This window comes from Neurospora tetraspora, assembly GCF_033439725.1.
Source record: "Neurospora tetraspora strain CBS 560.94 chromosome Unknown B0H65scaffold_1, whole genome shotgun sequence".
In the NCBI taxonomy this organism is placed as follows: domain Eukaryota; kingdom Fungi; phylum Ascomycota; class Sordariomycetes; order Sordariales; family Sordariaceae; genus Neurospora; species Neurospora tetraspora.
The window spans coordinates 5,384,918-5,644,935 of record NW_026944383.1 but is presented as its reverse complement, the minus strand read 5'-3'; the positions used below and the strand labels follow the sequence as shown (position 1 = coordinate 5,644,935).

At 51.2% G+C, this 260,018-nt stretch overlaps 72 protein-coding genes and 4 non-coding genes across 76 annotated transcripts in view; 40 read left to right on the top strand and 36 right to left on the bottom strand.

Moving 5' to 3' along the window:
* Positions 1-1,141, top strand: part of B0H65DRAFT_51159 (ferric reductase NAD binding domain-containing protein) — a 2,314-nt gene extending 1,173 nt beyond the window's left edge. Inside the window, exon 1 of the mRNA XM_062828494.1 lies at positions 1-1,141. This exon is cut by the window's left edge and continues 1,173 nt beyond it. Coding sequence (XP_062686923.1) covers positions 1-958 — 958 coding nt within the window. The 3' untranslated portion in view covers positions 959-1,141.
* A 1,023-nt stretch (positions 1,142-2,164) lies between these two features.
* On the top strand, positions 2,165-3,161 carry B0H65DRAFT_413622 (peroxisomal membrane protein 4; the record flags this gene model as incomplete). The annotated part of the gene is made up of 5 exons (XM_062823853.1): positions 2,165-2,194; positions 2,272-2,387; positions 2,451-2,477; positions 2,555-2,751; positions 2,788-3,161. 5 exons carry the CDS (start codon positions 2,165-2,167, stop codon positions 3,159-3,161), a joined length of 744 nt encoding a protein of 247 aa, XP_062686922.1.
* Positions 3,162-3,878: 717 nt separating this feature from the next.
* B0H65DRAFT_452332 (uncharacterized protein) lies at positions 3,879-5,904 on the bottom strand. The gene has a single exon (XM_062826096.1). The coding sequence runs from the start codon at positions 5,481-5,483 to the stop codon at positions 4,206-4,208; it is 1,278 nt and encodes a 425-aa protein (XP_062686921.1). The 5' UTR covers positions 5,484-5,904; the 3' UTR covers positions 3,879-4,205.
* A 1,030-nt stretch (positions 5,905-6,934) lies between these two features.
* Positions 6,935-9,014, top strand: B0H65DRAFT_51081 (uncharacterized protein). The gene is made up of 2 exons (XM_062828435.1): positions 6,935-8,052; positions 8,122-9,014. Exons 1-2 carry the CDS (start codon positions 7,020-7,022, stop codon positions 8,727-8,729), a joined length of 1,641 nt encoding a protein of 546 aa, XP_062686920.1. The 5' UTR covers positions 6,935-7,019; the 3' UTR covers positions 8,730-9,014.
* Positions 8,971-9,390, bottom strand: B0H65DRAFT_544786 (uncharacterized protein; the record flags this gene model as incomplete). The annotated part of the gene is made up of 2 exons (XM_062829326.1): positions 8,971-9,258; positions 9,370-9,390. The coding sequence occupies 2 exons, from the start codon at positions 9,388-9,390 to the stop codon at positions 8,971-8,973; spliced, it is 309 nt and encodes a 102-aa protein (XP_062686919.1).
* A 691-nt stretch (positions 9,391-10,081) lies between these two features.
* On the bottom strand, positions 10,082-12,144 carry B0H65DRAFT_416505 (TAP-like protein-domain-containing protein; the record flags this gene model as incomplete). The annotated part of the gene is made up of 2 exons (XM_062824041.1): positions 10,082-11,142; positions 11,214-12,144. 2 exons carry the CDS (start codon positions 12,142-12,144, stop codon positions 10,082-10,084), a joined length of 1,992 nt encoding a protein of 663 aa, XP_062686918.1.
* Positions 12,145-13,079: 935 nt separating this feature from the next.
* Positions 13,080-15,587, bottom strand: B0H65DRAFT_51030 (histone deacetylase RPD3). The gene is made up of 4 exons (XM_062828385.1): positions 15,230-15,587; positions 14,858-15,158; positions 14,247-14,788; positions 13,080-14,197 (listed from the first exon to the last, which is right to left on the bottom strand). The coding sequence occupies exons 1-4, from the start codon at positions 15,440-15,442 to the stop codon at positions 13,286-13,288; spliced, it is 1,968 nt and encodes a 655-aa protein (XP_062686917.1). The 5' UTR covers positions 15,443-15,587; the 3' UTR covers positions 13,080-13,285.
* A 3,236-nt stretch (positions 15,588-18,823) lies between these two features.
* On the top strand, positions 18,824-20,222 carry B0H65DRAFT_50972 (26S proteasome regulatory subunit). Its single transcript, XM_062828340.1, has 3 exons — positions 18,824-19,009; positions 19,108-19,361; positions 19,425-20,222. The coding sequence occupies exons 1-3, from the start codon at positions 18,944-18,946 to the stop codon at positions 20,119-20,121; spliced, it is 1,017 nt and encodes a 338-aa protein (XP_062686916.1). The 5' UTR covers positions 18,824-18,943; the 3' UTR covers positions 20,122-20,222.
* B0H65DRAFT_50978 (uncharacterized protein) lies at positions 20,144-22,727 on the top strand. The gene is made up of 2 exons (XM_062828345.1): positions 20,144-20,332; positions 21,234-22,727. The coding sequence occupies exons 1-2, from the start codon at positions 20,324-20,326 to the stop codon at positions 22,686-22,688; spliced, it is 1,464 nt and encodes a 487-aa protein (XP_062686915.1). The 5' UTR covers positions 20,144-20,323; the 3' UTR covers positions 22,689-22,727.
* Positions 22,728-22,985: 258 nt separating this feature from the next.
* Positions 22,986-25,225, bottom strand: B0H65DRAFT_452317 (uncharacterized protein). The gene is made up of 3 exons (XM_062826095.1): positions 24,742-25,225; positions 24,586-24,654; positions 22,986-24,421 (listed from the first exon to the last, which is right to left on the bottom strand). The coding sequence occupies exons 1-3, from the start codon at positions 25,179-25,181 to the stop codon at positions 23,197-23,199; spliced, it is 1,734 nt and encodes a 577-aa protein (XP_062686914.1). The 5' UTR covers positions 25,182-25,225; the 3' UTR covers positions 22,986-23,196.
* A 1,197-nt stretch (positions 25,226-26,422) lies between these two features.
* Positions 26,423-28,474, bottom strand: B0H65DRAFT_50953 (sugar transporter). Its single transcript, XM_062828322.1, has 3 exons — positions 28,133-28,474; positions 27,752-28,068; positions 26,423-27,695 (listed from the first exon to the last, which is right to left on the bottom strand). Exons 1-3 carry the CDS (start codon positions 28,231-28,233, stop codon positions 26,434-26,436), a joined length of 1,680 nt encoding a protein of 559 aa, XP_062686913.1. The 5' UTR covers positions 28,234-28,474; the 3' UTR covers positions 26,423-26,433.
* Positions 28,475-33,193: 4,719 nt separating this feature from the next.
* Positions 33,194-34,852, bottom strand: B0H65DRAFT_414632 (PLC-like phosphodiesterase; the record flags this gene model as incomplete). Its single annotated transcript, XM_062823928.1, has 1 exon — positions 33,194-34,852. One exon carries the CDS (start codon positions 34,850-34,852, stop codon positions 33,194-33,196), a length of 1,659 nt encoding a protein of 552 aa, XP_062686912.1.
* A 2,323-nt stretch (positions 34,853-37,175) lies between these two features.
* Positions 37,176-39,276, top strand: B0H65DRAFT_516490 (uncharacterized protein; the record flags this gene model as incomplete). The annotated part of the gene is made up of 1 exon (XM_062828669.1): positions 37,176-39,276. The coding sequence occupies one exon, from the start codon at positions 37,176-37,178 to the stop codon at positions 39,084-39,086; it is 1,911 nt and encodes a 636-aa protein (XP_062686911.1). The 3' UTR covers positions 39,087-39,276.
* Positions 39,277-40,064: 788 nt separating this feature from the next.
* B0H65DRAFT_544777 (uncharacterized protein) lies at positions 40,065-44,210 on the bottom strand (the record flags this gene model as incomplete). Its single annotated transcript, XM_062829325.1, has 3 exons — positions 40,065-40,183; positions 41,965-42,166; positions 43,989-44,210. The coding sequence occupies 3 exons, from the start codon at positions 44,208-44,210 to the stop codon at positions 40,065-40,067; spliced, it is 543 nt and encodes a 180-aa protein (XP_062686910.1).
* Positions 44,211-45,397: 1,187 nt separating this feature from the next.
* B0H65DRAFT_505422 (Vta1 like-domain-containing protein) lies at positions 45,398-46,816 on the bottom strand (the record flags this gene model as incomplete). The annotated part of the gene is made up of 2 exons (XM_062827990.1): positions 45,398-46,474; positions 46,679-46,816. The coding sequence occupies 2 exons, from the start codon at positions 46,814-46,816 to the stop codon at positions 45,398-45,400; spliced, it is 1,215 nt and encodes a 404-aa protein (XP_062686909.1).
* Positions 46,817-47,548: 732 nt separating this feature from the next.
* B0H65DRAFT_417444 (uncharacterized protein) lies at positions 47,549-49,232 on the top strand (the record flags this gene model as incomplete). The annotated part of the gene is made up of 2 exons (XM_062824087.1): positions 47,549-47,701; positions 47,769-49,232. 2 exons carry the CDS (start codon positions 47,549-47,551, stop codon positions 49,230-49,232), a joined length of 1,617 nt encoding a protein of 538 aa, XP_062686908.1.
* A 154-nt stretch (positions 49,233-49,386) lies between these two features.
* On the bottom strand, positions 49,387-50,676 carry B0H65DRAFT_50837 (3' exoribonuclease family, domain 1-domain-containing protein). The gene is made up of 2 exons (XM_062828216.1): positions 50,160-50,676; positions 49,387-50,055 (listed from the first exon to the last, which is right to left on the bottom strand). The coding sequence occupies exons 1-2, from the start codon at positions 50,465-50,467 to the stop codon at positions 49,542-49,544; spliced, it is 822 nt and encodes a 273-aa protein (XP_062686907.1). The 5' UTR covers positions 50,468-50,676; the 3' UTR covers positions 49,387-49,541.
* Positions 50,677-53,080: 2,404 nt separating this feature from the next.
* On the top strand, positions 53,081-54,267 carry B0H65DRAFT_50763 (uncharacterized protein). The gene has a single exon (XM_062828154.1). The coding sequence runs from the start codon at positions 53,248-53,250 to the stop codon at positions 54,130-54,132; it is 885 nt and encodes a 294-aa protein (XP_062686906.1). The 5' UTR covers positions 53,081-53,247; the 3' UTR covers positions 54,133-54,267.
* Positions 54,268-55,649: 1,382 nt separating this feature from the next.
* B0H65DRAFT_50721 (uncharacterized protein) lies at positions 55,650-56,047 on the top strand. The gene has a single exon (XM_062828121.1). It carries the CDS (start codon positions 55,737-55,739, stop codon positions 55,938-55,940), a length of 204 nt encoding a protein of 67 aa, XP_062686905.1. The 5' UTR covers positions 55,650-55,736; the 3' UTR covers positions 55,941-56,047.
* Positions 56,048-56,836: 789 nt separating this feature from the next.
* On the bottom strand, positions 56,837-60,146 carry B0H65DRAFT_415414 (uncharacterized protein; the record flags this gene model as incomplete). The annotated part of the gene is made up of 2 exons (XM_062823983.1): positions 56,837-58,016; positions 58,105-60,146. The coding sequence occupies 2 exons, from the start codon at positions 60,144-60,146 to the stop codon at positions 56,837-56,839; spliced, it is 3,222 nt and encodes a 1,073-aa protein (XP_062686904.1).
* Positions 60,147-61,488: 1,342 nt separating this feature from the next.
* On the top strand, positions 61,489-62,745 carry B0H65DRAFT_415141 (general substrate transporter; the record flags this gene model as incomplete). The annotated part of the gene is made up of 1 exon (XM_062823968.1): positions 61,489-62,745. A coding segment is annotated over one exon (1,257 nt), but the record flags the coding sequence as incomplete, so codon positions are not given.
* A 160-nt stretch (positions 62,746-62,905) lies between these two features.
* On the top strand, positions 62,906-64,415 carry B0H65DRAFT_50592 (uncharacterized protein). The gene is made up of 6 exons (XM_062828029.1): positions 62,906-63,127; positions 63,211-63,239; positions 63,361-63,435; positions 63,485-63,578; positions 63,629-64,318; positions 64,406-64,415. The coding sequence occupies exons 1-5, from the start codon at positions 63,065-63,067 to the stop codon at positions 64,187-64,189; spliced, it is 822 nt and encodes a 273-aa protein (XP_062686902.1). The 5' UTR covers positions 62,906-63,064; the 3' UTR covers positions 64,190-64,318; positions 64,406-64,415.
* Positions 64,416-69,918: 5,503 nt separating this feature from the next.
* Positions 69,919-70,382, top strand: B0H65DRAFT_544769 (uncharacterized protein; the record flags this gene model as incomplete). The annotated part of the gene is made up of 3 exons (XM_062829324.1): positions 69,919-69,925; positions 70,021-70,240; positions 70,307-70,382. The coding sequence occupies 3 exons, from the start codon at positions 69,919-69,921 to the stop codon at positions 70,380-70,382; spliced, it is 303 nt and encodes a 100-aa protein (XP_062686901.1).
* Positions 70,383-70,975: 593 nt separating this feature from the next.
* B0H65DRAFT_544768 (uncharacterized protein) lies at positions 70,976-71,230 on the top strand (the record flags this gene model as incomplete). Its single annotated transcript, XM_062829323.1, has 2 exons — positions 70,976-71,083; positions 71,153-71,230. The coding sequence occupies 2 exons, from the start codon at positions 70,976-70,978 to the stop codon at positions 71,228-71,230; spliced, it is 186 nt and encodes a 61-aa protein (XP_062686900.1).
* Positions 71,231-71,303: 73 nt separating this feature from the next.
* On the top strand, positions 71,304-71,410 carry B0H65DRAFT_t55. The gene has a single exon. It is a non-coding gene; the product is annotated as a tRNA-Leu (tRNA).
* A 479-nt stretch (positions 71,411-71,889) lies between these two features.
* On the bottom strand, positions 71,890-72,390 carry B0H65DRAFT_438758 (uncharacterized protein; the record flags this gene model as incomplete). Its single annotated transcript, XM_062825385.1, has 2 exons — positions 71,890-72,149; positions 72,249-72,390. The coding sequence occupies 2 exons, from the start codon at positions 72,388-72,390 to the stop codon at positions 71,890-71,892; spliced, it is 402 nt and encodes a 133-aa protein (XP_062686899.1).
* A 1,738-nt stretch (positions 72,391-74,128) lies between these two features.
* On the bottom strand, positions 74,129-74,217 carry B0H65DRAFT_t19. Its single transcript has one exon. It is a non-coding gene; the product is annotated as a tRNA-Phe (tRNA).
* Positions 74,218-75,253: 1,036 nt separating this feature from the next.
* Positions 75,254-76,974, bottom strand: B0H65DRAFT_544766 (uncharacterized protein; the record flags this gene model as incomplete). The annotated part of the gene is made up of 4 exons (XM_062829322.1): positions 75,254-75,493; positions 76,385-76,608; positions 76,665-76,806; positions 76,909-76,974. The coding sequence occupies 4 exons, from the start codon at positions 76,972-76,974 to the stop codon at positions 75,254-75,256; spliced, it is 672 nt and encodes a 223-aa protein (XP_062686898.1).
* Positions 76,975-79,468: 2,494 nt separating this feature from the next.
* On the bottom strand, positions 79,469-79,557 carry B0H65DRAFT_t18. Its single transcript has one exon. It is a non-coding gene; the product is annotated as a tRNA-Lys (tRNA).
* A 1,914-nt stretch (positions 79,558-81,471) lies between these two features.
* On the bottom strand, positions 81,472-82,396 carry B0H65DRAFT_50485 (uncharacterized protein). Its single transcript, XM_062827950.1, has 2 exons — positions 81,937-82,396; positions 81,472-81,853 (listed from the first exon to the last, which is right to left on the bottom strand). Exons 1-2 carry the CDS (start codon positions 82,236-82,238, stop codon positions 81,694-81,696), a joined length of 462 nt encoding a protein of 153 aa, XP_062686897.1. The 5' UTR covers positions 82,239-82,396; the 3' UTR covers positions 81,472-81,693.
* Positions 82,397-85,085: 2,689 nt separating this feature from the next.
* On the top strand, positions 85,086-85,604 carry B0H65DRAFT_452274 (uncharacterized protein; the record flags this gene model as incomplete). The annotated part of the gene is made up of 1 exon (XM_062826094.1): positions 85,086-85,604. A coding segment is annotated over exon 1 (415 nt), but the record flags the coding sequence as incomplete, so codon positions are not given.
* Positions 85,444-86,395, top strand: B0H65DRAFT_50381 (uncharacterized protein). The gene has a single exon (XM_062827882.1). The coding sequence runs from the start codon at positions 85,716-85,718 to the stop codon at positions 86,205-86,207; it is 492 nt and encodes a 163-aa protein (XP_062686895.1). The 5' UTR covers positions 85,444-85,715; the 3' UTR covers positions 86,208-86,395.
* A 5,046-nt stretch (positions 86,396-91,441) lies between these two features.
* Positions 91,442-93,766, top strand: B0H65DRAFT_50361 (major facilitator superfamily domain-containing protein). The gene is made up of 4 exons (XM_062827879.1): positions 91,442-93,078; positions 93,134-93,262; positions 93,321-93,420; positions 93,477-93,766. Exons 1-4 carry the CDS (start codon positions 91,739-91,741, stop codon positions 93,498-93,500), a joined length of 1,593 nt encoding a protein of 530 aa, XP_062686894.1. The 5' UTR covers positions 91,442-91,738; the 3' UTR covers positions 93,501-93,766.
* On the bottom strand, positions 93,767-95,310 carry B0H65DRAFT_50362 (chaperonin 10-like protein). The gene has a single exon (XM_062827880.1). The coding sequence runs from the start codon at positions 95,082-95,084 to the stop codon at positions 94,032-94,034; it is 1,053 nt and encodes a 350-aa protein (XP_062686893.1). The 5' UTR covers positions 95,085-95,310; the 3' UTR covers positions 93,767-94,031.
* An 811-nt stretch (positions 95,311-96,121) lies between these two features.
* B0H65DRAFT_50338 (uncharacterized protein) lies at positions 96,122-98,354 on the top strand. The gene has a single exon (XM_062827873.1). It carries the CDS (start codon positions 96,351-96,353, stop codon positions 98,046-98,048), a length of 1,698 nt encoding a protein of 565 aa, XP_062686892.1. The 5' UTR covers positions 96,122-96,350; the 3' UTR covers positions 98,049-98,354.
* A 1,219-nt stretch (positions 98,355-99,573) lies between these two features.
* On the bottom strand, positions 99,574-100,832 carry B0H65DRAFT_452267 (uncharacterized protein). The gene has a single exon (XM_062826093.1). It carries the CDS (start codon positions 100,717-100,719, stop codon positions 99,742-99,744), a length of 978 nt encoding a protein of 325 aa, XP_062686891.1. The 5' UTR covers positions 100,720-100,832; the 3' UTR covers positions 99,574-99,741.
* A 178-nt stretch (positions 100,833-101,010) lies between these two features.
* On the top strand, positions 101,011-102,261 carry B0H65DRAFT_452265 (uncharacterized protein). The gene has a single exon (XM_062826092.1). The coding sequence runs from the start codon at positions 101,227-101,229 to the stop codon at positions 101,836-101,838; it is 612 nt and encodes a 203-aa protein (XP_062686890.1). The 5' UTR covers positions 101,011-101,226; the 3' UTR covers positions 101,839-102,261.
* Positions 102,262-107,689: 5,428 nt separating this feature from the next.
* Positions 107,690-109,912, bottom strand: B0H65DRAFT_50285 (general substrate transporter). The gene is made up of 3 exons (XM_062827864.1): positions 109,346-109,912; positions 108,049-109,278; positions 107,690-107,977 (listed from the first exon to the last, which is right to left on the bottom strand). Exons 1-3 carry the CDS (start codon positions 109,711-109,713, stop codon positions 107,842-107,844), a joined length of 1,734 nt encoding a protein of 577 aa, XP_062686889.1. The 5' UTR covers positions 109,714-109,912; the 3' UTR covers positions 107,690-107,841.
* Positions 109,913-115,863: 5,951 nt separating this feature from the next.
* On the bottom strand, positions 115,864-117,447 carry B0H65DRAFT_50254 (uncharacterized protein). Its single transcript, XM_062827856.1, has one exon. It carries the CDS (start codon positions 117,017-117,019, stop codon positions 115,979-115,981), a length of 1,041 nt encoding a protein of 346 aa, XP_062686888.1. The 5' UTR covers positions 117,020-117,447; the 3' UTR covers positions 115,864-115,978.
* An 868-nt stretch (positions 117,448-118,315) lies between these two features.
* On the bottom strand, positions 118,316-120,869 carry B0H65DRAFT_50204 (uncharacterized protein). The gene is made up of 3 exons (XM_062827853.1): positions 120,711-120,869; positions 120,383-120,622; positions 118,316-120,301 (listed from the first exon to the last, which is right to left on the bottom strand). The coding sequence occupies exons 2-3, from the start codon at positions 120,536-120,538 to the stop codon at positions 118,436-118,438; spliced, it is 2,022 nt and encodes a 673-aa protein (XP_062686887.1). The 5' UTR covers positions 120,539-120,622; positions 120,711-120,869; the 3' UTR covers positions 118,316-118,435.
* Positions 120,870-121,678: 809 nt separating this feature from the next.
* On the top strand, positions 121,679-123,046 carry B0H65DRAFT_50171 (Homocysteine S-methyltransferase). Its single transcript, XM_062827845.1, has 2 exons — positions 121,679-122,699; positions 122,772-123,046. Exons 1-2 carry the CDS (start codon positions 121,797-121,799, stop codon positions 122,937-122,939), a joined length of 1,071 nt encoding a protein of 356 aa, XP_062686886.1. The 5' UTR covers positions 121,679-121,796; the 3' UTR covers positions 122,940-123,046.
* On the bottom strand, positions 123,005-124,228 carry B0H65DRAFT_50180 (uncharacterized protein). Its single transcript, XM_062827848.1, has one exon. It carries the CDS (start codon positions 123,993-123,995, stop codon positions 123,069-123,071), a length of 927 nt encoding a protein of 308 aa, XP_062686885.1. The 5' UTR covers positions 123,996-124,228; the 3' UTR covers positions 123,005-123,068.
* A 6,133-nt stretch (positions 124,229-130,361) lies between these two features.
* Positions 130,362-131,427, bottom strand: B0H65DRAFT_505406 (uncharacterized protein; the record flags this gene model as incomplete). Its single annotated transcript, XM_062827989.1, has 2 exons — positions 130,362-130,744; positions 130,782-131,427. The coding sequence occupies 2 exons, from the start codon at positions 131,425-131,427 to the stop codon at positions 130,362-130,364; spliced, it is 1,029 nt and encodes a 342-aa protein (XP_062686884.1).
* Positions 131,428-132,077: 650 nt separating this feature from the next.
* On the top strand, positions 132,078-135,985 carry B0H65DRAFT_516451 (uncharacterized protein). The gene is made up of 3 exons (XM_062828668.1): positions 132,078-133,563; positions 133,660-134,247; positions 134,309-135,985. Exons 1-3 carry the CDS (start codon positions 132,520-132,522, stop codon positions 135,839-135,841), a joined length of 3,165 nt encoding a protein of 1,054 aa, XP_062686883.1. The 5' UTR covers positions 132,078-132,519; the 3' UTR covers positions 135,842-135,985.
* A 766-nt stretch (positions 135,986-136,751) lies between these two features.
* On the top strand, positions 136,752-139,114 carry B0H65DRAFT_417091 (calcium/proton exchanger; the record flags this gene model as incomplete). The annotated part of the gene is made up of 4 exons (XM_062824066.1): positions 136,752-136,907; positions 136,944-137,058; positions 137,294-137,465; positions 137,563-139,114. Coding segments are annotated over 4 exons (1,995 nt in total), but the record flags the coding sequence as incomplete, so codon positions are not given.
* Positions 139,115-140,118: 1,004 nt separating this feature from the next.
* B0H65DRAFT_50107 (WD40-repeat-containing domain protein) lies at positions 140,119-142,366 on the top strand. The gene is made up of 4 exons (XM_062827838.1): positions 140,119-140,737; positions 140,800-141,793; positions 141,858-141,983; positions 142,045-142,366. Exons 1-4 carry the CDS (start codon positions 140,388-140,390, stop codon positions 142,126-142,128), a joined length of 1,554 nt encoding a protein of 517 aa, XP_062686881.1. The 5' UTR covers positions 140,119-140,387; the 3' UTR covers positions 142,129-142,366.
* A 6,241-nt stretch (positions 142,367-148,607) lies between these two features.
* Positions 148,608-151,983, top strand: B0H65DRAFT_452228 (glycosyltransferase family 20-domain-containing protein). The gene is made up of 3 exons (XM_062826091.1): positions 148,608-151,471; positions 151,537-151,573; positions 151,627-151,983. The coding sequence occupies exons 1-3, from the start codon at positions 149,032-149,034 to the stop codon at positions 151,688-151,690; spliced, it is 2,541 nt and encodes an 846-aa protein (XP_062686880.1). The 5' UTR covers positions 148,608-149,031; the 3' UTR covers positions 151,691-151,983.
* Positions 151,984-152,864: 881 nt separating this feature from the next.
* On the top strand, positions 152,865-154,999 carry B0H65DRAFT_49753 (branched-chain amino acid aminotransferase II). The gene is made up of 4 exons (XM_062827802.1): positions 152,865-152,888; positions 153,085-153,227; positions 153,411-154,183; positions 154,523-154,999. The coding sequence occupies exons 2-4, from the start codon at positions 153,158-153,160 to the stop codon at positions 154,904-154,906; spliced, it is 1,227 nt and encodes a 408-aa protein (XP_062686879.1). The 5' UTR covers positions 152,865-152,888; positions 153,085-153,157; the 3' UTR covers positions 154,907-154,999.
* A 609-nt stretch (positions 155,000-155,608) lies between these two features.
* Positions 155,609-156,503, bottom strand: B0H65DRAFT_452207 (uncharacterized protein). The gene has a single exon (XM_062826090.1). It carries the CDS (start codon positions 156,492-156,494, stop codon positions 156,204-156,206), a length of 291 nt encoding a protein of 96 aa, XP_062686878.1. The 5' UTR covers positions 156,495-156,503; the 3' UTR covers positions 155,609-156,203.
* Positions 156,504-156,797: 294 nt separating this feature from the next.
* On the top strand, positions 156,798-157,745 carry B0H65DRAFT_49714 (uncharacterized protein). Its single transcript, XM_062827801.1, has one exon. It carries the CDS (start codon positions 157,100-157,102, stop codon positions 157,601-157,603), a length of 504 nt encoding a protein of 167 aa, XP_062686877.1. The 5' UTR covers positions 156,798-157,099; the 3' UTR covers positions 157,604-157,745.
* B0H65DRAFT_49611 (potassium transporter hak-1) lies at positions 157,746-160,693 on the top strand. The gene is made up of 3 exons (XM_062827793.1): positions 157,746-158,335; positions 158,424-158,610; positions 158,681-160,693. The coding sequence occupies exons 1-3, from the start codon at positions 157,887-157,889 to the stop codon at positions 160,646-160,648; spliced, it is 2,604 nt and encodes an 867-aa protein (XP_062686876.1). The 5' UTR covers positions 157,746-157,886; the 3' UTR covers positions 160,649-160,693.
* A 428-nt stretch (positions 160,694-161,121) lies between these two features.
* Positions 161,122-165,345, top strand: B0H65DRAFT_544748 (muts domain V-domain-containing protein; the record flags this gene model as incomplete). The annotated part of the gene is made up of 8 exons (XM_062829321.1): positions 161,122-161,482; positions 161,558-162,831; positions 162,883-163,251; positions 163,305-163,646; positions 163,696-163,795; positions 163,844-164,588; positions 164,641-164,789; positions 164,846-165,345. 8 exons carry the CDS (start codon positions 161,122-161,124, stop codon positions 165,343-165,345), a joined length of 3,840 nt encoding a protein of 1,279 aa, XP_062686875.1.
* A 239-nt stretch (positions 165,346-165,584) lies between these two features.
* On the bottom strand, positions 165,585-168,900 carry B0H65DRAFT_49641 (uncharacterized protein). Its single transcript, XM_062827799.1, has 3 exons — positions 168,628-168,900; positions 166,269-168,553; positions 165,585-166,184 (listed from the first exon to the last, which is right to left on the bottom strand). Exons 1-3 carry the CDS (start codon positions 168,766-168,768, stop codon positions 165,824-165,826), a joined length of 2,787 nt encoding a protein of 928 aa, XP_062686874.1. The 5' UTR covers positions 168,769-168,900; the 3' UTR covers positions 165,585-165,823.
* A 503-nt stretch (positions 168,901-169,403) lies between these two features.
* B0H65DRAFT_452200 (P-loop containing nucleoside triphosphate hydrolase protein) lies at positions 169,404-172,580 on the top strand. Its single transcript, XM_062826089.1, has 2 exons — positions 169,404-171,858; positions 171,915-172,580. The coding sequence occupies exons 1-2, from the start codon at positions 169,849-169,851 to the stop codon at positions 172,341-172,343; spliced, it is 2,439 nt and encodes an 812-aa protein (XP_062686873.1). The 5' UTR covers positions 169,404-169,848; the 3' UTR covers positions 172,344-172,580.
* Positions 172,581-173,194: 614 nt separating this feature from the next.
* B0H65DRAFT_516429 (zinc finger protein-domain-containing protein) lies at positions 173,195-174,493 on the top strand (the record flags this gene model as incomplete). The annotated part of the gene is made up of 1 exon (XM_062828667.1): positions 173,195-174,493. The coding sequence occupies one exon, from the start codon at positions 173,195-173,197 to the stop codon at positions 174,491-174,493; it is 1,299 nt and encodes a 432-aa protein (XP_062686872.1).
* A 1,188-nt stretch (positions 174,494-175,681) lies between these two features.
* Positions 175,682-177,993, bottom strand: B0H65DRAFT_544744 (uncharacterized protein; the record flags this gene model as incomplete). Its single annotated transcript, XM_062829320.1, has 4 exons — positions 175,682-176,911; positions 177,071-177,343; positions 177,407-177,605; positions 177,668-177,993. The coding sequence occupies 4 exons, from the start codon at positions 177,991-177,993 to the stop codon at positions 175,682-175,684; spliced, it is 2,028 nt and encodes a 675-aa protein (XP_062686871.1).
* Positions 177,994-181,732: 3,739 nt separating this feature from the next.
* Positions 181,733-184,777, bottom strand: B0H65DRAFT_49442 (FAD/NAD(P)-binding domain-containing protein). The gene is made up of 4 exons (XM_062827776.1): positions 184,609-184,777; positions 183,610-184,325; positions 181,961-183,545; positions 181,733-181,878 (listed from the first exon to the last, which is right to left on the bottom strand). The coding sequence occupies exons 1-3, from the start codon at positions 184,637-184,639 to the stop codon at positions 182,058-182,060; spliced, it is 2,235 nt and encodes a 744-aa protein (XP_062686870.1). The 5' UTR covers positions 184,640-184,777; the 3' UTR covers positions 181,733-181,878; positions 181,961-182,057.
* Positions 184,778-189,925: 5,148 nt separating this feature from the next.
* On the top strand, positions 189,926-191,636 carry B0H65DRAFT_416044 (major facilitator superfamily domain-containing protein; the record flags this gene model as incomplete). The annotated part of the gene is made up of 4 exons (XM_062824022.1): positions 189,926-190,045; positions 190,123-190,167; positions 190,235-190,440; positions 190,520-191,636. 4 exons carry the CDS (start codon positions 189,926-189,928, stop codon positions 191,634-191,636), a joined length of 1,488 nt encoding a protein of 495 aa, XP_062686869.1.
* A 4,336-nt stretch (positions 191,637-195,972) lies between these two features.
* On the top strand, positions 195,973-196,420 carry B0H65DRAFT_544741 (uncharacterized protein; the record flags this gene model as incomplete). Its single annotated transcript, XM_062829319.1, has 2 exons — positions 195,973-196,165; positions 196,227-196,420. The coding sequence occupies 2 exons, from the start codon at positions 195,973-195,975 to the stop codon at positions 196,418-196,420; spliced, it is 387 nt and encodes a 128-aa protein (XP_062686868.1).
* Positions 196,421-197,228: 808 nt separating this feature from the next.
* On the top strand, positions 197,229-198,742 carry B0H65DRAFT_452171 (uncharacterized protein). The gene has a single exon (XM_062826088.1). The coding sequence runs from the start codon at positions 197,524-197,526 to the stop codon at positions 198,586-198,588; it is 1,065 nt and encodes a 354-aa protein (XP_062686867.1). The 5' UTR covers positions 197,229-197,523; the 3' UTR covers positions 198,589-198,742.
* A 538-nt stretch (positions 198,743-199,280) lies between these two features.
* Positions 199,281-199,684, top strand: B0H65DRAFT_452170 (uncharacterized protein). Its single transcript, XM_062826087.1, has one exon. The coding sequence runs from the start codon at positions 199,431-199,433 to the stop codon at positions 199,668-199,670; it is 240 nt and encodes a 79-aa protein (XP_062686866.1). The 5' UTR covers positions 199,281-199,430; the 3' UTR covers positions 199,671-199,684.
* A 134-nt stretch (positions 199,685-199,818) lies between these two features.
* Positions 199,819-199,918, bottom strand: B0H65DRAFT_t17. Its single transcript has one exon. It is a non-coding gene; the product is annotated as a tRNA-Ser (tRNA).
* Positions 199,919-201,094: 1,176 nt separating this feature from the next.
* B0H65DRAFT_505388 (uncharacterized protein) lies at positions 201,095-203,012 on the top strand (the record flags this gene model as incomplete). Its single annotated transcript, XM_062827988.1, has 4 exons — positions 201,095-201,108; positions 201,913-201,937; positions 202,021-202,075; positions 202,102-203,012. 4 exons carry the CDS (start codon positions 201,095-201,097, stop codon positions 203,010-203,012), a joined length of 1,005 nt encoding a protein of 334 aa, XP_062686865.1.
* Positions 203,013-203,162: 150 nt separating this feature from the next.
* On the bottom strand, positions 203,163-204,436 carry B0H65DRAFT_49292 (DUF396-domain-containing protein). The gene is made up of 4 exons (XM_062827760.1): positions 204,131-204,436; positions 203,824-204,057; positions 203,321-203,745; positions 203,163-203,262 (listed from the first exon to the last, which is right to left on the bottom strand). The coding sequence occupies exons 1-3, from the start codon at positions 204,198-204,200 to the stop codon at positions 203,372-203,374; spliced, it is 678 nt and encodes a 225-aa protein (XP_062686864.1). The 5' UTR covers positions 204,201-204,436; the 3' UTR covers positions 203,163-203,262; positions 203,321-203,371.
* Positions 204,437-204,470: 34 nt separating this feature from the next.
* B0H65DRAFT_564219 (S-adenosyl-L-methionine-dependent methyltransferase) lies at positions 204,471-205,831 on the top strand (the record flags this gene model as incomplete). Its single annotated transcript, XM_062830249.1, has 2 exons — positions 204,471-204,496; positions 204,846-205,831. The coding sequence occupies 2 exons, from the start codon at positions 204,471-204,473 to the stop codon at positions 205,723-205,725; spliced, it is 906 nt and encodes a 301-aa protein (XP_062686863.1). The 3' UTR covers positions 205,726-205,831.
* On the bottom strand, positions 205,832-208,293 carry B0H65DRAFT_49276 (tyrosinase precursor). The gene is made up of 3 exons (XM_062827756.1): positions 208,107-208,293; positions 207,170-208,034; positions 205,832-207,073 (listed from the first exon to the last, which is right to left on the bottom strand). Exons 1-3 carry the CDS (start codon positions 208,162-208,164, stop codon positions 205,939-205,941), a joined length of 2,058 nt encoding a protein of 685 aa, XP_062686862.1. The 5' UTR covers positions 208,165-208,293; the 3' UTR covers positions 205,832-205,938.
* Positions 208,294-210,222: 1,929 nt separating this feature from the next.
* B0H65DRAFT_49246 (putative isocitrate dehydrogenase [NAD] subunit 1 mitochondrial precursor) lies at positions 210,223-212,195 on the bottom strand. Its single transcript, XM_062827754.1, has 3 exons — positions 211,919-212,195; positions 210,640-211,688; positions 210,223-210,587 (listed from the first exon to the last, which is right to left on the bottom strand). Exons 1-3 carry the CDS (start codon positions 211,937-211,939, stop codon positions 210,500-210,502), a joined length of 1,158 nt encoding a protein of 385 aa, XP_062686861.1. The 5' UTR covers positions 211,940-212,195; the 3' UTR covers positions 210,223-210,499.
* Positions 212,196-213,114: 919 nt separating this feature from the next.
* Positions 213,115-215,966, bottom strand: B0H65DRAFT_505383 (uncharacterized protein; the record flags this gene model as incomplete). The annotated part of the gene is made up of 4 exons (XM_062827987.1): positions 213,115-214,219; positions 215,126-215,296; positions 215,407-215,504; positions 215,526-215,966. The coding sequence occupies 4 exons, from the start codon at positions 215,964-215,966 to the stop codon at positions 213,115-213,117; spliced, it is 1,815 nt and encodes a 604-aa protein (XP_062686860.1).
* A 2,348-nt stretch (positions 215,967-218,314) lies between these two features.
* Positions 218,315-220,916, bottom strand: B0H65DRAFT_417117 (kinase-like protein; the record flags this gene model as incomplete). Its single annotated transcript, XM_062824069.1, has 4 exons — positions 218,315-220,317; positions 220,370-220,686; positions 220,749-220,779; positions 220,841-220,916. The coding sequence occupies 4 exons, from the start codon at positions 220,914-220,916 to the stop codon at positions 218,315-218,317; spliced, it is 2,427 nt and encodes an 808-aa protein (XP_062686859.1).
* Positions 220,917-222,169: 1,253 nt separating this feature from the next.
* On the bottom strand, positions 222,170-224,384 carry B0H65DRAFT_49119 (uncharacterized protein). The gene is made up of 2 exons (XM_062827742.1): positions 223,503-224,384; positions 222,170-223,443 (listed from the first exon to the last, which is right to left on the bottom strand). Exons 1-2 carry the CDS (start codon positions 224,092-224,094, stop codon positions 222,344-222,346), a joined length of 1,692 nt encoding a protein of 563 aa, XP_062686858.1. The 5' UTR covers positions 224,095-224,384; the 3' UTR covers positions 222,170-222,343.
* Positions 224,385-224,628: 244 nt separating this feature from the next.
* On the bottom strand, positions 224,629-231,038 carry B0H65DRAFT_585134 (proteasome stabiliser-domain-containing protein). Its single transcript, XM_062830915.1, has 2 exons — positions 230,538-231,038; positions 224,629-230,465 (listed from the first exon to the last, which is right to left on the bottom strand). Exons 1-2 carry the CDS (start codon positions 230,703-230,705, stop codon positions 225,096-225,098), a joined length of 5,538 nt encoding a protein of 1,845 aa, XP_062686857.1. The 5' UTR covers positions 230,706-231,038; the 3' UTR covers positions 224,629-225,095.
* A 9,814-nt stretch (positions 231,039-240,852) lies between these two features.
* Positions 240,853-242,694, top strand: B0H65DRAFT_438720 (uncharacterized protein; the record flags this gene model as incomplete). The annotated part of the gene is made up of 5 exons (XM_062825384.1): positions 240,853-240,989; positions 241,070-241,177; positions 241,257-241,397; positions 241,452-241,718; positions 241,740-242,694. 5 exons carry the CDS (start codon positions 240,853-240,855, stop codon positions 242,692-242,694), a joined length of 1,608 nt encoding a protein of 535 aa, XP_062686856.1.
* Positions 242,695-247,583: 4,889 nt separating this feature from the next.
* On the top strand, positions 247,584-249,227 carry B0H65DRAFT_516386 (uncharacterized protein). The gene is made up of 3 exons (XM_062828666.1): positions 247,584-248,237; positions 248,307-248,551; positions 248,683-249,227. The coding sequence occupies exons 1-3, from the start codon at positions 248,037-248,039 to the stop codon at positions 248,996-248,998; spliced, it is 762 nt and encodes a 253-aa protein (XP_062686855.1). The 5' UTR covers positions 247,584-248,036; the 3' UTR covers positions 248,999-249,227.
* Positions 249,228-249,367: 140 nt separating this feature from the next.
* Positions 249,368-251,943, top strand: B0H65DRAFT_544727 (uncharacterized protein; the record flags this gene model as incomplete). The annotated part of the gene is made up of 6 exons (XM_062829318.1): positions 249,368-249,747; positions 250,316-250,490; positions 250,567-250,767; positions 250,837-251,105; positions 251,327-251,622; positions 251,735-251,943. The coding sequence occupies 6 exons, from the start codon at positions 249,368-249,370 to the stop codon at positions 251,941-251,943; spliced, it is 1,530 nt and encodes a 509-aa protein (XP_062686854.1).
* A 389-nt stretch (positions 251,944-252,332) lies between these two features.
* B0H65DRAFT_485436 (uncharacterized protein) lies at positions 252,333-253,543 on the bottom strand. Its single transcript, XM_062827679.1, has one exon. It carries the CDS (start codon positions 253,101-253,103, stop codon positions 252,594-252,596), a length of 510 nt encoding a protein of 169 aa, XP_062686853.1. The 5' UTR covers positions 253,104-253,543; the 3' UTR covers positions 252,333-252,593.
* Positions 253,544-256,724: 3,181 nt separating this feature from the next.
* Positions 256,725-258,919, top strand: B0H65DRAFT_48926 (amino acid permease 2). Its single transcript, XM_062827719.1, has 6 exons — positions 256,725-257,051; positions 257,118-257,394; positions 257,448-257,853; positions 257,915-258,071; positions 258,137-258,613; positions 258,685-258,919. Exons 1-6 carry the CDS (start codon positions 256,890-256,892, stop codon positions 258,829-258,831), a joined length of 1,626 nt encoding a protein of 541 aa, XP_062686852.1. The 5' UTR covers positions 256,725-256,889; the 3' UTR covers positions 258,832-258,919.
* Positions 258,920-260,018: the final 1,099 nt, after the last annotated feature.

Here is a 260,018-nt window from a genome sequence, read left to right as displayed (position 1 = left end):
GACGGCGTTGCTGCATTACGGGTATATCCCCAGCCAGGGCAAGGTGGGGTTCGCGGCGGCGCAGGCGGAGATGAAGTTGCGGAGGGACGAGAAGCATGGGGATGTCGTGCGGTTGGACTTTGAGCACCCGCAGAGGGCGTGGAAGGTTGGGCAGCATTTTTTCTTGTGCTTCACCGAGGGAAGCATTTGGCAGAGTCACCCGTTTACGCCGCTGTCGTGGCCGGTGGAAAATGGGAAGGGTACGGTCAGGCACTCGTATATCTTGAGGGCCAAGGGCGGAGAGACGAAGAAGTTGGCCAAGATTGTGCGGGATAAACTTGGTGCGCTGTCGGAGAAGGCAATCGTCCCCACGACCCCGGTCATCCTCCAGGGCCCCTATGGCGAGAGCATTGCGGAGGGCGTGACGCCCGACGTCAACGTTCTCTGCGTTGCCGGCGGAACTGGTATCACTTATGTACTTCCCCTCCTGATCGATCTGCTCCGGGACAGACACATGAACCACGGAAGGAAGGTCGAGCTGGTCTGGGCCATCAAGAGAAGCGAAGACGTCGAGTGGGTTGAGCCCGAGATGGAGGAGTTGCGCAGACTCGGCGCTGCTCATGGTCTGACCATTCGTATTTTCGTCACAGATGATGATGCCGCAAAGGCGGCCCCATCGGCCACTTGCTGCGGTGGAGAGTCGTCACAGGAGGATGATGACGACATCAAGAGAGCGCCGAGGATGTCTGCCCGAAGAGACAGCTCCACGGCGAGAGGAAGGCCGGATGTCACGGCTGTGGTCAAGCATTTCGTCGAAGGTGTTGCTCAAGGCTCAACACGGGTGTTTGGTAGTGGGCCGCCTGGCATGATTGGCGAGCTGAGGAGTGTTGTCGCTGACTGCAACTCTGGCTCGAAGGTCTGGATGGGCGAGGACCGCTTCGATGTGCGGCTCGTGTGTGACGATCGGTTAGAGTGGTAGTTTCCCTGCTGTTAATGATGAGATACCGCCTTTTATGTTTAGTTACCTATAATGTCAAATCATGAACAAACGACGAACTCAGAACCAGATGCGCCTGAATCCCATGCTCATGAAAACTGTACCATGTCTTGTGTCTCGCTGAGAAGACCTAGACAAGGCTTCACTTATCATGTTTTAGTGATTCTGATGTCTTTAGCAAGACATGTAACGCACGTTGAAGACAATATAATACTTGGAGAAAGTAAACCGGATGGGTTTGTGCCCAGAGTATTCGTCGTCACACTTGCCGGACGCTTACTACCAAGATAAGGTAGGGATCCAAACCCTTTCGCCGTTCGACCTGGGGACCAGATGGCCACAATCATATGGAAAATGTACAAGAGAATAGGAGTAATAATTTACGCATTACTCAAAGTGCCTCTTTACACTTCTTGTTCAAGAACAGGGGAGATATTGGTGAGTGTCTCCTACCATTGTTAACAAAGGAAACGAGAAATGTGGGTCCGCTGCAGTGTTGGGTCGGGGAACATCAGATCATGGACTCAGATGCCCCTGATCTCAGGCACACAACATCGCTGGAGCAGATGTGAACCGAAAAACCTGTCGAGATGGTAGCTCGGAAACAAGCTTGGAACTTGCAGCAAGAGTTATAATAGTCAAAGCCAAGATAATGCTGCCAATCTGCGAGGAACCTGGGCGCAATATGAGGAAGTGAAGTTGGCCTTTTGTAATGGGCAGGACGAGGGATGACGGGAGGGATGGGAATTTCACATGCCATTTTGTAGGCGCGTGTTTTTACTGGATTTCCAACTGATCTCCAGTGGTCCCACAGCGACCCATGGAACAATCTGCGGGGAAGCCCCCAAAAAGTTCCACCGAAACCGACATGTGCCGTCGTCATTCCCGTCCCACCTGCCCGTGGATCTGCCCCCGTGTGCCGCGGCGCCGTCGCATGTCAACCCAAATCTCGTCTACACTCCGAGTCCCGTCTACCCTACACCGTGACCTCGAATTGCTCCCGTTTTCATTCTCCAAATCCCACCCGTTCCTGAAATCCGACCTTTTTGTTCTCTTTTTTCGATATCCACTCACGCCCCATTCCCATTTTGTCGCCCAATGAGCTAGAATACAACCGACACTTGCCAGCGCGCAGCCCATTTCGTCATCCTTCCAGTTTCCCAGCAACCCCATTTGAGCCGAGGCATAATGTCCAGCACCGCTCTCGAGAGCCTCAAGGTGCGGCCACAACAACGCCCTTTGCGAAAAGGCACCCCGAACCCGAACGCGCGAATATTGACACAATTGCGCGACAGGCTTCCGTCGAACAAATAATCCTCGACCCCAAGTATCGCGACGTTCTTGCCATTGTCAAGGGCGCTCGCAATGGCGCCGTCTACGGAGCCAAGGTGCGGTTTCCGCACGCGCTGGTGTACGCCCTCATTCTGAACCCATCACTTTAACGCCCAACAAGACTGACCCGATAATGCGACAGCATGATGCTCCTATTTCGATCTGGGACGTGAGTTTATAGCCCCCCTTTACCCCTTTCCCGCCTCCACATGGACACCCAGCTAACTATGTCTACCATTGCGCCAGTCTCCAAGAAAAAGCGAAACTCGTCTTCCGGGCGACGAAAACCCACGCTACGAATCTGGCAAAGTTCGCGACCATATACAAGACCGTCTGCTATCTTCTAAAACATTACGGGACAACACCAGGCAAGGAAGGCAAGCGGATACCCATACCCCCCTTTGCGACGGCGCAAAAAGTCAAGCGCATACCCGAGAGAGGACGTAAGCTTACCGATTCCCCTTTGGGATAAACTATAGGTCCATACGATAGCTTCTTCGCCGGCCTCCTCGGAGGCTACGTCGTATTCGGCCAGCGATCGCGAAAGGGCAAAATCTCGAGCGTCAACCAGCAAATCGTCGTCTACGTCTTTGCGCGGGTGGTGCTGGCACTAGCGCGCCTGGCCGTCAAGCCCGGCTATGGATTGCCCGGCGTGTCCGAGCCCAACAATAGCACCGCCATCAGTCACTATGCTTGGCCGGTCTTCGCTGCTGTGTCATGGGCCAGTGTCATGCACCTGTTTAGGTGGCATGATGCTGAGCTGCAACCTAGCTTGCGCAGCAGTATGGTGTACATTTATAGAGATGCCGATACATGGGATGGGTTGCGCAACTTCCTCTGGCATAACAAATAAGCGCGGCTCCGAAGCAGGGGACATCATTTGGGATATCACAGCGGGTTAGTTATTGCATTTCTTCTTATATATACCAAACGGCCCACATATTGCTGGCTGTTTTCCATTTCCTACATGTTATCAGGATCTGACTGTCAACGAAGAGGCCAAAATGGTCATTGTACCTTATCTAGGGAGTCATTTGGATTACTACATGGACCTAGCGCTTGGAAAAGGGACCGAGAAGGCTTTCATATTTGGCCATGCAAGTGACCATGCCAATGCATCTTTAATCGACTTGGCGATCATGCGGATCTCCTGTCTCTCGTCTACGATTGCAGTATGCACACATCCCCACAGCCCCTACGCATCATTACCGTAGAGGTAGGTATATACGGGTTGCATGATCTCATGATCAAGAAAAAGGAGAAAAAAAACAACACCAGTTCATGAATGGTGCCCAAGATAACGATAGGAAGTAGAAAGAAAATGAAAAGATGTCATGAAAAGAAAAAACAGCATGTTCAAAAAATATAAAGAAAGAAATCTAGAGGAGGAATCGAATTCCCAACGTCCATGCGGGACGGCCCTATATACAATCTACTGCTGGTTTGTTTGTTACCTTGGTACTCCTAGTATTTTGGACGAGATGTATTCCGAGTTGTCCCAAACCTTATAAGGACGCATTGAAATGATTAGGTACGGATAGGTACGGATGGGATATGTTTAAAGATTGATCGAAAATATATTGATATAATTTAACGTCACATACCTATTCAGCATCGCATTTGACATATTCAAGATGGATCAGGCGTTGATCATGGAACGAAACGCATCAATAGATATGAAAACGCCTAGGGAAGTAGACATGAGGTCTCGAGCTAACAAACAAACTAGTACCTCTATTGGACTGTACGTCTAGGAGCTCTAGGTAAATGCATCGGATGTTACTGCCGGCGTGGCCAGCACACCGTCATACTCCTCCTCCTGCAAGTATCGGATCACAGGCCAACACCTATGCGCCAGTCATCCCGTCACTCCTCCATCCCATTCCCCCAACCAGCATCATCGGATGCTACTCGTCATTCCACTTGTCACGTCTCCAACTGCCGTGCCTCGGTCGCGAAGCGAACCTCGGTGGGAGAGACTAGCAGTCGATGGTCCCGGACTAAGCTTCTCGTTCTTCCGCTTCCTCCTCCTCTTGTTGATGCTATCGATAGCCATGAACACCGGAATAGTAGGCGAAAAGATCACGACCACGCTCCACCCGAACGCCCGAGACCGCACAATCTTTCGTCCGACATCCTTCGCAAACTGCCGCTTCCGCTCAGCCGTAGGCTTCACATGGTGCTCAGCGCCGTCGCCGTCGTCGTCGTCGCCCTGCGTGCCACTGCCGCCAGCAAACGCAGCACTGTAGTCGGTCATCCATCCGTCCCATCGAAAGCCGTGCGACGGCGACGGCCGATGCCAATACGGGATCCTCAGCCACTGATCCTTCTCGCCGCTGCAATCGCGCACCTCGACCTTCCATCCGTAGCCGCGCATCTCCTCCATCAACACCTCGCACGACTTGCTGATCTCCCGGATCGGCCCGTCGTAGTGGATGTTCACGACAATACCCCTGAGGCGCTTGAACTCCTCCCGAAACGCTGCATCCATGCTGCCGAGCAAGATCTCCCTATCATATGGCCGGACCCCCTTCCAAAAGGAATGCCCCGGGCCGGACCAACTGAGATCGAACTCGATGACCTCGATATTCGGACACCTTCGCCACAGACTCGGCAGTGCACCGGGCACCACGTTGGCGCGAAGGACCAAAGTGTCGAGCTTGGCCGGAGAGAGTCCCAGGGGGCCGTCGAAGGACCGACGCGGCCAGTCCAGATATCGCTGGCCCCCCGAGTCGAGCGGGAACGGGATGCACAGGTGGCGGAGACAGGCTAAGTTGCGCGGCCCGATCCTGTCGATGAAGCCGCGCATGACATAGTTGGACTGGAGCTGGGCGTCCGGGAACCGACACAGGGAAGGCGGGGCGCGGAACTGGTTGTGCGAGTAGAAGACGGCGGTGGCCTCTAGGTGGATTTGCTTGCAGATGAGAAAGACGGTGAGCAAGCGGGAGGAGAGCGGCCAGCGCTTTCGCTCCGAGGCGTTGTCGAGGTGCACCCTAACCACGCCATCACCCTTAGTAGACTTGTTGTTGCCGTCGTGCTCTTCGTGCCACTCTTCGGCGTGGACGACGATGGGCTCAGAAAAGACCAGGAGGGACTCGTAGATCTGGTTGCGTATCTCGCCGGGAAGGCGGAGAAAATGGGTTTTATTGTTGGACATGGTGGACGTGAAACTCATGGTTGCTTTAGGTTGCCGAAGTCGGCCGAAACGTGCAACGAACGAACGACTGACCGTATCCAGCGGCAGCCAAGTCCCCTTTTATTATGTCCGTGTCCTTTCCTTTTCTATGGCGGTGCCATTTGATAGGTATGAATGGGAATCTGAATGACCGAAGCAGGTTTGCTGAAAAAAGAGAGAGAGAGAGTCCAGAGACCAGGGACAGGAATGTGCGTGACCAACAAGGTGCTGCCGGTCGAGGAATCGGATGTTGAAAGAGGAGTCGTAAGATGGAGGTGGGAGGCAAGGAAGTTCGGACTTCGGGGGTGAGGAGACTCGAAGAGGGGGGATCCATTAGGGTCGTAAGGGTCCAGTCAAGAGGGGATTGGCTGGATCAGCCCTACCTCGTGGCGACCCAAGGGGGGTCCCTGCATGCCAAGCGGACGGTTGGTCACTGTGACCAGGGGCCACGGGGCCCCGTCTGGCCCTTCTGGCCCTCCATTATCACCATGTCAACAAAGGCATCGGGGGAAGGCTGTCAAAACGGCATGTGCGAGTCCCAACTGCCTTGAACTCAGTACCGTGGGAATGGCTTCACTGCCAAAGCCAACACCAGGCTTCTTCTGGACGTTACAATGTGATGAGTGGGCGCTTGTGCGCTAACGGCCAAGTGAGAGCGGTCCGAGTGGAGGTGCCTCGACTCGACCCGAGAAAGGTATGCCCGCCCTAAATCCCTGAACACCACGAGTCTGTGGAGCTTCGAGTTCATAATACGGCGAGCTTTGCAAAGATATCGAGATCGCCAAGCCATCGCGATGAGCTCTTTAACATGGAAACCAAAGCGGTTTGATAATCCTTTGCGATAGAGTTGCCTGGGTGATCAATCCAGCCTATCGGCAAGTCAACAAATCGAAGTCAGCAAGTCTTGGGTCGTGATCCTTGGCAACGAGTTTTTGAAGTTTAGCCAAGGGCAACACAACAGTCAGGCATGAGGCTCCTAGGGTTCTATCGAGGTAATGTACCGTACTCTACGCTCGCAGTCGTGATCATCAACGGGAGCGACCGCATCTCTCGTAGCACAGTATGACAGCATGTAGGTCCCCAGAGACCCAATATCCGGCAAAACCAAGACATGAAGTATACCTTCGGCCGGCCGCATCGCACGGGAGTACCATAGGAAAAGTGGTCGACTGGGGCAATACAAAGGCGACTGACAGTGCACCCGTGCTATGGACCACAAACACGGAAACACCAAATGCGCAAAATGACTGGCATAAAAGGACTGCGTTTGCTTCTTTTACGGGTTTGTGTTTCGTGGGGCAAGCCGGCCAAAGGAGTTTCATCTCTTCTTGGTGCTTGTTTCGGAATCGAAGAGAGGGAATATGAAAGCAAACGGTTTACGCTCACTTTCAAATCTCCCTCAGTTGGAGAGGCGGGTTTCTCTCTCCTCGAACTACCTTCTTTTTCGGAGTTCTGGAGCGATTCCTTCTATTGCTGACTCCACAAAATCTACCGTTATTCGAGTCTTCCTTTATCCTTTGACTCCTTTGAGCAGAGATGGCTTCGCCAACGACATCAACAGCATGGCTGACTCTCATGACGACAACATGGTTCACACCTGCCTCTACAATTGTCCCTGCCGTCAATTTCACGTGCCCCGAATTCCTCTTCGGCGACAAGCAGCATGATGTGAACATCGGCGGAGGCTCAAAAAAGTTCCATATTGACGCTCCAACACATGCAGTTGTCGATTTCGTGTCCGCCACCCTTAGCACTCAGACTAACACCAGTTTCGAATGTAGCTATCGGATCGCTGCTGAAACTGGAGCTGTCTCCTTGGGAAGCATCTCACGGACCTCGACGGCGTCTACTACGCACGCTACTAGTACAGCTGCTCACTCTACCGCCACTCACTCAGTCACCCACACGAAGACGAATGGAGGCGCCATTGCGGGCGCAGCTATCGGTGCGGCGCTTCTGGGTCTTTTGGTCGGAGTTCTTATCGGTTACTTCTGCCTAGGTGTCAAGCGTCGAAAGCGTCGGGGCACTATTGATTCTCACAATGAAGGCACAGCAATGGCCACCTTCCTCCCTCCAGCTCCGCCGCCAAAGGAGAGACTGTCTTCCAGAAGCAGTGTCCGAAACGAAGCGTTACTTGCGTCTGCTGGCGCAGGTGGTCTCAACAACGTCCTGTCTAGCATCGGCATCCTCGAAGGCGCGAGCGATGAGGAGATCAAATCAGAACTGTCTGCCCTCGGCTATCTCCTCCAGGAACACGTCCAGAACAACTACCATCTGGACCAACTAGATGGGAGCAGAAACGAGGTCTTCAGAGTCAACCAGGCGTTGGCAGATCCAGCCTTTGGCTTGGACGACCGCACCCACGCCTTGATCCTGAAGCTCTCCAAGGATCCGCAAATCCGGTTCGCAGCCATCCGCCACTTCCTCGCGCTTACCATCTTCTCCGCTTTGGACTTGCACCATGTTCGGTCTCACCCGGGTAGTATCTCGCTCTTGCCGCGACAGGTTACTTCCTTCCTTGAGTCGATTCCCTCGGCGGGCATGACGAAGAACTCCATAGCTCCCCAGAGTAAGCACATTCCTTTTTTCTCTCTTGGTACAACCCGCCGGCCGGGCACAAAGCTAACCCTCCCAACAGCAGCAACAGCCCTAAACCTCTGGCGCCGTCTCTCCGCTTACCTCCTCCTCGACAAACCCACCACCCACCCCCTCTCCCCCTCATCCCCCACCACCACTGCCAATAACCACAACACCAACAACACATCCTCACCCCTCCCCGAAGATCGCCGCTGCTCCTCAACCACCATCACTCCCCCCAACCAAACTCCAATCCCAACCCTAATCTTAACCCCTCCCTCCACCATCACCGCCCAAGTAACCAGCCTCCGCGCCTCCCTGAACAAGTTCCTAGGCATCTTCGTTCACTCGGACCGCCGGGCCATCTTTGATCAGGAAAGAAACCTGGAGGGCGTGATTCAGGAGTGTGTAAGTTTCGGGTACGTGTTGTTTGCGCATGGATGTGAGTGGCGGTTTGTGTTTGATGCGGCTGGGGATGGGAAGGGATCGGAGGGGGGTGGAGATGGGTATAGAGCTGGGGACATGGAGGAAGGGGAGGGTGGGAAGGAGGCCGCAAAGAAGGGAACGAGGCTTTTGGTGTTGCCGGGCTTGGAGAAGCTGGGGGATGGGAAGGGGGAGATGTATGAGGTGCCCAAGGTTGTGGTCGAGGGGGAGAGTGTGGTTGTCTAGAGGTAGGGAGGGTCGATAGGTAGGAGGTATAGAAGGATTCGTTTGGCTGATTACGTGCTCTCCTATGTGGGCGAGAAGGTCATGGCATAATGGCAACATGCACTTGCTTGGAGTTTGGGATAACAGGATGGACATGCCTATCAAGGGAAATGGAGTTATTAACGTATTTTTCCGTTCAGTTCTTGCAACAATTGAACCTCAGGACCCCCCGCAGTTACCTCCTACTTATTCTCTAGACCACCTAAAGGGTGTACACCTTATCATAGTCATAGCAAAGGATACCCGTCTCTTTACAGCCCAGAATATCCATCACATCACCGATGGTGCCCTGCTCATAACTGACACCGAGTGTCATCGGGAAGTCCAGGGTAACCGGGGGACTGGTAGGATCGATCATCACACTCGGGCCTGAAATATCCTTCAAGCGGGTAGTCAAGTTCCGCTTCTGCCACGACCACCACAGACGGTCGAGGTTGGCATGGTGGAGGTAGAAGATGGGATCAGCCGGCCACTGGAAGAGATCACCCATCTGGCCTATTTATCACGGCACACAGCAAGTTAGCAACCATATCCCAACAGACATCAAAGACAGAAATCATCACACAAAGACACGTCAAAGAAAGAAAGGAAAGAAACATACCAAAAGTCCCCCCAACCCCATGATGCCCACCCCCATGCACCCCACTCTCCTCAAAGCTCGTCGGAGAGTGACTGTGAGAAAACACCGAGTTGGACTGGAGAGTCTGGAACCGACGGATCTACACTGAAGTAGCATGTGCAGTCAAGACGCCGAGATCAGATCGAAGGCGGTCGGTTCATGGTGCTTATATACACAAAAGAACTTTCTCCATCTTCCCCGATGGTTTCCATGATGCTTCGACCATACGACCCCGTAGCGAAAGTTTTCACTTCGCAACGGATGCCGCATCCACTTTCGAAAATCGAAGGGATCACCTAAAATCTCACTACCCAGACATCTAGGACATGGGGTAAACAAACATCAACGGTACCGAGTGAAGGCTGTAATGAAAATTATCAGCCTAGCTGGGCGTAGCATTGCTGAAGTGTCTATCAAAGCGTCGAAGAACTTTCCCGTAATGACTAGAGGTAGCCATGATTGGAACCTGAGCTCCGGTGTCACGCAATTCTATCTGTTTGCCAAGTGCTTCTAGCATCTTAGGTGGACAAGCCCAAGAGAAATGCGTTATCCTGTAAAATGCCGTCGGGATGTTGATGTACTAGGTAGGTACTGCGGAAATCCCATTCATGTAGGATCTCAGAGGTCGATGTAACCTCAGCAACATCGGGTCCTGGACACGTGCAGCCTCAGGACGACAAGTCCTCCCATCCCATCAGAGAACCCCATACATCCTCCTCCTCCCCGCCAACCTCCAAACCGCCCTCCTCAACTCCAGATCCTCCTGACCATCCATATCGCTCTCCTCAGTCACCTCCTCCACATCCGGGCCAAAAGGCACCACGTCCCCCCAACACTCCCTCCCCTCCTCCGGCATCCCCTCCCCTTGAAAATACCCCCTAACCACCCTCGCCATACAAACCGACGGCGCCGCCAAACTCGTATGCCCCCAACTCCTTCTCTGCACCACCACCCTCGCCCCCCTGAATCCCTTGGCATTATTCCGTGCACTAATCAAAGGCGTCACATTATCGAATTCGTTGTTGATGAACAACACCGGGTGAGCCGTTTGCACCTCCTTGAAGGCCTCCAACGAAGAAGAGTTAAACGGCTCCCAGCGAGGCCGGACAGTCCTGCCAGCGCAAGATAACCGAATAGAAGCCTGCACCGCGCCTGCAGCCTGAGAGATGTTGAGTAGCTGTTGGGCGTAGAGGGCGAAGTCGTGGGGGGTGGAGATGAAGGGAGCAGCGTCGGAGCACGCGACTGCTGTGAAGACGTCGGGGTTGCCTATTTCTTCGAAGAAGATGAAAGGGGGAGGTTGAAGAGGGTCGTCGCCGTCGGCTTGGCAGGTAGTTGGGGAGGGGGGAGCCGCTGGTGGAGAGTCGGAGAGGGTGTAGTGGTGGTAAGGGAGGGCGTCGCCTGCTTCGAGACTGGATAGCACGGGGGCGATTTGGGGGAAGCGGAGGATGGGTTGGTAGAAGGCTGCGGAGAGCAGGCGGCGGATGCGGGAGTAGGTTACTAGTGAGGGGACGTGGTAGGGTTCAGCTGGGTCTGAAGATGGAGACTGGCCCTGAGGAACGAGGATGGGATGCGCCCGTAGCTTGGTGAGGAGGGCGTCGAGACGAGACTTGATCGCGAGGGGAGAGGAGGCATGGAAGGCACATCGATCCGGGCCGGCGGAGTGACAGAAGGTGTAGAAGGCTTCCATAACTTTGTCGGTGTCGTGGGCGAATTTGATATAAGTGCCGTTGTACCAATCCTCGTAGTCAACGTTACCTGTGATAGTCGAGGTTAGCGAGCTTCATCGAAGCAGCGAGGCCGTCCGGCCTTTTGCAAACAAGACTCACCATCATTGACCATCCTCTCGACCCTGTCCGGATACATAGCAGCAAACGTGCCACCCAGCACTGTCCCATAGCTGAACCCCCAGTACTTCAGCTTTTTTTCCCCCGTTGCCTCCAGAATCGCCAGTAGATCCCTAGCATGATACGCTGTACTGCTATGCTCCAAGATCCCCGACTCCTCCATATTCCGCTCACAAACTTGCGAGTACGCAGCCGCCCTAGCATAGGCATCGTACACTGCCCCTTCATGGGCATCCACCACACCTGGGTCCTGCAAATCCCAGTATACACGATCCTGTGCCGACGCCCAACAGTCAATCCGCGGCGTTGAAGCACCGATACCTCGTGGATCCCAGCTGATGATATCGTGGTTGGTGCCCACGATCGTCTGCAGGTCTTTGCCGTGGTCGCGGAGTGACCATATCCCCGACCCTCCCGGCCCGCCAGGGTTGAAGATGACTGGTCCTCGGTAGTCGGGGCTGTTTGAAGGCACGGCAGCTCGGAGACGGACGATGGCTAAGATGACACGCCGTACTGAAGCAGAGCCATTAGTTGCGTCTGCTTGCTGCCAGTCCATGGGGAGATCCAGCCGCGCGCAGTCGAGTTCGTCATCGTAGCATGGTTGCCACTGTATTGGTGGTGGACTGGGTGTGATGTTCGCCCAGTTGAACTCATCCTCTTCCTTCTTTTTCGTGTCCTCGGAGCTACCCAACGGATGGGCTGCGTTGGTAGGAGGCCATCTTGGGCTTGTTGTCCAGGAAAGTGCGGACAAATCTGACAGTGATAGCACCACCAGTATCGCTAGTGCCAAGGCTGCACTCAACCGAGCAATCTTCGTGATCCCCGAATGCGTGGTCTGGTACGAATGATGTGGCTCAGAGGTACTGATGGCGGGCAGCCGGTGACTCGCTCCGTCTCGAAGTTTCCGGTCCATCGTATACTTGCTCGCCATGGATGCCTCTGGAGGAATCATGATGTGTTCCAGAGTGTCAAGTCCATCGGGCTTGAACCAAGAGGCGAGGGCTTTATCTAAAGTATGAATGTGGATATGCTGAACACCAGCTGAACTCTTTGCTGTACGACTCGGGGATTTGCCATCATTGGACCCGTTGGGGTTAATCATGTCTCGGAGATCTTTGGCGCCATTTGAAGTTTTTTTTTCAGCTGAAGATTGAAAAAGGAATCCAGATTGGCTGACACCTTAGTCTGGCAATATCAAGGTGTGGTTGATCACCATTATGTATTTAGCTCCTGCATACCCTACGTACGTGTGAAGGGATGGAGGTCGTCGAGGTCGTGTATGTAGAGCCCAAGGGTCCAGTCCCTCGAAATGCTCCAATAGAGAAGCCGCTAAAGGTAAACATATCAGCCCCAAGTCCGAGCGATGATGGATCGCCGTCCGGGAATAGGGAACTGGCGGGGATGAACTGCACGCCCAATTGGGGTTCGTCCTTTCAATAATTAGTAACAGTAAAGCTGCATAGGGTCTTCTCGTCTAACTAGAGGTAAACTGTATCTGCACTGCAGAGGGGGGGGAAGCTAAAAAAAATGAACTCCCCCCTCCTCTTCCTCCTCCCCCTCCCCTTCTCCACCCTGCAGTACTCTGTTCCGCAGGACAACCCCGCATGATACAACGCGATGTCTGAAGTGGAGGCCGGGGCATCTTTGGCGATCTAGGATCAAGCTCTTCAGGAGACGAGGGTGAAGGAGAATGGCATAAGTCCGATCAACTAGGGGCAAGCGTTCACCACTTGGTGAACATCAATGGCTTCCGAACCACAATCACATATCAACAACGAGCCATGTGTAGTTAAAATCACCTTTATTAGACGCTTGACTCGTAGAAAAGTTTTCCAATTGAGTAAAAGAAATGAAGTTAAAGAAAGCATAAACAACCATGTAATGCGGGGGAATCATTGAACATAACATTTTCCTCGTCACAACACCCCTAAACCTCTCCAAACGCCAATGCCAATCATGCTCACGGGATAACACAACTGAAATTTGCCGACGTACTCAGGGCCCGATCAGTCCGAGCTATCAGACGTACTGAGTGTTTGTGCGGGGGTTGCGTCCTATTCTTGAGGCTTGTCGGCCTCCTTTTCCTTGTCATCTGTTGTTGCTGCCGGGACTTTGTCGGATGCCTCCTCGGCGGCCTTGCTTGGCTCTTCTGCCACTGCCTTCTCAGTATTGGCTTCTGGTACGGGCGAGGCGGCCTTGGGGGAGGCTGGTGCTGCCTCGGTAGCGGGCTCCGAAGTGGCGGCGGCGGGACTTGGTCTGCGCTCCGCCTCTGGCTCCGGAGCAGGGTCAGTCTCAATTTCCTCGGTCTTGATCTCCGCCTCAGGTTCTGTAGGCTTCTCATCGGCCTCGGCCATATCCACATCGCCGTCCTCGTCAACCTTGGCCGCTGAGCTTGCTTCAGGCTGCGCGGCTGTCGTTGCGGGGGCCTCAGCTTCAGGTTCAGCCGCGGCCGGTTGCACTTCGTCATCGTCGATCATGGTCTCATCATTGTCGATAGCAACAGGCTCCACTGGCTTAGCAGCGGCCGCGGCAGCGGTAGCGGCAATTGAAGCCGGAGCCGGTTCTCCAATATCGAGATCCATATCTTCCACTGCCTTGGGGTTCTTGTAGTCGAGAATGGACCGGCGCGGCGGTCCATTCGGCTTGAACACACCATTGGCTTGAGCCATGTCCTCGTCGTCACTCTCTTCGAACTCGTCCTGCCTGGCCCTCTCCTTCTCCCATTGCCGCTGTGTCCGCCGGACATCCTTGTTCTCGTCCTCATCCATGTCGTCGAGCTCGTCTTCCTGCTCGTCCGACATACCGAAGCCCTGGCGCGGAACGTCCTGCATCTGGACAGAGGGGACTGGGGCGGTCTTCTTCAGGTTTTCTATCACTGATATCTTGATCTTCTCCAGGTACTCTGGGCTGTTGGCGTTCTCCATATTAGAAGAACGCACATCGAGCTCGTAGTCGGGACCGTAATACTAGAGTTTGTTAGCAAAATGATGAAAAGAAAAAGGTATATACACTTACGTCGTAGTACTCGTTGTATGGAAGGACTGGGTTCATCTCAACACCGACCAAACGGCCAGTTTCGTAGGCCCATGTCCTTGCGACGTTGCGCATGGTATAGCCACCTCCGCCGAGAACCAAAGTTGGCAGTCCAAAGCTCCGCACGTAGTTAACGCAGTTGGCATGGCCGCGCATGCTCAGGTTGAAGCAGCCAAGACGATCACCAGACAAACTGTCACCACCGCACTGGAGGACAACAGCCTCAGGCTGGAAGTATTGCATGACGGCGCTGATGACGGGCTGGAAAATGGAGCTATAGGTGTTGTCGTCGATACCATCGCGGAGAGGGAAGTTGACGGCATAGTTCTTGCCCGATCCGATACCAATGTCGCGCAACTCGCCGGTACCGGGGAAGTATTCGCCGTACTTGTGGAAGGATACGGTCATGACGCGATCCGTCGTGTAAAAGGCTTCTTCGACACCATCGCCGTGGTGCACATCGATATCGATGTAGAGAACGCGCTTCTTGAAACGCAAGAGTTCAAGGATAGCTAAGACGATATCTGTCCAAGGAGATAGGTAAGCATGGGGGTCCCCTTAAGGAAACCAGGAAATTGTGGATGGCCACATACCATTGACATAACAGAAACCACTAGCCTCGCTCTTCTTTGCGTGATGCAAGCCGCCGGCCCAGTTGATGGCGATGTCGCACTTATCACGGTTCAAGCGGGCGGCACCCTCCATACTGCCGCCGGCACTGATGCCGCAGAACTCGAATAGGCCGTCGAAAACGGGGCAATCGTCGCCGACGTTGTACTTGCCCTGCTCGCGCATGAAACCGTCCATGTTGTCGGGCGTAACCTTTTGTAAAAACTCAATGTACTCGTCGGTGTGAAACTGTGTCATTTCGGCAGTAACGGCTGGTTTTGCACGCTAACACAGAGAGGGTCAGCTATTTGTTGACGTAGAGCCATCACCACCGCCACCGAGAGAGCCAAACTTACGTAAACCTCGAGAAACTTGTACACATTGTAGTTCATAACCAGGCTGTGGGCAAGGCGGATACGATGGGGCTTCATAGGGTGGCCGGTCACGTAGGCATAGTTGCCAATGTCTGAGTCGTAGAAGTAGGCGACCCGCTTCTTGTCATTGTGGACGACGTTATACAGCGGCTCGTCACGCGCGACTCCGGCGGGATCGGTGAATGTGGAAGGCATGGTGGGCAGATGTTGCCGGGTTGCCCGTCGTGTTGCGTTGGCGGATACAGAGGACTATCGCGGTACAATTCGGATTGTGGGTTGTGTGATGTGTGTGGTGTTGTGGTGGTGGATATTGAGATCGAAGTGGAAGTTATCGCTGATCGGGAGACACTCCAGCTGGGATGGTCAGAACCCGTCGTGAAGGAAATGGAAGGTCCAAGGCGCCGGGCGGAGTGGGCGAGAGACACTCTTGATGATATCGATAGAGTGACGAAGAATGATATCGAATATACCCGTGATGTGGCAAATCACCCGGGCGGTATCGTCATGGGTTGCCAGAGAGAAAGATGGTGTTTAGTTGGAGATTCCAGACGCCGGCGTGTCACTGGCAGAATTGCTTGTACGAGCCAGCGCTGAGGTCGGTGCGTGTCCATGCGTGGGCCCTGAAGCCGCGGGCGGACAGGCGGGGAAGCGCAAGCACCCGACCAGCAACCTGAACGGGCAGGCATCGTGGTGGTCATGAGTGGGGTGCAATTGAGCTGTTCTCCACTGGTAAATCAATGTTATCCAATCAGAGGACGAATTGAACAGCTGTCTGTCCCCTCGGCAGGCAATGTTGAACCTCCAAGACCCGCCAATATGAGGTCAACCGCTTTTGCCTGCCGAGCGGTAGCAGACCAGATAAGATTATGTAATCCACTCAACCTTCCGTCACTGCTAGGGGTCGATTCGAAATTTTTGAAATTAGAAATTTCAGAAATTTCATGAAATTTCATGAAAAAATGGCTTTCTTTTCCATTTTTTCATGCACGTGACTGAAATATCGTTTTTGTGCTGCTTTTTTAGCCACAATCGTGAAAATCGTATGTAAAATTAATTTATCCAGTGATAAATACCAGCTCTACTATTTATGTTAATTACTACATTTCTGGCATTTCTAGTATTTCTAGCATACAAAGTACAAATCTGTATATTAAGTAACTATCTCTCCTATTTAAATAGCCTCCTCTCTTACTCTCTAGCCTCCTTCTCCTCCCTCCTATTGGCTTAATCGCCCTCTTACATATAATTATATAGTTACTCCTCGATTTGCAATAGTAGCTCGTCCCTTTCTAGTATAATAAGGCCAGCAAAAGACTAGTAAAGGTTTCTAAGCTTCTTTTCATTTATATAAATAAACGTAGCTATATCTATCTTATTGGTGGTAAGGCAGTTATACTTTAGGTTGTCTAAAAAGTTTATGGTAGAAAAAGCCCGCTTATATAGTATACTATTAATTGGCGTACTGAATACCCTCACAGCAAAGGAAGCAATAACAGAGCCGCTATTTAATAGTATACTCTACTATTCCTTAAAGTTAAAATTATAATAGGTTTAAATATCCTAATCTAGCGCGTATTTACCCTTACGAATTTTAAAGGATAGGAAGTTACTTAGGAATTACTCCTTTATAACGTTAAGTAAAATATAAGTATACTATTTAAAGAATTCGAATACTGTATTAATAATTCTAAGAATTAGAAGTTAAACGGTGGCGTACTTCTCTACCGTAGTTTTTAAATATAAAAAGAAATCTAGCTAATTAAATGGAATCAATTACTTACTTCTACGGAATATATATAACTTTACTAATTCATTTTAATACTAATTGCTATAGTAATAGAGTGATGCCCTATTTTACTCCTAAATAGAACAAATAATAACCTAATAATAGATAATGTAACTAACGTAAGATTTATCCGCTTTTAATATTAATTAGACTTTATAAAGCGGCGTTATAAATCTTGCGAAGGTATTAAAACTGTATTAATATTATACGTTCTCGATAACTTCGAAGATAGATTACAATTTAATAGGTTTGTTACTACTTCTTCTTTTTATAATAATAGCGTGGAATGGCTTATTCTATTAATTATTATTATAATATACAAATTGAACGAAAGCTTATAGTATTAATTTATATATTAAATCGATTATATAAATCTATACTACAATCTCCGTCGGTTAATTATATTAATTTAATTAATTTATAGTATAAAGAAATAATAGAAAGATAGTCTTTAATTTAATTTACTAGGATAGTAATGAGTTTATTATAATATATTATCATTAAATTGCGAAGGCGCGCTATTTGTAATTTAAAGGCGCGGAAGAAATTTATAATAATTACGATCTATTATATAAAAATTTTAATGGGTTCAATATTGATTAAGTTTTTTATTAATAATTATAACGAGTATAAATCGTATAAAATTATAAAGGATATTCTAAACCGGTTTTAAATAAATTTAAATATCATACGCCGAACTAAAGTATATATATTAGTAATAAAACTATTAATTTTAGTTAGAGTATTAGTTATTTTATTATAAACGTTCGAAATAATACTGGCGAAGTTTATGATAGTATATTCGATTACTTTAGTATGCCGGTTTAATTAGAAAAAAAATATTCCGCTAACGGTAGTAAAAAGAATATTAACAATATAACAATTAACGTAATTATTAAATTTATTAAAAAAAATATTAATATAAGAAGCAGTACGTATATATTGGGCAATAATCTATATTTTTATTTACTTATAAATAAAAGGAAGCTATTTGTTAACTATAGCGGTAGCGTTAGGAAGGGTATAAATAAGTATAATAGAATATAGAAAAATACGTATAGGGGAACTTTTAAAAAGGTTAAAAGGCCGCCTATCTAGTAGTATTATTTTAATTATATACTAGTTAATCTTCTTTTTTTAAGTACTATTTAATTAAATCGCGTATTAGCGGATATTATTATAATTTTCGACTTGCTAGCGGAGTTTATAAAAGCGGTATACCTTATATTCTTAGAGGTGAACGCGTAAGCGAGTAATGTTATTAGTCTAGCGGTTATTATAGTAAGTGCATTGCGCGATAGGAGTTATACAACCAGGGTCTTAAATAAGCTCGAATTAGGTAGCGATAGCCTCGTTTCTAGCATTATATATGGGCGGTATAATAAGGAGGTTATTAGTATTAAAGGGATTCGAGGAAGCAAATCAGAATACTAAAAAGTAGGTTGGGAGAGGAGGGGGGAGAGGAGGGGGCACGGGCCATTGAAAAAAATGAAATTTCTGAAATTTGAAAATTTCCGAAAAAATGTCATTTTTTCAGAAACTATCGATCCCTAGTCACTGCAGTGGACTTTGGCAGTTGGCGTTGCAGGCTGCCACAGCTTGTCGTCAACGCCGCCGCCAGCCAGCTGCGGCAAGCTCCCCATGCTGCATGCTCCATGCTCCAACCTGACGCGGAGACTCGTCCAGCTACAGAACCTCAAACCCACCAAACAACAAACCGCCCCGTCTGTCATCTACGACATCCCACTTCAACCTTACAACCAAACCGCCATCCTCTGCATCGCAACCCTCCACCGACTTTTGCGCGACGTCATCTAGTCCCAAGGAACGACGCCAGTAATAATACTCCATCTCCCGAAATATAGCTACCTCCATAATACGACACTTTTCAACCAACACACACATCCAAGATGGATCGCATGCGCAGCTTGTTGGGCGGCGGCCTGGGAATGGGCGGTGCCACTGCGCCAGGAGCCGTATGTTTGTTCCCATTCGCAACTTCAACAACTGGATTGCAAGCTTGCCTGGCAAGTAGGTAGCGAAGACATGATGCTAATGTGCAGCTCCTGTCTAGGACAACACCAACCTCATCGATAACTCCGAAACCGTCTACATTTCCTCCCTAGCCCTCCTCAAGATGTTACGCCACGGTCGCGCCGGTGTGCCCATGGAAGTCATGGGCCTGATGCTGGGCGAGTTCGTCGATGACTTTACCGTTCGCGTCGTCGATGTGTTTGCCATGCCCCAAAGTGGTACTGGTGTCAGTGTAGAGGCTGTCGACCCCGTCTTCCAGATGAACATGATGGACATGCTCAGGCAAACGGGAAGGTGAGAGGATACCCAGTTCTTTCCCTAAAATTCCACTAGCCACTAACGTATTCCCCTTCGCAGACCCGAGGCCGTCGTTGGCTGGTACCACTCGCATCCCGGTTTTGGCTGCTGGCTTTCGTCGGTTGATATCAACACTCAGCAAAGTTTCGAACAGCTCAACTCCCGTGCGGTCGCTGTGGTTATTGACCCTATCCAGTCCGTCAAGGGAAAGGTTGTGATCGACGCTTTCCGCCTCATCAACCCCCAGTCGCTCATGCTGGGCCAGGAGCCCCGCCAGACGACATCCAACTTGGGCCATCTCAACAAGCCTTCCATTCAAGCGCTCATTCACGGCCTGAACAGGCACTACTACTCGATCGGCATCAACTACCGCAAGACGGCCTTGGAGGAGAACATGTTGATGAACCTGCACAAGCACGTTTGGACCGAGGCCCTCGAAATGGAGGACTTCCGCTGCGAGGGCCAGAGGACGAAGGAGAGACTCGACCGCCTGGTCAGCCTTGCCGATGGCTACGAGAAGAGAGTCAAGGAGGAGACAGAGTTGACCAAGGACCAACTCAAGACACGCTATGTCGGCAAGCTGGATCCCAAGAAGCATTTGGAGGATGTCGGCCAGCAACTTATCGAAGACAACATTGTCGCCGTTTCCAGGCAGATGATCGACAAGGAGGCGACCATTGCGAAGAAGGATACCCCCGCCGGGGCCAACGGCACCACACAAGGCGACCAGATGGAGGTTGAGGAGGAGCAGCTATAGGTACCTACCTAACCAAAAGGACAAGCATGCATGACGATTTCTTTCGCAGGCGCATACCTCCTACATGTGATTTTGTATGACTAGGCGTTAGGCATAAGGGTGGGCAGCTAGACCGGTAGCCATGTTCAAGATTTGGTTTTCTTTTTCAGTGAATGAGGTTGTCTGTTCAGGTACAGGCTTGCAGTGACTGGTTTACGGGTTCATGGCTGATGTAAGTGGCCCCAACTTCCCTTTGTTCCCAATGTTATACGTGAGTTGATATCACAGGGATGAGCACATTGCCTTTGTGCACAGAGATTTGTTCTTGGTTACACACCATTGTCCTTTGACAGACGCTCTGCACAACGCCACCATACCCATAATCGCATTGTTTACTTCTGGTGTTCATGGCATACGTTCACCTCTTGGGAGCTTCTCATCCGAGTATAAATGATGAAACGCCCACTCCTTCCCAAAGTGTTCGGTTTGTCATCAACAAAAACACTACATCCACACAGACAACACTTAACCATTACCAACAGAAAGTCAAGATGGGTTTCACAGCTTACTTGAAGACGATCCTCAGCGATTTGTTCTGCGGTCCGCAACCCAACAAGAACCCACATGCTCAAAGACACGGCAACAAAGCCAGCGGCCGCAACGGCAGCCGGAAAGGAAGTCATCAACATAAAACGATGCTGCCCCAAAAAGGCCAGCACCAAGGGACCACCACCATCAGAACCACCCAGGAAAAGAAGAACCACCGGTACCTCCCCCCTAATCCTCCTGCTCCCCCTCCTAACTCCCCTCGTCCCCGTCCAATTCGACTTCCTCAGAATCCCCATCCTGCCCCTCCTCCCTCTCCTCGTCCCCGTCCCATTCGCCTCTTTTTCCCGTCAGGAGAACCCCAAACTAACAACACAGCGCAAGTTGAAGCCCAAAAGAGTGTTCCTATTCAGCCCCATTTATCATCCGCTTCTGCACCGGCGACCTCGCGGCCTCCTCCCAACATCAACAAACCTCTTCCCCGCCTTCCCCGCTTCCAAGACCCTATGTTCCCCTTCCCGGTGACAGCATTCACCCCTCCGTCCCAAGGTCACGACGCCCAGACTAAAGCTAAGGCTAAGGCTCAGGTTCCGCAAACTCCCACAGTAGTCGAAAACCATCAGCAACGCGAGCAGGAGGAAACCGAATTCCTAGCCCTCCTCACCCTCCTCGAAAAAGCTCTCCGGCACACTCACTACGCCGTATGCGGCCGCGCCGCTCTCTACGTGTGGGGGTATCGCCCATCGCAACAGCAACACTCCTCGTCGTCTCCCCCACCAGAAAAGGTCAGCATCGTCTGTCCAGATGGTAACGAAGGTATTATCCTCTCGTGGGCGAAAGCGCAGGGGTGGACGTCTGTCGTTTCTAGTGCCAATGGGTGTTCTTTTGAGGTTCCTATTCCTTCTGCGCCTGTTCCTGGGAGTGGAAGGAATGGGAATGGAAAAGATGGAAAGGGGGGAGATGGTGGTGGGAAAATAAAAGAGGTAACAGTCAAAACCGCTATCCGCATGGGTCTGACACTCCCAAACTTTGGCGATGGGGATGGGATGGGCGGGATGGGAATGCCAATGGCAGTCAAAGGCACCTGGGCCGAAGCAGAAAAAAAGGTTCTCAAGACGCAAGCGGCTGTGGTTACGTTGCCTGCGCTTTTGGGCATGTTGATGGAGGGGTTTGTTACCGAAGTCACCCAACACCACCACGACCAGCAGCAGGAAACCGAAGCCAAAGCGTCGAGGGCAAGAAGAGTGGAGGAAGCAGCAAAAGTCATCCTCTGGGTTCTGGGCCGGCTCGTGGAAAGAGGCGAGAGACTCTCACAGGACCAAGTCCCAGAAGAGTTCCTGACCCCCTTCCTGGCTGGATGGCCCGAAGCTCATGCCCTCTTAGAGGAGTTGGGCGTTTCAACGTTCGTGTCAGCGTTCGAACTAGATCGAGATGATGAACCCCAACCCCAACCCAAATCCGAGCCAAGTCCAAGTCTGCCACTGTTGGACGCCGTGACTTTAGCTGCCTTGGAAGGTCTGCCCTCGGTGCCTCCAGTGCCACCGGTGCCACCGAAGGCTCCAGGGAGGACCGTCATGCGATCGATGTCGCCGGTACGCACTACAAGCCCAGCTTCCTCGTGCGGATCGGAGGATACCATTGCGCTGATCGAGAATGAGATTGAGAGCTGGAATTGCCTGTCGTTGGAGGAGCAGTCCGAGACTTCTTCTTGGGTTTCTAGGGCAGAGACTTTTAAATCAAGTGGGGTTTGGACTTCGGCTTGTTCTTTGTCGACTGCGGTTTCTTCTGTTCCCTCTTTGTCTATGGCTTCTGTTTCTGCTTCTTCTTCTTCTTCTTCTTCTTCTTCTTCTTCTTCTTCTTCTTCTTCTTCTTCTTCTTCTTCTTCTTCTTCTTATTCGGAGCAGAGTGGAACTGGATGCCGGTCATTGTCGAGTCAGAGTGGACGAAGTGGACGGAGTGATAAGCGCGTTCTGCCACCTTGGAAGAGCGACTGGGATGAGAGGATGAAGAGGGTTGGGGAGCATCATCCTGAGTGGATTTGAGACGGTGATGTGATAGGAGATCTATTTCGGTTTTGGGTTCGGCTGGGTTTCCTGGGTTGTTGGGTTGGTTACTTGTGTTAGGGCGGCTTTCTGCATTTTGGAGAGATTAACGGATATACGTACCATACCTGTGTGACTAATAATGATAGACAGTTTTGTTTAACTTCACTAACTATAAGGATTTTCCACACATCATTGCCGCCAGTGACACGCGTGAATGTTGTACGTATCATGTCTCGCATGTTTGGTTTTGGACTTATAAACGGGATCCTATCTTGCACTTCACCATTATATCGTTCATGAATCAAGCAAAATGCCTTCGACGATGTAAGATGTCTAATATCTCATGAGAGGTGCCTGACCTCCCAGTATCGAAAGAAGAAAAGACAAAAAAGATGCAATGCAAAATACAACTGACCCAACATGCTACCTTTAAGATGCCCATCTGTCACAATTCCATGATAAATTTCTCTTCATCCCCCTTCGGTCCTTAAGCTTAAGAAGTCTCTCAAATCGAACTCCCCGCCCTCCTCTTCAAATGCCTCCTAGCATGCCTCTCTCCCGCCGCACGCGCATAACCCTCTGCCCTCTTTCCACCCTCTCTTTGCACCGCCGAATGCACCAACGACCCATTCTCGCACCTCGTCCCCTGAGAGACCCTCTGGGGAACCGCCCACCCGTGGTCGCACAAGCCAAAGTAATCGTCGCCAAAGCACACGGAAACTTGGTCCTTCTCGCACTTCTTTGGGCCACCATCATTAGCGCCACCAGAACCGGAGCCAGAGTTACCGGCTGCGTTGTTGGCTGAGTCTCCGAGTCCTGAGGGAACTGCAGAAGCCGTAGATGCAGATGCAGAAGCAAAAGCAGATGCAGAAGCAGCTGGAGGAGCGCCACTACCAGCGCCGGCACCTGGAGCTTGGCTGGTAGTGACAGCCCCAGAAGCAGAGGCAGACGCGGCCGGTGGACCGGCGGTAGTAATTGTTACCATAAGGGTCATGGATGTTGTTACCTTTATTGTGGTCTCTGCATCACCCTCTCCAGCACCGGCTCCAGTTTCCGTAGCAGCAGTATCATGACATTCTCCTCCCTCCGACTTCTCTGCTCCTCCAGAGCCGGACTCAGCAGCACCGCCACCGGTACCACCAGTAACGCTAGCCGTGGCAGTTGGTGCTGACCCATCGCTGGGAGCAGTGATGAAGGTACCGCTGGCGCCGTCGACTTGAACGCCGACGCTGGCACTGGCACTGGCACTGGAGATGGGAGCGATGGAGAAGGAGCTCTTGGTCTTGGTCTTGGTACCAGTGGCACCAGCAGCGGGAGCGGATGTGGTGGTAACAGCTGGTGGCTTTGCAGTGCCTGTAGCAGTAGCGGTAGCAGAAGCCCCAGCGTTGACCTCACCTCCCGAAGGAGGAACCGTCGGACCACCATCATGGCCACCTCCCTCCATTAAGGTTCTCTTGTCCTCTTTGAACTTGGGCGGCTTGTCGAAAGGCGGAAGGTTCGCGCAGAGCTTGCCGGCGGCCGGTTGGTCGGGGGCCGTGAGTTTGTCGCCGACTCTGCCGAATTCGCCAGGGTTGGGGATGTTGACTACGTTCATGGCGCCGCCGCCGGTGACGCAGCCGTCGTAGTTGGGAACGTCTTTTTGGGGGAGGTTGGCGATGAAGATGTTGGGGAGGGCACTGAACTTTTCTTGGGAGGGTTTGCTGCTGGTGATTTCGATGGGGGCGCAGTTCCTGTTTTTGGGGAAGGGGGGATGGTGTTAGTGGCTTCCAGTTCTTGCTTTTCTTGTCATGGAAGGGTGTGTTGTGGGGACTTGGCTGTGGTTTGATGAAGCAGGAGCGGCTTTGGGAGATTGCTTGTTGCGAGGTGAACACAAAAGAAGGAAGGAACGACTTACATGTACATCTCCCTGTTTCCAATCTTGTTGAACCAAGTCCAGGCAAAGGTCGCCTTCCCGGGGGGCAAACTGTAGTGGTTGAGTTCCATTAGCTTGGTGCTCAGAGAATGGTGGGATAGGACTCAGCACCCAGCCAGGTCAAGGTAAGGAACTCACAAGTCAGGAATGGGAATCAAGAACTGCCGAGTGCAGTCCTCCTCGGTATCGCCATTGCAGTGTAGAGTCTCATCTCGTCTACTCGGGTCCTTCATGCCCAATAAAGGCAGATTTGACTTGCTGTTTTCCTGGGCGTCCGAGAATTTCGCTGGACACCCGCCAATAATGGTGTAGATGGTCTTGAAGGTGGCCGAAGTGTTCCATCCGTTCGACTGTTCTGGGTCGTCGTATGAAATGCTGAACTGACAGGACCCGCCGCCGTGCTGAGCCCCTCCAGTGAAATTGACGCGCTGAAGATAACCGGCCTTCACTGTACCGCGCTCTTCAACGGTGTAGAGATTCTGGCATGGGTATTTGTACTGCGCCCCATCCAGAGGGTTGACTTGCAATAGGGGGGTTGAGTTGTAAAGATTGTAGGAATGGGGTGTATTCATCACCATGTGCCCTTGGACACTGGTAAGGAGAAGGATTGCGGCAGTTGCCGTGCTCGTGTACTTGTTGACCATCTTGTGAGAGAGTCTAGTTGCCGTGATGATTGACCGACAGAGGTGAAGAAAAATGCAAGATGCAACAGGTCCAGAGTTTTTATATACGACTCGAGGATACCAATTTGCCGGTCACCCAGATATGGATTTATAGCAAAGGACGCATTTCTCACATTGCAGTGTGAACCACGGGGGGCAAACATCTCGAAGTTAATTAGACGCTCATCGTTTCAAGTTCTTGTTCACTGACATGTGTCAGGCGCCGCATCGTAAACTTGTAAAACGACATTGAAGAATCTGGGGGAAAGGGGGGACGGGAAAGTCTAGAACTTGCAAGCGCATCAGTGGGCGGATAGGGATCCGCTGAAATGAAAGGAAATGGTCGAGTTCTTGTCCTGAGGAGAGTTCATGTGAGAGGTGTGACATCAAACACTGAAAGGGGGGCTCGAGGGTTATGTTTGCACACTGCGAAACAGCACTGAGATCAGTCAGGCCACACGAGTTGGCAATGGTATGCAAAGCCCGCCCCGATGGAATAGGCGTTTAAGATGAGAACGTTGAGAACTGTTGGCGTATGGACGTATCATAGGCGTTGGTTGGCTGTTGAAGCGGCGCGTACATGAACAATGGCTGTGTTGTTGGGTGTAGTCGTTGTAAGTTGAAGAATCACAAAGAAACGCCAAGCGCCTCACTTGGGCGTTTGCCATTCGAGGACGGCTTGCAGTCATCCGTTTGTGTCAGACATCTCGAGAGCATCACATGCAATTAACCAGGCAGATATTTTATAATGATTTTTTTTGTTTATTCAAGATGGGAGCCAAAAGATCTAGCATCCAACTAGTCCATCTATCGACCAAAGTACTCGACTTCTAATGGGTATACGCGGGGGTATTTATACACCAAACCATCAAGCAGAGGTATAATGCAATGCAAAAGGAAGAAAACAAGGCCGCGCAATGGCGCCAGTAAACCACAAAACATGATGGTGGGAGGGGGATCGTCAAAAAAACTGAACAAGATCCCAACAGCAACAAAAAACCGAAAAACCCGGCGGGTATCATCATCACACAAGGGTTATGGCCGTAAAAACCCTCTTTCTTCGTTCTTCATCATCCTTTGTCGTTCGTATGCATATCCCAATCAACCTCCTCGTTTTTCCTTTTTCGTTTTCCCACTCACGTCATGATAAAAGACTTTCTTCAACTCATTAATGTTCGTTCTTGGTGTTAATACCGTCACCGAAGCCGGACTCGACACCGCGCTCGTCGACAACATCGACGTGGGCGGGGGAGTCGCTGTCGCTCCCGGTGCGGTCGCGCGACTTCTCCTCGTCGCGGCGGTTACCACCCTCGCCGTTAGAGTCGCGGTCGACGAGACCATACCTGTTGGCATAGGCCTCGATCTCCTCGGGAGCGAGGTGAGGCAGCTCCTTGGCGGCCTTGACGTACGAGATATTCTCGGCGAAACCCTTGGCGAAGATGATGTCGATCTCCTCGAGCGAGCGGTGGGCAGTTTCGGGGTAGAAGAAGTAGATGATGGGAAGGAAGCAGCCGTTCATGACGGCGAAGAAGAGGTAAGTTCCCCAGCCAATCTTGTCGATCATGATGGGAGTGACCATGACGATAAGGAAGTTGAACATCCAGTTGGAGCAGGTAGAGACGGCGTTAGCCTTTCCACGGGTGCGGATGGGGTTGACCTCGGCGGGATAGAGCCAGGGGAGGGGAAGCCAGGTGGCACCGAAGAAGGCAATGTAGGTGAAGAGACCGACGGCGGCACCGCGGGCCTTCATGGGGTCGTTGGGGATCAAGCAGGCGAAGACGATGACCATGGAGAGCATCTGGCCAACGGTACCGATCAAGAACAGACGACGGCGACCGACACGCTCAATGACGAACCAGGAGACGGTAGCGAAGATGGAGTAGACGATCATGTTGATACCACCCAGCAACATGGACATGTTGTGGGTCTCGCCAATAGAATCCTGGAACAGAATAGGAAAGTAGTAGATGACGGCGTTGCAACCACCAACTTGCTGCATGAACTGGGAGCTGGAACCGAGCAAGAGACGACGGAAATGCTGGGTCTTGCCGCCAGTGAAGAGGGCCTTGAAGGGAGTGCTCTTCTGGCCGAAACCTCCAGAGGCACGCAGGGAGTCAACAATGAGATTGCGCTCCTGGATGGTCTCGGGACCGTCGATCTCGTAGCCACGGAGAGCAGCAATGACCCTGTCAGCATCTTGGGTCCGGCCGTGGCTGAGAAGCCATCTGGGCGACTCGGGAAGGTAAAACATGGGGACACAGATGAAGATGGCGAAGACAAGCTGGAAAGCGATGGGGAAGCGCCAGGTGAGGTCATCGGGGCCGTAAGATGCGCCGTAGTCGATCCAGTAGGCGATCAAGGTGCCAAAGGCAATGACACCACCTTCAATGCAGATGAGAAGACCACGGTTCGATGTCTTGGAGCATTCGGCTGCAAAATCTGTTAGCATTTTTCGTCGGTCGATGGTTGGCAAGGCCGGGACTCACCTTGGTAAGTAGGAATGGTCGAAGTGTTCATGCCGTTGCCGATACCCATAACGACTCTGCCGACGAACAGTTGAGCAAAAGGGTTGGAGCCAGCTTGGCAGGTAACCTGAATAATGACACCGAGAGCCATAATGAAGGCGCCCACCATGATATTCTTGCGTCTACCCAACAAATCGCCGGTCCAAAGGACGAACATGGCACCAATCAAGCATCCGATTTCGTAGATGGCAGTGATGAGACCCTGCATGGTTGAGTTGTTTCTGGTTGGTGTGAAGAAATTGTTGAAAGCGGGGGCAGTAATGATACCGCTCATGACACTGTTTGGAGTCTGTTAGCATTCGGCCTCGTTTTGACACAAGACTCATGGTGTTGACTACTCACCCTTGGTCATAGCCGAAGAGAAGGAAGCCAGTGGTGGCTACAGTCGAGACAGCTAGAGAAAGTGGTCGGCCTGAGAGGCCCAGGAACTTTGGAGGCGCCATCTTGGGTTGGCTCAGTGGGATGAATGTGACGGATGACGGAATTCGAGATCAGGACATTCGCTCTGAGTGGGAGCGAGGCCGTGGATATTTAAACCTCATGGAGGTCGAACCCAAGCAGGGGAGGCGGACACTATGACCGCAGGCCAAGACGACGGGAATCAAAAACAAGGAGAGGTCCCATGTCGCCCATGTTTAGTGTGAGATGTGAACATCTTTTCGTCAGGGCCTTGCGAGGACCCCAACGGCGTCCCATTGCGTTGTGAAACTAGTGACAAGCGGTGGAACTCGGGGATGTTGGGTGCGTGGAGAATGGGGACGATCACCGACTCGGAGGCTTGCGCGGGGAAACAGACAAAGTGAAAGTGTTCATCTTGTCCCCATTGGGCCGCATCCGGCGCATCGTGCTCGGTCAAAGCTGATTTGCTGGATGGGGGTCCATCGAGGTACACTACACACGGTGAAGATACGTTACGACCCCGGTTACTATGTAGAGCGGTATTTGGGCCGTATCCAGTCGTATTGATCCCCTTCTTTCCAACTGTGGTTTTGGAGTCCCTCGCTCTTTCTGTTACTTATAGTGGTATTCTGTCGCCTGAAGAGGCTATCCGCGGCAAGTGCTGATATCAGACACTGTCGTTAGCCAAGACACCAGAGGCAACAGGCAAATGCAGGGTCGTGGAATCCAGGAATTGATAATGTCATTATCAGCCGTCATTTGTCAAGTTCACGGAGGACATGTCCCTTTCTGGAATCCCGTTTGGAACCTTGGATCTGATGGACAAAGACAGCCTTGTTGCCCGTGAACATCACTGCCATCGTCTTGTACCTTCGCCTTGATCTACTGCAGCCGACCTGGTAAGCGCGCCTGAGCAGATGGCGATCAGGACTGTGATCGTCTCTGTGCCATCCTACTAAGCCAGCTACTGCATTCCTCTGTTCAGGGCTCCATTCCTACTCGTGCGATAGCCTACAGACCACACAGTTTAGCTGGCTCATACCACGTTGTTTTCTGGGCGCAAGGCGATGGAAAGCAAACCGGTGTGATCCTTAACACGGTCGACATGGAAGCCACGCATCACTGAAAACATGAAATTGGGAAGGTGAAGAAAATGGTGGAGTAAGTGGAAGTCTTGTTCCCCAGTCAGGGGACTTCACCCGCAGTTTGGAGGAGCCCTTCCAGATGGACCCCTGGGAGTGGGGCACATGAGGTCATGGCGGGGCTCTCTGCATCCAACCTTTTCCCCTTCAGCTTTTTTGAACAGCCCACCAAGACAACCAAGACCACTCTGCGAAAACAATGAGCCGCCGGCTGTTTGCTTGTTGCCTTTGACATGTCCCTGTCTGTGTGGAGTGGACGAATGATGTGACAAATGAAGGGAAGCGGTGCTGTTCATGCCAAGTTGTCCTAACAATTTCTGAAGTGCCGTTTGGCGGGTGTGCGCACTTGTCTCTTCACCTTTTACTAAGAAAACCAAGACCTCTTGTTGCCGCTGGCTATAACATCATCGCCAACGTCCAAAAACAAAGACATTAACAAAAACAGGACCCTTTGAGGCAGGCGTTCTCCACAGTCCACCCGAGCTCATGAACATCCGCCGGACTCCAACCGTTCCAACCACCCTTCGGGAGACTAGACCCCCGCAACCCCATTCCCCGCCTCTCTCCACTTCCTACCCGCACTGCTGCGACGCTGATGCTCACTGTGGACCGAAAACGGTAGTCAGTGACCCACTTTTGGTAGTCAGCACAACCAACTACAAAAAATGCCCAACTAACGTGCACCATCACTTGCACGCAAATTCGCGCGCACGCGAATCGAACTAAGAAGAATATCCGACTTGAGCGACAAGGAAAACTCCGATCCCAAAGTTGCCGAAGAGTAAAGATCGTTGGCGAAAAAAGAGGATATCGATGCTTTAATAGCGACAGATGGGCATTTTTTGTCCAACTCCAAATTGCCCCACTTTTCGCTGCCCAGGCACGCCAAGACAAGGGGTCAAAACCACTTTTTCAATACTAACATTTGCGCGAACACTTTGCACCTGCTTCGTTCAATCGCGCTCTTGAAAAAAAGGGTAAAAGACCTTAGAGAAAGCTTTAAAGGTAAATATCAAAAAGAAAGCGAAACTCTGACGGTTGTTTTGGTTGAAATATCTCAGTTCTGAGTTGGAGACTTGGCCTTAATGTTTGGGTGCGCTGACTACCAAAAGTGCATGCGCTGACTACCGTTTTCGACTGTGGACCACGGCAATGGAGTCTCAGAACCACTTGACTCGAATCAGCTTCGCTTACCGTCTTCCACCCTGCTGCTTTTTGTGGACTCTCGGCCCTTGTTCGGTCGTTGGCCGTTCCTCCAACCACTCAGCTTGACGACCATCCGTGATGATCGCTCCTCTTTACCCCGATTTTTTTCTGATTTTCATGTGACGCATGTCGCGCACGGTGAGGCTGCAGAGTGCCAGAAGAGGCAGTCGACATAAAATCCCTTTGGGCTGGCGCCGGCCGAAGTGTTTGTCAATAGCTTCACCTTCGATCAAAGCCAGCCCGGTCTCGAACATGCAAAATTTCCGTGATGGCTTCCATCGATGCACATGCACCCCGAAAAGTATAACTGTCACGGGACCCTGTTACGGCTGTTGGGAAACGACTCTTCCAGGCTTCCCCAGAATCTATCCATTCGTCTGGGGCCAGAAGGGTCTGGGGGAAATGAGGGGAAATGGCCAACACACGTGCGCGACCGCCAGTCCGGAAATTAATTTCACAACAAAAACATGGAGGCCGGGGAAATGATTTCCACTTTGGACGTCTTGTGTTCTGATGTTGGGCAGACACTATCACTCAAAACATCTTTCGATACTCGCAGCCGGAGCGTCGATTTCCCACTTTTGGGTATTAATCAGTGGCTTATCATTACTCCAACCATCTTTGTTGGCCCTGACGATCCGATCACCCGAGCGAGCAACAATTCGAACAAGAGAACAGAAGCAGTTCTATTCAAAAGGTACGTACTGCGATTATCTCCGCCACTGCTACTCCACCGGCACAGATTCCCCCCCTATAAATCCCATTCCTGGAAGCCAAGCATTTCATAATCTTCAGGGGAATGGCGACTGTGATGGACAGCGGGTGGATGTGCCACCTCGGTGTATACACCGACACAGACCTTCACAAATCATAATAGCTGACAAAACCCTCCATTCTCCAGACCTCACTCCAGTTTTTGGCAAACTCTCGAGCCTCAGATAGCCGCCCCCGTGCAACTGATTTCTGGGTACCTGAACCCGAACCTGACAGCCGTGGACCCATCAAAGTTCCGGTCCGCCACACATGCCGTTCGTCGCCTTACCGCCTCTCCCACCTTCCCGTTCAGCCACCGAACCCCCACCGGCTGCGAAAGGGGGGCCCGGCGCCGACCAAGAAGCTTCAAACCGCTGACTCGCCATGAACACCCTCGGATTCGGCAGCACTACGGTATGCGGTACTGTAATGTCAGCAAGGCTTGTCGTATCTGACATGGAAATGGTAAGCTCCGGATCCCAGCGCAAAAATCAGCAAAATGCTTCATCTTACGGGAACGACCTTGGCCTTCGGATAGCAGTTTTCGGCACCCTTGACCCCTTGGTCATCAATGCGTGATAGCGATAGGACGACGCCGTGCCGAATCATGTCGTCGGAACGGGTATGGCAGCCGTCGCCGGGTCCTCCTTGCCAATCATTCGGTGCCTGAGCTTTGGCCGTCTTGGCGGCGCCTTCCTTCGAAGACCTTGACCGCAACCACCGGGTTCTCGGCAAACTTGCTGGGGCCGCATACGGGATCGACAAGCCAAGCCCGATTACCGCCGGCGTGGGGCCGAATCTCCCTCGCCGAGACACGGTTTCGCGGAATATCTCTGCCGGATCCCTCCGAGCTGACTATGATGACATCGTAGTGAGATGTTCATTTCTTTTTGTCAGTTTATCGCCAGGCATCTGAATCCGAGGTTGGCGGCGATGGAGGGACGAATTTGTTTCAAAGTTCAATCTTGAAGCAGTTTCCATCTCGAACCCGTTCATGCACTTTTCTGAGTCGATATGGATCAAGTTACCAAACTGTATCCAGTGATGCTCATGCATGACTCGCCTTTTTCCGCTTCTACAGTATGCGAAAACACTTCATCTGTTCTGCAAGAAGACCCTTCACGCTCTCCACGTTGCTGCTGCAGCCTTGCCAGGTATTCCCTGGATCCCTCGTGTGACGGATATCAAGATCACCACCTCGAAGTTTCAGGTTATTCCTTTCCCGACTAGGTTCATCTCAATCAAAGCTCGGAGATTGGGACTTTTAACTCTTGAGTCGGTCGTTTTTCCTTGCTGGTTAGTCTCAAAGAAGCATCTCGTTGGAATATCTCAACGACTTCTTACCTCATGATGTGCAACGGGAAGCGGGATAGTGTCCCTGCAGCATGCGTTGCTCATTGTACACTACTATATACACTCGTCTTCTATCGTTTGTGAACTTGTCGATTTCCATTGAAGTCTTCTACTATGGGTTGGGGTGTGATTAAAGTATGGTAAGGCAAGAGATTAACGACCTACCCTTCTCTTGCATTCGTTCTGTATAAGAAGTGGCAGTTAAGATCATCAAGACCAGCAGGGGAGCACTATCAACAGTATGTGATAGCAGTTAGCACTCGGCGGGTGATATACGTCGCAGGTAAATCTTCAACTCAACCAGTCCAAGCCGTCACCCAAGGTTGCGGACTCGCTGCGGCACGAGTACATTGTCAACGGGATATTTAAACAACTGTTGATGCTCGAGTTTTAGGCTTATTCTTGTTGCCCGAAGTCTCACATCCTCCCGTGATTCATCCGTTCACCACGAAACGTCACCAAAAAAGGCATAACTTTTCGATTCCCCTTCGCTTCTGAAAAAGGCATAACTGTTCGACTCCCCTTCGCTTCTGAAGTACGCCGCTACAGCCTATGCCATCAGCCTCTGCTTGCTGAGTTGGAATGCCACATCCGCCGTCGCTCCGTCAATAAAATCGTTCATCATAACGACAAGCGTGTCGTACCCACACGTCTGCAAAACGTTATCCCTACACCACGGCAACGTCTTGGAATCACAGATTGCCTTCGTCGCCAGGATACAGCTCGACGTCGTCCCCGCCTCCAATACCGAATACGCCACGGCCTTGGGTATGTTCGTCGCCGTCGCCTGACACTGGATGTTGATGAAAGCCTTACCCTTCCAGTTATTCTCAGTAAGCACCCTCGGGAAGGCATCGACAATGCTCTGACCATCCATCGTGGCATTTCCTTCATCCGTATACGTCGACAGGCTATCCACGCTCTCCATCATAATCAGCCTCTTCTTATCCCTCCTCAGCTCCGCAATGGTCGCATTCCGGAGGTCATTCTCGTTCCCAACTACCATCCGATCACCCCCCTTCTCCAACGCTTTCTCAAGGTACTCCCTCTTATCCTGATCCGACGGCCTCGCACACTCATTCGGCACGCCATCCCACCTCAGCTGCACCACCACAATCTCCTCCTGGTGCGCCAACAGAAAAGCAACCACATCCGCCAAAAACACATCATACCCCATGCCCGGAATCGCGCCATGCTGGAAGTACAACCTGTCGGGTAACCCATCCTTCCCCTTCTGCATCGCGCTCCTCACCGCCGCATGACAGTACGCTGGCCGAAACTCAAAGTACCTGGCTCCAATCCGTAGCATGGCATCCAAGCTATCCTTCTGCGTCATGGCCAGACTAAAGATGATATTCGGCGCAATCAGCGCTATCGCCGGCCCCGAAACCGCGTCTGCAATCTCCGCCATGATCCGGTTATCGTGCACCAGCGTGCCCACCACCGCGCCGCCCATCTTGCTTAACAACCTGGAGCTGCTCGCCATGCTGTTCATCCCCGCGTCGTGCGCCGAAGGCAGCACCAGTCTTCTAAACCTGCGATTCTCCTGCCACGAACCCGGTGGAACAAGGTCCTCCATCCATCTACTACCTACCGGAGAAACGGTGATGTAGCACTGATGTCTCTTCGGCAAGATATCCTGTCCCGCGGGACCGGATTCGTAGAAGCCGTACGTCACTACCACTTCTCTTCGTTTGGGGGTAGTCCCCTCCGGGTCGATCCACGAGAAGATAGACGGCGTCGAAGCGATGCTATCCATCGTTCCCCCCGTTGCTAAACCGGTGACGGCGTTGACGTCGATCCATTGCTCTGTTATCACCTTATTATTCTCGGTCCCAGGTCCAAGGTCAAGGTTGACGCGGAAGGAGAAACGACCCTTTTTGTCAAAGAGGGAGGGGATGTTGCGGGCTTCTACTTCGATGGCGCGGGAGAAGAATTGTTGGTTATTAGAGGATGATGATGATTGGAAGACGACGGTTTCGCCGGGGACGGTCAAAGTGATGCTGCATGTTCCCCAGGAGGCGACGGTCGGGGAGATGTAGGCGCTGATTTGGATTCCTTTGGAGGGAAGCTTTTCTTGGATTTTGATGGACATTTTGCGGAAGAGAGTTGAGGCTGCGGTTGAGGCACTTGAGGGGGTGGCGGAGGTGGATTTGGAGGTGGAGGAGGAGAAAGGGCGACGGTCTTTGAAGAGGGTCTTGAGTCTCATTTTGGTTTTGTTAAGTTTGGGGCTCCTCTTCTAGGTAGTTTGTGGTGTGGTGTTTGGTTTGATGAGGTTCTGAGATGATTGTCACTGACCGGTTGGTTCAATTAGCTGTTTGGTTGCATGGAGTGGGTGAGGTGAGGTGAGGTGAGGTTGATAAGTGAGTGAACGCTGTTCTGTTGCTGTCGTTGATGGAGTGATGAATGGTGGTGGCTGTCTGGAAGGAAGGCAAAATGATGCAAATCTACCTACACTCGACCAAGAAATAAATGAGAATTGACGTTCAAAGTGGGGTTGGAGGCCGCATTATATAGCGAAACCAACTAAACCTGAGGCAGGTATCGGATATCACATCGAGTTAAGTCTCCCGCTCAATAGCTTCGCCGGGAAGGCTGAAACAGGGGTGTGTGCTCCGGGGTAATCCTTGGAAACTGCAGACGTCACTTTAGATTGGGCCTGGCGCGACAAATGATCTTGAATTAATCTCGATATTCCCGACCAAGATGGTGGCCGGCGACTGGTGACTAGTTCTCAAATCTCATGACGCTTTACAAGGCAAGTGATTGATAGGTGTGATGGGGATGGTGAGACATGTTGAAAACGCCCGAGATGTCAGGGCGGGAGCACAAGAGATTTGGAGCTGAGCCGTTCCTTCGGGAGGAAATATGCAGGTATGCAAGCTGTATGCATGCCGCGTGAAGGAGGGGCTTGGTTTCGCTTGTGACGCTTCCAGGTTTTTGATTTGCAGGAATCATGTGAATGGTTGACGTATATTGGGGTAGGGTGTCCTTTGTCTTAAAAACTCAAAAGTTCAAATATGGAAGACTCGTGATGAACATCATGAACCTGATACTTCATGAGTTGCGATTTTGACTGATGTGTTCATGTGGCTACCACCGTTGATATCACCACCGACGAGATAACCTAATGGTTGTTGGAAGGAGTGCTGCATCGTAGAGGTAGGTACGGACACTGCAAATCGGTGTAACATAAAATGAGGGTAAAGAGAAACGCCTGTCACTCTTTCCAGAATCGTTATAGATGGCTTATGACAGGTAGAGGGTAGTCAAAATAAGCTCGAGAAGCCACAATGCAGTGGTCAAAGGTTGTGTATGTCACAGTCAGGTTCCACGACCTTGATGGATGAATCCAAAGTGGACTACCCGGGCCTGAAAAGAGGCCATCACTAACTATTGAACGTTGAAAAACCTTCAAGAAAATGTATAGCCTACATAATAGCAGACATCACTTTTATCTCAAGTCGGACTCAAAAGAGAGTTGTGCTCTGGAGACATTCCTTGACCTGCTATAGCCCTCTATGCCCATACCTAAGTCGCCCTTTTGCAGCTTTGTATATTCCTCTTCCTCACAAACGGCTCTTTGCCTTACCAGACGAACAATCACCTCCTTGCGGCCCTCTTTACAGCCAAAGTAGCAACATCTTTGAGTTCATTTCCCGGCTGTGTCTTGCTCATCGAGGATTAAGACCAGAGGTACCTGCGGCTCTGGTGGACACCTCCCATCTGTGATGCGTTGTCTGCAGTGCGAAGCCTCTCCATGACTGCACCTGCTCGTACTTCTTGCTTCCTGCATAGTCACTCCTCGGAAGTGTATCTGCAAGTACTAGGAATATTGGGAATGCCCGTTGCCGCCAGGGCAGGAATCTTCGTCACATTATCCACTAGGTCAAAGCCTTGCAGGTTCTTTATTCTGCTGCCCTACTTCATTGCCCGCACAATACTCAACCATAGATCTCTATCTCCTCCAATATTTGTTGTTCCGCTATTCCAGTACAGACTATAGTAGCGCGTACCTACCTTCAAGGTGCTTGGGCGATCGAGAGCCACAACCTGTTTACCATTATTGAAACGATCATTGCATCCTTCGCCTTCTGACAACATTCAACAATACCCCTCTACATCTTCCAGTCTTGTGTTTCCCGCTGTCCCAGGGCAGATTCTAGTAGCGCGTATCTTCAGGCTGTTAGGGCGACCCCAAGCCACAACCTGTCTACGTTTCTTGACCCGATCGCTGCATCTTTCACCTGCTCACAACACTCACCCACAATCCCCTACCTCCTCCAGTCTTTTCCTTTCCACTTCCAGGACAGATTATAGTATCGCGTACCTTCAGGTTACCACTGTGACTGCGAGTCAGATCCTCTTCACCTTTATTGACACAATCGTGCCATCTTTCACCTTGCATTCAGTACGTCCAGTCGCGTCCCCTACCTACCTCTAGCCTTCGCTGACAGTTATTGACAGTCGCGGAACCTTTAAACAGGCATCAGCAATCACCGGTTCGCACAAAGGACCTTGCTTTATTCACGATGTGCGGCGTGTACCAAGGACCCCCAAGCAACCATCCCCCGCCGAATTCACTTTTGGCTCATCCGGTAGCGCTCCAAGCAGAAATAAACAACAGCAGAGCACCAGTAGCTCCAATGGACCTTGTCCCCGACAGTGACTCGTCGGCAGAAAAGCCGCACAGGACGAGGGCTTGGCATCCGCGTGGTGCAATGTCTCTTCAAGAGGCACCCGAACTAGCCTTCCATCGCTTGATTCGTATGGGTAACTCGGTTCCAGCTCCTCCACATCAGCAACCGGCAGCACAAGAGGCGCCGAGCAGAAAGAAGAGAAGTGCTCTCTATGATCCCGTTAGGGACATAGTCTTGCCGGCGCCTGAATCTTCGCCTGTCGCCGCCGAGCCCGTCCAGGGCCACACTTTGTCTGACGATGGCAACATCGAGACGACAATGGGGACGACACCTAGTCCCACTCTCAGCGAGCCGGGCTTCCGCAACATCGCCGGCAACAACACTCAATTTGCGGACCCGAATGCCCAGGTCGAAATCGACCTGAACACTGCTTTAACAATAAGGCTTTCGGATTTCCGCAGACCTTTAGCCTCTGCCTTTCCTCGAACCTCGGTAACTGCTGTCAAACCAAACCAGTACCAGAACCGTGGCCAGGAGAAAGTTCCCCTCCCACAAACACCACCATCCCAACCCGCAACCCAAGCCTCACCGCCAGATGCACCAAAGACGTCGCCCATCCCCCAAAGGGCCACCAGGCTGAACGTGCCAGCCACGTACAACGATATGATTGCGCAGGAGACACTGCTGCACCAATCCAACCCCGAACTGCACGAACAGGTGCGTGAAGCGGCTTCGTACGGCTTCACCACCACGTTACAGCCAGGAAATAAACGCTCCAGCGATGCGGCGTTGTCTCCGCCATCAGAAGGGCAAGAGCCGCCAATAAAGAAACTCCACAACAGAGGCGGCGCCCGTCCTGGTGCGGGGAGACCAGCGACTAAGATGTTGAGGCAGCTGGCTAGTGGGACTGCTCCGCAACCGCTCAGGGCTGGTAGTCTTTGGGATAGGCCGACGTCCGCTTTTGGTGCAAGTGGTAGTGGTTCTAGGTCTGGGCGTGCTTCTGTTGCTGGTGCTGGATCTCTCTCAGGCTCCTACTCTGCTTTTACCTTTGCCCCTTCCGCGGACCCTCACAATCAACCTCCCAATTTCCCTCCAGCATCTGCCGGCCCCAGTGGCCTAATTGGCACGTCCCCCAGCAAAGGTAAGAAGCGCAAGGCGGATGAGGCGGGCGTTCTGTCTTTGGATGAGAACCTTCCTGCTCCTGTGTCTTCTTCTTCTGTGGCTGCTTCTGTGCTTGAAGTTTTGAAAGGGGAGCCACCGCGGTTGCCGCTTGCTGCCCTGGATATAGAAAAGGGTGGGGATGCAGGGGGTGGAAAGGGGCATGATACCTCTAGCGATGACAAGAAGGAGGAGGAGAGAAAGGAGGAAGTAGTGGAGCATAAGGTTGCCGGGGAGGAGACAAAGAGTTGTGAAAAACCTGAGGAGGAAAACACTCCATGGCTGCAGTGGGAGAACCTGCGCGGAGGAAAAGGGGAAGGTTTGCGCTCGGAATCCGCATCACCAAAGAGCAAGGCAGAGGAAACCAGAGGAGCCCAGGAACCAGAGTGTAGAACGCAAGCAGAGGGAGACGAGAAGAGACAGGCGACAGCGAAAGGGACAGAAAAGGGAAATGGAAAGAGGAAGGCCGAAGCCATTACCCCAGTGGCAGAGCCCGCGGCAGAGGAACCGGCGAAAGATGAACCACCAGCAAAGCGGGCTAAGACAGCGGCCATGTCCAGCTCCGCGGTCTCCGAGGCGTCGGTAAGGCGCAGCGCAAGGCCCCGAAAGCCGACTGCTAAGGTCAGGGACAATATGATCCAATAGATTGCCAGAGGACAATGGGTGTTGGACAACTGGGCCAAGACGGTCAGCAAGAACAAGAACGTCAAGATTCTCTTGGGAGTGTCGGGCAGCCCGGCAGCTGCAGGTACCGGGTATGTGGCTGGAAGCCAACTGGCCAACGTCATCAAGTACTCCCAGACATTCTTGAGCTTTGGCGGCGTTATGATGTGGGATATGAACCAAGTGTGGGCGCAGTGGTGATGGTTCTTTTGAGAATTATTAGATGGCAGCGTACGTAGACACTCAGCGATGTCGACTTGAACGCGACTAGAAATGACACAATGAAAAATAATTGTGCAAAGAACTCGTCCGAAATCCCTGTTGCTTAAATTTTTTTTATTGTGCTGTGACATTCTGTTGAAGGAAGGAACGAGTGTCTTCTCCGAGTTCTTGCCTCCGTCACCTTCCAAGCCAGGGTTGAAGTGGGGCACAGATGATTCAGTAACAAGGCCTTGTTTCCTTTCATCCCGTCGCCCTCCCGTCTTGCTTTCCTCCTGAAATCCTTCTCTTTCCAACCCAAAATAATAACTGCCGCCTCTTGATCCCCATGCGCAGCTCTCCTATTGACCACTCTTCCTCCCAACCCGAACCCCAAGTAGAATACTACGCCTGCTGGGACCCCCTACATCCCTGGCCCGCGTTTCTGTCTTTCTTCAAGTGGAAATAGAACTGGTCGAGCTCGTTGTCGTCGTCGTTATTTTCTGCGGTCCACCTTATTCTGCAGACATGTGCACCCGTCCTGGCCGCAATCGTAGCACCGCTTCCAGGCTTGCTGCGAGATTAAGGCATTCAATGTCTCTGCGAAACAACCTTATTATTGACTTTGCCGGATGCGACACAAGGACCAAACCGACCGTGGTAGGGCTTTCTGCATTTGCCGCAAGTTTGTTTGTAGCATGGCCGGGTAGGTACCTCTATGTAATATAATGCGTGTGTTTACACGTCTAACTGCCTCGCCTGCTACAACCACCCTTCGGGCTTGTCTTCGAGTTCAGTGCTATGTCCCGCTCTTTCGGAAGCATTCGGTTGGCCTTCGGGCTTGTCTTTGGATTGGGCCGACTTGTCGAATGCATTCGGGGCTTCAACTTTTTTCGTCTGGGGGTTCGGGAGTTGAGCTGGCTTGTCGAAGGCGTTCGGAGCTTGGCTCGCTGTCTTAGTTTTCCCGCCCAAATGCTGCAACCAACCTGTTGAAATAAGACCGCTCCTTCCTCCCGCTGACCAGGAAAATGTTTACTGAATCCGCAAATGCGGAGCTTTGGCACACCAGTCCGGCAAGCCCCAGGCCGCGAAGCTTTACTATTTCTCATGCCCTTTGTTCATCCCTTCTTGCGCCACCGTAGAGCCGTGGTCTGGAGTGACGTCCGGGTGTTCACCCGGCTACAACTCATCGGTTTAAGGCTTGGTTTGCAAGGGTTCTTCACCTGGAGCGCCATTCTGGGTCAGGGGTTTCGTCGTGGATTGCCATCTCCACTTCCAAAAGTTGTAAGTAGAAGAAAACCGTCTGCCACGATCGGTATGAAGATCCAATGATCCATTGCCAACGCCGCAGGAGAGCAGCAGCCAAAAACGAAGGAAATCGTGGTTGTAGCAGCAAGAAAACTGGTCGAGCACAGAGACTGATCGCGCACAGAGGGGGCTGAGGTTCCTGCCGCTCGGCGATGGTGGTGATGGTGGTGTTGAAGCTGGCGCCTCTTGGCTATCCCTTGCGGGCATCTTCACTACGTTCGGCGATAGCTCCCCAGTCCCAAGTGCGTAGACCTCGCTGAATTTCTAGCCCTTCTCCTCAATATTGTAAGCGTTGGAAGGCTTGTAGTCCTCCGATGAATGAAGGACCGGGGGAGGTCGGGCTGGGGACCAATATTTCCCGAAGACATTTTCACCGCCAAAGAGAATATAGAGAAAGAATGAAGTAAAACATGGTGAATGAAAGAATGTTGCCGACCAAAACTCAGAATACTCAAGAAACTTGAGTATGAATGTGAAATTGTAACGATTGTAGTAAAATGTGCTGTCGTAACAATATCTTCGCCCAGGAGGGCAAATCAGTCATCCTCAAGCTTGCAAAGGACCCTAACAGCAAGGAGCTGTGGAATGACTTCCAATAGCATCGAAATATTTCCCGCCTCTTCAACAGGGTGTACCAAGTTGAAGAGGTCTGGGTCCCCAGCTTGCTTGGCTTCGTGCCGCCCCAGAAGACGGACTTTTGGGATGCGGAACCCGGCCTCACCAAAGCAGAGACTATTCGCTACAAGACACTTTTGAGCCACGAAAATGATTACAAGAACACTTTAAAAACAAGGGCTGCCCATGTACACCTCTTCTAAATACATCAGATCAGACGGAAGGCCATTCCTATACCCAGGGTTAGGGTGCCCACTCCGACACTCAAACTTTCCAGGCAGACACTTACTCGTATGTTCTTCCCATGAGGGGTAAACATCAGATAGCTGCTGGCTTCTGGGAGCAAGATCCCCAACCTCACTTCCTTCAAGACGCCGTTCTCTCCCAACATCAGCTGCTCAAGCACTCGAAAAGTAATAACCGTCCATCTCTAGTCTAGCTTCCGCCTCCTCATCTCCCCATCTTCAGTCTGGAAGGCCACAGCAGCCCCCAGTCACGGCAGCAAGCAGCGAAAAAGAAAAAAGATAGAAATAGGAAAAAAAGATGTGCGGTCCGGGGTTCGAACCCGGGTTCTCTCGCTGGCAGATGTGCTCCCCTGGCCACTGTAGGGGTACTGACTATGCAGACCCAAGTTGGACGACTATTGGGACAGCAGTTTACTGAGCGAACGCGTTAACCACTACGCCAACCGCACTTTGCTTTGTTGTTGAATTGAGGTCTGCGGAACTAATATATATACCTCGAGTCAGGTACTCCTGGTACTGGTGTTGGTGTTGGGTCGTGGTGGCGGTCTGGGGGTTTTTCATGTTCGAGCTGGTGTTGATGCCGGTGCTGCTGGTGGTGGTGCTGGCGGTGTGGTTGCTGATGCCTGTGATTTGGTGCTCTTCATGTTGAAGCTGCTGCTGGTGGTGGTGGTGCTGATGTTGATGTGGCCTCTGAAGCTGGAGGTTTGGTGTGAAGTCTGGCGATCTGGGCCTTGGTGACGTTGGAGGCGTGCCTTCCTTCCTTGACAGAAGGCTGGTGGCGACGGGTCGCGATGGTCTTGGTGGTGGTTTGAATCCATCCCGTTCCTTCTGTTTGCTGGCAGAAATGGGCAACGCACACTTTCCCTTGGTGGGTTAATTTTTCTTGATCCAGCGCCCGTGACCCAACACTCCAGCTCATTGTTGGTGTTTCCATTCTCTTGAACAACCACATTCGTGATCATGTGCACCCACGACGTTCAAAGACCACAACAACCAGTTCGTAATTCGCAGCAGCCTTTAGTTCTATCACCATTCAAGTATGAATGCAAGTACTCGTAGAGATGAACGCAAATTTATTTACTAGTTGCAACATTGGCAGTACACGTTCTCGTGATACTCATTGGCGTGGTGTTGAAGGCGTTCGTCCTCCTAGCAACGCAGCTCCTGCCTTTGCAACCCTTGCCCTTGCAAGCCCTCGGCTGTAATGAGGTTCTCACGTACCGTCACTTGTTTTCTTTTGAGAGAAGCATCCAGCGGAGGTCGATTACCCACGAAAACTCGCTGGCTACAGCAGTTCACCATCTTCCAAATCCCCCAGCCCACGTCGGCACGTCGCGTGTCAAAATGCGCAGACTACATCTGCCACAGCATTCCTTGCTTGGCGGTGAGCAACATACCTAGCTCTGTTCATACGACCCAAGATAGATCACTACCCCTACAAAGAAACAAAAACATTGAATTTGCTTCGCCTTTTGTATCCCGAATATAAAGTCCACATGTCTTTCGTGTCCCTGATACCTGCGTCGTAGACCTGTAGCAGTGCAGTGCAGCAGCGCAGCTCACCGCGCATACCTCACCGCGCGGCGTGCGCGCCACAGTCAGTTTACCTTACCTTAAGACTCCCGTCGCGACTCACCTACGCGTCAGGCCCCCCCGCGATACCAATCACCCACTGAACCACCCAATATCAGCCAGTTCCCCCTTTCCTAGGTACCCGTTTCAGGGTGCTACAAACCACGTGGGTTGAACACAGGACACAGGTTGATCAAATTGCTACATGGACAGAAATTCGCTATCGACGAAAGCCCATGTACGACGTGAAACCGGGTATGGCTGAATGGCTGAAAACGGGCTTGGTGTCAGCGGTGTCAGAATGTTGGGATTTTGTTGAGGAACTGCGGACTTGGAGGAGGAGGAACTGGTTACAAGGGTATGTCTTGGAACGGTCAGTCAGTTGTCGGTTCAGTCAGTAAGAAGGACCAGTCAGATTGAGGGGATTCTCAATATTGCGAGAGACATGTTTTCAGAATGTTTGATGGGAACTTGATAGGATAGTTTTCAAACCACGAGAATATGCGGAGTTACTTTTCCATTACTAGAATAGAGCTGTTCTTTTGTAGATTCGTTAAGGAGCTGCTGAACGAAGAAAACTGTTGCGCAGTCCTTGGGATCGCTCTGTCCGTCAAAAGTAACCCATCGCTGATACGCAACTGAAGCCTCTTGGGCAATCCCTGAACCTGAGTCCCTCGATTTTGATCTCTATGTCATCGCGAAGAAGTGTTGATACAGAGCTGAGTTGAGAAGAAAAGGGTCTTGAAGAAGGGTAGACAAAGGAGAGGTAATCATTGAAGTTAACAAGCCGCCGGGTATGTATCGCAGAAGAAGAAGAAAAGTCATGCCTCAACGCCGTAAGTCAGGTCATCATCATCCTACTCCCCGCTCTGTACCATCAAAATCACCATGCCACCCGTCACTTTTTTCTGCCCATCCCTCCATTTGCTTAACGTCTTTTTCTGACCTCGTCGGTGCATCTGCCACCGCCACCACCGCCGCCGCCAGTAGCGCTGCCATCGGAGATGGGGAGAGGCGTGTAGGTGCGGGGTCTCCAGCCATCACTACCGCCTGAGCCAGAGCCGGACGAGCCGGAGGACGACGAGCCGGTGTAGCTGGATGAACCAGAAGTGGCGCTGCCAGTCCATGTGTAGCTGCCTGAGCCGCTGGTGATGATTTCCTGGGGCATCTTGAAATTTGAGTACGCGTTCGCTTTGCTTGCTCGTTACGTGGACGATGGTGAAGTGAGAAGTCGGTTGCCTGGGTGACAGGAAGATTGTATATCGAGACTTGAAGACCTTTGCAGAGGTTAGCGATGAGTTTAGTAGACGTTTGAAGGAAAGATAACGTACTTTATACGGGAAACGCCCAAAGGAAGAAATGTGAGACCTCGGTGATGATTTGATGTTGTGGCGTAAGTTGAGAAATAAGGGTCCGAAACGGTAGTTTATGACTGACGGGGTGTCTGATGTAATCTGCAAGATGCCGACTGAGACTTGCGGGTAGCAAGGTTCGACTGGTATTGTGTATGAAGAGGGGACTGATGACTTGGGACGAAAGAAAACCCCTAATAATCACGGGACGAAGCGCGTTTATATACGCCACAAAACAACGACGAGTGTTCAACCAGAACCGATCACCGAAAAGCAAAACACACAATACCAATCTCAAAGTTGTTTAGTGACCGAGATGGCCAAGACGACTTGGAGATGGTCATCACCAGAGGCTTGCATAGCCATCAGCCTCACTCATCGAAACGTGCACATGTCGGTGTGTCGATGACCAGTAGAATTCCACGCTCAATTTGCCCCTGAATTTGACACATAAACAACAGCGGTCCATCCTCGCGACATTACGTCTATAACCAAGTCTCCCTGGGGTGCCTGGACCCTTTCTCTGTAGCCTCTCTCGACCCAGCTTCGTCAAAATCGATGCGAAGGACTGTGTACCAGCCCTCAGACCTGCCTTGAAATCGGCAGATTGTGTTTTCGCTGTCTCGTTTCAAAGTGCGCAATGTATTATCCCAGCCCTCGAGAGGCTGTCAGAACGAGACTCGCCTAGGGCTCCCTGTGCGGCCGAACGGTCACTGAGCGGTTACACGTACCCATTGTCCGGCCCTGGTAAACATGGCTTCTGGAAAGTTTCCATGTTCCACTGGTAAACGCCAAGTGTCCGATAGTGTGAAAGGCATTTTTGCCCGAACATGCATAACGGCCGCTTATAACCCGATTCCGATGCCTTGGTTCCAATAGTGTATACGGCTCGATAGCAGGTATGGAGATCTGACGGCCCGGGGATCGTGTATCAGTAGGAGCACCAGTGGTTGACCTAAACCTCCATCCAGGGTCATTGCGTAGCTCGTGTAACACCCATCAACTACGCTGCACCCAAGATCTCCAACGCTTTCCTTAGCTCCTTCACCGCCGTAGGGACGTCTTCAAAGTTCAATGCTGAAATCGCCCATTTGGCGTGCTTCTGAGCCGAAGCCATGGCAGCTTCGTCTGTTGTGAAGCCTCCAGTAACTTGCGAAGAGGCATAAGTGGATGCAGGGACAGCTAGTGCAGGAGGCACTGGCTGTAGACTGGGAACTGCAGGAGTTTGGGGAGCTGGAGGAGCTGGGTTCTGGAAGTAAAAGTCAGTCGGCTGGTTGACAGGCGGTGATGCCACAGCAGCTGTTGACGGTGCACTGGGAGCAAACGTGGGAGGAACCACGGGCGGAGCAGGAGGCTGGCGATCAGCATCCGGCGTCCAAGCTGCAGCGCCCGCATCAGGCATCGAGATATCAGGATCAGGGTAGGATGACAGTGCGCTCGGAGCGGATGGCAGATCGGGCTCAGGCCTGTAGTTGACAGGGTTATGTGTGGGAGCTGAGACCGGAGTGTCCGAGTCCAAGGAGACTGTTGACGGTGCTGGGTCAGTAAGCCCACTGGGTACACCGGGCAACTTGAGTTCGGCTTCGGATATCGGGGATGGGCCAGCCGAGGCTGGGCTGACTGGCAAAGACACGCCGGCAGCGTCCGTCCTCTGCAAGTCTCTGTCTAGAACTTCCTCCACTGTGACGGAAAGGGGTGGTGGTGATTTCTTTTCGACCGACCCGGTCAATGCCTGAACTTCTGGATCACTGGGGTCCAAGGCGGGCTGTTGGGGTTCTTCGCGTTTCGGGTTGGACTCGTTCGGGTCCTTGCCCTCCTTGATAGCCTTTGCGATGCGTGCGGCATTCCACTTTGCATATTTAATCTTTTGTTGCGTCTCTTCGTCGGCAGGGCCCCAGATGTTGACCAGATGGAAGAAGGTAGCGGCGGCGTCGAATGTCATGGCCGTTTGCTGTGTCACTTTGTTTGCCTTGACCACTCGCTCGGCGCGATCAAGGGTTTCCTGTGCGAATCTGTCGACGACGGCCTGGCCGACCTCATCGTCTGTGTAGGCATCTTCGTTCGGGTGCTCAGCTTTGGCCTGTAGGGAACAACAGTCAGCAAGAGAAGGTGGTAAAGGGAGACGGAATAAAGCGTGCCTGTTCCAGCTTCCCCATCAAGTCCATCGTATAAGTCATCATTTCGTCATTCTCTTTGTGGAGTCCCCTGTTAAGGATCTGGTTGACGACCCAATAATTGCCTGCAAAAGTCAGACACTGCCGGCCCCCAGTTGTCTTGGGGGTACTTTGCTTTGCTTCTTGTACATACACCAATATGCAATCTCCGGTTTTACTGATTGGAGCTGGAGGGCCTTTGTCGCGCATTTCCAGAGGTTGATATCGGCGGCCTTGAGGGCAGCGGGGATCGTGATGTTGTCTGCCATGGCGATGGCGTTCGGGCGTCTAACAGGACGGGCTATACGTTCGGATAAAGATAGATGATTGATAAAGATAGAGGATCAGTAAAGACAGAGGATAAGAACATGAACGGGTGCAAACCAGGAAAGAATTACGGCTCGTCGTTATCTCTCAGCTTCCTCGTCAAGTCCCAACAGAGGAGGTTGACAGTTGAACACTGGACTGGCGTCGTCATCTTCCGCGGCTGTCTCCAGGCGGCACCATTGTTAGCGTCTCTTCCCCACATTCCCGCCGAGCCATCTGCTCCCAAGCGCTGCGGAAAGCACCATGCCATGTGCTTTGGAGCTTGGGCCACAATTCGGCCATAGCACGTTTCATAGCACTGAAAGGACCCCCGGACCGCAGTTCCCCTGGTGATTCTGGATGCTTCTGACTTCATTTGTTTGTGGCGCCTGCTTCACAGCTTCTGTTGAAATGTGTTCTTTTGCCGAACATGGGAAGATGACAACTTTTCCTTTCATCTCGATCTGTCTGTTTGTTGCTTCCCTTGGGGTTCAAAAACACGACACCATCCCTCAAGGGGTTCTCTAGTACTAGTACACATACGGGAGAGCTTCCTTTGTTCTTATACCCATTGATCTGCCATTGTACATTCATGACACTGTAGCTTCAACCCCACAAACCTCACCTATCATCCACCATCCCTACACACACCACAGTCACCAAGTAAACAAAGGCAAGACCTTCCTGATTTCATCATGCATCACCCCACCCTCTGCGCTCTGGCAGTCGGTATCCTGTCTGCGCTCCCCGGAGCCCAGGCCAACGGCCTTTATACCAAAAAGTCCCCAGTCTTGCAGGTCGACGGAAAGGATTACGATAGGTTGATTGCCAAGAGCAACCAGACATCTGTAAGTCCCGACTACATCTTAGATCATCAATAGTAATAGTAAACAATCTGACCTTCCCCCCGAAAAGATCGTTGAATTCTACGCCCCTTGGTGCGGCCACTGCCAAAACCTCAAGCCAGCCTACGAAAAGGCGGCCAAGAACCTCGAAGGCCTGGCCAAGGTCGCCGCCGTCAACTGCGACGATGACGCCAACAAGCCCTTCTGCGGCAGCATGGGCGTCCAGGGCTTCCCGACCCTCAAGATCGTGCGTCCCGGTAAGAATGCCGGCAGCAAGCCCATGGTGGAGGACTACCAAGGCCAGCGCACGGCCAGCGCCATCGTCGACGCCGTGGTCTCGCGCATCAACAACCACGTCGTCAAAGTCGAGGACAAGAACCTCGACAAGTACCTGAGCGACAAGAACGAGACGGCCAAGGCGCTCCTGTTTACCGACAAGGGTACCACGTCTCCCTTGCTGAAGAGCGTCGCCATTGACTTCCTCGATGTCATCCCCGTCGGCCAGGTGCGGAACACTCAGTCCAAGGCGGTATCTACTTTCGGTGTCGACAAATTTCCTACTCTGATCCTGCTGCCTGGCGGTGATGCCCCCGGCATCGTCTACGACGGTGAGATCAAGAAGGCCGACATGGTGAAGTTCCTTTCCCAGGCGGGCCAACCTAACCCGGACCCGGCACCGGCCAAGGCCAAGAACGGAAAGAATGGAAAGAACGGAAATGAAGGAAAGAACGGAAATGAAGGAAAGAACGGAAAGAACGGAAAGAAGGACTCCAAGAAGGCTGCATCTTCCTCCTCTTCCTCTTCTTCCTCCAAGTCCAAGTCATCTGAGACCTCAACCTCAACCTCCACCTCAACCTCAACCTCCTCCTCAACCTCCTCCGAAACCCCCGCCCCAACCCAAGAAGCCCCCGTAATAATCGACACCGCCCTCCCCATCCCCTCCCTCAACACCCCCGAAAAACTAACCAAGGAATGCCTAACGTCCAAATCCAACACCTGCGTCCTGGCCTTCGTCTCTCCTAGCAGCGGCGAAAAAGCCCAAAAGGCCCTCACCACCCTCTCCGAAATAGCCTTCAAATACGCCCACTCCGGCCACAAGCTCTTCCCCTTTTACGAAGTTCCCCTGGCCACCAACCCTGGCGGCGCCTCCCTTCTCAAGTCCCTTGGTCTCAAGGAGGATGCTGACATCGAAGTCATCGCCATCAACGCCAAGCGCGGCTGGTGGAGACACTACGACGCCGTTGGTGCGGCCGATGATTTCTCGGGACATGATAAGTTGGAGGCGTGGATTGATGCGATTCGGTTGAGCGAGGGAACCAAGAAAAAGTTGCCCGAGGGTGTTGTTGTTGAGGCTTCTTCGGCTCCAGTAAAGGAAGAGGAAAGCAAGGCGGAAAAGGCAAAGCCTGAGGAGGCTGTTTCGGAGGAGGAGACGACGCCGGAGGCTACCAAGGCTGTTACTAGTGACGAGAAGGAGTCGACTGCGCCGGTTGATCCTACGCCTGAGCCGGAGACGGCTACGCATGATGAGCTTTGAGTTTGGAGGGAAAAGTCTGATGCTTGGTTTACTGTGAGTGACTGTTGTTAGTTCATGCTGATCAGAAGCTGGAGGAGTCTTCATTTATCAATTTTTTGGGAATACTTTCAAAAGTTGGCGCACGTTTGACAAAAACGACTTGTTGCTCACCTGGTCATGAGCTGTATGTACTTGGTTGCATTTGATAGTCGTGAACTTCGTCATTTTGTTCATTCCTTTTGCCCCCCAAACCATTACAATGCTACCTACCGTGCCATACCCAACCCAATTCTATGAAACTTGGCCAGCCGTCCACCTAGTAGTATGCAATCAGTCCAGTTCCATATCATTCAACCCAACCCCCCTCTCCACTGTGCCCTCCTGTATCATCTTTATCCCCTTCTCCCTCACCACCCGATCCAGAATCTCCCTCACCTGCTTACACCCGTCCACGCCCACAGCCAACATGCCCTCCAGCCGGCTGACCTGCACTCTGCTCTCGCAGACCAGCACCGCCACCCGGTCGCTGTCGCCCAGCGTGGCCACCGTCAGACCGGGAAGCTCCTGCTCCTCCTGGTGGTTCATGTCCAGCAGCGGGTCGGCGCCCTCGTCGTTGGCCGCGTATGTGGACGTCGAGCCGGCCGTGCAGGCCGCGACGTAGTCTGTCATGGGAATGCCGGCGTCGACGCAGGCGAGCGTGGCGGCGTTGATGAGGGCGGCCAGCAGAGAGCCGTCCTGCGAGAGCACGTGCAGGGAGATGTTGATGGTGGAGTGCGGGAAGAGGTGGGTGTGCAGGCTGGCGGCGAGGGCTTGGGATATCGTCGATTGGAGCTCGAGGATGTGCCTGTGACGGAAGAAAGAAGGAAGGATGATGGTTAGTTATGCGAACAGTGACAGACTAGTAGCAGTAGCTAAGACTGGGGGAACAATCCCTGGGTGTCGACTTACTTATCACCTCTGCCCCTTCGCTTGCGATCAACGGAGCTAAACCCAGCAATCACAATGTTTACAGCAACCTCAGCGTTCTTGGATTGACCACCGCCACCACCACCGCCCGACGTGGCTCCCCTCCGAGGACCGGGCTCACTGGGTCCGTTGACGACACACATGACCTTGGTGTGGCCCATCTCGAGGTAACTGGAGCCATCGGCGGCGGCCTGGGTGCGGATCTGGGCATGGATGCGACGCAGCTCGTTCCACCTGCGGCCGTCGACGCGCAACAGCGCGAGGCTGTAAGCTGAAGTATCGAGAGGCATAGCTGTGTGTATGTGGGTGTGTGTGTTTCACTGTTCTCCTCCGGGTATCGTGGTTCGGGCTAATCTCTCTACCGGACAGGTAGCGAGTACACCTCGAGATTGGGGTACGGTATCCAGCAAAGATCAACAACAATTGCCCTGGGGCCTGTCTGGGGAGCTGGACCTGAGTCTAGAATTTGTGCTCCTGCTTCCCCTGCCTAGTGTAGAGCAAGCTCAGGTTATGCTTGTGGTATCCCGGTCGTTCTTCGGGTCGGGTCGGCCAAGTCCAATCTGGGAGATCGTGGTTACTGTGTACTGGCTTGGTGGGACAACGTTGTCGATGCGATTTCGTGCCGCGAGCGACGCGCAAGTTCTCGGTACGTGTTTCGAAGGGAGAAAGGCTTGCGTAATACGGGAGTGTCGGGCCCCAGTTTCAGGGACTAGATTATCGCGAAAAGTGGGAATTCGGAGCTTCCGGTCGACCAGTCTGAATAATCTACAACAGGTTGGTGGACGGTTGTTGACTTTGAAATCGCCTTTGTTGATGGACGGACGTGGGTGGTTGCGCAAGGCCGAAAGTTTCCAATGGCAAGACAGGAAAAGTTTAGCTGAGCGGGGCGGGGCAAGATCCGCCGCGTCTCAGGTCCGCGGGGTCGCCGCGCTCCACCGCTCGGCGGGAGTTCCACAGGGCTTCCACTTTTGCTTCCATCAGGAGCTGAAGTGCATGCATGTGGTCTGTGCGTCGGCTTGTTTGCAGCTGCAGCCAGAGGAGCCGATTGAACAATTGAAGCTTTGATCCCGGGTCTCATGGTCAGAAGGAATGAATCTATGTATTGTTGTTATTCATTCCATCTACTCTCCACGTGAGCTGTCTTGCCATAACTACCACTTCCATCCAGATCACAGTGGTACACCCGCAGGGACGAGATTGAATGCGCCATGGTTGGGGGATCATTGATTGTCTTTGATCGGGCACAGGGAGCATGTGGATGTGAGGGCAGTAGCAATTCCACCGCAACTGAAGTCTGGACTCAGGAGATCACCTACTCAGGGGCACGCCGTGGCAGACTGGCAGTGGCAGTGACCCCTTGACAACAGCAAGGAGGAAACCGGCATTCCTCCATTCCCCCCTTCGCCAACTGAATACGGGAAACGGAAACCAAGATCATCCCATGGATACCGCGATTTGTTGGCTGTTCGTAATGTCGATTGGTCTGTATTCTTGGAAGCTTCGCATGAGCGCCTCGTCATCTTTGATCATCTCGGACCCAAGAGTGATCCGGTTCTGAGAGTCTGGAACGCGCGGCAATACTGCTGATGCTCCGTATCTGGGGCGCGGGTAATCCAAAGGGGTGGAAATCGATCAAGTTTCAAGAGGATCCCGTTTGGTGTTTTTGGATCGAGTTGTTCATGATCGAGTCTCTGCAGCCCTAGAGGTAGACAGCTAGACTAGTACGAATTGGCCTAGTCAACATGGTTGAACAAAGATTCACCATCAGCCAGTCGTCAGCCAGTGACCACAATGCCTTTATCAAATGGTTTCATCAGACGCGGTTTGTTTCTTGTTTTCACCGTTTGAAAACCTCACGATGCGCGCTTGCTCTTTGAAGAATTAGGCCCGACCAGCCCACGGGGTCCAACGGGACAACGGGAGAGTGTGTTGCCAAGTCTACCAAGGAACCACCCGACAAGGCCAATTCGCATTACGCTTCTAATCAAACTGTGGATGAACCATGGATGAGGCCAAGGGGTTCGCCAACACATTTGGCAGTAATTACATGTGTTAGGGATCAAAGCTCTTGGATGGCATTGCCCCCGTTCCCGTTCATCTCGATTCAGACCACCGACCGCGGAAAAGGGAAGGACGGTGACAGGGCTAGCGCTGCCATCCTCGACGCCAAAGCAACCTTCCCCATGCTCAATTTCCAGAACACCACGCAATGCACGTGCACCATGTCTTGGGCCCCTTTGAGTGAAAAGATAAAGAAACGGACGAGAAAAGTCACGATGAGATTGCTATTGTGAATGAAACAATGGCTTCTTTCACTTTGGCAAACGGAACGTGACCTATTCTTGGGTCGAGGGTGCGAAGTCAGCGTTACGCCTTTGTGCGTCGTCGAAGGGTTCCATTGTTTCCACCACTCAATCGACCGAACTGCCGGCGAAATGGGTGGTGGATATCAAAGGGGCCAGCCAATCAGAGACGTCACGTACCTGAGCAGAAGTCGTGGACGGCGGGTCGCAGCTGGCCACTCAGGGACGACAGATGGGACGATCACCGCCCTGAGGTGAGTGGTGACGAGTGGCAGGGACTGCGAGACCCACCCGGCCCACCTGTCCAGACCAATCTTCCAGGTGCCAGGGATCAATCTGCCAGGCCCTCATTTCGGCGCCCCGGGCATGTGCGTGTGCCCCTGCATGCTGTCCGCCGGGACCACAACATGGGCCAGCCCGCTCGTCTCTTTTAACCTCTCGACGCCCTCCCCTTCGTCCCTCGCGATTTCATTCCTCCTCCATCCAACACACAACGACGCACAACGCTTCCTTTGTTGCGCTTCACCACACTCTTTTTCCCATCTCCCGCGCAGATATCCCAATCTCGCAGCCATTCATTTAGACAGCGGTCCCACGCTACACCAACACTCCTTGGATTGATTGCACAACATAGACCACGTCGGCCACCTCATCTCACATAAACTCGACATTTATCAAGCCAGCTTTCAGCGTCTTTTCGAGATACCCAGCATCCTTTGCGCCATCTATCCATTCCAACTAGACCAACAACTATTCAAACCGACAAGATGCAGATCACCAGCCTTCTCGTCCTTGCCGGCGTCCTCGGCGCCTCGGCCATGCCTTCTGGCCACGCCCACCTCCACCGCGCCGCCCACCAGCAGCGTGACCTCAAGTTCTACAAGGCCGAAAAGCACTTCCCCATTCCCATCCCTTCCGCCACCTCCTCCTCCGTCGCCATTCCTTCCAGCACCACCGCTCCTGCGGCTGCTGCGACCTCTTCGGCTGCTGCGACCCAGGACGACGACGAGTATATTCCCTTCTGCGGCGAGAACAAGAACACCAAGCGCGTCACCTACGCTCAGATCATGTACACTGGCAACACTGGCACCACCAACGGCTGCAAGTGGAACTCCAACTTGATGACCGTCCCCAAGAGCATCGCCGACAAGTACAACAACCGCATGTTCTTCACCAACGTTGCCAACGAGCCCTACCAGGTTGTTTGCGGCAACAAGATGGGTTCCGACGGCGGCCTCAACGGCATGTTCAAGACCCCCGCCAACCAGCAGCTCGTCTTCACCCTCGCGCCTGGCCAGACCGAGGTCGTCGTCGCCGACGCCAACACCCAGGGTGTCTGCGCTTTTGCCCCCGAGGAGGTTCCTACCACTCAGAACGGCCAGTTTGCCGGTAACTGGGCCGAGTTCGACTTTGAGAACAGCAGCAACGGTGGCTGGTCTGGTGCCGACTGCTCTTCGCTTGTTGCCCAGGCTGCCGGTATGGACGTTCCCGGCTGCCAGATTTGCGGCCACGGCACCTGCTCCAGCATTCTCCCCGGTGGCGCCGGTACCAACGCCTACACCAAGGGTATGGAGGCTTTGGACGGTATTGGCCTCAACCTCATGGCCGACCTGCAGATCACCCTCAACATCAGTGTCGGCTTCAGCGGCTAAACGTTTCGTTCCCGAAATACAAACCTTGTCTCCGATTCATGACGATAACCGACGGTGCCTTGTAGGCAGCCTTATTCATGGCGGTTCAATGTGGTCGTTGCTATCTTGCTTTCTTGTTACATACTTCATGAAGGAGCGGCGTGGTGTGCTTGGAAAATTGATGCTTCCCCGGCGAGGGTACGGGCTACGTTATCTAGGCATTTGTTAATTGAATACCATTCTTGATGACTCGAATCCGTCGTTGGTCGTGTTGATATCCGTGTCTCTAGTGTACCTACTTCATCGTCTACCTGCGACATTCCTGTTTGCTGCAAGATCATGTGCGCCGGCAAAGCCAATAAACAGCAGCCGCACGATGTCACAGATACATACATTGAGCTGCGCGGCATTTTCCACAGCTTCTATACATATCCTTGAAGCCTTCTTCCTCGTTCGAATACGAGAAACAATGAGCACAAAACCGGTACCAGCTCCTGATGATCACGTCGATCAAACCCCAAATAACATCGCACAGGGCGGCACAGGGCTCCACGGCCCGGTCCCGCTTTGGGGGCCTTCTGGGGAATGCAATCAATGCGAACAAAGGCACAAAGAAACCACATTTCTGTTCGTGGTAAGCTTAATTGGATCCGAGTATTTGTGGTGCACGTGTGGTAGCACAAAGTGAGGGGGTTTAAGTTATGATTTTTTTTTTTCGTGGAACCATCCTTGGGTACCAAACGAGTAACGAGTCAGGGCCGGGGAGAGCCGGACGCTGGTGAGGGACTGGTGAGATGTCGTCAGAACAAGACTTTCAAGAAGTTTTTCGTTCCCATCTTCCGAGCGGTGTCGATCACCATCTGATATGCAGTAGTTGGGTTAAAGTTTCCACTTCCTTTTGCCACTTTTATTGCGTGCTTTCGGTGTCAGGGTGTGTCTTATGGTTTCTTCATTGAAGAAGCGGAATTCTCCGTCCGTTTGTTTTCTTTTCCCTTTTGTTCTTCGTCATGATTTCTGTTTGTTAACATTGTACGTTGTTCCGTGGTGTGCAGCCGGCCAGCCGGGTTGCAGGCCGGCAGCAGAACCGTATGCCGCGCTTCACGTGGTCCTCTCCTCGCCGAGCGCCTGTTCATAAAAAAAGCTCAGACGAACAAGATCCGGGTACGGTGGGTGTTTGGGTCTGGGTCTGAAGAAGTTTAGATGAATAGGCGGCAGCTCCGGCACCACGGACCGCATCGGCGGTGGTTGGCTCGGGTTCGGGCTTTCGCTCTGGACGATGGGAAACATCAAAACTAATGATTCCCGGCCGTTTTCCTCGCTCCCTTCACGCAGTCGACTCGAGCCCCCTGTCCGGAACCTGAAGAGAGGAAGCGATGACACCCGGTCGATCGATCTTCCCCGCCTGCCTGTCCCGGGTTCCCAAAGAAGGAAAGGACGATATCCGGCCATCTACTCGTCAGGTCTTCAAAACCGACCATCTGACTAGCGGGCGAGCCACTAGTCAGGGCCATTAATTCGTACACGACCATTAATTCGTACCGGATTCTTGTACCGAGACGGTATATGGTGTGCATGCATTGGATGTTCATCTAGGTGGAGTAAAAGTGCATCTAAGCCATGTTTGCATGCGGGTAAGACCAATAACCGGTTTAGCGTGGGAGACTTTGGCGCCAAGGGTTTTTGCTAGCCATTCAAAGTCGCTCCCGCGGTACGAATTAATGGTCGTGTACGAATTAATGGCCCTGACTAGGGGGTTTCCTCCTAGTCAGACGGTCGATTTTGTAGACCTGACGAGTATTCCTTCCGTCCCTTGTAGTTGTTATGCTTAGGTATTCCAACCTACACCCGCACCCTCGATGACCCGGTTCCATAAAGGATAATAAGACCTCTGCAAAGACAACTTGACATCATCTATCTCCTTACCTTATGCCCATCTACCTTCTTTGCTCTTTTGTCCACTCGTCCCCTGAGAATTCAAGCGGGGTTCAACCCAAAACTTGGACACGTCACGAATCCATGTCTTACGTCCTACATCTCCCCAGCTTATGTGATAACGGTTTTGGAAGTTATTGTTGCTGACTGCTGCTGAGTTCTGACTGCTGTAACGGTACCTTGCATTCTTACTGCAGCCGTCAATCTATTCTCACGCAGGTAGGTAGGTAGAGGTACGTATGGCAGAACCATACATTCATCGCATGACATACGTGACGCAAGGGAAGGTACCTTAGCTCTCTCTCCTAAGCGGCAAGCGCGCGCTGTGGACCTACGCGCCGTTGTATGCATGTGTTGTGCCTGCGTCCCGTTGCGTATCTAGTTAGCAGGTAAATGAGCTGCGAAGCTGGCATCTTTCTTTGGGTTGGGGTGTGCATGATGTCTGTATGCCGTGGTAACGGTTGTGCGTTGTGCGCTGTGCATTGCTGTGAAACATCAGAAGCGCTTTCATTTTAATTTCATACTTTCCCCGCGTCTTGTATTCCGTGAGAATGGGGATACCGAGATGGTCGCAGTTTCGTCTCCTCGAGGTTCCATAATTGTGTTATAGTTGCACAGTTGTTGAAGGACACGTGGGACCATGGCTGTGGGTTGGGTTGGGATTCATGAGGGAGACGGGTTGTATAATGCTTTTGTGCTTTGATAGGGTATGCTAGTTCGGAATGATGTGCTTTGTATGGGGTCAAACATCCAAGATAACAGCCTCCTTGTTGTAAGTGCAATACCTCCACCTTCAAATCAAAGGCTCCAAGTCAAACGAGAAACTCATCTCCTCAACCTTGACGAGCAAATCCTCCCTCACACCCGGCCCGCAAGCTGCCGTGCCCACACCTGCAACCTTTGCGTCAAGCCTCAGCAGCGTAGCGTCCTCTTCCACAAGATCGCAAGGATGATTTGCCTCTTCTAAAACCTTTGCGTTATGTCTCGTCACCACAAAGCTGAAGTTCCTCTCGCAATTTTTCGACCACTGAGCGCTCCCTGCTATAGCCCGTAGCCCGGCCCCTTGAGGCTCACGGATGGTTACCCACCTCGTTCCCATGCGGTTGCCGTTCTCCTGCGGTACTTCATAAGGGGTCTGAAGATCGGCGACGTGGTCGACAGACCAATTGCCGACGCGTTGTGCAGTGCGCTTGTCAGGATAGGATTCTCCCGGTCCTAGGCCGAACCACTTCACGGCATCGAGGCGGCGTGGAAGACGGAGATCGAGACCCACACGGGGAATGTGGGCGGGGAGTGTGTTGACGTAGTCGGAAGACTGAGGTTTGAGGGTTATCACGATGCGAATAACGCCAGCGGCAGTGATTTCGTGGACCGTATGGGCAAGGTAGCCCCAGGAAAGAATTGGCGGTGAATGGAATGTTTTGGTCGTAATCACAACCTTGTCATCAGTGGCAGAAACGTCGAAGGAGCGGAGCTGGCTGGTCATGGCATGGACGCCGAATCGCTTCCAGTACGGGAGGGAAATAGGGTTATCATTGTCGGTGGGTGGACGCCAAAAGGAAGGAATAATGGCCGCGCCAGTTGACGGATTGGGCTCTAAGAGGGGAGCACCGCTGGCTGTCCAGCTGGTGATATGGCCTTGTGCATTGTCGAAATTGACGGAGAAGTTATGTCCCGTGATAGTTGTTCGAGCGCCAGATGATTCGCATCGGAGCGGAAGGTTCACAAGTGACTGTAAAGACAGCAGACCGTGATATTTTCCATGATCAGACCAAAGCTGGAACTGAGCCCAGGCAACTTCCTGGCCCTGCTCCGCCCACGCTGTCGAACATTTCAGGCGGAATGAGACGGTTAACCACATATCGTCTGATAGTTGCCGTAAGGGTCGACGGCCTAGAGTCAGGTTGACCAACTCTGATGATTGTGGGGGGATATGTGGCAGTTCCAAGACCCCAGTGCCATGCAAAAAGGTACTGAAAAAGGCAGATTTGTGCAAAATGGTACTAGGCAAGGCAGATTTGTTAGAGGCGCGGCGCAAAGTTTGAGTTGACAGGATTTTACCTAGTGGCATTGATGAAAGACTCCAGTTTCCAGGTCGCGGTTAGATGATCGAGGGAGACAAAGTCGTACAAGTTCGTAATCTTCAGCCAACAGTTTGCACTTAAACCGTTGTAAGAAACCCATTGGGTCTCTATAGGCTGATACACTTTCTGTAGCTCGAGTAGGCCAGGTGTCGGTTTATGAGTGCTGTACAAAAGACCGTCCATGACAAACGTTCCGTCATTAGGGACATCGCCGAAATCACCCCCGTAAGCGTAATAGGACTTGCCATCAGGGTCTTCTTTCCATAGACCGTGGTTGGCCCATTCCCATATAAAGCCTCCCTGAAGGCGAGGGTAAGTGCGAAATGCCTTTTCGTAATCCTCGAGCCAGCCAGGTCCGTTTCCCATTGCGTGCGCGTATTCGCAAAGCACTATGGGCTTCTCGAAGGTGCCATCGGACCTAACGCCTTCAGTCGCGGCAAGGCTGATCAACCGCTCAACTGATGGATACATGTAAGAGTACATGTCAGCAGACTCAGCGTGAGGGTCTCCTTCGTAGTGGACTAGCCTTGTCGGGTCGATATCTTTTGCAAGCTCGTACATGGCTCTGTGGTTTTGACCGTAGAAAGCCTCGTTACCCAAGGACCATATAATGACAGAGGCGTGGTTCTTGTCCCTGTGTATGAGCTGGGCCATGCGATCCAAGTACGCAGCTTTCCAGGACGGGTTGTCACTGGTAAATTTGGCGGCATGGGCAAAAGTTAGCTTTTTTCGCTCTTCATAATCCACCTCTTCAGGTATATCTAAGGGACGTGCAATGGCGTCGTAGAACCCGTGACATTCCAGATCTGCCTCGTCTATGACCCAGAGACCGAGCTCATCGGCGAGGTCTAGAAGCTTTGGGTGAGATGGGTAATGGCTGCATCGTAACGCGTTGATGTTGTGTGTCTTCATGAGCAGGAGATCCTTTCTGATGAAGTCCAGCGGTACAGCACGTCCAAAGGAAGGGTGATGGTCGTGTCGGTTGACGCCGCGGAATCTGATGGGCTGTCCGTTGACGCAAATCAGTCCGTTCTTCAGCTCGACTTTGCGGAAACCGACCTTTTGTTCAACCAGGTGGGTCTGAATCATATCGCCGACCTCGAGCTGTATCCTGACGGTGTAAAGAATTGGGCTCTCCGCTGTCCATTGGTACACATCGTTGATCGGGATCTTGATCATCACCTTTCTACTGCCAAACCCCTTGTCGCTGACAGAATAGACCGTTTGCCAACTAGGATCTCCAATGATTACGACTACCTCTGAGTGAGACTCTGTTTTGACATTGATCTCGGCAATGAGTGTTCCATTCTTGTATCCGGGGTCGAGATCTGTCCGTAAGAACCAGTCCTCGATGCGAGTTTGGGGGAAGGACAAGAGATGTACGTCGCGGAAAATGCCCGAAAGCCACCACTGATCCTGGTCTTCGATGTAGGAGCCGTCTGACCATTGGTAAACCCGGACAACGAGCTCGTTGGGACCAGCTCGATCGACGTACTCGGTTACGTCAAATTCGGAAGGGTTCCTGGACCCTTGAGCGTAGCCGATGAGAACACCATTGACCCAAACGTGGTAGGCGCTGTCAACACCGTCGAATCGCAAGCGCAGCTGGTCGGTAGACTCCCACGAGCCAGGCACAAAAAAGGAGCGACGATAGGTGCCAGTAGGATTTTCCGAAGGCACAAAGGGCGGGCAGACGGGAATTGGGTATTGGACGTTGGTGTAGTGCGGGATACCGTGGCCTTGAAGCTGCCAGTGACCGGGAACCTGGATGGTAGTCCACTGGTCTTTTGTCTTGTGCTCGTCAGTCGATTTTTGTCCATCTTTTGCGGTCGGATCCGGAGCAGCTAGAGGACTCGAGGCGTAGTGAAAGTCCCACTGGCCATTGAGCGAGAGAGAAGCATCCTTTGGGATGTAGTATGTTCGTGGAGGCAGAGTGTTCCGCCGGAAGACAGACTCGTTGCAGTAGTCGGGTGTGCCGTCGACCTCTTGAGGAGGGATGCCTCGAGAATGGGAGGCCATGGTTGCAGGAAAGACCGGTCCTTGGTAGAAGGACGGGAAGAGAGGTGTTATCGTGGGGGAATCTGAAGACAGGATGCCGGCCAAGTGGCCAGGCGTTTATATTTCAGGAAGCCGAGGCAGGTCATATCGTTGAAGCCGGCTGATCAATGTTGTTTTGTGTCTTGCCGCATCAACCGATCATCGGCATCGGTTCCAATGCGACGTCGTCTTGAACACGGTGAAAGGCGAGACTTGTCCGGTGATTGTCGTGAGGGGTTGAAGCAACCCCACATTCTTCTGCATACAAAAGTACATGTTCCCTTGGAGGCCATATCTTGCACCAATCACACTCGATACGCGTGGCTCAGGTTGTGAAAGGATTCTTCCTTCCCAAGTTCGTTTGCAGGTGAACAGGAAAGTCAATCAAACAGAGAAAAGGACGGCTCCTTCCCGTCACCAAGAAAACGAAAAGAAGCTAGCCGTTTGTGGGTTAGCACACCGGTTCAACTGTCATGACCTTGCCATGGCTGGGGGGAAATGCGGGGGAAGCACACCTGTCGGGGAAGTCGGAGCCAGCCCAATTGTGGAAGGAGATTGGTTGGTGCGGTTAGGTGCCTTTCCGTCCCCCCCAACCAGCACTCCAACATCGCTCTGTTCTCCAACTTCCACTTTTGCTCCTTTCTTCATTCTCACTTGCAGCCCATCGATGCCAGCGACCATGATCTCTATAGCAAAGTCACATTGCCACGGCTTTTGCCCGTTGTCTCTCCTTCAATCGTTTGTTTATTCCTCTCCTTCGGCAGAGTAACAGACCGGACGATACAGTACCAGTCGTCACTTTAACAGACAGCCCTTGTCTCGTCCATTTCCTCACTCACTGACCATCCAGATGTTCAGAATAACCATCACGGTCTTCTATGTTTACACACCCTGGATAGGGATACTTAAGCATGCGGGGTCCCACCTCTCCAGATCCGGAGGAAAAGAGACCGACCCTGTCACCGTTTCCCCAGATTTGCCCTCCAGAATTCGCCATCACGATGCACCTGATGTCTGGGGCCCCGGACCAACCCTGGTTATAACACTCTTGACAGTCACACCCTCCAAGTTCTCCTTCGGCATGGCAGCCCATAAAGGTGCCGACGGGTGCAAAAGCAACATCAGCATGCAGGGCTGCACCAATACAAAAAGCCTGGACCCATGACCGTCCAGCCATGGACGGCGGAAGGCCATCTGAGGAACTCATCATCGCTTTGCCTTCGTTGTATAAAAGGGCACGATGACCTCTTCGCTTTCCACCTCGAAGAGGTGTCTCTGATGATTTGCTCTTTCTCCGCATAACCCCATACCAGCCACTTAACATGGCACCTGCGTGCAAGCCACAACTCACACCAAATCCCAGTTCCTGGGTGGTCGTTTTGTCCTCGGTTTCGGCGTCAGCTTCTGTTGCGTATCGGCCCCTTGCTATGTCAGCGAGATGGCTCATCCCAAGTGGCGCGGCACCCTGACGGGTTTGTATAACACGACCTGGTACATTGGCTCCATTATCGCTTCGTGGGTCGTTTATGGTTGCTCCTACATTGAAAACAACGAAAACGCATGGCGAATTCCCATCTGGTGCCAGATGATCACCTCTGGCATCGTGTGCTTGGGGGTCTTTTGGTTGCCCGAGAGTCCCAGATGGCTCATGGCCCAAGACAGATACGAAGAGGCTGCCAAAGTACTGGCCACCTACCACGGCGAAGGCCAACTCGACAATCCTCTGATACAGCTGCAACTTAAGGAAATGGCCAATCAGATCTCGTCAGAGGCATCCGACAAGAAGTGGTACGATTATCACGAGCTTTGGAACACTCACTCCGCCCGTCGCCGCCTTATTTGCGTCCTCGGCATGGCCTGCTTTGGCCAGGTCAGCGGCAATAGCCTGTCCTCATATTACATGGTCAATATGCTCAAGTCAGCCGGTATTACCGACGAGCACAAGGTATTGGCGCTGAACGGTATCAACCCGGCCTTGTCGCTCATCGGCGCCGTAACGGGAGCACGCATGACCGATGTCGTTGGCCGCCGTCCTCTTCTGCTCTACACAATCGTCTTCTCTTCCATCTGCTTCGCCATCATGACGGGTACCAGTAAACTCGCAATGCCGGGCCACGTTGGCAACCTTGACGACGCTGGCACTCAGGCTCTTACCCCATCCCAACGTGCTGCCGCTAACACCACCATTGCCTTTATCTTCATATTTGGCATTGTCTTTTCTTTCGGATGGACGGCCTTACAGTCCATGTATATTGCGGAGACACTCCCCACAGCTACCCGCGCAAAAGGCACTGCTGTCGGAAATTTCGCATCCGCTGCCTCGTCTGTCGTTCTTCAATATTCCTCCGGGCCTGCTTTCGAGAAGATTGGGTATTACTTTTATCTTGTTTTCGTGTTTTGGGACCTCATCGAAGGTGTCGTGATCTTCTTCTATTTCCCTGAAACCAAGGATCGCACCCTTGAAGAACTCGAGGAAGTGTTCTCGGCTCCTAACCCGGTCAAGAAGAGCCTGGAAAAGAGGAGTGCGCAGACAGTATTGAACACCATGGGAGCGCTGGACGACGAGAAAGTCACAATCTAGCTCAATCAATGGGACTCGCGCGTGGATAAATGGAGGTTAAGCGCATGATTTAAACGGCCAATCAATGTTTTCAACGGCCCTACTTTCACATGTTGATGTTGCTATAAGAGAGTACACCCCTTGTCTCTCTAGACTTAGTCTCCGCCTTCCCCGCAATATTAGGGCCAGGGGGTTATGGCTGGAATGCCCCGGACCGTCGCGTCCCTTTCTTCCCTCTCCACCTCTCAACGCCAGGTCCTAAATAGCAGCCCTTTTCCATCGGTCCGCTTCGGATCCAGCTAATAGTGTCGATCCTGCATGGAAGTAATGATGATCCAAGATGGCCATGGAGAACGACACCAGTAGCGGGCCATCCAGGAAGCGGCTCAGAACGTCCCACGCAGTGAGTTTTGTTCTTTCCTAGAATCTTGGCTTCATGTTGCCCAGGTTAAAGTGATCATCCGCTTATGCAACTTACTATCCAAGTGTGACCTGTGCCGGTCCAGAAAAATAAGGTTCGTTGATCGCCTTATCGTTCCCTTGGCTACCTGCATGTGCATATGCAAAGTTGCTATGCCGTTGTGGATGGAGGTTTCTTGAACCTGGAATCCAGGCCGCTTACTGTCTTGATGACAGATGTGACGGTAATACGCCATGTGCGGCTTGTTTCGCAACTGAAAACGACTGCACTTATGGATCAGAAGCCAACTCGTGAGCGATACCATCACGCCTGTCATTCCTCAACTGAACGGACCACTAGCTGGCATATACACCACAGGAGGGGAAAGAGCGATCTCATTCTAGAAGGAGTGTTGCGTCTTGAAAAGTATCTTCACGAGTTGAATGCAAACATTGTCAGCTGCCCACCTCACTCGTCGCACCTCGGGGGCTGACACTTATATAGGCAGCATCGCCACACTTGGTTAACCGCAGTTCTTCTCATCCTGTACTGTCACCCGCGGTCGGCTCATCAGTTGGGAGAGGGAGCTTCTCCGGCGGCTCCTTAACTGACCTGCGAATTACGCCTCGCCTTACCCTCTGCCCACATCCGGACGAACTAGACAACGTCAACAACCTGGAGAATGCGGTTCTAGAGTCACGGCGCACTTCTACAACGGAGTCAATTCTGCAATGGCCCCATTTCGATGTCTTTCCCAGTCTTCGCAATGACTACACTTCCATCTTTCACCTTGAGCAGTCTCGTCCTCGCATCAGAACGAAGACAGCATACATCCATCCGTATATGACAGAAGAAGAAGTCGACAGCATTTTGGGCGCCTTCGAGCATGCCGTCAACTTCTGGTATCCTACAACGTCACGCGATCAGCTGCAGGACGCTCGGACGATGATCACGAACGGAAACTTTGACGATGACGATGGGCTCCGCGTCTGCCTTGCTTTACTCACTATGGCACTGGGTTGTGCAAGCAAGGTGACGGCGGGCTTGATGGAAGGCCCTCCCTGAGAGTGAACAGAGACGCAGAGCAATCTATCGTGCAACAGGGGATATGTACTTCGAGAGTGCGCTCAAGAAGCTCTACGTTGCCCACATGGATGTCAACTCCATCGCCACACAATGTTTTTTCTTCGTTGCGTGAGTTTCTTTGTCTTCAGCACGCCTTAACCACCCTTCACCTTCTCCAGCTCTCTTTCCGACTGACACTGATCCCTCAAACTTCAGCCTTTACTTCGCCTTCCTTCGCCGTCCCCTCCAGGCTTGGGAGTACATCTCCGCCGCAGCTTCCAAGTGTCTCCTCCTCCTTTCGGGCCCTGCTAGGGGGGCACTAGTCCTTTTGCTCCGGGGGCACTTATACCCCTAGGGGTTAGGGCTATCTATGTGTAAATATCAGAGTGTATTTTTGGTAATACCGCCAATGGTGTTGATAGCCACGCAAGGCGGGTCGTGCCCGCCAGCCGCCCAGCCGTACGTGCTGCCTCCTTCCTACCCGTTGGGGAGAGTGGAGCAGTTCCTGTCTGTTCCCCAACTCTGCTAGGCAGAGTTGGTCACAAAACCACCGGACATTACAAAACCCCAACGGACAGCAAAAATCGGGCATTTTCTATAGGGATTTTCTATAGTATTTAATTACACAAGAACTAATAGTCCAAACATAACCAAAACCTATATATAGGTTTATAAGTAGTTATATAACGTAAATATAATTTTTATTTTGTCCTCCTTCTTAAGCTACAAGTTTTATTTCCAGTCTTTAATAAGTATGAAAATTACGTATTTATACTAAAAATTCTATATAATTCTAAGATGCGTGCAACCTTTTAATGTATTAATATTAGTATATAGAATATAGCCGCTATATTATATAATTAACGTTTCTATATAATATAGTTAAAATATCTTTTTAAATAAGTATTTAATTCTATTATTTATTTTCTATTAAATGAGACGTTGAACAATTACTTTGATATGAGTTTCCAATTTATATACAGTATTATATTAGATTTATTAAAGTTATCGAATATTTATGAGAATACTCAAATTATATATATAGTTTAGTTTAGTTTGTTATTCAGATTTATTTATTATTTTTAATAATTCAAATTAAATTAAAATTAAATATAAATTAATAAAGTATGATTATCTAATTAGAGTTGTATATTTCTATTATACGAATATTAAACAGTATTAGAAATAATATTATAATATATATAATAAGTTACTAGTAGTTTTGGATTTATTGAAATCTTTTACTTAATTTAATTTATATTTAAAATAAAACCGTTTACTTTTTTTAAATGGATTATTCTATCTATTTTATTTTTTAGCCGTAACAGTTTTATTTAGAACTTTATATTTATATTAATTATTACTTTTCATTTAAACTAATCACTTTGCTTCATTTAAAAATTAGCTTATATATATATTAATATTAATTATTAATTTTAAATTTAATACTTCACTTACTTTCAATTATAATTAATTACTATACCTTTTTTTAAAAAGGTTGTTTTATATATATTAATCTTATTTTACAATTTCGAATATAATTATTGTAAAACGTATAAATTAATTAATATATATTTTAAATAAAACATTTAATAAGGTTCTATAAAGAGAAAACCGGAAAAAGAAGTATTTATAAAGTAAAGCAAGCTAATTATCCTTTTAAAAGGATATACATATATATATATATATATAGGTGGAGGAATAATTAGTAAAATCACCAATTTAATTAATTAAATTTTATAAGTTAATTAAAGGTTTATTTAATATATATTATTAAATAATTTTCATTACGGGTATTATTTCTATAAAAATTATTTTACTTATTTTATATTAATATTAATTATATTATCTTCCATAAAAAGATTATATTACATATATAAATCATGCTTTTTAACTTTGAATCAATGATTTCGTTTAGTTGTCATTTAAATTAAATATTTTACTCAACTTTACTTAAGAAGTATTATCTTCTTTATAATAATTATAAAATATATATTAACCTTGTTTTTTAATTTCAAATTGATTATTTTATTAATTCAATATTTTAACTAATTACTTTTCTACTTTAATATTTTATTTATATATTAACGGTAATTACAACCTTTGAATTATGGAAATTAATTTAATTACTTAATATTTAAACTTATTTTTTATTAGCTTATTATTTTATTCTTTTAATATTTTGTAATCTTATTACCTTATTTCTATATTAATTGTATTTACTACCTTTATATAAAGAAAATTAACTTATTATTATAAGGTTAATTTATAATGTCGTTATATAATATTATTTACCATATATTATATTTAAAATTAATATTATAGTTTAAAGATCTATATGTATTAGTTATATATATAATAATTATATATAATTATATATATATTATAAAACTAACTTATAATTACTATCTAGTTATAATATTATTACGGTAATAGTTGCCGGATTAATATACACTTTCTAATTAATTATATTATCATAATTAATATTTTACAACTTTAATACCGAGGTAGTAAATAAATGAATTATATATATATATATATATATTATAGGTTTATTACTAAGATTATCCCTTATAAATTACATATATATTCTATAACTTTTTTTTTCCTTATATAATTATATAAGTTTTAGTTTACCCCTAACGTTTAACATCGCTTTATTCTATAATAACATACGTATATAAAGACTAATTTATGTAAACTTTCCCTTATATAATTAATATTCTATATATCTTTCCCTTTTTTCTACTTTGTATAATAACGTATATTTTACTATACTTCTAATAATACTTCGCCCTATAATATTTATTTATTTTATATTTAAATTAATTACTTAATTATTATAAAATTAATTTTATAACCTTTATTATACGTAGTATCATTATAACTTACTATTATAATTAATTATATTTTTATATAAACTATAAATAATCTTCAAAAGTATTATAAGTTAATTAATTAAAGTACCTTATAACAACATATTTTATTTAGAATTAATTATTTAAAAATAATTTACATTTATTTCATCTATCCTTTATATAATTCTATGTTTTTTATATTAATACTATATTTTTTATTCTAAATATTAATTGTTCTTCTATTCTATTTACTATTTCAATATAAAGAAAATTAACTTATTTACCTTATAATAAAATTAATTACTTTATACTTGAATTATTTTATTATTATATTTATATATTAACTACAATTATTACTGTAATAAGTAATAAATTAATTTACTTATTTTATATTAGTATTAAATATCTTATTATATAATTATTTTATTACTCTATAAGTCTATTAATTATAATTATTATTTTTATATAAAAAAAGGTTAATTTACTTATATTATATTTAAATTAGTTACTTAAATACCTTATTACCCTATTTATAAATTAAGTACAATTACGATTTCTATATAGCAGAAATTAATTTAATTACTTTATATTAAATACTAATTTAATGTGACGAACGGCAGTCTTGATCTGCCTAAGTGGGATAGCTGAAAGTAAAGACTATCAAGTGCAGTTCGGTGAAGCCAAAGGGTTCACAACAAGTATCGTTATACGTGTCTCTGGTGACGATGGTCTATTGACTACTGTCGAACTATCTGACAATCTGAGTTCTCCAGTCGTCCCTTTATATCCCACATGTCTGTCGTGGTGTATCCTATTCTCTGGTACTCGCTGGCTCATCCCGAGTTCCTGCTTACTTTGAGTTCTTGCTCACCGTGAGCGCCTGCTCACTTGTGAGCACCTGCTCACCGTGAGCACTTGCCCACTGGTGAGCGCCCTTGGTTGACGTGCGCCCTCTGGTCCAATCCCCGTTTGGGGTTACACTGCCCTGTCTTGGCATGACTGTTGTGTCCCGATGGCTTGGTCGGCCCGTGTACTCGCTTAAGTTCGTAACATCCGCTACGTATTTATATCCTATCGGTAACGGCTTAATTCCTATAAAAAGAGTTATTAACGTATTAGAATTATAGAAGAAAGTAGGTTCAAGTGCCTATGGATAGCGTAAATATAAGAGACATTAAAGTAAGTAGAGGAATAAAGATATATTAATAGTTAATTTCGATAATTTTGGAGGCGAATTCGACCGGCTATTTATATCGTTATAAACTCTATTTTATAATAGCTAAGTCCACGACGGCTCCGAACCGTTCCAACGCTATACTATGGCGTTATATTGTACGAGTCTAACGCTTAATAGGTCCCTAGCGACCTGATAATTTATAGGAGTGCCCTAACTATTGAAATACTAGAAATTTAGAAATTTTATATTAAAAAAATTAATTGATTTAATTATACTTCGATAAGTAGTAGATTAAATATTATATTTATAATTAATAAATTATATAAAGGTAATATTAAATTAATAGATAGGTACGATTATATAATACGTTACCTCTTTAAATATCTAGTAGATTATTTAGATTTGGGTCTATTATTGGGAGGAGTGTCGTTACTACAGTAATTAGAATTACCGATATAATTAGATTTCAATTTTAGAATATACGTAGGTACCTCTTATATTAATAGTATCGAGATAAAGTATAGTATAGTTAGCTATATTATATTTGTTACGATTGGGCTGGTATTTTAGAAATTAAAGAAATAAACGTGTATAATATTACATATAATAGAAGTAGAATTTATAAATTTCGTCCTAGTGGTTAGATTTGGTAATTAGATAGTATAAATATTAGAGGAGTTCGGTTTGGTACAATTGTAGCGTATCCTTTTTATAGATAGTGCTAACGCGAAAATTACGGTTTTTAGAACCTTTAGAAGAAACCGTTATATTGATATACAGTTAAGATAGGTTATAGAACAGATAGAATAAAAAAGGTGTAAGGTTATTCACATTCCTAGTATTAATATAGTAGCCGATGGCTTAACGAAAGGCCTTAAGGCGGATAAATATGGAAAATTTGTAAAGATGTTGGGCTTTATAAGAAGGGATATTTCCTGGCTTTAAAATACTAAAAAGAAGGAGGATACTTGAATTTGTTTATATATATATAAATCTCTTATTTTAGGTTTGTAGGGGTGTGTAAGAAGATTCTAGGCGTTTGCTATATAGACCGCTAATCCTTTGCGCTATAGGGCCTTTATCTTACACCCTCTTTAATAGCGGTTTTGGCACTTCCTAGAATCCCCTCCTTTGTAGACCTTTCTTCCCTTTGTATCGCCAGCTCTATATAGCTGGCGATCCCCTCCAGTAGATAGCTGGATCCCTTACTCAATACATCATCATTCCCCTCATTCGTGATCCATCTCATAATAGTATTTATAGATAATGTGCTATGTTGTTGACTGTGCGGTAGTGATGCGATTGATCTTATTGGTAATTGATTTCATTAATGTTTGGTAATAGACTCGGAGGCCGTTTTGAAAGGGTAGAAATTCAAAATCGCTAAATGTATATATCTGGTATGTGCTACTGGGTCTGGGCGGCTAGCGGGTGCGACCCGCATTTTTACGATTATCCCTTTAACGGGACAAATTTGACATTTTAGCATCCTGCAAGTTTGAGCCAATCGGTGGTTCCCATTTTCCTGTAGGATACCTCTTCAGCTTGCAAAGACCTCGGAAACCCCAGCCTTGGTAGCGCTTACTAGTAATGTAGGCGGAGTGCTTAGCTGACAAGCCACGTCACCAAGTCCTCCAGGTATCTTGCGGGGCGCGCTAAAATGTCAAATTTGTCCCGTTAAAGGGATTAACACTATGGAGTGTATCACGAAATTACGACCCAGATTCTGACTACACAGAACCCTAACCCCCAGAGGTATTAGTGCCCCCCCAGCAAAAGGACTAGTGCCCCCCTAGCAGGGCCCCTCCTTTCATACTCTCCCCGCGATTCCACTTCCGAAGATCAAGAACGTATCCGCCGCATCTTTTGGTCCTGCTACATCCTCGAATCAGACTACCTAGCTGAGCTCTCCAACTTGCCGCTATCAGGTATTGCTCGCATCGAATCCTCAGTTCCGCTACCAGGTGCAGGGTATAGCACGCACTCGACCGCCCAAGAGGAGGAGCAGAGCTCCTTGTACGTTTTGGCTTGTATATCGATGAGAAGGCTGCTAAATCGAGTGCATCAGCTACTGTATTCCAGGGAAACAGGCGCGAGCTTGGACGATAAGCGGTTCCCTGGCATTGTGAAGGAGCTAGATCATCAGTTGGATGAGTAGAGGAGTGTGCTGCCAGAGGCTTTCGCTTTCGAGGTTGAGTGGCCACAACCCAAGGCAGAGCACAAGATCACCGGAGTAAAGACGGAGCATGGGGGGTTCCTGAGGCAAAGGTATCTCACTTGCCGGAGTGTGATATACCGGCCGTAAGTTGCAACTCCTTTACTATCATCAACCTGGCCCCAGAGGAGAGTTACCAACTCCCCTACCACAGATATCTTATGTGGATGAAGCAGTTCCAATGCCGGCTCCAGCCCTGGAACCAGCCCAAGTGCAACAACAGGCGGATTCAGTGGCGCCCAAGGTCCCCTGGCCTCCGTTCCAGCAAGCAGCACGGCCGTCGGCATGAACAGCATCACTGCCCCGTCATCCATGAACATAAAGCTAGCAGACCACGAAGTCCTAGCCAACTGCAAGGCTTGTCTGGATGCTTGTTTGCTTCACATATTGAACCTAAGGGGATTCTCCCAGACAGTGTTGGTTGATACATGGATTTGTTCACTTTCGTGCGTCCCTCTCATTCATTTTCCCCTCCTCCTGCCTCCTATTCTCGCACCATCCGACTTAGAGCTAGCACTAACACGACGTAAAACAGAATGGCAGGCGCAATGCTCGTTCTCCTAGCCGCCTGTAGGATTCCTCCCCTCAAGAGCCTCATCGGGCCCGAGATCCTCCAAGCGGGAAGCCACTTGAGGGAGTTGTTGGTAGGATGGCAGAAAGTGCAAGGAGAGCCGAACTCACCTAGCGTGGATCAGAGTGTGCACATCATCTAGGATGCCGAGAGGTTCATCAAACAGGTCTATACGGGTGGTAAGGGTGAGGGTGAAGGGGAAGGCCGCATCGAGGAGTGAGCTTGTTGATTGCATGGACGATGGAGGAGATTGATCTCAAAATGGGAAGGAATTGACGAATTTTCAATTAAAAGGCAAGATGGCCGAGCGGTCTAAGGCGCCACGTTAAGGTTAACCCTTAATCCTCATCCGAGAAATCCGTGGTCCGAAAGGGCGTGGGTTCGAATCCCACTCTTGTCAACATCAGTTTGATCTCCACTTCGCTCAAGTGGGGATCGCATCTTTTTGGCGTTTTCTTATTTTTTTAGTTTTTGGTAGTTCCTTTATCATGTTCCCTTTTCTTCGTTTTACAATCAGTAAGATCTTGCTTGGGTAGGAGCTTCTGCTTCCTTCCAAGAGTGTGGTTGCAACCTGTTCGTATTATACCTATGCTGTGCTAATCAAGGAGTGGACGGCTCGTTACATCCCCTGCCTATTACTTCCAAAGGAAAAAAGAACGTTAAGCTTGGCCAGGCAAATAACAAAAAAAAGGAAAAGTTGTCTTGCGACGTTCAACCTTCTGAGTCTCCCAACATCCCAATAACCCTATGGTCCATGCATCCAGTCGGTAGGAACCTCTTCAGTCTTCACCCCTTCGCAATATCGCTCATCACTCCCGTCGTCATATGGGTGATAACGAGCTAGCGAGTGGGTAAACTCAACTGCCACTAGACCAGCATCTAGTTAACATCGCAGCAAGAATTCTTCTCAACAAGAACACCCCCGACATTCGTCTTGCAGTGGTCGCGTTGAGGCGGCTGGCAGCCCCAGTTCTGGCGGCCGTTGGCCTTGCACCACTCGTCGAACTGGAGAACCGCACTGCCGGCGGTTCCGTTCGCGCAATAGAAGAGCGAGTCGCTCTCGTGCGTGCCGTCGGGAACTTGGCCGACGGCCCGCAGGGCGTTGTCGATGCGGAGCTTCCAGTAGTCGTAGTATTGGCCTGTTTTGCATTGAGATAGGTAGGTAACTTTTAGCTTGGGTCCGAACTGGATTTGTGGGGAAGGGGGGGCATGAGGAAATGAGGGGAGGTTTAACTTACCGGCCAAGAGCTCACCACCGCAGTAGAATTCGCCGGTGTTGCAGGCGTTGGTGGGAGGGGAGGGGTGGTGGGGGACTTGGGCGGAGACGCCGGCACTGAGGAAGGCGGCGGTGGCGAGGAGGAGGGAGGTGATTTGGACCATTTTGGCGATTGCTACTTTGTGGTTGTTGAGTGAAGCTGTTGTGTTGGTGCTGAGGCTGTTGAGATTTGAGGTTGAAGGGTGAGGAGGGTTGGGCTTTATATACCAGCTAGAGGTACGAGGAGCCTCTGTACTCACCGACGGTGGCGTATTGAGATGCGGTTGCGGTTTGAGGGCATAACCGTCGAGTGTCGACACATCACTCATCACACAAAGGGGTGGCAAGCAGAGGGCCGTTTTCTGATGTTCTTTTTCTGGGCATATTAACTTCTTCATGGAGTTGCGAGGCTCGCATTTGGGGGCTTGAGGCTGCCATCCAGAAAAGTGATGGATGAGATGGTGGGGAATCTTCTCAGTTCTCACCGACCAGGCGTGGGAGGCATGGAAGTCGGTGACAGGATAATGCCCGTTTGGGAGACATCACGATGGTTGTTGCCTTAGAATTGCCGTCTGGTTTCTTCACTTACCTGTCTCTCGGTGAATGGGAGATGTAGGCCCCTCCGTTCTGGACGATTGAACCTGAGATCTTCGCTGGTGAGGGCCTTCGAATAGTGCCAGGTAGACGCTTGGATCTCCGAGTTTACCGCCTTTACGCGCTGTTGCCGGCGAAGACGTGCACCTGGAACCGTTCCAGGTTCCAGTCCCCCATTCATAAATTGAAGCGGCTCTCGGCTGTTACCGACAATGAAGAACCAGCGCCTCGGTCTCGGTAGCACACAGTCCTACCCAGATGACACTACGCCTTCTCGGTATTACTGAGCGTGAGAACATTTCTGGTAGACGTGAGGGTTGGAACCAAGTTCAGGGTTTGTTACAACGAGGAGGTGTAAGTCCTACGTTCCTGGAGGGATGGATACCTGACTTCGAGTTGTCCGTGTCAATTCGTCACCACCTACACACCGCCCACACCTCCACGGGATTCACCTAGTCAGCCCTACGCTTCAGCCGCTACCTGGCTCCTGGTAATTCTTTGTCATAGAATGACCGGTCACTTGAGTGCCATGTGCAGGTCACAGGCGCCTTCTACTTCCTGTTTGGGTGCGTTTTCGCAAGGAAAGAGCCACGCGGGCTGTCCGGTGTACCGCAACGGCGGTGGATGGAAGCTTGGCAACGGTTCCCGGCTGACGGTGTTAGTAAGTGGACGCTCGTATATCTTCCATGCTTCACCATCTTTCCAGGACCCATTACGATCGATCGTGGGACACTCTTCCATCTTTTTTCATCTCTATAAGGCTGATGACCATTGAGGTAGGAAGCAGATCCTGATCTGTGACCCCCGTGCTGTGCCAAAGAACAACCAACTAATGACAGTACTCTCGTGACCATCAAGGTACTTCGCATCCTCTTCCTCTTCAGGCAGGCTCTTCAGCAACGTCGCTGCGGCTTACATCGCTTTTTACCCGCCAAGAGGCCATACGTTGGAACCGAATTTCTTCGAAGCCCGGTTCGACCGGGTAAAAGTCACGTGTCTTGTATTGCCCTCAACCGGTGAAAAGGTGGCTTTCCGCGGGACCTATCAACAGGCTCTTCATGTACCTCGCAGTTTGCCGTTCATCTAATTGATTCATTTTCTTGTTCCCTTGTTCGGGCAAGAGAAGCAAGCCCCAGTTCACGACTTACACGCGAGTCATGCCCACAGTGCCCAAGTCAAAAAGGCAGGATCACCCCTGCTTCCCTGAGCCCCCCATCTTGGCCACAACTCCACCACCACGATCACGAAAACGGCAAAAAGAGAAGATATTGCGGTTTGTGTGGATCGAACACACGACCTTCAGATTTATGAGTGAAGTGGACTTCAGTCTGACGCTCTCCCAACTGAGCTAAACCCGCTTTGTTGGAAGAGGAGCTGAGATGTTGGGTTTATCACGATGGTGGAGTGGAGTGCTCCCGTGCCGCATGCCGAAGTGGTGATGCGCTGATGCGGTCTTGGAAATCTGGGGCGATGGTTAGTCTGGGATAAAACACCTTTGAAGAGATGAATAGGGCATGGATAAAGGTATTTGGAATGAGAAAGATGTCTGGTTGGCATAGTATGTCTCAAGTTCCTCCCACGAACTCAAAGGAAACTTGTCTGATGTTTTCACTTCCAGTCAACGCATCTCACTTACCCCGATCACGTTTTCCGGTGTGCGAAACGGGTCTTGGGCGCAAATCACGGCATACGGCGGTATTCATCATGGACATGAACGATACGGATATGAGGTACGGATCAATTCTGTTATTGTTGGAAGTCCGTGCCCTGAATTCCCTTCACTTGGCTTCCCATTCACCGGCACTCCCTTCCAGTATTTCTAGGCTGCCCTGGTTTCCGTTTCCCCTCTTCCGTTATCACTACAGGTACTCTATATACATCATCATAATTCCCATCTTTCGTGATCCATCCCACGACCCTCCCATTTTCGTGCTTGGCGCCGGTGACAACATTCACAGGGAGACAGTATGGCAAGTCGATCTTCTCCTCCTTTTCCAACTTTACTCTCAGAGGCGGCTGTAGCCTTGCCAGGACGGAGACAGGCCCTTGGACAGCTTCTTCCACCAGTCAGCCGGCAACTCTGTTTTGGCTCGCTTCATCTCAATATCCAGCCTGATATCTGCTCTCTGGCGATCCAGCACCCCTCTTTGGCAGTTTGGTATGCTTCAGCATGGTTACTGAGAGACTCAGCGGGTGTCCAGCCACGTTCAAGACCAGGGAATAGAGGGTCTTTGCCCGCTTTCGCCACGATGGTCACAAATCGTTTGGTTGGTGGTCCCTTCTTGAGCTGCACCGGGGATTCATCGATGACGAGATGCGGCACTCCCGTGCTGATGGTGGAAATCGCTAAGTCTCATTCCTCTCATGGCTGGGAGCCAGAAGCCACAGAGGCGATCAGCGGTTGGAAACGAAGAAGCAAAAGGCGCTTGTGATGATCTGCTTTTGAAGCATGGCCACGACAGACTGAGCAATCTTAACGTCCGCCATGTTCGGATTCATCTCGAGCATCATGTCGTTGATCTTCTTTTGTTCTTCCTCCAAGCGCTTCATGTAGCTCGCCAGTCGCTGTTGGGCCCCCTCAACTTCGCTGTCTTCGTGTGCGTCGGTTTGGGTAGAAACACCAGGTAGGAAATGCTAGTATAGGGCAGTGATCATGGCCTCCTGCTTCTTGTTCGTCGTCGGTCAAGTACTTTTTTTTTGTTCTTTTCTTTTCCTTTCTTTTTCTTTTAAATTTTTTTTTTTTTGTTGTTTTTGTGTTTTTTTTTTGTCTTTTTTTTTTTTTTTTTTTTGCCAGTAGCGTGAGCTGGAGTGGTGTCTTCATTGGGTCTATGAACAACTTGTGGTCGATGGGGCACTCCAGCCCACGCTCCTGGATCTCCTTGTCTCCTTCAGGAGTAGCCTTTTGAGCTGCCGACGCAGGAGTCGTCCACTTCTGGCTCCAAGCCATGAGAGGAATGGGACTCAGCAATTTCCACCATCACTGCCGGGAGTTTGACTTGGCCTTGGCCTGAAACTGTTCCCACGATGCCTTGTCAGGCTCGGCAATGACGAACTCTCCGTCGGCATTGACCATGATGCTGGAAAAACAACACAAAAAAACACACAAAGATCGATGGTGGTCTGGTGCTTGCTGTTGTGGTTGAGTCGTTGACGTTCTCTCCGGCAATGCCTCCCGTAGCTCCTGCAGTGCCGGCTGGGACTGTGAGATCGGAACTTGAAAACTTTGAGGTTGACTAGGCTGCTGATGTTGGACCATCTCCCGGCAGGAATGAATATAATTCTCATGACACTCGGTCAGGAGCTGTGTGGTGTTGTCTGATGTTGAGGGACCTGCGAGAAACTTGAAGAAGACTGAGGACTCCATGTTGAGTTCAGGTTGATGTGATGTTGATGGAGTCCCCAGTCTTCAGGTTGAAGAAAAACCTGACAACTCAGAGAGGTGGTCACGGTGGGACGTTGGGTTCGGCGGCAACTCGGGGTTGGAGATGATCGGAACTGGAACGGCGCGTGTCGTCCAGCACGTACGGGCGCCGCAGGTGAATCCTGGGCACCGAGGGTGACGGGTTGTCCAAGGGCCTTTGCCTGATCCAACAATTTGCGGATTACGGAATCTACGACGTATAGGACGCCCAGCTTGTAAGCGTGGTGCATGTGCCTGCTCGTGGCCAACAAGGTCAGGCCGAAGAAGGTTGCGAAGAAGGAGAGGAAGAGGACGATGACGAGAGGGGTAGGAACGTTGAGATTTGTTGCTGCTCAGGGAGGTCGCTGGGCCATGGAACGGGGAGCAATCTTTGGTTGGATTGACTGCTGAACCGGTGGTTGAACAGGCTTTTGCTGCCCGGGGGCTGCCCTGGGTCGATGGTGATATCTTTGGAGTACCGGTCCCATTCGGAATGGTGAAAGAGATAGGTAGCCTTGGGTGCGAGGGTGAGGTTTGCCTTTCGGGGCTGGGAACACAATCATCCGAGGCGCTAGAGATACAGGTACTGTTGGTGACGCTCTGTGTTAGTGATGTTCTTCGCTTGAGGACAGAGCAACTAAAGGCTTACCCAGAGCTGTAGGCAGTCACTGCATGGCTCCGCAGAACCAGAAACGTTGGCAGCGCGAGGAGCCATAGTGTCGTCGGTGGTGGTATCACTACCCCGGTAAGACTCCCAAGACTCAAGGCGGGGAGAGGATCTCGAAATGCTGAGAATGATCGAGACCTAGTGAGACGGTCTGGCCATAAGTCGTCGAATAGATCGTGAGAAAATCAGTTCAAAGGAAAACCAAGCTTTTGAGTCGTCGCAAAGAAAATGCCTGCAAGCAACAAGGTGGTGAGGAGGGGTAGGAGAGAAGAAGCGTTGGTGGTGGTGGTGGTGGTCTGTTTTTGTCAGCATCGGTTCAGATTCCCATCACAAAAAGAGTTTGGCATGAATGTAGAAGCAGCCGCGATATTTGAGCTTGTGGGAAGAGGTGAAGATCGTGAAGATGAGAAATGACGCGATGAGGTGGAAGTGAAAGTGTAAACTGATGATATCGAACTGAACTCACATTTTCTTGGGAGCGACGTTCCCAGCTCAGCGAGCGAGGCACAGCCAGCCCAGACAAGGAACTCGGCGATGATGGTGGCGATCAAGGCGATGCCAGGTGAGGGCGAGATGGCGCCGACGACGCCGACAGCAGTGAAGATGCCACTGCCAGTGACGCGAGGGCCTTGTTGATCGTGACCATCTTGGTGGTTCACGACTTGCCTCGTGAAGGAGGACAAGAAGTGAGAGCGAGTGAAGGTGTGGAAAGAAAGACGAGGGGGGGAACTTGAGAGTTTGTTGTATGAGGAAGAAAAGAGGAAGGGAGGAGATGGCTGAAGAATTTATGTAGAAGGAAAACTTTGTGCGGGGCACAAGCTAGGGTTCAAGCTCAGAGATACCCCTCGGTTGAGAAAGAAAAAATGAGTGCCTTGTTGCCTAGTCGACGTGAGTTTGAACTGCAGTCTGGACTTATCCGATGACGTGTAGCACGGGACTACAGCCCTCAGGTTAGGGCAAGACCAATAGCAGTCAGGGATCGAAGGAGAAGGGGTTCGATCTAGTCACTGAGCTCAACAAGATTGTGGCTGTGCTACCTGCTTGTCGGATGGATATGGATTGTTCTAGGTGGCAGATAGGCGGCTGGGCCATTCCATCTGATCTCAAGTTCAACAGCTGACCTCCTCCAGGGCTGTTCTCTGGTGGAGATCCCTGACCTTTCCCTCTAGGACAAGAAGCAAATGAGGCTACAGTATGACTGATAGCCTTGAAAGAACTGACTGGCAAGAGTTGTAGCATGGATATCAGCTGCATAGCTGGACCACGGGACCTAGCAGCGAGACGAAGCACCCGCTTTGAGCCTCAAAGTTCGAGGACGGTGGGAGTCCGGTACTTGGAAATGGGTAGGTGCGTGAGATGGGGGCCGGCTCCCAGCCCCCGTTTGCCTCTACGCGGCGCAGAGCCTCACTTTCAGTCCTGGAACTGTGGGAAGGAAGGAGCGGCGACAACCACACATGAGTCATATACCTTACCCATTTTCCCACCTGATAGATTTCCCAGCAAGGCTACTTGTTTGGAAAAGAACAACGTGAACTTTGTGTAGTTATCTCTGCAAGCGAATCAGTTAGCTCATTTGAAGAGTTTACTGTCTTGGTAGAGGTAGGTAGAGGTAACCAGCTGGGACAGAAGACAGACACTCGAGTTTCTTGATCCGAAGAGACCACGGACTTGCTCGTTTCCAGATCGAAGCGTTCAAAGATAAACATCTTATCCCATCCTCGGTCCTCTAAGAGCTGAAGTTCATGTTGTGAAAGAAAACGAGACAGGAGGTGACTCACGCCTCATATTACGTTCAAGGGAGCAAGCCGTCCGTGAAATCACGTACTCGAGCGTTACAGTCATTTGTCGATATAGAGCACACATCCTGAGAATGGAGATATGCCTGCTATATGCAAGGCTATTATCCCCCTTCTTAACTTCGGTGTCCAGCAACGCGGTATCGCTCGTCTCGGCTGTTGCAAGTATGGGTAAGGTACCTCTACCTAGCAATTGGATGATTGAAATGGGCGAAAAGTCGCTGATCGAGGCGAGCCGACAGATGACGGATTGTAATTCTTTTGTCGTTATTTGGAAATGCCTAGTACTTGTAGGTAGGTAAGTAGTTACGAATGTGCTTGGGCATTGGTGATTGCGTGCATGTGGACGAACATCTCTCTCTCTCTACCTTATCTTGTCGTCCTGGACACTTCGGTTGATAGTCGCAAACTTTCCATCCATGGGATTGACCTTCGACCAAACTGAATTGGCCGGGAGGGGCACGGATGGGAGACGCGGAAGGTGCGAAGTGGAAGTATCAATCAACACTAACAACAGCATCGCAAACACCTTGACTGCAACTGTTCATTCGGTGCGAGATCCAGCGATCCACGAACACAACCGCAGTGCATTCAAGGAAAAAAAAACCAGCCAGTCAGTAAAACGAAAACAGCTCAAATCGCGACACCACTGCGCGATTGTAGAAAAGAAATGGAATCAACTACGACAATGAAACAAACGCAAGCAAGAAAAATGCAAAAAAAGGAAAAACAAAAAAAAATCAAGCCGCCCACGGCGAGACTCGAACTCGCAACATTCAGATCACTTCACTTGTTCGTAAAAGTCTGACGCGCTAACCAATTGCGCCACGCGGGCTTAACTTTGCTAGGTTGTGAAAGTTGCCTTGTCTGTCTGGTTATATACCGCAAACTCCCACGTCATCCCTTCCCTGTTTTCTTTGCCTTGCGGGCTTGTGGGCTTGCGGCGGCGGCGGCCAACCGGCACTGCACTGCGCGCATGCACGCAGGGTTTTGTTTTGGCGGTTGGCCGCTGAATTCTTTGTCTTCCCACTGTGTTTGCAATGTTTGCAAATACGGTGCGGTGCGGTGCGACAGCATCCCTTCTGCTGGTTGACTGGCCGGTTGACTGGGCGGTTGAGGCAGACAGACGCTGGCTCTCGGGCGGGAATGCATTCACGTCACTGTTGTCCAATGAGTGGATCATTGCAAGGTGTTTTCTGTGATTGCAAAAAGAACGGTCGTCACGGAGACATTACATGGGACGAGTTTCCACAAAAACAATTTCCCCTGCTTGCTCGAGCTTCCCCTCCATCTAACAGTGACTAGGAATACGAACTAGAAAAAGGCGGGGAGAGCTTCAAGTCCATTGTCATCCCTGCAACTCTTTTTATGGGAGCTTGTGTGCGCAGGAGAGCAATGAGGTGCGCATAGTTTCCCACCCTCTTCTCAACCAACAAAACAAAAACAACAAAAACAAAAACAAGAACAAAAAAAGGGGGAGGCGGCCGACCGACCGGCATTGCGCCGCTGCTGCACGTTGAACGGAAGGCTGGAGAACAGAAACAGAAACACAAAGAAGGGGTTCCCCTACCGTCCTGCGTCCGATGTATTGGGCCCCTAAAATCCACACGTGAAATAGGAGGGATCAGATGAGGAGTCTCCTCTCCTCACATCACGATTGGGTTGCGCCCGATTTGCGGGTCCTCCCTTCTCACCCTCGGCTTTCCAATTCGAGCAAACCGAATCGCTTCCACCACGGACACCTCATTCATTCGCGGGTGCGAACAAAGCTTCGCAAGCACACTGTGCAACCGCGAAAATCAGGGTCATTTTTGCAATGCGCAATTGTGTCCGTGTCCGTGTCCGGCCTGACGGAGAAACTGGAGAATAACCAGGACCCTGGAAAACACGAAAAAAAAAGTCTAAAAATCTTGTCCGTGCCGTGGCATAATGCCGGTGATAATCCAAACCGTCTATCCATGCTGACGGACGGCTTCTTTTCATCTTGATTTCCCTTTTCCTAAAATAGTCATTCAGCTTGACGTCAACACTGAGCGGCGCAAGCTTACCATGGCGAAGAAACCATGCTCTGGCGTTATTACCGTACTACCGAAACCCGGGAATCGGCGCCTCATGACATAACGAAGGCTCTCACATCCAGGTAACAAGCTGAATCCTTCCTTCTGAGTTGCGATAGTTGACCTTGCATGGACATTGGTCTTGTATTTTATTGTGTCGGTTGTCTTCAACAAACGGAAGTTTCCTATTTACACAATCCCCCTTCTGAATTTCTTAATCATAACAAGCCAACTTGGCCCAAAACAGACAGACGAGACTCCGGACAACGCCATAATGTAATGCTTCCCCAGTCCATGTCCAGTCACCAAGCTCGTCGGCCAAGTAGTCGTTGCCTTGGCCAATGTATAGTGCATAATTCCCCAATAATATTTTCCATGCCACCCCGGAGCGAGTCGCGTATAAATGGTATCAAACTCTTAACCCATGTGAGGCAAAGGCGACTCGCAAAAGAACAAAGAAAGAGAAGTTGAAAAGAACCCAAAAGCCATGGTAGACGCCAATGGTAAAACAACGGATAATGCGTGGGATCCGGATGCTCCACGGTCAAAGCCGTGCAGACGTCAACAAGGCCCTGAACCGTTTGCATCGTCGGATCAAAAATCTGAGTCGGGAACAGAACTGACGCGTGCCATCTTCAATCGAATGCTTGTGCAGGCACAACGGAACCAACTCCTTGTGAAGGTACACCACGAGAAAATGGCACGAAAGGTTCCGCGTTGTTGAGAACCGCCAAGTCGGTAAACGCTCGTCGCTTTTCCATATAACCCTCCCGCTGGCGAATTCGAGTCGGATCATGTCGTAAGGCATCATAGCCTAAATTAGGTCGGTTATTTTTGGTGAAGCCATATTCTTCCTGCCGAACACCATTCGTCATCCCAGCTAAACCAACGCAGGTAACGATAGTCGACGTCTTTCATTTCTTGCTGGGCGCTGTGATCTTGCTGGTGCTCATAAGATCACCAATGTACTTTTGTAGGAACTTGTTATTGTTGTCGAGCTTGTTGTGTTCCTCTTGCACGGCTTCGATGCGGTGGAAGAGGGCCAACAGCGAGTCCTGAAGCGCCTTTGCGTGCCTATCATTCACAGTTAGCATACCTACCATCCATAACTGTGCGAGCGCCGTCAACGGCAGCGGTCATTGGTAGGTAGAACTCACCTTTGCAACTCTTCCCTTGCCTCCTTGCTCAACATTTCGAGATCCTGGCTCGTTCTCCTTGGGCTCATGGCCCTCACGTCGTCAGGCCCAAGAGCCATGTCGACCGGGCCAACCTCAATAGAGTCGCGCGGTACAATCATGGTTCCACTGCTCTTTCGGCTCGGCAATCGTGGTCGTCTTGGGACTGGAGCATGAATAACTGGCTGCTCTTGCTGGTCATGTTGCTGATCGTCGGACGCCCCGGATGATGAATCTGACCACTCCACGCCGGGTAGCTTCCCCATGTTGTTGTCCTCCATCATTATCGATTATGAGGCCACGGCGGGCAGCGGTCCTGATACCGTCGTGATATAGCTGCGACCGGAAAGGGTCACAGGATAAGTGTGTCGGTGTTGATGGGATGAAAGTGTCCGCCTGTGGAGCGATTGCCGCTTGCGTCCGTCCTGTTGGTAAGGCGGTGTCTTTTGTTTGCCACCAACGTCTCGTCCCGTGTGTCCACAAAGACCAAAATAGACAGTTGTGGATGCGGATGGTGTCGCAAGAACAGATGTGTTCAAGGGGTAAAGCGTTTTTTTTTCCGAGCGGACAAGCGATCGTAGGCACCCAAAAGGGGGGGGAATGGAGCAAAAGGCTGCACGGGGCAGCAGCGAGGAAGCTAAAGCGTGGATCGTGGGCCCGTGGGCTAAGTGGTCGAGGGTTGCCTTAAAGAGGGACGGGCTGGGCCGAAGCAGAACCGACGACGTCAGGATATCGAAACGGTACCCTACTCTCTACCTTTTTTGTATACTATGTAGGCAGTAGGCAAAAGTCGGGGGAAAGTGGTGTAGTGATGAGAAGACCCTAGTCGTTTGTTTCGGCCAAGACCTTTGCGGAGGCAGGTGTGCACGAGGAAGCTAGAGAAGGCGTAGTGTGAGCGCCGGGCCTGAAAGGGTCGTGGTGCGGTGCGGTGTAGTGTAGTGCTTCGTCCGCACAATGAGAGACGGGATGTGGGATATGGTATGGGCAGGCAAAGAGGTTGCCAGCTGGTGGGTAGGTTGGTGGGTGTGCGGGATAATACCTTATGACAGGTTGAAGACTTGAAGGTGGTGTACCAACCCTTGAGGTAGCGAGTACCGGTTGCTACTCGGTGATGTGATGGCTCTTGTGTTTCTGGGCTGGGACCCTGGACTGAGGCTCGCGTGGTGCTTGTTTTTGACCTTCTTTGCCTTCTCTGCGATTGTCCGAAATATGCTGGCAGGATGCTGGGATGGGATGAACCCTGGAATCAGTGGAATTGGTGGCAGAACAAGAATCGAACAGGTTCAGATTTGCAGATTGAGACGAAATGCAGACCTGAAAGGCCAGAGGGCCTGAGAGTGCGGTGGACAGCGAAAATACGGAGCAAAAGGAGGAATGGAGGCGGCGAGTGGACCCCTTGCTGGGTGGCCGACGGGGGCTGGTCAGGAGACGGCCTTGGACCTGTTTTTCTGCCGCGATCAGCGAGCTGTGCCTTGCTAACTTTGGGAGAGCTTTTTGACTGGCTGCCAAGGGCTGCTGTTCGCTATGGTCACAGGAGCTCCGAGGGGGAAGCTGTTTTGTGGCAGCTCGCTGGGGCAAGCCGCTTGTCGATCGGAGGCCGGAGGGAGAGATGAAAAACCACTGCACTTCAGGCAGTTTTGTGGTTGACGATGCTCCCCTGGGCCAAGCCTGACGGCAACCAAAGAAAATAAAAGGATTGGCAGCGACAACCAACTGCAAGCCTGCGGCAAGCCTTCTCACACCGCGACACTGCTGCACCACAACGCAAATAGGTAGTGTACGCCAACATACCTTTTTTTTTCCCTTTTGTACACCCTCTCGCCTTTTTTTTTTTGTGTTTTTGTTTCCGGGCGCCTGTGCTCCCACTGTGCGGTGTCGTGGCGCTGAACCGAGGAAGTGGAAGACGAAGATGCGGCGTGTTTTACGAGTACGCGAGCGAGCGAGTTCGGTGTCTCCAAGACACTGTAGAGCAGGATGGCAGGCGGCGACTCGTATACCGCTACTTGACAAGTGAAGAAAAAAAAGGTATCTCCTGTTACCCTTCCACAGAAGAGAACGATTCAGTGGTGATGAAGTGGCAGCAATCAATTATGGAAACCACAGCAGTGGGGAGGCTGAGATTTGGGTGCAGGCATTTTGGATTTTGTGGTTGTGGTCGCCGACGAGGGAACGTTCCGACGCCAGCCAGCGGGCAGAGGCTGCTGGAACGTGGTGGAGGAGCCCTGGGCGCAACGACGGCTTGGACGGCGGGACCGCAAGGACCTTCTCTTCCGTTTCGACTTTGCAAGATTCGGAGATTCTCATTTCCCCTCTTGGGCCGACCTTCCCTTTTGAGCATTTGTCCCCCACCTTGTTACAGGGCCTCACCAATCCCTGAGCCCGGAGTGTTCAGCGACCGAGGTGCTATCCGAAGAGGGGAGTTACGATGGTCCGTGAGTGAGTGTCACTCCTTCCATGGAGACCTTCCAGAATGCATTGTTCACCAGTTTCAAGTTGGATCTGGCAGGAGGTCCAAGCAGGGCAGATATCGAGCTGATGGGGGGCAGCCAAAGACACACGTGCAGTGGCAATGCAAATATATCGGATAGGTAGTAATGATGGAGTTTTGGCATTTCCCATCATCCCATGACATGTCCACAATGCCCTACGGTAACGGCGTCGATGAGGCACTCACAGGTGTCAGGTACAGAGGCAAAGGTGATGGTTATCAAACACTGGTGGTAGCGACGGCGGCAGCCACATATGTACCACAGTATCTCGGCTCCACGAGGGAGGGACGAGTGGGTCTCACAAGCTGCATCTGGGTTGCATGCTCGAAAACCTCAGCGGCCCCCCGTGGTGGGGAAATTGGGATGGAGAAAAGAACGAATGATGGAGAAGTTGAAACTTGAAGCGATGGAGAAACGTATTGGCACAAGCGGCAAGCCTCGTCGTCCACTGTTCATTTCTGGTTAGGCCAAAAATGGGACCTCCCACTGACACGACCACTGGGTCACTGCTTCCCAGATTGCCGATCGGCAACGGTGACGCCACAGTGCGCACATCTGATTGGCTGGTCCCTTCTCCACAGCCGACGGGTTTTCTCAGTGTCAGACTCACTGACCGGCACTGTCAGCATCACAACGGCGGCCCGTTGAGATAACTGAACAGTCTCGAGCACTCCTGTCACGCAATGATGAAATGGCTGCACTGTTTGGCATCCCGTCTGTCCAACCATGATCCAATCCTTCAACCCGCCCGTCCCTTGTCTTTCGTTGCTGTCACTCTTGCACTGCGTTTTCCCCAAGGTCCCCTATTATGTACGTAGGTACAACTTCGGTTCTCTGCAACACCTCTTCAGGTATTTGTCTCGTCCTTTGTTACTTCACGGAGAGCCGTCCACCCCGTCTTACGGGTGCATTTCGCGACATACAAAACGACATGACACGGTGTTGCGCCCAAGCAAAAAAACAAACAAGATATCAGCAAAGTGCATTGCTACCTTTTGGAGGGGTTTGGAGGGGGGAAAGTGGCATGTCGGCGTGCGTGCCTTGCGTACTCCTGCAGATTCTGCAGGCCACCTGCCTTTGTTGCCTGCGCAAAGTGCTGCAAGGAGGGAAGGCACATGTAACATGGAGATAATTCGCTTGAACTAGGTACCCTCAAGGCGGTTACTTTGGCAACTTCTACCAGGCCATCTTCCCGTGAACCCGAACCCCAAACCACCCCAAAAGGCTCGGAAACATTAAAGTCTGCGCCCTTTCTTCCACGCCGGCCTGTCCATGTCCTTTGTTCTCTCAATGGCTCGACTGACAGCTTCAGGCTCTTTCTTATCTTCCCACGTCCGACCACGTCCGACCCCCAACAGACCGCGAGCCGATACACCGGAATGCTCGAGCCTACCTTGCTTCGAAGCAACGAACCATGCGAGCCAGGCAATACAAGCACAAGAAGAGGCACGCCACCGGTCTACACCTCACGGTTTGTTCGCGGGCTACGCTTCTCGGGTCGCTCAAACCTCAATCGAAATCCCAGCCGTCAAAAGATTTCACAGCCAAAATGCGAGTCGACACAGAGATACGTACTGTGTAACTCAACACCATAACCCGTTCAAAATTTCTCGGGGAAAAAGTCAAATGAGGTGGCTGCCGACACCGACTCTTGAACCTCACTGGTTCAATATATCAGGGTCCCACCCCGCTGGGAATTTCCGTCCCGTCTTCACGCCTGATTATTATGTCATGATCGGCGGGGACCTTGTTTCTCTATGCTGACCTGCTACTGTGCGGCCTTCTTGGCATCCTTGTCCGACTGTTGATTTGGTGACTCGACAAAAGGCACAGAGACAGAGAGGCACGGAGACTTCCCCCTTTCTTCAGCGGCAGAGTCCCCTAAAAAATGAACATCGAGACAAGACCAGATTTCGACCCCTCTTCGCCTTCTAGGCCTACAGAAACCCCGCTTCACGGCCCGAGCCTCATGTGTGAAAGTTAGGAGTTGAAAATCGTCTCTTTAGGGGTCAAACTTTCTCGAGGCCACGATCCAGGTGCTTATCATAGCATGTTGTCTGGTCCTCTATGCTCCTCGACGCTCACAGATGTATATCTTCGGTTGTTCTGGGTTTGTTTCAGAGTTCGCTAGAAGCGCAATCCTACTGGTGGGAATGGGGACTCAACGGACAGGTAATCATCCCATGCCTCCCTGCCCTGCCTGCCAATGCCATATTTTGAACATCTATCATCTTTGCAAAACTACACAGCACGATGCTCGCTACCTGGCATGATTGAATTCCAGGTGTATCCCTTGGGCATTTGGAAGTCATGGAATGGGCCAAGAAGCCACGGGTGGTTGACGTGCCACCAACACCAAGATCGTCTGGTCTGCTTGCCCAAGTCGTCACCGTTGCCGACCCAGCATCATCTTGCACAACATATCCTGATGGACGCAAGCAGACTGGTAAAGCAAGCGCCATGGATGGGCACTTTATTTCATTTGGAATTTTCGTGGATACCAAGCAGTTGAAGAGGCATCGTGGAACCGTTCAACATCGAGCAGAGCTCACCACTACAACGCTCCCACTACTTTCAACGGAGTGAAGTCCGTGGCAATAGCATCGCTAGGCAAGGCAGAACCGAGCTGGTCAACACCCGGCCAATAACGAAAGAATTACACTGGCACTGTGTAATCCGCAGATCGCACCGGTAACTGGCGAGCCGACATACCCGGTCAGATGCTATGGAACCTAGACACTGTACACCGTCTTGACTGTTTACGGTAAGCTTCATCTCAATTTTTTTCATCACTACCGTACACCATTGCAGCCTTCTCTCATCTTTTAGCCAAGCCCCGTCTTTGAACGCAAAGCACTTAAACTAGTCAATGGCCGAGTTGGATGTCTCTCTTTTTCCGGAGTTATACGAGAACAACGTCAGTCTGGCGGTGGACGTTCTGTTACACAACACAAACACTCTGAGATCGCCAAAAGCCTCAGATGCGATATTCCGGGGACGGTCTCCGAGAGTAGCCAATGACGGTGGCTTTGTCGGCTCCCCTTGAACAGATGAACAAAGCGTTCTCGGATTACAGATCTTTGCGGTCACGACTCATGGACCGTACCACCTTAAACTTTAACTTCGGCGACACTCCCACCAGAAAGCTGGTCCGGTCACGCATAATTTGGCCTCTTTCATGTCTGTCATCAGTCACCACTGGAGGGCCAGTCGGTGCGCTTGGTAGGTAAAAGTGACGGCAGGCATAATACCTCGCGCTAGCCCATACTACTTCGTTTGCGTGATCATCTCCGATTAATACCCAAACCACCCCCGCACGCAAATTGGGCTGCCATCTCGAGATCTCCTTGCCGAGTTTTATACCATCCATGTCAAAAGACCTACGTACGGGAGCCGGCACGATGTTTATGCGTCAAATTCCAAGAATAGGAACTTCGCCATAGCGCCTAATCGAAGCTCGCCCTGACTGCTTTCAAGATAGAGTCTTGATCGCTTTGTGGGCATAAATTGTGTGAGGGGACGTCCGAGTAAACTTTGGCCGCCCGAGGACACTATTCGAGCCGCTTTCGCTGGACATTTTCGGGCTTCCTCCCGCTTTTTGGTAGTGGTCCGGATTACGGACGGGGACAGGGGCACCGCGGAGAACATCCTGCTCCACGTCCATTTCCCCCCTGCATGAGAACAATCACAGCCTTGATTATAATCATCATTGACCCCGTCGATCGGACAACACGTTAAAGATTTGTTCGTCAGACTCGGCGCGGCACCAACCTACCACTTTTAGAAGTCTCTGGAGTCCATGGCCTTGTTTTCAGATCCTTCCATGGCCTTCCATCTACCGACGCGTTGCCCTATACACAAGGGGAACCGCCAATGGACTTCTGTCCTGTCATCGATCAGACCGATCGGTCGGGAAGCTTTATCGCGACAACACCGACACGTGTTGCTGGCAGAGGCTTTGCTCCTTATGCATCAAAATTCTTACGCCTATTTACCACTGTCTCACGTCAACATCAGTTTCTCCTTACCTCCGATCATGAACATCGCCACCAATTTCCATACAACACGAACCATCCGGGGCGAATCCTGAGTGTTCTTAGGCTTCTTGAAGTTTCTTGAAAGGGCGGGAAAACCATCATTGTACGAATGTGATGCCTTGCCAGGAGCAGAATGTGGAAATTTACCCCGATGGTCAGCTACCCCCAGCCCGAGGACCATGATCGGTGTGAGATGGGCAAAGAAGAAGTCTTTTACTGATAACTGGCAAGTGCCGGGCATCAGGGGAGAATAAGGCGCGATTGGGAAGCATTGTGGGCCAAGTTGTGCCAGCAGACAGCAAACACATCCTCCTAGCTCGATCTGACATGCACCACGAATCTCGACATCGCACATCAACATCTCGAGTGCTCGGAAAGACCCGAGCAGTCACCACTCGCTTCCTTTACGTCACTACACGTGTACGTGAGATCTTACATACAGGCTGTTCAAGCCCCTGAGGATCTTTTGGGATCCCTGAGAGAGACGTGCAAGCTTTCCTGTGGCTTGTTAACGTTCAACAACAATGAGGCTACAGAAGCCACTAGGTCTTGGCGGGCCCACTGGGAAGCGCGGTGTAGCTTGGGCGAATCACGTCGTGGTCTCAACGTCAGTTGTTGTTGAAGTCTGAAACACCTCCTTACTTCATCTGTCGACGATTGTTAACATCGTCAAACGCCAGTGTCGGGAGAGGTTGCTCCCGAGATATCGGAGACGAACATCATTGAAGCGTTCAATGGGTATGGATACCACCGAGCTGGGAAGTCCCTTTACCGCTTCGATATCGCCTTCAACCACTGTCAAGACATCTCGTGTCTCTGCATGGATGACAGATTTGCAGGCCCGCTCTTGAACCCTGAATTGGAAAAGTGACAGCCCTACTTCGGGTTTACTCCACGGGGATAGGACATACGAGTGCTACACCCCTATACCGGTCTTACTGGCGGGCTCAGACACCGCAGGACATCGGAGGCCAAGTGGACCATGATGAGCTCCGTATCAATAAGTCGGGCAAGTTAACGGCGCTTTTACCAACGTGTGACCGACGGACCGGCTGTTTAGAACGACGGAGGGCCTAGCGGCAGCTCTTCCCTTCCACCGGAGCGGTCTGTGAACCCTTACGATGGCATCGTACGTTAGAGAACCCGTTGGAAAGTTGTGGCCAGCCAGGCATCCCATGTACCCCTTTCTGAGAGAGGTGTCCATGACTTAGGTTGATACCCTATATAGAAGCAGTGAACAAGTGAATGCCGCTTCGTGTAACATCTGCGGTAGCCAAGTCTAGACCGCCACGGGCAAGTCATGGTTCACCTTGTGTTACTTCATTTTGAGGAGAGTCGAGCCGGAAATCAAGACAGTTGAGTGACTGGAACATATGTCTACGGAATGGGAGAAACCCCGTGGTGATTGAGCCAGTTTCGGTCGGGTTGATACCCATTTCTTCGCTTCATATCCGAGTTCAAAGCTCTCTCAGCGATGACAGCTCTCGCTCGATTACATATCCGTCATGATCTCAGGAGCTCGGATGAGAACGAATGGGGATATGAGGTTCCAGCTACTTCTGAACATTGCGAAAGGCTAGTATCTAACAACTTGCAAGCCTTCGATACAAAAGCCTCCAGTGAGCGGGCCAACGGAGGCGAGTGTCTCTCGAGGGAGGCATGGTCGATCGAGGCTGGAAATGAAAAAAGGGTTAGGGTTCAGTCAGAGCCAACCATCGGCTCATATGCCCCTTCTGATGGACTTCTCGAAAGTGTTGCTGCCGCCTTCGTCGCTTGTGAATCTATAAAAGCATACCTTCTAGGCTCTGAAGCAACGGTCGTAGTTTTCCAATGCCGGTAGGGGGTTTACCTCATGCTCCTTCGGGGAGGGTCGTGCGCCATGAGCCTTGGCTTGGTGCCCCTGACTCCCTGAGAATACTCGCCGGCTTATGAGACCTGGCATCGCGAAGCACGATGGAAACTAGACCAGAACCTTCGCATCATAGGTCAGGATTCTTTGCCCTTCTTTCAAGTCGATGGATGATTACGCATGTGCAAGCCTCACCTGGGTTCTCAACCACGTTCACACTGCCTTTCACTCACCACCAGCGCCAACATCCTCTCCCATCTGTCTTTGCAAACCAACGAATATTATTACATTGCTTTGAGAAGGGCATTTACTCTGCGTGCCTCAGGCTCTGCGTACCTACTACATATGTAATAGCTAAATTTACAGTATAATAACAGGCCAAGAAATGAAACATTGGGGCGTGTATAGCCAGAGCCTGGTGCACGCGGAGTAAATGCCTTGATGAGACAGTCCCGCGAAGATCAAACGCCCTCGGTTAGGCTGGCAGTGGTTCAAGACCGAACCATGAAAAGGATAGCTTTTCATGTTTGCGCGACGATGGGATGCGATATCTGTCAACTTGAAGGGACTGAGAGTCCCGAGTAAACGTGACGGCACGTGCCGAAACCGAAGCAGACATGTGAGAAAGCCTCTCAATTCAATCACGGTGATTGGTTCAAAATCTGGGGTCCCGTTGGGGTAAAAGCTTCTCTCGAAAGCGTGGATGCGCCGTCGTAGGGGCGTGCGCCGCGGGGAAAGAGGAGCGAGCGTAGATGGCGGATGCATGATGCAAGACGGGGAATCGCGAAACCGATCAAGCGAGACATCACGAAAAAAAAGCATAAGGGTTGTATCCAATACCGGGACTCAAAGTGTCTTTCGGATGCTATGCGGCTGAATGATCGGCTGTTTTGTCTCGAGAGATCTGACACCAGCCGGAGAAAAGTAAGAGAGGGTTCGGGCGCGATATCGCAATGCCGCAATCTAGGCGGACTTTTGGTGCCCTCGGGACGCCACCGACCGGCTTAGTGATCAAGATGTTGCATCCTCATTGGGCAGTATGTCTCTCTTTGGCCGGCGTTGCACAACCTTATTTAGCGGTAGCTCTTTCCCAGACCGAACAGCCAAATTCTCCCGCCCGCCGGAGGAGACCAAAGACTGGAAAGAGCTTAGCTTGTAGCGGCAGAGCGCTGCCACGGCTGCTTCCCACCATGTAGTGGTGGGTCATTCTAGAACTTCCGGTCTGGTTGCAACGTCGAGCATTTGCAAGCATTTGCAATCATGGTCACCTCAAAGACTCGACATTCCCATCGCAATGCTGTCACTTTTGCCCTACAACATTTCCTTTCTCTAATACCTAATGACATCACGCTCCTAGCTGTATCTTTATCCTGCTCTTTAGGCTCACGGGGTAGTCCTTGTTCCTGGCTATGATATCATCTAGCACCCCTGCCATCGAGGGCAGGGCGCCATCTCAACCCCAATCCGATTCTAGACCGAGGAACTCCAATTCACTTGATATCAGCAACTCAGATACTTCGAGGCCGAATAGCATAGGCAGCCGAAGCACGAAGCAACCCGGACCTGATACCCGCAGTGAACATGAAGTCGTGAATGTCGATTTGCGCCAGGATGACCTCCCCGACTCCCAACTCGACGGCTTCTCAGATGCCCAAGAACGACGTATCCGCCGCAAGGTAGACTTTCGGCTTTGCACAATCGCAGGAATCCTATGCAGTCTCAACCTCCTCGACAGTGGTGTTCTCTCGAGCGCCGCCGTCACATCCATGCCATCGGATTTGGGACTTGACCACGGCAACCGCTTTTCCGTCTCCATCTTCATCTTTACCGTAGCGAGCATTATCTTCCAGCTTCCTTCGACCATTGCCGTACGCACTTTGGGTCCCCGCATCTGGTTTAGCTTCATAACCTTCTCCTTTGGCATCATCACTCTTTCGACCGGATTCATCAAGAACTGGAAGGAGATGATTGTCCTCCGCGTCTTTCTCGGCGCCACATCTTCTGGCATCTACCCCGGCCTCTCCTACCTTATCAGCTGTTGGTATCCGCGTCGCGAACAGCAAGTCCGGTTTGCTTTCATGCAGAGCGGCGAGGTCATCATCCTTGCAACCGGAAGCCTGGTCAACTATGGTCTCCAGCAGCGCAACGGCGGCGCAGGCCTGGAGGGATGGCGATGGATGTTTATTGTGCAAGGCCTGTGCACCTGCGTGCTGGGTATCGCGACATACTGGTGGATCGTCGACTTCCCGGAGAACTCCCACAAGAGCTTCTGGTTCCTGACGGAGGAAGAAGCTGACATCGCCTCACGCCGCATCGAAAAGGACCGCGGAGACCTCATAGCCCAAAAGTTTAGTCTGATGGCCGTCCTTGTCCATGCCAAGGACTTCAAAATCTGGGTGTTCGCCTGCCTCTTCTTCATGCAGAACGTCGTCTCGACAGCCCTGGCGTACTTTGTGCCCATCATCTTGGAGAATGGCCTAGGCTATTCGCCCAACCAGGCAATCATTCTCTCGGCTCCGCCTTACTACTATGCAGTCGTCCCGGTCATCTTGTCTTCTGTGGTTGCTGATCGGTTCCGGATCAGGGCCCCCATTATTATCTTCAATGCTCTTTGCATGATCACAGGCTTTGCCATCCTTGGATTTGCCGAGAATTCCGGAGCCCGCTATTTTGGAGTGTTCCTCTCCACGGGAGCATACGTGGCTAATTGGGCGGCCTTGACTGCGTATCAAGCCAACAATGTCGTTGGGTAAGTTGGCATCACCATGGGGTGGACTTTTTGCCAAGCGCTAATTCTGTCCTAGACAATGGAAGCGTGTTTTCACCGCTGCTGCGTGCACCATGTTCAACGGTGCCGGCGGTATTGCTGGCAGCTACATTGTCCGCAATGTTGAAGCTCCGAGATATACGACGGCTGTCTGGGTCTCGATAGGGTAAGGACTTTGGCTTGTGGTCGTTTCTGCCGCTGCTTAAGCTGACCGCAACGTATAGGTCCCATATTCTGATGATCTCACTCGTTGGTGTTCTTACGATTTACTTTTACTTCCGGAACAACCGGGCTGCGCGCACGAACGGGGCCGTTGAAAGAACCGTAAGCCGATAGTGGTGTTTCTAGCAACTGGGAGGGAAGCTGACATGAACTTTTAGGCCGGGTTCCGATATACATACTAGTTATTCTTGGTTACACATCCATTGCCTTCCGATATACCCATTTGCCGATTATATACCCTCGAACATTGCATGTTTAGATGAGCGTTTGGTCACTACAAATTGGATGCAGTAATACCTGTACATATTTCAGGCTATTTGCAGAGCAAATAAGGCGTTTACTCCGCGTGCACCTCCCTTTTCTTATACGTGCACCAATAATGCCGCCTTGGTCTATCTTTGTTTACTTGCCCCCTTTTTATAGCTTTAAGTTTCACGACAACGGAAGCCACTTCATTATAGGCTTTGTCAAAGTAAGTCGTTCACTTGATTGCTTCCAGGTTCCACATCATCGGCATCAGCGCCTGGGCTTTCCAAAGGTTGGATGTATCTAGCAGATGACTCAGTGCCACTCCGACAACCGGTGCAACCGTAGTAACCGGAAACGAAAGACGGAGTAGCATCCGCTTAACTACCTTCTAAGGTATCAAGTTAACTCATGACTTGACCCAGCTAATCCCCCACCATCAGATATCTTTTCCGTTCTTGACGCCTCTACTCCATAACCAACACATTCCTGTACTTTGGCTTCCCCGCCTTCATCAGCTCAAACGCCTTGTCCGCCTCTTCCAGCGGGAACTTCTCAACAAAACACTTGATCCCATGCAACTTGGCAAACTGAATCGCCTCCTCCGCATCCAGCGGCGTCCCCGACGGCCACCCATGCACCGTCAACTGCTTCAGCACCAACACCGTCGTATCAATCTCCACCGGCCCCGCGCACGCCAACAACAACAACTTTCCTCCCGTCCTCAATCCATACTCCAACTCCTTAAACGCGCTCGCCGTCGGCGCCGTAGACACAATCCACGCCGCCCCTCCCATCTCGCTCAACCTCCTCGCCGCAACCTCCGCGCTCTCAGCAGCAACATACTCATGCGCCCCCAACTCCTTCATCGCAAACTCCCTCTTCTCCTCCCCCCTACTAACAGCCACAGTCCGATATCCCATCGCCCGCGCGTACTGCACAGCCAAATGTCCCAACCCTCCCAAGCCCTGGATAGCCACGAACCCGCCACTTCCGCCGGGCTCGATCCCCATGCGTCGAATGCCATTAAACACGGTCAACCCAGCACAGAGAAAGGGAGCAGTAGAAGCCGGGTCCATGTCCCTCGGCACCCGCACCGCAGCTTGCGTCCGCAGGAGGGTGTACTCCGCGTATGCACCGTGGTGGTTCACGCCCGTAATCTGCTGGTTGGAGCATGTCTGCTGCGAGCCGCGCAGGCAGGAGGGGCAGGTGGTACAGTGGCCGCCGTGCCAGGCGCCGCCGACGCGGTCGCCGATTTGAAAGTTGGAGTTTGAGGTATCAAGGCCGAGGGCGACGACGTCTCCGACATATTCGTGGCCTAGGACGGTGGGAAATTGGGTTGGGGGAAGGAGACCGGTGGCGACGACGGCGTCGCCGGCGCAGATGCCGCAGGCGAGAACGCGGATGAGGAGTTGGTTGGGGCCGGGGGAGGGGAGGGGGAGGGAGTGGATGGAGAGGGAGGTGTTGGCGGAGGGGAGGAGGGCGGCGCGGAAGGTTTGGGGAAGGGTTTCGGTAGACATTTTGTTTGTTGTGGACTTGTGGTTTGTTGGTCGGATTGGGAGTTGAGAAGATGGATTATACTAAGCTTTGCGAACTGTTCTTGTGTCTGTGAAAGAAAGAATCATGTTTCCTTGGACGCCATGCTACCCGAGGTTATATACACAATTGATCTGATATTTTGAAGTAGGCATTGTTGCTGTCCTATTGCCGGACTTTGGTGTTGACGACAGATTGGATCCGACAAGCCACGGAGTTAAGGATCTTCTGTAAGTACCATATTCCAAAGGGCGGCACGATAATAATGGTGATGATAATAATGCTACGGGGATAAGATCCTGTACGCTGCGAGCTGCACGATAATCAGTAATCCATTGGATATAGATGTCGTCGGGATGGTCATCCGCGGACTCCGATCCGGATGTCTCTGGCAGGAGCAGCGTTGATGCTATAACAGCATGGGGAGGAACTGCCAATGCGCTTCTGCATTCCTCAACCTAAGGTACGTCCTGAAATTGTGAAATACGGGATACAAATAGTCAGATCCATACAAAAGACTTTGAAAGGCAAGTTTTCATCTCAACCTCTTTTCTGTAAATATGCACTTCGAGTGTCCTTGAGACTGTTTCGATGTTCGTTAGAGGTATCGACGAGATGTTCGGCGGGCCCCGAGAGTCTGAGCTACACCCCGGACTTACAGAGGATCTACCCCAACTTCGATCGCTGTTGGCCCAGGCACACCGGAGTTAACGGCTGCCATAGATTGGTCGCGGTTCGTTGTAACGACGGGATGAATGAATCATACCGGAAAGCCGCCAGAGTCTTTCACTGCCTTGCTTATGTGATATCTTCAAGACTTGTAAGGTAGTAGCATTTCGCACTTCTCAAAGAGAGAGAAATGAATCCAGATCTGATGTCAGATCTGTGAACCATTGATGGTGGGGCGTGCTCATGGCTCCACGAATCGGCGGGCTTGGAACAGCGCATGCACAGTGAAGAGAAAATCTGCTAAAAATGCCAGTGATTGACAGCGCATCGGCGAGGATGATAGGCCCAGCGGCAAGGACTCATGCGGCGCTCCAAGCAAGAGGACAGCCAACACTGTCTGTTTAAAGCCGAGTGACCTCATCGCAAACAACGCGACGCACATTTGACATCTCAATCCTTCCGGTTTGGGTTTAACAAGTCACAACCCCAACCCAACATCACCCAACTGCACCTGCTTTCTTCACTTTCATGCCGTTCCAACCTGTGCAAGGTCTGGCAACGACAACCCACAGCTTGCAGTCATGAAGACGCAAGACCAAAACAATAACCTGCCGGCACAGGCGTGCCAGGTCGACATTCCAGAGCAACCGGACCCTGCTGTCCAGGAAACCTCGTTTGCAGCCGATGCCTGCGACGCATCCTCCGACCTCCAGATTCTCGACCACGAACCCATCCCAGACGAAGAGTGGCATGCCCAGAATGGACAATCATCTGCCCTAGAGTCCCAATCGAACCAGCATCAGCATCAACATGGCTCCTATAGCTACGGCTCCTTCACCCACACACTGAGATCGGGTCATGATGGCCATCACAAGTCCACCGCCCGCGCCCTTGCGCCCGACCTACTTCGAGGATTGCTAATGGTCCTCATGGCTCTGGATCACAACGCCATGGCCCTGCAATCATGGGACCACGCAACCGCTCCTCAGGGTGAGAACGACTCGATCCCTGTTCACGAATGGAATCGCCCGATTGCCCACAACATTCGGGTGCTGACCCACCTCTGCGCCCCGGGCTTCACCTTCCTTCTCGGCATGGGCATCGTCTACTTTGGTCGGTCTCGAACCAACCTGGGCTGGTCCACAGCTCGGATGGCCTGGCACTTCTTCACGAGAGCAGTCGTCTTGACCCTGGTCATGATCGTTATGAGCCTGGGCATCACCTTGGGAGATACGTGGTTCCTTAACATCGTCTTGTTTGCCTTGGCTGTCGACTACCTCCTCTCGGGATTGATCTGGCTTGTGGCCGCCAAGACCGAGAAGATGCTTGCCTTCATCATCCTCAAGGTGCTCCCGGAGAAGAAGGAAGACGATGCCACCGAACCGCTGCTGGCTAACCGCCGAGGGGTAGAGGACATCGCTCCCGACCGTGCCATCATCCGTGCCGCCGATATATCCTGGCACATCCACAACTTGGTGCTCTCAGCCCTCGCAGTCGTGACCATCTGGTGGAACATCTGGCTCAGCCCAACCAACGGCCACTGCGGCGCCGAGCCCGTGCAAAAGCTCCCCGACACCATCTGGGCTCGCATCTGGTTCTACCAGGTCTTCGATACCGACTGGCGCATCATCTCCGTCTTCCCCCCACTGGCGTGGATCTCGTTCGCCATCCTCGGTCTCGTCGCCGGCCGCATCATCCTCGCCCGCTCCTGGAGCACCAAGGCCATCACCACGGGCAACCTCCTCGCCGGCATCGCCTTCACCATCGTCTTCGTCGGCACCCGCTTCCTCAACGCCGGAAACCTCTCCGAAGGCTGCCTCCACATGCCCGAGCACGCAAAGCCCGACGCCCCCGACAACCAGTACCTCGCCTCCTGGAGGTCCTTCATCTACCTGATCAAGTACCCGCCCGACGTGGCCTTCTGGGCGTTCACCATGGCGGGCAACCTCTTTCTCTTTGCTTTCTTCAGCGTCATCCCCCCGCGTCTTGCTACTATCGTCTTTGATCCCCTTTTGGTGTTTGGCACATCTGCGTTGTTTTTCTTTGTTGGTCATTTGACGCTGCTGTTCGTGCTGGCTAGGCCCGCGACGCACTGGTTTGGACATGTGCTTGGGCACCCGGATTATTGGAAGCCGGGCCAGCCGGCGGTGGGCGTGGATAATTTGTGGGTGTTTTTTGGGGTTTGGTTGTTGGTGTTGGCTATAATGTATCCGCTTTGCAAGTGGTATGGCGGGTTTAAGAGGAGGAGAGGGCCGGATTCGATTTTCAGGTTCTTTTAGGTTGGTGAAGGGGGGGAACGTATTGGATCCGGTGAAGGAGCATGTAGCCAGGTTGGATAGAGGTGGGTCTCGTAAAAAATGTTGCATTTAAGGTTGCCTCAAGGTTTTCGCGCCGTTTCAGTGAAGCTGACTGTGTGTTCACTGGTTCTTTTTCTTTCTTTCTCTTGTCGGTTCTGGGCGATTCCGATCATGCGATCTCAGGTCTGGACGTTTTCCCCCCTTTAATAACCCGCTTTTCTCCTCAGCTGTCGCCTTCATCCACCGCGACGTGGCCTACCACCCACACAAGTTGTAGGATACTGCCCAAAGCAGGCCTACTCCAATACTTCCTTTAGCAGTCGAGCTCTTCCTCATCATCACTCCCTCGCGCGGTTCCTGGCTGGCCTTAGGCTAGGAGCATCACTTCAGCTTTTCACTTTAGGAGAGGAAGACAGGTCAAGTGATGAAGTAAGCGAGGCCCGACCAAGAGAGTAAATCCACGGACACCCATTCCATCGACGTGTTTCAGAACAATACGAGTCGGCCACTCATTTTCGGATATCTTAGCGTACTGGAACGACAATACGCTCACGACCGTCCGCAGCCGCTGGTGCTAAACTCATCCACCTCCTCATGCCTCGCGCTGTCCAAGTGCAGGGTAATATCATATACATCCTTCTGGGCCTTATCACTCCAGCGCAGCACTGGCGCATAATTGCCGCCCACCTTGGCGCTACCGGTACCGTTGGGCGCCGCGCTGCCAAGCTCCTCGAGGATCAGCACCTTGTTGGTGGGCTGAAGATGGTTGTCTTCTGCGACTTTTTCGGGCAGCTTTGTTGCTGCTGTTAGGAAGAGAGGATGGGTGGCCGTTACCTCTACTTAACTCTACTCTATTCAGGAGTGGTCCTCTTGCGGCCACTTGCTCTCTGCTACAGTCCCATGCATTCGAGTTCTGGATATCGATCTTCAACTCGGCATTACACAAGAGGCAAACCCAAAATCCTCTGCAAAAGGAGCGATTAAGTTGCGGACGAAGGTGACTTGTTACCAAGGGCGTATTCCTGTCGACAGGTGGAAGGACCTCTTTCGGTGCTAACAACAGATGAGCCCAAAGACTCTCGTTCTTACCTTGTTGATATCGGACCTGCTTGAGCTTATGGATGTTTGTTCACGCAGCAGATGGATGCAAGAGAAAGAGAAATATGGAGGCCGGCAAAAAGTTCGATTGTTCGTGCCTTGACTTCAAGAAAAGTCCAAGCTGAAAAGCAGGAAGCAAAAGACCCAGGGGTATCATGGTCAGAAAAAAAAACCCCAAGCCAAACACACACCCAGCGCCTTCCCGTGCCGAAAACCCAGGCCAAGCCAGACCACAAACGCCAATCTCAAACCGCTCCAACCATCTCCACCCACTTGGGGCTTCGTGAATGTAAGTTGAAGAGGATCCCGTACTCTGCAGACAACATAAAAACCCAGCCACCCCCCCAATCCTCCCCCCTTCCAATCCTCTCCACCCTGTTAACCCTTTGAAACAGCTCTGATCGGACATCGCGAGATTGGCGGTGCCCCATCTCTTCGGGGAATAGGGTGAACTCCTTGACCTGGCATAGCTGGTCGTCGCTCTTGAAAACGACCCTCATATTTTTTCTCCTGCGCTCCTCCTTCCGCACACATTCCGGCCTGCTGGCTGCCCTGTCCAGGTGACCCATTCCCCCCCTCAAACTAACCCACCCCCTCCATCCTCATCATCCTCGCCCTCCCTCTTCTTTCCCTTCCCCTCCTTCCGCCCCATAGAAGGCAAGAACCCCCGAATCTTCTCCCTCACACCCTTCTTCCCCTTACTACCCGTGTCCTCCTCTTCACTCGTGTCGACGTCCGGAAGACTCGAGGGTCTTCCCCTATCCGTACGCCCACTACGAGCGTCAGGACCGAAGAGGTTGCCAGATGTGTGGAATCTGGGTAGTCCGAATCCAGACCTTCCTACCGAGCGAGGCACCTGGGGCACCTCGTCGTCAGAAAGGGCAGCCCGGCCCGTATCAGGATGATACGGAACCGGTTCCGAAACCTGCGCACCAGGCGTAACAGGCTTAAGCTCACGGATTCGATCAACGTGACGCCTGAAGGCCCGCCTGAATTCGTCGCCGTAGGGGTCGAAACCGAATTCGTGGTTTGCAGGGGGAACCCTCGAATGAGGGGCTGCAAGGAAGTCCCGGGGGCCAGCCGAAGCCGACGGTGAACCCGAGCTTGGAACGATGGGAGCCGCCACCGGAGCCGGAGCAACCGGGGCGGACGGAGCAGGGAGCGAGGGAGGAGAAGAATCGGAGGGTGCCTCCGCGGCCTCAGGAGTGAGACCGGGGGGCGGGAGGAAGGACTGAATCGACTGAATCTCCTCGGGGGTAAAATGGGCCCGCCCGAGGCGTCGATTCCCGCGTTGGTCGCGAGCCGCTTTCGCGGCCGCTTCCTCAGCAGCCTGGTCCTCCACCACGTCACCATCATCAAACTCAACCTCATCGTCGACGCTGTCCCTGGTGAGAGCAACGCCAACGTCCCTACCCCTCTCGTCATCGTCCTCTTCCTCTCCTTCTTCGTAACCTTCTTCGGCCTGACCTTGTTGGCCACGAGCAGGCGCATGCACCACCCTCGCCTGCGGCGCCCATACGTGCTGGACGGCACGCGCCGTTCCAGTTCCGAGCATCTCCAACCCCAATTCGCCGCCAAACCCAACGTCCCACCGTGACCACCTGCACTCTGACTCTTCCTGCGGCGGGACAGCCGCAGAGGTGGCGTGGGCAGCCGCGAGGCCACCACCACGTGCGGCGCCCGAGGAAGACGGTAGAGCGGCGCGTCCTCCACCCAGCGAGGGCGGAGCTGGGAGCACAAGGCCACCCGAGACGGAAGAGTTGGGCTGCGTCGGCTGGGCCGACGCGACGGTGTCCTCGGGGATTGAAGGGACGGAAAGGGCGGGCGGGGCGGCAGGGAGGTTGTGGGCAGCGCTGCTCGCAGCCTCGGAGATACGAGAGGTGCCCAGTCTCTGTTTGAGATGAGAGGTTAGCAAAGGTTCTGGAATCTTTGGTGTGATGGAGGGCGATTGTTTGGTTGTTGTCTGGTGCGCTCCAAGCCCAGCGAAGAGAGACAGGAAGAAAGCCACTCCACCTCGCGCAGAAGGTACTCAACAGCGTTTCGGTCTCGTTGTTTCCAACCGATGGTCACCTCAGTGGGATCTCAAATTCGAGGATCTGTACATGGAGAAGGTGCCCAGACGTGTCGACACTTGGGGCTCCACCACGCCCTGTCCCTCCACAGCCAGGTCTCTACCTCTTCCTCCGCCGCCGAACGAGAGCACAGGGCCCAGGCCGAGGGGGCCAATACCCTTCGAAAGATTGGTGCCAAAACGAAGTGCAAAAGACCTACGATCCGTGAAGTGACAGGAGGGGAAGAAAACGCTGTGTATGAGGAAAATGATGATGCTCGGTCAACACGTCAAGGTTCTCGTCACCGGGGGGCAGCGAGTCCTACTCGTTGCGCGACTGGCGCAAGAAACCGGGCGCAGGGTTGCAGCCCTGGCCGGCCTCATTGCACCGGCGGCAAGCAACGCCGCCCGCAGGGCGCACGCAGATGGCGCCGCTCTCAATGCAGGCAACGCAGCAGGGCTCTAAGGGATTGTTCGGGTCGAGAGGGCAACAGGCAGAATGGCAAAGATGAAGGGGATGGGGTGTTAGACGGGGGCTTCAACATCAGGTCTCAATCTCGTATCTTGCTTACCTCGTACTCGCGAACCGCACGCGCATACATCTATGAAGGAGACAAGAGTTAGTGAACTGTTTTACGAAGATGTGGAGGACGAAAGAGTATTTGAGGGGCAGAGTCACTGGCTTGAAGGTCTGATGAGGGTAGAAAAAAGAAGAGGATGGTGGTCGTGATGAGAGAAGAGCAGAGTTGACTCTCCCATCACTTCCAAATGACAAGTGGAAGAGGGCGAAGCGAAAGGCAAAGTGAAGGCAAGAGGCAGATGGAGAAGGAGGGAAGTGGAATTTAAGTACATACCTCTCCGATGGTGTCGACCTTGACGTCGTCGTCATCGTCGTCTTCTTCTTCTTCGTCAACCGCGCCCGCGCGAGCGGGAGCACTCCCCGGGGCGTCGGCGCCCGGTTGGTGCTGCTCACGAGGAGCCACGGCGACGGGGGTGCCCGCGAGGGCGGCGGAACCAACGTTGGCAGCGCGAGGAGCCATGGTGTCGTCGGTGGTGGTGGTGGTGTGGTGGTGGTGTGGTGGTGAGGAGGGGTAGGAGAGAAGAAGTGTTGGTGGTGGTGGTGGTCTGGTGGTGTTGCTGGAAAAACAACACAAAAAAAAACACGAAGATCGTTGGTGTAGTGCTGGTTCATTAGTTGTCAGTTTCGCTTCCTCCTTGTAAAGCTATTTACTGTTTACTTACGACGGCGAGAGAAAGCGGTGCGCTGGTGGTGATCAGATCTTGGTGCTTGGGGGGAGAAGAGAAGAAGAGGAGGGGGAGAAAGAAAACCTTTAAGATTTTATTACCCTCGGGGAGGGGTACGGCAGAGGGCTGGCGTCGACGTGCCTGCCTTTTCAAACCAACTGAATACCTCTAGGCTACCGCCTTGCGAAAGTTCGGACGACAGTTGCAAAACGTTGCCCAGGTGACCAACAAGAGGACGGCATTACAATTCTTATCGGGGGCAGCATGGATTATGGGATGAGGCTCCTGCCTATACGTCTGAAGTTTTTTACTGTCTGAGTGGTCATACGCCTTGCATATTCCTGAGGCTCCTTCCATTCAAGTGGGAAATGGTCCACGTTCGGACGATTCTGCTATCTGTTTGCGTACTTCGGGTTGAAAGTACCTGGCAGAAACGAAAGACAGGATGAGGTGAACTCGCAGTGGACTACCAGTCAGCTTCGTTTTCAGGCAGAGAGATAGTTCAGATGGAAATTCTGCCCTTCTTTCTGCTTGTTTAAAGAAGACCCGAGGCAAACAAAAGCTGGTACTCTTCGAGATCCCACATTTCGAGGATCAACCCCAATATCGACTAACCACTTCTACTTCTTCTGCATACGTCTCGCCATCTCGTAATTAGCGGTCTTCATCACATCGCGGACTTCATCGTTAGTCATCTCCTTCAACTGCTTGTCCGTCACTCATCCTCGAGTTCTTCTCGAATCATGAATGGGCGTAACTCGATGATCGTGTCGATGAGTTGAGCCTGGCGCTGCCTGGCTTCGTTCCAAACTGCCTGATTCATCTTGGCCTGGGATCTTTCGTGCTGGTAAATACCGAGGGATTCCATTCAGAACGGCTTCAGATCTGATTCTGCCTGGCGGTCGCAGACCAAGCGAACAACGCCTTTGAAGCACTGGCAATCAAGCAGGCGATAAAAGTGGCCATCATCGAGCTAATTACCTCTACCCTCAACCGACAACTGCCGCCAGAGACCAAAGCGAAGGCCCAGCACATCGGCTACATTCAGGGTCTTGCCCCTTTCATATTGTGTCGTGCTACCCGTAACATCCAATGCGTACGAGACGACTGACGGGGCGAGCGAGCACTGGCGGGTGACGTATCTTCCGGTGCAACTGGTGCCCGAGTTGTACGTCGTACTTGCGGTCAATGAATAACCGCTTGGCCCCGAGCCATCCGTGATATCGATCGAAAAGAGGTTTTGATGGCCTTTCGGCTTTCCAGTCCGGCGATGGCAGCTACAAGGGTAGCGACGATGACCTTGACGATGACCAGGAGGAAGAGTGGAGCAAGGATGAGGACGACCAGGCGCCACCAGAATCAACGTTCGGAGCAAGTCTCAACAACAAAGCCTACAAAGCATACCTGGTATCTTGAATTTGCCGCCCGTGCTCCACCAACCGGTCCGGCCCGTACCCCAAGGGGCCAAAAGAAGGAGCCCTGCCCCTCCCGTCCCCTTGAGGACTTTTTAAGCCCGCCCCCCAACTGGTCGGAATACCTCTACACATCAGACGCCGGCAGCCTGTGTCCGGTAGAGGTAGGTGAAATATCACCACCGGCACCACCTCACGAGCATGCAAAACGAGTGGTCGAGGAGACCACATTGATGGAGCTCGCCCAGTGATAGTGGAAATCGCTGAGTCCCATTCCTCTCATGGCTTGGAGCCGGAAGTGGACGACTCCTGCATCGTAGAACGCGACGCCCATCATCGTATTTCCGACGCTTGCGGCTGAGTCGACGATGGTGTCGAGGGTCGGCAGGAATGTTGGGCGTTCATTGAGCGGCCTCATGTGGTCCCAGAGGACCGCGAACTGCTCGATGCCGTAACCTAGAAAGGAGAGGATAACTGTCAGATTAGGGACTTGTGAACTCCCAAGCGCCTTGCAAGCTCTGGGGTTACCATGCGTGTTGCAACTGTCGTCCCGAGCAGCAAGACTGCTCGGTCGTCCTCGCCGTCATCTTTTTATCGCCACTTACGGAGGTAGCCACAGCTACACCTACAAGGTCACGGTCCTTTGTGCGCGTACGGCGTACCTTAGGTTGCAAACATATCAACTCCATTCTGCGCCTCAGATCCTCGTCCGCTCGCTACTCACTATACTACGGAGAAAAAGAGGGCAACGTAACCGGACTGCCTGGGGAGGCCCGACTAGAGTTTTCAGTTCAGTTCTCATGTCGGCCCTTTGCCTTAACTATAGGACTTGGCCATAATGTTTAAGATCGATCGATACCAGGACAAAGTTAGAGCCGGTAGCCCCAGAGGGACTGCATACGTAGGTATGGGTCTGTGACGAAGGTGAGGGGTGACCATTTGCCGGTTTGGAAGAAGTAGTGCGACTCGATGTGGCCGTTGACTGTCAGATGGCGAGACGCTAGTACCTCTAGGTAGGCTATTTCGTTACGCGTAGTTCGGGAGGTTGGTTAATATACTTGCTCGTCTACCCAGTAGACATAATCCAGGTGGTTAAAAGTGGAAGGCAAAGAGGTTTCAGGAATCCACGTAGGTTGAGATGAGATTGGTGAATCCATGTTGAGGTATGTTAAGTTACCTATGCATTTGACATTTAAATCGGCGGCCGACCCATTGTATCATGACGCAAGCATCGAGTAATCGGCGCTGATGTTGGAGAATGGGCTCTGCTATGGACGGATCAAAGAGATGAAAAGCATAGCAGTGCAACTGTACGAGTCTTGTAAGTTTTGGGATCAAGATATTCAGGGCAGCTTGGCTGGAGGCCTTTGTTTCCGTGATTTTGAGCATTGCAATCTCAGCAGACCTTTCAACGATAACGCATATTTCCGTCACCGCTCAAACTTCAGGCCTCCGCTGGACTTCGGGATCTGCATGGCGGTACGAACACTCGCATGTTCCAGACCTCAAGTGGTAGCAGAAAATTTGTATAATAAACCCTCGGGCCTTTACACTCTCTACAGTCTTTTGCTCCCTTTTTTCTCAGTCTTCAAAGCCTTTTTCGATGCATACTGGACGAGTGATCATCGAGTCCGGAGCCCCGGAGCCGCGCTCCCGACCCACTTCCCTTCCGTGATGCCCCACTTACATCCGGAGACCCACCTTCCTTAACCGGCTCGGTCTAAGGTTCTGTGCCTGAAAGCCTATTTCCACGACGGGCAGGTATCGAGGCTTATTCTAACGTCAATTGGTGCTACAGGAGTAATCAAGTCATAGAAGAAGACTTCTTACTTAAATAAGAAAGAGGAGTGTCGTTTTACAGCATTGACAGACGAGGATTACCTATATAGCAGGCACGGTACCTCTACCAGGTAAGGTACCTACCTCTAGCAAACCTGCTAACTTCAAGCAACCCCTTTTCCACTCAAAACATCTAACATCCCCAAATGCAACACTCTAATAACGCCCACAGTCCATCTTCGCGGCTTTTATACGTTCCCGTCTGCGACCGGATATGTTGCGCGGGCCGCCGCAATACATGCTCCAGTCATCCCAGCACCAATCAGCGCGAAAGTAATGAACCCGAAGCGGCATCTCTAGTCCGAGCCTGGCCGCACCACATCCCAAGCGATATACATAACCTAAACTTTCCACCACGACATTGGATGGATGCTAGGAACAGTGACGGGAGGGACGGGACACCACCTTACATCGGCTGTATGATAGAAGCGCAACAGAGGCACAGCAGACAGAGGCTGGCACGAAAGAAGTGTACGCCTACCTCTACCTAGTACGCGGGCCGGTAGTGGTAAACACGGCATACGGCATGTACCTATATAGAGCTAGCTTACACTGCTTGCTATTTAGTATACTGCTGCTATACTAAGTAAAGCCCGACGGGAAGTTTATCTTAGTGTTTGTGAAGGGTCTCGGGAGAGTCTCACGTATCTCAGGCGCCTTATTCCCTCTAAGGTAAGGTACCTGGATACAACGGGAGATGTCGGCACAAAGTATTTGACTGCCTCAACGTTGAACATCCAAACGTCTGTCTGCATACTGTACCTCATTATGCACATGATACTTGCAGTTTGCAGTTTGCAGTTTGCAGTCCGTCGTTGAGGGGTCAAAGATCGGTCCGATTAAACTGCAGCTGGGTGCACGTTGACATTGAAGAGCGGGAGGGTTCGGTACATGAACATTTGAGCGTTCAAAATAATTCCAATCAAAACCAAACGGTTGGATTCAAACCGATTGCACGATGAGCGAGCGGCTGGAATTTGAGGGTTCCATCAATAGCGTAAAGGATGGGTCCCGGCCGACGGCCAGAGTGTGCAGGGTAGGTAGACGCCTAACATGTGAATGCATGCGTTCAGGGTTCTGGGCTTGGGTTGACAATGACCTGTTTTGGTCGGATAGTCGGGCCGTCCGCGCCGGGGACGAAAGGGGAGGACGACGCACTTGCGCTTTTTTTGCGGGTTGTAGGTAAAGTAGGCGAGAGGCGAGGTTGATGAAAGGGGTGTTTGGATGGAGAGTTGTTTTTGCTAGGAGATTAGGTACTTCTATGTCACTTGAAGTTGGCAATGAAGATTGAATACTTTAGGACATGTCGATATTAACTGTTCGTAGTGTAAGCTTCAACAACGCCGTTGCAGCGGTAGTAGCACGAAGTTGCATCGCAGATCACCTTGCCCGTCTTTGAGACTTTCAACCTCAACAGGATCAGACCAGACAAAGCTTGAAGGAGACCAAAAAAGAAAAAGAAACAATCACCCAACGTGAAACGAGCGGAACGACACCCGAACGCCGGATGCACCCCACGAACCGAACTGCCACTGTTTCCCCAGTCCCCACACACCCTGTGAGCGCTGACTGTGGAGTAAAACCGAAGCTATTCCCAAAACCACCAAGTGTGCTCCATCCCTAGGGCTGTTGGACCGAGACCCGAGTTTGACGTGTCACATGGTTCTTTTTGTTGACATCTGGGTTCGGTTCGGTGTTGCGGGTTTGCCGTGATGATGACAACTGTGAAGTGGAATTTTACATGGGCTGCGAGAAGGGATTGAAGCAGCGGGTAAGGTTTGGAGAAAGGCCGAAAAAAGAAGCTTGAGGCTACAAGTTCGGATGGCATACACAGAATGTCAACTACACCAGAGAGAAAGTGATGGTCGTGGGAATAATGAAGACATTACATTTCATTAATACATCCTGCTTGCTTGCTAAATCCAACCGCAGATAATAAAAACATGACGCTCATTGTAACATTTCGTACACGCCTCTGCTCCTCCTATGAGGAGACGGGCGTACTAAGACTCTTTTTTTCGAGAGAGACCCGAAAGGGGGTATCACTGTGGTGGTGGTACGTGAAAGGAAGCACGTCCGGGTATGATGTTTTTGTAAGGTAGGTGTAACGACGCTTCTTCGTTGCCTGTGTTTAAGCAACGATAGCCTCAGACACGTGGCCGTCGGCCTGGACGACGACCTTTTCGACCTTGAGGGAGGCCTTGACGGGGTTGGGCTGGTCGTAGACCCATTCGAGCTGCTCGAGAGTGCGGCCTTGGGATTCGACGCTGTAGGACAACGTGTTAACGATCTGTCTGCTACTTCAAAATGTTGGGAGAGAGGAAGACTAAAAACATACCCAAAGAAGTACCAAGCGACGGTCTCGACGAGATCCCAGCCAACAAAGACAAAGATGTACTTGTAGCCGATGTTGTCGAGAGCGATGGGGCCAGCGAACTGGTTGATGAAGCCCATGGCGTTGACAATGAAGCCGGAAAGGGCAAGACCCTTGCCACGGATGGTGGTCTCGAGAGCCTCGGTGGGGATGACACCCTGGAGGGGAGTGTAAGTGAAGGAGAAGATGACGTTGAAGAGGAAGTAAGCGGCCAGGGCACCCTTGGCGTAGTTGCCGTCGACGTGGAGGTAGGCGTTGTCCTTGGCATCCTTTTCGTTCATGCCCTGGTCCAAGTTGATCTGCGTGCCCCTCTGGGTCTGCTTGTCAAGAGTGGCAGAAAGACCAGAGTTGGTGGCAAGAGCAGCGGCGCACATGAAAGTACCGATGATGAGCACCTTGCGGCGGGGCATGCGATCAGTCATGGAGACGGCGGTCAAGGCACCAATGGCGGAGATGACGGAGTTGAGGATGTTGTAGGCGAGCTGCTTGGAGGTGCTGGTGACACCAATATTTTTGAAGATGACGGTGTTGAAGTAACCGAGACCATTGCCGGAGAACTGACCGAAGATGGAGATCATGAGCACCTGGGCCATGCGCCAGCGGCCGTTGTGGGTCATGAAGAGCGGGCGGTAGTCCCACCAAACCTTGTCGACACCGTCGGTCTTGATACCATCCCTCATCTCCTCAGTCTCGAGCAACACCAGCTTGGAGTTAGGGTCGCCGTTGCCGTGGTACTTGACAAGGAAGGCAATAGCCTCAGCCTCGCGGTTGTTGGCGAAGAGGAAGCGGGGAGATTCGGGGAGGAAGAAGACGGAGGCCATGACGATCAGGCAGGTGAAAGCCTGAAGGATCAAGGGGATACGCCACGACCAGTCGCTCTTGATGAAGTAGCAGCCGTAGGTAACGCAAGCGGCAGGAATGGATCCTCCGAACCAACCGCAGTTGTAGAAGCCAGTGCAACGGCCACGCCAGTGAGGAGGGGCGATTTCGATCGAGTAGGCCGGGGCAGCGACGGTCATGATGGCGATACCGAGACCAAGGATGAAGCGGCCGACGACGAATTGAGCGAGCTTGGACGAAGTAGCAACGATGACGGCACCGATGATAATGACGATACCGCCACAGAACATGCCCTTCTTACGGCCAAAACGATCAGAGAGGATAGCAGCGAAGGGAGCACCAACCATGGCACCACTGGAAGATCCGAGGCGTTAGAAGAGCCCAAGACCAAAGGGAGTGAATAGAGGTAATCATGACTTACACAGTATAGAGAGAGAAGATAACAGAGACTTTCGGGCCAGTGTCGCCAGTGTGGAATTGGTTCTGGAACTTCTCCATAGCGATGATACCGGTCATGAGCGAACCATCGTAACCATTGGCGCAGGCACAGCAGAAGGCGACGAAGATGGCGAAGTAGAGGTGGATGGACTCCTTGCTCCAGGGCTTGATGTTGGACTCCTTGATGGCAGCAAAGAGGGCGGCGTTGCGGACCTCCTTCTCTTGGGCACCGGGCTTTGTGGCGGTCTCGCCATGGCCCTTGGGTACTATGGAGACGTGGGCGGGCGCAATGTCATGAGTAGCAATGTGCTTCTCGGTGCTGGCCCCGTCGTGGGAGCCGTGGGACGACATTTTGGGCGTCTGGGAGGATGTCGATGGTGGTATTGGTGTTGATGTTGACGTGCTGTGTCCTTCTTCCTGTGTCGTATGGAAGTTGATGGGGGATTGAGGACGGTCAGCAGTGGACCATGGCAACTCTTACACCACACGATGAAGAGAAGACTGGACTGGTTGAGGAGCAAGAGTGGAAGGGTGTTGCAACGGCGGCGGTAGCATCCTTTATCGACTTCTTGAGGATGGAGTGAGATGGTCGGTCTCGGCCGGGTACGAAGGTACGGAAGCGCACCGCGCTGCCACGCGAGCCATGGAGCCATGGAGGGATCTAAAGTCTAGAACCCGTCCCTGTCTCTGTGATGCTGCCTCGCTGAAGTGAGCACCCAGGGGTCCCCAAAAGACGCCAGACTTCATGAGATGGCCAAGCTCTTTGCACAGTACGACCATGTACCGTTGCAGTCAGCAACAAGCGGCAACAAGAGCCTTTCGAGGTGTGGCCAAGACTTTGTAAGTGACCCCTTTTCTCACTGTGTAGCGGTGCTTGGCCCCGTTGGCGGCTGTTGGAGCTATTCCCGTCCTGGTTCGGACTCGTCCCCTCCGAGGTCCCCAAAACGGATGCGAGGAGCAAGGCGCGCCATTGAGCATTGCTATTGATCAGACATTCTCCGAATTGTTGATTTGGATGTCATTCCCATGGCCTCGAACGCACGTTGCCTTCCCAAGGTTGGAAGATCAACGGCGGCGGCGGCGGGGATGCGCAAGATTCGTTGGAGGCACTGGGATTCGATAGGGCGGATTCAGACCCCATGCTCGATCTTGTTGGCCGGGCTGGCGGGACGATGGGCAGTCTGTTCCTAACGAGAGCGATGGTGAAAGGAGTTCCTGGAGATTTCCGATTTCGTTGCTCGTGTGTGAGTTGTCCGGACGTCGGCCCTCAATTCCATCGACGGGAGCTAGCGGGCAGCAGCCGGGGTCTGGCACGCGTCCTTGATTAGCGCTAGGCCCGGGAAGGAATGGCTGCCGTAGCACTGTTTAGCGCTGCTTTTGGGGGCTGCCTCGCTAACAATTTTTACCACTAACACCCGACCGCTAACGTTGCCAACCTCACCTGAACCACACCTCCAACATCAACACCATGTCCATGACCATTCCATTCTGAACTACAATCGGACTTAGTTAGTTCTGCCTGGCTGGGGAACATGGAAGCTGGGTACCACAATGGCTGTGCAGGGAATGTGCTGTCGCATTGAGTAACCGTAGCACGAAGTACCGAGGATTTGGTAAACGCGGCCATCATGATCGGCTTCGTGGAATCATAACCCGGACCTGTCACCTCCAGTTTACTCCATTCCAGTCCAAGTGGAATCCATCACCAGGTGGCAGAGCGGGCACCATCATCACGAACCTCCTTGTCCGTAACCTTTCCCATTTTGGCCTTTAACATGAACGTTAGGTCGTTAGGTTCTCCAACATCACCATTGCTTTGCTGCGCTGCCACGCGACTGGACTGGAGCTGCAGGCAGTCGTTGAGAGGATAGGGCCTCTCTCGCTTCATCGATAATGCCCAAACTATTTTCTGACCGGTGTTCCTGACATCCTTACATGGTATTGCTTCCCTCTCGCGGACCGTTAGCCGCAATTCCATCTACACGCACTTAGACGCCGTTGGCCTGGTACCTAGGTACGTGACATGAAGAACGGGGAAATGACACCTCAAAGTCCAACACAGACCCATGTCGCCACATAAGAACGACCCAACGATGGCTGGACTCGTACCCTACAGTACCGTGCCTACCTTATTGCGGTATCGGGTATCGCCTCTCTAGCGTCCCAGAGACCCAGACCCAGACCCAGGACGATGAAGGACTGACACCCGAAGAGACAGGGGAAATGGGGGGGGTAGCATTGCAGGAGACAGACAGTTGAGCGGCTCCATTCCTCCAGTCCCGTCTGGTCTTGTCCCACAGAAAAAAACTTATGAGGTGGATCACGAATGATGGGAATGATGTAGATTGAGGGATCCAGCTTACTGAGGCTGGAAGGGATCGCCAGCTATATAGAGCTGGCGATACAAAGAGGAGGAAGGTCTGCAAAGGAGGGGATTCTGGGAAGTGCCAGAACCGCTGTCAAAGGGGCCTGCAGGGCAAAGGACTAGCGGTCTGTGCAGCAAACGCCCAGAATCTTCTCACACACCCCCACAGACCTGAAATAGGAAATCTATGTACATGTAAACAATCAAATATCCTCCTTCTTTTTGGTGTTGAGCCAGGGGATATCCCTTCTGGTTAAGCCCAGCATCTTTACAAATTTTCCATGCTTATCCGCCTTGAGGCCTTTCGTCAGGCCATCGGCTACCATATCAGTACCGGGAATGTGAATAACCTCAAACCTTTTCTGTTCTATCTGTTCTGTGACCCAATTTAGCCGTATATCAATGCAGCGGTTCCTTCCAGGGGTTCTGAGCGCTGTTGCTCTTGCGTTGGCACTGTCTGTAAAGAGGATACGCTGTGGTTGTGCCATGCCCAGTTCCTCCAGCATTTGTGACACCCAGTCAGCTGATCTAGCTGCTGGCACAAGGTTTGTGAATTCTGCTTCTGTTGTACTTAGTGTAACGAAGGCTTGCTTCTTTGACTTCCAGAATACTGGCCCAGTCGTGACAAATACAATATGGCCGGCTGTGCTGTGCCTTGTCTCGATATCATCAGCATATGAGGCATCTGCGTATGTCCTGAAATTGAGGTCTGGTTGCCGTGGAAACGACAGGCCTCCCAGTAGTAATCCCAGATCTGAGTTGTCTACCAGGTATCTGAAGAGATGACGCATCACGTAGTCGTGCCTGTCTGTCGGTTTGGCGTTGCCTTCGCATAGTTTATTGACTGTGAATGTGATATCTGGTCTACTGCCCATCGAGGCGTAGTTGAGTGATCCTGTCTTCTTGATGTATAGTTTCTGAATCTCTGCCATTTCGATGGCTGGACTGGCACCCCCATAGATCTTGTAACTTGGTGGCCATGGAGTGTTGGCGCCTTTCAAGCCATCATATTCGAACTTCTTGATAATTGCTTGTACATATCGCTGTTGTGACACAAACACCGTGCGTTCTTTTCTGTTACGAACAATATCATAGCCAAGGAACGTTCTGACCTCGCCCATCGACTTCAGCTTAAACCTGGATTTCAGCTGGTTGGCGATATTTTCAACGTCCTCATTTCTTGGTGCTGCAATAAGGAGATCATCGACGTAGAGTATGATCAATGCTCTTCTTCCTTTGTTGATGAAGAGACAGGCATCTGTGCCTAGTGCCGAGAAGCCCAGGTTTATCAGGATGGGATTTATGGTGTTAAACCAGTATAGAGGACTCCGTCTCAACCCATATAGAGCTCTACGTAGCAAGCACACCAGTTCAGAATATTTGTATAGTCCAGATGGGACAGGTAGGGACGTCTTAGCTAGTCCTGTTGGTTGTTCGACGTAATATCTTTTCCCTTCTGGAATGGGGGCATTAAGAAATGCTGTATTGAAGTCGAATTGTTGACATTCCAGATCGTGAATGGCCATATAAACCAGAAAGATTCGAAGGCTCGTACTATTGGCTACTGCAGCATAAACGTCTTCGATATTCCATGAATCTTCCTGTTCTTTGTTGCCACAAGCTACCCATCTGGCTCTGGCCTCATGCTCTTGTGTAAGAAGGTTGAATTTCTCGTCATATACTCATTTGCCGGGTAGAACATCCATATCAGGGGTTTTCTGTACCAGAGTCCACACTCGTTGGTCTTCCAGTGCTTTCACCTGCTTTTGCATGGCTGGAAGCCAATATGTACTGAAATTCGGGAGCTTCTTGGCTTGTCTGTAGTTCTTGGGGATATCTCTTTCAATGTTGATACGTGTATTGATTTCTTTTAGTGCTTTCATTGCTGTAAAGCAATAGGTAGGTGGTGGTCTCGTCAAACGGTTTGGTTCCATCGTTCCATGGTAGAGCAATGGTTTATTGACGATTGGTTTACCCAGTTCGTCGGTTATTTGTTCATCACCGTACTTGTATCCTTCTGGCTTCCTGGCTTTAGATCTCCTTGGACGACCTTCGCATACCTCTGGGGGAACAGAGTTATCCCTCACGGTAACAGCCGTGGGCTCTGAAGAGGGTTGGTCTTTTGAAAGAGGAACCAGGGGAGTTAGGGGTGCTTGTGAGGGAGCTGGAGAAGCCGGGTTAGCTGGTGGCAGTCGGGGAGGCGGAACTGGAGATGCCAGCGGACCTGGAGATTTTGGCGGCATAGGCTGGAGCTCCATGGGGTTCTGGAGAGGTTTAAAGGTTGATGGAGACATAAACCTCTTGAATAGATTTGGCATTCTGAGACTGCCTCGTGGAGTAGGGGTAGAAGTCGCGTTATCCACGTCTCCCATACTTGCGTCTTCTGATTCCGAGATTTGCTGGATTCGCTAGGGGAGCGTGATTTGGATTTGTTGAGCGGGCTGTCTTTTGGTGGGATGGGATCCTCCTCATCCAAGTCATCAAGGTCCATTGTCTGCTCCTCCTCTTGCTCCTCCTCTTGCTCCTCCTCCTCGATAGACGGTAATGGCTGGTCTTGTTGGTTCTGGAGTTCTTGAATCAATGGTGTTGAAAATGGCACTGGTGTTGAGGATGGGGTTTGGTAGTAACGCGGTATCTCGAGGACCGCAGGGGGAAGCTTGGGTTGAGGCCGTTGTTCACCTTCTACCGGCTGCGCTTCTGTTGACCGTCGCGTTATACCCGTCACCCTAATTATCACCTCCTTCTCTTGCTCCGCCACGTCTTCTATCTCTTGAACGCTGTGATCTTCGAAGACTACCGTGTGTTGAGGCTCATCCTCTCTTTCTTTATCCTCGTTTTCCTTTTCCACGAACTTGACTGCGCTCGCTCGGATTATCTCGTGAGATTCGGGGTCGTATAGCCAGTAAATGCGGCCGTGTTCGTCACCGTAATTGAGAAGGTGGGCTTTGCGCGCTCGCGGGGTAAATTTGTCGCCTTGCTCGCGTTTTTGGGGTTTGATGTAATAGTAGGCGGTACACCAGTATTTTCGCAAGTGTTTGAGGTATGGCTTCTTTTGGTCTTTTGGTGAATTAGCGTGAGGATGAAGAAGTTCATGGGGACTCATCTTGTCGTTGTCTTTATTCGCTTTGGTTGGTAGGAGATTTATGACTCTGACGGCGGCGTCCATCACAAACGGCCATAGAACTATGGGAATCTTGTTCTCTTGGATGACTGTTCTGGTCTTTGTCATGATGAGCCGGCCAGTCAGTTCGGCTGGGCCATTCATCCATGGTGTGTGCGGTGTCGTTTTCCAGATTTCAACACCTTCTTGCTTTGCCCATTTATCGAGCTTACTGTTCTTGAACTCTGTTGTTGCCAGTCCAAACTCTGGCCCTCCATCGAGGCCAATGATACAGACCTTCAGACCAGTCTGAAGTTCTACGAACTTCTTCCATTCGACTAGTGCTTTGAAGGCATCGCCTTTGTTGACAACGAAACGAACCCATCTGTGAGCTGTTGCCATACAGGTGAAGTGAACCACGTATTTGACGCCCATATGGCCTGGTTGGTTATGGCTAGTCACGTCTACACGTACGTATTGTAGTGCCTTCTTTGCTGCTGTACCGTAGACTACCTTAGGCATTTTGTCGGTCATCTTTGATATATTGCATGCCTCACAGTCGTCCTCTTCTTGTCTGCTTATAGGAATACCTGCTTTCTGGCAAGCTTCGATGACTTGTTGTTTACCAGCGTGCATCAGTCGTTTGTGCATTGTTTTGTACGTTATCGAGGCCATTAGGGCCCTAGGGAGTTCACAGCTCTGGTCAAAGTTGTCTAGAGATATAGTTGGAAGAGTAGGTACATTGCCTGCCCAACTACTCTGTATCGTGTGTTTGCCGTACGAAATCTGGTTGCTTTTCATCATCCACTCCATACCGTTATCAAGAAGGCCAGTAGAGGTAATGAGATTAGCGGGAACGTCGGGACAGAACTGTACGTCCTTGATCGTCGCCCTTATTGTACCGTGATTTATTGTTGGCATGGTTAACTCCACTGTACCCACATGGTACGAGTATATGGAATTACCGTTGCCCACTACGTGTTCAGAAGGTTTGTTTAGTGGTCGTATGTCTGTGAACCATTTGAGATGGTTGAATATGCTAGTGGCACATCCAGAATCGTAGAGAACCTTGTCACGTGTATCGTCGTTATTATTGATGTTGTATACCTTGAGAGCCTGTTGGATTTTAGCGTTTGTATTGGCTACGGGCTCTACCAAAAATCCTGATTGCCATCAGAATCAGAATCGTCACGGCTTAATGCCATGAAGTTGTTGACACTACCGTACAGAAGGGAGCTCTTTGATGAGGGATGGGTAAGGCCATTGTTCGTGTCAGCCGTGGCTGCAGCCGTGCCAGCGGACTTGGCTTCCATCAATTCTTTCTTCTTTCTCCATGTATCTGGTGCCTTCTCTGGGTTGCACATCCAGCAGTCTGGGGTCTTTGGATTCCTGTGATGGCCACAGTCAAAGTGTTTGTGGCCTTTGGTGATGTCCCTGTTGCACGTGGAACACTTCTCTGTCTCCCTCTTCTTGTCCTTGTTGTCTTTACCGTCTTTGCCTTTATCATTTGAGTTGTTCTTGTTGGTATTGTTGGTATTGTTGACTTGTGTAGAGACACTGAGGGTTGGATTACGTTTCTCGCTGTTGCCGATAGTGCTGAGCTTGCCCAGGAAGACTGGAGGTAGGAGTGTCTTCTTCTCCATATCGACTGCCCAGAGACGAGCTTCAATGGGGTATCGATCTCTGACCATGTTGAACAGAATCACCATCTCGAGTTCATCGTCAATCTTGAGGCCCGCGTCAGCAACTCGCTTGCGGCACACGTTGTATCGTGACAGAAATGACTCTATGGTGTCAAATGATTGTCGTTTAAGGGACAGGTATTCGTGAAGTACATCTGCCCTGGCCTCGTCGGTGACTTTCGCGATTGCCTTTTGAATTAGTTGGAAATGATAGCTGGGGTCTCGATTCTTGGGGTCCCAGCCATTGATCTGTAGTATGGTTCTGATATTCTCGGCTTTCAGGGTACTGTGAATGGCGGCAACTGCTCTGGCTCTGTTGGCTCGCCACGTCTCGTACTTCTCTGAGTCCTTGTCTTTCGGTTCTGGTTTGTCTTTTGGACTAAAGACATAGTCTGTGAGGTTGGCGCAGTCCAGTGCGACCCAGAGAGCTGACTCCCAGTCACCCAGATTCTTTTCGCCTTTCAGTTGTATGAGGGTTGCCGTGTCGGCTAGGTTGTTGTTGGTTGTCATGGTTACGAGAGTAAACGACGGGGTTTTGTTGTGGGATTGATTGTGACGGTTGTCTTGATAGATAATCCTCACAAGGTGTCGGTAGATCGTCGACTTGGGGTATCAGGAAGCTCGTCTGATTTGGAGGGGTTGTCAGGGCGAGAATCGCGTCGCTGACTTGTTGTTGTTGTTGGGAGGTCGCGTCGATTAGCGTTGCGACAGAGGGCTCATGACCTATGAGGTGGATCACGAATGATGGGAATGATGTAGATTGAGGGATCCAGCTTACTGAGGCTGGAAGGGATCGCCAGCTATATAGAGCTGGCGATACAAAGAGGAGGAAGGTCTGCAAAGGAGGGGATTCTGGGAAGTGCCAGAACCGCTGTCAAAGGGGCCTGCAGGGCAAAGGACTAGCGGTCTGTGCAGCAAACGCCCAGAATCTTCTCACAAAACTCCAACGGCATCTCCTCCGAGGGATTAGAGCCCCCCCTTTTTTTAAGCTTCGCTGCAGGATTTCTCACCCATCGTGACTATGAATCTTGGCAGTCGCCGCGGCTTCTGGATCCTTGATGTGGATTTCTTCTCTGTGTTGGCCGGGCCTCCATAAAGTCCATGCCACATCGGCTTGGTTTGCTGATGTGCTGGAAGTGAGTTCCGCCGCCAACTCGGGCCATGCTTCTTCGCCGCTAGGATCGAGAGAGGAAAGGATAGGCGACTCGGGACGACTGACGATGCTCAGGTGTAGTTATTGGATTTTTCATTTGTTGCTTCTTTCCCAAGTTGTTCAAATGCGAAGAGGTATCGATGTGTACCGGGTACCTTGGCAGGCTGGAGCCGGCCTCGGAAACGTGACCGATCTCTAAACTGCGGTGAGTTTCCAGAATTCCAGCCATGTGTCGGTCCATCGTACCCAAAGCCTCGGGTTCCTTCCGTCCTGTCAACTGCGGTGAGTTAGGCGCGGAAGTTGTAGTCCACGGTGGACCTGCCTTTTTCTTTTGAAGACTAGGGCATTGGAGCCACTACTGCAAGACAAAGGAGGAACAAACGAGACACTCAACGGTTCCCGGCTCCGGAGTTCAAGAAACGGAGTACACCCCTGGTGGGTTGGCTGGGTTGCCAATTTGGTTTGGATTCCTGGGCATTTCTATAATCCAGCCATGTGTTTTTCTCGAGTGACCGATCTGATTCATTCTCCATAGAGGTATGAATCGCCGTATCTGAAAAGCACAACGCACAAGCAAAAACTCTTTTCTAAATGCACTCGCAAAGTTAATGACCTAGGTAACTGCCCGTCAACTTATGAGCTTCCAAATATTCGCATTCCGTCCACATCTGGTTTCCCTCGAACCGAAAATTATTCCAGACAACTCAAAGACACTCGTCTTTGACTCTTTCTCCTTTCCTTCCCATACCCGTGTGTCCTCAGAAGTGGGTTAACTACTCATCACTGTAGCCATCAAGAACCCAACTCCCACATCCAGAGCTACTGGCCCCTTCTCCCTCCTCATTTTCCTTCTTAGTTTCCTCATCAAGCCCCTCCTCATCGTCCTCCTTCTCAATTGCGCCGTCAACCTCAATCTCACTTCCGCAAATCAAGATCCCTCCGGTGCTTGTATACACATAGTCTTGCTCCTTCTTTTGCTCTTCCGCGTTCTCGTTGTGGTTCTCGTTTTCTCCGGCGACGGTCGGCTCTATGGGCCGCTTGAAGTAATTGCCACCCTCAACCTTATCCTTTTCATGAAAACCCTCAAGCTTCAAGAATGTAATCCTGCTTTCACCTCCACTCCATAACGCGATCTCCTGATGGTTCTCACTATCCGCTCGTGGCTTAATCTTCGCAATCAGCGCCTTCCGTTTCTTGAACTCGACCCATCCCAAGCAGCAATCGTCTTGATCATCACCGATGGACAGAAGAGTCAATCTCTCCCCACTAACAACCGCTACCGTAACTGCGGTAGCACTAGTAACCCCCTCTCGAGTTGAAGGGGTAGATGACAGGGCAATGTCGATAGAGTCGACAGGATATCCGTCTATCCCTCGCCAGACCGGTACCCAACAACCTTCCTCTGACTGGATGAGCGATGAAGTAGAAAGAGACCAGATATCGCCATCCTTTGACCCCAAGATAAGGCGGTGTCCGTCGGGTGCAATAGCTATAACGCGAGCGGGGACGGGATGCGCCACTCTTCGGGTGATTTTCCCGGTGGATAGCAAGGTAAACGTTGTAAAGTTTCTGCGGGAAATAACTACTGCCAGGCCGTCATTGGTATAGCAAGCGTTAAGAATTGGTTCTTCTCGGGAGTCAGTCTTGGGCTGGTACGGGAGGGGGTCGGCAGGATTCGGGAGAACAGATAGATCAAGAGTTGTGAAGGTGCTGGGGGAGGCGGAAAGAAGTGTAGAGCCGGTAGGGTGGAAGTTGAGGATTGTTTGCGGCTGCTGTAATTGCACAAACGGGGAATTGGACACCGTGGGGGTAATGAGTGGCTCAGAAACGGGGTAGGAGATGGATGGTCCGGTGTTCCTCCTCTTCGCAAGGTCAAATATCTTGATGGCATTGGAGTGTGCGTCATACACCGCCAGCCGCTTGCCGCAAGACGAGAGAGCCGAAGCGCGGTATGCGGCATGCCGGTCGTTCTCGTAGATCCAGCTGCTAATGAATCCGGCGGAACTTGAACGCATGGTAATGGTATGGGAGTCTATCAGCACCAGCTTGCTCCCGTCAGGCGTGTAATGCATTGTAGGCGGTAGAATCTTGTTGTGGTAGAGTGTCGCTAGTGGAACTGACTTCAGTTCCTTGGCTTGCCAGTAGTTGGCTGGTTCAATCCACTGTGCAATGGCATCTCGCCTTGGATCGAGGGGGAGTGTTGGGCGCATGAAGGGGTCTTGGTGCATGAATTTCGTAATGAATCTTTTGCCAAGTGCTGAGACCATCGCTTGATCCAACTTCTTGGTTGGAAACAAAACTGTTCCGGCCTGATAGTCGAAGATTTTCGGGAGATCCAGGCCAAAAGTTGGACTCCCGGTTAACATTTGAGCGGCAACCTCTCCTGCTGCCCAAACGTCGAATGCTTGTATACCATTGATTCCTTCAAAGGTTGAAGGTTTTCTCAGTGTGTAACCCCCTAGAATCTCTGGGGATAGAAAGGAGAGGTTTCCATAGGCAACAGTCTTGATGAAATTCTCGGGACTGCCGTAGCTGATGGGGGACATTGGGTAATGAAGTCTGCATCCCCCAATTTTGACGCGCCACTCTCTGTGCTGTTGAACGGTGCTTTGTTCGGGAAGACGGACGATATTAACGTGCTAGCACGGACAGCGAGACGTTAGTGACGACTCCTGCACTGCATCACTTTCCGCGGGAATGATCCTCCGGGAATTACTTACGCACAATTGCAAATCGCCATGGGCAAGACCTTCCAGATGCAGGAGACCTAGACCATTGCAGATTTGACGCATGATTGTTCTTGCTTCCTCTTCCCGTATGGACCCATTGGTCGTGATGAAAGACTGAAGGTCTCCCAGGGCAAAGTCCTCCGTCATGAGGTGAAGCTGGGGAATACCAGTGTTCTCTTGGCGGTCATTAGTCTGGAAAACTTGCAGGTACTGGAGGAAGTGGTATGCAAACTAGAAAGCAAGCCGGAGCGAAGGAGGTTAGTCATGACTGGAACATTGGAAGCAGTAGAGCAGACTGGATTGGGATCTCTTGACGGACCTTTGGCTTTGTGATGGCAAGGACCTGCTCTTTTGCAAAAACAAGAGCCTCTGGGCTTCTCAGTTTGAATTGTCTGACAATCCGAAGAGTTCCACGAGCAACTCCCTGTGCTACTAGACACTTTTCTTGGTACCTGACCTCAAAGGGGAGGGCTCTCCGCAGGGGAATTGGCTCCCATAGCTCAAACTCACCCGATTCATATTCGTAGCACCTGCATCGAACATCTCGAAGAGAACCAAGTCGTGGATACTCTCCAGAGTGATGAATGGGATATGGAGGCGTTCGAGATCCAGAAACTGACTCTACCATTGTGAGGGTTAGTACGAGTGCGCCAGGGTGTAGGGATAAAGTTCAATGCCTTGGTATAATCCCTCACTTTTATAGACAGAGCCGAAGATTTTCTGGCTCCATTTCTAGGCTTCTCAGCTTCATCAACAGAACCACATATGGTTGTGCTTCACGATGCTCTTACCAAACACGTTCGAAGGACTGGTAGTGAATTATCTTCTCATGGATGAGACTGCAGGAGACAAGTCATGGTGAGAAGTCCAGCTGCTCGCAGAGGGAAGAACTTCCTCGGTCTTCGTGCGCCAGACGTCTCTGAGAACACCAGACACTGTTCGTCATTGGGGATGGCCGCAAACGACAAACGGCTAGATTTCAATGGTCAGAGGGCAAAACACAGCCCTTCAATCTTGCGTTTGGCGTTCGTTCTGGGTCTGTCTAGAATCTCGATGCGGCGCTTTGGGGGATGGTTTGCTGGGTGGGTGTTGACAGGTCTTGGCGTGGAAATTGGACAAGACTGAGCCGGAGGTGACAAGACCACAGGACTTCATGTGCCCAGGCTTGCCCCTGCCGTTGCAAAGCAATGATTGGCCAATCCTTAACAATTTCCGTAGCGGGGCAGCCTGAACGTCATCTTTGGAAGCTCTTGCATTCTTGAGATTCATTTGGAAATTCACCCGAGGCAATTGCAACTCACTCACTCCTTCCCCCTCAAACATCTTGAGCGCAACACCACAACCAGTGCCCGACCACGACGAACCACGACGCCCCGCAATCACGTCACAATACTGCAGCAGTGCAATGGCTACACCGATTCCAGTCCAGATCCTGGATGGAGGGCTGGGGACCACTCTGGAAGACTTACACGACATCACCTTCTCATTCGAAACTCCGCTCTGGTCATCGCATCTCCTTGTTTCCGGTGAAGAGGACAAGCTGTTGGATTGTCACGAGGCCTTCAAAAAGGCAGGAGCGAACATCATTTCTACCGCGACGTACCAAGCATCAATCAACGGGTTTGCTGCAACCAAATGCTCTTCCAACCAAGTGGACGGCATCGATAAGGAAGGAATCCCTCGCTTCCTGAATCGTGCAGTCGTCCTTGCCGCAAATGCAGCGGGGAGGGAGGGCAATGTTGCCTTGTCTCTCGGCCCTTATGGAGCCACCATGATTCCATCGACCGAATACAGCGGCAAGTACGACCCTGAACACCAAGACGTGCGGTCCCTGGAAAAATGGCACAAGGAGCGGCTGGATCTGTTCAAAGACGTCGACACCAAGCAAGTCAACTACATTGCCTTCGAAACGGTTCCCAGGCTTGACGAGATTGTTGCCATCAGAAATCTGCTCTCGGTCGACAAGATCCCAACATCCCTTCGCGAACGCCCCGTATGGATTTCACCTCTCTATCCAAACGATGACGAGAAGCTCCCGGACGGCAGCACGGTAGAGGAGGTCGTCAAAGCCGTCCTCATACACAAGGAAGGCTTGGAGACTCCCTGGGGAATTGGTATCAACTGTACCAAGGTGGAAAAGCTCGACTCCTTGGTCAAACGATATGAAGATGCGATCCAGACCTGCATCGACAACGGAGAGCCGATGGACTGGCCAAGCTTGGTGCTCTATCCAGACGGAGCAAACGGTGAGGTCTACAACACGGCCAGCAAGACTTGGGAGTTGCCTCCTGGGCACAAACAGCCAGAGGTATGTTATGATCTACAACTATCTGAATCTTCCACCTCATACAAGTCCTTTGGCTCATGCATAATTTCACAGGCCCCTTGGGAAGCAACCCTAGCCAATGTTGTCGAAGCCGCACGTCAAAGAGGAAAATGGAAGTCCATCATTGTGGGAGGTTGCTGCAAGGCGTCCCCCGAACACATTCGAAAGCTTCGAAAAACCCTGCAAGATTGCGGCTACATGCCTACAACTTCAGCAGCGTAGCAGTATGGATCGCCTGTTATCCATCTTCAGCATTTCTATATACCACTCAAGAACGACTGCACCCATTGCAAATTACATCTCCAACATCTATTACAAGACGGTCTCTGAATATTCGCTTCTCCTGTCCCATCATGGATGTTGGTCATTCTCACCACTGCAAACATCCCCAAAGAACATGCCCAAATCGTAGTTGAAGGCCCCAGCCCTCACATAGTCATCGCGCATAATATTCCACGCGCCGGCAGGCGAGTTAGTACTGCCACTGAACGTAGCATACCTCATATTAACGCCGTCACCCCAAGGAGCTGTCACCTCACATTTCAACACCGACCCAGCCGAATACACTCCATCAGGATTCGAGCAGCGGAACGGATATTCTATGTCTGCTGGCGAGTCCGTGAACCGGATGACGCGAGTGTTTTGACCGTCGAATGGTGGGGGAGTGAACACCTCATAGCCGGCCCATTCACCGTTGCTAATGGTCATTTTGCCAGTAGATATGTCGAGGTCGAAGAAGGCGAGATTGGGGAAGTTTGGGGCCTCGGTCAGCATGTTGGAGCCGGGACCGAGCGCACGAATGTGGTACTTGTAGTTGGGCACATTAGCCGTGATGGCTTTCAGGCAGAAGCCCGTGACTGTTGGAGCAGCGCTGGGGGCGGTCGAGGTCGCGCTCTCGGCGGATGTGGTGGTAGGCTCCTCGGTGGTGGTAGGCTCCTCGGTGGTGGTAGGCGCCGGGATAGGCAGCTCACTGGTGGTAGGTGGCTCGCTCGTGGTGGGCGGCTCGCTCGTGGTGGGCAGCTCGCTCGTGGCAGGCTCCGTGGTCGATGGCTCCAAGGTCGATGACTCAGTTGTTGTAGGCTCATCTGATGCAGTGGTTGTCGTGCTCTCGATGATGCTGACAGCGCTGGAGGTAGGGTCGGCAGAGCTTGTTGGGCTGCTAACAACCGCTGACGTCAAGGTCGACGTTGCCAAAGACGACGTTGTTGTCCGTGGGCGGCATCGACTTGCCATAGTCATGGCCGCAAGGGCTGGCAAAAGCGCGAATGAGGCACGCATGGTCGATGATCGTGAAGGGATTCAATTAAAGAATGGACGCGGAAGAACGCGAAACAGGGAAAGAGAGCAGAGGTTCGGGTGTCTCTCTTTGTCTGAGCTCACGTTCCCAACGCTTTGTCTTATATGGCACCCTATCGGCGCTTCACACCATACACTAGAAAAGCAAGCGCTCAAAGTATCGGTCAACAGTCCAGATCTTAGCAGGCTTCTTCCTTCATTGACCGAGAGGTAATTCAATAGTGGCTGGCTGAGCTTTAGGGACTATCAAGGCCTAGACCTCATCCATGGAGCTAGAGTCCAAGTTTGTGGATCCCAATAAGATGAACCAGAAACCCGGAACAACCATTGACAGCCCAACGAGGCGACTTCGACCGATAGTGGGTCTGGGGCTTGTTTGGAATTTGGATTAATCTGTTAGAGGCCAGGGGATCCACTGGGCGTGCACGTGCCCAGTTGGGCTGGGATATGTGGGATTTATCTAGATGCCAGAGCTTCGAGTCTGCAGAGCCAGTCTTATACACACATACACAATTAAGCTACGTTGAACCATATATCGATTATTACTAGTAATATTATAATTAAGAGTCTTATTGATTCGATTGTTGAAGTTATCACTAGTAACGATAACCGACTAAACGATTGCTAATAATATTTACGATTAAAATTAATAGCCTTGCCTTTAACGGCCCTAGGGATTGGCCGGCTTAGGAAGATACCTTTATTTCTATAGCTTAGAATTTAGGTTTCTAGAAGTATATCGATTTAAATAATTGCGTTCCTTAGCCAACCGAATTAGTAGAACCCAATATCGCTAGCTATTAAGGGGAGGTTCCCATTAGAGAAATTAGAGAAACTAAGAAGGATAGGAAGGTTACCATCTCTATTGCTGCTAAATTTTATAGCTTCTATTATAAGTGTAATTATTGTAATTATATAATCAAGAAATTGGATTAGCGTGTAGAGGTTAAGATCTTTTCTAATTTGGGTATTAAAAAGACTATATTAAATCGCTAAATATTTAAAACTATTGGAGATAATTATTGGAAGATTAATTTTATTAAATGTATTAATTTATATAAGTAGTACGATAATTTTAATAAGTCTATTGCTTTTAACGATTAGAAGGTAAAGAAGTTCGCCCGAATTAAATTTATTAATATTAAGCCCCTTAGTAGAATTAATTATAATTAGTATAATTGGACCTTTTATTAGAAGGCAGCTATAGCGCTTTATATTATTAGAGGAATTATTAGAATAAATAAATTAGATTTATAGTTCTTAGAATTCTATATAATTATAAGGTCGAGTCCTTATATTACTTAGGTAGACAATTATTAGTTCCAGTATAATAAGGAGATTAAGAGAAATTTTAATTTTAAAATCTTTTTTTTGTATTGTAACTAAAGATTTTTATAAGGTAGTAATAGCGAATATTATTTAGGAAAAGGGTTACGCCCTTTTATTTAAAGATGTTACGTTTATAGTTATATTAGGCGGTGAGTTTGCTAAAGAGGACGTTCCTAACGACGAATAAAACCTTAGCTTAGAAGTAGAGAGACGGGGAGAGGGTATAGGTAAAAACGGTAAATTTAGGAAAAATATTAATAAGAATAAATATATTTCCTCTTCGTCCCTATTAATAAATAAACGATTATATTAATCCTTATATAGGCTTTATAAGTAGCCGGGCTATAATTTGGATAAATATTACTACATTAAATTATAATTAGCCTATAAAGGTTAGATCGAAAATTTTATTATTAAAAAGCGTATATATACTAATTTAAAAAAAGGATAAAATACTTAAAGAGGCCGTTAATTATCTACGAACGTAGTAGGACAATAAGGATTAAGATAATTAATTTTATAATCGCCGGGTAAATAAAAGTAGTTTTTTTAATACTTATGGTAAGATATAATATTATATACTTATTAAGAGATTTTGTAATCTTTAATTTAAGTATAATAATATATATTTTTAATAAGGTTAATTACTTCGAAGATTTTACCCTTTTAAATATTAGTAATTGTATATAGGCGGGAAATAAGTAGATTCCTATAAAGGGGTATAGTATTATTATAATTATAGTTTAAGACGACGATAGAGATAGAGAGTTTTAGCTCTTTAACGTCGTTTTAGTATTAGGTATAATTTATAACCTCGTTTCTTTAAAATAATTCGAAAATGAATAAATTTATTAGGATTATAAAAATAATTGCTTACGTTCCCGCTTTATAGACTCCTTTATTTATTATATCTTTTCTAAATATAAATAATTTATTTTAGAATATATCCTTTTATAGAATAGTATTAACGAATATTTTTTTACTATATAGTATATAAATTATATTAAGTAGAAGTTTTAAGAGGGTAAGCTCTTTCCTTAGTAATTTCGATTTGGTTACCCGGGACCCGAGATTTTAATTAAATTAATGGAGTAAAAATATAGCATACGATTTAAAGGACCGGATATAGTATATTACGAACTATATACTAAGGTTAAATTGAAGCGCTAAGTACGTAGAAAAGTTTGCAATTATTTAGAGGGCTTTAAGTTACGATTAATTATGGATTTCTTTTTTTATAAAGAAGTAAATATAGGGGGTTAGAAATATTTTAAGTTTAATAATAATTATAAATTAATAATTTAGATTCATTTAAGTATATTATTTGGATAATAGAGAAGCTGAATTTATTATTACTTATTTGGAATCCTTTTGTATAGGGTTGTAAATTTAATATTAGATTGTACTTCGGGTAGTTAAATACGATAATAAAATAATTAGTAGAAAGAAGATTATTATTTAATTTATTGTAAAAAGAATTAGTATCGAGCCTTTAGCGTTTTATGTATAAATTTAAAACGGCGGCGTAGAATATTTAGGGAGTGTAATTAAAATTAAGGGTACGGTAATACAATTAAATACAAATATTCTTTACGGATTATAAATAGAAATTATTAAAATAATTATATATTTGTATAATTTAATTCGTAAGGCGGAATATCCTTAGAAATTTCTTTAAGACCGATTCAAAACGTATTATTAATTTAGAGACGGTATTATTCCTCTATTAAATCCCTCCCTTATTATTATATACTTTAAAATATATAGTTATAAAATTTGTATTTTTATAATAGAAATTATAAAAGAATTGAATAAATTAATAAAGTTTAAAGACCGTACTTAGGTTGGCTATTCAGTTGGATACTAATTAACGAATATTTATAGGATTTGAAATCTTTATATTAATTCTATTATTATTATACGAAATATTATATTTAATAAAAATGAGGTCTTTTTAGTAGTAATATTAAAGAAATTTATAATGCTTTTAATATTTCCTTTAAAGAGTTGGTTATATAATTAAAAGATTTTTATTAAATAAATATTATATAAGTAGATGTCCTATAGGTTGAAGCTATATTTATTATAGATGACGGAGGTTTTAGCCCTGTTGTTTAAGATTTTCTTATCGAGACCGAGAATATATTAGGGGAAGAGGAGGAATTAGGGTCTTTAGAAATATAGACGCAATTTAGATTTTTGGAGGTCCCGTAGGTATTAGAAATATAATTATAAATAGGTTTAGAAATATTATAAGGATTTTTGGAGTCCTTACTATCGCTATTTGTATAATTGTCGTTGGATTTTTGGAATACGATTTTGAATTTAAAGGATAAAGAAGAGGGCTATTTCCCTATACTTCTTGAAAGCTTAGCCGCGTTTCTAATAACTTTTTTTTTTGTTCTAACGAAGATTTATAATTAATTATGGATTAATACTTTTATTAGGCCGCGTTGTTTTTATTCGCAAAGGGTAATCGATTAGTAGGATTTTAGGGAGATAAGGTCGTAGATTAAATTTTTTTAGAGGAGATGAGAGAGAGGGGTATTAATATTGATTCCGACTATAATCCTAAATTAAAAATAATAAGGGAAATTATTAATTATTCTAGAGTAAAGGGTATATTAAGGACCTTTCTATCGAATTAATTTCCTACCTCATTTAGAATACTATAGTATTTTTAATTTTTATTCTTTTAGAAAATTCTTTAAAGTTATAAAGAAGGAATACCTAGATGAGTATAAGGATAAGAAATTTTAGAAGTAGGTTAGTATTAAGGAAGTAGGAGATAATAAGATATTCGATTCGATGTGGGTATATATTTATAAGTTCGATTAAAACGGCCGGTTTTCTAAATATAAAGTATATTTAATTATACGTAGGGATTAGTAGTTTAAAGATAGCGTATATAAAATATATATAATAATTTTAATTATTAGGTCGTTTTTTATCCTAATAAGTATAGTTATTTATTTTAATTTCGATTTGATTTATTACGATGTGAAGAACGCCTTTATTAATCCTATATTCGATAAGGTAATATTTATAAGGGTTCCCCCTAAGTATATTGAGAAAGGTTAAATATTTTAATTATTATACGCATTATATAGTCTATAGAAATCTCCATTCTTTTAGTAGTAGGAATTTATTAAGACCTTTATAATTATAAGTATAAACCTTCTCTTTATAGAATTTAGTATTTTAACTAAAAATAATATATTCTTCTTCTTCTACGTTAATAATATTATTTTTACTTATAAATATAGGGATAAAGAGATTATTATAATTAAAGGGGTAGTGGCCGCTATAGAGAGAAAGTATTAGCTAATAGGTAGAGAGCTACTAAAATAGTTTCTAAGTATCGAGATTATTCGAGACCGAGAGAAGAAATTAATTTAATTATTATAGCGCAACTATATTTAGAAGATCGTAGAGAAGGTTAAACGTATAAAGAAGTTGTACTCTACGCCTATAATTAGGAAAGAACTCTTATTTTATTAAGATAACGTAGCCCCGTACGAGATTTATATATATTAAGTTAAAATTAGTTCGATTCTTTATATTATTATTACGTTGCGACTAAACGTAGCCTTCTCGGTCTCTAGATTCGTTCGATTTAATTCAAACCTTAATTTAGTATATTACGTAATTATAATTAGAGTATTCTTTTACTTTCTAATAATTTAAAATTATAGTTTTCAATTAGGTAGTAAAAACCGTTAGGATTTCTATATTATAATTAATTCTTTATTTATAGATAATTCTCTTAATCGAACGAGTTTACAAGTATTTATATTTAAATTATTAGGCGCTATTATTAATTGGCCTACTAATAAATAAGATATAATTATAATTTTATTTATAAAGGTTAAATCATTATCTTTTAATTAAGGAATTAAGGAGGTAATTTACGTCCGCCGTTTCTTTAACGAATTTACTTTAGGATTCGAAAATTAAGAGGCTACGCCTATAGGTTATAATAATAAATAGATAATATAATTTGTTGTAAAGGAGGGAGTTCGGTTTGTAATTAAATTTAAGTACGTTAATGTATGTAAATATTGGTTAAAGTAAGTATAAGAGAGGAAGTTAGTAGATATAATTTATGTACTTATTAAGGAGTAAATTGTAGATAGCTTTATAAAGAATTTCCTTCCCGTAGTATATTTGAGATTTATAGAGTAATTTGGATTCGTAGAGTTATAGCGGTTATAAATTTAATTGCGAGAATTTAATAGCGGAGATATTGTTGTAGGCCGTTTAAAGGGTATGGAGGATTTTGTAAAGGAGGATTCGGGTAACGAATCGGTAAGTGTAACGGTAAGTGTAATAAAGTAAAATTCTTACGAGTAAAAGTTTGAAAGCTATTGTAACGAGGAAGTAATTTGAGAATAATATTATTTCTAGTTAGTTTTAGAAGGATTTTAGGATATTTTAGGGTATATTTGGGTAGATTTGGCGTAGTTTATATACTAAATCTAAGGGGGTGTGTTAGAGACTAGGGGATTTATTGGGCGTGTACGTACCCAATTGGGCTAGGATATGCGGGATTTATCTAGATGCTAGAGCTTCGAGTCTGTAGAGCCAGTCTTACACACACACACACAATCAAGCTACGTTGAACCCCATATTGATTATTACTAGTAATATCACATAATCTCGTACACCTCCTCCGGCGAATACACGTGTAAACGGTTAGCGTGGTACCGCCACCTTACAATATTTAGGGGTTTAAGGGTGAGAAAACCTCTCATCTTTTGTACAAAGATTGAAGTTATCGCCACTTTGCAATTCACCGCGCTAACGTTTACATGCCGGAGGAGGTGTACGCTACTGCAGGTACCGTGAACACACTGCTGAAAGAAGAAAAAGAAACCGACCGGGAGAAAAAGGAGACAAGCGAAGGTGGGTGCCTAGAACGAGATTGGACGAGATGTTCGGGACCGAGGCATCGGATGACATCAGTATCCGTCCTAAGACCATGCACTCTCCCGGCTCCATCATGCTTTCAAGTCTCCGTTAGGACTGTCCAAAACTCTCCGCCGCATCTTTGATGCTCTCCTTCAAGCTCGTCCATCCCTCCTGTCCGACAGCACGCAACAATGAGAGAGAGATGTCTCCCATAATCTCCGATTCATCACATTGATATGATCTCGGCAATTCCACCCAGTCCTTCTTCTCGGGATACAACTCCTTGAAAATGTCCAGAGTCCGGTTCCAATTGAACCGCTCCGCAAACCCATAGACCCTCGATCCAGTCAGCCCCGACACCAACACGCCCAGATACAGCCGACCTGCGTCTCGGGCATCAATGGACCACTGCGGTCCGAGAGTAGCAATGACATCGATTGCCTCCTTCGGCTTCCCATCGTACAAAGCCCTGACCAAGCCGGCTGTGCTGGCTGACTGATTCCCGGGATCAAGGATAGGCCCAATGACGGGTGGAAATGAGCATCGCATTGACCGTAAACTTGGGCTTCTCCCTCGCAACCCAGTCCCAGAGTGCCTCTTCGACTTTGACCTTGATGGCCATGAACGGAGGGAGTCCCTTTTCCGCATCGGTGATGCTCGGATCCTCAGCCAATGCGACCGCCTCATGATTCCACGACTCCTCCGTCAGAGTGCTGCGGACCCCGGCCTTGGGCGTATAAGCCGCCCACGAAGAGCTGGTGTAGATGAACGCCTGGACGGTGTTCGCGTGCGTCTTGGCGGCGTGGAGTAGGCCGTGGAGACACTTGAGCTCTTCGTTGACGGCTTTGGGCACGTCTCTGTCGTCGAGCCAGGCGACTCCGGCTACGGTGATGACGGTGGAGACACCGGCGACGTGGGCGTTCCAGATGTCGGGAGCGGTGATGTCGGGGACTTCAACGACTTGGATCCGGTTGGCGCCGTAGCGGGAGGTGAAGAAGGGCTCGACCCAGGCGCATCGGGCCTTGTTCCGGACGGTGCCCCGGACGCGGTAGCCGGCGGAGAGGAGCTGGTCGGCTATGTGGCTGGCGATGAGGCCGTTGATGCCGGTGATGAGGATGAGGGAGTTGAGGGGGATGAAGGTATCTTGAGTTATTTTGAGGGGAGTGTTGGCCATGGTGTGATTGTTTCCGGTTGCGGTTGAAGACTTGTTTTTTCGCGGTTATTGCGGCAAAGCACTTGGCTCTATCGGAATGGCACAAGCAAGATGGGCGAGAAAGAAGAGCTGGATATGATATATCCGACACTGAGGGGTAGCTTCATCTTCCAGTTACACGAATCGACGCGCTCGAAGTCGTGCCCCCGCCTACCGTTTCCTCCAGGTCACTCAGGTGAGTACCTTATTCTACTTTGAAATCAGTAACACAATTGACTACTGACGTGCGTACATTCCGTCAAGGTGGCCAATGACCTCTGATTAGAAACCCGATGTCTCATCATGGCATCTTCTTGATGGTGTTACACAGCAGCCAGAAGAATGCTGGCCGCAGATTGAAGTGCGAGGGAGACGAGGTCAAGATTCTTTGTCAACCAAGAGTTTCGTAGACCATGTCTGTCCAATAAGTTGAAATGCAATGCGAGAAAAGATGGGAACTGAGGCCAGGCTTCCAAGACTGTCGGGGGCTCGGGAGCTACCCACATGTGTCATTGGCATGCGCCCTCAAGAAAGAAGGTTTCGTAACATCTCTGGCGTCGGGGGGATATGCCGCAGAAAGAATTCGTCAGTCATGGGGAAAAGCCACTGGGTGAGAAATGATTTGAAGTTTTGCGAAAAAGAAGGCAGATGACAAGTCTACAAGTAGCTGGTCGCCCTTATCTGATGATCAGATAATCGCGCATCTCCACTTTAAACTCCTCTTTTAGGGATTGGCGCATGTTGATGTGGGGCAAACCGCCGACGACGTTCACGAATGTCTCCATTCCCCCCACCTTGAAGACACCTCCGGCCGGCCGACATGCGTCATAACCATCATGTCCATCTTCTTGATGGGCTCATGATCTTTTCCTTTTGAATCCTTCTCCATTCATTGCCTCTCCGACACCAGCGAAGTGTCTTGGTTTGACGACAAACGGACGCTTTCATCACTTCATCAACCACTCCTGCTAACCTAAAGTTCCATCTCCAATTTCCACACTCGCCCCTGGCACATCCTCTCAAGTCACTTTCAACCAGGCACCTCACAAAGACAGTTAACACAACCAAAAAAAAATGACCTCCCAACCCTCAACCCGCCGCCTCCGCATCGGCGTCGACGTCGGCGGCACCAACACCGACGGCGTCATCCTTGACCCCTCTTTGGTGGCCTCTGGGCCCTCCAAGGGCATCCTAGCCCACCACAAGACCGCCACGACGCCCAACCCCAGCGACGGCATCATCACCGCCATTACCACCATGTTCACTCAAGTTGAAGCCACCCACGCCGATATCCGTCCCCAGGACGCCATCGCCAGCGTCACCATCGGCACCACGCACTTCGTCAACGCCGTCATCGAGCGGGACCCCTCCCGTCTCTCGCGCGTCGCCGTCCTCCGTCTGTCCGGCCCCTTCTCCAAGCACGTCCCGCCCTGCGTGGACTGGCCCGAGGACATGCGCTCGTTGATCCTAGGCTACCACGCGCGCGTGAAGGGCGGGTTGGAGGTAGACGGGTCGTTGATCAGCGATATTGACGAGGCCGAAATCGTGGAGCAATGTGAAGAAATCCGCAAGCGCGGTGGGATCAAAGCGGTGGTGGTTAATGGCGTGTTTAGTCCCATTGATACCACCCACAAACAGGAGGAGAGGGCGGCAGAGATTGTCAGGCGGGAATTAGGTGGGCAAGAAGTGGATGTGGTGTGCTCGAAGGAGGTGGCGAACTTGGGGTTTTTGGAACGGGAGAACGCGGCGGTTTTGAATGCGAGTATATTGAGGTTTGCGAGGCGGACGATTAGGGAGTTTAGGGAGGCGGTGAGGAGGTTGGGACTGAAGGGTGTGCCGGTGTTTATTACGCAGAATGATGGGACGATTTTGAAGGGGGAGAAGGCGGCGGAGTTGCCGATTAAGACTTTCTCGAGTGGACCGACGAATAGTATGAGGGGAGCGGCGTTTTTGGTGCAGGGCATGGAGGAGGGTGGGAAGAAGGAGGTCGGACAGGGAGAGGGAGAGGCGATGATGGTGGTGGATATCGGTGGGACTACCACTGATGTTGGGTTGTTATTGCCTAATGGGTTTCCGAGACAGCAGGCTGCTTATAGCGAGTTGGCAGGTGTGAGAATGGTATGTTATTTTGCCAAGATGGTCTCCGTGAAAGGTTGAAAGTTCCCGGTGTTCGTGTTGGTTGACTGACTTTGGGTTCTACTGTGGGTGTTATAGAACTTCTCATGCCCAGACATCAGAAGCATCGGTCTCGGCGGCGGTTCCATTGTCCGAAAGGGCAAAGACGGCATCACCGTCGGGCCAGACAGTGTAGGCTACAGGATCAACAAGGAAGCTCTGCTCTTCGGCGGAAGCACGCTTACCACAACGGACTGCACCGTGCTCGCCAACCCAGATATCACCAGCATAGGCGACGCCAGCCTTGTCAAAGACGCACTGACCGAGGCCGAGACCCAGCAGTTCCAGGCCATCGTCAAGAGCAAGATCGAGAAGATAATCGACAACATGAAGACTTCACCAGAGAACTTGCCAGTTATTCTTGTCGGCGGTGGTGCAGTCATTGCTCCTGATGAGCTCCAAGGTGCAAGCAAGGTCCTCAAGCCCCGATGGTCCGAGGTTGCGAACGCGATAGGAGCTGCCATTGCTCGCGTCAGTGCTGTTGTGGACACCATCAAGTCGACCGAGACGAAGACGGAGAATCAGTTCTTGGAGGAGATCAAGAAGGAGGCTATCGAGAGAACCATTGCAGCTGGTGCTTCGCCCGAGTCTGTCGAGGTCGTTGAGATTGAGATGCTGCCTTTGCAGGTAAGAAGGAACATTCCATCATTGATGGAAGTTGCAAACGACTAACATGAACACTTGCCAGTACGTCGAGAACAAAACTCGTTTCATCGTCCGCGCAGCCGGCGACTTTGACTTCACACGATCAGATTTGTCAAGCGACGACGAGGAGGAGGCAGTCCCATCAGAGGCCTTGGAGCAGGACTCCTCCAAGCAACAACCCCTTACAGAGAAGACCAAGCCTCAGACACAACCAGCAGAAGTCGATGTCCTAACCTACACCCCCACCGTCCTCAACCGCATCTGGCACATCTCCGAAACAGATCTCACCTTCATCTCCACAGGCTGCTACATCCTCGGCACCGGCGGCGGCGGCTCGCCCTACGCCTCCATGATTCTCCTCCGACAACTCCTGCGCTCCGGCGCCTCGGTACGGGTCGTCTCCCCTGCGGACGTGCCCGACACCGCCGCCGTCGGCTGCGGCTGCGGCGCCGGCTCGCCGACGGTGAGCATCGAGAAGCTGCAAGGCGATGAGATGATGCAAGCGCAGACGGAGCTGTACAAAGCCTTAGCCTCCGGTCAGGGTGGTAAAGCAACGCACATGATCGCCCTCGAAATCGGCGGCGGCAACGGTCTCCAAGGCATGACGCTCGGCGCCAGCACCAACATGAACATCCCCTGCGTCGACGGGGACTGGATGGGGCGGGCGTACCCGACCAAGTGGCAGACGACGCCCGTGGTATTCAACGAGCGGTCGCCCATCTGGAGCCCCATCGCGGTCGCAGACGGGAATGGGAACGTGTTGGTGATGCCCAAGGCGGCGTCGGATGCCGCCGTGGAAAGGATCATTCGTGCAGCGCTGAGCCAGATGGGCAGCCAGGTGGGCGCGGCTGATCCCCCCGTGACGGGCGCGGAGATGAAGAGGTGGGTGGTGGAGAACACGGTGTCGCAGGCGTGGAGGCTGGGGAGGGCAGTGGCGAGGGCGAGGGCGATGAATCGGTTGGATGAGGTGGCGGAGACGATTGTGGAGGAGTGTGGTGGGGGCAAGAAGGGGGCAGCCAAGGTGTTGTTCAAGGGGAAGATTGTGGGTGTTAGGAGGACGTTGAGGATGGGGCATGTTTATGGGGAGTGTGTTATTGAGGGGACGGATGTGTCGGATGGTGCTACTACAACAACAGGCGGTGAGAAGAGAACAAGGGGACAACTTGGAGGTCAAGGTGTTGGTGGGGAGGAGGACTTCACTGGCAAGAGGATCAAGATCCCGTTCAAGAACGAGAACATTGCTGCTATCCGTATACCGGAGGATGATGGTTCTAACGATGACGATAACGACGAGAAGAAGTTGGAGAAGCAAGAGGATGTGCTGGCGATCGTGCCGGACCTGATATCGGTTATCGACGCTCAAAGCGGTGAAGCCGTGGGCACTCCGGAGTATCGGTATGGCTTGCTGGTCATTGTTCTCGGAATCGCCGCTTCAGACAAGTGGACGGGGTCACAGAGAGGCATCGATCTTGGTGGTCCCAAAGCTTTCGGCTTTGACCACCTGAAGTACGAACCGCTGGGCAGGTTCGTGAAGCCGGTTAGTGTCATTGATGAGTTTAATAGGTCGATCGAGTAAGGACATGAGTGCTACTGAGGTAGTCCTTCCATGCTCTATCTATGGTGTACTTGTAGATCTCAAATCTCTACTTAGAAGTGGAGATCTGCCAGGTTAGTCCCGGCTGTAGATCAGATGAAAAAGATGGGCTCGACTGATTCAGGCACCGGATCTAAGCATTTGTTTCGAAACAGTGATGAAGTGACTCGCAAGGGAATGGCTGATTGGTTTGATTCGACTTCAGCTGTCTGTGCCATCGACGAAGCGTATCGTAGACGGGATAGAAGACGATCGCGGAGTCTGTGTGTCTGATATCACTGCTGAATAACGTATTGTGTACACGGCATGTTCACTTGTTGTTGTTTGCCTTTCTGTACTCAAGTTCACAGCATGGCCTGCCAGTAACTGTTCCTTGGTTTCTGCTCCTTTCTCTATGACTTTCTGTCACAGATGGATTGATCATTGGAATAGAGGACTTGTAGAAGAGACCTGGAAGCACCGACGTGCTATCGATGCAACTCCTGTCCCCTAGATGCAGTTGATCTTGCATAAGCGTGATACTTCATTTGATGCCGTGAACTGCTTCAAGTCAGATGCAGTCTAATGCCGTGTGATGCCGCCATCGCAGAAAACATGTCATCAGAGTCTCTCTTGCGCAAAGATTTTTTTATAAACAAAGAACTTCATCTCCTAACTCCAGCTGCTCTGCTTCAATTAAGTCAGTGGTCAGCTCTTGGTATCTGATCCAAACACTCGTTCATCCCGCTTTCTTTTCTCCTCTTTCAGAGTTAAGTGAGCGGAAGTCTGATCAACGACCGCGTGCTACAGCCGTTCAGTCATGCGTGAGTTGCCCTGAGCTCCTCACATCCGCCTTTCCCCGGCATCAACTTTCAAAAAGCGGCGTTCACTAACACCATTGTGGGTCACAGACAGAATCCGGACCTGGGAAAGGGCAAAAGCTCATGGCCCAGCGCCTCTGGTGCGAACTAGGTCTGATGCTACTCCAATCTTGAGAGCGAGTGGAAGCCGCCGTGGCACAATCACGACAGCCGAGACCGGCCGCCATGGCTCAGTGGTGTCTGGTCAGGTGGATGGAGCGCCGGCGTTCACTGCTGGTGGAGAGACACAAGCGAAGAAGCCCTCGGCACTTGCGCGCTTCTACTCCTGCGCTAAAGGCATTCTTTTCTCGAGCTTCTTGAACATAGCCCTGGTCTTTGTACCGGTGGCATTCGCCGTCCGTAAGTCCATCAGATCCCCTTCACATTCTCCTCACTGTAGGACACTGGGCGGTCTAGGCTGGCTCCAAGGCTAGGTAGAAGGCCGTACACCAGTGGCTCTTCTCAGGGCTAGGCTCTAGGGAGATACCTCACCTAACCCTTCAGGATAAGCTGCACATGTAGCACTTCATAGTCGTCATGTGCTGCTCGCATGAGACTCCCAGGTTGCTGACTTGCTTGTTTTTTTTTTTTGCAGACTTCACGTCCATGCCGGCTGGCGTGGTCTTCGGCATGAACGCTGTTGCGATTATTCCTCTGGCCGGGCTCCTCAGCCATGCGACGGAAAGCGTAGCCGGTCGTTGCGGTGACACGGTCGCTGCCCTGATGAACGTCACCTTTGGAAACGCTGTTGAGCTAATCATTTTCATGTGAGTGAATCCTGATCCGCCACAGGATCTTCCACAGCGTCTTCTGCTGTGCCGATCAACCAAGGCTCAAAGCTGACGAATGGTGCGCGGACAACAGAATTGCGCTGGTAAAGAACGAAATCCGGATCGTCCAGGCCTCTCTCGTTGGTTCAATTTTGGTTAACCTCCTGTTGATCCTGGGGATGTGCTTCATCTGGGGCGGTCTGCGCTATCGCGAGCAGATTTACAACAGCACCGTAACCCAGATGAGCGCTTGTTTGCTCACACTGAGTGTGCTGAGCTTGATGCTTCCAACCGCGTTCCACGCCACGTTCAAAAACGTCAAGGAGGCGGATAGTAAGGTTCTACCCCTCAGCCGGGGAACCAGTGTCATCCTGCTCCTTGTTTACTTCCTCTACCTCATCTTCCAGCTACAATCGCACTCCTATCTGTACGCGCCAACGCCAAGGCACGTAATTGAGCAGGCAACGGCACCCGGCCCTGTAGCTCATTACTTCAACTCTAGACGTAACTCGTCTTCATCTCGTGATGAGAACTCACGACAAGCGCCCCAGGCCATGTCGAACGAAGATGGTGGCACAGCTGGAAGACAGGAGAACAGCAGGGGTGTGACCACAACGGAGCACAGCGCCGCTGAAAGGACGACAGCTGTCACAGATGACACGCTCCACCAGACGCAGGAACTCAAACCTACTAACCACCCTGAGACTGACACGTTCGCTGTCAATGACGCAAGAGGGCCGGGCCAGCAGGGTGAAACAAACGATGTTGAGACGTTGCAAGGCCGAGACCAGAATTCTGGGACCAACGAACATCATGGTTCTAGCCTAGCCAGTGACTTGGAGGCACAGCGGGACACGGCCCCTCGCACTGCGCCGTTCTTACTCAGATCGCTCCGGCCGATTTCAACTGCTGTTGCCTCCATGCTGGAGAACACCAACGAAGCAGAGCAACCGGAGAACGGTCCACAAGGACAGTCACTGCGGCGTGTCCAGTCTATGCCGGTTGCGACCCGGCGCCGCACCTTGCCGGGACTACTGCTGCCGGAACTACCGGCAATAGTCCCCATTGTGGTCGACAGCATACCGGGCACGCCCGTAAATAGTGAGGAAAAGCCAGAGGCCCAGGAGACTCCGGAGGTGGAAGCCATGTCACAGAAAGCCGCCATCATCCTTCTTCTGGCCTCGACCGGCTTGGTCGCCCTTTGTGCCGAGTTCATGGTGGACTCCATTGATGCAATCGTCGCCCGGGATGCAGACGCAACCACAGGCATCTCCGAAGCCTTCATCGGTCTAATCCTCCTCCCCATTGTAGGCAATGCAGCCGAACATATCACATCTGTGAGCGTGGCACTCAAGAACAAGATGGACTTGGCACTAGGCGTGGCGCTGGGCAGCAGTATCCAGATTGCGCTGTTTGTGACGCCCGTAGTGGTTATCTTGGGCTGGATCATGGATCGAGACATGTCTCTCTACTTTACCCTCTTCGAGACTGTTTGCATGTCCGTTAGTACCTTCATCGTGAACTTTCTCGTTAAGGATGGGAGGAGTAACTACCTCGAGGGAGCACTTTTGGCATCTGCCTACCTCATTATTGCCGTGGCAGCGTTTTACTTGCCAAATCCAAGGTTGGCTAGCTCTGTAGGGTAAGGGTGAAGACAGGATTTGGAATGGGAAGCTGGAGTGTGTAGGCTAGATTCGGATTACAGATGGATGGTTAAGTTTAAGGCTCAGACCGAAGAAGTAGTTTGTTTGACGAGGAGGTTTGGGCTTCCGCCAACAGCCATATTGGTACAACTGGATGCCGTACCAGAGGCAGTACCAGAGGCAGTACCAGATGCCATACCAGATGCCATCGATACCAGCCCGGACCTTATCTGACTTGGGACCAGTAGCAGCCGCAATACTTTGTAAGTGGCATTGGGTGAATGAAGACCAAGAGTGACGGGAAGAATTGCCTTATAGATAGCGGAATATGCAGCGAAGGACCGGAGCAAATTTCATAGGTCGCATAGTTTCAATCGGGACAGATCGAAAGACCGGGTGTCGTGCCTCTTTGCCTTCCGGAGCAAATTTATTTTAATTTAATAACTTATTTATAGCGTTAATATTATAACTTTAAGCCGCGATATCAGTGTCTCCAAAGCCCAAATATCGACCACGGAGGGGATTCGGTTTTTTTTTGGTTCAATACCAGAAATATCCAATTTATGGCATATCTAGCAAGAGTGAACGAAGGTATACGCTCATCCTCCGACCTCCCATCATGAACGTGGGCGTTCTTTGAGAGTGTTGGTCCATTAAGTCGAAGACGGATGAACTGGTAAGACTGCGTGTTGTTGTTTGCCATGATCGTTTCAAAGTGCCTTTTTTATTATGAATGTCCCGGGTTTTTATGGCACAGGGGGAAAGAAGACATCATGCTGGATTATGTGCCTCCTCTGGGTTTCAGTTATAGAGTAGAGGTATAGATAGAAAGAGCATGAGATGGAGGTGCCGATAGGGATAATCGATGGTTGATAAGTTTAATTGAAGTGTTCTGGATATTGACAAAGCGGATGATAAGGATGATGATGATGGATCAAGTCGAAGTTTTGGATTCAACATGTCGAACTGGAGGAGACGACAACGAAAGACAACTCCACCGTTTCCGTGGGGAAGCACTAACAACGCTAAACCATAAACATCTTGATATGGAGACCAATGGGAAGCAGTTGTGGGTCAAAGCTCCATTGGAGTGGGACACGCCAAGCGAGTTTTGCACGCCATCACCGCCAAAATTTTGGACTTCCCGCATTCTGCTGCGTCCAGCCTTTGCAGGGGGCAGCAGTGCAAACCCAGAAGGCCCCAATCCCATCAACACTTGGAAGTCGAGAATCGCAACACTATTCCAGCGACAACTTCCAGCGCAACAGAATTCAAAATGGCGACAGTACTACCACCCCCGTCGAAGCGCCAGAAGAGAGAGGAGATTGAGCGCACCACAACACAGCTAGATGTCGCCCCGATACTGGCGCCCGAGCTCGGCTCCTTCAAGGCCAACTTCGTCGACAGCGATGGCAACCAGATGACCGATGTGATCGAAATCAACTTTGCCGATGCCACCGAGAAGAACATCTCCGTCTTGCTCAACACACTACTCGAGAGAGACCGCGAAGAGTTCACCCCATACCGATTCCGCATCCATATTCCCGGCAAGGATATCATTGTCGACCAGTACCCATCCGACCTCCTCGGCCTTCTCAAGCAGCATGGCGTCGAGAACCCCTTCGAGTATGACAGTCCAAGAAAGAGCAAAAACACCACGTACATGCCTTGCTGACCTCTCTGCGTAGAACCACCATCACACTTAGCGCCGAGCCCCAGGCTGTTTTCAGGGTACAAGCAGTTTCGCGCCTTGCCCATCGCATTCCCGGTCACGGCCAACCCATCCTCGCAGCCCAGTTCTCTCCTATTTCGTCCGGTCGCCTTGCTACCGGAAGTGGCGACAACACAGCCCGTATCTGGGACACAAATACCGGTACGCCGAAGCACACACTGAAAGGACACACCGGCTGGGTTCTCGGCGTCAACTGGAGACCCGATGGAGAGCAACTAGCGACCTGCAGCATGGATGGCACAGTGAGGATATGGGACCCCGAGGCCGGCAAGCCCGTTGGTCAGCCTTTCAAGGGCCACGCCAAATGGGTGTTGATGACGGCGTGGCAGCCTTACCACTTGTGGAGAGACGGCACTCCTAGGATCGCCAGTGCTAGCAAGGACGGTACCTGCAGAATTTGGGTTGTCAACACAGGCCGCACCGAGAATGTCCTGAGCGGTCACAAGAGCTCCGTTGCCTGCGTGCGATGGGGTGGAACCGATCTGATCTACACTGGCTCGCACGACAAGGTTATCCGTGTATTCGATGCCGTCAAGGGCACCTTGGTACACAGCCTCACATCTCATGCCCACTGGATCAACCACATCGGTCTGTCCAGCGACCATGCCCTTAGGACCGCATACTTCGACCACACCAAGGACGTCCCTGCTACTGAGGAGGGCAAGAGGGAGAAGGCTAAGGAGCGTTTCGAGAGAGCGGCCAAGATCAACGGCAAGGTTGCTGAGCGGATAGTATCTGCCAGTGATGATTTTACCATGTACCTGTGGGATCCCACCAACAACGGTACCAAGCCCGTTGCTAGACTTTTGGGACACCAGAACAAGGTGAACCAGGTTCAGTTCTCTCCTGATGGCACTCTGATTGCCTCGGTTGGTTGGGATAACAGTGTGAAGCTCTGGAATGCTAGGGACGGCAAGTTCCTCAAGAGCTTGAGGGGCCATGTTGCACCCGTAAGTTCTTTCCAATATGCATCTCTTACCATGACGGGAAAGTTCTAACACGTTGATACTTCAGGTATACCAATGCTCCTGGTCCGCCGATAGCAGACTTCTTATCACGGCTAGCAAAGATACTACCCTCAAGGCATGGAACGTTCGTACTGGCACTCTCGCCATGGACCTTCCCGGACACGAAGACGAGGTATGTGAACCGAAAGCCCCGACGTCGGTGTCTCCATGAAAATTTTCTAACTCGCTTCCAGGTATACGCCGTCGACTGGTCGCCGGATGGCAAGATGGTAGGATCTGGCGGAAAGGACAAGGCCGTGAGGACATGGAGGAACTAAAGGAGAGAGAGCGGGAACGAATCCTACCCTCCTACAGCCAACAGAACCCGGGAGCACCGGCTCTACCTGACCCGTGGAGGCCTCACAGCGGTGTGATTTGATTTCTTGGCTTGCTTCCGTGGTGTTTGCAGCAGTTCGCACAAATGAGCGTGCCGGCCTCGGATACTACATACCTTTCCTGCCAGGAACACTCTTTTACGGCAATGTTCACGAAGCTAAGTTTCTTGGACGTCAGCCTAGCTACTATTATCGGCTCACCAAAGAGGCCTGACCGAGTCAAACTGCAAATTGGCAGCACACCACCTTTACTCGAAAGGATGGTGGTGTTGTGAGGCTGATAAGTGTTTGCCGACTGCGCCTCTGCCAAAGTTCCAGAATCGCTGGGCAAAGGTGTAGGTGGTGATGGACGCTGTTTCAATGTCACCAAACCGCGCGATCACTCCAGGACCAACAAGACGCTCAAAGGATTTGGAAAATGGGAAGCACCATAGACAGACGGACGTGGTTATGTTTAGCGATACCCGGCGGTGTTCATTTTAGCATTTTGATACTATGGCAGCATTTTACGGATGGAAATGTTCTCATTGCGCGGATCATGCAGCGCGTTAGATGCCACGATATAGACAAGGATAGTGATATGCATTTAGAGCACCTAGTGTAGAGAGACGCTGGTTGATCATGGCGTTTGGAGCTAGTGAAAAGATCTTCGTTAATGTTCAGAGTTGCAGACCGCTATCAAAGACGGCATGGTGGTTAACGTCTCCGAAGCAATAGCATGAACCACGCACACTACGGGCCTTTTCTGTGAGTGGTTCTTGCGAGTTACGGGGAGAATCTCGGCCACTTTTCCATCTTCGCTTTTGCACTTTCCCGTTTCTTGTTTGTGAAGCACATCGAGGAAGGAGGCTTCCATCCACTGTCCGATGGGTCCCGGTCCTGTAGCAGTCGAGCCTTCCATTCCCCGCCCCGCCGTGCCGCCGTCCGGCGTCACCGTTATTGCCGGCCCCGCTTTTTCCTTCTTGACTTCCATGTTTCCAAGACTTTGGAGATCAGACGGCAAGTCCAACGGTCATTGATTTCATTTTCATCTGTTCCTTCTTCCCTTGTCACATTTTCTGTTGTCAAATGCCTCACGGTTTTTTTGTGATTTCGTTTGCCCGTCACACCAATGAAGAAGCATTCGGTTTATGCCTCGTGCTTTTCGCGATGACATCTTTGATCAGAACTTGGTGAGCTATTTCTTTGGTTATTGAAGACGCAACCCAGAAGGAGCGGGAGGTAGCTGGATATTGAAAATAGCAACCAATACAACCCTGAGAAGGAAAGATTGAAAAAAAAAAAAAAAAGAGATTCCATCTTCAACAGCCCCTTGTGCTACAGAAACCCAACCATCATTTGCAAAACGTTGGTTTTCTGTTCCCCAACTTCGTCAACAACCAACCGCAGCCCTCGAAATGCAGTGGCATCTCGGGAGATATCGGGACACACCTGCCCCATCGTCACACCCATTTGAACATTTGAAACGGCAGTCGGCAAGCCCATCCATCGATTCCATGCACAGCAGCTGGAACTCTGGCATCCCATGTTCTGGGCTTCGGCGCTCTTGCTGCCGTTGGAAAGTTCCGTCCGATTCACGACGAGTGGGACTGACAACTGCGCCTTCTCCTGTTGGGCTTGGCAGTTGGCTTAGTCTCTACAGAAAATTTCCCCTCCTCCGCTCCTGCTGTCATAGAAGCCACCCTTGTAAACGCCTATTTCTTGGCTGTCTGGCCGCCAAGACGGTGCATCTCGATCGAAAATTGAACGGGAAACAACATCCATTCATCCTTTGCGACTTCCACTTGTAACTACATCGAAGTCATCGTCGGTCCCGTCTCATCTGACCGAAATCCTCTGATCCGTCACTTCTCAACATTTTCGATAGTCACGGTCACGAAAAACTGTCCTTAGGTCATCAACCACGGCGGCTTACGTACATCACTACACTATAAGCCTAGCCGGTAAGCGCCCTCGCGCCGTCGCTCCTTCTGAAGATCTGCCGATCAACGGAATAAAGCGACCGTCCGACCCGTCCAGTCCAGCACGTTTCGAAAGCTGCCGATCCTACTGGGCAGGTTATGATAAGGCGGGAAATATTGACTCTGCCGGTCGTCTGCCGGAGCAACAGGACCGACCGGACTGGACGCAACAACAATAACGACAATATAAGTGGAAGTCAACGATGGCAGGACCGGAGACAGGAGTTTGCTATGTCATGGTCCGCAAACGCGCCTTCTTGTGCCCATACATAGAATAGGTAGGTCTATTTACACATGCCATACTCGCCTCTCTCTCTGCCCTACCCCGTGACCGGAATCCGGAGATTTTATAGGGGTTTTGTTGAACGTTGATGCCGTGTTCGTGTAGCCCTTCCGCTTCGTGCCGTCTTTCTTTCAGGACGGTCGACCAAGCACAAAAGAGAACACGCCCGGAGGCAGAGGGTCTGAGAGTCTAAGGGGTCCAATCTATAGAGATGATCAAATCGTCTTTTTTTCCGGGATCTTTAGTTCTTTGCCATGTGCTGTGTACTGTGGATGGGTTGCGAAACAACCGCACCCCCGTTGGTATTTGAATGATGTTGGTAGCATCGCACCGCATTCCGCGAAAACCCATCCCATCGCTTGCCAGGTCGGAAATTGGGAAGCATGCAATGCGCCTCTGACTATGGCGACTATCAAAACCGCCTGCCGGATCGACGGCATCTTACAGCCGGCTGCTGGGCCGTCCCTGTCTTTTGTCTCAACTCATCTTGATGGGTTGTGGTATTCGGGCGAAATATCCCATCGGTGCTCATTTTTTCAGAGGTGATTTGATTTCCGCCGTCAATGCAAAGAACTAAGATAGAGCAAGATCGTCTTTTCTTCCTTTCTGACACTCATATCTCTAGGTACATGTGCTCAACAAAAGGCCAGCTTCCAGGGAACCAACTTCGCGTCCATCGATGCACATCAGAGCCATTCCCAGTGATACTCTTCCCATGTGCGTCACAAGTGTGTCCTCCATAACCCCACATTTGCACTAGAGCTATTCTGGTTTAGACTCAGGGATTACCCGATCCCCCAGTCTGTTACGCAAAGAACGAAGAAGGCCCGTCGAATGTCGATGCTGCTGCTGCCTCAGTCCAATCTCCATGTCTTCTTGTACACAGGAACGCAACATGAGCGTTTGGGCCAAGACGCCAGTGCCAGCCTTGCGGATATGTGTACACCACATTTCAAATGACAACGGCGCTCAAATACCCTACATCACGAGTCAAGGCGTACAAAGGTCCTTGTGGGAAGTTTGACACTATACTCTAGATAAACAAGCCTGCCGGATCGAAGACTTTCGGTTCCACGATCGGGAGGCCGCAGTAGGCGCCAAGGACGAATTACGGATGGGCTGTGAAGGTGATGTTGTTGAGAAGGTTTTGATCCAGGCCGGCAGGCATCTATAGGTTACACCTCTGCCCGGGGCGGGAACGGTTAGCGTGGTACTTCCAGTCTATAGAAAACCAGGATCTCTCGTAGGCGTAAGTGCTAGTCTTTTGTAAAGCTCTGTCTTCTGCCACCGGTCTGCACTAACTTGAAGTTCACGAGAATTAACCATTCCCCCCCGGTAGACGCGTAGTGTCAACCGCAAACCGCAAGTCCTATGCCTCGCGTACCTTTCGCGGTGCTGACCAGGGGCAGCACTAACATATCCACATGGACGTTTACAGACGAGGCTCTTGGGGCCAAGCACGTCACGTCGATTGAGTGTCACATTAGCGCCGGCTGAAAAAGAAATCTGTTGGACGGCGAGCTCAGAACCTTGATGGGTTTCCTTCAGTTACTCCTTCCTGCGGACTCTGTGGAAATCACGAGCATCTTTATGACTAACATGTTGCTACACCGGTTTGCTGTTCGGGTAAGGCCAAGCCCTATTTACTAACAGCTGTTTGAGCTCATCAGCTGCCGCAGACATGTGGCCCTTTGGAAGCTGCGTGATGGGAGGTAGGATTACGTGATAGGATATCAGGAAAGAGGATGGTGGTTGTAGAGTGATGGTGGTGCTGGTGAAACAAAGCAAGCCCCAGATTGGGCTTGGTTGCTGACCACTTAATTCCAGGAAAGATGGGTACAACCGTCTCCAAGAAGAAGAAAGAGATAAGCAAGCACGTTTGACACCTTTGCAATCTCGAGTCTCACCAAAGTCGAGACATCGAATCGGGAGGATCGCACGGGAACGTCATGCTCATGTCAAATGGGAGCTGCAGTCCATCCTGCATCTTGAGGTCAGGTCAGACCGTCAGATAGAAAGATAACGAGTAAGATTCAAGCTTCTGGCAGATGGCAAGACCAAAGGATAGGAAGAAATGAAGAGTTTCCATGTCAAGACGGGACTGGATGAAGTTGACAAAAAAGACAACCATAGGGCATGTCACTTTGCTCCGGACCCCGAACCCTTGTCAGACTGCGGCCCCTCACCTCGGTAGCTCATCCACCTTTCACGGGCCACAGTTACGGTGCGTCCATCACGATTCCAACGTGATCCCTGTCATCAACAGGGGGAATCCAACCTGTTCCCTGGCGCAACTGCCAAAACGTGCTTCCTTCTTGGCCCTCTGCAAGTCATCATCACGATGACTGGCCGGCCACAGGACCGAGTTGCAGAAACTCTAGAGGTAGGAGCGGCTGGGCACAAGGTAGGCATACGTACGCCGTTCATATTACAGAGTATTGGATGAAGAGACAAGGCAGAACGAGTCAAGAGAACAATCAGGCAAACAGGGCCTGTGACAACTCTGCTACCCAAGCGAATTGCTTGGCCGTGACCCAGCCATTCATGGTTGAGAGGACTGAAAATTGCATGTTCCAAGATCTTCTTCAGTTGACGGGACCCACACCATTCTTTTCTCTCGCGAGTGTTGAGGTACCGGAAAAGAGGCCGTGTTCTGCTTTTCGAGGATTTGTATGGCCCAGCCCATCTCGGAGTGGCTTGTGAGGTCTCTGTTTGGTATCCCCAGGCCCATACGGCCCCGCCTTCCCGTCGACATCCTCGATCGAGCGATCCGCTGCCCAAAATAAAAATCACCGAAGGCCCTCCACTCTTCCATGTGTTTCGTGGTTTCTTTCGCTGGAGTCCTCACATCCCCGTTCATCATCTGCACAAGCTGATCATCCATAATATGCACCACTCTGTCGTCCTTGACTCTTTCCCACAATACTTGAAACTCCCTCTGTCTGCCTCTGTCCTTATCATCAGCAGCGTGACCCATCCCCGGATGAAAAGGTCCTATCATCCCTCGAGACCAAACCCTTAGTTCTTGCCCGTTCTTCTCCGAGTAAGTGAGCTCTATATTTCTTCACCCATGTCCCGTTGACGTGATTGTGCCGCGTCTGAGGTTGGAAACTACCACGCTGTCGAGCCGGTCTTGCCTTTCTGTTCACTGTGAGTACCTTACTGTGGGCGTAATGGGAATGGAGATGGGCCGGCGGCGGGATGGCAGAGGTCAGTTTCTTTGTGCATTAGCACCGACCGGAAGCTAGCTCGCTGTTACGTCAGTGTCGGTCAATGCAGTCTTTTCAGGCTGGGCTCCACTACAACGCCGGGCTGCTTCAAGTTCCTCAGCACCACATTCGTCATTGCCCTGCACGTTGGTTTACCCGGCTCGTCCAGTCGACGGCCGTCTACGAGCAACTATCTCGATCTCTTTTCGGGCAGCTTCACCTGCATGTAACTGCCCCGCTGCATGTGTCTGGGCAGCAGATGTCAAGGAAATGCATGCCATTGGGCTGACACTCGATAAATAAAACAGTTTCCTTTCTTCTTTCTCCCAAAGAAAGGCTCTCACGTCTTTGAACTCTCAGTCCATTACATCCATCCACTGCCACTTCCTTCACCGTCATAATCCCCTGGCAGTAGAGACCCAAGAGTAATCGCGCCTTCCAGCCCAAGCACTACTTTTGAAACTAAGGTATGCTGCCTACCCTGCCCGTGACCCCGTGGTCTTGGTCATGCTCTACCACTAGCTTCTCCCATGTCCTTTGGTCACTTTTTTTCACATTCCAAATGAAATTCTTCCTTCTTCCCTCATAACTAACCTAGAGTCCCCCTCCTCAGGCGGAAGCTCGACCATCTCCAACCTCCTCAACTTCTGCCGAGTCCCGCATACTTGACTCGTCCTACCTTACGCACGTCCATTGTCTGCACCGCCATCTCGTCTTGTTCGCCTCCGACATCGAACGCCCGGTTCCTGCGCCCAACAGATTCTGACGCGACCTAAAAGTCCCGATACAACCCTCGACGCCCTCGAGCTGGGCGACGCGTTCAGTGTCATATCTGATGAGCACGACAGACGACCGATAGCAGACATCCCGGTCGCCATCATCTCCATCACATCTATATACCATTCAGCAGATTTTACAGTCTTTTCAAGTTTCGATCTATCAGCTTGTTAGCACTAACAGCCGCCCACCATGACTGTTTTTATTGCCTCGATGTAAGCTCTCACCAGTTTGAACTTTTTTTCACCTTGCGTTTGCATTGCATTTCTGCACCAGGCTACCTTGTCCGAGTCTTCTACCCCTCTCGGATGGGTGGGTCCTAACAATGAAATGTCGGGAATGAGGTCATGGATACATTTACTGACTTGACGGGAACCTTGACAGCTTTCTCCCCAAGACCGTTCATTTCAACCTGCCTGGTGCCCGGCCAAGAGGTGCTTCGGCCTCGCAGAAGCCTGCCAGCAAGCCCAAGAAGTGGAAGCCATCCCCCGACACACCTCCCAGCCTGTTCCAACCAGCTCATGATCACATCACTCCTCCGCACACACCGACGGAAGACCGCAAGCACCATGACCATTGGACAAACGAGGATGGATTGAAGGTGCAAATTCCCCAAATGCCCTTCTCTCCCGATGGTGGCTACCGTGCTCCAATCGATCGAAGCTCTCCGACATGGGGCGGCCGGCCGGACCAGCCAATGTCCCGTGCCAACTCGCCGCCTCCCCCTTCGCTGATCGACAGCAGCCGTGCTTTGAACCAGAAGGCCAGAGAGATGGGTCGCCAAGGCATTACGCAGCCACAGAGCCTCGTCAGGAGCGAGAGCCACGACCGTGTATTTGCACATGCCGACTGGAAGATCGTTAGCGCCGATCAGGGTAACGGTGGCTTGCGCAACGCCGCCGTGGCAGCTGCTAGGGATGGCAAGCTTGAAGAGTACACCTGGATTGGCACCTTGGGTATGCCAACGGACGCCCTCCAGGGCACTCAACAACTCCAGGACATTGAGGACAGACTTGCCACTGAGCACGACATGCTGACTGTTTTCTGTTCGGACAAAGACTTCGACGGCCATTATTCCCACTTTTGCAAGCAGATCTTGTGGCCCGTTTTCCACTACCAGATCCCGGACAACCCGAAGAGCAAGGCGTACGAGGATCACTCGTGGAAGTACTACGTGAACGTCAACCAGGCGTTTGCCGACAAGATTGTTAAGAACTGGAAGAAAGGAGACACGGTCTGGATCCACGATTACCACCTCCTCTTGGTCCCTGGAATGATTAGGAAGAAGATTCCCGAAGCCAAGATTGGGTTTTTCCTGCACGTTGCCTTCCCTTCTTCAGAGGTCTTTAGATGTCTGGCTGTTCGAAAGCAGCTGCTTGAAGGCATGCTCGGCGCCAACCTCATCGGATTCCAGATCCGTGAGTACGCCAGACATTTCCTCCAGACCTGCAGCCGCATTCTGAGCGTCGAAGCCACCCCGGATGGTCTTCAGCTCGAAGACCGTTTTGTCGACGTCATCCACCTCCCGATCGGTATTGACCCTGTTAGCCTCAGCCGTCACCGAGAAGAGAGCGAAGTTAAGCACTGGCTCGACATCATGCGTGAGCGCTATGCAGGCAAGAAGCTCATCGTAGCCCGCGACAAGCTCGACCACGTCCGCGGCGTGCGTCAGAAGCTCCTCTCCTACGAGATGTTCTTGAACATGAACCCTGAGTGGAGGGACAAGGTCGTTCTCATTCAGGTTGCCCTTTCAACAAGCGAAAAGAGCGAGTTGGACGCTACCGTTTCTGACATTGTGACTCGCGTCAACTCTACCTGGGCCAACCTGGCATATCAACCTGTGGTCTACCTCAAGCAGGACATTGACTATGCCCAGTACCTTGCGCTGGTGAGCATCGCTGATGCTCTCATGATCACCAGCCAACGTGAAGGCATGAACCTCACATCCCACGAATACCTTTTCTGCCAGGACGGCAAGTTCAGCGAGAAGAAGCACGGCTCACTGATCCTCTCTGAGTTCACGGGTACTTCCTCGTTGTTCAGTGGAAATGAGTTGTCGGTGAACCCTTGGGACTACAGGGCTTGTGCAGATGCCATCAAGAAGGCCCTCGAGATGGACGGCGAGGAGAAGGAGCGCCGCTGGAAGAAGCTGTACGAGGCCGTTAACGTTCACACCGGCTCGCACTGGTTCTCCGAGTTCATGCTCCGCTTGGATAAGGTCTACGAGGAGCAACATAGCCGCGACCAGACCGCAGTACCTCGCCTCTCGATGACCACGTTGTTGCAGCAATACCAGCGCACCGAACGCCGCCTTTTCATCCTTGACTTCGAGGGAACTCTTGTCAGCTGGGGACCCGTTAATCAAATCATTCCGGTCAGCCCTCAACGCACCCTGGATGTTCTCAACGATCTTCTGCTCGATGAGCGCAACACTATTTATGTTATGTCTGGTAGACGTCCAGAGGAGCTTGACCGGATCTTCCGCCGTGTCCCTAACCTTGGTCTCATCGCTGAAAGCGGATGCTACCTCAAGGATTGCGGAAGCAACACTTGGACCGAAATGGCCGATTCCAATAAGATCCGCTCTTGGAAGAGTTCACTCCAGGACATCATGACCTACTACTTGGAGCGTACGCCGGGAGCGGCGATTGAGGAACGTCGCTGCTCCTTGGTGTTCCACTACAAGTCTGCGGACGATTACCAGACGGCCGCTACACAAGCTTCCGACTTGGCCAGCCACATCAATGACGCCTGCGAGGAGCAACGCGTTCACGCTATTCCCATGGACGGTTGCGTGCTTGTTGAGCCCATAGATTGGACCAAGAGCACCGCGGCTCAGAGGATCTTCGCTGATTTGCAGAAACGGATGGGACCGGATGAGAAGCACAAATCACCGGTTGACTTCCTCATGGTTATTGGCGACGGTCGTGACGACGAGAAGGTCTTCAAGTGGGCCAACCAGATGGCCATGGAGGGAACAGTACAGGAGGTGGTGACTGTCAGCCTTGGCAATAGAAACACTGAGGCTAAGGCGACGATGACCCAGGGCGTTAGTGGTAAGCAGATCCCGTCTCTTTTCTTCTCTTTTGGTTGATATACCAGTTACTAACTTTATTTGTAGGCGTTCTTGCAGCTCTCCAGAAGCTGTCCCAAGTCGTGTAAGCAGTAGCCTTCTCTTCGAGGCCACATTCGCCGACTCAATGACATATAGGGTTCCTGCCGAGCATCAGCGTCGGAGAAGTTCTATATCTCTTCCACCCTCAAGCAACATGTGAGCAATCCGGGCGTTGCTTGTTTGCTTTGCTGCAGCATCCCCTTTTTGCGTGGCGTTTTGCGTTGGTGGGATTTTTGGCATTTGCATGGCGAGCCCTTTCGACCAGGGGGGGTGCTTGCTTTGTCTTCTCACCTTTATGATTTGTTCTCTTTTCTTTTCATTTTCGACAACATTTGTTACAGCACCACACAGAAGTGCATCGATATGCCCAGCGATCTGCGATCACCAAGCACTGCATGGCAATACCTGAAAGCTAAGGGAACTCGTTTAGCAACAGAAAGGACACGGTCTTGACGAACACTACAACGGGCGGCGGTGCACATGGTGGTGGTTCTCTTTCTTCTTTTACGGCAACGATGACAGGTGGTATGGAAAGCATGGGATTACGGGAAACGGAAAATGGGGCGCATCATGAGCATTTTTACACTGCACCACAAGGTAGTATATATATAGAATAAGGTAGCCAGGCGCTGGCACGATTCATCGGTTTCTCTTAAAGAGGTTTTTTTCATCTGTTTCTCTTGAGAGGTTTTCTCATCTTGCCGAGAAGTTGAAAAAATTGTGATATGCATCGAGATAAGCCGCAAACACATGAATCAGATTCTATTCACAGTATTGTCGTTACAGTAATCCATCTGAGCTTGTCACAAACAGCATTTTGACATGATGTGATGTGTGAACGGAACGAGAGCAAGAGAGGTGCATCGTACTATACACTGGGCATTGGGTTCGATGTATCTTGAAGACCACTCGCCCGCGTACCTGCTCCGTCATACGATATACTCATGTGCATTATCCCATTTCCATGTCTCAAGACTCTCTATTATAAAGAAGAAATACAACAAACGGTCATGGAGAAAATCTCGCGACGGTGACGATGACATCACTTCCCCAGAACTGTCCACATCTTATTGTTCAAAAGGAGAGCATTCCCCGACCTCCCACTGCGGGATGGGCTTGCTTGGTGCGGGGCAGGTAAAGAAATGGTGGGGCAGTAAGCTGTGTCATCAATTTAACCCCTGTCAGCCTACGGCAACGACATCGGCGTCCATACACGTCGTGCTCATATACTGCGTAGCCGGCATTGATGCATGCGTCTCGGCCGTAGATCGGAGGGCCGCAGGACCCTTGGGAACCTTCTTTTCGTAGATTGAACAACTTCTGAGCAGGTTGACTTCATAAAAGTGTCAGCGGTATAGGTAAGTGACATGCTTCTTCGAGTTACAGATTGTTGCGGTTCACCCGGGGGATAATTTCTGGTATGCGCCCCGAGTAAAAGGACTAGTGCGCCCCTAGTAGGGCCCAACTTTTTCTCAGATTTATCTCGCGATCTTGCGCCATTCTACCTACCTATCTCCTCTAACCTTCCGGAAGCTGACGAAGAACCATCAGCAGAACTGTTGACCAGAACAACCACTTCAATAATATTCGCAGTAGACCAGGCCTAGCCCCAGAAGAGATCCGCGCCATGGCGACTTTCCCTCCTCCTCCGGTCAGCACGATCGACTGGTCCAACGTCGGATTCAAGGTCCGCGAAGGTTGGTAGTAGCTTCCTAGACCCGAGTCCCTGCATCTTCCCAGTCCCATTCTACGCCTTTTCTTTGACCAGCTATATTATGTCCATGGGTTGGACGAGCAGATATAATGACGCCAATCTCCGCGACTATGCGTAACACGAAGAAGAAAGAGTCCGCTAACATCTCCTCATCTTCACTTCACAGTCAACGGTCATGTCGAGTCTACCTACTCCGTCAAGACGGGCAAATGGACCCCGCCCAAGTTTGTTACCGACCCATACCTGAAAATGCACGGCATGGCGCCCGCCCTCAACTACGGCCAACAAGCGTACGAAGGGCTCAAGGCCTTCCGTCTTCCCGGCAACGACTCGATTGCCATTTTCCGCGCAGACAAGAACGCGAAGCGCATGCAACACTCGGCTGAGTACATCAGTATCCCGCCCGTGCCCGTCGACCTGTTCGTCGACGCCGTGAAAGCCGCCGTCGCTCTGAACGCGGAGTACGTCCCGCCCCACGAGACGGGCGCGGCTCTGTACATCCGCCCCCAGATTTTCGGTAGCTCTGCGCAGCTTGGCCTCAGCCCGCCTGAGGAGTACCTCTTCTCGGTCTACGTGATTCCCACGGGCGTGTACCATGGTACCCACCCCGTTAAGGCGCTCATCCTGGAGGAGTTCGACCGCGCGGCTCCGAATGGTACCGGTAGCGCTAAAGTTGGCGGCAACTATGCGCCGGTGCTCCGCTGGAGCGATAAGGCACGCAAGGAGGGGTATGATATCACCCTCCACTTGGATAGTGCGAGGCATGAGGAGATCGACGAGTTTAGCACCAGTGGCTTTATTGGTGTTGTTCGTGGCGATGGGGGAGAGAATGACGTTACCGTTGTTGTGCCCAGCTCCAAGGCTGTTATCGACAGTGTGACGAGCGATAGTATTCAGGAGATTGGCAGGAGCTTTGGCTGGAAGGTTGAGAAGCGTCCGGTAAGTCATTTCTTCTCTGGTGCTTTCTCTTTACTGCCCGGTTTTCCCGTTGGTGTTCGGTGATCACGGCATGGTGCCAAGATTGGATCGGATGCCTGGGAGTGGTGGAAGCTCCGATTTCCAGATCCGAGCCGGAGGTGCAACGGAGGGCATCTTCAATGTCTAGGTCCTGGATGGCACATGCTACAGGCATGCCATGCTACCTACCTATCCCCTTTATCGGAGCACGACTGCCGAACGGAAGGAGGGTTCCACGACAGTCGGAGATATTCTCTCCCACAATCTCAACCGAGTATCTGGATCGGATTAGTCGCTGACACACTGTTACCATCCACACAGATCAAGTACTCCGAACTCCCCAACTTCTCGGAAGTGATGGCCGCCGGCACCGCCGCCGCTCTCGTCCCCATTCGCTCGATCACCCGTCGCGTCAAGCCATCATCTCCCCAGTCTCTCGCTTCCAGCACTGCTACCCAGGAGCACTCTCGCGTCTCATTCAATAAGGAAGCCGATGAGGAGACAGTCACTTACCTCCCCGAGAGCCAAGAGGACGCCGGCGACATCTGCCTGAAGCTCCTCTCCCAGCTTAAGGGAATCCAGCTCGGAAAAATTGAGGACACCTTTGGCTGGCGCTTTGCGGTTACGGAGGAGGATGGAAAGAAGGCAGAGGGCGCAGAGAAGGCTCGTGGTAAGGAGGCGCAGACCATTGACCAGATGGATTAGAAGACTAGCTGGAATGGGCTTCCCTGGGGTATGGCCTAGAGGTAGGATGGCAAGCTAGGTATACAGCGCCTACTTCGATATGATGCAACCAGACATGGCAGGGAACAGGGCCCGGACGAAGGATACCACTATCCCGCGTCTTATTGCTCCAAAGGGGGACTTTTCATAACCATGCACGTTAGGTGTCACCTCGGTGGGAAGATAAAAGTTGTGCTTCCAAGATATAGGGTGGTTTTCCCAGATTTGCGACGGCTGTCATGTTCACTCCTTTCTTTCTTGTCACTGGGGCAATAGGCACTACTGGACCAAAGGCGTAGCATGTTCTGGTTGCCTGAGACGACATCATCAAAAGCTGTTTGATACGAGTCGGAGGAACCCGTGGTTAAAAGGCGTCTGGTGGATGAAGTTGGTTGTTGGGTCGCGTGTGGCATGATGTGCCTCCGTCTCAATCGGGACAGCGTCAGACCACCATATCACAAAGGCAGGAGATAGAAAGAACAAGCTATGGCCATGTTGAGGCTGTGCAAATTGATCGAATTTGATATCGTGAACATTGAAAGGTTCGACGTAAAAAGACGTTAGTGCTTCCCCGCAACAACAGCAAAGGGGAGGAGGGGAGGGGAAGCGCCTAGAGCGCCCAGGTCGGGGACGATCTGGGGGGTAGGTGGGTGGGTGGGTGGAGACTACCACCAGACGTTTAAGACGGAATCTTGGCGAAACAACCTTATTTCGATGTCACTCCTTGGAGGGAGCAACACCAAAGGATACTTCACGATATGTAATTCTGCCATCGTCTTTTTTTTTTTTCCAATGTGAACTCGCTTTCGCATTCTGTCAGCGCCCAAAGGCATTGTTGATCTTTCTTTTTGCCGGTGTCTCACCCCACCAGGCACATCCGCGACCCTCCCATCGGCCATCTGGATCCTACCAGTCTCCTCACCTTCGCTTCGTTCGGACCTCTGCTTTTGCACAGTCGCACGCACGCCCTGACGAGAACGAAGCGAGATGTCGGAGTTAGCCCCAACCAATCACGTTCCACCGCTCCATATCCCGACACTGGAAGTTGAGCCGCCCGCGCGTGTGCGCGCGATTTTTCTGTCTTCTGTTTCCTGTTGTTTCAACCACGGTCACTCACATCACCCACTCTCAATCCCGGCCGGTCTTGACAAAGAGACAGTGTAGGGAGAGAGAGGAGAGAGGAGGCCTCCCGGAGAGTTCCTCTCCCAGTCCTATCCATCCAACATGACCACCATCCATCCAACCCACGTGCTAACTCCTTGCCGAAAACTCGAAGGATTCAATAGAGCGGGTGGCAGTGCTGATGCAACTGATGCAAAGCCAATGCAAAATTGCAGTGTTGCAGACTAAGGGACCAGATAAGCTTCACGCACATGTTGAAGCAGGACCTCTCGTGGACTGTCTCGAGCCGCAAGTGGAAAGTTGCAGTCTGAGAGCTCGGGGACTTGAACCACCTCATCCAGCACGACGGTAGAGGTATGGATGGGTGGCATCGACTGGAGAGATACGATGGTTGTTGAATTACCAGTGGGATAAATGAGATGAACGCCGACAAACAGGAACTTGTCATCTCGGTGGGAGATTACAATCTTCTTCCCGGTTTCCAACGTAGGGGTCAATAGTCAGTCCTCATGCTTCGGCTTTCATCCCCGGGTCTCGTATCCAGTGCGACGAGCTGGAGCTTGATTGAGGGAGCTCAAAGCTAGCTGCCTACCCCTCCACCCCTTCTCATCCTCCGAGTGGTTCAAGTTTCGAGATGCCTATCCTGGACACGGGATGTATGGAATGGAATGCTGATGGGCCGTGAGCTGTGTGTAGAGGGTCCTGCTCGCTAGACGTACTAGTCTACTTCTCAGCATCATGCCAGGCGGCTTTGGTGTGAATGGAACCATCATTTCATCTCATGTTCAACTGTCTTTTTGGACTCTTCACTTACACTTCGCTGGTACTCGCCAGGACTCGAATTTCCTCTGACTTTTGGCTGGACGATTCTAGTTCTGACGAGTAATTCGACAGTGTCGTTTTGTCACTCCGACACTCAACCAGTGTTTCTTTCCCCTTCATCACCAGACCGTGCACCACCCAGTGGGGTGCAGCTGGAGCAGTGCAGTCCAGCGCAATAAACCCATGGCCCAAGCTCATGCTTAACAAGCGTTATTGCTTCATGCATGCATCATGCTCACTCAGTATGTCGGTTCCGGGTTTTCACAGCTGCTTTGTGTCAGTCTGTCTGCTGTCTGTCTGTCTGCTGTCAGATGCTGTGATTCGGGACCGGGAACTGGAATCTCCCAACAAGCGCGGGCAAGTTGCCATTCTCACCACCCCAATGCAACAAAAAAGAGGCGTTTCACAATACCACGAATATCCGGCTTTGATATCCCTGTCGATCGCATTGTGTCCCCCCACGACGACGGCCGGACCTCCTCCATCACCCCTACCTTAGCTAACCTGCCTACCTTACTACCTACTACCTACCTTACCTCCAAACCGGCCGGCCAGGCTAGCTCTACCTATCGAGCAGAAAGCTTATCGCTGCTCGAAGATTGGACTGGACTAGGAACTGGCCCGAGTGTTGCTGGGACTGGCTATGACGGGTTTCGACGGGAGCTTCTCCCTCCTGGCGGGATTGGTCGGTCTTTTGTTTTTCGTCTTTGCCATCCTCCCACCAAAGAACAGTGATCTCCGGGTATATAACCGACCTAGGCAGCTCGACGTGGCATCTGAATATCGAGCTGGTTATGATGGCTCTTTGAGCGAAGAGTAGTCCGGACCTCTTGCTTTTCGAATCCTTTGTTTGTGGCGCGGTGGTGCTTCCGCTCAGGCCTGCTTTCAAGTTTCACCACACCACTGGTTCTTCCCTCTCCATCCAGATTCTTTTACAAGGTCCTCCTTACTACCTCCCTTATAGACTTATAGTCGTCCATCCAGTCTCCTTTCACCCACCCTCTCACACCCATATAATATGTCCATCACTCACGAAGCCGACCCTAACCGCAACATGGACACCCCAACCGCAAAGTCAAACAACCCACAAGGTCCCAACAACAACACGACCATAAGGATCGAAGAACCATCCTTCAAACACGACGCTGATGATCCGGACCGGGAGCCCACCGGCGTCTCGACAGGAGCACAAGTCTTCCGCTCAAGAGGCAGCTCCATGTCCAGCTCGCACCGCCCCGAACTAGTCGGCGGCGTGTTCAACCCTCGCAGCATCATTTCTCGCGGGAAAAGGCCGGCTGATAGTCGCTCTTCTCATGACTTTGGCACATCGCAGTCGCACCTTGATATCGAGGAAGGAGATGACTGGCGGGGTGGGTATGAGAAGAAGAAGCAGGTGTTTAAGGGGCGGACTTTGTTGTGGTTGGCCTACCAATCTGTTGGTGTGATCTATGGAGATATCGGGACGAGGTGAGTGATGCGATCCTTATCCCCCCTTTTTCCTCTTGGGTTGTCTACCCTGTTGAGACGATCTAACCACCTCTTGTTTCCTGTGCAGTCCGCTTTACGTGTTCTCGTCAACGTTCACTGCACCGCCCACCCATACCGACTTGCTCCAAGTTCTTTCGGTTGTCATTTGGTCCATCACCATTCTCGTCACGTTCAAGTACATCTTTGTCATTCTCCATGCTGATAATGAGGGCGAAGGTGGTACCTTCAGCTGCTATTCGTTGCTTACCAGATTTGTAAGTGCAAGCCCTTTGTCTCGCGACTCAATCCGTTTTGATCATTTCCCGGGGTTGCTAACAGATGCAGGCCAACATCACCGAGCGCGATCCGCGAGAAGAAGTGACTGTGCGGATGGAAAGACATCTCACCAGCGACCTCCAACCACCTACCCGTACCTTGCGCGCCAAACTCGAAGGGAGCAGGTTCACCCACGTCCTGCTAAAAGTCATTGGCGTCCTTGCCGTCTCCATGGTCATGTCCGACGGTGTCTTGACCCCGGCTCAGTCTGTCCTCGGTGCTGTCCAGGGATTATCCGTTGTCAAGCCTGATATTTCCAAGTCCACCGTCACCGGCACAACGTGCGGCATCCTGGTCCTTCTCTTTCTGATCCAGCCACTCGGTACATCGAAACTCGCTTCCACATTTGCGCCCATCGTCATCGTCTGGCTAGGCTTAAACTTCTCCTTTGGCATCTACAACCTGGTCACGTTTGACTGGACGGTTTTGAAGGCTTTCAGCCCTTACTTTGCCTTTCAGTTTTTTATCCAGCACAAAACGCGCGCTTGGAGAATGCTCGGCGGTGTTCTTCTGTCCTTCACGGGCGTCGAAGCGCTCTTTGCCGACCTGGGAGCCTTTAGTCTGCGTGCCATCCAACTGAGCTGGATGTGTTACACCTACCCCTGTCTTATGCTGGCATACATCGGACAAGCAGCCTACATCAGCCATCACCCGGACGCCTACACGAACCCCTTCTTCAACGCGACGCCTCCCGGAGCTCTGTACCCAAGTCTGGTCATCGCCATTCTTGCTGCCATAGTAGCCAGCCAAGCCATGATCACGGCAACCTTCCAGCTCATCAGCCAGATCATGAAGCTCTCCTACTGTCCGCAAGTCAAGGTAGTGCACACCTCGCAGACCTTTCACGGGCAGATCTACGTTCCGTTTGTGAACTGGCTCCTCATGCTCGGCGCCATCCTCGTCACGGCTGTCTACGGCGACACCGTCAAGCTCGGAAATGCCTACGGCGTCTGCGTCATGTTTGTCACCTTCTTCGACACCTGCATGGTCACGCTCGTTTCCCTCCTTGTGTGGAAGCTCTCGCCCTTCCTGGTGTTCGTTCCCTGGCTGGTCTTTGCCTCCGTCGACGGATTGTACCTCTCGGCGGCACTGACCAAGGTCCCCGAGGGCGCCTGGTTTACGCTCACGCTTTCCGGCATTCTAGCCTCGCTATTCCTGCTCTGGCGCTTCGGCAAGGAGAACCAGTGGCGCGCCGAGGCCGAAGACCGGTTCAAGCCGTCGCATCTTATCATTAAGGACAAAGATGAGGGTGGTCGGCTACGATTACAACCACTATGGGGCGGCGACCCGCTCAGCTCAATTCGTGGGTTTGGCATCTTCTTTGACAAGACGGGCGTGATGACGCCTGCGGTGTTCACGCACTATGTGACCAAGTTTGTCGCGATCCCGGAGGTGGCGGTGTTTTTCCACTTGCATCCGGTGGAGGCGCCGACGGTGTTGCCGGAGGAGAGGTATGCTGTGTCGCATTTCACTGCGGTGCCGGGGTGTTATAGGCTGGTGATCAAGCATGGTTTCATGGATCATGTGATAAGTCCTGACCTGGCGGCTTTGATTTACAAACAAATCAGGCGCTTTGTGGTAAGGCAAGCTATAGAGAGAGTGAGAGCGCTGGAGAAGTTGAGGACGGGTGAGGATACGGATTACGAAGGTGAGGGTGAAGGGGAGGCCACAGAGGGAGGGACTTCTCACCAGAGGGAATCGTCAGGGGCATCGGGTCCTGATGGCGTACAACTTCCCGTCGAGCTCCGCGATGAAAAGGCAGCAGTTGAACTGGCTCGTCTTGATCGGGCGTATGCTTCCAAAATTTTGTACGTGGTTGGGAAGGAGCAGATGAGGATCAAGACCGGTGCGCCGATTGCTCGAAGGTTCATGTTGTCGGTGTTCTTGTGGATCAGGGATAACACCCGGGCAAAGATTGCGAATTTGCGGTTGGCCATGGATCGTGTGGTTGAGGTAGGCTTCGTCAAGGAGATTTGAAGGGATTTGTCAGTTTCTCATCATGTCAGTGAGCTACACTGAACAAGTTGCCACACTACAGGAAGTGCAAGGCATCAGTTCATTACCTGGTTACTGGGAGGAAGGTGCGAATGCATGTCCTTTCGGCCCTCTGTTGCACCATAGGTTTCTGAATTCTAGGAAGGCACATAGAGCAGAGCTTCCAACGCACAAAGTTGACTGACCCGGGCGCTCCTTCCTCGCCCGCACCTTCCTCGCCCACCTTCCTCGCCCACCTTCCTCGCCCGCACCTAGAAAAATCGCGTCGTACGCCATTCCCTGAATTTCTGATTCCAATTTGTGGCAGTGTTAACTTGCACTCTTCACAATCCAAGACGCGTTTGTCACCACATCACTTTCCCCAGATTCTCACTCGAAGGTCAACAACCAGTCACAAAACACCAACCCCCACTTGCCCTCATTCCGATACATCGACATCAACACCATCCGGCGCCATGGAAGAAGACTTTCAAGCGCACCACAGCCGGTTTCCTCGCCTACAGTCCGATGACTGTCGCAGGAGAGCCATGTCCGGTGCTGCCATCGGAGGCGAGCCACGCCATCAAGCCTTCACCAGGGGATCAGCGCTCATGAATGATGTTGTTATCGAGCCCAGGCAGCCCCTCCATATAATCCCTGAGTCGTTCCAACGTCCACAGCTGCCAGCTTACCCCCCCGCCCAGTACGACTGGCAGGATCCTAGAGGGAGGCAGGTCCCGCCCGGATACCCTGTGTACCAGAGTCATGGGCAGGTCCCGCCCGGATACCCTGTACCCCTGTACCAGAGTCATGAGCGCTACTTGCCTGATACCCATGGTACGACATCAAGTCCAGAATCAAACCTGTCAAAGGAAGAAAACTAGTAGCAAGGAACTAACTTCTATGTGGCAGGCAACTACACCATGGACCATAGAGGTAGCCATGTTCCCTTCCACCCGGTCAACACCCAGGGGCACGCTCCCCACACTCCGATCTCCGATCCCCGTAACTTCAGCTATGATCCCGGGTATGGTCCCGATCACAACTATTATCCGAGTTCCAACGGGAACTCCTCGGGAGCGGGTCACCCATATCTTGCTTTTGAGGACATCACGGCAACAAGAGCTTGGGGTTCTGAACCAGGACCACCACACCTCATGCCCCAGCGTCGTATTACCGAAAGCCCGGCAATCGAAGAAGGGCCTAGAAGAGATCTTTGCAGCTCCCCTTACTTTGGCAATACTTCAGCTTCGAGCTCTCCCGTCGAGCCACGACGCTCCAATATGGGTGCGCCTCGCAACAATCCCAGAACGCCCCGCAATCAAATAGTACACCCTTCTCCGTGTATTGCCTCAAGCTCATCTTCCTATCATCAGGATAGGGGAGAAGAACAAGGAAGTGATCTCGGCACAAGTGTTCCCAGAGCCAGGTACTCGAGCAGAACTCAGCTGAAAAAAGCTGAGGGCACAAGACGGAAGCCGGCTGCTCCAAGCTTCTACACCCAGTCCCCCGTCTCCATGGTTTCCTCTCCGGCCAATTCTCAGCAAGACATCCCTAAGAGTACATCCTACCCGTCATCCGACTCATTGTACGATCGCAATACCAAGAGTCGTGCAATGAGCACCAGATCAACCTTGCTCACGCCTGTCTTGAGTGACTCCGACTCCGACTCAGATGCTGAAGAGTCAAGCCTCCAGAAAAAACACCGCATCGTTGCATCCTCTCTCATCACCACTCCACAAAGGGAATCAGCTGTTCAGACATCAGCTCCAACCGTTAGTTCGGAGGAAAGGGATCACGTTATCTGTGCCGTATCAGAGAGTCGCTCTGCGGAAGTGGTTGGTATTGCAGTCATCAATATCACTACGGGACAAGTGGATTTAGCCAGAGTCCTGAACGATGACAAGTACATGTATCAGCGTCTGGGAGACACATTGTGGAAGATGCCGTCAAAACCGGAAAAGTTCCTTGTTGTCAACAGCGTCACGAACAACAACAGCAAGTCTTTGCTCATTTCTTGTCTAGAGCAAGACTTCCCAGCAGTTCCCATAGTGCTTTGGGGAAGGGAACATTGGAGTGAGGCAGAAGGGCTCAGGATGATTGAGCGTTTTGCACTTCGGGATCGAGTGATTGCCCTCAAGTCAGACCTTGAGAACAACTTCTACGTTTCGTGTGCCTTTTCTGCTGTAAGTGATCGGCGTCATTGTGGAGATAGATCGTTGGCTAACAATATCAAGGCAATGAAGTATGTACAGAACGAGCTGAACATCCATTTTGCCAGCAACGCGCTACGAGTCAGGTATATCCAGCCACTCAACACCATGGGTATCGATCGCACCACCGTTGCCTCGTTGGAGCTGCTGCAGAACACACGACGAGCCACTGCAAAGAAATCGACGCTTTTCGGTATACTGAATAGTACCCAAACCCCTCAAGGACACCGCTTGCTACGCACAACCCTCCTGCAGCCGAGCACAGACAAGGAAGAGATTGAAGAACGGTATGAATCAGTTGAGGAGTTGTCTACCAACGAAGAGCTTTTTCGTGAGTTGCGCAAAGCACTCAAAGGGCTTGATAGGATTGACTTTGAGCGCGTCATTGTATGGGTAAGTTGCTTTCAGCACTCTCCAGTCCCTCTAGCATGCTAATTCTTTCAAAGCTTAACCAGGAACAACCCAGACCACGCCAGCCTCTGGAGGAAGGCGTTCCCGGATCTACGAATCAAGGTCTACTTCTACCAACCCACGCGGAGCTTGCCAAAGCGGAACAAGAGTTGAACTATATCCTCATGCTAAAGGCATATCTTCGTGGTATCGACGCACTGCATAGTATAATTGAAGCAGCTGCGTGCAAAAGCCGCCTATTGAGATGGGCCAAGAATAAGTTTGCACCAGAGCACACTGAGCCCATCCAAAGCGCTATGGAAGAGATGATAGAGAATGATGCTGCCTACAGCAAAACCCCAATCGATTTGAGGAACAATCGGATGTGGGCCGTCAGAGTCAGTCGTCTTTTCTTGGTTTTTATTTACGGCGCTAACAGTTCGTCAGGCTGGGCGTAATGCCGTTCTTGAACAAGCACGGAGGTCCTTCAAAGATCTTACGGATGACCTCAACGGGTACTTTGATATGCTAAACAACCAGTTCAACGGTAGGTCAATCCCCCTGCATCCAGACTATCATCACTGACGCAGCATAGGGTTATTGGGAAATGGTGCAGACTTGTGCATGGATAGCAACCGGCGGTATTGGCTCAAGTTTGATTACTCGGATGTCGCACGTGAACTGCAAAACAACCAATCCGATGTTCAAAAGAGGAAGTTCGGCAAGGTCAGCCAGTGGAAGCAAGTCTCAATCGCCAACATCGACATTATCAATGGCACCCGTGACAAAAAGCACTTCAAATGTCAGACAACCGAGCTTCTCCAGAGGAGCAGGGCTATCCAGCTTCAGGCAGACATCGCAACGATGCAGAGCGATAACATGGTTATCGAGCTGAAAGAGAGACTTCAACAGCATTCGAGTCTCATGTTCGATATCAGCGATGCAGTTGCACTGCTCGATATGCTCTGCTCGTTCACACAAGCTGCCACCACCCAGGACTACGTTCGACCCATGATCACTGATAGCATGGTTCTCAAGCAGGCACGGAATCCAATTGTGGAGGTACGCAAAAGCGACTACGTTGCTAACGATGTCTACTCCGGTGATCAATCTGGACGCTTTCAGGTTATCACTGGCGGTAACATGAGCGGCAAGAGCACGTTCATCAGATCGGTTGCCCTCATTCAGATCATGGCACAAATGGGGTCCTTTGTTCCTGCGGATTTTGGGTCCATCTCCATCTGTGACAGAGTATTTTCCAGAGTCTCTACGGATGATGCGCCCGAGAACAACCTGGGAACATTTGGTGTGGAGATGAGGGAGACGAATGTCATCTTGAGGTATTATTTCCCTGCCCTGCAGTAGTTGATAACGATCTGACAGAATGTCTAGGCAAGCTACGACGAAAAGCATGATCATCATGGACGAGCTCGGCCGAGGCACTTCGGTAAAAGATGGTCTGGCCATCGCCATTGCTGTCAGCGAGAAGTTGATCAAGATGAAATCACGCGTCTTTTTCGCAACGCATTTCACTGGTCTTGGTATGTTCAGTGGAAGCCCCTCTCCGTTCATTCACCGCTAATGCCAATCGTATCAGCTCGACTTTTGAACGCACCATCCTATCAGAGAGATGTCCTGAACGTTCACTTTCGAGGACAAAACGAGATCTTACTGCCCCGGATCAAACTGCCACACACTCTCGCCGGAGGTCCCGTGAAGACTGAGGACTACGGCATCAAACTAGCCCGCATTGTTCTTCCTTTACCGGCAGTGTACAAGGCCGAGGAGGTCCTGAGAGTCTTGCAAGAGATGCAGAGGCCACCGCAGAGTGGAGAGAAGACGAGAGAAGCGAGGCAGAACAAGGTCCTGCTGGCTTTGCCTGGTGTACTCAGAGAAGCGCTGAACTCGAGCATGGATGATGCGGCATTGGTGTCGTACCTGCAGAGGTTGAAGACTGAGTTCACGCTTAGGATGTCTGAGGTCACGGACGTTATTCATGACCTCATTGAAGGTGGTCGAAAGCGGCCTGCTGAGGATGATGCTGAAGCTGAGAGTGGCGCAGATGAAGGAAGGGAGAAACGGAGGAGAGAAGAGTAGCCCAAGGACAGGAATGATCGATGGCAATGTTTGCAATGTGTAATGTATATACAACACCAAACCCGTGGCGAGGCAGAAGAGGTTGACGAGGTTGTTGATGAGGCCGCTGAGGTTAGAGAGACCGATGAAGGTCGTTCTGCAGAAGCTGACAAGGCTACGCAGGTGAAGGAAGGGAAAAGCGGAGGAGGGAAGAGTAGCCCAAGGCAGTCAGTGATGGGTAGCAATGTTTTCAATGTGTGATGTATATACAACAAACACCACACCCGTATGGACAAGTTCGTGATAATGATGTACGTTTCTCATATCTCATGTCTAAAACGAAAAAAAAAAGAAAGACAACTACGCCGTCCCAACGACCCAGAACCAAAAATGAAAACAGTGCAGTGACAGCCAGCTACAGACAGGCGACAACAACAAACAACGTATGAAATACGACACCCCCCTTTTTCATCATATCATCCACTCTATCAAGTTCTCTTCAGAACCCGTCTCTCCAAATATGGGTATCACCAAGACTAGCAGCACTCGAAGATGCGTTACTCTTCGGCGTTTCAGCCGGAGTCCGGGGCGTTCTTTCTCCTCCCCTACCAAGGCCGGTGTACATATCCGCGCCTAATAGGTCTGCATAACCACCAGTGTCGCGATTCTGCGAACTACCGCGTGAGGTCTCGACGCGGAGTCCGTTAGCGTTGCGAGAGGGACGACGAGAGCCGGAGTAGAAGTCACCACCGCCCCCGGGGTTGGACTCTTCGTCTGTGTAGCGGTCTTCTAAGCCAGAAAGGCCGGAGGAGGGGGAGGGAAGTGGTGGGGCGTCTTTGAAGACCCAGGGTTGTTCGAGACTATTTGTAAGGGTTAGTACTGAATTCCCAGTGGTGGAGGGAAAGGGGGGAAAAAGTGACAGGGAAAGGAGGAAAACAACTTACGGCTTAACAAGATTCGGATTAACAAACTTCGCCCCCTTCTCCTTATCTTCATCCACGGTACTCCCCCTCCTAATGCGTTCCCTCGTCTCCTCCCCTTCGCCATCGAGATCCTCATCCAGAATCGCGTTCCCGCCCCGGTCCTCGCCGCGCTTGATACTCCGCAGTGCAATGAACTTGGTCAGCGGCTCAAAGTGGCGACGGAACCAGTACCCGTACCAGACCGTGATGATCAGCAACGGGGAGATGAGCAGAGCGACGGTGAACGCCTTGCGAAGCGCGAGGTAGCCCGACATGGTCAGCTGGAAGACTAGCAGGCCGAGCATGATGCGGTAGCAGATCATGTTCCAGGCGGCGCCGGTGGCGTGCAGCGGCTGCTCCATGGCGTACAGGAGCTGGTACTTGTAGGTGTAGTAGCCGAGGGTGAAGTAGGCGACGCCGAGGCCGACGACCTTGTAGCCCTGCGGCAGGGTGCTGTAGACGAGGCAAAGGATGAAGACGAGCAAGGCCGTGGGGAGGTAGAAGCCGTAGTAGAACATGGGCGGGCTATCGATCTGGGCGAAGTCGCGCGGGGTCTTGGCGCCCATACGGTTGATGGGGTAGAGCGAGACGCTGCCGAACTGGAGCAGGCGGAAGGGAAACAGGCCGATGCCTTGGAGCATGATGAAGTTGGTGTAGAAGACACCGAGGTTTTCGATCTTGCCAGCCAGGGCGTAGGCGATGTACGTGGTGTCTTTCAGGCTTTCGCGCAGAACATCGATGATAGAGGTGACGGCGCCGAAGACTGTGAAGATGAGGAAAATGTTGAAGAAGGTGAAGAAGAAGTTCTTGCTGATGACGGAGAGGGCGGCGTCGCCGCGCGAGAGCATGCCCTGTTGGTACGAGAGGTAGTCGTAGAAGTACGGAACCGCAACGTTGAGCAAAGACACGACGGCCGTGGGGAGACCGGTCTGGACAAGCACTCTGGCAAGGTCGTATTGCTTGAGCCACTTTGCGAAGCCAGGGAGGTAATGCTCGATGGTGCAAATGCTCAAGAAGGATGCCAAGAAGGCAACTGGGACAAGCCATACGACGGAGAGGAACGAGACGAAGAGCGTCACTGCAACGGATCGCACACGTCTGGTTAAACGCGATGCGTAGGTGTTCCTCCAATCGATATCGGACGGTGCAGGGGCGGGTTTTGTTAGCAACTGGCCAGGATGAGGGTCAATGAGCGCCTGAATCGCCATTTGACAGGCTGCAATAGAGTCCATTGTCACGAAAGCAAGGTCGGTCGGCTCATAGTCCTTTTTCCTAGCGGCGCGAATCTTGTCATCCAAGACACGGAGCTTCTCGGTGTAGTAGTCAATAGCGTCGGTCTTGCGGCTCTGCAAGCGGAGAAAGCCGTACCAAAACCTAGTTTGAGGTCGCGGTCTTTCGCTCGAGATAAGATCGGAAGTGCCGTTGCCGAGAAGACGGCCGCTCTCGCCTGCTTCCTCATCCCCAAGGTCTGGAATGAGGCGACTGTTCTCAAGATCCCCATTGGTAGCCGTGTTTGGAGGGGGACCCCTAGCTACTTGCACCGGTTTCTGGGCCAAGTAAGCAGTCCATGTCTCCTCTAGCTTGGCGAGGATAGACTGCCGCTTGTCCATCAAATCGTCTAGCTCTTTCCACTTCCGGCAGAGAGTGACATTTTCGACCTTGCCAATTTCCAATCTCTCTACCAGATTCTTAATATCTTCCTCTGTGCGCAGATCCTTTGGAATCCCAGCCAAGCGGAAGGTCCGGTCAGTGATGGTGGATTGTGTTCCGAGGTAATCCTGGCGCACACGGAGAACCTTGAAGGTCTCGCGATTCATAAAGAATAGCGTAAGGCCGGTGAAGAAGTAAGTGAATACAAGGTAGGACCACAGGTAGGCCTTGCTCTTTTTGAAACTGTCATCAGGCTGCTCGGGGTCGTCATCATAAAGGGTGGTGTGGCCGTATGGGGAGGTATACTGGCGAAACAGTTCGGTGGTCGGGACCTCTGACGTGTTGAGTTCATCGGGGAAAGCCCGGTTGATGGGTTCAAGAACGGCCAGGGCGAAGAAGAAGACGATGACGAACAGCTTCATGGCCATCTTGAAGAAGTTGAGGAAGACATAGGCGTCAAGGCCGGCCGAGGCGAGGACCTGCTGCTCGGTGACGCGATATAGGGCGGGCATCCATCCGAAGAAGGTGTCTGGCAGTTGAGGGAGAGCGATCGAGGGATCGGCCATGGACGCCCTCTTTCGTGAAGCGTAGAGTGACTTCCATCGTGGTCGGAGGGCCTGGATATTGGGGACATGTAGGTTAGCAGATGATGCTATGACACCTTGATGGGCGCGCGCATAAAGGTACTTACACAGAAAGCCAGAAAGGCCGAGATGCCTAGAGAGAGCGAGATGATGAACTGGTACCAGGTATCCTTGTTTCCCGGGCCAACGTAGTCATCGCCATTGCACTTCTCGTGGTCGGCATCTCCAGCCTCGAGTATCCAGTTCATGGCGATCGCTGTGCTGTGGCCGGCCACAGGCGGGAGCGTGCGCTAGATCGGATATCGGATTCAGCCTCCGGGTTCGTGGTTCGAGGCTTCGCGTGAACAGGCGGGTTAGGTTAGGTGTATGAACGAGGGCGACATTGGGATATGGTCGCTCTAGTACAGCCGCATCGTATTCGAGGAAGGAAGAGGAGGAGGAGAAGCGAGCGGCGGAAAGATGTTCTTGTCAGGCCGAGGCGCAAAGATGTGGATGGGTCGGCGTGAGGTGTGATGGGAATTTTGGTGGTGCAGTGGTGCATCAGAGTGTCAGAGTGGTGCCCGCAGTGGTGCCAGGTGGAGGTGTGTTGTCCTGCGCTAACTTTCCACGATGATAGCGCCGCCGTGTTCTGCAGAAGGCAGCATCAACTGGAGACGACAAGGCCGGAAGGCGTGACAGTCGAGTGGTCGACACCGCTGCGAACTGGGGTTCGACTGGAGGCTGGGCGCCGTCATGCGGGGTGACGTTGCTTCCTTGATCCACCGTTGGGCATTGGGCACACGGGATCAGCCACATGTGGCAGCCTTGCAGGGCTCTTGCACAGCCACACCTACATCAGTGCCGGCAGGAAGTGGCAGCTATCAACCAACACCTCCGACCGTTTTGCTATATCCGCCCCAAGATATTTCAACCATGCTTTCTTTGTCACCATGGGATTGCAAAAGGGTTCCCCTCGAGTCGTCAATTACTCGGGAAAGCTGTATCGGACAGTCATGAAATCTCCTTGGCTTTCCCATATCGCGGTTGCACTGGCTACGCTTTCTGCGTGATACCTCATAATCATGTCTTTTGGCAAGTGTCACTCAGGGCATTTTTAGATTGCACTCTCAATTTGTCAATCACGCGTTGATGCTTTAGAAAGCAAAAGTCGCGGGTGAGACATTTCGTGTGCTATTTCCCGTCAAGGCGAAGATCCCGTCTTTTTTTTGACTATTGTCATCATATGGCATATTGTGTTTCTTCTACTACCTTCATAATCACCAACCAAAACCACTACATCCATTTTGTTCTAGCTTCTCCAACTTCGTCACCAGGTCCCCTAGGTGGTCATGTCGTCCCTTGATTCGACCCTCGATGCCCGCGAACTGGCTGGTGAACAGGGACAGCTGCTTGATCTGCTCGAGAAACTTCAATACGCCCAACTCGAAAATGTCAAGCTGCCTCAGATTGTGGTCGTCGGCGACCAGTCGGCCGGCAAAAGCTCTGTCCTCGAAGCTCTCACTGGAATTCCGTTCCCTCGCGAAGCTGGCGCGTGTACGAGATTTGCTACAGAAATCAGATTGCGCAGATCTGCCGAGTCCAACATCATCGTCTCCATCATTCCCGACAGAAACCGCCCCTCCAGTGAGCAAGAACAACTACTAGAGTTTGGCCGCCTGGTCAGCAGCAGCTCGCCATTCGATCTCACAGTGATGGCAGCCGCAGAACTCATTGCTCCAAAGGATAGTGCAGGACGCTTTGCCGCAAGGGACATCTTGGTGGTGGAGAAGAAAGGACCGGACATGCCACTGTTGACTCTTGTGGATTTGCCTGGCTTGGTACGGAATCCCAACAAGGACCAGTCTCTTGAGGACATCCGCATCATCGAAGCGCTTTCCGATCGTTACATGCGGAGTCCCCGTACCATCATCCTTGCCGTCGTTGGTGGTAACTCTGACTACGTCCAGGCTCCGGTCCTGACCAAGGCTCGAGATTTCGACCCTAACGGTGCCCGGACAATTGGTGTCCTCACCAAGCCTGACCTTACCGACTCCATTGGTCTTGAGGACAAGTTCATCGAGCTCGTCAAGAACAATGACCGACGTAACCATTTTCGCTTGGGCTGGTACGTCCTGTTGAACCCCGGCCCACGAAGTGAGGGCGAACCCTGGCCTTCTGCGGAGCAGCGGCGGTCGACTGAACGAGACTTCTTCTCCAAGGGCAAATGGAGCTCGCTTCCGGCATCTATGTGCGGAGCCAGCGCTCTGAAGCAAAGACTAAGTCTCCAGCTTCAGCAGCACATTGGGAGGCATGTCAACGCGTTACGCAGGCAAATTCAGAAGGCCTTGGATGATTGTGATGAGGAACTCAGGTCGCTTGGCACCGCCAAAAACACCCCCGAAGACATGCGCCTAGAGCTCATCGAGCTGTTCTATGCTTCCAATGAGCTAGTTGTCCCAGCAGCTCACGGCTTCTACAAAAACCCACCCAAGAAGAATTTCTTTCGTGTGACTGCAGATCCAAAGGGAACGCCGGCGCAAAATCTCCGGGCACGTGCCGCGGAGGAAAATGATCGGTTTTCAGCCAGAATCCGAGCTGACGGCCGCAAGTTCAAGCTTTCTGCTTCAAGTGGTCCCTCTGCCGCCGATGGACAATCAGCATCGAGCTACTCCAAGTCTGAATATGCCCGTCTAGAGGTCAGCAGACTTCTCCATCAGATTCGAGGGTCCGAATTCCCCATGGATTCCACACCCAGAGCGGTTTACATGTTATTCCAAAGCCACTCGGAGCCTTGGCCTAGACTAGCACAGGAGCACAAGGACAATGTTGGAGCGGTCTGCAACGATTTTCTCCGCGAGGTCATCAATCATATCTGGCCCCAGCGCATGCGAGAGCCTTTGCGCCGTCACTTCTTGGACTCTCATATGAAGGTACTGATGGATGAAGCAGACCGAGAACTGAAACACCTAATGCAAGACCTCAACCTTGAGGTTCAGCCTTACGACCCTGAATATCAAGATCGCCTGGTGGCCTGGAAGAAGCAAGCCGCGGAGACTGGAACAACCTACACAGAAGCCGAGGAGATCTTGGAGAAGATGCTAATCTTCTACGAGCTGTCTGCCAAAACATTCATTCGGAACGTCATCACCCAAGTAGTTGAGCGCCATCTTCTCCAAGGCATGTATGGCATCTTCAACCCCGCTGAAGTCATGGCGATGACCAATGAGGTGGTTGAGTCCATTGCTGCCGAGAATCAGGAAACACGGGACCGACGACAAGCGTTGACAGCACAGCGCAAGGCTATTGAAGAGGCCAAAGATGTGTGCACCAGTTTGGCGATGCGCAAGGAACTCAGAGAGGTAGGCATTACCCGCCCTCTTTGAGATACAACGCAGCTAACTGGCGATCGTGGTAGCAGTCGGACCAATACGGAGATCTCATCGATGCTACATCTGACGAAGACGAACCCCTAACGGCTACGAATCACGCCGCTGAGTCTTCCAACACACCCCGACGAAGACCACTACCCACGAGTATCCCTAACATGGTCGTGGATGCGCGTGGAAATCCAATTACGGAGGCCACGATCCGCGGCCCGCCACAACTGCCTATGTCTGTACCTCCGGTACCACCGCGACAGCTCCAGATCGCGGAAAGCACTTTAGGAACGTCAGATGGGTCATACAGTAGTCGGGGGAGGTCACAAGGAAACCAGCAGACTGAGAAAGATAAGAACGGAATCAGCCCTCCCAGTACGTCTTCGGTTGTGAGCGGGCTTCCTCCTTCTCTCCCGGAACCTCCCATGAAGAGGCACACTTCTTCGTTCCGGAGTATCTTCAAGTGATAATTGCCTGCCGGTCTCCGGCTTTGCACGATTCCCAATTCTTAGTTGAGTTAGTATCATTAGTAAACCCTGTTATCTTCCATTTTTATTCGTGAGTTTGGGTTATAGAACACAGGCTGGACAGCTGCTGGAGTTTGAGAAGCTTGTACTCCTAGTACCCTTTTGTTTATGTGCAGCAGCACTAATGTTCGGCAAATCAGGCCCGTTATTTCAACCTTAGCACTGCTTTCCACTCACTTCATCAAAATCATTTCTCTTGTTGGTTAGGCAAGCACATGCCGTGACCGCGAGCTGCAACCCACTCTTTCAAGATTTTACCAACTGAACCGTCTCAACTGTGATTTCCCAGGTCTCGTGCTATGATTGGGCAGCTTCCGGAAGGAAGTACTCTAATTGGTCAATTGCGTGTAAGTGGGTGGGCCCAGGCCGCACTTCACCTTCGCCCGCTGCTTTTGTAGCGTGCAAACCTACCCTTATCTCGGTCCCTTCACTCACACCTCCCACTTGAATTCGAAACCGCATTCACCTTTCCATATAGAATGAAGTGTTGTTTCCATGGGCTCTCTCTGGCCCAGCGTTGGCAGTGACTTTTGGTCTTCTAGGAAGTTCTGGGAAGGCTCAGTGGCTCATGCATAGCAGGTACATGACGGACCGGACATCAGGACTTGCATGCCGGCAGCTACGCCTTTCGAATTCTCGAGCATGCGTCCGACATAAAATTCCACGTCTCCTACTTGTAATCTATTGTATTTTTCTCTCCCCAGAACTTCTCTAGCAAATTATTCGAGACGTTTGCACGATTTACCAACACATTGCCGCTTACTACTCGTACCCCTTTCTACTGCGACAAGATGCCTCGTCAATTTCGACACAACCTCTCTTCCTCCTCCTCAAAGCCCTACCCCCCGGCTGAGTTAGAAGCACTTCTAAAAGAGTCCGAATTGCCCGGCCCTCCCACTCCCCTCCCAACCAAAAGCTCCCACGAGGAATCCGTCCTCGACAAAAATCTCCGCCTGGCCCTCTCCCTCCACTCCACCTCGCCTTCCTCCTCCTCCGCCGAGGAAGAAAACCATACCCCGGCCGACGACGCCCCATACCTCAAAATTGGTGCCGGCGCCTGCGGCGCCATCTTCGCACAAGCCGGGGGATCGGCCATCGTCAAGCTGGCCAAAGACCCCAACAACCCCGAGCTGTGGAACGACTTCCGCCAACACGTTAAAATAACCAAAAGCTTCGAGGCCCTCTTCTCCGACGACCCCCCCATCCAAATCCCCAAACCCCTGGGCTACGTCCCCCCAACCAAGACCTCCTTCTTCTCCGCCACCCCCGCCCTTGTCCAAGCCGCCGAGCCCATCATCAGCTCCCTCCCCACCCGCGCCCTCGTCGCCGAGCGCATCCTTCCCCTCCCCCGCAGCACCCGCCATCTTCTCATCGAGAAGTACTGCGCTCCCCGGGGCAAGCAGAAGGCCCTGGCCGACCCAGCCAACAGTGACTGCCTGGTGCGGGTCTACCTTGGCTCCACGAATGGCAAGAGCGGCGGCATGTTCTTCTCCCTTCGGAACCTCAAGCTGCACCTCAACCAGCTCACGGAGCTGGACCTCGACATCGAGGAACTCGCCTCCAGAATGGGCATTGCCCTTGCCGCCATGCATTGGGGGGCCAGGACCGACGCCCGGGACGTCGAATTTGTGTTGGGCGCCAGTTCGACCGAGCAGGTCCCCCAGGAACTGCAGGATGACCTCGATAACATCGAGGCAGACGCCGCGGAGCCACAGTACGTCGGCCCGGCCACCTACCACGGCCTCGACGACTTCTTTTGCCGGCAAACAGAGATGTGGGTCCTCGATTTCAACCAAGTGAGGGATATCACCCTCGATGATGCCGGGGTTGCTTTGGCCGTGGAAGCGGTTAAGCTCAATGACCCGTACTTTCCCAAGCCGCTCAAGGAGTCCGAGGCGGAGGAGAAGGCCTGGAAGGCTTTCGTGTTTAGCTACCGGAAAAACTCGCAGACCATCCTGGAACAGGCCCTAAAGGAAAATAAGGGCTTGGGCGACATGTACGAGATTCTGGCTTTGCCGAGGAAGTTTGTTTTGGGCATCGTCGAGCTGGAACGCGAGCGGATGGCCCGCCGTGAAGGCGCCAACGCATAAATTGGAGGGGCCATTTGTTAACACCGAGGCATGACTTTTGTTTGCGGAGGCCTGGTTTTTGTTTGCAGAGGCAGACATTTGATTTTTAGAGGCATGGATTTTCATTGTAGAGGCGTGATGGACAGCACATTAGGCGCTGAGAAGATATTTTTCTAGACAAATCTCATACACACGGAAATTGAGAGACAGACCCTGGAATATAAGATCCTGGCTTTGGCCACGTACCTTTTCAAGGCATTATTGAACTAGAGAATGAGCAGATGTCAAGGCGTGAAGAGAATGTGTAGTTGTGTGAAGAGCTTTATAGACGTCGAAAACTCTTTCTCAAGAGTTATTGAGGCGTCATCTTCATTAACTAGGGCGTTCCCAGTAATACATGTGGCCTGATTGGCATCTCTCGATGCATTAGATTCCATTTGACGTCCCTTTTGAATTTATCGATACGCACAAAAACTCTCGTGGTACGCATTTTCTAAACGTGGTTAGTTCTTTTGGACAGTCCCATGAGCGTCTCACTTCCTTTATATGACGTTCTTATGGACTCGTAGAGCTTTCTAGACGTCGTTAATCCCTTCTCACAACGCACTGAGGTGTTTTCGGAGCTTTCTCTTGGGTTTTCAAATCTCTTTGGGACGTCTGTACTCATTTCATCCGGTTTCCTACCTCCTATCACCACCTTAGCCGGGCAATAACAGACTATTCAGATTCATAGCAAATACGATCATGATACTCACAAAGTTACATTATATTACATGGACACTATCGTACTTAGACTAGGTATCATTTTGTCCTCGGGACGAAACAACCCTATCAGCCTCAACCCACCCTATCATTGGTATATCCCTCTCACCGTTATTCCGCCATTTTCATCCCGCACATCAATTAGCACCGAGAAATTGTCAGACCCGTCATTGCCAGTAGCCACAAGTAAAAGGCTAAGCCAGAACGCCGGCAACAGGAAGCAGAGCCGAGGAAAGCAAAGCCAACACACGCCCCAACGACACAACATGAAGCCAGACCAGACCAATTTGAGAGAGAAAAAGCCGCTTTGGATATCCCATCATTATACGACGCTAACCATGAGACCGAGACCCAAACCAATACACACAGGGAAAGAAAAAAAAAAAAAAAAAAAAAGAAAAAGATAAAAAGACAAGAAGAAAAAAAGAAAATAGGCTGGAAGCACAATCATAACGAGCCACCCCTAATGACTCGCACGGTGCCCAACCGATTGGGATCCATCGGCCCCTTCTTGCCGCTCTTCTTCTTACTACAATGGCTCCTCGTCTCGTTGAAATCATCCTTCATCGCATGCGGAGGAGCATGAGGAACACCATGATGTGCATACCCGTACGAGCCTCCATTCCCGTTTCTCCACGCTTTATACCCTCCTGCATTCAAATTCCCATTCTTCTTCCCAGCGCCCACGCCATCGACTCCCGCCACCACACCACCGGGTTGAATAGGTGGTGGCAACCCATCACTCCCCAACCTCACCCCCCTCTGGCCCCCCATCACATTCTGCACTCCTCCAAATCCCTCCACCGCCGTCCCCGCCCCCGGTCTTTTCTGTCTTCCTCTCCTCCCCTCCCACCACCTCCCCAACCAACTCCCTTTCCACAACCCCTCCACTTCTTCTTTCAAAACGACCCACGTCGTCGCCGCAAAAATGACCGCGTTCCACACCCCCTGCAAGGGAAGTACCACGGCACTCGCCAGATTAAGCGGGTAACTGGTATTTTTTGGGTAAAGCAACGAGTGCACCCGGTTGATGCTGGAGGGCGTCCAGGTGACCAGGATGGAAATGGCAAAGACGAAGGAGGTGCGCAGGTAGGCGAGCTTGATGGGGTCGAGGCGGTGGAGCTTGGCCCAGAATTTGCGGAAGGGACGCCGGATGGAGGAGAGGAGGTTGTGGTGGTGGAAGCGGGTTTGGTTGTGGTGGTGGGAGTTGGAGCAAGAGGGGGTGTGCACGTGCGTGGTGGTGTTGGAGGTGCGGTTGTAGGAGGAGTAGGTGTGGCCGTAGCCGGGACCACTGTGGTTGTAGGTGCGGTTTTGGGAGGTGGTGTAGGTGGTTTTCTTGAGGCTGGATTTGGGACAACCCCCGTTGGTGGTGGTCCCGTCGGTTGCGTGGTGGACGTGGACGTGGCGGAAGGGAGGGGAGCCGGAGCCGGAGCCGGCGTAGACGGCGGTTGGAGGGACGATGTGGTCTTCGCTGGAAGAGGAAGACGAGGAGCAGTTGGAGGCCCAAGGGTGGATGCTGTTGTTTCGGCCCGGGGGGTGGGCGGCAAGGGGGACCTCGGTGATGGACGGGGTCGGCGAGGTCGGGCAGGTCATCGGTTGGATGTCGGTGTTGTCGGAGATGTTGATTTCGACTTGGGTGGTGACGGTGCCGTAGGCTCCTGGATGGTTGGTGAGATCCTGTGTGCGTGCGGCAAGGAAAGTGTCAGCAAGGGGTAGACATAGATCTCGCATGCTTGGGAAGTGATACGACAGTAGTGACGTAGCGTGGTGTTACATGGGAAGGAGGATGAGGAAAGCAAAGTGGAAGAAGACCAATGCTGGTAAAGCGCGACTGACCATGGGAATAACAGTAGGGCATGGCGAATTCTGGCCAGCGCTGATTCCATAACTGTGCTTCTCGCCTAGTTCTATGTGTTCCCTATGATCAGATCTAGAGCAGTTCTTCCCTTGGTTACTGAATGTCAAATTCCGTAGCTGGTTTCGCTGGTGGAACACCTGATAGCCCACGGCAAAGTATACCAGTCCAGAGAGAAAGATGCACGACCAGATAGGTAGATAGTAGGTGTAAATCCGGAGAGGATTCCATGTGTCGGCTATCCAGCACCACAACTGTGAGGATAGTCAGCATCTCATGACCAAACTGCCTCCACAAGGGTACCTAGGGATCTATACCGTGGCATTTCCATAGTATCGAGTGGTGGCAGGACTGTGAGCGAGGAGGACGATTGCCGGAATCGAAGGAAGTCCATAGCACACCAGGCAATACAACCAGAGGTAGTCGCGAAAAGCGTTGGGGTTTAGGGCGAAGAAGAAAACCAGAAAGACGTTTACTGCCATGGCAAGTGACCACCACGGGTCTGATTGCATGAACCTGGGGAGAAGTGTGTTAACGCGTTGTCCATCTCAGATGATTCTCACCATAACCTCACTTACATCTCAAGAAGGAACGCCTGAGTGTGGCAGAGCGCCGAGTTCTCGCCGGCCACGATACCCGCATAGCCGATAATGCACGCCGTGCTAGCCCCGACATTGGCGATAGACGCAAAGAGGATGAAGGTGTTGGGTACTGTCCGTACTCGCTTGAAGAGGCCATAGGCCATGAATATCAGGAACACCCCAAGCAGGCTCAGAGAGGCGCCAATCCTCTCGACATCCTCGATGGTGTTCCGCTGTGTCTGTGTGAGATTCATGTAGCCTTGACTGTATTCCACAGGCGGTTGTTCGACCTGAGCCTGGGTGGAGCCGGTGAACTCGGCCATGGTGAAGGAGGGGAGGCGAAAATATCTTAAGTGTATTTAGGAACAGGGATAGATTAATTGGCCAAGCCCTGTCTTTGGCTTCAGACCTGTGTTTGGGCTGAGAGACGGCGTAGCAATCTGACAAGCCAGGCTCAGGATCCCGATTTGGAATGTGTTGGACCGCACGTGGCTTGGTTCTGAAAGCAAGACTGCTGCAAGTGCAGAAAGCGGCAGAGCGAGCAGGAATGCCCAAGAAGATCCCGCGGGGTTGGAGACTGTGTGGTGGTAGATGGGCGTCGTGTGTGGGCGTGAGTCTCTTGCGGCTGTACTGTGGTAGAAGCAGGCTGGCTTCATCGAACCAGTAGGATCCGGAACGAGCCCACCCACCCAACGGTCACTCCCCGCGTCCAGAAACGAAAAAGCAAAGAATTGGAAGGATTGGAAGCGTGCCCGGCCTATCTCCACACGCCAATGACGATCCACTGCCGGCGCGGTTTGAGAGGCCGATCGGTCGGGAAGCCGGCCACGGAAACGTTAGTGAAATCAGGGTGAGGTGAGTATCAGATGCAAGCCGTCTATTGTGAAGATGTTTGCTCTCGTACAATTCGCATCAAGTATTGAGCCTCCTGACGGCGCCTCTATTTCCAGGACAACGGATAGTCGGCAGATTTGGTGCCCCTTGATGGGATTAGGCAAGTGAGTCGTGTGATCAACGGTGTGAATTGGCTGTGGGTTGACAGTGGACAAGAAGAGAAGGGAAGGTGTCGAGAACAGAAACCTTGGATGATGGTTTGTCTGGGGAAGATGCGGGATGAAAGACAGCTGAACGGCAGCCACAAAACACGCGCTTAGTCGATTGCACGAATGGACTGGACCTCCCCTGACGAAACTCGATAGCAACAGGCCTTGGGTCTCGAATTGGTGTGAGATGGCGGTCTTGGTTTTTGGCAGCAATTCGACGCGGTACTTGAAATTTGCCAAACCTCCAACAGATGGGACTTTGCTCCTTATAATCCCATTCCAATTACTTTCGCCACCGATGCGCAAATAAATGGAGGAAAAATGCTCAACAAACTGCGGAAATCCAGCTGTATAGCATGTATCAGTTTAGTTGCGCTTCCGTGCTCCGGGAGTGCTGTTGGGTGCTGAACAGGTGTTGATGTTTGGCCGAGCATTGTATAAGTGGTAAGCATGTTCGGACTACGCGGTACTCCTCCCAGCATCTGGCGAGGCACGAATCCGTCTCTCTTGTCCCTAACACGAGGGAAGTAGCATGGGCCTTGCGGAGAGCAACCAGTGTCCTGCAGGAGATTTAGTGTTGTATGATGCAAGCCACCGGTCCAGTCGGAAAGCAAACTTGCCTTCCGTCTTTGTGTGAAGGTCGGGTGCGAAGCAAATGCGTTCTGGGGCTCCAACTGTCTGATACGCATCCCATGAAGAGGCGGACTATCTACCATCACTTTGTTAGCAACCAGAAGTCACCCTAGCCAGCACGTTTTAGAGTTGAAGGGCATACCTCAAAATGGCAGTTGGATACCAACACGACTATTGTCCAACGCCAACAAGAGACATCAGATATCGTCTGGCAAGCTGTCGTGTTGTGCACGGGGGAAACACTCGATAACCGAGACGGGCTCACGATCCGGTTTCTCCATGTCGTTCTCCTTTCCTGGCCCTGAGCTGGTCTGCTGTGTCCCAGTCCGTCTGGCCAGGGAGACGCTGGAACTCGGACCAGATTACTTGTGCGACCTTGCTGTGAGTATGCGCCTGGTTCATTGGTCGAAGCGGAACTCGTCGAGGTTCACAGCATATGGAACCCATCAGCTGCGATATGCTTCCCAGACGAGACGGTTCTGGTGCTCCGGTCTCTGTCTATGATGAATCTGAGCCAATGTGAGCGCACCTGGTGCTCCCAGTGTTGGAATAAAACATGATACGGACGATGATGCGAATGAAGACAATGCTGGTCGGCGGTCTTTGTTAAGAAAAACGAAACGTCATCCTGCCAGAGATGCAGGTTGTATCGGACACTGGTCAGCAAGCAGTGTGATTGTAGTTGCCGGTCTCGATTTTGATAATTTTGGTGGTTGGATATTCGTTAGTACCTCTTTAAACTTGGTGTTGAACAGGGGTCTGGCCATATGCGTAGGGCCATTGTAGGTACGGGATGCCTGTTTGCCCTCTGCAGAGGGATTGACAGCATCGTTGTGCCCCGCTAGTGTGAGGTCAGTGAGGACGTATGCAGTTTAGTTCCAGACCAGGTTTGCTAATAGTCCACGTCGTGTGAGCAGCAACTAGCCACTTAAGGGTATCCCAAACTTCATGGGTAGGGTAGGATTGGAGAATCTTATAAAAAGGAACGGTCAGAACTCCAAAACAAAGAAACCGCAGAAAAGAAGCAAAACCATATCTCCACGATCACCGGGTAGGTGACGCTTGACGGTTTTCTTGGCTGCCAAATCACGGGAGCCTCCAAGGACGGGAATAATTGCCATCTCTCAGCCAAATCTCTCACGTCCAAAAATACGGTGGCACCACACCTTCCCGTCTCCTCCCTAGGCATGTTACAGATTCTTTTCTTCGTTTTCGATACCAATGGCACAGCCTACCAAGCCGGACCACGGCCCACGGCTCAGGAACTTCCGTTGCCAGGAGCTGCGAGAGAGTCATTCATGAGGTGGTAGGGGAAGTCAAACATTCCACTTCGAGACGACGACCTACTGAAAGAGAAAGCGGTATAGATATGCCCTCTCTCCCTCACGCCGCGACAAAGGTTCCGTTGGTTTGAGTGGCCAGACTGGTGTGAATGACTTTCCGGGACCTTTGTTTCGACGGGTAGCTGCGTGCCCTGGATGCGACAACGGCCGCCTCATCCTGGTCGCGATTGGTGATTGAACCAAAAGGTACGACACTACGTGCAGATCCAATCTGATAATAACCCCATTGTCTGCTGGACTTATGGTTACAGAAGTAACCTGCCGGCTTGGCGGTGCAGACAACGAGCACAGAGTTCCAGCCATAATAACAGGAATATGAGGCAGATCAGGTAGGTTGCCGATGAGGCGACCGTAGGCGCGAGCGACGGTCTCCCTCCCAGGCCTTTTGGGATTTTATAGGATTAGTGATCTATCGAAGCTTTGTGTAAGCGGCATAAAATCGGAGCCCTTCATTCCAGTGTACATTATTGTGCGGTAACACCAGGCCACAAACACCAAGGGCAATGATCATCTTCACCTACCAACCTACTTCTTACCAACAGGTACTACCTCTAGGTAACAGTGACCTGAGATCGCGGCTCCGTGGTTGTAAACACACAAAGCGTTCTGCTGTGCTCCGTGAAAGCGTTGGTTCCCTGACCACTCGCTGTCCCTTGCGGTCTTTGGAGGGTACTGACTTCTTCGTACCTCATCGTTAGACAGCTTGATTTGTAGTGACATGATGCTGTAACATCGAGATCCGCTCGTAGCTGTACCTGCATTAGTCACCTGGCCTGCGTTGAATGGAGAGAATCGCAAAGTGTCTTAGACGCCAAAAGGTAGGACTCACATTGTTTTGCCTCTTAACCACTCGAGTGCCCTTCGTCACCTCTCAGTCGTCTCATCTCTGTGGTCTGTGGTGTTCTCTCACGTCGACATACATGTTTGTTCATCAAACAAGAACCGTTATGTACTTGGCAATTTGGCTTCCTTGGCCGAAACCTTCTTTGTGGTCGGAAAGACAACTGCCAGAGAGCAAACATTAACTGCACGCCTGTCTTGGGTGGCTCGTTGCAGCTTCCAGACGACGAATGGCCTGAAAGCCACCGGATTTATCGCACCTCTAGGATTCCATCGCCACTAAGCAGGTTGCTGGATGAAAGATGATATTGGTTGTGGCACTATCACAACTCTCGGCACTCTCATCCACCTATGTATGCGCATGTGGGCACATCGACTACATGTCAACCCAAACTTTCTTGCTTTTTTCTTGACACTCAAGGCTCACTCACACCAAGGGTCTGTGATAGCATCATTTGTGGCTCGCTACTATGGGTGCCATTATCACACTGCATCTTGCTTCCCATGTGAACAATCCCAATCGCCGATTCACCGTGTGTATGTCCCCTCAATGATATAGTCTTTCTGCGGCCCCTTGACTCGGTAGGCTAGAGACCAATCTTTGAGGTTGATGGCCTTGAAGTTGAAGCGGTAGTCGACGTCGTAGAAGTCGTCGATGCATAGATGTCCAGCATTTGCTCGCCATGCTTGGGGTGCACCCTCGGTTTCCGTGTCCGGAATAATGAACTCCACTTGGTGAAACAGATAATCCGCCCTCTTTTGATCGTCCGTCTTGACGAACCAGACGCTCAGCTTGTCCTTCTTTTCATCATACCTCCAAACATATCTCCTTGTTGCACGGAAAGAGAGGCCGTTGGAGGCAGCGAACATGCCTTCCTCAACGTAGAGATACTCCAACCCGATATCGTCATCCCTGTCCAAAGCAGCATCGTGCTCGGCTTCACGTCCATCTCTTGTACGTTCCCTGAGCAGGAACCTGGCAGTACCGCTAAAATGCCCGCTCGGATGAGTGGGAAGGCGACTCACAAGATCCCTCTCCAGCTTCCACTCGCCCAAGAGGGAACGGAAGACAGCTTTTGCAACAAACCTTGCCGAGGAAACACCAGACCATGTTGTGCTCTCAGTCTGCTGAATGGACTTGTCGACTTCTGTACGTTGTGCCTCACTTGTTCGCTTTGCCGGATAGCGTGCTGGTGTCAGGATGTCCATGCTTTTGTCAGCTGGTGGAACTCTAGGCATCTTCCCCAACGGTGGTATGCGGTCAATTTCTAGAGCCTTTGAAAACTCTTGCATGAGCCATGGGTAATCGCCCATGGGAAACTGAGAAACTCGAGGATCAGTTCGTAGAGCCAAAGTCCGCTCAATAGAATCATCTTCACCAAGAGCGACGGCCATCTTGGGAGGAAGTGACGAAGAAGCAGGTCCTCCGGCCGTCCACAAAGCTGTGACAAAGCGGGCTTGCATCTCCATGACACCCCAATAAGGTGATCGGTAGAAACCGACAAACCCTAAGGAGGGAATTGCTGGATGATGGGTACCATGAAAGGCCAAGGCAACAGTAGTGTTTAGGTCAGAGGGCACCACCGACAGGGTCTCTTGGACAGAGGATGGCAGGAAAGAGATGGATGATGCTGCCTCGAAGCCAGTTGCTAGCACTACTGCCGCAACATTGTCGATTTTGCTTACATCTCCCCGAGCTGTTGTGACGGTAACAGTACTGCCGGTCAGGGAGTCTACTTTTCCATGTGACACCGATATGAGTCCGCTGCGGACAAAGTCTGCATAAGTGTCACTAACGGCCAGGTAAGGGGGCTTGTCCGTGTCGGTGTTTGTAATGGCCAGACTGGGTGAGAAGTCGGACTGATCAGTCCCCAGCATTGTTTCGAAGATTGAATGACGTGTCTTTGCGGCCTCTGTCGAGACATGGCCTTGCATATTGGTTAGGTTGTCGGGTCTGTTGGCTAGGTTGTATGAACAAAGATCCATAGGCAAGAACGGCGGTGCGGGAGAGGCAGGCTAGTTGAAGATACAGTAGTTAGCCCAAAGTACTGAGAGGAATGCACCTAGTGGGGATGGGCACCTTTGGAGATGTAAACAGCGGAAAGACCCAGACAGGCCTTTGGCAAACATGGTGAATCGAGTACTTGTCCAAGTCCTGAAGAGTGCTTGAACCAGGCGAGTGCAGTGCAGACGAGAGATGGGTTGCAATAGTACCGGCAATCTCAACACCCGACATTTGGCCTCCAACCACCACAATCTTGCGCCCTGCACCTTTTGTCTGTTCGAGTAACGCGCTGAGAGTCCTGTACTGACTGCTGTGGACAACCGGGATATCACCACTGGTGGCCACCGGTGGAGGTATCACTGGCTTGCCGAAGAAACCGGATGCGACAAGCAGGTAGTCAAACGTATGGTCGAGCTGTTGGCCATCTTGGGAGCATGTCCGGACCTTCCACTTGGCTCCCTCAAGCAGTTCAGAGTGGACAACACGCTCGCCAAGGCAAAGTTTGGCGTCCTGGCAGTATCGATCATGGTATCGCTCGAGATAGCGTCCAATGTGCCAGGCTCTGGGAAATTCGGGGGCGTCATCGGGCCAGGCCAGGTCGCTGAACTGGACGGTATGTTTGCTCTGGTTAGCTGCCATGAGCGGGTGAACAAAACCGGCGTTGTCGTCCTTCCTCGACGGCCAAAGACCGCCCAGACGGTTCTGGGCTTCGAAGATGGTGACATCGAAGGTCCCCTTGGGCTGGTCATGGAGGAGTGACTTGGCTGCAACTAGACCAGACGGACCAGCACCTGTACCAGGGGATGGTTAGAAAGCCATGGTTACAGAGAAGAGATGTGTGGCGATATTGGGCGTTGAAATGAGAGTGAATGAGTGGAAAAGTGCATTCAATAGGAGTGAATTTGGTGTTGATTTTGGTGTTGAAAAGGCATGCGGGCGTGTGGTGTTGAAGGAAAAAAAGAAGGGAAAAGGTAGGGCAGGCGCATAGAAATGGAAACAGAAGGCAGCTTCAGAAGGCAGAGGTACGTAGGCGCTGATGGCTTGGAAGTGGAAAGTAAACATGAAGGAACACACCAACAATGCAAACTTTCTTTGGAGCCGCCATGATGCCACGAATGGACCGGCCGGCTCGTCTGCAAATGGACGGTCCGAGGGAGCTCAGGTTGGTAAATATGCCTCGGACCCGGATGTCGGGGGCTCGGCGTGGTCAGTCGCGATGTCGTTAATGCAGTGAGCAGCTTCAAATTTGAAGCAACTCCGAGTGGTGTTGATGTTGGAAATGGTTCCACCTTTTTTGTCAGGGACGAAAGTGGGTCAGCTCATCCGATGTCCCCGATTGACAGCAGACCACAGCTGGCATAGGTGACAGCGTATTGCAGGGGTCAGGCATTGGGCGATGTCTGGCAGCTGACAGATTCAAGAATGAGGGGTGAGGGGTCAGACCAATTAAAAGTTATGGACCAGGACAGCTGGGGAAGGTGGAGGAGGGTGGTTGCGGGGAAGACAAAATTGAGGGAAGGTTAAGATAAGGTTAAGGCGGGAATGGAGAAGGCGCAGATCTCCCCGCACCAAATGACCCCACCCACTAACAGACTAACAGTGGAGCCCCGCGAGACTTTCATCCAACTCCAAGTCAAGTGACCAGACTTCCAACACTTCACCCTGCGCTCTTTGCTTGTGAGCTTCAAACGAACTGTTTCTATTCCCCAAAGCCAAGTAAGAAATGACTTCCTTTCCTGTTAGTGACCCGCTAATTTCCTCTGTTTCCCAGGGCACCTACCGAGTTTCAACAACACCTCATGGTCCGAAGCCCCAACACACACGGAAGCCTCCATTCAGTCGGGTCTTGAAAATTGAGTTGGGTGGAGAACGGGATTTTTAGTCTCCATGGCCCATGCCGGTCACGGTCCGCCTGCCGTCTGGCAAACATCTAGCACCTTTTACCGTTCCAAGAATCCAGGACATCCCGTCGTCCATTTTTACCTTGATTCGAAGAACAAACAACCTACGCTCCAGGAGTTTAGTCCCAGCGCTTTGGATCCGGAATCACATTCCCTATCCACCGGAACTCTATCTGATCCCCTTCGCCTTTCAAGTGACCTGCAACACAAACACGACGACACGAACACCCAGCATTGCAGTGGTCTTCAGCTGACCGCCTAACCTCTTCGGCCTCCCCGTCCACAGACATGACAGTAGCCGAAGCCGGGCCGATACCAAGAAACATCAGCCGCCCGCCCCCCACGCTAAAATCCGGCCTGGACGCCTGGTTGTCAGTTCGGGCCCATTTGCCGCCGCCATTCCGGAGCAGACGGTGCAGGTGTTTGATGACGCCAAGTCCAATATATTTCCACCACCAAAAGCCTCGAGGTACCCAGCCGCCATGGCAACACAGCATCCACCGCATAGCGTACCCATACTTGAGAGGACACCTGCCTATCTGGACGACAGCAGCTCAAGAAGGGATCCCCTGGATCGCCATGGACCCAACAGCCAACCCCAAGCGGTGAATAGCGAGTCGCTTGGTCGTGTAGCCGGACACCCGACGCACTGCACCTTTCCAGATACCTTCGACATGGCCCTCTTCGGGAGCTGGCAGATCTTGCTCGTCGTTTGGCACAATTCTCCTAATTGCTCCTGCAGCCATATCATTCCACCGCACAGCCCTCGAGCCTCGAGGCACAGAAAACCGCCATGAATCCATCGACAACACTGCAGTCAAATTTCCCAACCGCCATGGGAAAGGCAGAATGCCCATGCCACATGGCCCCTGGGTATGGGTACCTGACTTACCCGATGTCCAAGGCTCAGTCCCCAGTCTGCCAGTGACCTACCAAGCAAATCGTGGCTTTATTAGCGCCAGGGGAGGAAGCACAGAAACAAACTAGAAAACCGCTTCTCGTCTTGGCAGCTTCTCGCTTGTCCTGACCACTGCGTACCAGTACCCAGCGAGCTAGCCCAGAGGCTACTCTGGCCCGTCCCGATCGATGGCGCTATCATGGGGTTGATGCCGTCCAAGCCAAGAGGAGACTTGGCCGCCGACATTGTCCAGGTAAGCGTCCTCTAGCCTCTTCCCAAAACACTACAGCCCATGCCCCTAGTCATAGAGACGTACAAGTACCGGATTACAGCCCTACACACATTGGCCACCGTCTCTGCCCTCTGTCCTGGTCCAGAAAAGTCAAAGAAGAGGCCACAGTTTGCCTCTTAGCGAGAGGCCACTGTCCGCTTTGAAGGCAGGTTGGACAGACGCAATGGACGAGCCGGCCGCTCGCAGCAGCTTGGTGACACGGTTCGACTAGTGTCAGGAGCTGGAAATCCTTCGATATTTCCCAAAAACGTCGTCAATGTTTCCATAGCTAATTGCTTTTCTTCTTGTTGAGTACAGCCACAGATCTGGCGGAACGTCTTCAGCACGTGGATCGCAAGTAGTCCTACCAGACAGCGGCTGCTTGCTCATGGGCCGCTATTGCAGGCGAGACCTGCCAAACGATAACCCACAAATCATGACCATGGTATACGCTGTCGCCTGAGCGGGTACACGCCTGAAAAGTTTCCCAAAGCAATAGTTGTTGGCCTCTTGGGCGACGGACTACAACAGCTAGCCAGCAACGGTAAACCGAAAGGACCGCACCTTCACACAAAGCAAACTTGGCCCACCCAGAAACTAATCAAACTCCAAAACACCGCGGCCTTTCTTGACTCGTTTCTCCTCGAACCGGGCATTGTCATCTGCCCCTTTTCGTGTGGCGTCCGCATGGGAGCAAACAAGCCATGCTTTTGTCCATGCCGCGCCGTCTGCCAAGCTTGAACTAAGAAAGTGGTTTCAACGGATTATCCACCAAGACAGTGCACAACACGTTCTCTCTTCGGAACTAGTACTCGGGTTGCAACACACCTTGACCTCAGGACGGGATGGTGTGGTGCATCCATATGCATTTCCTTTATCTAGCGCGCCCATCAACTCAGCCTTCTCCGAATCAACACTCTGCCAGCAACGACCAGAGATTCGGAACGGCAGTCTGTGTCATGTCTGAAACATGAATGACCTCCTTGGCGAATTCTGCGCGCGCAGTCGCCGAGCACGCCGTTCTTCGGACCGTCAACAATGAATAATCTGGTACATGAGTCTCACTAAAGGCCGTAATGGCCAAAAGTTACCAGTTGCTGCTGTGCGCTTGAGGGGGCCTCCTAGGGTTGAGGATTTGGTGATACAAGGCCTGCTGAGACACCATGTCGCCCACAGATGACGGATGCCAGATTATCTTGGTCAAGAAAAGTCATTTATCTGGCATTCCTGGTCTATCAGTTACTCAACATGAGCGTCAAGCCCGGTATGAAAAAGACACTCCCTTACGCACTTCCCAAAATTCTGCTAGGGTTTACTTTCCGGCTGCCATGTTCCAAGGCCATGGAACAAGCAAGTGATGTGAGGCAGCACACCACTCCCGCTTGGCGGTTCAGACACGAGCACAAGTACTTCTCGCTCCCTCGTTTGCTAACCTCTGACGAACCACGAAGCAGGCATCACCGGTGCCGATGTTCCAAGGGGGTTCTAGAAAGATGAAAATGCACCTCCCTGTCTGGGTATAACTGTCCGACTCTCCGGTCGCGTTGAACACCTCGTCTTCGGACGAGAGAAACTCACCATATGTGGGTCACGGACATGAGAAAGTCAGCCAGAAGCCTGTCCAGAAACCAACCAACAAGGCACCCCTCCCGAATCGTATTATTGTTGAGGTTGCTGAAGCGGGGTATTCCCTGTGGAATAAGAACGTATGCAACAGAACACTCTGGAGTTCGGTTTGACAAGTCTGGTGAGCGCTGTAATGACAGATGCTAGAAAACGTCTTGGTAAGATGTGAGATTGAGGGGATAATATCAACCAGGATCCCAACATACTGGGACCGCAGAAGGGAGCAAGCAGCAAGCCTGAGGCTCCTAGCATTAGGGAAACCACTTCCACATGAATGTTTGCCCAGCCCCAGTATCCATGCTCACGATCATTGATATGCCTTCATGGCTGGCTGTCATGTACCTCTACGAACACCGAGGTATGAGGTGTGCCAGGAGCAGGGGTAGAGGCGGTGTTGAGTGCATTGGTAATCGGTGGTTAAGGATAATGGGACAATATGTATGGGATCTGCCGTCCATCTGTCCCAGTGGGGCCCGTAGGCGCATATGCAGCGTGTCGGATGCTGCAAACTACTTATAAGCTGCCCCAGCTGGTTTAGCCTCCTCCCCTCCGCATTATCAACCCCACCTGCACCCATCGTCCCCCGTCCTCGGGGATAACCTATTTTGGGCCACACATTCCATTGTTCTCTGTCCCTCACTCCAATTCACCCCCATTCCCCTCCCTGGGCTGTACCGGTACAGCAAACACTAACAGTGCAATCGTTGCCCGGCTAGTGTACAGTCCTGCCTCAGAATCTCAAATAGGGTCGACATTTGAAGAGGGCTTCTTCGACACAGTAGGAGGGTTCCATCGACCAATTGCGTCCTGGCCGGCGAGTTATCCAGGTCAAAGTGCCGAACTGCAAGACAGGAGGGCCAAAAGCTTGTCACGTTTTGCGGCGGAATTTCCGGTTTGGGTTGCTTCGACGCTCGCCAATCTCCTCCTTTGCTCCGATCTACATCCCCAGGATCTTCTCAACTTAGCGTGGCCGGAACCTGGGCAACGTGGAGTTCTGTTTTGTTCACCTTCGTCTGGGGAAAGCTCCGCAAAACTCCACCTCTCCAGCTTTACCAATCCCTCTTTGACGTCTCTAACGCAAAAAAGAAAAGGACATTGCGACAGCTCGGCAGATTAGGACCGAGTGACGCCCCCCGCGTGAGGATTTCCGAAGCAAAAAAAAGACCCACGCCGACCAAATTCCAGAATCAGGCTGCCCCGTATTGGGCAAACATGAGCAATGGGTTCGTCATTGTTCTCGATTCGTATCATTTCCATTGCCGATTCGTTGTGATGATACATGATTCCCTGCCTTCCCCTCCCTCCCTTTTTGGTGCCAATTTGCAGATAAGAGCTCGTCCCATCCAATCTTTCCGATTTTCTACTTCCACCTCATCCATTCATTCTTTGTGTTTTTTTCTTCCCGTGCAATATCCTCTCCCGCTTTGCCTATTTTGAGATCTTCAGAGGCAATTCCGAGGACGTTATAAGTCATCGGTTTCTTATCACATCTTGCCGTTTGAAACCTCAGACAGACAACGAACGGCGTGCAAGGCTCCAACCTCTCCCGTCATCAGCACCACCCGAAAACTCAGCACCTCATCGTGGAAGCCCAGTCACTGGTTACATAACTGACACGTTCTGTTCTACCACACCACAGCCCGAATATTCTCTTTCAGATCCAAGGGGAAGTACTACGTCGAGAGCTCATCAACCATGACCGAAGATAAGGAAAAGTCGTCTGTCGAAGGCCACCGCGTCTCTACCCATGAAGAGGGCGTCAACCTTCCCCCTGATCCGGATGCTCACCGGACCGATGAAGAGAAGGCAGAGATTGTATGTTCATGCTCCACTCACCTTGGTCAGGTTCAGCAATAACCACCCTCACATAATGCTAACAACCTTCACTCTAGGACCGCAAACTCGTTCGACGTCTCGATTTCATGCTCATCCCATGGGTAAGCGGAGCCGCTACATACTATTCACATCTTTTCACCGTTGAAGCAAATCTAATATGTCTCCTAGCTATGCCTACTCTATCTTCTCGCCTTCTTGGATCGCACAAACATCGGCAATGCTAAGATCGCCGGTGTTCAAAAGGATCTGGGCTTGACCGATGGCCAATACAGCGCTTCTCTCAGCATTTTCTTTGTTTCGTATGCCGTGTTTGAGCCGATTACGAATATTATGCTGAAGAAGTTCCGTCCTTCTGTCTTCATTCCCATTATCATGTTAGTTCCCACATTTTCTTTCTTTCTTTCTCTCGGGTGCTGTGCTCCGTGCAATATGCTGACCGACCAAAAATTGCAGGGTTCTTTGGGGTGCTAGCATGCTGGGCATGGGTTTCTGTTACAACTGGTCTGGTTTGATGGCAGCCAGATGGTTTCTCGGCCTCGCCGAGGCCGGTCTGTTCCCGGGCATCAACTACTACCTGTCGTGCTGGTACAAGCGGTCCGAGTTCGGCCTCCGCGCTGCCATCTTCTTCTCGGCCGCGGCGCTCTCGGGCTCCTTCGGCGGCTTGCTCGCCGCGGCCATCGAGAACATGGACGGCGTCGGCGGCCGGAAAGGCTGGGCCTGGATCTTCATCCTCGAAGGGCTCATCACCGTCATCTTCGGCTTCATCTCCTTCTGGATGGTGCACGACTTCCCCGACGAGGCCAAATTCCTGTCCGAAGACGACCGCGCCCGCGTCGTCCGCCGCCTCAAGCTCGACCAGCAGGCCTCGGCCGAGCACGAGACCTTCCAGATGACGTACCTTTACCAGTCCCTGCGCGACTGGAAGATGTGGCTGGGCATGGTCATCTACATGGGCTGCGACATGCCGCTGTACGCCTTCTCGCTGTTTCTCCCAGCCATCATTAAGGGTCTCGGCTGGAACACGTCGACGGTCCGGTCGCAGCTCATGTCGGTGCCGCCCTACGCCGTCGCCGCCGTTTTTACCGTGGTCATCGGCTACGTCGCCGACCGCACCCGCCAGCGCGGGCTCTGCAACATCGTCGTCTCCGTCATCGGCGTCGCCGGCTTCGCTATGCTTTTGGCCTCCGACTCCCCCGCCGTGCAGTACGCCGGCGTCTTCCTCGGTGCCTTGGGTATCTACCCCTGCATCTCCAACACGGTTACTTGGATGGCGAATAACATCGAGGGCGTGTACAAGCGCGGCGTCGTGCTGGGCTTCGTCATCGGCTGGGGTAACTTGTCCGGAGTCATCAGCAGCAATATCTACGCCAACCACAAGACGGGACACGGTATTGTTATGGGGTTCCTGGCCGTCTTTCTTTTTGGCGGGTCCATTCTTATGACGACGCTCCTGAGGGCGGAGAATGGAAAGAGGTTGAGGGGCGAGAGGGATCATCTTGTTGAGGGACTGGATGAGAAGCAGATTGATAAGTTGGGGGATATGAGGCCTGATTTTTATTATACTACTTGAGCAGGGCAGGGCAGTCAAGGAAGGGACGGGTTCATTGGCATCTGTGTCGTCGGGTGGTATGTATGGTAGGTTGTGTGTGCCTTGATTTGGGTGGTGTGGCGGAGGTGGTTACTTTTGGATATGGTCGGGCTGTACGGGAGGGCATCGATCAGACGTTCGTTCATTGATGGAAAGAGAGAGAAAAATGTCTACTTGATGTCATGATGGGGTCGGTTAGAGCCGCTTCCGCAAGGGTCAACACATGTATGGACAGTTACGAGGGTAGGCGGCACTATACTTTTCACTTCATTTTTGTCTTTTCCAATGGGTTGGTCTCTTGGTGTATCTAGACAGGGCACAAGTCGAAGTCGGATCATTATAATCGTTGGATATCATCATGTGTTCTCCATATCTCGAGGCTATTAGACCTTGGTTACTTGGCTATAAAGAGGCGGAGGCGGCGGTGGTGGTGGGGGTTGCAATAGCTGGAACCATGTAGTGCTTTATCGGATGGTAACGGTTGCATTTTACGGTTGCATTTTTTCTTTTCTTTTACTTCTGTAGGTTATCAAGTCAAGGTTGCAATCGGATGTTACCATGTTTGGATACGATACGGAGGGCTTGACATCATGATTTTGGACAGTTCGGAGTGCCGTGTATTTACTCTTCGATGGCATGATAAACCCAATGGAAATCAGCATGAAAGGGACGGATCCTGGCGAGACTTCTCACATGTGCAATTTCACCTGACTATAGACATTAAAGTATCGTCACTTGCTGGAAGTCCTCGTCCTACTATCTCCCAGGCCCTCCCCAGCGGCTGATATGAACTGTCATCTGTCAAGCCCTCTATCCGCGACTTGCATGAGAAACGGCATGGCAATGAAGGCAAGGTCAAGCCTGACACGCTTTGGTGATCCTGTTTAGTTCAGGTAATGTTACGCAGACATGAACTGGTAACGTTATTGAACTACCTTCCAGGTTTCTATGAAGGCTGTCTGGGTCTGGGGCTCTAGGTCTAGGGCTCCATGTCGATGGGTCAAGGTCCATGGCAGGTGTTAGGGGCAATGCCAATGAACGATGAATGACAATGTGTTCAATTGACACTTCCGGGTTGTTAACCGTTGAATCTTTTGTCTGTCTGTCGGTCATCACCGGAGCAAGGCACTGCCGGTTTGCCCGTCTGCTCCCTGCAATGCTAGATAAAGACGCGAGGAGAAGCGGGTGGGTGGAGGTAGGAATGTTCTAGTTCATTGATTCCAATATTGGCGGCAATAACGTTACTGCCCGTACTTGCTATGCTAAACGGGAGGAAGCCGTTATCCTTAGCCGTCCCAAGAATCGAACGAACTGGTTTCCCGTTGGGTCATACACGGGCGGGCAACTACCAAAACCGAGCTATTGGAATTGGGCTTTGGCTCTGGGAGGGAAGAAAGCCGGGACCGAACTAAACAAGAAGCAATCGGCAGATAGACGGAACGGATGACACGTACGGGAAGGCGGGTGAGTTGGTGGTGACGGTGGTGTGATTAGCGGACTGAAGCAAAAGGATGGACGGATGGTATGAACGGGGATAAGATTGAGGGGATAGAAGGGACGGCGCGGAAAGAAGTGGGATGGTTTTTGTAATACAGTATCAAAACTGACTTGTCTTGCTACTTCTGGTTAGGAGGATTGAAGTTTGTCAGTTCGTCCCATGTCCCAAAATCGTCACGGTTGATCCTGGAACTTGGGAGAAGAGGAGAGGTGTTTGTGTCCCGTCTGCAACCGCGCAACGCACGGAGCGAGTGGTTTCTTCTGTTGCTTGTGCGACTTTCTGAAAGCCAGGACTTGCTTCAGTGTGCTTCAATTCTTTGAGAGAAGGGGAGTACGAACGGGCGATGACGATGAATGGAAGGTTGAGAGGTTTGTGCTTGCGAGACGACCTAGACGTCTCCCGGGTTTAAAGGTGTTATTCCCCTAGCTGCCACAGTGCGTTAGCGTTGGTACAGAATATGACCATACTCACACTCGGTATAGGGGCTATTTTTGTAAGAAAATCATCGTCTCACCGAGTCTGTTAGCAGTCCATTCTCCATTCGCGAGGGGAACTTACGCTACTGGGTGTGGAAAGGAAAAACCACCTTGATAGGCTCGATGGGTAAGAACCCCTCAACTCCATTAGTCGGGTGCATTCTGCATCTCGTACAGTGACCTTGTCGGATATCTCGGCTTCCTGGCTTCGGGGTCGGGGTACTGGGGACCGGCCAGGTGTGCTTCCGGTCAACGAACTACATCTTCCAATTCCCCCTCCTTGTCAGATAACAACGTACTAGGGGATAGACTTGGGGCTGCCTTTCGGACGATACACCATATCGTGGTGTTGGTGGTCTCTTGGCATGTGTTGCCCGACACTGCTCTGTGTAACACGGGCGCATCATTGTGTTGGGGCTCGCAAGCACTGTTGTGGCAAATGAAGTGGTGTTTGGATTCGTTGATCGCGATTCGTGGCCGCTTGTGAGAAGGTTATCGCTCTTGCTATTCCTTTGGTGGAAATGACGGGTTTCTGTGCTTGATACGTCTTGCCTAGCCCGAAACACATTCCTTCCTTTTGCACTTTCCTCGAATTCATTGTTCTTCTTTGGAAGGATCAACGGTGATGCCACAAATTTAGCATGTTTGATAGGATTTTCACCTGATTTCTGCCCACGTTTTGGTCACAACCTGCATGATGGTCTGCATGCACCTGCCTCGTAACCCCCTTTTTTTTTTCTCCGGCGGCTTGCTGATAGGATCTCAGGTCCGTGGATGAGAAGTCGGAAAGAATCAACAAAATATTTTGCGATTCCATGCAGCCATAGCCGCAACTGTTCAGCATATTATTGGGCTCAGTTTTGGATATGAGCATCCTGGCTGTATCTGAAGCGCCTCAGCCGCTGCAGGCTGTCCTTTTCGACATTTTTCACCGATCGATATGACTCCTGGCGACATGCATCCACGCACGAGCGGCGGAATTCGCCGACTGGAAGTGTTTTAACGACAGTTTATTCCTTCCCTCTTGAGCCTCCCACTTGCTCTTCCACCTTTCCACTCCTGCCGTGTGTCTTCTCTATTCGGTTCCTTCCTTGCACTGGTCCTATCATCGCGCTTGCCATTTCTCCTTGTCCCCTGGTGCCTGGTTCCTTGCATCTGACCTCCACACCCATATCCCCATTGGTTATGCTGCTGCAGGACAATTATTCTGAATGGAAGGAACGAGATCGGGTGGAGATGCGTGAAATTAAATGCAGTGGTGATCTCGGAGAAAGGTGTCATGTTCCATCCCTTGCTGCCGAAAGAGATGACGGTAGTTGGGGCAGGGTCATATTCGCTACTACCCGTACCAGTCTTTTTTCAACGACATGCATTCTCACCCGGCCTCGGCCCGCTCCTGGTCCTTGACACCGTTGATGCGGTCGCCGGGTACCTTACCGTGGGAGGCCTCGTCGGCAAGGATATCATTGTATTATTCTTAATATTGGGGACTGTATCTACGCTGAATCTTCTTAATCATACTCATATCTTCCATTTACACGAAGCGATGCTAATACACGCATCTGTCTGGGAAGGCTTGACTCTGCTTCATCAAGCATGCAATCTGCCTCGCCTCAGATTCACAGCTGCACCACTCAGCAGTCAAGGTAGGAAGGAGTAAGCATTCTCGGCATGCAAGTGACGATAAGGCAACCGCGACCGGTCTCCGGCTCAACTTGGGAACCCTGCTTTCACCGCCCAGTGCCTTCTGCCTCGTCCGGGACGCCTTCTACTGTGTTGGCTCCAGTAAAAGCCCCAACTTTCAACGAGATTGGGACTTCGCAAATCAGCCTTATACACACGTTCTTATATCACAAAAATGAGAGAGTGGAGACCTGTTGACGCCTGACCTTAACCTTAATTTAACATCTGCCAGATGTTGGATGTTTGAAACGGTTTAACGCTTGCTGCTGAATCTGTAACAGACTGGCAGCCTTGCACTTAGAAAGTTGAGATGATTCTGAGGAAGAGCTGACCTCCGACATCTGATAAAGACCCCGCTTCCAGACTGAACTTTCGAACTTCTTTCATTTCATTCGTCGCTGACATCCTCATCGTGACAGTTAAATCTTCAACCATCAGTTCACAGCAGGTAGGTCAACAGCTTTTACTCCCTCCTACAGAGAAGGTATCACGCTAACCTTCGCGACGAAAGACATAGCCTCCCAAGCCTTCATTCAAGCATTCAAAGACCTCGAAAAGGCATCCCAAGAACAAGACCAGACCTCGAAGATATTCGCAAAGTCGAAACCACCAAGACCAAACCCATCAGCGACGCGAGCAGCTGTCTCTGCCAAGATCAAGAATGCCTTTCTTCAAGTCAGACAACAAGGCGAAAAGCCACAAGGCCAAGGCCCCGGCCGCACCATTTGACCCCTACTACGGGTTCTCCGACGGGTTTTCTGGCTCCCATCAGAGCCGTAGGGGGAGCGACTCCTCCGGCTACCAGTACCAGTCCCCCGCGGAGGGCGGGCAGTATATCTGCGCCTGCAAGGCCTGTACTTGCGGCGAGAGTGTCCAGTACCCCGGCGACATGTGCCACGACTGCTCGAACAACAGGCATTGACGCGGCGATGACGGGCATCACAAAAAGAGGAGAGGAGAAGGTTATCTGCATTCACAAGGCCAACATCATGAAGCTCGCCGATGGTCTCTTCCGTGGCACCTTCAACCGCCTCGCCAAGAACTTCCCTCAGCTCGAGCGCAGGCGTTCTGGGAGGACTATCGAGTTCACGTATCGTTCTAGGTGTTAGGGATAGATGAAAACGGCATATACATGGTATAGATAGGAGTTATGGACAGGGAAAAAAGCATACTTCGATTCTCAGATGCCGTAGCATGGGCAGGCCCATATTCTCATTTTTTAACGGGACAATCCGTCAATGATTTATTGACTTTACCCCTGAGCCCGGTTCCACTTGCTTGGCACCATTTGAACCCGAGGGACACTCCCTCATATTCCTACATATGCAGGTCGGAAACGTTCCAAAAATGCTTGGTTCCGTGTCTTCTGGTATAGATCTTTGCATCGCCAAATCATTTCTCTTGCCTACTATTTTCGCGGTACGGTAATTAAGTCATCTTTTCGCCCCCGAGATGTCGGTCATCAAGCGGGCTGCACGGGTCGGCAACGGGAAGCACCGTTCTGCCCCCAGCTAGCTCCCACTCGCTAAATTTAGTGCAGATCACCCCAGAGTCCCAGGGGTATCGTGCTTCAGGCACAGCACAGTAAACGTTTGGAGCAGTCCGAGGTAGATGGAAACAAGATGTTTCGTTTCAAATCCGGATGTTTTCCAATTTGAGTTTGTTACTTCGTTTCAAGGGCGGAAATGACGTGTTTGCCCCGAGTGCTCTTCCCCTTGTAATCCCCAACCCGAACATGGATCGCTATTTCTTCAGCAGGTTCATGGCGATTGCAGTCACTGGCAGACAAACCCCCACGACGCTTCGCAAGCAAAACGTCAATGGCGTCTTGGCCGGGAGCTCCTGAAAGAAAAATGTTAGTGGTTCAGCGGATGGGCAGTGGCTTCTGATAACAGCGATGAGGCATCACGGGAAGCGCACGACGCTTTGCTCGTAGTGAGTGGTCCGTGCCAGAAACCTGACAACCTGAAGGGGGGTTTTACTTTTGCTCGCAACCACAGTACTTCTACGCTGATACAATCTCTCTCTTACGATCTCTTCTTACACTGGGCATTGCTACACTCCTCAACCGCATCTCTCTCCTGGTATCACAGTTCATCCTTTGACCTCGAAATAGAGTTGCCCGTAAAGCGCACTATCAGGCGCTAGCCTCCCCCACTATCCCAGCACTTCTCCAACCACTACGTCGACACCCACAGCGGGGGCTACCACCATGAAAGTGGCCGTTTTCAGCGCGAAGCCTTACGACAGGGAATATCTTTCCCAACTACTTGCTACCCGCTACGGCCAAGTGGAAGGCTCCCAAGCTCCTCGCATCGAGCTCGTTTTCCACGACTTCCCTCTCTCTGTTGAGACTGTCCCTCTTGCGGTCGGTGCCACTGCCGTCTGTGTCTTCGTCAATGACACGCTTAATGCGCCTGTCCTGCAGGCTCTCCGCCAAGAAGGCGTACGAGCCATCCTCCTCCGCTGCGCCGGCTACAACAATGTCGATCTCGAGGAAGCTGAGCGTCTACGCTTCTTCGTCGCCAACGTTCCCTCGTACTCACCCGAAGCCGTCGCCGAGTTTGCAATTGCCCTGATCCAGACTCTGAACCGCAAGACTCACCGAGCCTACAACCGCGTGCGCGAGGGCAACTTCAACATCGATGGCCTGCTCGGTCGGAACCTCCATGGCAAGACAGTCGGTATTATTGGCACTGGCAGGATCGGTATCAGCCTTGCTCGCATCCTCCAGGGCTTCGGCTGCAAGCAGATCGCCTACGACCCCTATCCTACCGATGCCTTCAAGCCGTACGGCGAGTACGCCAGTCTCGACGAGCTGCTGCCGCAATGCGACTTCGTGTCTCTCCACTGTCCTCTGACAGACCAGACGAAGCACATGATCAACGAGCAGACGCTCGCCAAGATGAAGAAGAACGCCATGCTCGTCAACACGTCGCGCGGTGGCTTGATCAAGACCAGGGCTGTCATTGACGCCCTCAAGAATCATCAACTGGGTGGGCTCGCGCTTGATGTCTACGAGGGAGAGAGCGCCGTGTTCTACCAGGATCACAGTGGTCAAATCATTCAGGACGATGACTTGACGCGGTTGACCACATTCCACAATGTGTTAATTTGCGGGCATCAAGCTTTCTTCACGGAGGAGGCCTTGACAGAGATTGCGGAGTCGACGTTGAGGAATTTGGAAGACTTTATCAGAAGAAGGCCATGCAAGAACTCGCTGGTTGCTGAGGGCCATTTGCTTGCTCGGAGGGACTCCGTTCCTGTTCGGATTTGATGGGTACAGTATGATGATGATGCCGCATAGGACCTGGGAGTTGAAAATGTATGGTAGACACTCTGACGTTGCATGGTTGCCTTCGATCGACATGCTGCTTTTCTTTACGTACGATACCTAGGAATAGCTAACATCCTCTCTTCCTTGACTCTCAGCTTCTGCTCCCAAATCCCAAGTGACTCTTTTTCTCAGCCTTGGTCAACATCTCTACAGCATGGAGACGAGGGCTGGGTGTACTAAAGAGAAAGGCCTATCCGGTTGCACGGCATCCATATTACCTGGACCAGGCTAACAAATTTGGCCTTACATTGGACAGAACAGCTGGTTTCCAGCTAATGCTAACATATCGAGTCGTTTCTTCATTTGCTGCGACGAGTCACAGCATTATGCCTCCTGTGGAGTTCCAAAAAGATTGTTACAACAATCAGATTCCTTCTTGTGTGCCCTGGCAACAGCAACGGGTACAGTGTATGCCTTATGCTTTACAAGGTAGCCCCCAAATTTTTGATATCATGCGGCTCTATTCCCGACCTCATTATCGTCAACTCTCGGCCCCGCCTCCATCGGGCATCACGACGTGGCAATGCGAGTAAACCATGAAGGCCTGCATATAACCGATTTGACTTGGGCTCTTTTAAGCTCAACGTCAGGAAGCAATGGGCACTTATAGAGGGCATACCGCTATTTCCATGGTCAATTTGATCCCGCTCGACATTATTCTCGGTTTGCAACCAGCGTACTGGCCCTTGAAACGGATCCCCGGACGTCATCTCATTGGGATAAGTCTCATATGCATCTTGATCCCCAACTTCGAGCCTTCTGATGCCTTTCTGGAAGTTACCATGGCCTCTTCAAGAGAAGAGCTCCTTTCCCAGCACTATCTACGGCAACTGAGCATCGATGACTATCAAAGGTCTTTGAGTCACCATCATCGGCGAGTTGAAGGCGAAGGCTCTTTCCACCATCATCCTTCGTTCCAGTCATATGAACCAAGGCACACAGAGGAACCACAGTCGTCACTCGATGAGCCAGTTCCACTCCAAAATGATCCACAACAACAATTGCCTACAAACACCAAATGACTGCAATCAAGCCCATCACCACTTTTTCTAGTCCGAAAAAACAACACGAAGCAAAAAAAAAAAAAAAAAAAAAAAAGAGAAGGGACGAACTGCGCAGAAGATCTGCACAGCCGCTGATAAAAAGCAGAGAAAAAACGGAAAAAGAATGCGTCACCTGTAGGATTCGAACCTACGCTCCCGAGGGAACTGCCTAAACTTGCTTTCTTGCGAATAGCAGGGCAGCGCGTTAACCACTCCGCCAAAGTGACTAGTGGTTGTTGTTGAAGTTACATGTCGGAGCTACCCCTCATATTTGGAGCTTGGACGGAGCTTGGGAGGAGCTTGTCAGCTTGAGTGGGGCTTAGGGTGGGGCAGTGATGTCAGAGACATGGTGTGGGGCTTTGCTGTCTTAGATCCTGGAATGACAGAGCAGGAAATTGTTCGTCAGCCACGGCGAGGGGAGCTGCTCTAGTCATTTTCGTGACTGCATGGCAGGTTCCCTTTCTTGTAGTCACGTATTTGAGGTATAGATGAAGTAGAGGGTACCGTAGGTAATGCTTACGTGACGAAAGGGAGGAGAGAACACATAGGAGGGCATATGTACACGGTGCGATCTTAAATGAAATTCCTGTTTAGAGACATGGCAACCGGTGAGCCTCCAACCTGTGCTTTACATGTTGTGTTTCCGGAGTAAGCAAGTGACAAGGAGAATTCCTAGCTCTGGACACCCAAAGAAATATAACAGTGAATAAATAGGAATGAAACAAACAGAAAATAGAAGGAAAAGGGAGGAAAAAGAAGAGGCGATAGAACGACCAAAAACATAGCAAAAAAAGAAAGAAAAGAAAAAGAAAAAAACCCCGAGAGGAAAACAGGAAGCAGAGAGCAGCCACGAAAGAAAAGCGCTAGTCAAATCCTTCTTCGACAGGTATAGTTCTATCCACCACCTTGATACTCAAGAGAACGCAGAGACTCTACCAGCGCACCCACCAGCACCAGCAGAAACCGTGGCGAGCAAGCAAGCTAGCAAACGCATGTATGGTCCTTTAACACCAGATCACAAAGAGGTACATGTATACACAAACACCCGTCGGTATCCTGCGCGATCTCCAGTTACATTGTGGTGTTCTGGTACCCTAGTGTTCTGGTGGGTGTCTGGTATTCCGCGGGGCAGTGTTTCATGACAGAATCCCTCGAAAGTGGCATGGAATAGCGAACTCAAAGAGGATCTGAGAAAGAAAGAAAGACGTCAGAGCATGTGGATGGAGCTGAAGAATGGTAGACAGGGGAATGGACGATCAAAAGTGAAGTTGGGATAGTCGAAGTTGTATGACCGTGAGTGTGAAGATGGAATGCGACCGTGGTGATATTACCAAGCTAGAGTAGGCTTTCCATGTACCCATCCGGCGGTGAGAGAGGGATAGAATTGCTTCCAGAAGGCTTCCATGAAGTTAAGAGGGCAGGAGATAGGGATAAGGGACCTGGAACTACTGCAGTTAGGGTATCCAGCAGCTAGGCCACCCGTGGATGGGTGAGGGGAAAGCTCCAGGCAGACGGGAAATAGCTGTTGACCTTCTCTATGAAGGCTACTCCTAGAGTTTGCATCGCACAACCTTGTTGCGCGGACGGATAGATGCAGGAGGGAAAACGGCCATTCTTTGACTGGAACTGCAGACTGGGGTCATGGGACTCATGCGGTGTGAAGCGGTCAATGACAGTTTGGCATATGACAGAGTATATCAGTCGTTTATTTGAGTGGAAGGTTTTATGATATCCGCTGTGGTGTGGGGTTGGAGTAAGACGTTCTTGAACATTGAGCCCTCGAATGGTTCATGCTGGGAGATTGAGTGAGGAGGGTTTATGGTTGCCCCTGGTGGTGTTTCCTTGGGCTATTGTCGTTGATCTGGAGAGGTGCTAGAAAGGCACAGCGCAAATGTAATAGATTTCCGTGGTAGAGTGCCAGTGTTGGCCATATGCTAAGAGGATATCTTCAAGTTCCCCAGGTTTCCCCTGATTTTTGTAGAAGTCCTCTGCTGCCAAAACATTCTTCAACCACTATAAATCTGAGACAGGCATGAAAGAAGCTGCGAGATACCGATTCTAACGTGTCGGAAAAGACCCGAACCCATCACTAACGCCCATCACCCTCCAATGGGCAAGGCCCTCCCCCAACTCCGTCTTTCCACGATTGCGTGCTCAGGACGGTACGACAGATTTCTCGTTAGTAGAGCGGTGCTATTGGCTACAGTATGGTTACCAGCAGTCTGCCACACAACGCCACTCATGCAGTTTGCCATGATGGTGGAATGTCAAAAGGCCTAAGCTTGCCCTAGGCGTTCCGTGAGGAAAAGATATCCCGAGAGATGGGAAGGGGAAATGGCGGGGCTTGATGCCTGGTGTTGAATCGAAGGCGGGATCCTCTACCGGTAGGCCGATTAGGGCGAACCCTTAGCTTTTGTTGTTCTGCCTTTTAAAGACCGTTTCACCGGAGGGTTGACCTTGTTGGTTTCTCCCTTTTGCTTCAAAGCCCCTAAAGACATCCGACACCGCACTGGATCAAGCTCAACAACACCCCTACTTCTGGGCCGTGGCAAAGGCACCCAAAAGCCTAAAAGAATGGCCTACACCATCCAGTATGATGACACCCTTCATGTCGCTTCTAGCGACTGGTATCTTGGGCATGAAACCTTGACTGTCGTCTACCCTCCCTACATCAATTATGATGAGGACGAGGGAAATGAGGAAGAATACCATGAATCCACGTCGGTCATCCTCGTTTACGACGACAACGAAGATGGGACCAGCACAACCAATGAAGCGAGCGTAGAGCTTGCTGGTTATCTCCGGGCCGGATGGGCAGATGGCATGAGCTCGGACTCCGACTCGGACAGCGAATATAGCGGATCGCGACGGGAGCATGTTTCCGACGTCACAACAATCAGCGTCTCGACTGGCGGCGACTTCCCTATTAACGACCTCTTGACGCAGCATAGCGAACTGACTATGGATGTCAGCTTCCCTTCGACAATGTCTGAGCGAGACTTCGGAAGCATGGTCGAACTAGCGGTTCTTCAGCCAATGGCGAATGTCATGTTGGTTCCTGCCTTGGACCTGACTGGCGCGACCGACATTCATGTGGACGACGAGCACCTGGGGTGTGCCCATGCAATAAGCGGAGAGGCCTGCCATTGTCTGACGGCTCGGAATCTTAGTGCCGTCCAAGATATCCTGAAGGAGGTGCGACGGGCCGAAGGTCGAGAGCTGAGAAGACACGAGGCGGCTGAGTGGCAACATCCGCGAAGCGAGCCGGATAGACGAAGCGACCAGGCGTGGGAAGAGTTGACAGTGGATCTCCTTTTCTAGTCGGACACTTTAATCGATGGGCTTGTATTAGTAGCTAGAGGTATCAGATACTGGGCGGTAAGTTTGTAAGGGCGGCTTCGTTTTTCGTCACGGCAGAATGCGATACCCGAGATAGGGGCGGCTTGGCGTGGATGACCTGGAACTTTGCAGAGTCAAACAGTATAAGAGAGCTGCTCATTCGCTGGACGATTGATGAAGATAGGGGAAGGACGAAGCAGGATGAAGACGCTTGTTTTTGCTCGATATCCATCTAGGTATGTGATTAGCTTTCGGTTGACACTGATAATTCGCCAAACACGAGAACTTACATGCAATTAATGATAACTGGCCCTCCTCTTTCTCACAGTTCTCTAGGCCTCCTATAGCCGATCGTCGGACTTCTTCCAGCCCACTGTGGACGTGACTCCTCCCACAGCTCCTAGGATGTTGTCCACAACGGACTTAATCAGGCCCTGTCCTCGTCTTGCCCTTGTACCATCGCTACCAACGCCGCCAGCGCCACCGCTCGAAGAGGCCTCGTTACCCATCGTGGGCAGGACATTGTCACTTGCAGACAAGCTGACAAAGAGAGCGAAGGGAACCAGCCATACGCAGATGCCGAAGTAGGACGCGATTTCGGTAAAGGTTGGAACATTCGATGGCATGTCGTAGTACGAAGTCATGTTTTGGTAGGCACGCTCTTGGTGACCCGAGAAGTGCTTAAACCACAGGTAATGGTTGACAAGAACGAGGCCTGGTAGGAACAGCCACTGTTAGCATAGGCACATGGGACGGAGAGTCGATGGAAAGGGGCTTGTTTGCCCAAGCTTACCACATGACAACAGGAACAGCGGGTCTGTCAATTTGACGTAGGGGAACCTCCGCATATTACCCAAGTAGACGACATGGGAGCCAACACTGAGCAGTGTCAGGAAGAAGGGGAATCGGTCGACGAGGCATAGTAGAAGCTGGATGACGATGATGGTGTAGAGGAGTTTCGTAAGGAAGCGCTTAGCAACTACAGTATGTTCTTCGACGACTTCGGACAGATAGTATAGACCCGAGGCTGTAAGGCAATGGGTGCTTCGTTAGTAAATGCATGCCGGTCTCCCGCAGCAGCTTCAAGGAGCAGAACGTACCAATAGCTAAGGTCAGGAAACAGAAGCCCACGATGGAGCCGAGATAGCCAACAAGAGGCAGAATCCACATCTTGACAATGTTTTTGGTTGGAATTAGACGGGCATAATATGGGAATTGGCTGGTGGTGTGGAGGTCAAGTCGAATGGCAATCGGTTATATGGAGATGTTGTTCTGGACAAAGCTCAAGGCTGCGGTGGTGAACCTGGAGAGAACCCCTTCTATGGAGCTCCTGTCCCGGTCCCTATTTCCAAGGACCGTCACTGCTCTACCCCTGACGTGTTCAATTAAACAGACCGCGTTTAAAGTGGGGCCGCAGTTGACAGACACGGCAATGTCATCATGGGCTGGAATTGGCGGCCGTTAAGGTACCTCTATGATAAGACAAGACTATCGATAAGCCGCCGCCAATCCCACCAGCGATCGCCCTTGGCAAAACCCCAGAACAACCCCACATCCGAAAGGGCCCATCGAAACTTTTTTGTGTCCCACTACACCGCTCGCCAGCAGCAGCACCCGCATCGGCACCAGCACGAGCAGGACCAGGCTGAACAGCAGCACCATCCATCAGCTGTCGGCGCATTTCCACCTCTGCTTGTCATATTCCTGGATATAGATCACTTCTCTCTTCTATCCAGTCGCCAATTGCCTTGTTCCATCGTTGTTTAGTCTCAATCCATCTAGCCCAACATGTCTCGCCCCGAAGATACCCTGTAGGTTCACGACTCTGCGACAGCCTCGCGACAAGCACTCCTCCTCGTTCCCCAAAGCTAACAACACCAGCGCGGCCGATATCCACTATGACGACACCGAAGCTCGCAAGTACACCAGCAGCTCGCGTGTCCAGAATATCCAGGCCTCCATGACCCGTCGTGCCCTCGAGCTCCTCGACCTCAAGTCCCCCAGTTTCATCCTCGACATCGGTTGCGGCAGTGGTCTCTCCGGCGAGATCCTCTCGGACGTCCCCGAAGATGAGGGCGGCCCCCACGTCTGGGTAGGCATGGACATCAGCCCGTCCATGTTGGACACGGCCCTACAGCGCGACGTCGAGGGCGATCTCTTCCTCGCAGATATCGGCCAGGGCGTGCCATTCCGCGCCGGTTCCTTCGACGCCGCCATCAGCATCAGTGCCATCCAGTGGCTATGCAACGCCGAAACCAGCGACACCACCCCCTCCACCAGACTTTCGCGCTTCTTCAACGGCCTCTACGCCTCGCTAAAACGTGGCGGCAGAGCCGTCTGCCAGTTCTACCCCAAGAACGACGTACAAAAGCAAATGATCACCGCTGCCGCCGTCAAGGCTGGCTTCGGCGCCGGTCTGCTCGAGGACGACCCCAACACCAAGAACGTCAAGCTTTACCTGGTCCTCACGGTCGGCAAGGACGCTACCAATGGCAAGGATATCAGTGCCGTCGTTGAGAACATGGATGGTGTTGACGTCCTTGACCAGAGAAAGAAGGGTAAGGGCGGCAAGGGCGACATCAAGAAGGGCAGCAAGGGCTGGATCATCAAGAAGAAGGAACAGATGGAGCGCAAGGGCAAGATTGTCAAGGCCACCTCCAAGTACACTGGTCGCAAGCGTCGCATCCAGTTCTGAGCGTCACAGTGGTGGTGGTCTTGTCTGTTATATCTTGTTCATTTTTGCATTGGGAAGGCGTTTGGGTGGCTACGGCGATGAAAAAATACGTTTCTTTTTTTTTCTTCTGGATTTTGCCATTTTTTACGGCTGAAATAACGATACCCGGTTTCTTGATCCCATCACACAGGACACATTCTTGCACCTTTCTTCGTTCTCATGCTGGATCCCTGTTTAGATTTGATCCTCCGGGCCGTGACCGCACGGCTTCCCTTCGGTGATCTCAGGATAGACCGTATACTGACGAGAGTAGTGCGGCAACCCTTCCTCATCGATAGTCACCTCCGTCGAAGCCACACTAACCTTGAGATCCGGAACCTCTTCAAGATTGTACTCCTCGCCGTTGAAGAGGGCCACCTTCCACTTCAAGTTGGCGCGAAGATGCGGGATGACATCCTCAGGCTTGAGGCTCTGGAGCTCGCCGCCCACGATATCCTGCAGCAAGGCGGATGTCAAGGGGACGGTACCTGAAACGATCAGGCCATTGGCGTTGTCCTTGCGGCACTTGCCGCACTGGGTTTCGGCGCTCCGTCCCAACACGGACACACGACCGACGCAGTTGAACTCGTGGTCCCAGGTCTCTGGGTCGGGGTTGAACTCGCCAAGGAAGACGATGACACGGAAGGATTGCCCGAGACCGTGCTTCTGGGCACGGACGTTGACGATCCAGTCGGTGTACTTGCCGTCTGGGGCGAGGTACTTGAGCTTCTCTGGAATCGGGCCTGTTGAAGTGGTCAGCTCAGAATCCCTTTTTCTGCCTGAACGGGTTATCATACCTTCGGGCGTGCTTGGCTCGGCCTTTGTCTCCTCAACAGGCACCACCGGCTTCTGCACCTTCTCCTCAGCCTGCTGGAACACATCATGGACTTTAGCAGCGACCTTCTTAGCTCCGGAAAGCTCAACTGCATGAGCAGCAGCCGCCGAGACAGCGCTCTTGCTCTCCTCACCAGTTGCCTGCAGCTTCATCAACGCCGGCGTCCGGTCGGCAACATTATCAACAAAGTTAGCAAACACATTGCTACCATACAACGCCGTGACAGACTTCTTGATGGCCGTCTGGTACTCTTGAACAGACGAGTACTTCCACTTCTGCGTCTCTGGATAAGCGTATCCAAAGGTGGTGCTGTCCTTGACCTGCTCAGAAGTCCAGAAGTTGGCAGTAGATCTGTCCCAGAAGGGCTCCAGAGGCGTGTCCTTGCTCTGGCTTTCGCCCTCTTGAGCGACGAAGGTCGAGTAAGGGGCTGGGCGAGGGCTCATGAAGCTGTTGGGGTTGAGGTCTTGCCAGATGGACCAGAGGCGGTCGACGTTACTTGAAAGTAAGGTATATTGTCAGCAACGAGACGAGATGAGGCCTGTCATGTCATGTGTGATCGGAAAATAGAAAAGAAAAAGGGGGACCACATACATATGATGCAACCAAAACAGCGGATCAAAAGCCGACACCTCCAGGCTCGACATATGTCCATTCCCGCCCGTCCGATCATGAATCTCATTATGCACATCCTCCAAACTCCCGAAATCGCCCGGATTGGTGTTCGGATCCCACCTGTTATAGCTGAACGCATCAAAGTCCTTGTAGCTCAACAACAACAAACTAACATTATTCCTCAACGACGCCAGCTCGTTCGCCAAGATGGGCGCAATCCGCTCATCCCGCGACGCCCCCGTCTGCCGATTCGGGTACCTGACCGTGCTCGGGTATCGGCTCCACGCCGCGCTGAAGTCGCCCGGGCTAGGGTTGACAGGGTGGAAAGTAAACCGGTTCAGCGGGTTATTGATCGCCTTGGTCTTCCCATCGACATCAACCACCTGTATGGTGCGCGCTGAGAGGGACTCCGGAAACGCCAGCGTCCCTTTCGGAGGCTGACTGGCCCAGTCAAAGTACGGCGCCCGAAACTCCTTGGCGGCTGCGACGTACTTGGCTCTCAGCCCCCCTTCGACGGGAAATTTGTTGGCGACGGCCTGCACGGAGGCGTAGAGGGCTTGCTCGTACAGAGCAAGGTAGGGACGGTGCCAGGTGATGAACAAGATAGACGAGTGCGTGCAGTAGCCGCCGAAGCCGCTGCTGCCGGGTTTGGACCAGTCCGTGTCGGAAGGGACGCCGCCCCAGGGTTTGAAGGGCATGCCGTGGATGCCGGCGACTTGGTAGTAGGAGGCTAGCTTGGCTTCGTCCAGGCCTTGGAAGTCGCGGAGGCCGAGGAGGTAGAGGTTGAATTGCTCGGGGTAGTTGACTTGGAGGTCGCGGAGCTCGCGGCGGAGGGGGGCGGCTCCTGTGGGTTTTGTGTGTTAGTATAGGCTATCATGGTGGTGGGATGTATGAAAAGGGGGGAAGGGAAGCTTACCATTGCTGGAGGGAGTGGTGGGAACACCCGTGATGGCGAACTTGATGTCGTTGCTCATGATTACTGTTCGCTGTCTTGGTGTTCTTGGTTCGTTGTTGTTGTGTATAGTTTCAGCTTGCTAAGTGGTCTATTGAAAAGTAAGACTGCTGATTGTCGTATATACCATAAAAAAGCTTCTCCCGTCTCAAGAGCAACCATCGACACTGGAAAACCCACAGTATAAATACTCCCCAAACATCCAAGGCAGACAGACCTCTTTCCGAACTCAGACGTCGTCATCTCCCCCCCGAGTCATCCCAGCCTACCTACCCAGATCCATGATCCTTCCACTCGGCTATACCGCCGCCATGCGTCCCGTCAACAAGACAAGTGACGAGTCAATCAATATCAGCCGATTACCTCCCTCTTCAGCCTCGTTGGGAAACATGTTTCTTTTTCCCCACTACCAGTTTTCCCATTCGGGTCTCTTGTTTCGAATTTATCACCCGGAGCCTGGTTGGTGGTGGCGTCCATCCACAAGTTGTTAGTCGGAGTCGGTGTGTCGGTGTGGCGTGTCTGTCGTCAGCAATAGGACCGACGTTCGGTTCACAAGAGGCTCAGCTCTTGCCGACCGAATCCTGCAGTCATCTTCACAGCTCTTCACAGCTCCTTAAAGCAAGCTCCTCACAGCTACCGGCTCCTACAGCTCTCTCTCTTCAAGCGCCATGTATGTCTTTGCTTCTCCGCATTTTACCTACTTTTATGGGTGGTTTGTCCTACCGACCCGGATTACTGTTTTGGTGTTTATCTGCGAAAGCGAATGAGGTGTCTTCAGCCAAAGAATTTTTAAACCGGTCAGAGCCATGTCCTCTAAAGGCCATCGAGCTTACTACGCAGTATTCAACGAATCCTCCTTGAAGATCCCGGTATGTCTTCGGGGCTATCTTTCATTTCATCAACTGAGAAGCTGTGTAGCTCCTTTCTGCCTCTAGGACCTAGGTAGTGGTGCAACTCAGCTCGACGACGCCATCCCCACGCAGCCAGCCAACAGCGGCACAGCCCTCGACAACCAAAACATCAAGCTTCATGCGGGAGGTTAGGTCAGGGTCTAGGTAGTCCTAGGCAGGGTTTCAAACTTTCGGAACGCCATCTTCTTCAGCCCTACACTTGCAGATTTGTACATGAGGGACTGGGCTGACCCTACCTGCCTGCTTACATGGGCCACTTCATGTCTCCCTTCCCGTGAGTGGTTGACGTCCGCACACTACGCACATCTCCGCCCTGCGCCTTGCTGCGACCCTGCCTGCGCCGCTGCACGCGCGGCATGCTATGCTATGCGGTATGCAACCCAATTCCCTTTCATCCTGCATTACATCCAATCCAGTCCAATCTAGTCCTTGTCCCCTTTGGGCTCTTCTCCGGTCCGGGAGACGACTGAAAATGGACAGGATGGATGGGATGATGATGTAGTTGGTTTCAGACATCTCGACCGGACCCAGGGAACTAAGTGAACGGAGGTCGACCAACGAGCCGCTCTATCCATTTATCCACGTAATCATCAATGGTATCTCGGGGCACAGCCGTCGGATTATACGGCCGCATTTTCGGTGTGCTTTCCTGCCTGCCCCCCTCTTCTTCATCTAAATTGTGTTGTTGGTCTGTCGATGTTGTTGCCTAGTGTTGATGTCTTCATCATCTGTTGTTGTTGTTGTCATCCAAAGTCTAGACAAGTCGTCCGATCCGCAGGGCTGCTTCAGCTTCGGGAGACGGGAGCCGGGAGCCCTATTTCTCTTGGCACTAGCTGCATGCCGGCCGCGGTGGACACCGGGCGCTAAAAAGGACCTGACTAGCGGTATGTAGCGTACTCGACGGGGGTTAAGTGACAACATGTTTCCACCAGCGAACCTCGGTAGAGGACCACCACTAAGCCTAACTCCGTACAGGCGATGGAGATACGGAAGAGCTAAAGCGGACCGCTCGGTAGAACTTGATGGGAAAACTGTGAACACGATTCAATGTCGACCTAGGGACCATGGACGAAGCCCCCTTTAAGATCAAAAACTCCTATATTCTGTGTAAATGCTTCGGATTGCTCGGAAATTGCACGATTTGCCCCCCTCCCAAAGATCGCCGATAGATAGCAGACAAATGAAATGGAATTCGGATAGCCAACTCTACGTACAATACAAGGGATGATAGGTGGTGGTGTATGCTCCCTTCTCCCCCAATCTACTCGTCCAGGTCATGAACGAATAATCACCTCCGTCGTGGTATCTCCAACCAGCCGGCGGCGGCTGGGCCGTTATACAGTGTAAATTAAAGGCGAAAGATGGAAATGAGCGCAGATGCAGTCGGATTAAACGCATGGTCTTTTTCTATTCAGGCCAAGGCTTGTCCTACGTTGCGGGGTATCTTTAGAGAGAGTTCTCCATGGAGTCGAGGATGGCGCGAGTGAACTCGTGGGTGGAGGCCTCGCCGCCCATATCGCGGGTGCGGATCTTGCTGTGAGGGGGTTAGCACGTGTTTTCTTCAAAGGAACAGTAGTAGAACTTACCCCTGGGCAATGACGTCGTAGACGGCGTTGGAGATGCGGTTGGCGTGGTCATCAAGGCCGAGGTGGCGGAGGAGCATGGAACCGCTGAGGAGAAGAGCGGTAGGGTTGGCCTGATCCTTGCCCTGGATATCGAGACCGACGTGACGGCAGCCGGGCTCGAAGACGGCGACGTCACGGCCCATGTTGCAGCCGGGAACGACACCGGGGCCACCAACGAGGGCAGCGGCGATGTTGGAGAGAATGCCACCGTAAAGGTTGGGCATGACCATGACGTCGAACTGCTGGGGCTTGCTGACGCACTGCATGGAGGCGTTATCGACGATCATGTCGTTGCACTCGAGCTGGGGGAAGTCCTTGGCGAGGCGGTTGAAGGTGCCACGGAAGAGACCATCGGCGAGCTTCATGATGTTGGCCTTGTGAATGCAGGTAACCTTCTTGCGCTGGTTGGCAAGGGCGAACTGGAAGGCGAACTTGGTGATGCGCTCGGACTTGGCGCGGGTGATGATCTTGAGGGACTCGACGACGCCATCGACGGACTGGTGCTCGAGGCCGGAGTACTCACCCTCGGTGTTCTCACGGATGATGCAGAGATCGACGTCCTTGTGGCGGGTCTGGAGGCCGGGGATGTTCTTGACAAGCGAGATGGAGGCGTAGATGTCGAGCTCCTGGCGCATGGCGACGTTGAAGCTCTGGTGGCCGGAGCGGCTGATGGGGGTGTGGAGGATACCCTTGAGACCGAGCTTGTTCCTCCTCAGAGAGGCAACAGCCTGCTGGAAAGCCTCCTCGGTGCGGCTGGCGTTGTCCTGGACACCGGAAACCTCAATCTGCTCCCAGGTAATGGGGACATTGTCGGCCTTGAAGACGGTCTTGACGGACTCAGCAACCTCGGCACCGATACCGTCACCAGGGATGAGGGTGACGGTGTACTTGCCGCCGTACTTGGTGGGCTTGAAGATATCGGACTGGAGGGTCTGCGCAGGAGTGTCCTGGACGCTGGCGAAGCCGCGGGCGAGGCGGGGGGTGGGCTGGGCAACGGCCCGAGCAAGGCGCTGTATGGGAGACACATGTTAGTCGCGTGCGTCCACCATGTAGGTATCGTGAGCATGTGCTGGCATGGCAGGTAGCAGGTAGCGGCACGGCGCAAGTCTGACAAGCGGGCGTCATGTACGCGAATGGTTGTTGATTTTTCTCGTGCTTGGAGCGGGGATGACGTCGGGTGGCAGATTTTGCAGCAGCAGAAGCACAGGAGCCAGGACAGCAGCAGCATGAGCAAACATACCATGGAGTTTCTGGAGAGCATTTTGAAGGACTGGTAGGCCAATGACCAAGGACAAGAGCGGAGAGGGATTGAAGGAGCGGCGGCCGAGGGGTGAGGGAGGAAAATATTCGAACTGGAGAAAAGGGAGTTTGAGGTCCGAGGTCAAGGAGGGTGAATTGGCAGATTTGACAGATTTGGCTCCCAGGGCAGGCAGGGCAAATGCCTCACAAAAAACATGCAGCCCGCCAATGGCCCCCTCCAATCGTCTTACAGGCTGTACAGGATACGCCTGCCCTGCCTTGGTGGGGAACAAGATTCGGAGAAACCAAGAACGAATTCGACGCGCTTGGCTTGGATAAGGCTAGCGTCACAGGGCGTGTGGGTGCACGGATCAAGCGGCCCCACCGTGACGTCCTCTGTGCTACTTCTCGCCTTCTGCACACCTTCCACGCGCCCGCTGTCAGTGTGTTCTAGCGCTCCATCTCGCTGTCGTCTCGACATCTGACAGCTCTGCCGTGTCAGGTAAGGTAGCTCGGCACAGCTCCTACCGACCGGCACGGAGCGGCCCCGGGCTCATAGAGGCTACGGAACGGACGCGGAGGACATGCGATCGTACATCAACTAGGTACGTACCCGGCACCGCTTGAGATATCTGAATTATACCATTTGGTACTTAGTTGACAGTTGCTAGTGTGGCTGCCAAGAGATAGGAACCGCCTTCATTCGTCTGAAGCATCCACTGAAGCTGCCCGCTGTCGTGTTCTCGGCCTCAAAAATTTAGGGAACCGTCGCCTTGGCCGAATCCCGTCGGCGCTATCGCTTCTCCGACGTCACCTCCCTCACAGTCACGTCAACGACTCGGACACATGCACTCTCATCAAACAACAACATGGGTTAGTACTCGCGTCGGTATCGCGTCTACATATAATCGCAACTTCCGCACAAACCGAATTAAATGAACCTCTCCTTCTATCCATGCCTTTCCGTCACTAGAAATAGATTCCATGTCCATTGATCGACCATGACAGGGTCCACCACTCCGAGTCGCGATCCGCAATGAGGCTCTCAAGGAACCCAGGGTCCTGTCTCAGGGGCTTTGTTTTGTTAATCGCCAGCGACAACACCACGGTTACCTTCGACCCGCCTTACCGACCTCCTGTCCGATAAACACGATTGACAATGCGGATGCTCATGAGGACCATCACCCGGCGGTCACCTCACTCATACACAAACGGCGCATCTCTCCTCAACCTATACTCCCCGCTTCCCTGCCACACGACCTCATAGCCCAGCGTTCCTTCCACTATCGCCAACACCACCGGCACCGTCACTGACTGCCGCCTCTTTGCTCCCGCTCCTTGGACCATTTTCCTGACCATCAGCGTACTCACCGCCCCATTCACCACGCGATCAATGGTCACATGCGGCGGTTTATCCTCGCTCTCCATGACAACGTCTGGGGTCCATTTGCTGATGTACTGGTCAATGAGCTTGAGCGAAGCGCCATGACTCCCAAGGATGCTGATCCAACCAGGATTTGAGTTTGAGCTGTCCTGGATGGTGATATGGTAGGGCGGTTTCGAGCAGATTTCGGCGAGCGACGGAAGGGAGGCGACGGTTGGGAAGGTGGTTGGCTTTGGCTGGGTAGAGGACGCGGATGAGGTCGTGGTCGTCTTCGAGTTCGCGGTAGTCGGCTTTGTCTTACAAGCAGCGGCCGAAGCAGCTTCAGCCGCACCCGTCTCATCCCTCACACTAAGCTGCTCCAACCCCGACTCCAACTCCGTCGCCGTTCCCGCTCCCTTCCCCGGCTCGGGTTTCGAGTCCTCCTTTCCCTTTTCCGTCGCCTGGAAACACGACAACAAACTCTTCTTGAACTCCTCGGAAAGCACGTCCTCTCCCTTATTCCAGGCCCTTCTCACGAACAAGAAATGCTTCGGCAAGTGCACGAAGAAACCACCCCTCTCTTCGGACCAGCTGGTACCCAATTTAACATCCTCCCACACGTCCAGCATGACCCTCAGCTTCCCCCCGGCTTCGACCAGGCGGGTGAGAAGCTTGATCAACCAGTCATCCATTTCCGCGCGATCAAGAATCAAGCGCAGCTCCATACACCATTTACCCAGGATGTAGGTGGCCGATCTGACGATTGTGGGGCCGTTTTGCTCGCCGTATTCGTCCAGTAAACGCTGCCAGTCGGCTTCGACGATGACTTCGTGCCCGAGTTCTCGACTGAGTTCGGCCCGTTCGTCTTGCAGGTACGAGGAGTCGGAGAGGAACTGGTCGGTGATCTGTTCGGAGATGGAAGGCGGGTAGTATGGAGGTCTTTTTGCAGGTAGGTCAGCCGAAAGTTCGAGTATGTTTTCCTGATTGATTGATGCCCTGATTTTCCCCGTTTGTTTCTACTTACGGATCTGCGGTCGACTTGAGGTTCGTCATGTTGTCTGCGTCTTTCTGTTCTTCCCTGTAGGAAGTAAGAGGTTCAAAGGAGGAGTTCTTTCCAAGGAAGCGAGATGGGTTTGATTCTCTGAGAAGGGAGCCAGGCAAAACCACGAAAGTGCAAAGAAGAACGGAACAACGGTCGGATGAGGGGTCTGAAGGGAATGGTTCAATTTAACCTAATCCGAGGCGAAGCCGTGAAGGCAACCAACAAACACTGCCACACTGCAATGCAATATGCAGTTCCGCCCAACAGTCAACCCCGCTTTTTACCTCTGCTGGCCGTTTGCCCATCTCCCAGGCATGATTGGCTGTCAACAATGCTCTGTCGACACCTTTGACAATTGTCTGGCATTGATCGGAGGCTGCTGTTGACATCCATTGGCAAAAAAAAAAAAAAAACGTTTATAACGCAGGAATACCGAACGTGAACGACTCCATCACGATCATCTCATTCACTTTGCTTTAGGTTCAAAGTGGGCTTTTTCCAACCACGGCGGAGAGACGAGCATTGAAATCCATGGCCGAGTCAGGTTTCCATATCACCATTACTACTATCATTAAGCTCGCAGAAAATATCTCCAGATTTTGACCACTAAACGTCTATCAACCTTCCATCACATCGAACAGATTCACCATCAGCTACCCGTCACCACCCCAGCAGTCTGCGACTGCCCGTTCCCGTTCCCGCGTCCGCCCCCGTCATTAACGCCGTTGCCGTTATCGTCATCTCCGCATCGGGGCGTCCTTTCCTCGTTGTGTCCTGTTTTGTTGTCTTCCCTAGCCTCTTACGCAAACACCTGAAGCTCAGACGGCGCAAACGAAAACTCGGGGAGAGTGCAAGCCTCGGCATTCCAGTAGTAGGTATCGCCATTCTTCCACTCGGCGGGGGGCGTCTGGTGCTCCTCGAAGGTGCAGTTGGGGGTCTGCTCGGCAGAAGTGCCGTTGGCGGAGAAGATGGCCCTGAGGATTGGGGTTGTTGATGTTAGCTGACGTTCTACTGGTCTCGCCCTGAAATCTGGAAGCAAAGAGAGAGGGAGATGCTCAAAGGGTAAAAAAAGAGGAAAACTCACATATCCCCCGGCCCCTCCAAATCATCACACTCCCAAGTCTGCCTCACCTCCACACTCTGACTACTACCATACCAATACCGAAACTGCGTCTTGAACCGCTGTCCTCCCCCAACCGACACCCCACTCCCACCATCACTCCCATCATCAGTGGCACTTGAATTCACAACCGTGCTACAATTATAAACCCTCTGCCCATAAAACGGAACCGAAAAATCACTGCTATAAGCATCGCAGTACACGTTCAACTCCGGCAGCGCGTTGCTAGTCAAATTAAACCGGACCGTGGCGCCGTTGATGCGGTGCGAGGGCGTGGTGTATATCAAATCGGAGGAGTAGTGGAAGTCGGACACGGTCCATTGGAAACCGTGCAGGGAGGTGTTGGTGCAGCCGGCGGGGAGGTTGTCGTCGGTGAGGAAGGAGGCGGTGGTGGCGTGGTTTGAGTTGGGGGACTGCTGGAAGGACACGATGGGAGCTGCCGCTGGCGCTGCTGCGGCTGAACCGAGGAGAAGGAGGAGACCGCTGAGGAGGAGGGAGCGGCTGTTGGTTGATGAGGCCGTCATTTTGGGTGGGTTGTTGGGTTATTGGGTTTGATGGAAGGTGAGGTGATGTTGAAATTGGTAAGGAAGACTGGAGAGTATACTAGTAGGTCGAGGTAAGTAGGTAGGTGTTGCTCTGTGCTTGTAGAACTCGAACTCTTCTGGATTCCGTAAAGATGGGAGGAGCGAAGGCAGTTATATACCCATCAACCCATCATCTGTCTCTTGAGTTGGTTCGTATCCCACCACAATTCTATTCCAGTCCACACTCCTGGAATTCGGATTGATTGCTTGGTACCGCTGCTATCGTATTATCTGTTCCCCATTCCCCACAAGTGTCAGCTCGATCCCAAAGTGCAAGATGGAAGACTGCACATGTGCCGTCAACGGGGTGGTATCATAAGTGGGCCGATATAGAAAGGCAAGTACGATACGATCGTATCGTGCTGCGGAAAGAAAGCTCAGGAAGGCACTGCTGACTGCAGTGAGATTGTGGCAGGGACAACCAACACCAACACCAACAACCGCAACCAAGGTGAACCGTACATACCTACCGTATGAACTAACAAATCTCGTATCCCGTAGCCAACAGAAAACTCTGGATGGTGTCGTGATGTTAACGTTCAATATATTGGTGGAGGTCACGTTTCGCTTTTATACGACGGGGCGTGGTTGATGGATGGTTTGGTATGGGATGTGGAGGAAGAGGCTCGAGTAACGTTAACATCCGGGAAATGTTATTCAAATGGCAAACTCATCATGCCATTCTCCTTCACCTTTGATGACAGGCGCGCCTTCCTTTTGACAATGAACTGTTCTTCACCCAGAACTGGATCCGTATCCGACTTTTCCACCTTGGTGCTTCTATCATCATCATCAAGTCACACAATCCGTGACATTCACTACCAACTCACGAGTCACAGTGTAAGGGTACCTACGTTTGTGACAGCTGATGCGACCCTTCAATGGAGAATCATGTGTAACCAACACGTCAAAAAAAAGAAAAATTCCCGGTGGCATTAAATCAGTGGACCAAAAATGCCATTTTACCCCTTGCACCACGGCTTCATCATTTTTGATCGGCCGGTGACATGTGACCATTGTTCATCTTGCTACCAGTTCAACAGTTCTAAGTAACACGATAAACTAGAACTACTGGATAGCCGCGGCGGGTAGTGGTAAAGTATTTGAGTGATCCTCTTTTCTTTGGGACACAAAGATAGGTAGCGAATGAGAGGCTGTTTTGCGTGTATCTTGCTAGGGTACGTTGGTGCTCTATTTGAGTGGCCTTTGAGGTCTTTCGTTTGGGGCACGCAAAGATGGCGAACTATCGTCTCTTCCACGGATATTTTGCTATCTACTACGCATCAATCAAATTACAACTGTTCAACACCCGACCATCGTTCGTGACCAGGCATTCGTTTAGGCAACGAGTACTAATCTGTTCATTGACAAGAGTGGACGTAGAACCTCCAAACAGTCCATGTGATCACCAGGAAAGAAAAACGCTACATATAGATCCGGTCCCGAAAGATAAGACAAGAGTACGCAACAGTGTATAACAAGTCTGAGACCTGACAAACCCATCCATGTGTTGAGTGTCTTACGAGACTTGAGCCCGATATAGACTTCGTACTAGGAGAAGAAGAGCCCTGAAGATCATGATGTCTGCCATCCATAGCGCGCCAAGGGGGTCCGAGAAAACCAGCCCCAGGATGGTCCAGTAAGTGTAAGTGAACTTTTCCTTTACATTTTGGCCTGAAACTGATCCATGGATCAGTTCGAAACTGCAAGAGCATCTTCATTACCATTTCTCAAACCAAAATATCCTGCTCGGTCAAAAGAGACTGGAATGAGAATAACCTCGAGGATAATCCCTTGAGCGAAAAATTTCAATAAGGCATGGATTTAAAGAGCAAGGCCGTTATCAAGGTCATTTTTCGAAGCAACTCATACTTAATCCACTACATTCCCGTAAAATGACAATCATGGTTCTGTTTGCGGCCAAAATGTACATTTTTCTGGATAAGGTACAGTTACTGGAGCATCTTGGGGATCGTTTTCTCAAACCCCCGTGGCACGCTATGGATGGTAAGGATTCATGTTCCCATCGTCCATTCCCAGATATAAGGTAAGTTAAGTACCGTACTCTATTCAAAACACCTATCATAACGGATGCTTATAAGGTTGTAGTAACAGTAGGTAACAAGGCTGTGAGTGAACCCTTGGTTTTCCCTATCCCAGTTAATGTCCATGCTGATCATAACACATCATGAGTATCGTTGACGGTCGTACATTAAGTTCTATTTCCACCTGACTCCCGAAACATGCCCCTGTCAGTCTTCCCCCTTAGTCTCAAACACGTCCTCCCACTAACCACCATGTCCATCTTCCCCCAAAACATCAAGCGGCTCGACTCTCACCAATATCTCCTCCAAAAGCCCCTCCAGGAAACCTCCCACGTCCTTGCCCATCCCCACCGGCTCCGCTTTATCATAATGATCAATCTCCTTGCACACATGTGCCAACTTATACACGAGCTTCCGTATCTTCTCGTTGGCCGCTTCAGCACGCTGCTGCTTCGGGGTTGGCGGGGCAGGAGAATATCCCGGTTCCGGTCGGTACGTCTGCTGCAGCATGATTTGGCGACGTTTGAGCGCTTCCTCCAGTGCAGGAAAAATCACGTCGTTTAGGGCGTCCAACTCGCCGCTGGGACTGGGTGGATCAGGCGAAGGGAACGCAAGTGATGTTGATGACGAGGACGGCGTACTGGCTCCGCCATAGTTGGACGAGGTAGAGACGATGCGGCTCCCTGATGGCGACGATCGTGGCATCTCCTTTGATGTGAAGGGGCTCAGACCCTGACTTTGATGATAGCTGGATCTGTTGGGTTGATACTGTCCTGAGGACTGTTGATACTGTTGTGAATCTCGTCGCTGATGCTGTTGTTGCTGCTGTTGTTGATACAATGACTCGCGCGAGGGCTGATGATAGAGCATGGACGGCTGTGACTGTTGTCTCTGGTGCTGCTGGTATACTTGCTCGCGCGAAGGTTGATGATTTAGCTGACGCTGTTGCTGCTGTGGTTGTTGCTGCTGCTGCTGCTGCCGGTAAAGTGATTCACGCGAAGGTTGATGGTAGAGGGGGGGCTGCTGCTGCTGCTGGAAAGGCATGCTTGTGTTTGGTGCTTGCTGATTTATTTGCTGGTTGGTAAGTTTTTGGAGCGGCTGTTGCTGTGCAGGTTGTCCTCCTCTGTATGGGGGTATCTCAGGCAACTTCATGGGTCCAGCAGAGGTTCTCGACGATGAAGACGTAGGTTGTTGGCTATACTGTGGTGGGGAGAGTGCTGATTGTGGCTGTGTGCTGTTCTGGATAGCCGGTCCGAGGTTCATACCCCCGATATCCCGTCGTAACTGTTCCTGAAGCACATGATCATAATCTGGAGAACTGCCTAATGGTACGTGTGACACTGGTCTGGCTAGTGATGTGCGGGGCGTTGCGGATTCTCTCGTTTGGTGTTGCTGTTGCTCTAGTTGTTGTATCTGCTGCTTAACAGGTGAAATAGGCACAGGGACTCTGGTCGGGGGCGGCATCGCCGTGCTTGGCGTTCCCACCGGTTTCCTCGCAGGTGATGCTTGCCTCGCTGTGCCTGTCCCACTGGTGTCAACTGCAAGTTTGGATGTAGCTTGGTTGGATTCCCTTCTCCAGTCGTCCCGGTTATCCGCGCTCTCGTTGGCTCTCGAAGACCTCGCATTGAGTGTTGACTCGTCCATGGGGTTCAACATGCCCGGCCGGTGGACAACACCGCCGCGGTCACTAACCAGCCGCACTGTGCCAAAGTCCCACATGTCCTCATTGATATGCTTCCGTTGCTCGACATAGTTGTTTTCCTCGGGCTCATGGTACTCTTCGTCATCCTGCTTGTGCGTAGCTGCCCACCGGTTGTGCCGCTCGATGAGCTCCGTCAGATAGCTCGTCTTCTTTGCCCGCCTGATGAAGGGATGCTTGAGAAGTTCTCTTGCCGTTGGCCTTTCCTTGGGGTCACGCTGCAAGCACAACTCAATGAACTCCTTGAACCCTTTGGTGAAGTTACCTTCCAGACGTGGAGGCGGATTCTTGGGAATCAGGAATAGCACCTTCATGGGATGAATATCGGCATATGGTGGCTCTCCCTTGGCAAGCTCAAGGGCCGTGATACCCAAAGACCAGATATCAGCCTTGTGATCGTAGCCGCTTTGCTTGATAACCTCGGGGGCCATCCAGAATGGGGTGCCGACAAACGTGTTTTTCTTGGTCATGGTCGCCGATAGCTGACCGGAAACACCAAAATCAGCTAGCTTGACCTGACCGTTAGCAGCAAGGAGGATGTTGGCAGCTACTACAAGTCAGCAAGCTGTTCGACGGGACACTCAGGTAGGGGCAATAACCTTTGACATCTCGGTGTAGTTTCTTGTCTTGGTGCAAGTAGTCCAGCCCCAGCAGCAGTTCACGGACGATGATGGCGATGTAGTCTTCCCCAATCAGGCCGGGCTTCATCAAATCGGCACAGCTGCCCCCCGAGCAAAACTCCATGACGATCCATAGCTCGGCGCCTTTGGCATATGAACCATAGTATTTGGTGACGTAGGGCGACTGCAGCTCGGAAAGGATCGCGATCTCCTGGATGATGTCTTCAACTTCGTCCTCGGCGCTTTCGATATCGATAACCTTGATGGCCACTGCCTGGCCACTCCGTTTGTCGACACTGACCGAGGAATGGTTAATAACTTTGTCAGGAAATGGGAAGACGTGGGATGGGTACGGTACCCTTTGTAGACCTTGCCGAAGCTTCCACCACCTGCAAAACACGGTCTACTCGTCAGCAACCGCCGCTTGAATGGCGCCGAGGGTGAACCAACCTATACAAAATTCCTTGGTGTATAGGAGTTCGGGGTCCACGGATCCCTCGTGCTCGTCATATTCGCGGTCGGCCATGGCGTACGTAGGGGGGAGGTGGCTCTATTCAGACGGTGGTGCAGGCGAGCGAGGGTCGCATGGGTTGGTTGATTTGCCTGGGACACAACAGTGCGCCAATTGGATCGGATCTCGTGGAATTCCGTTCGAGTGTCGCGGAGGATTGTTGTGGTGGGAAAGATGCGCGACGAGAAGCGCACGTCGTAAGGCTACCAGGGAGAGGACGATCAAGGGCGGGAGCGAAGGGTGACTACGATGTTCTGGTCTTCTTGTAGGCGCAGCCCGGGACGGGGGAGCAAGGGGAGGCTCGAACAATTGGCGGGACCAGGTCAGCCCCGCTGACCGCACAATTCGAAGGACGAGTGTCGCGAAGCAGTCTAGGGACTTGTGGAAGTCGGTTGTGCTGGAGGGAAGAATTCCGGAGGTTGATCAGAGGAACGAAGGGATTGGACTTGGAAGGAGGTGTCCGATGTTTACCTTGAAGTTGGAGGCAGGTCGGTCGGTGGTTGGCAGGGGACCCGGAGAAGGTTACCTAAGAAATGGCGGGATCCCAGCCCGCTCGATGTGGAGAATGGATCCCTCCCCACGCGCACTGTGTCCAGCGCTGTTTTACCAGCAGGTACCTGTAGCGCGCTGTAAGTGCTGTGCTGAGGATGCGGTAGCTCACGAATGAGCAATCAGGGACAGAGCAAAGCCAAATGCTCGATTTTCCATGTTACACAGAGTGAGGATACCTCCCATTCGTCAATCGGCTGGACGATCAGGAACGCGCAAGATATCTTGAAGTAGAGAAACCGGGAAGGAAGGGAGGGAGGGCAGCCAGGTACAAAAACAAGCAACATCTGGGTTGGCTGAGGAGCGGGGTCTCATTCGTGGGTCAACGATGTGCATGCACTAACAATTATAAGACCTGCAGCAGAGACAGTTGCAGCTTTCACCTTGTCTACCCGCGTGTTTTTGTGGGGTAACCGTTCACAACCACAACCATTCCTCACCACTACGAGGGCAGCCATCACAGCGAATGCCGCATGACTGGTAACGGATGACATCTGGTAACAGTGGAAGACCATTGAGACGAGAAGGACGAGCAGTTTTGTCATCTATAATTTTGCATTGACCTAAGATGTGTAACGAGACTGGAAGAGGGGGAATCAAAACAAGAAAATAAAGAAAGCTAATGTTATGACCCTTGATGCGCCTTGTTTCCTTCTCTCCTCTCCCTGTCCTCTTCCGCTGTGAGACGTCTTCTCTGTTTCTTCCCAGAGTGTACCTTCCAGAATTCCTCCTTGTGACGCCAATTCTCTGCTGTGCGGAAACAAACAATATATCCTTCCTTGTACTGTCAAAAAGGTATAATAACCCGTCTAGAAATGAAGCCTTCTCTAGTTATCCAGCCACCCAGGCCTACCCATATTCTCTGTGAGTTCGTCAACAGGCTCATGACTTTCCTATTCCTCAATGAACTCCACCATGACTGTGCCATTAGCCAGGCCAGCCTCCTTGATCGTCTGATCAATAACATCAAGCAGGTTAACGCCTCCAGGCATCGACTTGAGCTCGAACTCGAGTCCCTCCTTGCCCGGCAGGGGCTCGGCCTTGAGCCACTCGTAGATACGGCGAACGGGTTCGTCAAGTCTAAATCGGCGAATGATGCGCTGCGGGGGGTTGCGAACCTGCAGTCTCGTCACGGTGGCGGGGTCAATCGGGGGTTCGACATGCGGTCGGTCCGAGGCGATCTGGGCGAAAACAGAGTTCTCGGTGGAGGGAGCCTCAGGTTCGGGCTCGGGGGCCGCCTGGGCAGGCTCTTCGTCGGCTCGCTCCTTGCCCTTGGTCGAGTCTGTCGGCCTGGTAAGCGCATCGGGGTCGTGGACCTTGGGCGCCGAAGAGCTGCCATTGCCTCCGTTCTCGAGACTGTTGCGCAGTGCCATCTCGAGCATCTCCTCCTCCGTCATCCTGTCCACATCCACCACCTGCTTGGGCTGCTTCGTCTTGAGGACGGGGTTCTTAGCGTGAGCCTCCAAGCTGTACCTGTCCAGAAACTCGGCCAACTGGGCATGGAACTCCAGCGGCTTGGGGAACGGAACACCGCTCCACACCTTGACCTGCTCGCCTGTGCGGGGATCAATAATCGACACGTGAGGATAGTTCTGGGGGTTTTCGTGTGTCTGGTTTGGGAAGTAAAAGGAGATGTACTGCTCGGCCGACCGGTCGGCCTTGTCGTACTGCAAAAAGATAAAGTTGCGCTTAACGAGCTCCTTGATCGGCTCATCCTTCCAAATGTCGCGGTTGAGGGCCTGGCAGTTGAAATCAGCCATATCCTGGAGATTAACCATGATCCACTTCTTCTCCTCCTTGCCCTCGTCACGCGCCTCGTCCCAGGTAAGATGTGCCATCAACTCGTACGGGGGACGGAAAAGCTCTGCCAGACGGCCAGCCCGCGTTGAGGCAGGTCCTGTAGGGGGGGAGACCACACCGCCGGCAGCGGAGCCGGGGACGGGATCGGGAGGCTGATCCCAAAGAGTCTGTGCGAACGGGTTATGAGGTCGCCCTGCTGGAAGAGTGTTAGCAAAGCATGGAACAGTGACTTGGAACTAGTGAGCAACTTACCCCGAGCTTGCCTAACCCTCTGCTGTTCCAGCCGGAAGTGCTCAAACATCTCTTCGTCGTCTCCGCCAAAACCTCCTGGCGCGACGAGGGTCTCTGTTGTTCGGGCCATGGGGGCACGAACATCGTCTTCACCGCCTGGACCTCCGGCTCCAGATTCACCACCACCGTACATCTCTTCTTGTAGTCTCTTGGCCATGGCGGCATCCTCCTCCTCCTGGGCCCTCTGGGCAATATTGGCCGCCCTTGTCGCCTCATCGTCCGAGTCGTCGAATTGTCCTAGGTCGTCATCTTCGGTCATCTGGATATCATCGTCGTCGGAGTCGATGTGAATGACGCCGGCAGCGTCCTCACGGCCGACATTGGGGCGGTTGGGTCGGCTTGACGAGCGAGAGGCGCCAGCGGATCGAGAAGTGGCAGCCGGAGCCGCCTCGTTCGCGGGGTTGGAAAGGGTACGCTGGAGCTCTTCGTCGGCAAACCAGAGCTGGATGGCTTGCTCGAGATCACCGCCGCACAACTCCAGCATGCGCCTAGCAGCTGTGTCATTCGCCCCGGTAATGCTCGCGAAGTTCGCGATAGTTTCTGAATCAGCCATCGTGTAGACTGTCGGTTAGGCGATGGGGTTCGAAGGGAAGGTCAAAGAAGTTTGGGAGAAGGCGGGGGTCCCGTAAACAGGAGCTTCCCAAACGAAATGCAATGCGCGAGAGCCCGGTGCCCAGTCTTGAGTGGCGAGTTGTCAGGAAGAGGGGATAAGACGTTGGACTCTGGCAGCTGGAGCTGATGCGGGTCGGGAAGAAGTTGAGAAAGGACTGAGTTGAGGGCAGGCAATCGAGGTCGGATGCGGGAAGGTGATGCTATTGATCTGCTGTTGTACAGCGCACGCGCAGTGACTTGAAGCTGGCGGGGAGGGTGTTCGAGGCCACGGAGAGGTGGGGATCCTGGTCGGGCTCGTTTATCGGCGGCGGGAGCTCGATGGTGCTTTCGGTTTCGAGTGCGTGTTGGAAGAGAAATTCTGGTAGCTGATTAATGATGGGACTATTCTGCGGTATTAAAGACAAACGGCATGCACTGTGAATGAAACCTTTTTCCTTCTTCAAGATCGAGACGTCAAAAGGTTTCCCAAGGCGCCCAAGCTGGTGACGCAAGAGGGACGCTGTCACACTGTCCTTCTCTGGTATGTCCCTCGGCCACTGTGCCTGCCGCCATAGGCCCTGCAGTGGCCTTGGCAACTCTACGAGTCAGCACGCCGGTCTAGGCTGGGAATTCAGAGTTAGGGTTATACGTGAGACTCCGAGCAGGCAACCTTCATCCACAACAACCTGCATCTGGGGTCCAGGAATTTGGGATTTAGGAATAGCGAGTGACCAAGGTTCGAGATGTGGAGATGTTAATTAAGGAGACAAGTTGAACTCCCGACCCTGGGTCCCCATTACTGGGTTTCCCATTCACCGGCAGTTCCTTCCAGTATTTCTAGACTGCCTATTCCGGTACAACTACAACATCAAGCCCATCATCCGTCGTCTTTCCACCCGTATCATACTTTCCTAGCCAACACTTCCAAGAATTCGACACTAGGGGTGTTGTCCACAAAAGTCCCTAATCAAGAAGAATCAAACACGCCTTCCACTTCTGCTGTACCTCCAACGAACGCTCCTCAGTCGACGCCTTCACAACCTCCTCCTTGATTTCCGACAAGGCATTACCACTCGCATGCTTGGGAAGCTTCCCCACCACCACAGCCGCCATGGTAGCCTTGGCCCTCAGCAGCCTCTGGTCTTCCGTTCCCGTATCAGCCTTGTCAAGATCCAAGGTCGCCAAATACCATTGGAGGACCTGGGGATCTGGAGACCCAGCTCCCTCCTCTCCTCCCTTGATAGCTGCCTCCAGCAACTCCAAAACACATCCATACCAGAACACCCTCCTGATGGCATCAAACGGGGCCTGGCCGATGTAAGGTTTCTTGAAATCCGGCTTCTTCGCGTTTTCCTCCAGCGCAAGCGCAATCTCCTTCAACTGTCCCATGGCATCCTCCTGCATCTTTGCACGATTGTACCCCTTGGCCACAGCTTCCATAGCCGCCCACGCCGTCTGGCTCTTCGGATCCAGTCCCCTCGCCTTATTGTTGATATTTGCCTTGTCGTCAACATCCATGGCGTCTTCGTCCACGGTCATGTCCAAATACGGCGTGACGATCTCCGTGATGGTCGGCAGCATCGTCAAGTCGTCTCTTGCTGCTGCGAACTTCCACAGGCAGCGGAAGGCATAGGGTCGGTAATCGTTATTGTTCCTCTTGGCCTCGCGAACGGCGATCTTCTTCAGCTGCTCCCCGAAGGAGGCGTCTTTCTGCCAGATCACCTTGCTTTTGCTGACAAAGTCAGGGAACGGCTCGAGGAGCTTTTCTTTGCCTGGGAACGTCTTGATGGCCAATGCCTTGTCATAGACGGGCCACAAGGTCTTGAGGTTCTCGACGTTGACTTGGCCCGTGACATCGCTGGCCTTGGTGATGCCTGCGACAGCAGACGCGATCGCGAGAGCGCCCGCATGCTTGAGGGCCCATTGTGCCGTGTTCAGTGATTGCTGAACAAGCTCGACGATCTCGGACACGTACCTAGCAACGCTAAGGCTGCTTCCGGCGTGCTTATCCCAGACTTCCTCGAATTCCTTCCGGACATAGTCGTCTGTATCGTGCTTTCCGAGGTACGCAAAAGGCAGAAGCTTGCCCTCAAGTGCGTTGAAATGGTCGGGAGAAATCTTCGAAAGAGCCAACACGGCATCAGCAACCTTCTGTCGTCTAGCCTCGTCCTCCGATTCAAGGTAGAGCTTCAAAAGCCTATCCGAGAAATGCAGCTTTGCCTCGTCTGGACAGCCGCGGATAATGTACGCTGCAGCACGCGCGTAACCCTGGCTGACCTCGTCGTTTCGATCCAGCACCTGTTTCTCCATGAGTTGCAGGAATCGGGCTGAGTACGGCTTGAAGTCAACGGTATGTCGAGTTGCCAGAGTAGATAGAACGCGACTGCAGCCGATCTTGGTAGGCATTCCAATGGCTGTCTTGATGGCCTCTTCGAGGGCCGGCGCGAGTTCCACCATGACGTCTGCGTCAACCGTCCTGAGACTGCTCTCGATTGCCTCAGTGATCGGGCTCTGAGACACCGCTGAGCTCCGGAGTTTGTCGATCTTGTCTCTGTCATCTTCTCCAGCTCGTTGGTAGTAGTAGTTGACAACATCAGCCTCGAGCGTACTAAGGCTTCCGAGGAGATTTGAGACGATGGTGGCAATGTAAGGGTTGAGTGCTTTCCCACCCTTCTTGCAGATCTTGATGACGGTGTGGGTAGCAAAGTACTTGACTTCCTTCACTCCACTCTCGATTCCTTTGTCCGAAAGTAAGAATGGCAAAGCCTCGTTCATCATTGCTCTGGCAGACGCAGTGTTGCCGGACTCTTCCAACTGGCGGACCAGTGTTGTTGAAAGAGCAATGCAAAGGTGCAAGGCAGCATTTCTCACAGTACCCTTAACATCATCGAGGACCTTGAGGGCCGCCATCCAGATGTCCTTGTAGTACTGCTCGTACTTTTGGAAGGGTCGTCCGCCGACCAGGTCGGAGATAGCAGCACAGCTCGCCTCGCGGACTCTCCATTCCTTGCCAAGGATGCACTTGAGCAGATCCTTCATGATAGCATCGAAATGCGTCTCAATAACGGCATTGGAATCCTTGACCAGGGCCTTCCAAATATCGTTCATGGACTTTTGCACGTTCGGGTTGGGGTCAAATCGGTACCGATACAGCTTCGGGTACAATTTTGGGTCGACCTCTGACTCGGAGAGAATGTTGCTCAGCCCGAAACGACCAAAGGCAGATCGGGTGGACCATGTGGCAGCGTTCGTCGCCAAGGACATGAACTTGTAGACCAGACTTTGATCGCCCACCTCATTCGCAAGGCTGACGATATCTTTGTACGAGGTGACGGACTTGCCGTCGCCAGTCGGGAGCGCACCGGCCTCGAAGAGCTCTGTTTCTTCATCCACCTTGAGCTGCGGACCGGATCCAGTAAACGACGACACGAGATCGCGTACAAGATCACCCTTGAGCGCCGAATCTCCCTTTTCATATACGAGGGAGAGACCTCTGGATGCAGTCTCCTGGACCAGTTCATCGCGCGCACTGAGCAAGCGCATGAATGCTACCTGGCATTCGCGTAGCCTGGACTGAATCTCTTCAAGATGAGCACAGTACTGAATGATGCAGAAGAGCCAGATACCGGAGGCCTTGAGCAGAGATGGCTTGGTGTTCTTGCAGTCGGTAAGCAGCTTTTCCAACACCGTGGTAATCCGACCAGATCGCTTGGGTATGCGGTACGAATCTCCGCTGGCTTCAACATTCAGCGTAAGCTGGACGACCTCAGAGTCCCAGCAGGCAATGGCGGCTGTGATGGCTTCGCCAACAGTGAAATGCACCTCTGCCTGTCTCAGCTCATAGAGAGCAAATAGTTTCTCCAGGATGAGCGCAACAAGATCATTGCCCTGTTCATCAGATGAGGTTTCCGCAGAAGGTAAAGACATTGTGAGTCGCCCAAGGGCAGTGATAGCCTTCTCATTACCCTTCTTGGCAAGGAGTACTAAGGGGTCAATAAAGTCTTTGGAAATCGTATCCTTGTCCACATCAGGAAGTACGCGGATGCCCGCCGTCCAGAGCTGGCTATAGGCCTCTATCAGAGCCTCCTGGGTTGAGAGCGTGCGGGAGGATACCGAATCAAGGGTGGGGAACACGTCGCCAAGGTCACTGCTGACGTTGCTGTCCTTGTCTGTAGAGTAGTACACTGATCTGGAGATGAGATGCGCAAGTGCATTGAACGCTCCTTCGACTGCATTGAGCTCCGACCCAACGGCTGTCTTGAGGTTCTTGGCGATGTCAGCCAACGTAGCCTTGGACTTGTTGATAGATGCCGGGCTGTTAGCCGGATGAGCGGCGAGGATGCCAAATGCCGAGCATGCAAGGGGGCGGATCTCCCGCTTGTTGGAAGTGATGAGCGACAGCAATTCCACAGCACGAGGAACCAATGGCGCGAGGATCCTGCTCGGAGTGAAAGAAGCAAGTTCTACGAAAGAACGTGCACATCCCTCTGCAATCTCGGTGTCCTCTAGGAGCATGCCGTCAAAGGCCGAACGGAGGAGGCAGAAGATGGCTTCACTATGCTCGCTGGAGGCCAGGTAATCGCGGATGGCACGCCGGGTCTTGAGATCCGAGTGTACAGTTGCACTCAACTGGCGCTCCCAGCCCGGTTCAATGGTGAAGTCTTTTAATGCAGTGAGGAAGAGAGTCAGCTTGCAATAATCGACAGCAACAGGAAAGGCCCGAATACACTGTCCTGGGAAGTTGCCAAAGGATGACCCGTTGTCGATATCCATATCGGCGTCGGGTTTGCCACCGTATGATATGGTTTTTGTGAAGAAGGTAATCACCATATCGTGCCAGGCCGGCAGCGTTTTAGATTTTTCATCATTGGCGTAGTACGTCCAAGGGTCTAATCCCTTTTGACCCTCTTCAACAACGTCACTCCGCTCATCCCGCCGGCCAGCTACTGCAAGGATGTCGACCCATCGTGCGTATATATCGGAAAACGGCAAGCATTGGTTGGCCCATTTTGTTGCAGCGTGGCGAGAACTCCGAACAATGTTGCCTTCTTCGGTCTTGACCATTGACTCCAGGATCAAAGCATGAAGCTGTTCAGACACGCCGGGGTTATGAGGTGGTTTGAAGTTTGCTGCAAGACTGGAGAGAGCGGCGTCAATGTTGACAACGACGTCCGCAGTGGGATCTTCGCAGAGAGATTTGAACAGCCATTGGGCCAAAACCATACGCTCTGTGTCGGACATGGCCGTGCCTTTTGCGAGGACGCCAATAGTCTCGTAGGCCCTGGAGCGCAGCGTATTGTCGTCGAGGGACTGTCGTTCAGGGTTAGGCCAGCCTTGAGCCTCGACGAACTCCCGGAGCAGTGTGACAAGTAAGGACCTGATCTTGGAGAATTCCGGTTTGTTGGCGCCTATGCGGGCGACCCAGTTGATGAACTCAAACAAGGCCCGATGCACCTTGGTGAGTTCAAGCCCGGACGATGAAGCAGACGATGGTGGCCCATCGACTTGCATAGCATCTGGACTCTCTCTTTGAGTGGCCACATCTAGACGGAAAGCTGCTAGGATCTCGTCGGTAAAGGTGGTAGATATTTCCGACTTGCTCAACAGGCCAAGAATACGTATCCTGTACGGAGCGGGTAGTCTTGAGTGAGCCTCAAAGAGCTGGTGAACGATCTCTCGGTCTTCTAGTGACACTTTGCTTCTCTTGAGCATATCATCGCCAACACCGGCGAGGCGGAAATCGGAGCTCGAGGCAGCATAGATGGCCGGGAGGAAACGTTCTTGGTCCGTGAAAGCACCGCTGGCGAGGAAGTTGACGGCTTGGATTCGACTCTCGGGCAAGCTGAGACCGGACTCGGCAGGATTCCAAGTCTCGGGTTTGTTCAGTGTGAGGAAAGGGACATCCGACTGGGCCAGCCCAGGGGAAATCGTAGAGCCTTGTGCAGTTATACGCAACAATAGCAGCTTTCCCAACCAGTCGGCGACAAACTCGGCATCTTTGGGATCCTGGAGGCCTATTTGTTCCCGGAGAGTTTCGTCCTCCTTGCTTCCCCTGGGCGGCAGCTTGAAGTCACGAAGACAACGGAGGAAGACGTTGAACAAGCCGGCTCTTGAAGCGCTCACATCCGAACCGATACCAGGGAGGATCTTGGGGATGAGCTCTCGACGTTCTACCAGGCCTAGTCTGACGATACTGTGCTGTATGAAGACAAGATCGAAGTGCTTGATAAGTTGTGACTCTGTGGCCTTGTATTGGTCAAGCAAAGCGGCGACGGGGAGTACAATGCTGGGTTGTTTGATGAAAGTGGTAAGCCTTTGGCATACTTGTACGACCTGCGGACATGGCAATGTGAGCTTTCACGCGGGTTGGATCTCTCAAGACGGACGCGACCTATGATGACGGACCTTGTTGCGGACTGAAGCATAGTCGCTGCCGACTTTCAGGAGTAAGGGCGGCAGGAATGTTTTGAGGAGCTGCTGTAGCTTCTCTTCATTGTTGGCCACGGCGAGAATGCGAAAGTCCACCTTTTCTACAAGGTCAAGCTCTCTTTGTTCGGTTGATGAGGTCGCCATACTGAACTATTTGCTGTAAATTACAATAATGTCGTTGCTGGTTCTGGAGATGATGGGAGTCGGATGAAGGCTTCACCCAAGGATGTGCCAGTCGCAATCGCAAAAAATCCGTGAGATGCAGTTGAAGAGGGCAATGCGCGTGTGCGAGAAGGTATCTGGAGAATAACAGTCAAATTAAGATGGTGAGGTGAATTACACTATTAGGCAGGTATCGCCACGTTCTAATTCCTCGTCAGCCAGCTGTGCCTGGCGATCTTCGTGTGGTATGGTGGTATCTCTATGCTTCGATAGTTGTCGGTTGGCTCACTTCATCATCGTGGTGGATGACAACTGACAACCAGGGGCACTCCTGACCGGACGAGCTGGTCGCTGGCAGGCACAACAAATGCCCACGCGAGCTGGCAGGTACCTTGGAGGTACGTACCGCAACCCCGCCGTGGATGACTAATCAGGATTGGCGGCTTAGGACGTGGGGCACGGGCCGACAGCAGCTGCCCAACCCGGGCCTGCCGATTGGACCACTGCTCGGGCAAGCTTCAGACAGACGGAAGTCCCAACCAGCACTTCACACAAACCAAATCAATTCAAATCTAGGGTCTAATTTGAATTATTTAGGGTATTTTAAAGTCAGATTTACTTTATTAACGGTATATTTGAATTAATTTACTAGGATTTGCTTCGGGTTATTATTTTTCCAGTATATATTATTATTCTGGCTATATAACTAATTACTACCCGCTACCCTCTATTATAATAAACCCCCATTTTCACAGCCAATTCTTACATAAAATAATACGTTCAATAATCATATACAACTAACTATATCTCTATTAACTAATTACTAACTTCATTTTACTAAATACCCTCTCCGCTTCTAAAAATATCGCTAATATTGTTAATATATCGATAACTATACGTAACAATATTAAGAAGCAGTATTATTAGCGATAGTATAACCACTACAATACTAAGTCGACGACGAAGTCCTTCTCCATTATACATATAGCGAAGTACGACTCCAACTCACTAAAATTAGCCTTATCCCTAGAGGAATTAAAAAAATCGTCTTCAAAGATATACTCCCGACGACGTACCTTTCTTTCTATATAGTATAAATTCGGAATTAATTCTTAATAATTATCACAATACTATTCTAAAAAAATCTCTTTAAACGTTTCAACTAAACCTACTCCCTTTATTACTCTATAATATAAATAAAAAGTTCGCTTACGTTTAATAAAATATAATAATATCGCTATTTAATAAAATTAACTCTCTTCAAATAACCCTACGTACTTAGCCAACTTAATTATTGCTAAATTGATATTCTCGCGGATAAAGCGATTACTATCGTCCCTAAAATTAAAACGAAGCGTTTTATCTTGCTAGTAAAACTATTACTATTACTATTAAGGGCGGGGTTAATTTTATAAGGCATTTCTAAATCGAAATAAATCGATTTCCTAATTTCAATACTAGGCGGGTAAATTACGAGACCGATATAGCTACTAAAGGGTAAACCTAACTACTTTATTAATTTAAAGAGTAATAAATTTACTAAACGGTTAGCATCGGAGTAAAATATTTAAATTACCGTTGAACGGTTCAATTTCGAAACGGGTATAGTATATAAATTGCTACCTTTTAAATTCCTTTATTAATTTCTTTAATTCTAGAAGAATATTACTAAAATTGGGTTATTTACCCTTAAACCGCTTTATAAATTCTTTAACTTTAAAATTATAGTATCTACGGTACTCAATACAACCTAATTATTTAAATTTAATTTATGCAATTACTTCCCCTACAATTAATTACTACATATTAAATACTAGTAATTTAATACCGGTCGTAAGCGGATAGCGCGCTCGATCATATTATACTAAGAATTCTAACGAATCGAATTATTTTAAAGGAGGGTAAGATTCTTATCATTATTGTTGACGTAAATATTTCTAAATTCTATAATTCAATCTGGTATTATATTGCTAACCGTTAATTTATGGAAATTCGCTTTCCTCTATAATAATTATTTAATAAAGACGACAAGATTATAGAGCTTACTAAAAGCATTTCGCTTCCTCTAATACACTAATAATATTACCTCCTCCTCTTTTAATATAACGGAATCGAATTCTTAATTAATAGAATCAAAGATATTACCTTTAAGAAAGGCCTTCGCTACCAAATTAAAAATATAACCTAAATAACGTACGCGACAGTCCGCTACGTCTATTTTGTCGCCGAAACCCAATATATATTTAACTACTTTATTATTCGAATCGGTATTATCGGCTTGAAAAAAACCTAATTTATTACAAATATTATACTTATTAATTATATCGTTAATAATAACGCCTATTTACTCTAATTAATTAAAAATTATTTTACTATATTATCTACCGGGGTCTATCGGATCTTATTAATATTATTACCGATATAATAACTTTTAATATAGAGTATTATAATTAAGCAAATCCGCGGTACATTAAATACGTCAGCGTAGTATACAACGACGGCGAATATTACGTAATTATTCGGTAAAATCTAGAAATTAAAAGAGAAATAGACTTTATAATAGGTTATAATAATCTATTTTCGTAGACGGGATTTATTTTTATTAAACCGATTCTCTAACTATTTTCCTATTATTATCGAACTTTCAAGAAAGATAACCTTAATAACAGCGGGGTTTATTATATAAAATAAATTACAAAAGTCAAAATTTTCGACAATCGCAAAGCCTATATTAAAAAAAATAACGAAATTGATAAAACGATTTTTTTTTAATATTCTCGCTAGCAGCTACTACAATAATCTAAAAACTAGGTTAAGAGTAATGCGGGAAACCCCGCTCAGGCCGATATGTGCTATAGCGCTGCGTTAACGCGGCAGGTAGTCGCCGCTTGCTTAACGTAGGTAGGGTATATAAGAGACCCCAAATTGACGCAAATAATCTAGGAGAACTCTCCCCTCATCATTATTATCACGATGGACAATAAATTAAATCAATCCATCTACGCCAATTTCTATATATTAATGGTAGTTGTAATTTATTCAATTAATCTATTTAAAATTAAAGATCGATACCGGCGTTAAACTCCCAATTTAAACGGCTAGCGTCAATTAATTCATATTAATAACCAATTAAAATAACCTATCCTTATATCGACCCCTATCGATCATATAACTATCCTATTACTAAAATGATATATTACTTCAAATTAGCAACGCATATTTTAAATAAACGGTAAAGGAATTAACCAAATAAATTATAAAATTTAGCGGACGCGGAATTAGATTACTAAGGAAATTTTAATGCTTCGTTAAATAATTGTAAAGTTATAACAGCGTCGGTTAATATAATCGTTAATTCGCTTAAATAATTAAATTAAGATATAGTAAATCTAGTAATCTAATACGTATTATTATTAAAATTAATTCGGTAAATTAAATACTAACGATTTTAATTGATAAGGGAGGTAGGGGGAAGCGAGACAATAAGAGAGGAAGGGAGGGGATATAATAATAAAAATACTAAAATTTCCTACAATATACTAGAATATTACAGTTTCTATACTAATATACGAAGTTTCTTCGATCGGTTATACAATATTTACACCTGACTGCCTATAGTAAAAATCATAGTACATGCACCAGAGAGGTATATTACTACAGAAATCTTATGCCTTTGACAAAACAAACACGCAAATCTAATAAATCAAATCTGACTTCAAAATTGCTTTGTTAGAGACCTCGATTTGAATTATTTACACCCATGGTGGTTTGCTTTGATTGTATACGGTTTGAATTGTGTGAAGCGCTGGTCCCAACTGCCAACTGAATTCAATGGAGGAAAGGTCGACCAAACATCCTCAACGCCGACATTGGACGGAAGATCACGACTACCTTCCATGACAGTAGAGGCCATCTCGAGATATTTTTCGACGATTTTCTTGCTTGAAAGTCAAACAATACATCGCTCGCACCTAGTTGGCTTCAGTCGCAAAAAAATGACCACGCTCCCAGTCTTCCTGACGAGATGCTCCTGGTGGCTTGTTGCCTGAGCTCTTTTCCACAAACATGAAAAGACCATGTCAAGCAAGCCACTCAAAATGCCATCCCGCTTTCTTCTGACCGTGGACTTACATATTCTTTACCTTGCCAACCCTTCGTTGGATCTTGATCGACCATCTCCCCGAACCCACGCCTTCGGTGTTAAGCCTGCCTGTTTCTTCTGGTGAGCATCCATGCTATTCCATGTGAGGCACGTGTTCACCGGCTTGAGTTGCGCGCCCCATGGCAAGCTGTTCTCAGTCCTTGGAGGTAGGCAGCCTGATGATTAGGTATGCCCGTTACCAGCGACGAAAATATTGCTGCGCTGCTTCAACCTTATCAATCTGACGCTGAATGTGCCCAGTTGAGGTGGGCGCCTACTGGGCGCACACCGGTTTTGGATCCTCTCCATGATCAAAAACTTGGGAGTGTGAACTTGCAGCTTGTTCTGTATGAGCGTACATCACAAGGTGGCAAGCGCACCTTGTTTGTCATGTCTACTGCCCGTCGACCTTCCCAAGAAGACACTTGTCTGGCTTGTGGTCTCGGTGAGCAATGCTAGTGAACCGGAGTGCCACGTTGAAGGCGATATGCCACGGCTGCTTTCGTGCTTTATCTTCATGTATTAAGCTGACAATCTTCCCTGGATGTTTCAGAGTGACAGCTAACTAAACCGGCCAACCTCTTCATAGCTCGTGCCGACAGGCAGTGCTGGGCACTTTATCTTCCGGTTTTCATCCACGCCGTTACGGGTACCGCGGGCCACACCTACACGCGCTGAATCGGATAAGGTTGGTACATCTCAACATCCAAGCCTCCTTCACTTCCCCGAGGCCCCAACACCAAAGGCATGACTCAAGCAAGTTTGCCTCAACAACATCGGGTCACAGTCGTTATGCCCGTTAGTGGTGTGATGCGTTTCGGATTCCAGATTGTGGCTACATATCATCTCTGCCGCAGTTGCTGGACTGTTCGCTGCGAACAGTCGAGATATCAAGGAACGTAGCATGGCCACGCGGATAAGAAAAGTTGAGGCATACATTGCCAGCATTGTGGTCACTTGAATCCACGTCCAAGATATGCTTCTCGGACGTGGCGGTTAAGCTCTGCCATTATTGGCTGTAAATGCCGATTGAGGTAACTGTAGATCCGGGGAAGGTTGTATCGCACACCAAACAGTGTGGTCTGGGACGATTCATGACTACCTACTCTCGCAGACAACCCTTTCTTTCCGTTCTCGTCGAGGAAAACTATCACCTTTCATCCTGAACGGGGATGCCGGACGAGAAGAATCCCATCCAACAGATCTGGATGGGTTGAGCAATGTTTAACCTTGTGTGCCCAGTCGTTAATGTAACGGGCAGAAGGCATCTCGGGGTTAAAGAATGGGGATTGTCATTGATCGTTCGGCACATGGGGACAAAACCCACCAGTCAGCAAAAAGTACCTGGCTAGATCGGTGTACATACATACGACAAATCGCTAGTGACAGGCGGCGCCGCGTGGCTACTGGAGATGCACGACATTCAGGCTCTGGAACCTTTGGAGAAGCATCTTTTCCACACCCCTTTTGCCCTGTCAACGTGGAATCTCCATCCCTTGATTCGTCCACCTGCTTCAGAGCAACACGTTTTTTTTGCGACTCGCACTGGTTAGGGGGTCCATTCAGATCCCTACCGGCATCTCCACAAGATTCGTGGTATCGTTTCTCTCCCTCCTGGTAATCACGCTGCCACTGTCCTACCGGAAGCAGCCCTGGAGTTTTTCCAAAGAAGTGTAAAGCAGACCAAACTTATACTTCCGAGTTTGAAGTGCTTTGTGACAGAAGGGGTCTATTGCACTTTCCACCACCGGCACCAAAGGCATCTGGTTAACAGGGGCAGAATACGTGCGCAGACTAACCTAGTTCAGTCTGACGACCACTTCCTCTCCATCACAGCGCCCGATGATCACGAATCGTCTCATCTGCTTCCTTATCACCGAATGAACTTGAAGCTGCAATTTGCCACAGAGACGGCTAGGCCTGACTCCCGGCTCTCCCTCCCACGTACATAGACATGGAGCGCACTGACTAGAGGAAGGTACCAGGAGATGTTGTAGACTTGGGGCGCTCAAGGTACCGGTAGCCAGAAATCCGGAAGCTCGAAGCAAGCAACTACCATGTGTGATTCACTGTTTTCACAGCTGGCAGCAGCGTTTCCATGGTGTCGAGGGGTGTGCATATAGACCGGGCCTCGATTATATGCGTGTGCTAGTGCGGACATGTTGAGAGCGATTCCGTCATATCTGACCATGTTTACGCCCAAGGGACAGACATGATGCTACAGACCGTTCCATCGTTCAGAAAACGGACGTCTTCCAGCCGTATCCTTGAGGACTGCTATGCATTGTGAGTGTCGGATGGGAGAGGGCTTGCACCGGCTCTCACAGCCGCCGGGACCCATTATGCTAGGTTCTCCCAATTTCGGACTCCGATGGGCGGGTGTCCGAAGATTTCGAGTTCCTGCCCGGGTTGAAGTGGGAATTGCACTGCAGGAAGCCATACTGGATGTTGAGGCCGTGGGAAGAGCGCTTTGCGTCGTACCTACCGGCTCTGAGAAATGTCTTTTACTCATCCCGGTCCACGTTAGCTCTTTCCCTACGCAATTGGTGATCTGCACTAACAAGATGCAAGTTCATGCAAGTCACTTCAGCGGATCATGGTACCTAACGGACATGGCAAAACCGGCCGTGCGACAAAGTACACCTTGGTCTCGGGTACATCCGCATATGATAGTATCATCAATGCGCTAGAACGCGGTCATGGCGTCGGCCTCCCCCTCCCTTCCCCACCATGCCCACCATCGCGGCTTGTGCCAGGATCCTCGTTAGCGGCGTAAAGAAGACTTCGCTGCAGGTAGTAACAAACCGGACATCAGCGGGCAAAAACATGGCGGATACAGTAGACACCCGCTGCGGGTGAAAATCTGCTCTGGGGCTGGTCGGTCCCCGCGTCGGACGATACATCGGCGCACGGTAATATACACGACAGAAAGCGAGGAGCGGCGCGGTCTTTCCCAGTTTTTACGTTTTTTTAGCTTTGCTCTGCCCGAAAACTTAAAACTCCACCACATTTTATTCCTCGTCCTCTTTTTTCACCTTTTCTACACTTATGTAGCAAGCACCCCCTCCACCTTTCTTCCCCATCTGCTTTCCGCTCTTCACTTCTCTTTCATTGGAGTCGTCTGCGTTTGCTTTGCCGTGTGTGGTGCACATCTCCCGAGGTTTTCATTCCTGCCTTACTCGCACCAAAAGTCCTCTTGGCTTTCGGCTTTCTTCGATTATTTCTCTCGTGCTTTGCGGTTGTTTTCCTGTACCGCCAGCAAACCCCAAAGTCGTCGTTAGCGTCGTGACAAGGTCCGTATTCCATCCCCCTCCTGCTGGTGCCTGTCGACGCCATGCTGAACTGGCGGCTCCCATAGCAATTGGTCCTGTCCCTCCCTCCAGTTGGAAAAACACGCAAGGACACTGCTCAGCTTCCAGTGCTGTTAAAGAGTAAGTTCAACTACTTGACTATGTCTTGCTTCCAACCCGGTCTCGTTTCCCCTTCTCCCCGTGCTCGCAAGCTCCGTGTGCCGTGGCAAGCGATATCCTGTTCGTCGGCGTGGCGCCCGGCGAAGCTCGGCTATTATGTGACTGTTCCCAAGCTCTCTGGCAAAGAGCTATAGGGCATCTACCGGATTGGCCCATCCAACAAACCACTTCGATTACACGCGATTCGAAGACACGAGCACTCCTTCAGAGGTCCAAGGGTTCCCGAACTGCACTTCCCTCTCCGTCCTCCGACGTCATCCCGAGCTCCGATCTCCCAGACCTCGTTACGCTACCCACACGGGCACGCTGCGACGCTGCCTCGATAGAATACTACGTCCCAAAGCGAGAGATGGAAAACAATGAATGAAACCGGAGGCCCTTGATAATCGAGGAGGGAGGAAAACAAAAACATGATACGTGGAGATCGGTGGGCTACGTCGAGGACCTCACATGCCAAGAGATCTTTCTGTGTGTTCTCAGGAAGAATGGGTCTTTGGATAGTCCGTTGGAGGAATTCGTGGTGCCCACGCCCTCTCTCAGATCCTTTGCTGCAGCGATCATCTCGTTGGCCTTATCCGTGGGCAGGCAGCGAAGACTCATATCCCGGCTACCAACATCTACACTCCAGTCGGCGAGACTTTCTACCTCCCAAGTCTCCAACGATCTCTTCGCGGCCTACACGTTCCAGGCTTGGGCCACAACGGGACGCCTGCCACTCGGCGTGTGAGACGGTGCACGGGCGGGCTTTCAAAGAGATGGATCAAGAATGGGACTCAACGCTATCTACATCTCCAAGGCCCACGGCAAGGAGATGGGCAAGTGGTCGATCTTGACGCCGCTATGCCGCACCCTCCGATACCAGGTTCTTTCGTCTTCCGTGGCCCACGACGAGCTTGGCTCAGCAGTGGCTCTAAGATGATTCAAGTGGTTGATCCGCCAGTGGCCGGCCTGGCCAGACCCACGCAAGTGCTGAGACCGTGTGCAAAGGACTTACTTTGCATAATCCGAGCAAACATTGAAGTTGGGATGACAGAGTTGCCAACGGATGCCGCCTTCATCTTGCACGGACCGGCCTATATAAGCTATCTCGTATGTTTACTAATGCTCCGACTTTCGCAGGTCTCCGCTGTTCTTTGTCTTTCGTCCGGAAATCTTGCCGGATACAGGTAACCACCATCTTCTCGTCTTCACAGTTTGTCGTCTCATCACGGCCAACTCGTTCGTCATAGTACGTTCTTGTTAGGCGTAACGGTACTCTAAGTAGCGCTCGATCCGACTGCAGCTCAACATATTGCTTGTTGAGTCCACTTCCGCCCGACACCGGTGAGTGTCTGCCTCCTTCCCTCCTGTGTTTGTACTTCCTTTTCATCCCATGTGGTGAGCACTTGAGCACATTAGGTGTTTCGCATTCTGGGCCTCTGCATGTTGGCAGAATCCTATTGCGTCACAGACGGCCTTATTGTGTGTCTCTGCCTTAGAAAGATCAGGCAGCTCATTCTGGGTGTCGGGGTATAAATTGTCTCCTCGAGAGTCCTTCTGGCCCGGATCGTCTCCTTCTCACAACACTCGTCAAAGCTAACAAGATGAGACGTATTCAGAGACGCGTCACGCACTTGCGGCACATAGCGCTTACACCTAAAACTCGCAGCAACACGCTCGCCGAGTTAAGCAACTTGTAAGTGTAGATCTTGTTGTTTATCCCCGGCCCTTGCTATCCCAGTTTTCCTGCCATCTTCCCAGCTGCTTGCGCGTGCTGCGGGCGCGCTTGCGCAGTCTGGCAAGAGGGTTTTGTCTGGACTCGGCCGAGTGACTGAGCAGTGCCCACATCTTTGGCAAAATATCGGGACCGCAAAGCATTACTCGAAAATTTCTCCACTCTGGCAAACTTCCATCCTTGTCCTTCACTCGCAGTTCCTGCCTTTGAGTTCTACGTACCCTACCCTATCTACTACTACCGCCTTCCACCTGCCCTGACCTCTGCCTTACCTTCCACTCTTCCACCTCAGCAACCCTTGCCTTGCGCAACCAACTTGCTGTCGACGTGGTAAGGCCTCACTTTGCACCTTTCACCACTTCTTTTTCTTCTCAAGAAGAATACCCTCGCGGTTTTCGTCCTTGGATCTCCCCCGCCCCGCGTTCTTTTTCGGGTACGTTTGTTCATCTCCAGGACAACAGCCCAGAGTTCGGACAAGGACGAGTCCAGTCGCTGCCCAGCCGTCTACACTTCTTGCCATCTCACTCCAAGCTTTGCGCTTATATCTGCCTTCCTACCTTGCCCATACCCACTTTCCCCCAGCTTCCTTCATTGTTCCCGTGGCAACAATCCCCTCTCTTATCTTTCTACTTTGGACCCTTCTGCCAGCAGTCACACACGTCTTTCATCTTCCCCGCTTCGTCTTATACCTCATCATTCCTTTTTCGATCTTCTGTCGCATCAGCCTCACCACAAATGTCACCTGTCGCCGAGATCTCATGCTCTCGTGTCGCTTCCTGAACTAGACTGACAGCGCAAAGGATCATGGCCGATTACACTGCTCCCGGAGCCCCCGGCACCAACAACGCCGCTCCTGCCATGAACGGCAACTCTGAGGCCAACTTCCAGGCCCCCACCGCCCTTGTTCAGCCCGGCAGCAACGAGGCCAGCAAGACCCTGTGGTAAGTAACAAGCCGATAGGCTCGCCTTTTACCTTGTGTTCACTGCGGCCTTTTTGAATGAGATCTGACTTTGGTTCCAGGATGGGCGAAATGGAAGGCTGGATGGACGAGAACTTCATTAAGAACGTTTTCACCACTGTCCTCGGCGAGACCGTCCAGGTTAAGGTCATTCGCGATCGCAACTCTGGGTGAGTATCTCCGCTATCTTTACTTGGTCATCACCTTGCGTCATATCGCTGCTGTATACTGACATTATCTGACCTACAGTAACGCCGGTTACTGCTTCATTGAGTTTGCCACCCCCGAGGCCGCTCAGAAGGCCCTTAACCTGAACGGCACTCCGGTTCCCAACAGCAACCGTGCCTTCAAGCTGAACTGGGCTTCCGGCGGTGGTCTGATTGACCGTCGGTGCGTACATATTTGCTTCCTATCCTTTGTGACATGTCACTAATAGCAATATAGTGATGACCGTGGCCCCGAGTATAGCATCTTCGTCGGCGATCTGGGTCCCGAGGTCAACGAGTTTGTCCTCGTCTCGCTTTTCCAGTCTCGCTTCCCGTCCTGCAAGTCAGCTAAGATCATGACCGATGCCATGACCGGCCAATCCCGCGGCTACGGATTTGTTCGCTTTTCAGACGAAGGAGACCAGCAGAGGGCGCTCGTCGAGATGCAAGGCGTTTACTGTGGCAATCGTCCGATGAGAATTAGCACCGCGACTCCGAAGACTAGGTTAGTTCTTTGCCCGTTTAGACTTCTGAATCTGGTCCTAACACTTCTTAGCAGAACTCACCAGTACGGCGCTCATGCCCCTCATGCTGCCAATGCCATGATGGCTCCTGTCCCCGCCCACGCGGCCAACCTTCAGTGGGGAGTTCCCCCCCAGCCGTACTATTCCGGTTTCAACCCGATGCAGCCCATGAACCAGTTCACCGACCCCAACAACACGACTGTTTTCGTCGGCGGCCTCTCCGGCTACGTCACTGAGGACGAGCTCCGCTCCTTCTTCCAAGGTTTCGGCGAAATCACCTACGTCAAGATCCCTCCCGGCAAGGGATGCGGTTTTGTTCAGTTTGTCCACCGCCACGCTGCCGAGATGGCCATCAACCAGATGCAGGGATACCCGATCGGCAACTCTCGCGTCCGTCTCTCCTGGGGCCGCTCCCAGAACAACTCCGGCGTCGGCACCCCCTACCGCCCCGCCCCCCCTCCGCCTCATTACATGGGCCCTCCTCCCCCGCCCGGCCCTGCTGGTCCTTATGGCGCTCCCCACTTCGGCGGCAACGGTGGACCGCCCCCGGCTTTGGTAGGCCAGCCCTCTTACCAGTATACCCCGGCTCGTTCCCCGGCTCTTCTCACGGTCCCCTCCCCGGCTGCTTTTACGGCTCCTCCCCCGGCTGCTTTTATGGCTCCCGAGCCTTTTGCGGCCTACGCCGCTCAGCTTACGGGCCCCCCGCCGCCCCCTCCCGCGCCTGTCCCAACTTACGCAACTCACTACGCGGCCCCCCCGACCCCCCGCCCGGCGACCTTGGAGGCGACTGGACGTCACCACCAGCACCCTAGCAGAGTTGCTAGTGGCAGAGCCGCCAGCCACCATACCAGCAACGGCCGTATCACCAACGGCCGGATCAGCAAGCCCAAGAAGAATGGACCCAGTGGTTCATATGGCCAAGGTGGCCGCTTCTTCCGCCGCGGCGGAATGAACTGAGACTAGGGAGCCTTACAACCTCTGGAACTCACTCACCCCAAACGACCCAACATAACAACTTTTTTTTTCATTCAACAACCAGTTCTTTTTTTTCAACAACATTTCGGCCTGTGCTAACAGAAAAATGATAATAGTAATGACGCTCTGCCTATGCTTATGGTTGATCATCGCTCGGCGTTGGGGTGTGGCGTACCGGCAATCAAAACGTCCCCAGGTAACCGGTTGGCTTGAGCCTTTCCCATCATTCTTCTCGGTCCGATAACCACGACAAGGTGGCCACTTTTTGCTCGAGTTGTTTGTCGTTTGGGGGTTTCTTGTGGGCGTCGTACGGGTCTTTCTGGTCTACTCTACGAAATGGCGTGTTGCGCGGAGTTTTTCAAAATGATCATGGCTTTTACGACGGAAAGAGGATGTGGTCTAGTCTCAGAATTCTTGCTTGTCAATGCGTCTTTAGATTGGTTTTACGGCGAGCATTGTTGCTTTCGTTCATTTCAGCTGGACGATCGAGCGATGGGAAGATTTTCCGCAACCCAGATACAAAGATATCTTGACAGATTCCTCACGAGTTAGCTTAGGTTGGCTTTCACAGTTTCCTGTGCGTGTGGCGGATCATTTACGGGTTAGCATCGCTAAATCACTCCACTTATTCACTATACTTCGTTTCGTTATGCTTTCTACTTCGCAATGTTTTGTCCTTTGTTGCTCTGGGTGTTTCGCTATGATCTCCACCGAGCTTTGCTGTGCCCTTGATCTTGATTATCATTTTATGCTTCTAATGCTATGCTTGATGTATCGTGCGTCGCTCCCCTCATGCTTGATGTTGATACTCGCAACCAATGTTTCCCAAGCCCGAACCCTTCCCATACATGGCTGTGGCTGACCATTTACAGGACCGATTCTTACTACCTGTGTCACGATCATCCATATCCCGGAAACGAACTACCATCTATCCATTTTGATTTTCGCAACATGAGATGATTTGGCGTTCCGGCAGATTTTTACTCAATCATGTCTATTGTGATCATGGTTGAGCTGCCCCTTCCACTGATATCTGCCGCGGACCGTACACTCTAATGCTTCTCTAAGGTGTTTCGAGACTTCAAAAGGGGACCCATCAAGAAACCCAATTACCATCAACACAAAGAGCTAACTTGTCATTTACTTCGCGTACACCACCCCTTTCTTATACATGCACCAATCCCTGTACGACTTCCAGGCTCATTGGACTGGCTCGTAAAGGATTTGAGCGGGCCAGGTATGATTGGGAATTGATATGGGGATTTTATTCAACCAAAAAAAGAAGAAAAAAATCAACTTGGGCAACGATGACAAATAGGTGCAGGTACTCATATGAGCATATGAGCTTATAATTGACTGGTAGGTCTCAACGCGGAACTCATGTCTGCCCTTACTGACACGGATTACTATAGGGACGGTCGGTATGGAGCTCGAAGACTACTCAGTAACCCTATTTCACTTCACCCGACATTTCAAGTTGCTCTAAACTGCCCTCCTAGCTCCAAGTGCCCAAGGACGGGAACAAGATAGGTACGTTGAGAACATTGTTGACTGCAGTGCTTCAATTTTCCTGCTAGTTTTTCCTCCGGTTACGCCAACAACACCACTTCTACTTACTCGGGCCCTCTCACTACTCTGGCCTGGCACTGGGCTCCTCCCCCGTTTAACTTGGAAGGTGCCTGCCTACACCGCACGCCAGCCTTGCCAGCCGGTAACAAAGCTCCGGGTTGAACGTCACTGCGCTAAACTGGTGATAACGCGTCCTTCGAACTAACCAATGGGAATTAAACATGAATTACGTTGTCCCGCTACCTGTAACCTGCCTTTCCCACTCCCAAAGTCCCGTCCAGTTCTTTACCGCCCTGCGGCCTGTGGCTCATATCTCTGCCTGTCCTCGAGCCCCAGATCCCTAGAGCCTACGTGATCCCGTCCGATCACTTGTGATCCACAAGATGAGTCTTTCGGTCCAAGTATATCGCGAATTTGTGACTCTGCGTGGAATGGAAGGAGGTAGAAACGCTTTCGTCTGAAGTTGGACTTGGGCTGAACACCTCTTGCATATACGTAGAAGCCAGGCCGAGATAAGAGGAAGAGACGAAGGGGCCAGACCGGGGTGGGGTTCATTTGACTGCCCCTGCATGAACAGAACCGCCCGGAACTGAAGTTCTAGAACATTTGGGAAGGCGGGTACAACAATTAATGGGAGGAGGAGCAAACGGATTCAGGCCTGGCCGTTAAGGTCCCTTTGGCTTTGTCTACAAGCTCAAATGGGGTTTCCTAGGCCAATGAAAGATGGAGGCTGGACAATTACAGTGGAGTGGGAAAGCTGTGGTGACGGGAGTGATGTGTGCCTGCCTGCTGGTCTAGCAAGGAAGGAAGGCTGTTGAACCACCTGCGCCTGCCAACTGCGGGTCCGTTAAGGTCAGTCGTGTGTAACCAACTGAAGACGACCAACGATCCAGCCTCGCAATTTCTAGGGGATCGGATGACGAAGGGTACGACCGTGAAGATTGTTGGGAACGGAAGCCGGCAACGAAAGACGGGGTGCCCGTTGAGATTCCCCTCCTTCCTTAGGGCTGGCCCGGCGTCTCGGGCCCGAGGGGCACCAGGCAGCCATTAGGAAGGAGCCGGGGGGACAATCAAGAAACGGAGGCAAAAAAACGGAGGAAGAGGGGGAGAGGGGGACGAAGCTGTCTGATCAGCAGCAGCTGGAATATGGCCAAATCCGATGTTGACACTCGTAAGTTGGGGGTGTTCGATCTTGGAAGGTAGGTACTGTAAAGAAGGATGTTCATGATGATGGAAGACCAAAAAAATAAGAACATGCAAGGCGGGGTTTTAGGTAGAACCAACCAGCGGTTTTTTCAACGAGCTACAAAAAGAAAAGAAAAAGGGAAAAAAAAGAGGAACGACCGATCGCAACCGGCCCAGCCCGGAGTTGAACCGGGACCTGCTTGTTTTCGCATTATTGCTCGAGGCCGGCTCGAGTCTTACTAGCTATTCTGCCTGTGTGCTGCCCATTACACCACAAGACCATTTGGCTGTTATCGTTCGTTGAGAGGTGGGGATGAACTTTGTCGTTATATGGCCCCATTCAAGTTCCTTTCTCACAGGCAAATGCAGTACAACAGGATGTTCTCTTGTTGCAGGCGGAAAGCGTTTGGATGTATGTATTGTTACCTAGCTCGCATTGTCCATCTGTTATATCTCTAATGAAGTTGTTGTCCATTTGGCCTCGCTGTGGGAGACGTTTGTACTAGATTTGTGCGCATGTATCGCAATGCCCAAGATTGTCGTTATACCTTTTTGTGAAATTTTGATCCTTATGATGCATCCAAGACGGTTGATATCCCAATCGTTTCTCGCTACAATGATGTTAGTTGGTTCTTCTTTTCAGATGCATAGGTAAGGATGTAAACGTGACCACTATGGAAGTGATCGTACCTAATGTCTACTTCAACGGCACGATATAGGGGTTTGTTCACAGAGTTACATGTTCCTGTTCTATTGACTCTATTTACTACTTGGTCACCATTTGGTTACTTCTTGTCCACCTATGTTTGCGTTTACGAAGAAGATTGTAAGGCCTTGCATGTCTTGATAGCACTTGAGCAGAAGTAACTTCGACCACATCAAGATGTTACACAGTTTTGCGCACTTCCCACAACATACCAAGACCATCACTAACGAGCTTGAAAGCCTTCATTTCATGTTGATTCCACTGGACGCTCTATTTAGGACGGAGAACTTTAGTTCCATCGCATGTTTGCAAGCCTGGTTGTCAGCCTTGTAGCTGAGCTTGAGTGGCTCTTGACCCGGTGATATATATACTGTTGATTAGGTAGAGGTATCGTTTCGTGAGAACAGGGAACTAATGCTTCGTGCTATCTCTTTTGGTCTAACCCATATACCTCCTAACGAACTTCATCCCTTGAACCGCGTATTTTATCGTTTGTTTGGCCACAAACCGTCTTTGGATGATCTTTCAATAATACCACGGTTGACTTCCCGCCCCCGCTGCTACCCCTGAAAACAGTTGCTCAAAGAAGCAAAACAATAACATGCTACCCCTTTCAGACAGCAACCAACCATTAAACATCACACAAAGCTCCTCTTTGGGTTGCTCAACATCACTACATGCGCTTTGCAAAACAAGCACTGCAGTGGTGTCATGGCCACCTGACCCGTCACCAGCTTCCACAGCACATGCAGATATATGTGAACTGCAAGGGGAAGAAGTATCACTCGTAAGCAGTGCCAATGTACACAGTGCTGTAGGCGGCCGTCATTATTGGCAGGGGTCACTGGTGACGTCGCGGGCCCAGTCATAGGTTGTCGTTGGTTCGGGATGCATCCAACCACGGGTTCTGGAGAGAAAAGGTTCTTGACTGGCAGTGGTTCAAGAAAGGTAGATACCATAGGAGTCAATCTTGACGGTCTTGCAGAGACACTGCGCGGTTGAAAGTCTATGTACACGGAAGAGGTTCTTTAAGGGCCAATTCGGACGGAAGAGAGCACCGAACTCTTCTGCCCCAGATGTCGCCCACCAAAATCATGGACTGTCTGTGGTCGTCTCCCAGACGGCGGAAGGACGAGGATGTGCAGTCAGTCGTATTTATATCCGAGGTAGCATTGTCGATCGGGAATCGTGTGTGGGTAGCATTCTGCCAAGCATCCCCAACCCCAAAAGTGGCTTGCGCCTATTCCCGATCCAGACAGGCAACAGCCCGTTATGTTCAGGCGTGCTGCTTGCTGCAGCGTCTCTGCACATGCAGGGTTCACGACCTGGTTTGGGTCTTGCATGAATCTTTGGTGGCTGGGGTTTACCGTTCGTTCGCTGTTCCGAGTCGTCGGTTGCTGGCCACCGCTGGGCCCTGTTCCGCTAGTGCTGAGAATTGGTGCCGTAGTACCCATGTTGGCTGACGTTGTGAGCTGAGACTTGCTGTTGATTCCTGGACAAGATGCATTTATGATGATGGCTTCCTCCTCTTCAACGTTCCACCGCTTCTTTTTGTGTTTTACCTCTTTCTCCCCTCTGTTAATGCTCGGACGACGACGACGACAACTCGATATCTGGAACTGGGCTGGGAATTGCTAGAGGTTAGCTCATGCTTGAAAAGCAGCAGTGGTGGAGGAAACCAACTTTTGGGAAGACTGAAGGAGTTTGAGGTGGTTGGTAGCTTGGAGCCGGCAACCTCAAGTTTTCAACACCGAGTTCCGAAGAGCTTCCCCGACGTTTCACAGTTCCGGCTTGTTCAGGGGTGGAGGCAGGACTGGAAAGGTGCCAGCAACAGTGACGAAACGTGCGTGGACGGTACCTATGGATGGATGTCGAACGGGGTCCTCGAAGCCTTTCGAGGTATGATGCTGGCCCGGGGCTTGTCTTCAAGCTGTCGCAAATCCTGTCCCGGTTCTTGGCCCTTATATATGAGGCGGGAATTCTGGCCGTAATGGGTTGGTGGTACCATGGATGGAAAGGAAATCCCAACGCAAGGGTGGACTTGATCTTCCCGTGCTTCTTTCCGGTACGTCTCTCGGCTTGAGTAAAGATGGCAGTTGGAATCGTAGGACTCTTGCTGACATTGAAGGCATAGCTGGGCGTTGCTGTCATTGTGAACGCGTATGAGATCGTCTCTTTCTCGTGCTTGGACCGGCGACGACCGATCAATGTCATTGCCGTGTGCTTCGACATCCTGATTTGCGCTGGTAGCACCTTTTGTTTCCTCCTTCTAGGGCTTATCGACAACGACCAAGTTCAAGACAGACTTAGAACGGACTCCACGCGAGAACGATGGAAGAAGGACCAAAGTAAAGCCATGATCTTCATGATTGTGTTTTGGTAAGTGGCCGTCTCGATTCATTGGGTCCAAATCTGAAGTATCTTATGGGGAACACTCGCATCGATGATTGCACCTTCCCTCTTTGCCGTTGATAAGGTACCATTGCTGACTTCGGGATTTCTCAACACAGCTTTCTTCATGCGTTGTTTGTAATCATGGCTTCGGTTGGGTGTGTATACTCGGGAGTGATGAAGAACAGGGCGCGAAGACAGAGGCGGATAGTACGAAACCGAGCGCAGATGGTTCGGTTTGCAGAGGAACGGCGGAGGCGAATGGAAGTAGAGAAAGCCCAAGTCGAGGCTCCGGTTGAGGACGTCGGACAGAGTGAAGAACGAATACCCGAAAGAAACCCAAGGGGGACGGAGTCAACGGGGTCAACAGAGCTGGAAGACAACGAACGAAAGACGAGGAAACGGTTCAGTGGAGGAACTGAGGTCATGTCCTAGCTGGGGCGGTTACGGTACCTTACTTTCTTGGGACCGTTACTTTGGGGGCGTGTATGGTTGGCCGTCTTCCTTACGTGCCGTCTTTTCTTACGGCACGTTTATTACCAGATACCTATTGTTGGACCTTCCTCGCCTGCCTACAGGCAAGGCTGCTCCGTTTCAAGTTGTACTTTGGGACTTTGCCAAAAAATCTTGCCCTACTTCCCCGCACAATCTACTTGACCTTCCCATCAAATTCTTCAACCTTTTCACCTTTCAAATTTGAGTGATCAAGAATCTTCTCTCGCATTCCACTGCCTCCTTCTTCATCTTTCAACTTTCAACTTTCAACATCATCTCCAACCACAACCTTACACCCAACTTCTCAAGATGACCCAGATTCCCTGGCTTGACATCTTTGACGGGCCCGTCTCCAACGCCTCAGAACTCAACTTTGCCTCTACCAGAGCTCGCGCGGAGGACGCTCTCTTCTACCCTCCCAGCAATGAGAACTCTCCTGTGCCCCCCTCGCGGGATCGCACCTTGAGGACGAGCCCCCCTACCCAAGCTGACGAGGACGAGAACTTACGACGATTCAGCATGCGGCCCCCCACCCAACCGATCCTTACTGACGAGGACGCGTATTACGCGGCGCAGCTGGAGATGATCCGTAAGAAGTACATGCGCGTCATGGACAAGAAGAAGCCGCCCCCTCACCTCGCTGTGAGAATCTGCAAGAAGATTTTTCATGGCGCGTTCATGGCTGCCTTGTTCTTTTCTCCTTTATTCCTCCTCCTCAACAAGGCACGTCGTGCCGCAAGGGGTTGAGTCCCTCCTCAAGGGCTCCCCTCTTCCTGTGCTCACCACCAGGGCACGTCTGACCAGGGGCTGAGTCCCTCCTCAAGGGCGCCCCCTTCCTGTCAAAGTATTGTGAGGTAAGTTTGATCATCCAACACCAACGTATTCGTACCTTGGAAGCACACACCAAGCAGTTGACTAGGAGTGCTAACACATTTCCCAACACATCTAGACATCTCCTTCGCTCCCGCTGCCCAAGCGGCGCGGTCTTTGAGCAACGACAACCACTGCTATCTTTCGCGCCTCAACAGTTGTTGCTGATCCATTGTTTGTATGAGGTATGAGCTCCATGAACTGCCTTGACGCGCGTCTCCACCTGCTTGATACCTGTTTCCCTGTTTGAAAACACCCTTTGCTACGAGTTTGGGCATTTTGGGTCTGGCAAAGGGGCCCACAAAGCTCAGTGGACACTCAAGCTTCTTTCACTCTACGATCATGTCAACACAATAAAGTGCATCTGACTGACCTGGCTTGTGATAGTAATGTGCCTCGGGCCAGCACCACCAAGAAGCTGTCCGCCGAGGACAAGAAGAAGCAGAAGAAGAAGAAGAAGAAGTTCACCACCCGTGGCACCACCAAAGCCTCCAAGGCCAGGAAGGTCAAGTTTGCTTGGCCCAAGAAGGTCCGTGTCGGCGACGAATGTACTGCTGGCCACGTCAGGTAAAGTTCCGCTCCCATTCCTGTTACTCCTTGGCCGTTGTATATGGCTGCTGACCATTCATGAACCACAGTGGTCAAATCTCTGGTTCTTCGATAGTGGCCGGCCGATGACGGAACACAACATCCGTCCCGTCATCGGCCAAGCAAAACAAGCATCACCACCACCTCCACCGAATCCAGGCACACGCCATCACTGGCTGATTGCCACCAGGATCAGGCCCGGTGGAGACGCTACGCCGAGCACCCCCTCTACACCCTTTTCCACTACAGTGGTGGCATGTGCCCTGGTTTAGTATCAACTCCTTGTCTCGAAGATTCGGATGCCTATTTGGTTATGCCAGCCCGCGCACTATCCCAGCAATATGTTTTCCAAGGTCAAGAAGCTCTCCGCGAAGGTCAAGGAGCGTATGTACTCGTCTGTACAGATCATCTACTCCGCTCTCGCCTTCGGTACAGGCCAACTTCCAAGGCTTCACGTTGTACAAGACAAACCCCGCTGCTTGAATTGTGCTTTCGACATCACCGAGGGGCATTTCAAAGCACCCCTTGAGGGGGCCCTCAACTCAGGCCACCCCTCACATGGCCTCCCCGACGTCGAGATTCTTCCCGAGTATGATGGGACAGATGACTACGAGCGGCAGGACCGAAGAGGTTGCCAGACGTGTGGAATCTGGGCAGTCCGAGTCCGGACCTTCCTACCGAGCGAGGTTATCTTCCGGCCGGTTTATTGGACCCAACGGCTTCAACATCAAGCCGGGGGGTTGAGCGGTAAGTACCTATCCATCCCCTCGCTTCCATCTTATTTGAGACATCAACTAATGGTTAAACTAGTTCACCAACGATCAACTCCTCACCTAGCGTGATCACCACCACCACCACCAACCAAGATGCCTTGCCCTCACAAAAAGCTCTACGAAAGGAGAAGAAGATGAGCGAGGAGGCCGGCGACAGCAAGAAGCGCAAGAAGCACGACGGCGAGACCGCCGAGGGAGAAGGCCGAGCGCAAGAAGCAAAAGAAGGAGAAGAAGGAAAAGAAGGAAAGAAGGAGAAGAAGGAGCAGGCAAAGGCAACAAAGCCCAAGGAAGAGCCACAGTCCAGCACTTCTAGACCGCGGGGCAAGAATCCAGGTTGGCAGGACCTTCACCTTGACCTCACCTTCACTTCCGCTTGATCAGGTTGACTGTTCAGCGATGTAGATTTCTGCGCCCAAGAAGGTGAAAGTAGACGCATCACCTCCAGTGGAGTCCGCCTCTGACCCGAATGAGACGGAAGAACAGAGGAAGCGCCGCTTGCGGAAGGAGGAGAAGAAGAAGAAGGAAAAGAAGGGAGAAGAAGGAGAAGAAGGAGCAGAAGAAGAAGAAGTCCACCACCCGTGGCAGAATTTGCGTGGGCTTGCTGCCCTCAATGGTACTCTGCGTGATGACGAAAACCAAGCTTGCCAGAACTGAGGGAGGTGGAAAGGCGACGACAGAAAATGTGGTTGATTCTGTAGTGGTAACGGAAGAGGGGAAACGGAAACTAGGGTAGTCTAGAGAATCACACGAACTTCGTCTTTAACTTCTCGTTGTTCATTGCCAGGTTGTGAAGCCAAGTGAATTGTACGGTGACCCTGACAAATCCTTTGAGTGAGCACAAACGGTCCGCGGTGCCTGTTGAACGACAAGACAAATATTGAAGCTCCTTGAGGTCCGATACCTCCGCGAGTCATGGGTAGTTATGCTACGCATCTTCTCCCTTCAACAGGACTGGCACTAACGACAATGGTAACAGCAGAATGATAGGCGACTTGGTGGAGATGGTAGATCAAGCACAGGAGCAACAAGATTGAACATAGAAATCAAGCGTTTCAAGGGGGTATCGTGTCATTGCATCTTATCAACATACACAAGTCTCCATGGGAGAACTAAAACCCAAATGCGAATCCTCGACTAACGGACTGAAACATGCTTCCCGTACTGTAGTGATCCGGCTCGTGAAAACTCCATGAATGTCCTTCGCGACAAAAAATGCTTTCCCAAATTCATTCATGCATGCACCCCTAAAACAACGAACAAACTCCTTATGCGAAATAAGAAAACATCCACCACTGGGGTATCCTTTACTTGTCCTCCTTCTTCTTGTCGCTGGTCTCCTTCTCGTCCTTCTCCTCGCTCTTGCCCCTCACGGCGCCCTCGAAGCTGGTGCCGACATTGGCAATGGTCTCGCCAACAGGCTTGCCGAGGCCGCCCGTGACGCTGGTGATGGTCTCGCCGAGGCCGCGCGAGGCAGCGCCGACGACGCCGCCAACCGTGTTGGCGACGGAAGACGTGGTGTTTCCGACCGTGTTGGTGACGCCGCTGGCTACGCTGCCGACGGCGCCGGTGACGGTGCTGGTGGCGCTCGAGAGGAGGCCGGGGGACTTTTCTTTTTGCTCAGAGGAGTCGTCGGATGTGCCCTTCTTGCTCTCGGTCTGCTGGGTATCCTTCTTCTCGGTGCTCTTCTCCTTCTCGAGGGAGGCGAGGGTCTTGGGGGCCTTCTCGATCTGCTCGGCAGTGACGGGCTCACCGGCGTCTTGGGAGACGGCCTGGGAGTAGAGGGGGGCACCGGGCTCGTTGGGGTTGGTGGCCATTTTGATGGTTTTGATGGGATTGGTGTTTTGCGGGTGTGGTTTTGTGGTTTGTCGTGTTGGTTGGAGAGAGATGTTCTCTTGGTTGTAGTAGAAGAGTGGCTTGAATGGATTGGAAGTGATGATGTTCTACAAAAAGATCTGAAGTGTGACCGATGCGTTCCTTATATGTCTGTACGACCAAACAAAAAGACCCCACCGTGCATTGCGTTGCAATTGCATGATGATGATGGTTGGCGACCAAAGGCAGGGGGAGAGCTTGCTGAGAGCTTGTTGCAATGGAAGCTCCAAAGACAAAGCTGCCCCGCCATTCTACGTCATCGCTGCACGGTCGATCAGGTCCCCGTCTGCCATCCGTCTTGTGTCTGCCTGTCTCTGACACCTGCACTGCCGTTTGCCAGTATCTAACGCACTCCTCATCCTTCCATCCCTGATTGCCGGATGACACTTTCCCTGTCAAAGGCAATGAAATTGGCGTTGGCAATTACTGCCGAAACTGACCGCGATGGTGATTGCGAGCAAGGGTCGTGGGCTTCAATGACGTCGTTGTAGCGGGGCCTTGAGCACGCTATTCCTGTTCTGGCCGTTCCTGATCTCCCCCTTCCCGAAAGTGATCGGAATCCGTAGCCACAGAGAGTCAAATCCGTATGCACAGAGACTCCCCACTTTTTTCTGGATGTGCCAGATTGCCAGTGAGTGCAGCCACTACCCAAGTTCCCAAGATATCAACGTCCTCGACCAGGTTTAAACACTCGCAAGGAATTGTGATTTTGAACAACGAGGTCTTCTATCAGGGAGATTCCATTCCGACTAAGTATCGTTGCGCGAAGTTAGGGGTAAGCGGCTCGTTTGACTTAGAGAGAACGGTACCCTTTTGGGCGGGCGAGTTTGATACGATACCGGGCTTTCGATACTGCACGGCACACGAACCGGATCGCGCACAGCACTGAGGTAAGAAGGGATAGATATCGCAAGAAGCTTTAAGCGTGAGAGTTTAAAGCGCGAAGAGCCTCATTTGCGAAGAGCCTCATTCACGAAGAGCTTTATTCGCGACGAACATTTGATATCAATACTTCATTTCGATGTTGGTTAGCACCGACTCTTTTGGGTCGCGACGGAAATGGCGGCTGGTGGTTGGCTATACACCTTAAAAAGTGGGGGAAAGTCTCTGTGCCTACGGATTTGACTCTGTGGCTACGGAATTCGGAAAGTGATTGCATCGAAATCTATAGTTCCCTTTTCAACCAAGGCAGTTTCCCATATCATCCTGTGGCTGGCAAGAGGAGGTTACTACTCGTTCGTGTCATATGATCACGTTCATGGCAGTTGCCAAATTGGCAGCATGGTTTCCAAAAGAAGGACAAATGGTGGCCGAAGGAAGCTGCCCCTGCCGTGGGACTTGTCGGCGAGGTCGTCCAACATGATCTCCGTCGGGGAACATCCAAGGCCTCAATCTGCCAAAGGCATACGATGACAACTTCGAGGCTCTTCATCGTATATAGCCGCCCAATCATTTCAGTCCCTGGACAGCTTGACCGCACGTGTACATGTATGTATCCAGTCGATTTGTAGATTGCTCAACGCATTTTCATTACCAAGTTTTGCATACAATGAATGACAGGTTGTGAACTGACTCTGTCAAATGTGTCCCTGCATCTTTATTTTGGGGTGATGGCGGCCTTCGGCTTCCTGGGAGTACCAAAGGAATTGACCCGGCCGAGCCCCCGACCATGAGCGGAGACCCACCTACCGATAAGTGGGTCCAAGCCTCCGGCAACCGAGCCGGTGCTGCTCTGTGGTGCCATTGATTTTGAGCCCAACGTTGATATTCACTCATGTTTAATACAAGACATCTAACCTTCCTATCTAAATGAAGATTTGAAGTGATATCAGAGTTGAGCCGCTGGTCCGTAACAGACTCGAATCACAAGGTAGAAGTTCGTACCTGCATCAACCCTAACCCGCGGCACTTTTCTAACAGACGAGCTACGTCCCCCAACCAGTTGCTGCTGTTAGAAGAATTCGGCTCTTCGGGTAGGCGCGACTGATCGAACGCGGCCGCTCGCAGTCCATGGGGCAATCAATGCGGCAGATCGCATCTGCAACGGTGGAAGCTCCCGCTGTGAATTGCAGCGGCCCCCAGAATGAAACATCCAAATTCCTAGGACACTTCTTCTTCTTCCAGCAACCACCAAACAACAAGAGAACCAATTCTAAGGAGCAAAATTGTCACACGACAATCAATTTCTTTCGTTCATATGTCCACCGTCCATACATTACTTCAGTAGCTTTATCCGACGCCATTGAATTCCTGTCTTTGATACCTTGCCTGCGGGGTCTTGCGTCGCCCAACTTGACAGCACGTCTTGCTCGACATTCGAACTTCAAGTCCAGACCCAACACTTGGCCACACCAACGCATTATCACCATTCAGCTCAGAACCGAATATCTTTCCGGCCAGTGCGCGACCTACGTGAGTTGTACGTCCGAACATGTAAGCTGGGAATCCGTTCGAGCCCATAAATAGTTGGTTTGAAGCGTGACCGGTGCATACACCGCCTGTATTAGAGTCTGGACCACTTCAGGAGTGACCGATAACTTTGGTGGTCACGAGCGTGACTATGGGATGTGTGTACAGATGCCCATTGGTCGGTAAAGCCAGGACGAATGCGAGACGGTGATTCAGGGGGTCTGCTAGCGAATCCTCTTGCCCCAAGTAGTGTTCTGGATGTGTTGGCAATCTTTCGCTAATGTTGAACACTTCCTACCAGTCAAACTTAACAATCGTTCACGATAATCCAGAGCCTCTTGGTGTACTAGGTGGAGCCCTTGACACACAACAAGCTACGAAACCGCCAAACCAACATCCTACCGGTCTTACAACATTGTGTGCCATCCTTCCGCAGCTATCATCAGGGCGAGGAGTTTGCAAAAACACTACACATAGGAGAAAGAGGAGGGATGAGGTGACCAAACCGATTTAAACCGACCCAAGCCGACGAGGTCCGACATCGGAATTTCTCGAACACGGACAAGCCGATCTTACTATGGGCAGGACGCGGCTCTTCAACCTCCATCCGGGGGCTTCAGCAATCGGACGGCTGCCTTTCCATACAAGAACATCAAATCAGAAGCCCAGGAAAAGGGGAGAAAGCCTTGAAGGGGACACTAAGAGCTTTCGAAACTCACCGTCACGGACTGGCCAAGAACAAGGCGGTGTCTATCTCCTTGACCGATCGAGTGTCAGCTTTTGAGACTCGAGCACCAAAGACTCGACCGTTACGACTCCTGGGTCTCGACTTTCAGCTTGGACGACACTGTGGGACGAACTGGTTTATGGGTCTAGCCTTCAAGCAAGAACTCCAGACGAACCTGCCACCGCAAGGAGATTGGGCCCGTCGGTGCACAACCCACAGGTACGGATCTTGAGGCGCGCACGGGCATGCAACAAAGTGCATATCTGGAAGGATCAGCCCCACAAGGATTGTTTCCTGGTCTTCTTACTATGCTTTGAACATCAGATACCTGACCTGTGCGGGGTGGTTCACCGGAGAACGAAGGTCAGAGTGTCCAATATCTCGAGTGAGCAACTCGTGTTGGATTTGGCGGTCAGGACCGTGTTGGGCGGTGTCGTCCATACGAAATCACAACCATCCCGTAGTCATTGTTTGTCTATGGAACACAACGCTTCGCAAGAGGGGAAATCTGGCCCCGATCTGTCATCAATCACGGTGAAGATTTTGTAACAAATCCCTTAACATAAAGACCATCAGCACCATTTGTACCACCATGTCTTTTTCCTCGGCAGACAAATCGGCAGACGCCACCATCGAGATGACCGAGATGACCCGGCAAAGCACACCATCTTCTGGCGAAGCCGCGGCTCCAACACCTTCAACAAGCTCTACCGAAAATGGGGATAAGGCGTTGGAGGCGTTGGGCTATACACCAGTGAGTTTTAGTACCAGAGGGCCTCGCTCTCCCGAATGTCCGGGGGCTTCTACTAACATACCACAGGTATTCAAGCGCGAGTTCTCAAGGTGGTCCAGCTTCAGTTTTGCTGTGAGCATATCTGGAGTATATGGCACACTCATGTCAACATGGATATATGGCCTGCAAGCCGGCGGCGCGGCTGCTATCATGTGGAGTTGGATCATCGGCGGCGCTGGCGCATCGGCACTTGCATACAGTATCGCTGAGATTGCATCTGCCTACCCCAGCTCCGGAGCCATGTACTTCACCTTGAAGTTCCTCGCACCCGAACAGCAAGTTCCCTTCCTGTGTTGGATCGCCGGTAAGTTCTTCGATACCTTCGCCTCTAGATTGTCGCTGACTGGAATGACAAAGGTTATCTCAATCTCGTGGGTACCGTTGCAGGTAGTGCCTCTACCGAGTATGCCGCGAGTCAAATGCTTCTTGCAGCTGTTTCGATCACATCCAACTTCAGCTACGTGCCAACACCAAGCCATGTTGTGGGTGTCATGGTAGCGCTTACAATTATTCATGCCATGATCAACACTCTACCGACAGCGTGGTTGAACCGGTTGACAAGCGGCTATGTTGTCTTCCACATGAGTGTCCTACTCGGTGCTTGTGTGACCTTGTTGGTTCAAAAGTGGAACGATATACACACGCTCAAATATGCTTTTACCGATTTCCAGCCTTCATCGGGATGGAGCCCTCCTGGTTTTGCCTTTCTTTTCGGATGCCTTACGCCAGCCTGGATCATGACTAGTTGTGATGGTACAGCTCGGTAAGTTCCTGGACTGACCAATTGGAGGGTGAAGGTACTCGTGATGCTGACTCAAAGATAGTATTGCTGAAGAAGCAAAGAACCCTCAGATGGTTGTACCTTGGGCCATTGCCAATGCGACAACGTTCACTTATGTCATTGGGTTTGCATTCAACCTGGTCTTGGTTGTCTGCATGGGCGACCCCAAGGAACTGATAAATAGCCCAAGTGGCCAACCGGTAAGATCCCCCAAGCCGAGGCTCCAGGCTCTCACCTGTCCGAAATTAACTTTGCCAACACCAAGGTTGCGCAACTCTTCTTCAATGGCATGGGGCATGCCCCCGCGATTCTGTTCACACTCTGCGGCTTCGGAGTCATGAATCTGGTTGCGATCCCCGGCATACAAGCCGGCAGTCGGACCATTTTTGCCCTCTCCCGCGACAACCTTCTTCCGTTCTCCCATATCTGGGTCCGCATCTCTAAACGCTCACAGACTCCCCTCATTGCCGTCTGGATGTATGCTGTTCTCGAGATCATCATCAACCTGCTCGGCTTAGCAAGCGGTACTGCCATCGGCGCCGTGTTCAATGTCTGTACGGTTGCATTGAACGTGTCCTATGTCATACCCATCATTTGCAAGATGGTCTATGGGCGTATGCAGAAGGGGCCTTGGCATATGGGCAAGTATAGCATCTGGGTCAATGCAGTGGCGGTTGCATGGAACACGTTCATGGCTGTCATTTTCTTCTTCCCGACACGGATACCCGTCACACCTGAGAATGTGAGTACCGCCGTCTTCATCAGTTTGGGCTCCACCTACCAAGGATGCGGTAATGCTAACATGTCCTCCAGATGAACTACGCCATCGTTGTTTTCTTCTTCGTTCTTTTCTTCGCCCTCGGTTTCTGGTATACCCATGGACGCCATTACTATACCGGTCCCCTAACGCACTCGCCACGCGCTACCGATATGTCGGTCGTCGTACCCGACGACGTGTGATCGGTTTCAGTTCTCGTACGACCCCATAGGAGGCGGTCCTCCTTGTATTTTTTTTCCTTCATAGCAGCATCTCAACTGCTTTGCGTTGCCTTTAACTTCTTGGAGCCCGGCGTTGTTTTGGTTGGTTGGCCAGTTAATAGTTTTACTTTTACATCATTTGGCGTGGCGTTTATGTTTTAATGAAGTCCTCCCCAAGGGTTGGTGGGGCTGGAGCTGGGATGTAGGGAGTTAGGGACAGGTTCAAAAAAGCTTATTTTGACGTCGTCTTGCTTATTCCCGTTGTGGTGCATACAAGTCGTGATCCATCGAGGTCGGGTGGCGTGATCCCTGGTGTTGTCCAATCCCTTGCCAAACCTCTTACATTCCGACTTTCTCTCCGTGAACCTGCTGGGTTGGTGTCTTGCTTTTTTGGGTAAGAGACATACTCTATCAAATGATTCGCTGACCACACTAACTCTGAAATAGTTCGAAATACCTAGTCAGTATCCAGATCGAGGGCATTCCGTGCTTTGTTTACCCGCTTCAGGGGTAAGGCTTGGCGTTCAGGCTGCTGTTGATCCCAGCCTTGGCCGCACGCTCCCCGGTGTAGATCGCTAACCCAACCTTATTTGAACCTCTATTGACAGGAACATAGATAAGATGACATCGCCGTTGGATACTTGCCTTGGTACGTTCAGGGAGCTTTTTTACTAGACTATTGGAATTTGGGAACGATTAAGTGGGTCAACAACAACAGCCCCCTTACAACACGGCTAGGGATTCCAACCAGCTCAACGATCCTACAAGTTGGTCAGCTATGGTCTGGCTAGGGCAAAATATATGTGCTTCTTTCCGCCCTCCAGCTTTCTATAATCGCTGACGCATTTGATGTCGAAACAAGGAAACCACCAAGCTCGCTCTCTAAATCATCGCCGTCCGAAACTGCCACATTCTTCTCGGTAAGCCGCACGTACTTTTCTAAGATTTGGCAGCAACTAGAGCAAAGAGTCGGTATATAGGTATACTAGAGATGTACCCGTTCGCTACCATTAGCAACAAGGTGCGTAGCTCCGGCGGATTAAGATGGATGTCTATACTAGGCCTAGAGTACCTCTACGTCACCACCAGCCCGTTAGCAGAGTTGCTAACGATAGAATCGCTAACCGCCGCACTACTACCGGCCGTATCACCAACCGCCGTATTACTAC

Excerpts from the sequence above, each read along its gene's own strand:
- B0H65DRAFT_49641 (XM_062827799.1), bottom strand. The coding sequence starts at position 168,768 with ATGAACTGGATACTCGAGGCTGGAGATGCCGACCACGAGAAGTGCAAT. Across the intron at positions 168,554-168,627 it reads CGGCCTTTCTGGCTTTCTGT|GCCCTCCGACCACGATGGAA; the intron begins GTAAGTACCTTT and ends CCCAATATCCAG. Across the intron at positions 166,185-166,268 it reads AATCCGAATCTTGTTAAGCC|TCTCGAACAACCCTGGGTCT; the intron begins GTAAGTTGTTTT and ends CCTTACAAATAG.
- B0H65DRAFT_50763 (XM_062828154.1), top strand. The coding sequence starts at position 53,248 with ATGCAGATCACCAGCCTTCTCGTCCTTGCCGGCGTCCTCGGCGCCTCG.
- B0H65DRAFT_51081 (XM_062828435.1), top strand. The coding sequence starts at position 7,020 with ATGGCTTCGCCAACGACATCAACAGCATGGCTGACTCTCATGACGACA. Across the intron at positions 8,053-8,121 it reads GAACTCCATAGCTCCCCAGA|CAGCAACAGCCCTAAACCTC; the intron begins GTAAGCACATTC and ends CCCTCCCAACAG.
- B0H65DRAFT_48926 (XM_062827719.1), top strand. The coding sequence starts at position 256,890 with ATGTCTTTTTCCTCGGCAGACAAATCGGCAGACGCCACCATCGAGATG. Across the intron at positions 257,395-257,447 it reads CTTCCTGTGTTGGATCGCCG|GTTATCTCAATCTCGTGGGT; the intron begins GTAAGTTCTTCG and ends GGAATGACAAAG. Across the intron at positions 258,072-258,136 it reads ATAGCCCAAGTGGCCAACCG|GTTGCGCAACTCTTCTTCAA; the intron begins GTAAGATCCCCC and ends GCCAACACCAAG.
- B0H65DRAFT_50107 (XM_062827838.1), top strand. The coding sequence starts at position 140,388 with ATGGCGACAGTACTACCACCCCCGTCGAAGCGCCAGAAGAGAGAGGAG. Across the intron at positions 140,738-140,799 it reads GGCGTCGAGAACCCCTTCGA|AACCACCATCACACTTAGCG; the intron begins GTATGACAGTCC and ends CTCTCTGCGTAG. Across the intron at positions 141,794-141,857 it reads TGAGGGGCCATGTTGCACCC|GTATACCAATGCTCCTGGTC; the intron begins GTAAGTTCTTTC and ends TTGATACTTCAG.
- B0H65DRAFT_50171 (XM_062827845.1), top strand. The coding sequence starts at position 121,797 with ATGGCTACACCGATTCCAGTCCAGATCCTGGATGGAGGGCTGGGGACC. Across the intron at positions 122,700-122,771 it reads CTGGGCACAAACAGCCAGAG|GCCCCTTGGGAAGCAACCCT; the intron begins GTATGTTATGAT and ends ATAATTTCACAG.
- B0H65DRAFT_49753 (XM_062827802.1), top strand. The coding sequence starts at position 153,158 with ATGGCGACTTTCCCTCCTCCTCCGGTCAGCACGATCGACTGGTCCAAC. Across the intron at positions 153,228-153,410 it reads CGGATTCAAGGTCCGCGAAG|TCAACGGTCATGTCGAGTCT; the intron begins GTTGGTAGTAGC and ends TTCACTTCACAG. Across the intron at positions 154,184-154,522 it reads GGAAGGTTGAGAAGCGTCCG|ATCAAGTACTCCGAACTCCC; the intron begins GTAAGTCATTTC and ends CCATCCACACAG.
- B0H65DRAFT_50972 (XM_062828340.1), top strand. The coding sequence starts at position 18,944 with ATGGATCGCATGCGCAGCTTGTTGGGCGGCGGCCTGGGAATGGGCGGT. Across the intron at positions 19,010-19,107 it reads GTGCCACTGCGCCAGGAGCC|GACAACACCAACCTCATCGA; the intron begins GTATGTTTGTTC and ends GCTCCTGTCTAG. Across the intron at positions 19,362-19,424 it reads ATGCTCAGGCAAACGGGAAG|ACCCGAGGCCGTCGTTGGCT; the intron begins GTGAGAGGATAC and ends TCCCCTTCGCAG.
- B0H65DRAFT_49611 (XM_062827793.1), top strand. The coding sequence starts at position 157,887 with ATGTCCATCACTCACGAAGCCGACCCTAACCGCAACATGGACACCCCA. Across the intron at positions 158,336-158,423 it reads TATGGAGATATCGGGACGAG|TCCGCTTTACGTGTTCTCGT; the intron begins GTGAGTGATGCG and ends TTTCCTGTGCAG. Across the intron at positions 158,611-158,680 it reads ATTCGTTGCTTACCAGATTT|GCCAACATCACCGAGCGCGA; the intron begins GTAAGTGCAAGC and ends TAACAGATGCAG.
- B0H65DRAFT_50361 (XM_062827879.1), top strand. The coding sequence starts at position 91,739 with ATGATATCATCTAGCACCCCTGCCATCGAGGGCAGGGCGCCATCTCAA. Across the intron at positions 93,079-93,133 it reads CAAGCCAACAATGTCGTTGG|ACAATGGAAGCGTGTTTTCA; the intron begins GTAAGTTGGCAT and ends ATTCTGTCCTAG. Across the intron at positions 93,263-93,320 it reads GCTGTCTGGGTCTCGATAGG|GTCCCATATTCTGATGATCT; the intron begins GTAAGGACTTTG and ends CGCAACGTATAG.
- B0H65DRAFT_585134 (XM_062830915.1), bottom strand. The coding sequence starts at position 230,705 with ATGGCGACCTCATCAACCGAACAAAGAGAGCTTGACCTTGTAGAAAAG. Across the intron at positions 230,466-230,537 it reads ATGCTTCAGTCCGCAACAAG|GTCGTACAAGTATGCCAAAG; the intron begins GTCCGTCATCAT and ends CCATGTCCGCAG.
- B0H65DRAFT_50721 (XM_062828121.1), top strand. The coding sequence starts at position 55,737 with ATGCGGGTAAGACCAATAACCGGTTTAGCGTGGGAGACTTTGGCGCCA.
- B0H65DRAFT_452207 (XM_062826090.1), bottom strand. The coding sequence starts at position 156,494 with ATGACAAGTTCCTGTTTGTCGGCGTTCATCTCATTTATCCCACTGGTA.
- B0H65DRAFT_50485 (XM_062827950.1), bottom strand. The coding sequence starts at position 82,238 with ATGATGGAGGACAACAACATGGGGAAGCTACCCGGCGTGGAGTGGTCA. Across the intron at positions 81,854-81,936 it reads GCAAGGGAAGAGTTGCAAAG|GCACGCAAAGGCGCTTCAGG; the intron begins GTGAGTTCTACC and ends TGTGAATGATAG.
- B0H65DRAFT_452317 (XM_062826095.1), bottom strand. The coding sequence starts at position 25,181 with ATGGTGATGAATACACCCCATTCCTACAATCTTTACAACTCAACCCCC. Across the intron at positions 24,655-24,741 it reads TTGATTCCCATTCCTGACTT|TTTGCCCCCCGGGAAGGCGA; the intron begins GTGAGTTCCTTA and ends CAACCACTACAG. Across the intron at positions 24,422-24,585 it reads GGAAACAGGGAGATGTACAT|GAACTGCGCCCCCATCGAAA; the intron begins GTAAGTCGTTCC and ends CCCCAAAAACAG.
- B0H65DRAFT_50381 (XM_062827882.1), top strand. The coding sequence starts at position 85,716 with ATGTCCTTTGTTCTCTCAATGGCTCGACTGACAGCTTCAGGCTCTTTC.
- B0H65DRAFT_452267 (XM_062826093.1), bottom strand. The coding sequence starts at position 100,719 with ATGCTCGGAACTGGAACGGCGCGTGCCGTCCAGCACGTATGGGCGCCG.
- B0H65DRAFT_49442 (XM_062827776.1), bottom strand. The coding sequence starts at position 184,639 with ATGGCGGCTCCAAAGAAAGTTTGCATTGTTG. Across the intron at positions 184,326-184,608 it reads AAAGAAAGTTTGCATTGTTG|GTGCTGGTCCGTCTGGTCTA; the intron begins GTGTGTTCCTTC and ends CCCCTGGTACAG. Across the intron at positions 183,546-183,609 it reads CGCTGTTTACATCTCCAAAG|CCTGCCTCTCCCGCACCGCC; the intron begins GTGCCCATCCCC and ends ATCTTCAACTAG.
- B0H65DRAFT_50592 (XM_062828029.1), top strand. The coding sequence starts at position 63,065 with ATGGCCATGGAGAACGACACCAGTAGCGGGCCATCCAGGAAGCGGCTC. Across the intron at positions 63,240-63,360 it reads TGCCGGTCCAGAAAAATAAG|ATGTGACGGTAATACGCCAT; the intron begins GTTCGTTGATCG and ends TCTTGATGACAG. Across the intron at positions 63,436-63,484 it reads TATGGATCAGAAGCCAACTC|CTGGCATATACACCACAGGA; the intron begins GTGAGCGATACC and ends ACGGACCACTAG.
- B0H65DRAFT_49292 (XM_062827760.1), bottom strand. The coding sequence starts at position 204,200 with ATGTGGATTCTGCCTCTTGTTGGCTATCTCGGCTCCATCGTGGGCTTC. Across the intron at positions 204,058-204,130 it reads TTTCCTGACCTTAGCTATTG|CCTCGGGTCTATACTATCTG; the intron begins GTACGTTCTGCT and ends ATTGCCTTACAG. Across the intron at positions 203,746-203,823 it reads GCTGTTCCTGTTGTCATGTG|GCCTCGTTCTTGTCAACCAT; the intron begins GTAAGCTTGGGC and ends TGTTCCTACCAG.
- B0H65DRAFT_50953 (XM_062828322.1), bottom strand. The coding sequence starts at position 28,233 with ATGGCGCCTCCAAAGTTCCTGGGCCTCTCAGGCCGACCACTTTCTCTA. Across the intron at positions 28,069-28,132 it reads CTCTTCGGCTATGACCAAGG|TGTCATGAGCGGTATCATTA; the intron begins GTGAGTAGTCAA and ends GACTCCAAACAG. Across the intron at positions 27,696-27,751 it reads GACCATTCCTACTTACCAAG|CCGAATGCTCCAAGACATCG; the intron begins GTGAGTCCCGGC and ends CAGATTTTGCAG.
- B0H65DRAFT_485436 (XM_062827679.1), bottom strand. The coding sequence starts at position 253,103 with ATGGCCACCAACCCCAACGAGCCCGGTGCCCCCCTCTACTCCCAGGCC.
- B0H65DRAFT_452171 (XM_062826088.1), top strand. The coding sequence starts at position 197,524 with ATGAAAGTGGCCGTTTTCAGCGCGAAGCCTTACGACAGGGAATATCTT.
- B0H65DRAFT_50285 (XM_062827864.1), bottom strand. The coding sequence starts at position 109,713 with ATGTCGTCCCACGGCTCCCACGACGGGGCCAGCACCGAGAAGCACATT. Across the intron at positions 109,279-109,345 it reads ATCTTCTCTCTCTATACTGT|TGGTGCCATGGTTGGTGCTC; the intron begins GTAAGTCATGAT and ends CGGATCTTCCAG. Across the intron at positions 107,978-108,048 it reads GTCGCTTGGTACTTCTTTGG|CGTCGAATCCCAAGGCCGCA; the intron begins GTATGTTTTTAG and ends GTTGTCCTACAG.
- B0H65DRAFT_452228 (XM_062826091.1), top strand. The coding sequence starts at position 149,032 with ATGCCCTTCTCTCCCGATGGTGGCTACCGTGCTCCAATCGATCGAAGC. Across the intron at positions 151,472-151,536 it reads GATGACCCAGGGCGTTAGTG|GCGTTCTTGCAGCTCTCCAG; the intron begins GTAAGCAGATCC and ends CTTTATTTGTAG. Across the intron at positions 151,574-151,626 it reads CAGAAGCTGTCCCAAGTCGT|GGTTCCTGCCGAGCATCAGC; the intron begins GTAAGCAGTAGC and ends AATGACATATAG.
- B0H65DRAFT_49119 (XM_062827742.1), bottom strand. The coding sequence starts at position 224,094 with ATGGCTGATTCAGAAACTATCGCGAACTTCGCGAGCATTACCGGGGCG. Across the intron at positions 223,444-223,502 it reads GAGGGTTAGGCAAGCTCGGG|GGCGACCTCATAACCCGTTC; the intron begins GTAAGTTGCTCA and ends CTCTTCCAGCAG.
- B0H65DRAFT_49276 (XM_062827756.1), bottom strand. The coding sequence starts at position 208,164 with ATGAGCAACGACATCAAGTTCGCCATCACGGGTGTTCCCACCACTCCC. Across the intron at positions 208,035-208,106 it reads CACCACTCCCTCCAGCAATG|GAGCCGCCCCCCTCCGCCGC; the intron begins GTAAGCTTCCCT and ends CAAAACCCACAG. Across the intron at positions 207,074-207,169 it reads CTGTTTTGGTTGCATCATAT|TAACGTCGACCGCCTCTGGT; the intron begins GTATGTGGTCCC and ends CTTACTTTCAAG.
- B0H65DRAFT_452265 (XM_062826092.1), top strand. The coding sequence starts at position 101,227 with ATGGTCACCTCAGTGGGATCTCAAATTCGAGGATCTGTACATGGAGAA.
- B0H65DRAFT_452170 (XM_062826087.1), top strand. The coding sequence starts at position 199,431 with ATGGCCTCTTCAAGAGAAGAGCTCCTTTCCCAGCACTATCTACGGCAA.
- B0H65DRAFT_50180 (XM_062827848.1), bottom strand. The coding sequence starts at position 123,995 with ATGCGTGCCTCATTCGCGCTTTTGCCAGCCCTTGCGGCCATGACTATG.
- B0H65DRAFT_50338 (XM_062827873.1), top strand. The coding sequence starts at position 96,351 with ATGAAGACGCAAGACCAAAACAATAACCTGCCGGCACAGGCGTGCCAG.
- B0H65DRAFT_452200 (XM_062826089.1), top strand. The coding sequence starts at position 169,849 with ATGTCGTCCCTTGATTCGACCCTCGATGCCCGCGAACTGGCTGGTGAA. Across the intron at positions 171,859-171,914 it reads TGCGCAAGGAACTCAGAGAG|CAGTCGGACCAATACGGAGA; the intron begins GTAGGCATTACC and ends CGATCGTGGTAG.
- B0H65DRAFT_452332 (XM_062826096.1), bottom strand. The coding sequence starts at position 5,483 with ATGAGTTTCACGTCCACCATGTCCAACAATAAAACCCATTTTCTCCGC.
- B0H65DRAFT_516451 (XM_062828668.1), top strand. The coding sequence starts at position 132,520 with ATGACCTCCCAACCCTCAACCCGCCGCCTCCGCATCGGCGTCGACGTC. Across the intron at positions 133,564-133,659 it reads AGTTGGCAGGTGTGAGAATG|AACTTCTCATGCCCAGACAT; the intron begins GTATGTTATTTT and ends TGGGTGTTATAG. Across the intron at positions 134,248-134,308 it reads TTGAGATGCTGCCTTTGCAG|TACGTCGAGAACAAAACTCG; the intron begins GTAAGAAGGAAC and ends AACACTTGCCAG.
- B0H65DRAFT_51030 (XM_062828385.1), bottom strand. The coding sequence starts at position 15,442 with ATGCCTTCCACATTCACCGATCCCGCCGGAGTCGCGCGTGACGAGCCG. Across the intron at positions 14,789-14,857 it reads TGGTTTCTGTTATGTCAATG|ATATCGTCTTAGCTATCCTT; the intron begins GTATGTGGCCAT and ends CTCCTTGGACAG. Across the intron at positions 14,198-14,246 it reads CATACAACGAGTACTACGAC|TATTACGGTCCCGACTACGA; the intron begins GTAAGTGTATAT and ends AACAAACTCTAG.
- B0H65DRAFT_49714 (XM_062827801.1), top strand. The coding sequence starts at position 157,100 with ATGCTCACTCAGTATGTCGGTTCCGGGTTTTCACAGCTGCTTTGTGTC.
- B0H65DRAFT_49246 (XM_062827754.1), bottom strand. The coding sequence starts at position 211,939 with ATGCTCTCCAGAAACTCCATG. Across the intron at positions 211,689-211,918 it reads TGCTCTCCAGAAACTCCATG|CGCCTTGCTCGGGCCGTTGC; the intron begins GTATGTTTGCTC and ends TCTCCCATACAG. Across the intron at positions 210,588-210,639 it reads TACGACGTCATTGCCCAGGG|CAAGATCCGCACCCGCGATA; the intron begins GTAAGTTCTACT and ends ACCCCCTCACAG.
- B0H65DRAFT_50254 (XM_062827856.1), bottom strand. The coding sequence starts at position 117,019 with ATGACAACCAACAACAACCTAGCCGACACGGCAACCCTCATACAACTG.
- B0H65DRAFT_516386 (XM_062828666.1), top strand. The coding sequence starts at position 248,037 with ATGGATGTCGAACGGGGTCCTCGAAGCCTTTCGAGGTATGATGCTGGC. Across the intron at positions 248,238-248,306 it reads TCTTCCCGTGCTTCTTTCCG|CTGGGCGTTGCTGTCATTGT; the intron begins GTACGTCTCTCG and ends TTGAAGGCATAG. Across the intron at positions 248,552-248,682 it reads ATCTTCATGATTGTGTTTTG|CTTTCTTCATGCGTTGTTTG; the intron begins GTAAGTGGCCGT and ends TTCTCAACACAG.
- B0H65DRAFT_50204 (XM_062827853.1), bottom strand. The coding sequence starts at position 120,538 with ATGACGGAGGACTTTGCCCTGGGAGACCTTCAGTCTTTCATCACGACC. Across the intron at positions 120,302-120,382 it reads ATGGCGATTTGCAATTGTGC|CACGTTAATATCGTCCGTCT; the intron begins GTAAGTAATTCC and ends TGTCCGTGCTAG.
- B0H65DRAFT_50837 (XM_062828216.1), bottom strand. The coding sequence starts at position 50,467 with ATGCCTCTCGATACTTCAGCTTACAGCCTCGCGCTGTTGCGCGTCGAC. Across the intron at positions 50,056-50,159 it reads CGAAGGGGCAGAGGTGATAA|GCACATCCTCGAGCTCCAAT; the intron begins GTAAGTCGACAC and ends CTTCCGTCACAG.
- B0H65DRAFT_50362 (XM_062827880.1), bottom strand. The coding sequence starts at position 95,084 with ATGTCTACCGAAACCCTTCCCCAAACCTTCCGCGCCGCCCTCCTCCCC.